Source organism: Heterocephalus glaber, unplaced genomic scaffold, assembly GCF_053883595.1.
Source record: "Heterocephalus glaber isolate CG9 unplaced genomic scaffold, H.glaber_assembly_v1.0 deba00001454, whole genome shotgun sequence".
Lineage (NCBI taxonomy): Eukaryota > Metazoa > Chordata > Mammalia > Rodentia > Bathyergidae > Heterocephalus > Heterocephalus glaber.
In genome coordinates this window covers 11281620-11559467 of record NW_028258303.1, presented here as the reverse complement: position 1 = coordinate 11559467, position 277848 = coordinate 11281620, and the positions used below count along the sequence as shown (strand labels likewise).

General features: G+C 37.8%; 2 protein-coding genes, 1 non-coding gene and 2 pseudogenes across 12 annotated transcripts; 3 read left to right on the top strand and 2 right to left on the bottom strand.

Annotated features, from left to right (window-relative positions):
* Window positions 1-44728: 44728 nt before the first annotated feature.
* On the bottom strand, window positions 44729-227917 carry LOC101723225 (broad substrate specificity ATP-binding cassette transporter ABCG2). 8 transcript variants are annotated; one of them, XR_015452879.1, is made up of 19 exons: window positions 153598-153797; window positions 120659-120880; window positions 112828-112887; window positions 111792-111906; window positions 111059-111211; window positions 108121-108278; window positions 105194-105345; window positions 96680-96784; window positions 95634-95884; window positions 91363-91445; window positions 81819-81908; window positions 80332-80456; window positions 79236-79390; window positions 71145-71234; window positions 69993-70081; window positions 65026-65250; window positions 54131-54172; window positions 47190-47249; window positions 44729-46692 (listed from the first exon to the last, which is right to left on the bottom strand). XR_015452879.1 is itself a non-coding variant. In XM_087215840.1 (17 exons), the coding sequence occupies exons 2-17, from the start codon at window positions 120859-120861 to the stop codon at window positions 51295-51297; spliced, it is 2001 nt and encodes a 666-aa protein (XP_087071966.1). In that variant the 5' UTR covers window positions 120862-120880; window positions 227387-227534; the 3' UTR covers window positions 51280-51294. The 8 variants fall into 8 exon arrangements, 5 of the variants coding, with proteins under 5 accessions (XP_087071966.1, XP_087071965.1, XP_021116716.1 ...); XR_015452878.1 differs by lacking the exon at window positions 65026-65250; XR_015452880.1 differs by lacking the exons at window positions 54131-54172; window positions 65026-65250.
* Window positions 65348-66961, top strand: LOC101699554 (cytochrome c oxidase subunit 6A1, mitochondrial pseudogene; annotated as a pseudogene).
* LOC147827133 (small nucleolar RNA U13) lies at window positions 174515-174616 on the top strand. Its single transcript, XR_015452919.1, has one exon. It is a non-coding gene; the product is annotated as a small nucleolar RNA U13 (small nucleolar RNA).
* LOC101699921 (apoptosis-enhancing nuclease pseudogene) lies at window positions 210333-211534 on the top strand (annotated as a pseudogene).
* Window positions 227918-240663: 12746 nt separating the features above from the next.
* Window positions 240664-274284, bottom strand: Ppm1k (protein phosphatase, Mg2+/Mn2+ dependent 1K). 3 transcript variants are annotated; one of them, XM_087215838.1, is made up of 9 exons: window positions 273985-274284; window positions 273581-273738; window positions 271335-271410; window positions 259618-260135; window positions 258161-258261; window positions 250826-250991; window positions 250232-250376; window positions 249200-249334; window positions 240664-243613 (listed from the first exon to the last, which is right to left on the bottom strand). In XM_087215838.1, exons 4-9 carry the CDS (start codon window positions 260055-260057, stop codon window positions 243482-243484), a joined length of 1119 nt encoding a protein of 372 aa, XP_087071964.1. In that variant the 5' UTR covers window positions 260058-260135; window positions 271335-271410; window positions 273581-273738; window positions 273985-274284; the 3' UTR covers window positions 240664-243481. The 3 variants fall into 3 exon arrangements, with proteins under 3 accessions (XP_087071964.1, XP_004848113.1, XP_004848112.1); XM_004848056.3 differs by lacking the exon at window positions 273581-273738; XM_004848055.3 differs by lacking the exons at window positions 271335-271410; window positions 273581-273738 and having other exon boundaries at window positions 273985-274282.
* Between the last annotated feature and the right edge of the window lie 3564 nt (window positions 274285-277848).

Genomic DNA, 277848 nt, shown 5'->3' with positions numbered 1-277848 from the left:
TACCTGGATGAACATCACTATCACCCACATGAATGCCTCACCCAAACCTGGGAAGCACCAAGGATGCCTTCCCTTCACCTCTTATGATAGCATTGTGCCTCTTAACCACCAATCCAATCGTCTTCTTCCAAACATCACTCTTATCCCTAATTAAATCTTCATCATTTCTCTTCCGAATTATATAGTTTTTCATGTATGTGACTGTTTAGAAAATTAATTACAAATACATTTAGGTCCTGCCTATAAGTGTGGAAAGGAATGTGAGAGAATACAATTGGGGAAGAGGGTCTCCTATAGGGAAGGCCCTAGGAAGCCTGAAGAAAGAGTAGGAGACACTCAGATGAAGATAGAAGTGCACAAATGAAGACTTAGAAGCAGGAAAAGACTCAGTATTCCAGATGTCAGTGACATTGGTTACTCCATAGTACCAACTAATGAGGATGAAAAGGAGGTCAGGGACCAGACCCTATAAGTCTGTGGGTCTTTCATAACGGGTTTGGGGGAAGCTAGTGTTTTAAGTAGGAAAGTTAGAGGATTTGTTTAAAGTTTAAGAAGATGACTCAGTGTCACACGAATCACAGACTGGATGGGAGCCACTCTCTCCCTATTCCCTGGTATTGCCTCCAGGCACTGCTGTTTCTAACCAGAGTAATGCAAGTTTCTCTTTCTTTTGAGCTGCTATCATCACCTCATCTTTAAGAAAATCTTTAAAACTTTAGATACATGACTAGCATTTTACTACCTGGTCTTTGCTTACTTCAGAACTGCCACTCCCTTCTCCTTATCAAGTCAATTGTGATTTTCATAAAGGCCTCTATGTCTAATGTTCTCTTCCTCCCTATCCAATTCCTGCTGTGAAAGAAAAGTTATTCAACAATACTTGTTAAAGTGCAGTAAGGTAGACTTTATGAGGACTATATTCCACAAGTTAGGAATGCACACCCTGTATGATATTTGATGTATACAAAGAGTAAGTCATTTATCAATTTAATATAGCTAGGTAATTTTTGTCTTTCCCTGTCAAAAATTGAGAAATGTAAGGTTGTTTCCAATTACAATATGATTCTTCTTGTTCTCATATTATTAACAGGTTCATTTTATATATCTTGATGCTCTGTTATTCAATATATAAGATTTTATGATAGTGAAATCATTGTGTATGATATGATTTATCAATATTAAATAACATTTTATCAGCACAATGATCTCATTATAATTTCCTTTATGAGAATAACATCACTTACCACCCTTTAAAGAACACTGTTAAAAAAAAAATTAAAAAAACCACTTTGTTCCACATATATTTTCTAAAACACTCTTTCATTTTGAAATGTATTTTGAGTTCTTATAAAATATTTACAGATGCCTTATTAATTTCAAATCAATTATTGTAAATTCAACATCCAATAAAAAGACTCAATTTTTATCAAGTTTCTATCTTTTTGGGGGGCTTTTGTAACTTCCTATAATTTTTAATTTTTCTTTCTTCTTAGATTGGAGATTTTTCTTTGCTTATTTATTCTACTCATAGGAATTTATATAATAGATGTATTTCCACAACATCCTGTGTTTGCGTTTAATATTTATACGTGTACTTTCTCAACAATATTATGAATAAAATAATATCCATTAGCTATTTTGAAATGACAGACAATGTTTTGAAGGCAGCTTTTGTTAGTTTCCATGCTGCTTGTTTGGCAACCTATGTTTTACAATATTTTGTTCTGCCTGATTTAGTGAAAAAACTGGAAAGTCAGGGTTTGGAACAAGAGCTAAATAGAAGAAATAAATGTATATGGGAGATATATGCACCCTATATCTACGATATCTGAATAATTCCCTCTCTTCTTTTGGTGCCCATTTCAGGATGTCATGTGGCAGCTTTTTCTTCCAGGAGTCATTTTATTTAGAGAGAGTGAGTGCAAAATGTTATTCTCATTTTCTCGACACCAAAAACTAAGCCAAGGAGAGTTGATAGAAGTTCAGGATCCCCACACAAAGACACACAGTTATGAAGTACAGAAGCAGATATTCAGAATGGGGCACAGCTGAGACTAACACAAATCATCTGACTCCAAACACAGAGATTGTTTACCTGATAACCACACAAACTTCCATAAATAACCTAACTGTTGAACCTCAAACTTCTAAAAAAAGAACAAGTCAAGCCCAAAGTTCATATAAGGGAGAAAACTAAAAAAGATCAGAGCAGAAATTAATGCAATTGAGACTTAGGAAACAATACAAGGAATCAAAGAAGTTGGGCCAGAGATTTAGCTCAGTGGTGCTGCCACCTGCCTTGCAAGTATAAGGTACTGAGTTCAATCCCCAGTACCAAAAAAAAAAAAAAGAATCATTGAAGCAAAGAGTTCATTTTGCGAAAGATTAAATAAAATTGACAAGCCTCTAGCCAATCATATCAAAAAGGAGAAAGAAAAGACTCAAATTCAGGCAATTAAACATGAGAAGGGTGAAATCACAATGGATCCTGCAGAAATACAGAAGATTATCAATATCTACTTTAGAACTTGTACTTAAATAAGATGGAAAACACAGAAGAAATGGACAAATAACTTGACACATATGAATTACCAAAGGTGAATCAAAAAGATATACAAATTCTAAATAAACCAGTATCAGTCAGTGAAAATGGAAATGTAATTGAAAACCTACCAGAAACAAAAGTCCACATCCTGAGGGATTCACTGCTGAATTCTACAAGAAATCTAGAGGAGATCTAATGCTATTACTCCTCAAACTCTTTCATGAAATTGAAAGGAAAAGAGTACTCCCAAACTCATTCCTGGAAGCAAGTGTTACCCTGATATCCAAACCAGGGAAGGATCCAACCAAAAAAGAGAACTACAGGTCCATCTCCCTAATGAACATAGAAACAAAAATCCTCAATAAGATATTGGCAAACAGAATGCAGCAAATGGTGAAGAAGATTATACACCATAACCAAGAAGGATTCATACCAGAGATGTAGGGATGGTTTGACATGTGCAAATCAATAAGTGTAATGTACCATATTAACAGAGTCAAGGACAAAAACCATTTGATCATCTCAATAGATGCAGAAAAAGCATTTGACAAAGTCTGACACCCATTCATGATAAAAGCCCTACAGAAAATTGGAATCGATGGTCTTTATCTCAATCTGATAAAAGCCATCTAGGACAAACCAACAGCCAATATCATACTGAATGGATGAAAACTGAAAACCTTTCACTCTAACATCAGGAAAAAGAGAAAGATGTCCACTATCACTACTTCTATTCTGGAAGTATTAGCCAGACTAATTACACAAGAGAAAGAAATACAAGGAATAAAGACAGGAAAGGAAGAATTTAAATTATCACTATTGGCAGATGACATGATACTCTACACAGAAGACCACCAAAACTCCACCAAAAGATTTCTAGATTTAATAACCTAATTCAGTAGCATAGCTGGACACAAAGTCAACACTCAAAAATCATAGCATTCCTGTACAAGAATAACAAGCTCACTAAGAAAGAAATTAGGGAAGCCACACTTTTTAAAATAGCATTGAAAAAAATGAAATACTTAGGAATCAGTCTAACAAAGGAAGTAAAAAACCTTTACATTCACAACTACAGTACTCTGAAAAAGTAGATCAAAGAGGATATCAGAAAATGAAACAATACCCCTTGCTTTTGGGTAGGAAGAACCAATACAATGAAAATAGCCATACTCCCCAAATTGTTGTACAGATTTAATGCAATCCCGATCAAAATACCAATAGCATACCTCACAGAATTAGAGAAAATAATCCCAAAATTCATTTGAAGCCAGAAGAGACCTAGAATAGCAAAAGCAATTCTGGGCAGCAAAGGCAAGGCAGGGGGCATCAGAATACCTGACTTGAAATTATACTACAAAGATACTCTGATAAAAATAACAAGGTACAGGAAAAAAAAAGACCCAAGGACTAGTGGAACAGATTCAAAGATGTCGTAACAACTCCAAACACACTCAACCACCTTATCTTTAACAAAGGGGCCAAACATTTTCACTAGAAGAAAGATAGCCTCACTGTAGCTGACTCCTGGCATGTGTAAAATTGTCACTGAAAGACATCTGGGAAAACCCAGGACCTGGTATGAGATGAATTTTCATTGATCATATTCAGAATTTGAGGTGGAATTAAAAATGGCAGATGGATCTAAAATGGGAGAGAGGGGCACAAGGTCCTAAATTCAATCCCTGGTACCAAAAATAAAATAAAATGGGAGAGAGGAGATTGACAACAAAATTTAGCCTTTCTGGGACCTAGAATTGAGATATCTGGAAAACAACAACTTGCTAAAGAAAAAAAAGAAGTAATCTATGGGAATTCGGAGAGAGTTAACAAGAAAACTAGAAACTACAGAGAAGCTGCAGAAATGAAGCACAGCACAGAGAAAATAAGGAAGCAGCCCAGAAAGATAACCCCAGCTCCTGGGGAGGCGGAAATCTGTCTTTGATAACACAAGGCAAGCCCTGAGAGGACTGACAGCTCCAGGAGAAAATGGACTGGGCTAACAGTGCTAACTTCAAGAAAAGACCATGGATAGTGTAAATTTCAAACACAGCATGAGGTTTTATTCTGAAAGTAACCCCTTCCTCATGGCAGGCTAGAGCTAGAGAAGAAATCCAGAGCAGGGCCCACCATATTTAGAGTGTTTAACCAGGAGTCATTTGGGAAGGAGTTAATTGATTAAGACTCAACAACTAGACAACTCCCAGCACAGAGAAGGCTTCTGGGTCAATGTGCTGCAGCTCTCCATGCAGAGTAAGAGGCTCCTGGGACAGCCTACCACTGCTCTCAGCACACAAGAGGTGAGCCACATGGGTGCCAGCAGCAACCCCCCCCCGAGTCAAAACACATAAACAAGCCTCAGAACCAGACTTCCAGATCATGTAAAGCAACTCCAAAGGGAAACAAGATTGAATACTCTGATACTCAACCACCTGGACTCTCTGAACTGGCAACAAAAGAAGATCTGGGAAAAATGAAATCAGAAATAATTTCTCACATAACAGCAGAGATTGTGCCCATAGTGCAAGACATGATTAATAAATGTAGAGAAGACACAGATAAAAAAATAGAGGAGCTGAGGAACATGATGGAATCCCAACATAGGAAACAAATGGAATCCATAAAACAGATGAAAACAGATTTCCAGGAGATTAAAAACTCCACTGAAAGTCTACACAGCAGAATGAGCCAATGTGAGGACAGAATTTCAGATATAGAAGATGAGATTGCAATTAGTGAACAGGAAAAGAAACAGTGCTTTAAAATTGTAAGGGACAATGAGAAATCAATCCAGCAGCTGCTAGACAATGTAAAGAAGAATAGTATAAGACTGATAGGAATCAATGAAGAAACAGGAGAGAATGCAGATGACATAAAAAAACTGTTCACAGAAGTGATGGCAGAAAACTTCCCAAGCAGGGGAAAAGAACTTGACATACAGATAAGTGAGGCATATAGGACTCCAGCTAGCCTTGATCAAAAAAAATCTACACATAGGCATATAATAGTTAGGATTCCAGAAATCCAACAGAAGAACAAAATTCTACAAGCAGTAAGAGAAAAGAAACAAGTCACTTACAAAAGAAAGCCCATCAGAATCACAGAAGACTTTTCAACGCAAACCTGCAAGGCAAGAAGAGCTTGGAGTGAAGTATTGCAAGCCCTAAAGGAAAACAGTCTCCAACCCAGATTGATGTACCCTGCAAAACTCTTTCAAAATTGATGGAGAAATAAGATGCTTTCATGACAAAGAGTACCTTAAGAACTTCATGAATACCAAACTAGCACTCCAAAAAAATGTAGACAAAATCCTAGGAAAAGACAACAATGATCACAACCCCAGGAAGCCCAGCAGAATGAATCCACCAGGCACGAAAAGAAATTAAAAGCAAAGGGGGAGAATCCAACAAAAAGAAAATGTCATGACAATGATAAGTCAATATGTATCAGTTATAACTATCAATGTTAATGATCTCAACTCACCAATCAAAAGAAATAGACTGGCACAATGGGTCAAGAAGCAAGATCCAAAAATATGCTGCATAGAAGAAACACACTTAAATCAAAAAGAAACTTATGACTGAAAATTAAAGGGTGGAAAACAATACTCCATGTGATAGGAACCTGAAAAAAAAGCAGGAGTAGCTATACTCTTTGCAGATCAAATGGATTTCAAACCAACACTGAGTAAGAGAGTCAAAAAAAGATACTATGTCCTTGTAAAGGGAACAATCCATGAGGAAGAGATGACAATCATAAATATCTATGAACCAAACACTAGTGTACCCAACTATATAAGACAAATACTAACGGACATGAAAAATCATACATGCACTAATACAACAGTAGTGGGGGACCGCAATACCCCCCTGTCACAAATACATAGATCACTTAGACAAAAAATAAGTAATGAAATACTAGAACTCAATCGAACTCTTGAACAATAAACTTAACAGATGTTTAAAAAGTGTTCTACCCCATAAAATCAGAATACACATTCTTCTCAGCTGCACATGGGTCATTCTCCAAAATAGACCACATACTCACACATAGAACATGTTTAAGTAAGTGCAAAGGAATTGAAGTTATCCTCTGAACATTATCAGTCATACTGTGATGAAATTGGTGATCAATAGCAAAAGAAACTGCAAAAATTCCATAAGCAAGTGGAAATTGAACAACACACTTTTGAATAACCAATGGGTCCCAGATGAAATTAAGAGATCAGACAGTTCCTTCAATTAAATGATAATGACAATACAACATATCAGAATCTATGGGACACAATGAAAGCAGTCTTATGAAGGAAATTCATAGCAGTGAATACACATATTGGGAAAACAGAAGGAGCCCAATTAAACAATATGATGCTGAACCTCAAGTGCCTAGAAAAAGAACAGCAGGATAAATCCAAAGCTCATACAAGGGGGGAAATTACAAAGATCAGAGCAGAAGTCAATGCAATGGAGACTAAGAGAACAATACAAAACATCAATGAAGCCAAGAGTTGGTTCTTTGAAAGAATAAAAAAAACCCCACAAACCCTCAGCCAACCTTATCAGAAAAAGGAAAGACAAGGCCCAAATCCATGCAATTAGAAATGAAAGGGTGAAATTACAACAGACCCAGCAGAAATCCAGAGGATCATAAACACCTACTTCCAGAACTTATACGCCAATAAGATGAAAAATGCAGAAGAAATGGACAGATTCCTGGATACATATGAATTACCAAAGTTAAATGAAGAAGACCTAAAAATTCTAAACAACCCAATATCAACCAATGAAATTGAAAATGTAATTAAAAAGTTACCAACTAAGAAAAGCCCAGGTCCTGATGGCTTCACTGCTGAATTCCACAAGATATTTAGAAAGGACCTATTGCCATTACTGTTTTAAACTCTTCAATGAAGTTGAAAGGAAAGCAATGCTCCCAAATTCATTCCTGGAAGCAAGCATCACCTTTATCTCCAAAGCAGAGAAAGACCCAACTGAAAAGGAGAACTATAGGCCAATCTCACTAATGAACATAGATGCAAAAATCCTTAATAAGATACTGGCAAATAGAATGCAGAAGATCATCAAGAAGATCATACATCCTGATCAAGTGGGATTCATCCCAGGGATGCAGGGATGTTCAACATATGCAAATCAATCAATATAATATGCTATATCAATAAAGCCAAGGACAAAAACCATATGATCATCTCAATAGATGCAGAAAAGGCATTTGACAAAAATCCAACATGCATTTATGATAAAAACCCTACAAAAAATTGGAATAGATGATCTCTACCTCAACCTGATAAAATCCATCTTTCAAAAACCAACAGCCAATATCATACTAAGTGGTCAAAAACTGAAATCTTTCACACTAAAATCAGGAACAAGACAAGGATGTCCACTATCACCAGTCCTGTTCAATATAGTTTTGGAAACATTAGCCATTGCAATTAGACAAGAGAAAGAAATAAAAGGAATAAAGGTAGGAAATGAAGAAGTCAAATTGTCATTATTTGCAGATGACATGATACCCTATAAAGTAGACCCCAATGACACCAACAAAAGTCTTCTAGACTTAATAACCAAATTCAGTAAAGCAACTGGATACAAAGTCAACACACGAAAATCAATAGCTTTCCTCTACACAAACAACAGACTCACTGAGACAGAAATATGGCAAACAATTCCTTTCACAATAGCATCCAAGAAACTGAAATGCCTAGGAATCAACCCAATAAAAGAAATCAAAGACTTCTTCTCTGAAAACTATAACACTCTGAAAAGAGAGATTGAAGATGATATCAGAAAATGGAAAGACATCCCCTCCTGGGCAGGAAGGATCAACATAGTGAAAATGGCCATACTTCTAAAACTTCTATATAGATTCAATGCAATCCCAATTGAAATCCCAGCAGCATACTTCACAGATCTTGAGAAAATAATCCAAAAATTCATTTGGAACAAGGAGAGACCCAGAATAGCAAAAGCAATTCTAGGCAACAGAGACATGGCAGGGGGTATCACAACCCCCAACTTGCAACTATACTACAATACTACTGTGATAAAAATAGCATGGTACTGGCAAAGAAACAGACCTGAGGACAAGTGGAACAGATTAGAAGATGCTGAAACAACTCCAGACACACTCAGCCACCTCATCTTAGACAAAGGAGCCAAACAACCTCACTGGAGGAAAGATCACCTCTTTAATAAATGGTGCTGGAAAAATTGGGTTTCAACTTGCCAAAGACTAAGACTAGACCTATATCTTTCCCTAAACTAAAATTGAAATGGATTAATGATCTGAATATTAAAATAGAAATGCTAAATCACCTGGAACAGAGGTTAGGTAGAACTCTTGAAGACATTGGTGTAGGAAAAGATTTTATGAGCAAAACTTCAGTTGCCCATGAACTAGCACAAACAATCAACAAGTGGGATCTCTTCTTACTAAAAAGCTTCTGCACAGCAAGAGAAACCACCAGCAGCGTGAACAGACAACCAAACATGTGGGAAAAAATTTTCACCAGCTGACCCTCAGACAGAGGTCTACTATCTTGAATCTATAAAGAACTTATAAAAATTCGACCTCCCAAATTTAAAGACCCAATCCAAAAATGGGCATCTGAAATGAACAGACATTTCTCAGACAAAGAAATAGAAATAGCAAATAAACATATGAAAAAATGTTCAACATCACTGGTCAGTCGAGCGATGCAAATGAAAACAATGCTGAGATTCTACCTCACCCCAGAAAGAATGGCTGTTATCAAGAAATCAACCAATAACAAATGCTGGCGGGGCTGTGGGGAAAGAGGAACCCTGCTCCACTGCTGGTGGGAGTGTAGACTGGTGCAACCACTGTGGAAATCAGTATGGAGATACCTCAAAGAACTAGGACTGGAAGTTTCATTTGACCCAGCTATTCCCCTGCTGGGTATCTTCCCCAAAGAATTAAAAGAACCAAACCACAGTGATATATGTACACCCATGTTCATAGCAGCATAGTTTGTAATAGCTAAAACTTAGAAACAGCCCAAATGCCCATCAACTGGAGACTTCATGAAGAAAATGTGGTTTTAAAAAAATAAAATGGAGTACTACTCAGCCATAAAAAAGAGAAATTAGAGACATTTATAGCTAAATGGATGCACATTGAGGCAATACTCTTAAGTGAAATAAATAGGACACACATTACTAAATACCGAATCAAAAAAAGACTAAACCACTGTACTTCAGTGTTTCCAGGGTCACCTTACCAGAGGGACTGATTGGGGGATGGATACATGAGACAGCCATGGAGAGGGCACAGGTTAGACATAGACCTCCCTGAGAAGTTTAAGTTCAGGCCAGGAAGGTCACAGAAAGGTCACCCTCTAAAATGAGAAGCCAGGCCAGTTTTGTGTGGCTTTTGGATAGCGTTGGTTTTGAAACTGTTAGCATTATTTCCTGTGAATTGCTTCAATACCCCCTACCCTGCTGGCTACAACCAACACAGAGTTCAGTAGTCTGCTGGCTTTCCCCATCTGCCAATGTGATCAGGGACATGCCTTGGCTTGGATAGTTGGCATAACCTGGAATTTATGGACAGAGAAGCCCTGAAACAGAGGGTGCACCCCTCAAAGTCACAAGCTGTAAAGCTAAATGGAGAAAGTCATGACTTGGGGTTCACAGAGAGACAGAAACACTGTGGCAGCTGAAGTGACTACAGCCATGGGCAGACGCTATTGTCCAAATGCATCCATCAAGACAAGCAGACAGGATGCATATTTCACACAAAAAGCATGAGTGTAGAATCAAACTAGTTCTTAGTATTCATGTACTGTCTCTCCTTCATATCTGATGGATTCCAATAATGAAAATTCTAGAAAGAAACCACTGTTTTAAAAATATAGAGGATTTTTTTATTCATTTCTCTTTTTTATCTGTTTTTTTTTTTTTGACAGAGTGGGTTTTCTGTCTTGTTTTTCTTCTTTTTAATTTTTTTCACCTTTTATTTTTCTTCTACTCTCATTCTTTTTCTGTTTCTTTTGTCTAATTCTTTCCCCCCTTTCTCCTTAATAGGTTCCTTCATCTCATTTTTCTCTCCTCCTTCTCATCTTATGTTTCTTTAGTTTTGAAATTTTACTTCTTTCATTTTCCTCTTTCCATTCCTTTCAATCCCTACTAATATTATGTCTAAGTTTTATTAATCTTTAGACATTTAGTTGATTTTATACTATTATAGTTGAATTCTTATCTTTTGTAAATGATAGTGTAATTGTTGCATTTAGTAGATATTTACTGTATGTCAATATTTGGTTTGTCTTTGTGTCCATATTATAATTACAGACCTCTTTTCTATTGTTAAAAGTGTTAGCTTTTATTGTTTCTGATACTATGTCAGTGTCTGGTTTTTATTTGATTCTATAAATGTTACTGATTTGGTCACTATTGCCAGGAAGGCATAATTATTGCCATTAACTAGTTTTTCTATATTTCAATACCTGGTTTTTCTTTGTGTCATCAACAGTATTGTGGTTTCCAGAGAACAGTACTGCACCAATTAACAGCACCTTCTTCTCAACAAATTAGCAAAGATGATTAGAGTTTGGGACAAAGGCAAAAGCCTGTAGTTAGTCAGCGAGAGAACATCACTGGAAAGCAGACACTAACTATAATGTTTCCATACTAGCAACAGCCTATAATTGGCCTACAACTCTCAGCACACAAAATAAAATAATAGAACACACACACACACACACACACACACACACACAGACACAAAGAGAAAACAGGTCAACCAAATATCTCCAAAAACTCCCAACTCCCCAAAAGCTGATCCATGGGGCATCAATATGGAGGCAATCAAAAGACAAACAGCTGAATTATACAGAATGGTAGAAGAGGAGAACAAGAACAGATCAATAAGATGCTTGGCAAGGTCCAAGACAGTATAGCTAAATAGATAATGAACTTAATAAAGAAAATTATCAGTGAGCTTACAGAAGATACTAGCAAAAATCTAGCTGAGCTAAATAAATGATACAAAGCATCACAGGCCAGATTAGCAAAGAATTAGAGACCCTGAAAAGGTATTAAATGGAAATCCAGGAGATAAAAAATTCTATTGAAATTGTGGGAAGCAGAAGTGACCAATGTGAGAACAGAACTCTAGCCTATCTTACACAAGACCCATATCAATGCAATATAGAAATTAAAAAGGTGAAATCACAACAGACACCACTGAAACCCAGATTACTAGTAACTACTTCAAAAATCTGTATTCCAATAAGTTGGAGACTCAAAAAAAATGGAGAGATTTCTATACACAAATGACTTAACAAGCTGAAGCAAGAAGATATAAAAACTCTGAATATTTCAATAATAAGTGATGAAATTGAGATAGTAATAAAAAATTTACTAAGAAATCCCAGGACCCAGTGGATTCACCACTGAAATTTACAAGGACTTCAGGAAAGATATAATGCCAGTACACCTCAAACTTTTTAATAATATTAACACATATTTAATTTTTTCCATTAAGTTTATTGGTACATTTTAGGTATAAAATACAGTTACATTCATCATTGGGATCTTGTACCTTTACATGAGTATCTTGGTTTTTATTTTTTTCCCATTCCCCTCCCCTCCCTTCATCCCCTCCACCCTTTCCTATTTACAAAGACTTTGTTTCCATTTTTTTCCTTTTCTTATATTTTTCTTTTCCCTTTTTTCTTTCCCCTACCCCTCCCACTTGCCCTACTTCTTTAGACCTTTTCTTCCTATTACACACATCAATTATACATTTTTTTAAATTGCAATATCAAGATTTAGAGGACATTACCATAAATTTTATAGAATTTAAAAGGATATAGAAAGCATATTACAAAAATCTTTTTTGAAATAAATTTGACAACTTCTGTGAAGTACCTTGGAAAACAAATTAATGAAATTGACTCTGGAAGAAATATAAAATTTGAGTAGCACCTATTAAATAAAGTATATTCCTAGCTTGAAAACCAACCTATATGAGAATAATGGGCTCATATACATTTTAACTAATAAATTATATTAAACATTTAAAGCAGAAAAAAGAAGGAACTCTTCTCCCCTCATTTTGGGAAATCAATATTGTGCTAATGCTAAAACTGGATAAAAATAATAGAAAACTATGAACATAAATAAAAATTTGTTTAACAAAACAAACTATTAGAAGTCAGATCTGGCAGTATGCAGTAAGTGGTTTTATTATAGGGATGGCAATGTTGGTTCAGTATTGGAAGATCCACACCCATATGTCATCATTTTAACAGAGAAAGGAAAAAGCCATATGATCCTATCAGTAGTTGCAGAAAAAGTATTGGACTAAATTATACAGCTGTTCGTGGTAAAAGCTATCAGGAGACTACAAGTAGAACAGAACCTTCTCAACAGATCAAAGACATGTACTCTACACTTCCAGCAAAAACACCTTATATGAATGGAGAAGATACAATGCTTTCTCCCTAAGGTGGGGAACAAGGACACATATGCCTACTCTTCATCTGTCCATTAAACTTTGAAACATAGGCCTAAACCAAAATAGTCTAGCAATAAAATGACACAATTAGGATAGGATTGGCAAAGCAGAAGCAAAATCTTTATATGTAGATGAAATGATCATTTACAGAGAAAATACTAATAAATCTCTAGGAGCCCCTAGAACTTGTATTTGAATTTAGCAGGATTAGAAAACACAAGGTATATATAAAAATTCAGGTCTATGTATACTTGCTATAAATGAAGAATTGGATATTGAAATTTTAATGTTATGTAGGAGTACAAAGGACCTGGAAAAGTAAAAAGAAAAAATATAACAGTGTTGGAAGACATTTATTAATTTTAAGACTTCTTCTAAAGCAACAGCAATCAAGGCAGTGTTGGCATAAGGAAAGACATACAGATCATTGGAATAAAACAGAGAATCTAGAAATAGAACCACACATATATGGTCCACTGAGTTTTGAAAGATTATTTAACATTAACATTTTATAGAACATAAACTGAACTCAAGAGCAGAGAAAAAGATAATGTTTTCAACAAATGGTACTAGAACACCTGGTATCCATATGTAAAAACTTAACCTCAACCCTTTATTCCATACATAAAAATAACTTGAAAGGATCTATAAACCTAAATATGACATCCTAAAAGTATAAAACTTTAAGAAGATATTATAAGGGAAAATGTTCATGAATTCAGAGCAGGCAAGAATTTCCTAGGATACAAAAAACATGATGTATAAAAGAAAAAATTGATAAATGAGATTCCATCAAAATTTAGAACTTTAAAAGACATCATTAAGAAAATGAAAAGTAGTCCTTAACCAGAACATGTTTATGATTCATATAACCTATGACCAGAATATATAAAGAACTTTTACAGGTCATTAATAGACAACCCAATTAAAAAATAGACACAAGAAGATTATAAATAGCCAGTACAGCACAAGGAAAGGTGTGCAACATTACAATCAGAAAAATACTAATCAACACAACAACAAGATCATATCATACACTCAAAAGGGAGATTAAGTTAAAAGTTTTAAAAGAACAAATGTCAGCTTAGATATGAACCAGTTAGAACTTTCTAATACTGCTAATGTGAATGTAAAATGATAAAACCATTTTGGAAAACAATATAGAAATTTCTTATATTACTGTTAAGAACCAACAGTTCTGTTCTTTTTTACTTAAGAGAAATGAAAACACATGTTCACAATAGATTTGTACATACAGGTTGACTCTCCGTTATCTGAAATTCTTGGGACCAGAAGTGTTTCAGATTTTGATTTGAAATCCACTTGATCTGCAAACAGGATAGCTACTCCTGCTTTTTTCAGGTTCCTGTCAAATGGAGTATTGTTTCCACCCTTTAACTTTCAGTCTGAGTTTCTTTTTAAATTAAATGTTTTTCTTGTATGCAGCATATTGTTGGATCTTGCTTCTTGACCCATTCTGCCAGTCTATTTCTTTTGATTGGTGAATTGAGAACATTAATATTGATGGTTATAACTAATATGCATTGACTTATCATTGTCATGACTTTTTCTTTTTGTTGGATTCTCCCCCTTTTCATTTAATTTCTTGTAGTGCCCAATGAGTTCATTCTGCTTGGCTTCATGGGGTTGTGTTCCTCATTGTCTTTTCCTAGGATATTGTCTAAAATTTTTTGGAGTGCTGGTTTGGTATTCATGAAGTTCCTAAGGTGCTCTTTGTCATGAAAGAATCTTATTTCTCCATCAATTTTGAAAGATAGTTTTTCAGGGTATATCAATCTGTGTTGGAGGCTGTTTTCCTTTAGGGCTTGTAATACTTCACTACAAGCTCTTCTTGCCTTGAGCCAAAGAAAAGTTGAAATTTCTGCTGTGATTCTGCTGGGCTTTCCTTTGTAGGTGATCTGTTTCTTTTCTCTAACTGCTTGTAGAATTTTGTTCTTCTGTTTTGCTTCTGGAATCTTAACTACTATATGCCTATGTGTAGATTTTTTTATCACAGCTGTTTGGAGTCCTGTATGCCTCGCTTATCTGTATGTCAAATTCTTTTACCCTGCTTGGGAAGTTTTCTGCCATCACTTCTGTGAACAGGTTTTTTTTTTTTTTTATGTCATCTGCACTCTCTCCTGTTTCTTCATTGACTCCGATCAGTCTTATGTTATTATTCTTTGCATCATCTAGCAGCTGCTGGATTGATTTCCCATGGTCTCTTACTATTTTAAAGAAATTTTTCTTTTCCTGGTCACTAATTGCAATCTCATCTTCTATATCTGAAATTATGTCCTCACATTGGCTCATTCTGCTGCATAAACTTTCAATGGAGTTTTTAATCTCCTGAAAATCTGTTTGTATCTGTTTTATGGATTCCATTTGTTTCCTATGTTGGGATTCCATCATGTTCCTCAGCTCCTCTATTTTTTTTTATGTGTGTCCACTCTAGATTTATTAATCATGTCTTGCACTATTGGCATAATCTCTGCTGTTGTCTAAGACATTATTTCTGATTTCACTTTTTCCAGATCCTCTTTTGTTGCCAGTTCAGGGAGTCCAGGTGGTTGAGTATCAGAATGTTCAATCTTGTTTCCCTTTGGAGTTGCTTTACATGATCTGGAAGTCTGGTTCTGAGGCTTGTTTATGTGTCTTCTCATTTCAACAGATGCAGCCTACTGTGCCTTGGCTGAGGAAACTTTTTGCTCATCCAGTGGTCTTCAATTCTCAGCAAGCCACAAAGTTGCCTTTTCTCTGCTGCTCAACCAGTACACTAATTCCTGGTTTCAGGAAGGTGGCCTTCTGGATCCCTGAGCTGACCTGTTGTCTGGATGGACTTCTGGCTGGGGCCTGTGCACACTTGGGACTGTATCTATGTGTGCCACTGGCTAGGGCCCCTATGTAGCTGTTGTCTGGAATGGCCTTTGGCTGGGGGCTGTGCACCCCAGTTCCTGTTGTGTGAGCCAGCTTCTGGCAGGGAGTCATGCACTTACTGATGGTATTGGGGTAAACCCCTGGCTGTTGCTTGTGTGCCTGTGCAGCTCTTTTCCAGGTGGGCCCTTGGCTTGGGCTGGTGTGCCCCAGCCCCTGGGATTGAGACAGAGCCTTGGCTGGGATTTTCTTGCAACCTCACTGCTCTGGTCCACACTGGTGCTCCCCCAACCAAGGTGGTCTGGTGTGCCTTTATTACAGAGATTTTCTTCACTTTTCTAGTGGGCTTTAATTTTCATCAATGGGCCTCAAAGAGGCCGTCTTCTGTTGTTTACTTCTCTCTATCTTCTCAAGCTCAGAACAATGTCCTTTATGACCCCTGAAACTCTCTGCAGTGTGGATCCAGGTAATGGCATGGCACAGCCGGGGAGGGAGGGTGTGTGCTGGCACCCCCATGGCTCACCTCCTTGGCACCCTGGGGTGGTGGTACAGCAGCCCCAGAGCCTCACCTCCTAGGCACTTTGGGGCAGTGGTATGGTGGCCTGAAAGACTCACCTCCTTGGCACTCTGGGGCCATGGTAGAGACTTTTTAAAAATATTAAAAAAGAAGGAATACTTCCAAAGTCATTGTTGGAGCTAGCAACACCCTGATTCCAAAACCAGAGAGTGGCCAAAGTATAAAAGAAAACTACAGGCCAAACTCTTTAATGAACATAATCAACAATTTTCTGGCAAAAAAAAATGAAACAAATCATCAAAAAGATCATACTGTGTTACCAACTAGGCTTCATCCTAGGGATACAAGATGGTTGAATACACAAATCAGTAAATACTGTACACCACATTAACATAAGCAAGGACAATAATCATATGAACTTCTCAATAGATGCAGAAAAGGCATTTGAAAAATCCTGAAAAGGCATTTGAAAAATTTTCATGGAGAAAATCCATATAGAAGGAATTTATCTCAATCTGACAAAAGCCATTCATGACAAACATTCTGCCAACATCATATTACCTAGAAAAAAGCTGAAAGTTTTCCCTCTAAATTCAAGAATAAGACAAGGATAGGTATTGCAACCACTTTTGTTTAATATAGTAATGGAACATTAGCCATGGCAATCAGACAAGAGAAAAAAATAAAAGGAGTATGTATAGGAAAGGAAGAACTCAAATTATCATTATTTGCAGATGACATGATCCTCTATTTGGAAGACCCAAAAAGTTTCACCAAAAGGCTCTGAGAATTAATAACTTCAGTAGTGTAGCAGGATATAAAATCAACACAAAAATCAGTAGCATTTCAGTACATCAATAATGAACTCACCAAGAAAGAAATTAGGAAAACACCATTCACAATAGCTTCAAAAATTAAATATTTAGGAATTAACCTAATCAAGGAAGTGAAAGACCTCTACAGTGAAAACTGCAGTACTCTGGGAAAGATTAAAGAGGACATCAGAAAATAAAAAGATATAATCTGTTCCTGGATAGGCAAATGGTCATATCTGATATTTAGATTTAATGCAATCCCAATCAGAAAACCAATACATTCCTCATGAACTAGAGAAAACAATTCTAAAATTCATATAGAACTAGAAGAGACTCAGAATAGCAAAAGCAATTCTGGGCAACAAGGGCAAACAGGAAGCATTACAATCCTGGACTTAAAGTTGTGTTACAAAGCTGTAGTGATAAAAAAAAAATAGCATTCTACTTGCATAAAAGCATATGTGTGGATTAAAGGAACAGAATACAGAATGCAGAAATAGCACTAGACACATTCATCTATCTGATCTTTGACAAAGGGGCCAGAAGCATACACTGGAGAAAAGACAGCCTCTAATAAATGATACCCAGAAAACTGGTTACCCATCTGCAGGTGATTTGACCTAGACTGTATCTCATCATGTACTAAACTAAAATCAAAATATATTAAAGACTTAAATGTTAAAACAGAAACACTTCATCTGCTGGGAGATAAAATACATAAAAATTTTCAAGACACAGGCATAGGCAGGACTTACTGAACAGAACCCTGATTATGCAAGAAATACAATCAAGAATCAAGAAATGAGATTATATTAAGTTAAAAAAAAGTTTCTGCACACTATACAAAACAACCAACAGAATGAAGAGGCAACCTACAGGATGGGGGAAAAAGGTTTGCCGGATACTCATCAGACAATGTACTAATACCTAGAATATATAAAGAACTTAAAAAACTAGATCCTCCGAATAAAAGACCCAATAAAGGGGCTGGGAATTTAGCTCAGTGGTTCTGCTGCCTGCCTCCTAAGCATGAGGTCCTGAGTTCAATAACCGGTACAAAAAAAGGACCCAATAAAATCATATGAAAAATGAAAAAGTGTTCAACATCTCTGGCTATTAAATAAATGAAAATTCATACAACACTGAGATTTCATCTTATTCCAGAAAGAATGACTATCATCAAGAAATCAAATAATTACAAATGCTGGCGAGGTTGCGGGGAGGGGGTGGGCCTTCTACACTTTTGATGGAAATGTAAATTAGTACAACCACTATGGAAATCAGTATGAAGTTTCCTCAAAAAAACTAAAACTAGAAATTGCATTTCATGCAGCTATTTCCCTTTTAGGAGTTAAAAGATTGTGAAAGGATTAAAGACATTATATAAGAATGATACATGTATACCTATGTTTATAGCACAACTCATAATAGTTTTATGAGTTTTAAATAGATTTAGAGCACAATTCTAAATCTTGGAAGTGACCTATAGGTCCATCAGTAGATGAACGGATTTAAAATGTACTATTTATACACAGTAGCATACTACTTCCTACAAAGAAGGATAAAATTGAGTCATTTGTAGGAAAACAGATGCACCTTGAAAACATCTTTTTAAGTAAATAAATCAAATACACATGCTTAAATATCACATGGTTTCTTAGGAGAAATCCAATGTATAAATAAGTTAAAGAGCAAATTAAAAGAGGTAATAGGAAACAGGAAGATAGATGTTTGCAAATGAGAAGCCAGGCAACCAAAAGATGAAGAGAGGGAGGAAGGTGGGTGTGTTATGTACATGTACCAACTTCCCAAGATGAATGTCATCATCATGTACTGCAAAAACGCACTAGTAAAAATACAATTTTTAAGAATTAAAAAATAAATTTTTAAAAAGCTTGGATGTGTTGTTTCTAGGACTGTCCAATAGGTGGCACCACACAACCAAAGAAGTCTTCTGCTTTCGTGTGTGTGTGTGTGTGTGTGTGTGTGTGTGTGTAGCTAGGAAAGTCAATATAGAGGTTGAGAATTTCCTAACCAAAAGTCCACATTGTTTTTGAAGAACAATAGAAAAGTAAAAGAGACTAATTTTTCAACCAAGGCCTAAAATACTTATATTTATCTATGATATATAAATATATCATCTTTAGAAGTTAAAGTTTTAAAATAATATATTAATATTCCTTTTACAAACTGAAAGTGTAAATGAGGAACAAAATGTATAAAGATAATGTGAAATAAGAAGAAGGTCCAAAGGGGAAGGAGAAATAGGGAGGGGGGTGGTAGAGGAAAGGAAAGAAAGGTAAGAAAAAAATATGAGAATAGAAGGAAAAAATGGAAACACAGTTTTTTGTAAATAGGAAGGGGTGGAGGGATGGAAAGGAGGGAAGGAGAATGGGGAAAAAAGAACCAAGATATATCATGTATAGGTACAAATTCCCAATGATGAATGTGATCATAATGTATACCTAAAATGTACCAATAAAGTTAATAAAAAATTTTAAAGACTCCTTTTTAACAACAAAAACAAACCAATGGTTTAAAAATATTCCAGAATGGTCCATGTTAAATCATTCCACTCAAAGTACATTCTGATTTCTTGTTAGTTGAAAGTAAACCAAGCTACTTATGGCTTTAAGGAGTCTTCACTCCTTGGTCTTCATGTTATCTTTGTCCCAAGGATTGGCTCTGATCCCACAGAAGACCTCTGTGAAATTCATTGTACCTGCATCCATCCCTGTGTGAAAGCAGGCAGCAGGCTCCTGGGGATGCTGTGAGCTCCTCTGGAGGGAGTGGTCACCTCTTGCTCCTCTTCCTGTGTAGTACCTTGTCCCATGAACATGAGTTAGGATTCTAAACCCTTTGAAGGCTCTTCTTTTTCTCACTGCTTTGGGTAATAATTGAATGACAGATAAGGGTGCTTTTTATATTTTGTGGTTTAACTGGTTGCTGTTAACAAGTGTAGATTCTAGGTGACTTGGTTCCCAAGATCAGGATCTAGATATCCTGACAGAATTTGTTCAGCACAGCTTAGAAGGTAGGTTTGCCTATAGTGACTTACTCAAGGACAGTGACCTCACTAGGCCCACCCCAAGACTGTCTGAGAGTCTTCCCATGGTATGTATATAATGTTCTTCATCCATGCATCAGTTAGTGGACACTGACTGACTCTACATATTGGCTATTGTGAAAAGTGCTAATATGGGACTGCATAACTTTGTAATCATAAAACTCCCCTAGCCCCAATTGTGATTGAATGTGAGTTAATGGTTAAAGATACTTGTTAGTTCTGGGACACAAGATAAAGTCTATAACAAACATAGAGTTCCTAAGTGAATTACCCGACTCCTTGTTTGTCCAAAACTGATGGTCCGGACACAGCTATCTATAAGACAATCTGCAAACATCTTTTGACCATCAGCATTTTTTTTTCTCTTTTCTGTAAGTTCTGCTTGCCAACTTCCCCTGTGACCCCCTATAAAAACAGCCTTGGACTCTGAGCCAGTTGCCTCTCTAAGCTACTTTGCTTTGGGAGTGCCATCTGGCCAGACTAATAAAGGTCTGTTTTACTTTCCAACTTGTCCAGTGTGTTCCTTCCTGGGTGTTCTTCACTGCAGGCAGCTCCTTGGAGCATTTGGTAAGGCCCTCGGTCTTACATTTTGGAGGTCCCAGTGAGATCCCCAGGTAAGGAACCCTGGTTCAAGCAAGACTCTGTGGCGGGATCCAGCAGGAGACTCTCAGGCACAGACCTCAGAAAACCTCCAGAGCTAAGTTTTTTGGCTGGTTGCAACCGTTTGTTAAATCAGGAGTGAGGTGGCTGATGGGCCAGTAAGCCTCCCCTGACCCCAAGGTTCCTGATGAGGAACAAGGGAAGATTTGGTTTCATTTCTGTTGTGGCGCCTGTTCGTCTTGTCATTCATATGTTAGTGTCCTATCCGTTGTGTGTTTAATTTTGCATTTCTTTCCAAACCATCAAGGGCAGAGATGGGAGGATCCTGCTTCAAGAATACTCTGTTGGATTGTTTTCTCACTAATTTTAAATTGGCTTTTTCCCCCTGAACAGGAGGACAAATATGGGGTTAAATTCTCTAGTGGAAAACTTCACTCCCTGTGTCAATTGGAATGGCCAGCCTTTGGAGTTGGATAGCCAGCTGAGGGCTCTTTTGACCCAAGCCTCTGTTGGGCTGTATGGAAAAAGGTCACTGGTCACCCTAGTCACCCTGATCAGTTTCCATGTATAAATATCTGGGTCTGGGCTTGTCAAGAGCCTCTGGCTTGGTTGCAGCATTGTTCCCTGTGAACAAACTCTCGCATTCTGGTTATGGCTCCGAGGGAACCCTTAGAGGTCAAAACCTGGGCTCCCAAGCCAGTGCTCTCACAAGATCCTGATCCCTTAGACCCCTTAATAAGACCTCCACCCTATGTGGAGCCATCCTCCTCCTCTGATAAAGCCAGCCCCAGATCTCGAAACCCCTTCTAACCTCCTTTTCCTGAAGAAGAAAAATCTCCAGATTCTGTAACCTCCCCCTCCCACACACAAACAGGGGCCACTTATGGTCCCAGTGGGCCTCTCACTGAAGGGACTGATTTGGTTCCTCTTTTACCCCTTCAGGAAATAGAGCAGGGTCATTATGTCTATATCCCTTTTTCTACCAGTGACTTGTACAATTGGAAACATCAAAATCCCCCTTTTTCAGAAAAACCCCAGGCTTTGATCTCCCTCCTAGTATCTGTTTTTCATACCCATGACCCAACCTGGGATGATTGTCAGCAACTCCTCCAAGCCCTTTTTACCTCAGAGGGGAGGGAAAGAATCTGGAGACAAGCTGTAAGGTCGGTATTAGGCAGAGCAGAGGGCCCCCAGATGAACAACAGCGGGCCCATATTGAGGCACAACTTCCGTCCACCCATCCTGTCCCGTCCCCCCCCACACAAGCTAATTCCTCAGGTGGGAGAGAAGCTCTCCAAAACTACCATCAGCATCTCCTAGCTGGCTTGAGGGGAGCCGCTCTGGAAGCCTACCAATTTGAGCAAGGTAAGCGAGGTCCTCCAAGGACCTGAGGAATCCCCTTCTGCCTTTCTGGAGAGTCTGTTGGAAGCATACTGTACATATACTCCAATTGACCCAGACACCCCTGCAAACCGACAGGCAATTAATTTGGCTTTTGTCACTCAGTCGGCCCCAGATATTAGAAAGAAATTGCAGCGGATGGAGGGATTTGAGGGGGAAAATAGGGAAAAATTGATGAGTGTGGCAATGAAAGTGTTTAATAACAGGGATCCTTTTAATGACAGAATGGCTAAAAAGATAGGAAAAGCAAATATAGCAGATGGAGGGTTCATCCAAAAGGAACACAGAGAAAATAAAAAGGAGGGTAAAGGTAAAGTACGGCCCTTGTTAGAGAAGGATCAATGTGCATATTGCAAGGAGAAGGGCCATTATAGAAGGGATTGTGAAAAGTTAAAAAGAAAGAGAGAGAAGGAGAATAAGAAAGAAAGAGATGGAGTTCTTCTGGTAGATGAAGAGATGAGGCCAAGGCTCATGGCCGCTTGACCCTAATGAGCCTAAGGTGACTTTGGAAATAGGGGGAACAGATGTCCAATTCCTTGTGGACACTGGTGCAGCCCATTCTGTCCTGAAGACCCCCCTTGGAACCCTTTCTTCCCTAAAGTCCTCCATTACCAGGGCCACAGGAAAGTCGGCCTCTTATCCTTGGACCACTAAACGAACTGTAAATCTGGGAAAAGGTACTGTTACCCATTCCTTCTTAGTTATCCCAGAGTGCCCATACCTGTTGTTGGGAAGAGATCTACTACAAAAATTGGGGGCTGTTATTTCCTTTGAGCTTGAAGGAGGGACTCTTGAACTCAAGCCACCCTCTGCCATTATGGTAAAGCTTCCCCTTGAAGATGAATTTAAGCTGCTAAAGGAGGGTGCAGAACCTCCTGAACAAAAATGGGACTACTTTCAGAAAAAGTTTCCGCGGGTGTGGGCTGAGACCAACCCACCTGGGATGGCCAAACACCATGCCCTGGTGGTGGTTCAATTGTTGGCCTCTGCCACCCCCACCCATGTGCGGTAGTACCCCCTCCAGCCGGAGGCCAAGGTAGGGATATCCAAGCACATCCACCAACTCCAGGAAGCCAGCATCTTGATCCCTTGCCAGTCAGCCTGTAATACACCCCTGCTTCCTGTGAGGAAGCCTGGCACCTCAGACTTCAGACTGGTACAGGATTTACAGGAAGTAAACAGCCAGGTGGAGACAGTTCACCCAATGGTACCAAACCCCTATACCCTGTTGAGCCTAATCCCTCCTGCTCATGTGTGGTACTCAGTATTGGACCTCAAAGATGCATTTTTCAGCCTATCTCTAGCACCTGTGAGCCAGCCCGTCTTTGCCTTCGAATGGACTGACCCAGACACTGGGACTACCAGACAGCTGACATAGACCTGGCTGCCACAGGGATTCAAAAACTCCCCCACTCTGTTTGGGGAAGCTCTCAGCAAAGATTTACAAGAGGTAAGAAAAGTGTTTCCCCAGGCGACTATTCTTCAGTATGTCTATGACCTCCTGGTGGTGACTTCAACTGATAAAGAATGCATTGCAGCCACCAAGAGCCTCCTGAAAGCCCTCCAGGAATTGGGATATCTGGTGTTTTGGAAGAAAGCTCAGCTCTGCTGGACCAAGGTAACCTATTTGGGTTATATTCTTGAAAAGGGAAAGAGGAGGCTGGCAGAATTGAGGGTACCCGCAATTCTCCAGATTCCGGAGCTGAGCTCAAAGAAACAGGTGTGAGAATTCCTAGGGGTGGTTGGCTATTGCAGAATTTGGATTCCTGGCTTTGCTGAGATTGCCAAACCCCTGCATGAAGCCACTGTGGGAGGAAATACGCCCCTTAAATGGACCGAGGCTTGCCAGCAGGCATTTCAATTGCTTAAGAATGGGCTTGCATCGGCACCAGCCCTGGCATTGCCAGACTTAAACAAGCCCTTCACCTTGTATGTGGCAGAGAAAAATGGGGTGGCTAAGGGAGTGATTACTCAGCTTTTGGGGCCATGGAAGCAACCCTTGGTGTACCTCTCAAAGAAGCTCGACTCAGTGGCCCAAGGGTGGCCTATTTGTCTAAGGACAGTGGCAGAAGCAGCTGCTTTAACCTGAGAGGCTGAAAAATTGACCTTTGGACAGGATTTGACTTTGATCACTCCCCATGCCATTGAGCCCTTGTTGAATAGCTCACTGAGCAAATGGCTATCTAATGCCAGACTGTTACAATATCAAGGACTCCTATTAGAACAGCCCCGCATTAAGTTTGCCACCACTGCTAGCCTCAATCCAGCTACTCTGCTCCCAGAATCTGACAAACAAATGCCCATCCATGATTGCCTCGAGACTCTTGAAAACTTGAGGGGAGGGCATCCGGACTTGACGGACCAGGGCCTCCCCCGTGCAGAGACCATGTTCTACACTGGTGGGTGCAGTTTCGTTCGTGATGGTGTACGGTATGCCGGAGCGGCGGTGGTCAACCAGGACCAACAGGTAGAATGGGAGCAGGGGCTACCTCAAGGGACATCAGCACAGAGGGCTGAGCTGATTGCTCTAAGTCTTTGGAACTGGGGAAAGGAAAGAGGATAAATATATTCACTGACAGCCGTTATGCTTTTGCCACCGCCCATGTACACGGAGAGATTTATCAAAATAGAGGGCTGCTGACCTCCAAAGGGAAAGAAATTAAAAACAAGACTGAAATATTGGCCTTACTACAAGCCATCTGGTTGCCACAAGAGGTAGCCATCATCCATTGCCATGGGCACCAAAGGGGGTCTAGCCCCGAGGTGATTGGTAACAATGCTGCTGATCAGGCAGCAAAACAAGCTGCCCAAAAATCAGTGGAGAAGCAAATGGTTTTGCTACCCACGCCAGTACTCCCAGAGAAACCTGAATACACAGATAAAGAAGTGGCTAAAATGAGTGGGAAGCACTAGACTCAAGGAAAACATGGATGATGGATGACTAATGATGGAAAGGTGGTACTCCCCGCTGCTGTAGCAGACACATTGTTGCGCGAACTACATGAGTCCACCCACCTCGGCGAGAAAAGGATGATGGCTGCCCTACAACCCCATTTCGTCAGCGAGGGATTGGCCTAAAAGGCCCAGGACATGGTGAGACGATGCCCCACCTGCCTCAAGGTAAACGCAAACCAGGTAACCGGGCCCCCCGGGGTCCGGCACAGAGGGCTAACTCCGGGAGAACATTGGGAATTGGACTTTAGTGAGATGAAGCCTGGCATGTCTGGGTACAAATACTTGCTAGTTTTTGTGGATACCTTTTCAGGATGGGTAGAAGCATACCCCGCTAAGAGGGAGACAGCTGAGGTAACAGTCAAAAAGCTCTTGACAGAAATAGTTCCCCATTTTGGTTTGCCCTTAGCCCTGGGGTCCAACAATGGTCCAGCCTTTACAGCCAAGATATCTAAATTAATTAGTAATATCCTTGGAATAATGTGGAATCTACACTGTGTCTATAGGCCTCAAAGTTCAGGACAGGTAGAAAGAACAAATCAAACTTTAAAGGAGATTCTGACTAAATTATGCTTGGAGACTGAACTAGGTTGTGTAGAGCCTCTCCCTTTTGCCCTCCTCTGAACAAGGTGTACTCCCAAGCCTCCCCTGAATCTGTCTCCCTTCCAGATTGTTTATGGATGAACTCCCCCAATCATCCCGTTAGTAGATGTAGAATTAAAGAAGTTTTCCCACCTTCGGCTCCTAAAATCCTTAAAAGCAGTTCATCAGCTTCAATCAGAGCTACATGATAAGTTACAAAAGAAAATGCCTAGTCCCAATGAAAAACCTTTACAACCTTTACCCTATAAGCTGGGAGATTTGGTTTTTATTCGCAGGTTTGATTCCAAGACCCTGGAACCACGTTGGAAGGGACCGGTTCCTGTTGTCCTGTCAACTCCCTTGGCAGTGAAGGTAGCTGGACATTCTTTCTGGATACATTGCAACCATCTAAAAGCAGGACCCCCCACGGACATCACAAAGGACAAATGGAAGGTTATCAGCCAACCAGGCAACCAAAAGCTAAGATTGGAGCGGGTTGGAGATGTTTCACCTTCATAATAATATTCTCTGGGACACTGGCAGTACTGCCCCCAAGAGGACTAGATCACACAAAAAATGTATGGATTCATTTGGCAAACTCGCTTAATCTGTCTGAATTCTGTCTAAATGTTGATGTAAATTTCCATTATGTACTGGGAAGCTGTCTCATTCTGGTATGCACCTCTTTAGAATTAATACGACCCTATACCCTGTTCAAGGACATCCCAGGAAAAAAATCTCACTTATATAGATAGTTATAACTGGGGACATGCCTCATGTCGTAAACCTAAAAATGCTGTCAAATTATATACACCCAGGGTAATTATGTCAAATAATACCCCATGTGCTATGTATGAAAATTGTACAACCAAGTGTCTGAGAATAAAAGTCAGAAGGGATGCCCTTCCATATAAAAGAAAAAATTGTATATAACAATTGCCATATCTCCCTGCCAACAGGATGGTTTTATACCTGAGAAGGAATAACTTTCAATTATAGTCCAGCCAATTTGACCAAGACCCGTTGCTGCTTGAGTCGTCTAGCCATAGTTTTACCAGATAGAACTGATTTGATTGTGCCAAATAGGACTAAACGTTGGTCACCTTATACGGCACCAGGATGTGATGATGATATAGGTCTGTTTACAGATGCTGAAGTGATAACTATGATAGCATCTTTTGTTGCTCTGCCTTCCATAGGAGTCCATGCTGAAAAGGCAGTGTGAAAATTAGCATGCAAAGTGGTCAAAGGGTTAAATGCTACCTCATCAGCCTTGGCATTAATTAACCAAGAGTTACAGGAACAGAGACAGGCAATCTTAGATAATAAGGCAGCAAGAGACTATTTGTTGCTCTTCCACCACCAAGGTTGTGAGAAAATAAAAAATATGTGTTGTTTCAATCTGACTGACAATAGTCCAAAAATCAAAGAAAAGGTAAAACAATTAGAAGACCTGGCTCAAAGGGTACATGATGAAGATGGCTGGGACTTGTTCCAATGGCTAATTAAATGGCTGCCCAACTTACAATGGTTAAAACAACTTTTTCTCTTCATTATAGTTGTGTGTATATGCTTACTATTGTCATGTTGTTGTATACAATGGATGCCTACATTTATACATAAGATTACTTAAGCTGTAAAATCAGTGGGGAATGTGGGACTGCATAACTTTGTAATCATAAAACTCCCCTAGGCCCAATTGTGATTGAATGTGGGTTAATGGTTAAAGATGCTTGTTAGTTCTGGGACACAAGATAAAGTCTGTAACAAACATAGAGTTCGTAAGTGAATTACCTGACTCCTTGTTTGTCCGAAACCGATGTTCCAGACACAGCTATCTATAAGACAATCTGCAAACATCTTTTGACCATCAGCATTTTTTTTTCTCTTTTCTGTAAGTTCTGCTTGCCAACTTCCCCCGAGACTCCCCTATAAAAACAGCCTCGGACTCTGAGCCAGTTGCCTCTCTAAGCTACTTTGCTTTGGGAGTGCCATCTGGCCAGACTAATAAAGGTCTGTTTTACTTTCCAACTTGTCCAGTGTGTTCCTTCCCGGGTGTTCTTCGCTGCAGTCAGCTCCTTGGAGCATTTGGTAAGGCCCTTGGTCTTACCCTAAAGTAAACATGGGATGTTTAGTATGCTGCTTTTCATTTCCTTCCTCATATAGTGGTTCTATTGCTTGAGGTTTTTTTAGGGACTCTCAATGTAAAATGTAATTATTTAAAGTTTAAGCTGTTGAAGCAGATTTCTAGTTTAAAGTCCATTCATTTTAAATGTATGTTTATGACTTTAACTTTATATTTGTACATGTACACATTTGCAGGGGTTTTTTTTTGTGTGTGTACATTAGTACCCATGCCTCAAATAACTTGTGTATTAAAGGAGGACATATTATTTTTTAAATTATTGTACTTTGAAGAAACATGACAAGCTTTGAAGTAGTCTCAGGGTAAGCTTGTTGGGGTAACTTGAGATCACTGCCATTAGGGTCAGTCCCTATGAGTAGAGTTATCTTGCAAGCTCTCCTGAGTAAATTCTGTCAGATTATTTAGATACTTTACTTTGTAAGGAAGTCTGTTAGTCAACTTTTTACTATGACCAAATACCGGAGAAAAAGAAGAAGGTTTTATTTTTGCTTATGACTTCAGAGGTTTTAGTCCATGGTCTTTCTATCTCCAAGGCAGAAACATCATGGCAAAAGAGCTTGGTGGAAGAAAGTTGCTCACTTCATGTCAGATAGGAAGCAGAACAAGAAGGAAAGAGCCTAAGAAAAGCTATTCCCTTCAAAGTCACACACTGAGACCTACTTCCCCCAACTAGGCCACATCTCCTAACAGCCCATCCAGCTATGAACTAATCCATCAATGAGGTTAGTTAGCACTCTCACAACCCAATCACCTCTCCAGGCATCTCTTAACCCAATCAAGTTGACAGTCAAGATTAACCATCACACTGAGCCACACACCCAGAATCTATATTTCTTAATTGACACCAGGCCAAACACCTTTTCCGTGAATACATTCTGTCATCCAATGTACACTGTTTAGTACCAGAGCCCATAAGACATAAATTTAGTACAAATCAGATAAATAAGAGGAAAGGGACTAAATAATTTGAAGGATTTTTTTCAGGTTATGAAAGTAATTATATTTTAAATGTTCTTTTTTTCTAGTTCCTTCAAAGAATAAGCACATTCTTAATCTGTAGTACCTTTTCCAAAGTCTTACTTCATCTCATATCATTAATTAAAAAATTTAATATAGCCTCTACTCTATGCCAAGCTGTATTTATAGATAGATTGCCTCATTTCTTGCTCATGAAACACCTCTAAGATAGGTATCATCTCCATTTTATTTATGGAAAACTAGATAGTAAACAGTGAGGCACTTGGAGGACCTAACCCTCTTTTGGATCTAACTTTCAGTGGGGCTCTAGTCATGTGGTCCCTCAGTAGAGATTGCTACCAGAGAAGGCAGCCATGGAGACTCCTGCTAATGACACAGGTTCTGTGAACACAGCCCTAGTGCGGGTTCTTGACTCTGCCCTCCAAAACTGTGGGACCAAATTGACCTGACTAAGCCACAGGGTCTCATTCCTAGACTGGGACTAAAGAGCATTCAGTAAGAAAACACTTGGGAAGTTCCACATCAAGTGCATTTCCCAACTATTGTATATAAGATTCATTCCATTATCTTCGTAGGAACAAACCTTCTTTAGTCCATTAGTTTCATCTGTTTTTTATTTAGTTGGATCTACTAGCTAATTCAGCACCCCCTGGATAAGAGTCTTCTTCCTGAAAGGAAGAATCTTTATCTCTCTATTCTCATCCCAACCTTTTGTCCTTTGTTCTTGTGTTTTCTTTGACATATCTAAGCTTAACCTGCTGCTTATTTGAATGGCTGCTTGAATTCAAGCTTTTATCCTAACCTTTGGCTTCTCTAACTGCCTACTCACAATAACTAAATTAAGCTACTACGACATCCCATTTAATGGGATAATTTAATTTAATAAATTTAAATAACTTTAATAAATTTAAATTAATAAATGGGATAATTAATTTAATAAATGCCCATTTGGGCATTTATTACTAGAAATGAATAAAATCCATTGAAAATATTATTGAGTTTTTAATAATAAGTCTCATAAAGACAGGAAGAAGATAATACCATGCAGGCAACTCTGACACTTAAGAAAGCACCTATTTATAGAATGTCTTGAGTCATGTTTCACTCCCTCAATCCATCCTATACTCATTTTGGAGACCCTGGGAAAATGGCTGATGATATCACAGAAGTTAATGATGGTGTGATAGTGTCCATGGTTCAGTAGCTACAGCAACTTGCAAGGATTTCCATGACTACTTCCTTCCTTTGACTTTTCATTTTGGGTTAACTCAGCAAAGCTGAGACACAGCTCAGAAGGCAAGCATCATAAAGAACAGGAAAGGGCTCTTGCCACCCCACCACTCATTTGAAACCTTCTCCGGATGGCAGTGGCAGTGTGCTTTCTGCTGCCACTAACATGTAGCCTAGGCAACATTGGACCATCAAACTTATGAAAAGAACCAAAGCTTTCTGTTTTATCTCACCCCAATTTGTTTAAGTCCACCTAAAATCTAAAAAAAAGAGAAATTATATTCTAAATATAACATCTCAAGATTACTTTAAAATTATGTCCTCCGTTTTCCTATTTTGTTTCTCCAGCAAACACTCTCAAGTCAACAAGCTTATGCCAGTGAGTCATTTGTTGTAAACAATAGTCTTTCACAACTAGCAGAATTATTTGGGGGGAAAAAAAGACTAGGATTCTAAATTCAAACAATGTTAATTGGTTAGTTTCACAGAGTATAAACAATCCATTCATTTATTCAAAAATATTATCTGAGCACCTACTCTGCACCACCCCTTTGGGGACATAGGAATGAACACAATCACACAAACCTGTGCCCTCCTAAAGCTGTTCTGGGATGGAAGGATATGTCTTTTGTAGATAGGGATTAGAGCCTCAGAGATAATCAGGACCTACTTAACCCTATTTAATGCTCCCCAAATCTCTCTTCTCTTCTCTTTTCTCTCATTCTCTGTTTTGGAAGAAAAGTTCCAAGTTAATGTACTAATATGCTGCTGTAAAAGTGGCCATCTATTCCATAGTGTTATAAACATTTCTCCTATACAGTATAATACCTGAATTAAATATTTTTAATTGTACTTCAAGAGTTGGGGAAAGGTTATTGTTGGATTCACTCCATGACACAACTTCTTCATCCCTCTCAGCTCAGTCACTGTAGAAAAACATTTTCAGTGTATCCCAGAAAGGACATGGAAAATATTTCCTCCATCAGCACACACATACAAGATTGACTCTGAAAATCCTTCAGCAATCAGAATGGTTGGCTTTTTGGATGTGATTGGCAGACAAATGATCTTTGCTATAATGGTCACTGGGGCTCTGATTGGGACAGCTCTCTCAGGAAGGGCTAATTAAGTGGTCTATAGCTATCAGCCATAAGGGGAAGTGTGTGTGTGTGTGGGGGAGGGAGAGAGAACAAATGAAGTTTGCAGCACCTGCCACAGTTCACTACTGCAAACCCGGACCCCATGTGAGGGCAGGTTATTATGGTTAAGCTCCAGCACTGTCAGCCTATACAATTAATCCAGTGGTAATGGATGCCTGGCAAGGCCAATGTCCTCTCAGATATGATTGTATAGCTCAGACCCAAGAAAGATATGAAAAGATATATGGTCATGAGTGAAGAGACAAACCAGCAAGAATGAACCCTTGGCTACATCCCCCCTGCTAGCTTTCCTGAGCTTTCTCTTATTTATTCTCCCCATCACAGGTTCAATTGCACTTTTTTCTGTGATTGGCATTCCTTTTTAGTATATCTTGTTTCATCCTTCACCTTATGTTATGGGATGCCAATCACATATATATATATATACATATATATATATATGTATATATATATATGCTTTGCCTGTTTATCTGCTCTTCAACTAAAGTATGAATTTCTTTAAGGCAGGAATTACTCAAAATATACTTCAGTTTATTCCTTCTCACCCCCTGCATACTGCTTTGTCCATGGGCATCTGCTATGGATATGCTAAAAAGAACCAAAAATAGATGAATAGAAACTAAAGAATAAAGGGCAAACAGAAAAATTTAAACCTACAAATAGCAGAAATTACATAATAGTTGTGACCAAGAAAGCAAAACAGCAGAAAGCAATTTATATGAATGTGGCAGAAAATATAGAGGTCATTTCCATTTGAAGTTGAGTCTGAGGTAGCATCACCTCTCATGGGTACTTATTTGTATATATGTGTACCTGCCCAAGCACACATGCACTCTCTGGATTTATATTCCTAAGGAAATGCAAGTTGTGTATTGTTTATGTGTGCATAGCCTTGTGAAACCACTTTCCTTTTCAGTAGCTTTTCTGAATGCTATTGGGCAAAAAAATTTGTCATTTAAAGGTAGCTTATGTCAAAAGCACTGTAATTAAATATAAATCTTTTATCTTCCTGTTATCATTGGTAGCTATAGGAATTAACATCTATCAAACATCAAATGCAGAGGGTCTTCTGCATGATAGCCAACTGAACTCCATCTTGAGCCTTACCACCACTGTGTGCTTGTGCTTGGACAAAGCGCCCAAAACCCCTGCATTCTGTTTGGCAGAATACTTGCTGCAGTTGCAAGTTGTTTTTTTGTAGCTCACCTAGTATGTGAAACTTCCTTTTGCCCCTCACTAAACTGGCATGGTTCTGCTTCTGTAAAATTCTGCTTACTCTCCCCTTGAGCCCTCCCCAACTGAAAGCATGATTTATAAGGAGGAATCAAACTGTTTCTTGGTGCTGAGAGATCTTTCCAACACTAGTCTCCCTTGGACTCTGGCTTTAAGTAAACGGACTCAAATCTGATTCAGAATGTAGTCCATCTCTATAGTTCCAACTCGCTCACCTATAACATCTGCACTTTCTGGAAGATCAAAATCCTTTCCTGAAATTCTCCAGCATCTGACTTTCTAGCAAATAGAGTACAACAATATAACCACTGTCACAGTACATTCTATCTGGATTAAAGTGCTGTATATATTTCATGCTATGGGGTTTTAAAGATTATTTCTTTCCTCTCATTAACATGTCATGCAAAATGTCAGAGTACTTGAATTTGCCTTTCTGGCCCAATTCAAGTGGCCAGCCAAAGCTGCTCCATAATTTACATCAAGAAAGCAGTGGGATGACATGATCATCCCTCTCTCTGTGGAGGAGGCTGCTTTTCCTACTACCTCAATTCTTGCATGATCTGGCCTTCTGAGTTTCTTTTAACTCATGCAGTAAAAGACCTATTTGGTGTGTTCACTGGGCCTGACTCTGCTGTCCATAGGATGTCTACTGATCACATGCAACATTTAAAGTTAGGCAAAGATTAACTGCTATTAAAAACTCAGTTCCTCCTCTCCATTAGCCACATTTTTAGTACTCAGCATCCATGTGTTCCTAGTGGTTGCTGTATTGAGAAGTGCAAACATTTGCTGTCATCACAGAAATTTTCCTTGAGCAGCTGTTCTCACCTCAGCTCTGCATTTTCCTGAGTTGCTATTTGCCCCTGGAAGGCCTGAGGTGTCTCAGAGGGCACAGACCTCACCTTGCATCCATCAGGCTGTTTATCCAGTCACGTGCTTGTTCAAGAAAAAAAACAAAACACCAAACCCTGATCACAAATAGTAAAAACAACCAAGATCCCAAGTGAACAGAAATTGTCTTAAGTGATGTTCATTACAACAGCCCTAAAAAATTTCATTGTGGCCTAAAACAATTTATAAGAGGTGGTTAAATGAAATTCTAGAGATTTCCTACCATCCTGTGCCTTAGGCTATTATATTTTATTTATTTTGCTTGCCTGAATTTATGATTTGTGTCTAGATGTCCCCCCAAAGTTTCATGTGGTCATAGGTTTGGCTTTTTCAGATGTGGCTGAATCTAGAGTGTCTTATTACAGTGTGTGTGATTAAGGGTATGTAATTACTATATCAGTCCACTGATTGGTTTGGCACCAACCTAATCCCTGTAGTTTAGATAGAGTATACAAGGGGCAGAAAGAAGCTGCTAAGCCCTTTTGCTTGCTTGCTTTGTTACCTTCTGCCTGCCATGACCTGTTTCTCCTCTGCAACGCCACCCAGCCTTGGAGCCAGTCTATTATGGACTGAAACTTCTACAAAATGTGAGCTAAATAAATGTTTCTTCCCTCTGTGAGCATTTTTCTTTCAGCAACAAGAAAGTAACCAAGACACCAAACTGAGTATTAATTTCTTTGGGGCAGGCATCGGACTCCATTTCTAAATACAAGCCTTCCCCAACTCAGAACTCTTCTGCGGGGTCTCCCCCTGGAGCCACCAGTGCTCCTGTACCTGGGTCTTCACTGTGAGTGGCACAAGCTGGACAGCATTCCCAACACCTTCAGCAGCACTCATCAGTGTGGCTTTGCTGTCAAGCACAGCTTCCTCACAGCCTGGCTCCCAGCTGGACCAACTGCTATGTATAAAACTTCAGTATTACAGTGGTTGTGGAGATTCAAGACAAGTACATATAGCCATGCCTAGCTAGGTGGTGAACAACAAATGAGAGTTGATAATACAATTTTTCATTAGTTTTTGTGAGGGATTTTTCTCTTTTATTTTAATCTTTTGTTGGGGAAATGTATCACTAGTCATTTTAGTTATAATCCAGTCCAATTTCACTGTATTTTAATCATCATATAAAATGTCAGCAACAAGAGGCAGAAGCTGGATCTGCTACTGCTATATTCCCAGCTCAGGAAACAGCACCTGACACAGGGCAGTCCTCAGTGGTCACTTTTTAAACGAGAAGAAATAAGTAGTGGGTTGGGGTGAGTAACTCATTTCTCTCTCCCCCCTCACTCTTTATTGTGATACATATACATAGCATAAAACTTAATATTTCACCATTTTAAAGTGGACAGTTCAATGGCATGAAATACAATCTCAGTGTCATGCAATCATCATCATTAGACATTAACAACTTCTTCATAATCCTTAAGTGAAACTTCATGTTCATTAAATAGTAACTTCTAACCCACTCTCTCCCCCAGCCTCTGGAAACCTCTATTCTACTTGCTATTAATTCGACTACTCTGAGTACTTCATATAAATGGAATCTTACAGTTTGACATTTTTGCCTCACTTAATTCACTCGCCTAAACATTTTCAAAGTTCTTGTCACAGCAAGTATCAAACTTCCTTTCCTTTTTATGGTGGAATAATACTGCATTGTGTTTGCACCACATGGCATTTATTCATCTGTTGCTGTCTTCCCTCTTTTACAGCTCTTAAATTCATCAGTTTTAACAGGACCATGAGCCAGCTGTTTATAACTATGTCTCAGTGTGTCAGGGATCTCTTTGACTTTACCATCATGTTCTTCATTATTTTCTTAATATGGTAGCACGTCTCATCTTTGGCATCAGTACTTGCCAAGATTTTATGTAAATAAAAGTCAGAAGAAAAATTTAATCTGAGATGTCATTGCCTTTTGAAAAATAAACCTTCCTGGCTGCTATTTGGCCAAGTGTTAAGAATAATTAATTAAAATAAAAATATTCACCTTTACAGGATCCTTGACCCACTAAGGCAAGATAATACATTCTGAAGTGCTGATACTAAAGAGAGCAGCCCTTAAGGAGATTCAGTGGAATAGTCATAGAAAAATAGCTCTGTGACAAAGACTAGGGTCTTAGTGGCACATTCTGAAGATGTGAATTTTTTAAAGGCCATTTGCTTTCTTTGCATTTTTGTTGAATATTTTTCCCATATATTTTGAACTTTGAGTTATTTTATAAGTAAAATAAAAAGTCTTTCTAATATTCTAAAGAAACTTAGAATACTACAGGAATTTCTAGCTTTATTCCAGAGTTCACAAATATATTAAAAGGAAAAAAATTAACAGTTGGTATCAGATTGCTGTGACATTTACAAAGAAGTTAGTAGTTAGGAAATGAAAAGTTGATTGTCAAAGTTGATAGGGCTTTGTACATGGGATCATTATTTAATCTTGCTGTTTCATAAAAGTCAAGAATTGAAATAATTTTATGAAGACTCAGCACTGGCAACATCCAGCCACTTTGACTTCATTATGAGTGAATGTTGAGAATATTAGAATGTTGAGAATACTTCTTCCTGGAGTCACTATTGGCTTCACTCTCACATCTTCACACACTGCCCTCTCAGGGGCACACTGCCTGGCCTTCCAGGTCTTTTGAAATCTGGTTATAAGATTCCATGGCCCCATAACTCTTGGATTCTGCATTTCTCTAATGCCATGGGGTGGGATATAATGGTTAAGATGGACGGTCAATTTACTGCCTTGGAATCTGCCTAGGGCATTGGTAAAGCACATTTTTGGGTATTCTTGGCAGAAAATTGCCAAGGAAAATGTGAGCCTGTACGTTTCCTTTAAAACAGTCAAACAAATCTGAGATACCAGACTTCTAAGCTAGAGTGCATGCTAAAGAGACATTTGCCTCCTGCTTTTCCTAAGTATGCCTAGGTGGGTCATGGAGACATGATCTTGGGATACATATCTTGTCCCTTGCCTATTTCTCTGTGGCATTATTCCCCCGCTATGCTTCCTAGCTGCCATGAACAAAGCACCTTTTTTCCTTTATCACCTTCTGCCATTGTGTTTTTGCCTTGGAGCCAGAAAAACAAGGGACTGAATCCCCTGAAACCATGAGCCAAATTAAACCTCTCTTCCTTTAGTTGTGGGTATTATGTCAAGTATTATGTCTCTTTGACAGGAAAACTGACACAAAAATAGACATGTAGAACAATGGAAAAGACTAGAGGACAGAGAAACAAACCCATGCAACTATACCAATTTGATTCTGGACAAAGGAATCACAAATTGGAGGAAAGACAGCCTCTTTAACTTACGGTGCTGGGAAAAGTGGATAGCCATTTATAGAAGATTGAAAGTAGGTCCCTATCTCTCACTTGAACAGAAATAGATTCAAAATGGATTAAAGATCCAGGTATTAGACTGGAATCTTTGAAACTGGTAGAAAAAAATAGGTGAAACATTTGAACTCATAGGCACAGGCAAAGAGTTACTGCAAAGGCCTCCAATAGCACTAGAAATAATAGCAAGAATCAACAAATGGGACTACAGCAAATCCAAAGTTTCTATGCAGCAAGGGAAACAAGTAACAGAGTAAAAAGATAGACTCAGAATGGGAGAAAAATCTTTGCCAGTTACCATTTGAATGAAGGATTGATATCTAGAGTATAAAGACCTCAAAAAAAATTAACACCAAAAAGTCAAAGCATCTGATCAACAAAGAGGCAAATTTAGAGACACTTGTCAAAAGAAGTACAAATGACCAATAAATACATGAAAAATGTTCAACATTTTTAATCATTAGGGAAATGCAAATTAAAACTAGTACAACTGTTATGAAAATCAGTATGGTGATTCCTCAAAAACCTAAAACTAGGTATTCCTCTTTTAGGTATCTTCCTATATGTCCATCATCAAATGAATGAAGAATGTGGTATTTGTATACAATGGAGTACTACTCTGTCATAAAGAAGGATAAACTTGAGCCAGTAGCAAAATGGATGCATAATGTACGTGAAATAAATAAGACACAAAGCTTAAATATCACATAGTTTCTATTATATGACAGCAAATAATAAAGTGCAAAATAAAAGATAGGTAATATAAAGTAGGGAGATAGATTATTTGCAAATGAGAAGGGGACCAAGAGATGGAGGGACAGGGAGGATAGTGAGAGGAAGGGGATAAAAACAGACATGTTATGTACATGTATCAATTCCCCATAATAACTGTAATCATTGTGTGCTGTAGACATGGACTAATAAACAATAAAAGTTGGGGAAAAAACCAACTACATTATGATTCCAACTCACCCTACTCAAAGTGGCTACTATTAAGAAAATAAAAAACAAATAATTGCTGGTGAAGATTCAGGGAAAAAGGAATTCTTCTACACTGCTGGTGGAAATGTAAATTAGTATAGCCACTAAAAAAATCAGTACACAAGTTTCCCAAAAAACTAAAAATGGATGATGTATAGTCATATGATGCTGACTATTAAAGTCAGCATTGTATAGGGTTACCTGCATATTTGTGTTTATTGTGGCACAATTCACAATAGCCAAGATGTGGAATCAGCCTACATATGCATCAACAGATCAACGAATAAAGATAACATGGTATATATACACAATGGAGTATTTTCCGTGATAAAGAAAAACAAAATTTTGTCATTTGCTCTGGAGATCACCATGTTGAGTAAAATAGTCCAGACTCAAAAAAATAAATATCACATGTTCTCCCCAATATGTGGAATCTTAAAAAGATGACAAGAAAATAGAAAAGAGACTATTATTAGACAGGAGGAAGGAAGAAAGGAGGATGGGGTAGGTGTGTAAGAGTGGGTAATAGAGAGGATGGGCACTATCAATATATGTATTGAAACCTGTAGAATTACAAAACAGGGAGGAGTGTGGGTCAAGAGTGTGATGGGGTAAAAATGGTCAAAGTATGTTATGTGCATGAACAGATGTACTAAAATGAAGCCCATCAATCTGTATAACCAATATGCACTAATAAAAATAGGTGAAACAAAAAATTAACAAATAGACCATGCACAACCTTAAATAGAAAAGGGAAAATGTATGAAAAACAAGAATTGAGAGGAAATAAATATTGGAACAAAAGAAAGTTTCAAATCACTATGTCTACACTGAAAAATGAATCTTCTCCTTAAGAGTTGTACTATTTAGTATATCTACCAGCAATTTATAAAACTTTATATTTCTATGAATTGTATCATCAGACTGTGTTGTAAGGTTTTGGATCTGTCAGTTTGGTTTTGGAATAACGTTATTTCATATTTCCCTTACTTTGTATGAAGTAGAGTATTTTTCATGATATTTAAGGAGCTTTTTTCTATGTTTTATTCTTCACCTCAGACTTTAGGAGTTCTGTATGTATCAAAAAGATTAATCCTTTTAAATATAAAAAAACATGTGTAAGGTACAGTATTACATTGATGTTTTTAAAAATATATTTGAGTTTCTTCCTTTAATCTCTATCTTTTTAAAATTTACAAATAGAATATGACACTTACTCTGCAGTAATATCTGATTTGGCCCAACAGAAAGCTGCACTAGAACCCTCAGAACTTATCAGACAAGCAAGATAATCTCCAATTCTCACAATTTTTATTTCAGTCAAAGTTTAAAATCAATTGATCCATTGAAATTGTGTAAAATAAATAGTAGTTTGCTGTTATATTTCAATGGAAATTTAAATGTTCTCAATCTTGGAGGCTTGATAGAAATGCTGTTAGCTTGGACTCAAGTTGTAGGAATCTATTTATTCACTGAATTCAACTCTCAATATAACAAGTCCCCAGTTTATAAAAATTAAAGTTGCAAAACAGATACAGACAGACCTCACATTATGAACATTTGTAGGTGTGAACAAATTGTGGTAGTAGCTCATGTATCTGGTGTACATTGTAATAGTTGTACTGCTTGCTATGTGCTTATTGTACAGTGAGATAGTGTACAGTAGTCCAGTGCTCAATCAGAGTCCAGGATACCCAGAAGCAAGAGGAAAAGCAGTGGTAATGTGGAGGGGACTGCTAGGAAATGCAAAGCAGTATAATTCTGTATTTCTGTCAAAGTTTATAAATCTCACTTTGTCCAACTTACAAGTGAATCTAATGTATTCATCTCCCAGAATGGAACTCCTTTGTTAGTCGACTTCCTATAATCTTTTAAAAATTGTTTATTATTGCAATTTATATATACATAATTATATACACATAATAATAGGGAATTTGTACCTGTACATGATATATCTTGATTCATCTTTTTTCCATTCCCCTTCCCCCCATCCCTCTTCCCCTCATTATTTACAAAGTTTTCTTTCCATTTTATCCTTCTTTTATCATTTCTTTTTCCTTATTCCCCCTCCCTCCACCCAGTTTCCATTTCCTTTTGAACAATTCCTTCCTATTTCACAATACTATTATATATTTTGGTCCTTATATACACTTTCAGTTTCTCACACCAAAGAGACAAGGCAATATTTATTTACATGTGTGTGTCCAATTTATTTCATTTAAGATATGGTCTCAAGGTACATGCATTTACCTAGAAATGTCACAAGTTTATCTTTCTTTATGGCTGAGTAGTACTCCATTGTACAAAAAACCACAGCTTTTATACCTATTCATTAGTTGAGAGGCTTAAGGGTTGTTTTCAAGACTTAGCTATTACAAACTGTGCTGCTATAAACATGGGTGTGCGTATATTGCTGTGGTATGATGTTTTTAATTCTCTTGAGAAGATACCCAGAAGGGGAATACCTGGGTCAAATGGCACCTCTAATTCTAGTTTTTTGAATTCCACAAGTTACAGCAGTCTACACACCCAATAACAGTGAAGCATTCCTTTTTTCCAACAGCCACATTGACATTTGTTCTTGGTTGATTTCTTGATAATAACCATTGTTTCTGGAGATGGAATCTCAATATTGTTTTAATTTGCATGTATGAAATGACCAGTGATGCTGAACATTTGTTCAAATATTTGTTTGCCGCTTATAACTCTTCATCTGAGAAGTGCATATTCATATCAGATGCCCATTTTTTGAACTGGGTCTTTAAATTTGGGTGATCTGATTATTTCAATTCTATATATGCTCTAGATATTAGTCCTTTCTGAGGAACAACTGGCTAAAATGTTTTCCCATTCTGTGGGCTGTCTTTTCACTCTGTTGGTGATTTCTTTGGCTATGAAAAAGGTTTTTAATAAGATGAGATCCCTGTTCTTGATTCTTTATAGTATTTCCTGTGAAATTGGGGTTTTGTTCATGAAGTCTTTGCATATACCTATGTACCCAAGAGTTCTCCCTATTCTCTCTTCCAGCAGATTTAGTGTTTCTGCTTTAATTAGATTTTTGATCCATTTTGATTTTACTTTAGTGCATGGTGAAAGACATGGGTCTACTTTTAGTCTCTTCAGGATGTCTCTTCAAGCCAGTTTTTCCAGCACTATTTACTTAAGAGGCTGTCTTTCTTCCAGTGAATCTGTTAAAGACACATCCTTTGTTAAACACAAGGTGGCTGAGTGTGTTTAGGGTTGTTACTGCAACTTGTAATCTGTTCCACTAAACCTCATCTCTGTTTGTTGTTGTTGTTGTTTTGCTGGAGGGGTTTTTTTTTTGGCCAGTACCATGCTATTTTTATCACAATGGCTCTGTAGTATAATTTCAAGTCAGGGATTGTGATGCCCCTTGCCTTGACTTTGTTGCCCAGAATTGGTTTTGCTATTCTAGGGCTCTTTTAGCTCCAAACGAATTTTAGGAATGCTTTCTCTAGTTCTGTGAGGTATGCTAATGATATTTTAATTAGGGTTACATAAAATCTGTATAACAACTTTGGGAGTATGGCAATTTTCACTATATTGGTTCTTCCTACTCAAGAGCAAGGGATATCTTTACATTTTCTAATATCCTCTTTGATTTCCTTTCTCAGAGTACAGTAATTTTCAGTGTGAAGATCTTTTACTTCCTTTGTTAGATTGATTCCTAAGTATTTGATTATTTTTAATGCTATTGTGAAACATGTTGTTTCTCTAATTTCTGCCTTAAGGAGTTTGTTATTTGTATACAGGAATGCTGTGGATTTTTGAGTGTTGACTTTGTATCCAGCTATACTATTAAATTAGGTTATTAAATCTAGAAGTCTTCTGGTGGAATTTTTGTGGTCTTCTTTGTAGAGAGAGTATCAAGTCACCTGCAAATAATGTTAACAACTTCTTTATTTCCTATATTTATTCCTTTTATTTCTTTTTCTTGTCTAATTCCTCTGGCTAATGTTTCCAGAACTATATTGAACAGGAGTGGTGATCAAAGACAGCCTTGTCTTGTTCCTGATGTTAGAGTGAAACTCTCAGTTTTTGACCATTTAGTATGATGTTGGCTATTGGTTTCTTGTAGATGGCTTTTATCAGATTGAGACAAAGACCATCTATTCCAATTTTCTGTAGTGTTTTTTTTTTTTAAAAATCACGAATGGACGTTGGACTTTGTCAAATGTTCTTTCTGAATCTATTGAGATGACAATGTGATTTTTGTCCTTGTCTCTTAAAGTATTGTATTATACGTATTGATTTCCATATGTTGAGCCATTCCTGCATCCCTGGGATGAATCCTACTTGGTCAGGATGTATAATCTTCTGGATAATTTACTGCATTCTGTTTTCCAGTATCTTAATGAGGATTTTTGTGTTTATGTTCATTAGGGAGATTGGCCTGTAGTTCTCTTTTTTGGTTGACTCCTTCTCTGGTTTTGATATTAGGGTAATGCTTGCTTCCAAGAATGAGCTGGGGAGTATTCCTTCCCTTTCAATTTCATTAAAGAATTTGTGGAATAATGGCACTAGATCTTCTCTAAATTTCTTGTAGAATTCAGCAGTGAATCCCTCAGGACCTGGGCTTTTCTTTGTTGGTAGGCTTTTAATTACTTCTTCAATTTCATGGACTGGTATTGAGTTATTTAGAATTTTTATGTCTTCTTGATTCAGTTTTGCTAATTCATATGTATCTAGAAATCTGTCCATTTCTTCTGTGTTTTCCATCTTATTCAAGTACAGTTTCACAAAGTAGGTATTGATGATCTTCTGTATTTCTGCAGGATCCTTTATAATTTCACCCTTTTCATTCCTAATTGCATTGATCTGAGTCTTTCCTTTCTTGATAAGTTTGGCTAAGTGTTTGTTAATTTTATTTAATCTTTCAAAGAACCAACTCTGATTCATTGATTCTTTGTATTTTTTTCTTTGTCTCAATTGCATTAATTTCTGCACTGATCTTTATAATTTCCTCCCTCATATGAGCTTTGGGCTTGACTTGTTCTTTAATTAATGATTGCATAGAGCACAGCCTAGAAACTGACAAATTGTGGTAACTAATAATTTGGTACCTTTAACCATAGAAGCAAGATCTATAGTTACATATTACAAAATCCAACATAAACCAAGAACTTCTAAGCAGTAAGTTTCCCCTTAGTGGAGTGAATTTACCTTGGGGTTAGGAGATTTGAGAGGGATAGTGGACAAAACAGAGAGATAAATGAAGGGAAATATGATAGAGCTGAGGCTAGAGAACAAAAGATGGTCACCCAAGCTTTGGGAAACTGGAGAAGAGGGCCTGAGAGAAAGAATGAAGAATAAAGCAATACAATATAGAAGTACACCAGAAAGACAAGAGACAGTTTTCACTCACATGAAAATACCATAAAATCAAGAGAGATAGTTTAAGAAAGAAAGAAGACAAGTGAACAGAACAAAAATAAAAGTAAAAACCTACATAACCTCAAAAAAATCAGACAGAAAAAGAAAAATGAAACAAAGAAAAAAATAAAAATTCCTTTGATGTCCACAGTTCTGTTGTAGTCCAAGGCAGCATCCCAAAACCGTGCTGTGTAACCCTGGCAAGTCTGCAGTAGGATTAGTGCTGAATAAGGGTCTGATCCTAGCCTCTTGGACCTGGGGCTTAGGGCAGGTCTTCAGCCAGCAGCTTTCTGGATGTTCCTTGCTGGCCTGGCCATGTCTCCTTACTGTGGTTGTTTCTACCTTGCTCTCCCAGTTGCTGTGGCACCCTCAGGCAGATACAGCCTGGGGCTGCTCCCAGTCCTGTGTACAGTTGGCTCCTCATGATCTTTGCATAGTCTCCTCTGTCTTGCCCACTCTGGCACATCTCTATAGTGTCTTGTGGCTTGTTGCAGGGCTGGGGGCAGAGGGGAAGTGCTGTCACCACAGTGCATACAACCCAAGGCTGCTTGGTTCCTCTTCAGTCTCCTCTCCAGCAGGTTGAGTGCAAACCTCCCAAGGTTGTTTAAATTCTACAAATCTGCATCTTTTTCTCCAGCCAGTGGTCACCACTCACTTCTTTCACTGTCTCCATTGTGCTATAGTCCCTAACTTTGCTGTCACTAGGGTTTCCAGTTAGCAGGTAGGAACATGACAGAGGAAAAAAAGCTACCTCTCATCTGTTGGGAAGGGAGCAGTTTCCTGGTTGTTCACCCCTGTGTGTGCTGGCAAATTTGCTGCCAGCCTACAGTGTCCTCTGTATGGAAGAAGGCAAACAAAGCAAGGTTCATTATATCCCAAATCTACCCTGTTTGGCTTGAGTTAGCCACACTTTTGCAGTCTATCAGTTCTTGAAGTCTTCACAGTGTGATGATTCTTGCTTGGTGCACAGGTGGCAACTCCACTGGCAGCCCTGTGAGCTAGTGAGCTGTTTTATGAAGTCCTGAGCCTATGTTTTGTCTGATCTACAATCTTATTTTAGATTGACTTTGACATCAGAATGTATATCCTTCCATTTCTTCCAATTATCTGTATTTTAGTTGATTTTCTCTGAGAAGCTCCAATGTGACTACTCCTCTATTTAGCCATGTTGAATGTACTAATCGTTTTTACTTAGGAACTAAGTAAGTTTATATGTTTGGATGCGTCCTCTGGTTAGCTCTCTCTTCCACATTCTGACTTCATGAGAAACTGAAAGGGAAGATTATATAAAGATACTGCCCCTTCTATATCAATTACTATTTTTAAAATAAAGTTTTAGAGGTAAATATTTTATCATTTACTCTTTACTCTTGACCTTCAAAGATAGTTGGAAAAGTAATGAAAGGAAAAGATCCCTGGATGGAGGCCACAGCCTGGGGGCCTGTGCATTTCTTCCACACCATCTCAAGAGGTGTTTAATTGTTAAATAGAAGGGAAAAACAGGAAAGGGGACAGCTTGGTCTTGTCAGTGTGATTTCTTTATTTGGCATCAGAAGTAAAATTTACGTAACAAAACATAAGGATATTCAAAGTATACATTTTGTTCCTTAACATCATGTTGATCAAGATATAGTGGCTCCTTCAAGCTGTTTTTCTATTGGTTCAAATCTTGGGACTAGGTAGATTGTGGGTTGTGATGTAACGGAAAACTTGAACTTCTTAAAACAAAGTTCTTTGGATGGGACCTAAAATTCATGTAATTCTAAATTCCACATCTCACATCTTAGCAAAGTTCCACTGTGTATCCAAGCACTTCACACTGCAGAGTTTTAATGTGTACAAAGTTTACTTACCACAGTTACATTATAATACACTTGACCCTTGCTAATATGTGTCATATTTGAGTTATCTTGGTACATTAACTGTGAATAATAACACAAAGCACAATTCCTGGCTCTTCAGTCTACAAAACATTACTTAAGTAACAGATAAGCATTACACTTAGTGACCAAGCATTTTAGACACCAAAGTTCTGTCAATCCCAACCCCTCAGTAATACAGTTCCAATTTTGGTTAGCACAGTATGTTAACTGTGAGTAATAGCATAAAGCACAAATTCCACTGCTGACTCTTGAGAGTCTACAAATCATTACCTAAGTAACCAATGTGTATCACACCCAGTGACCAGCTATGACACTGCTTCTGGTCTCTAACATTGCTATCCCATTCAGGCAAAAGCAAAGCTTGTTGTGCTTTCTTGTCTCACAGTCATAAACCCATGTGATAGTTTTTTACTGGCAAAGGTGAAAGTACAACAAAGAAACTAATACTAACGTTGGAACTAGAATTTTTTAAAAGCCAAAGATTGACAGAAAAAATAGCTGGCCATGGGACTGTTGATACTGCTACCACTTGAAAGATCCAAGAAAACAGTCAGAAGAATTTAGTGAAGGTCAATTTATCAACATAAATAAAGTGTATATGATTAAAGGAATGAAATGGCTTGGGAAAAAGACACCAGTAAAACTTCATAGTAAGAGAACACTTATTAGAGATATTTCACAACAATGAAATTGAAAAAAATTTTTGAAAAGTGATCCATATTTATAAAGGAATATGACAATTCACTAATGCAAAAAATTAATTCAGCTGATATTGTAATGTATATAAGGAAATGTTATACTGACACAGAAGAGGAGGGCTCAACTTCCCTCAAGAGCTTCAGACACCTCACAGACTCTCCAGATGATTCATCTTTCTGTATCCACTTTAGATGTCACTGCCTGGTCTGTGAGAAGCACCCTTACCCATTAGAGCCATGGAAGGTAAGCCAATGCATATGCACATGCTGGAATGAGTAAGCAGATGTCTGCAGTGAGCAGCCAAGACACTATGAACATGTCAGTCTTGTTTCCTGCCAGTAGGACACAATACCCAATACCTACCATTCAAAGGAGAAGAGGTTCAATTTTGCTCATGGTTTCAAATGATTCAGTCCATACTCAAAGAGTCCAGGGCAGAAACATTATGGCAAAAATGTGAAGTGAAATAAATCTGCTTAGTTCATTGCAGAAAGGAAGCAGAGCAGAGGAACAGTGAGAGAGGGGAAGAAGCCAGGAACAATAAATTGTACCCAAGGTCACACCTCCATGATGCACCCAGACATACCCAGAGTGTGTTTTACTAATCTCCTAGGTGATTCACAAAGCAATTAAATTGACACAGTTAAGATTAACCAATACATTCCACTCCAGGTCAACTTGACATCCAAACACATCTCCTAAATCCACACTTAGTCTCCAAATAAACACTGTAACAAGCTAATAATTGGATCTAACATATTAAAACTATCCTGCATACAATAAAGAGTACAACAATCCCTTCACCAAACTTCAGTATTTCATTTTTTCAAACAACATTTTTCCAAAGTCAAAGTCCAAGTCAAAGTCTCTTCTAAAACTTCAAGGCAGAATTAGCTGTGAACCTGTATAAGAATTAAAAACAAGTTACATAATCCAAAGGTACCACGGAGTTACAGTTTGTGACTATGAAATCATAAAGAATAAGTGATTACTCAGACTCAAGACTTAGTTCAATCACTGAGACCCCAGAGGGGCCATCTCAGCTATGAGCAGCCAGAGTTAGGCAGACTCCCAGGAGTTGCACCAAAGCGGCAAACTCAAGCTTTTATCTAGAATGTCAGTATAAGAGAAAAAAGAAGAAAAGTAGTTTGGGGAAGGATCTGTCTCAAGGCTAGAAGTTTTTTTGTGGAACAGGAGAAGGACAAGAGACAAACACAACATGCCTCATTAATCTAAACTTCTTATTGTCTGACCATTCATTTCTCACAGAGCCTGAATGGTTTTGCCCCACAGTTTAACCATTCCCTCCTTAACCAAGTCCCCCATATTTTCCCCTTTTTTGTTTTACAGAATCAGGGATGAGGAAGAAGAGAGGAATATAGTGTGGGTGAATACTGGCCTTGATGCAGGAAGTTCATCAGCAGCATCCCCTGGAACAGCACACAAAGGGCCTTAAGGACTAAGAAAAAAACAACAAAAAGATAATTCCATTAGTTGTAAGAATCCAAATGTGAAGGTTGAGGAAGGAAAACAAATTTTTGGAGTTGAGCCAGTAGACAATATCAATAAAGTGATTTAAGGTGATATTGCAAGCTTCCATTTGTAATTTATAAAGTTGGGCCTGCAGTTGGCCCTGGAGATTAATAATCTCTTCATCCAGATTTGCATGAAAGGGATCATGGAGAAGGTGTTGGACTTCCTCTTAGGACTCTAAATGGTTAAATGGGATAGGTGTGATGTACACAGAATGGTAACTGGCATCACAACTAAGTTGACTATGTTATTGGTGCTCACTGAACCAGCTGAATGCTGCCTCATGGGCGTCAGATCACTGAAAGATTTCTTTTTTTAAAATTTAATTTAATTTAATTTTTTTTCACTTTATTAAATTCTTTTATTGGTACATTGTAGGTATACAACACAATTACATTTCTCATTGGGAATTGTACCTTTACATGATGCATCTTGGTTCTTATTTTTTCCCCATTCCTAGACCTCCCTTCAGCCCCTCCATCCAATGATGTACTTTATGTATATTGCCTGGACTGTGCAGTATTTGAGCATTTTTACATAAGCCTTGACAAAGTATTTGTACCTTTTGGTTGTCTGTCTCATGTGATATTAGCATGTATATTTTATCATAGTCGGGAAAAAATAAGGGAGGTGCCAGATATTGGAGTTTCAAAGTTTATCATTACAAATAATTTTAGCCTAGAAGTCACCAGTATGATGAGGTGTTTTTCATTTTTGCATTTTTGGAGCCCTGTACATTTGAGAAAACAGATTTGATATATTATGAAGTTAGCAATAATGAGTATCATAGATTAGGTGGGAACTGTCCAAGGAGGCAGCTTTGTCCTGTGTTTTGTCATTGACCAGTTAAGGTGTCTCTACTTGTTATTCAGAAAAGCTCATGTTTAGTATCAATTTTAGAAATGAGTTATGGCCTTTGTTTGAAAACATCAATTAAATTGGAGAGGAAAGCTGAGAATTGGGAAGGAGTGACTGAAAAGAATCAGGGTCATAGCCCACAAATCTTAGAGCAACGAGGAGCTTTTAGAAGGAATGGCTTGGGTTTGATCAAACCAACAAGAGGAAAGCTTAAAATAACCAAATATACATATTTCTTTCTATAAACTGTATCCTCCACAAGCCTTTTTTGACATATAGTACTTGAGCCTTGCAGTTTTTCTCTCTTTTTTCCTATCCTGGTAGAGCAAGAACTTTTATCCTCTCATATCAAAAACATACCTCTTATAGCTTTCTTTATATATATTTTCTATGCTACTTACTATAAACTTCGTAACAAATCTGGCAGCAGCCATGGATTTTAAAGTGTCCTTCTTCTTCTCTCTCTTTCTTTTTTTAGTTTCAGATTGTTACATTTTTTAAATTTGACTGGTTGCCAAGAGACTTTCAAGTAACTTTGAGTGGCAAAATTACCTCAGTACCAACAAAAAGCAGAAAGAACAGGTTAACCCTATAATTGTAGTCTAAGAATTTACAATGCCCAAGAAATATTTTAAGCATATTAATTAAACAAAAATACCAATCCAAACTGGAAGCCAAAAGTGAATTTATCATTTAGCTAAGATTTGTAACAGTGAGCTCTTATGATTGTAGGTTGGCTCCCATGCCAGACCATGAACATTTTATGATTGACTCCTTGTTTTCATTGGGGCACAGAGAGTTGTGTCTTCTTCCTGTTTCTTGAAATAGGGCTCCCCTCATTATCAAATTTGTAGTGGCACTGATTGGCCAGTGATATACTGTTTTACATTTAGGACATTTTTATTTTGGCTTGGTTTTTTTACCGTTTATTATTTTTGTAGTTTTTTTGAAGATGTCCCTCTTTGCCACAGTTATAACATTTTTGAGGCTGGAAGGCAGCAGCAAATATTTGTGCCTTAGGAACTTCAGTTTCTACATCTTGGCAAGCCTTAATCAGTTTCAGCAATATTTAAATTTTTTTCTTTTAAGGAGTTTGACATTAGCTTTGACATTTTTATATGCTAGTTGAAGGACGTCTTGACGACCATGAAGCAATATCTATAGTCAATTTTTTAATTTTGGCTCATGGATGAGGTTCTTTGTTCACCACAAATGTCTGTTTTATCTTTCCCTGTGTTGATTTCACTGTCCTTAAAACAACAGTCTCAGGTGTTCTACAGTTTCTGTGTGTAGATGAAACATCCTAGGCAGAGCAGGCCATGCAAAAATGGGGTGGGACATGTCTCTGTCTCTTCTAGGACCCACTGCATGTAGGAATTTCCTAGGCAAGTCCTTGATTGCAAAAGAAATAAATTTACTTGTCTGGACCCAAATCGGACTCCAGAGGCAAAAGAAGCAAGGCCTTAATTTTACATTTGTAAGAATGGTACTGATAAGCACTCTAGAGTTGAGAAGCTTTTATTTTTAACTCATAAGAGGTTTTTTTATTCATTATAGGATTTTTTGGTCCAATTTTTATGTGCATTTTTTAAATATCAATGAACAACTTTCAAATTATTGCAATAGACAATAGGCATTGTATTTATAAAACAAAATTTTTATATCATTTTAATTTACTGACAACCTAAGTGGAAGCATGTCATTAACTTTAAAGACATTTTTACTTTTATTAATTGATTTAAATTGACCTACTGTTAAGCTATGTGAACCACAAACATTTAAGATAAAGTTTTGTCTGAAAACCCATATAAACAGTTTTCCATGGAAATTTCAAAAGAGCCGAAAGAAAATAGAAAACAATTTTGAGCTCAAACAAAGCAGCTTCAGGTGTTATAATCAGAATGCATTCTCAGATGTTTTTGCCATGGCTTTTGAGCCTTTGAAACAATACTGATAGAAGTATCTATTTTCTTGATAGATCTGTCCCAGTTTAGCATATTTAACTGGCTTGACTTTTGTTGCCTTTAGCCTTTTTTCTCTTTTTTTGTTTTAGCTTTTTCCTTTTCATATTTTTATTTTTTATATTTCCCTTTTTCATTTTAGTCTTTTTTAAAATTTTGTTTTGCGTTAGATTTTTTTTTTTTTGTACTGGGGATCGAACTTGGGTCCTTGCACTTGCGTAGCAAGCAGCAAAACCACTGAGCTAAATCCCGGCCCACAGTTAGATATTTTTAAGAGACATTTTAAAAAGCGAAAGATTTATACGATCTGAAGAGAAACAGGAGTATAAGAGACATTTTAAAAACAAATGAATTGCCTCCACTTAGAAACTGGACAGTTAAAAGATCTCTGGGCTAATAAATCTAACCTTAAACTTCACTATAAACATGCCAGGCTATTCCCATGGTTGTTTATATCCCCTTACCAGGATGAAGAGTTGAACACATACTTGTTCCTTTTCCAGGCTTTGGGAGATTGGTCCTCTATGCTGACCCTCACACATGGGCACCACTTGTCACAGTGTGTGACAAGGTAGTAGTGTAGAGAATGAGTGATTACTCAGAGATAAGACTTAGTTCAATCACCAAGACCCCAGAGTGGGTGTCTCAGTCAAGAGTTATGCAGATCATGTGTACTGATCAATGGTTTCACACTGATGCTGGGATTGAAGCAATATTCACCCAGTAAGGCCAAGACAGGAACCAAAAACTGACTGAAAAATTAGTGAGACCTTCTCTCAAAACCAAAAGTGAAAAAGAAATGGGGTTATGATAATGCAAAGGCCATGGGTTGGATTCCCCAGTGCTGCCCACAAAAAAATGAATTCTATAAGGATTCTGCCTGTAAAGATTGGGCTACATATTAGCTTAGTTGTCCCCTAAGCTTTCTAGAAGTCATCTTCAAAACAGAAACCTGATTAGTTGCATAGTTCATAATTTCCATGGAAGTGAGAACAAAATTATCAGACTATGAGAAAATACAGAATCTGACCCCCAAAAATGTATACACACTTCAGGAACAGAAAAAAATGTGTAAATATTTAATACTGATTTATTGAGACATCATGAAATTAATAAATGTTACCTGTGGCCTCTACAATTACAATAGGTGCTCTAAGTGGTGGCCATGAGCTTCCAGACATTTATTAGTACAGCGAACTGCTGCTTGGGTAACCTTGGTCGTTGGATTTCTGCAGATGCACTTTCAATTTCTTCTCCAAGAGGCAGCAGTGTAGTGGGTTTTCTGCAATATACAACATCCTCTACCCATCCACATGAGGGTAACATGAGCTATTAAAAATACATCATAGTATTTTTCTTTTCCAGAACTGTGTGTACATTTTTTGGCAGACTCTGTATAATATTATGGTTAGTTATTTTATCTTTAAATTCTTAACATGTATAGTAAAACAAAACTTACATCTCCTTTCCATTAGAATACTTGCTAAAAATAAACTTTACTAATGGTGGTGGTGACACTCACCTCTAATCATAGTTACTTGGGAGGCTCAAGCAGGAAGATTACTTGGCCCCAGGTATTCAAAGGCCAGTCTGGGCAAAAGAAGTCCTGGCCATACATACATACATGCATGTATATGTGTAAATGTAAATTAACATGTAGTAGGAAAAAATTTAAAAATAAAAGCTTTACCATGAATTTTCATAAACAGTTAAACAACAACAACCAAAAAAAAAACTCCATAATTATTGAGGTACTGGCAACACAGACAAACATTATACATAAAACCCACTTTCCTATAATTAGAAGTCAAAATAGTGGTTCCTAAACAGTACTTTACAGAACAGTGCCCCTAGGTGACAAATTTCAACAGTCAGAATAATTGCAATAAATTTTTTGAAGTCTGTACTTGCTCAAAATTCTTTTGAGATTATCTTTCCTACTTTACAGCTATTAAATTTGTTATGTTTTATGAAAAGTTAAAAATATATTCATTTTTTTGCTTTCTTGTATTTTTAATGTTCTTTATTATCCAAAGAAATAGATCAATTATAAGATAAAGTGGTAGCTCTAACCATAACATGGGAGAATTGTAACGCACCTTAAATTGTCACTAATTGGACTTTGTCAGTAATTTGTCTAGTATAATTATTTCTCCATTTATTCCCTTTCTCATGTTCTGAACTCATTTGAAACTGAATAATTTTATTACTAATCTACTAGGACCAACTTACTAACTTTTCAACTATGAGTTAAAATTTTAATTTAACAGATATGTTCATTTCAAGCAGTACTTTAAGGAAATTTTAAAATTCATAAAGCATTACAAAACCAAAGTTTTGGTTTTCATACTGTTTCAGGATACATTTCTCAAAAGTACTTAATCTCTGTATTTCAAAACTAGAATTTATAATCCAAATAAAGGTCAATATAATACAAAGGAGATTTTGGTATTAAAAATTCATCTATTATTGTGTCATTCAAAATTCAGCCACAATTTAACAGTAGCTATTTTGATTAGAAGGGGGTTTCATCAAATTTGATGGGACAAAATCTATTTCTCAATAAAACTGCTATTTTCTAAAGTGTTGGGTAACATAATCTTTTGAGAGCTAAAGGGATAAGCAAGAGACAGTGCAGTGTTGATGAGTAATCTTTATCTGGGGACCAAACAGAAATTACACTGATCTTTTAATTCTGTATCTTTAATTCCTAAATTATTCATTCAATTAGTAGAATGTGTCAGTCAAATTTCTAATGAAAAGATAAGCAGACAAGCTTTTCCTGGTTAGCTTCTATAAGAAGTAAAATATATTGAGTTTCTTTAAGTTAGCTATTTCCCATAGCTTCACCTTTATCTTTTCTTTGCTTTGAATATTGTACACAAACATTATGTGATAACCGCCTGCAGTGTATCGACTATGGTCACTAGAAAGTCATTTTATGATACTTATTCTTACACTGTCTTACACTTGTAAAATTTTGCAGAATTCTTTCTTTTTACCCATCGATCTCATATATTTTTCTTCTTTAGTCATGGAAAATTCAGTTCCTATTTTTTCTCTATCCCCTTCTTCTCTGTGCACAAAGATCTCTCCTGTCATAACTGCCCAATACTGAGCATTTGACTTCTTACTAAAGATTTGATATATAAGCTGATGTAAGAATTATCTGTTTCCTAGGTAGAAACAGTTGAGTAGTTTGCCTTTTATCTGGAACTATTGGTAAAGGCTTAGACTTTGAAAAAGTCATCTTCTCTATGTCCCCAAACAATATACAATTATACACACACACACACACACACACACACAGATACACACACACATACAATTATATTGTAAACACATTTTTGTGTTTACACCACATGCACATTTCAGGTAACCAATTAATTACAGGCCTGTCATGCAGAGTATCTTTTCTGGGGGAGAGGTGGGTACTGTGGATTGAACTCAAGGCCTCATGCATGCTAGGCAAGTGTTCTAGTGTTGGGCTCCATCCCTAGCCCATTTTACAATTTTGAAATGAGGTCCCATTGAGTTGCCTAGGGTGGCCTTGAACTTGAAATCCTTCTGCCTCAGCCTTCTGAGTGGCATGCACCACCATACCCAGGTTGTGTACTATTTTATATTTCCCTCAGAAGTACAGTCTGGGCCAAGGATTCCAAGGCAGGTGGTTTACTTGAGAGAAGCAGGTAAAAGAAGGAGTAGAGAGGGAAGACAAGACAGGAAAGATGTTGAAGAGGGCATTGTCAAGTTGGCTCATGCTGTAGACAACCTTATGCCTTTAGTTAAATTCTGGAAACAATGTAGAACACACAATTCAGATTTACCTTACAAAGAAATAAGACTTGGGTTGGAAATCACTCTGGGAAGATGATAGTAATTTCCTAGCCTTTCTGGCAGACAGAACAGCCCTTGTTGGTTGTTAAGGAAAGAAAGCACTGCAGACACTGGTAGCTGAAAATCAGAAAGCATACACTCTGTCACATACCTGGTTAGTTCTTCACAGAACTGTTTATGGAAGGAGATATATCTGGAAATGCAATAATTAAATCAATCAGTATGGACAAATGGTTCTGATGCAAATTGCCAAACAGTTCTCCAAAATGTTGATACAATTCATACAAGAAACCATCTTCAAAAAAAAGACCATCTTCACACTTGCCAAAACATAAACTTTCTTTTACAAAATTATCTACTTTAACTTGAATAAAAACAGAAAAAGTATGCATGAAAAGTAGAAATTCCTGAATCTCAGAAGTTGCTTCACAAAGACTGGATTTCCTAGAGCTTCTTCCAGAGTTTTAAAAGACCAAAACAAAACTTTAAGAGAGGGAATTTTTAGTGAATGTGAGTTTGTCTCAAAATAGTAAAACATAGTCCAAAAATTTTAATAAAAATAAAAAACCACTTATCTATGAAAGGAATTAAACTTTGGTTGAGAAAATATTTACTAAATCAAAAATTGCACCAATTTTACAAATCTTTTAGGTTTTAATTTTTAGATGAATTATATATTTTTTTTCTTTTATGAACCAGTAGTTCTTATGCTGATAAAAGGAGATGTTTAATTCTGTTGGGGAAAATGCATACCTAAGATATGATTAATTATTCGTCCCTTATCATGTAACACAAGCACTAAGAAGGAAAGGAATTTCAATGAGCAGTGGTTTACCCACTGGAGCTCCACTTCACCAAGAAGGCTGGAAAAACTGAATGTATACCAATGGTGAACTGCAAAAATGGAATAAACATTGGGAATATTTGGTCATCTATGAACATAGAAGGATCTTGGCAAGAAATATCTTGAAAATATGATCTCTATTTCTATTAATAAATAATAGTTCAAAGCTATCAAATAACTTGGAAAACAAAATGCCTTGGGAAATACAATATGCAACCAATGTTCCCAGAAAATCTAAATGGCTATGAACTCTAAGAGATGTATTGAATCAGCATAGTTAATGCTGTTGACATAATTTTTATCATTTATCCTATGTCTCTCAGTTTATCAAACAAATCTGAGCATCATTGAATTCATTTTTCAGCTACATATGAAGTTATTTGTTTTTCTCTAATTTATCACTGAGTCCAGATTTTGCACTTAAGAGAAAAAGAAATAAAAACACATGAAAAAAAATTTTGAATGCCCCATTTATTTTATTCCAGCCTGTTCTTTAAATAAACAAAACACATTTCTTTTTCATTAGATCAAAGTATAAGATTTCAAAGATTTGAAAAATAATACTCCAAGTTTCACTTTGAATTCCCATGATAAGTGCCCTATTTTATCTTGGTATCTGTCCTATGAAAATGAGTAAGTAAAATTTGTCCAAAGTCCTTATATAAAGTAAAGTGATTTGGGGGCCAATACTTTATATATCATTAAAATTTCTGGTATAATGCCTTACATATATGTAATATCTTGTATCATATACTTCCTTTTTTTTTGGTACTGGGGAGCAAACTCAGGACCTTGCACTTGCAAGGCAGGCAGAACCACTGAGCTAAATCCCCAGCCCCTATACTTCCATTTTTAATAATAGAGTGTAATGTAGAATAATAAATACAGAAACCAGTAACCTGATTATTGTCATTATTAAGTAGTATTAGTTTACATAATTTTATGTGCTATATTTTTATATGCAGTAGATTCTGTTTACACCCGCTTCACCACAAGCATGTGAGTAATGTGTTGAGCTATGACATCACTATGTGATATGAAGTCTTCAGCTTCATTACCATCTTATGAGATCACTGTTTTGGGGGTTTTTCAAATTTTTATGAGTACATATTTTCAGTACATAATGTTTACATATATCATGGGGAGTTGGCACATGTAGATAACACATCTTAATTATGTTTTCATCACCATTCCCTTTTCTATCCTCACCCCTTTCTCATTTCTTGGTCTCTTCTTTTTTTGTAAAAGACTTATCTCGCTTTTTCTTATATCTATCTTCTGTTATGCTCTTTATTTATATTTTGGGTTTCTCATATAAGAGAAACCTTGTGATATTGAAGCTATGGTCTGACTTATTTCACTTAACATTATGGTCTCAAGGTGCATCCATTTTCCTACAAATAACTCAAAGTTATCCTTCTTTATAGTTCAGTAGTACTCCATTGTATCCTACAACCTTTTGGGGTATTTTTTGGTATCAGAGATTGAACTCAGGACCTTGTCCTTTGCATATAAATACCACATTTTCTCTATCCCTTCATCTGCTGATGGACATATAAGCTGCTTTAAGATTTAGCTATTATAAGTTATACTGCTATAAACATGGGTATGCATGTACCATTGTAATATGATGTCTAACTTTTTGGGGAACATACTTAAAAGGGAAATAGCTGGGTCAAATGGAATTTCTATTTTTAGATTTTTTAGGTATCTCTATACTAATTTCCATAGGGGTTATATTAGTTTACGCTCTCACCAACAATGTTAGAAGAGTTCCTTTTTACCAGCAGCCTGGCCAGCATTTGTTATTATTTGTGGTGTATGCTTCTTGTTTCAACCTCAATGTTTTATGTATTTTATTTTATCTACAATTATTGTATTTTCTTTATCATCTCCAAACTATATCCATTTCTGTCATTTTCCCCATAGGGGCCATTATGACCATTCTGAATATGTAGAAAAATAAATCCTGTTCATGTGTTTAATAACTGGATTTGTATTATAGATCTTGTTTTCTTTCATGTTGTGCTATTAAAATGTGTTTCTTTTGTATTATGTAGCTCTGGTAAATTATTCTGATGACTCTGGTATTTCCTAGTATGCAGGCCTCATACTTTATCCATTCCTATAGGGAATGGTTGGCTCTAATGCCTCTATTTTAAAATCTTTGTACAAATTCCCTTATTGACTTTCCATGAGTTCCTTTGTGTGTATATAATAGGAGTAGGAGTGCTGAGAACCAAATGTGTAAAAACTTATACCTAGAACTGTGAGAATGCCCTCCACACTGACTGCCCAGTCTATCATTCCAGCACATGATGAGGACTCCAATTCTAGCAACACCTTGGGTACCAATGGCTACCTCATCTGTGAATGGAATGAATTTAGAATGAAACTTCATTTTACTTTGTATTTCTGCTTATAAGGTTGAACATCCTATGAGTTTCCCTTTAAAAAAAAAAAAAAAAGACAGGATAAAGACTGGCAGCAAAATACAGCCTCTCCGGAACTTAGAAAACAGGAAGTTGATGAAGAGAACAGTGGGAGTAGATCTCTGGAAATTGGAAGGGAGCTGACAGCAAAACCAGAAACTACAGAGGAGCTAGAAAAACAGAGAACAGTGCAGAGCAAAGACTAAAACAGTTGAAAAAAGGAACCCCAGCTCCCAGGGAGGGGCACCTGTCTCAGCTGACACAAGATAATCCCAGAAAGGGCCAGCAGCTTCAGAAGGAAACAGATCAGGCCAGCAGTTCTAGCCCCAGGAAAAGCCTATGAGTATTGTTATCTACGAAAACAGTGGGAATTTGATTTTGAAAGTGACTCCTTTTACATGGCAGGCTAGAGCTGGAGAAGAAGTCCAATGCTCCACTTGCCATATTTGAGAATGTTTAATTAGGACCATTTGAGGAAGGGATTAATTGTTTAAGACTGAGGTACAGGAGGTACAGAAAAACTATAGACCAACTGTACTTCAGGCTTTTTTATGTCACCCTACCACAGTGACTGAGAAAAAGGTGGCCATGAGACAGTTTTGAAAGGGAAAGGGTTATGTAGATCCCTGAGAAGTTTAAGCTCAACCCAGAAAGGCTAATCATGTGTGGCTTTCAGGGGGTGCTGGATTTAAGAATGCTGGCTTTAACTCCAGGGGACTGCTTGAGGCCCCTGCCAAACTATCTAGATCCAACACAGAATTCTGTGGTCTTTTGGCATTCCCCATCTGCCAGTGTGATCAGGGAAATACCTCGGCTTGATTAGTTGCCACAGCCTGGTGTATATGGACAGAGGGGCCTTTGTAGAAGGTAGGGCACCTCACAAAACTATACACTGTAAAGCGGGAAAAAGTGTTGCCTTGGGATGTACTCAGGGACACACAAACTAGGAGTGGTTGAATGACTACAGCCCTAGTGTGGACATCATTGATCCACCATGGTCAGTGGGAAAGGTGGGCCAGGATTCAACATTCACACAAAAATTGAGTGTGAAAACAAAATAAGTCTTAGTAGTGACCCACTGTCCCTCCCTCATATCTGCTGGATTCCAATACTGTAGACTCTGGAACAAAATCACTTACTCAAAAACATAGAGGATTTTTTTTTTTGGCACTGGGGATCAAACTCGGGTCCTTGCCCTTGTGGAGTAGGCAGCAGAACCACTGAGCTAAATCCCCAGCCCAACATAGAGGATTTTTTAAACTCATTTCTCTTTTTCTTCATTGGTAGGGAGTATCTTATTTTTTTCCTTTTGTTCTTTTCTAAATTTTGTGTTTTATTTTTTGTTTGTTCTTTTCTGTTACTTTTATCCAATTCTATTTTCTCCTTAGTAGGATCTTATCTCATTTTTCCCTCCACTTTCTCATCTTCCTTTTATTTTTCAAATTTCACTTCTTTCATTTTCTCCTTTCCCACCTAATCCATCTTAGCTTTATTAATCTTTAGGTATCTAATTGACTCTATGCTATTATTGAATTATTTTTACTGTTAATGGTGGTATAATTGTTGAATTTAGTAGATATGTACTGTATGTCAATATTTGGTTTATCTTTGTGTAAACATGTATTTGTTTTGTTTTGTTTTGTTTTTGGTACCGGGGATCGAGCTCGGGTCCTTGCGCTTGAGCAGCAGGCGGTGAAACCACTGAGCTAAATCTCCGGCCCTGTGTAAACATGTATTAATAAAAATAAAGATATTTTAAATTCTTCTTTAACTCTTTAAAATTTTATATTAGAAACTGTGTGGTGTTTCTTTATTTTTTATTTTTCAATTGAGTCAAGGTCTTAACTGTTGATTTATAAAAGTTTTTTGTATGGTTTCTGTATTAATATCTTATCATTTTGTACCCTTAACATCTCTCATCCATGCAATAATTTTGTCAATGTTTCCCTTTGTTTTTATAGAATAAAATCCATCAGTTTTTTTCCTTATTGGATTTTGGAGTAGTCTCAAAAAGCCTTTAAAAGGTAAAAAAATTGTTATTTATTAAATTTGTGATTTTACTTTTCACATGTAATACACGTTAAGAGTAACACTGTGATATAAGGTCAATGGCTATTTTTCTCCATATCATAAGCCATTTTTGTAAACATGATCAACTAAATGAGTCATTTTTCTTTCTTAATTCATGATATCATTGATGTATTTCAGATTTATGTGTGCTGATTTAGAATTATTTGTTCTCTGATAATGGTGTATGATTATTCCTACACAACAAATTTTATTTCTATTTCTTAAGTAATACATTTTCATCTGTAATAAGGTGATTCCCTCTTTTTGTTGTTCTCCTCCTCCTCTATCTCCTTCTTCATCTTCTGTTTTGTCATTGTCTTGCCAAAACAACTAAGCTTTTTTATGAACTTTTGTTTTTCACATAAATGTAATAACAAGTTTGATGAGTTCCTGGGGGAAGAGAAGAAAAAATGCCACTGAAATTTGATTGGAATTGTGATGAACTTATTGCTTTGAGAAAAACTCACATCTTTAAAATATCAAAAGCATGATAATGCACAATTTAGTCAGATCTTCCTTTATGACCTTTAAGTGTTTCTTAAAATTTCATGAAGATACTATGCATTCATTAATATGAATAGTTTTATTGCCATTATGGTTTCACTACTATTCTATGGTTTTACTGCTATGATAAACATAATCTTGTCATGCATTTTATTTTAGTGGATAGTGCCATCATAAGGGGAAAAATCACTAATTTTTTAAGAAATCAGTCTTACACTCAGCACCTTTGTTTAATTTGTCCACTGGCTGTAGGCATCAATTATTTGAGTTACCAATTGAATACCTCATCAGTACATAAAGACAGTACTGTGGTGGAGAGCAGCAGTCTCAGCAGACATGAATGTTTCTGGTTTTAGAAGGAATGTGTTTTTGATTGTGTTCCTCTAAAAGAAGAGACAAGACAAGGACTTAGTTCAGGTTACTTCTTTGTAAGGTGACATTAGGAAACTGGAATAGGAGAGACAGGAAAGGAGAAAATGTCAATACACAAATGTGTTGTTGACATTGCTTCTGTAGGAAATGTGGATGCCTCCCATGACTCCCTGTCTGAAAAAAATTTAGGCTAGAACTTTTCTGTTTGGCCCCAATACCTGGAATTTGAGGGGTGTTAAACCCTGCGCTGCCAGGTTTCACTTGCACAAAATGTGGAAATACTGAGGTACCTCTGTGACTCTCCACCCCATTATGCAGTAGTAGCCCTTGCCTTCAGGATTACAAGGATGACCAATATTGTAACATCTTTGCCACTCTTCCTCCACTATGGAAATTCCAAAGTGACTAAGCAGAAATTTTGGAGTCCATGAAACCCTTACTGTGTTTCCTAGTAGACTCCTGCTGTTTAGGGCTGAGGACCTCTAATCTGGCAGAGCCTACCAATGCAGAGAAATGAAGCACACATTTTACAAATGAGTCAATGGAAATGATATGGAGGTCAATATTCATGGACCTAAGTATTCTAAGTATTGATACAACCCTGTTGCTTTAATGTAGGGGTCTGTAAACTTTTATGTAAAGGATAATAAATATTTTAGACTTTGTGGGCTCTACTGGTCTTTGTTACAAAAACTTTGCAATCAAAGAACAAAAATAGCCATAGGCAATGCAATCATCTCCATAAAATTAACACCTCCACTACTACAGCCCAAGACAGTGATCCCACACATGTCATTCCATTACTGCATGTGATTATCTGCCACCAAGATGGTGGCTGGTCTGGTCTTCTGGAAGGGCAGGAGCATGCAGAGAGCTCAGCATTAGGCCCTGCTGGTGACATTTCAAGCATCAGCAGTGGCTGTCAGTACAGCAGACTTGGTGACAATACAAACTATCATAGGACCAATTTAAAGCCTCCATTTCTGCTACCTGGACTGGTGAAATATATCTCATAAGTGAGTAATGTACTTTTTAAATTTACACGTATGGATGTTAAAATTCAAATCTAACAATCTAACAATGGCTTCAAAGACAGAGAAAGTGCTACAGTATGTGCAATTCCTCTTTCACACCTTTTCCTTTCTTATTCCCACCTTCAACATACCTAGGAGCCTTTCCTAGCAGTAGTCTTTGGAGTCTAGGTTGACAGCCAGATAAGTAACTAGAGCACAAATAGCAACTAGTATTTCATTTATTCCTGTACTTTCATTTTAAAGCAAATTAATCTGTCCCCTCAATTATAGACTAGTTCTGACACTGAAGAAAATACAAACAACATTCATAAGAATATCTAATAATTTGGTTTATGCCTTAAATAAATTCACATTTTAAAATGTTCCTTAATTTTTAAAAAGATGGGTAAATTTTGCTATGTGTTTCTTAACAAAATTAAAGTATATAAAATACAATTAAAATACAAAAGGATGATAAATATAGGATATATCTGAATTCTTATAAAAAGAAGTAAATATTAATGATTTTGGTTTTGTTTGTGCTGATAGGTATACTTTGTACACAAAGTATGGGTATATATTTCTCTTTATGTAATGAGGAATTGTGTACATAGGAACTGCAAGATACATGTATATTAAAAAGCTGAAATTGTACTCAAACAGGGAAAATTGTACTTTACATTCACATAATAACCAAGAAAAATAAGCATATTGTGATTTGTGTCCTAAAGAGAATAAAAAATCCTTAAAATTAAAAGATAAAACCATAAAGCAATGCCATGTTGGAACAACTTGACAGGGAACCTATGGATAGTCTTAATAATAACAAGATGACTACAGTCATAGGGGTTCTAAACTGGGTTGCCCCAAGTCCCTTAATTTTTGTAATTGTTTTTTAACAACTCACCAGTCCAATTATTGAAATGCAGGACGACCAAAAATTGCGTATTTTTTCATTAATTTTTGTGAGATAATGTAACAGGAAATATAAAAAGATTTCTCAAGTTTATTCAGTGTTTTTTCTGTGTATCATATATCTCCAAACATTCACTACATAATGCAACATTACAATCTGGGCAGTCGTGTCTTGTCTCTTTCCGAATTCTTTTTGCATTATCTTTCTTTGAACAATACACTTTACACTGTTGTGATGGCCTGTCCTTTTTTCCTGTGGGTGGTATAATTTCAATGAAATGTCCATCTACTAAACATAATGGTGAAGACATGGATGATGGACATTCTGGCTGGCATTTTGCTACCCCATGTTTTTCAATTATTTGGTCTAGTAGATCTCTAAATTCTAAAACGACTTTTTGAACCCCCTTATTTTCAATAAACAACAAATAAGTTCCATATTTTTTGGCCCAGGTGAATAAATATTTTACAATATTTTTTCATTACTTTTTGATTACAGGATAGTTTTTTAAAATTAATTTTATCGGTAGGCTTAAGGTATACAATATAATGACATTTATCATTGGAAATATGCACCTTTACATAATCCATCTTGGTTATTTTTTCCCCATTCCCCTGCCCTCCCTTCAATCCCTCCATCCCTCCCTATCTACAAAGACTTTGTTTCCATTTTTTCTTTTGCTCATACTAATTTCATTCCCTTCTTTATTTTCCCCTACCCTTTCTACTTCCCCCTCCCTTTTGCACCTTTTCTTCCTATTTCACATTATCTATTATATTTTTTAGTCCTTATTTACACTTTCAATTTCTCACACTAGTGAAACTATTCGGTATTTACATGTGTCCTATTTATTTCGCTTAAGAGGATGGCCTCAATATGCATCCATTTAGCTATAAATGTCTCTAGTTTCTCATTCTTTATGGCTGAGTAATACTCCATTTTATATATATTTAAAGAAATCTTCTTTATCTAGTCTCCAGTTGATGGGCATTTGGGCTGTTTCCAAGTTTCAGCTATTACAAACTATGCTGCTATAAACATGGGTGCACATATATCACTGTGGTATGATTCTTTTAATTCTTTGGGGAAGATACCCAGCAGGGGAATAGCTGGGTCAAATGGGACTTCCAGTCCTAGTTCTTTGAGGTATCTCCATACTGATTTCCACAATGGTTGCACCAGTCTACACACCCACCAGCAGTGGAGCAGTGTTCCTTTTTCCCCACAGCCCCACCAGGATTTGTTATTGGTTGATTTCATGATGGGAGCCATTCTTTCTGGGGTGAGGTGGAATCTCAGTGTTGTTTTCATTTGCATCTCTCAAATGACCAGTGATATTGAACACTTTTTCATATGTTTATTTGTTATTTCTATTTCTTTGTCTGAGAAATGTCTGTTCATTTCAGATGTCCATTTTTAGATTGGGTCTTTAAATTTGGGAGGTCTGATTTTTTTAAGTTCTTTATAGATTCGAGATAGTAGACCTTTGTCTGAGGGACAGCTGGTGAAAATTTTTTCCCACATTGTGGGTTGTCTCTTCATGCTGTTGGTGGTTTCTCTTGCTGTGCAGAAGCTTTTTAGTAAGAAGAGATCTCACTTGTTGATTGTTTGTGCTAGTTCACGGCAACTGAGATTTTGTTCATAAAATCTTTTCCTACACCAATGTTTTCAAGAGTTCTACCTAACCTCTCTTCCAGGCGATTCAGCATTTCTATTTTAATTTTAGATCCTTAATCCATTTCGATTTTATTTTAGTGCATGGTGAGAGATATAGGTCTAGGTTTGGCAAGTTGGTTAGATGTTGGTCAACTCAGTCAATACCACCCATAGAATTAGTATAATCACTGACCACTACTGGAATTTTAAAAGTTTTGTTTCTTCTTTCAAGTTCTATCATTTCTGTATTATGAATAGTTGACAATAAGGAGACGTCTTTTTTGTCTTTCCATTTCATAACAGACTTTTCCTCTCTGGTATGCTAACGTTTCTCCCTTTTTCAGTTTTTTCTTTTGCATATCTTTGGCACTTCCTTCCTATTCAGTCTGTGTCCCAAACATGCCTGTTTTGCACTGTAAAAGAGTATCACTGAATTCTGGAAAAGTCTAAAAAATATATCTAATGTACTTAGAGTATATCACAAAATTATAGCTTATTTTTCACAAAGAAACACAAATTAGTAAAAGAAAATAACCAGAACTTATTATATTTCACTGGAAACAAACATCAAAGGTGAATACAAATAAGCAAACCTACGAGTGTATCTCATTAGAACAAGAATTGACTGATTGAAATGATACCTGACTGAATGACGCTTGGGATAATCAGTACATAAACAAACATGCTGCCCAAGTGACACTCAGGGTAAACTTCTAAGTGGTTAAAAGGGGAGCTAGATGCAATATTGTCTCCTAAATTGGATCCCAGAAAACAAGAGAGTATTAGTTGAGCTGAGGATGTAGCTCAATGGTAGAATGCTTGTGCAGCATGTTCTAAGCTCTGGGTTCAATTCCTGGTACTAGAAATAAATTAGAACAGAACAGAAAAAAGTAGAACAGAATAGCAGTGGAAAAGTTGTAATATCTAAATAGACCATGCAGTTAGATGAACGGTAATGTCCCAATATTAACTTCTGACCATCTGGGCAAAAGGCACACAGGAACATTCCATGCTATCTTTCTAAGTTTTTTTGTAAATCTAAAGTTAGCTGAAAATTGGGTTTATTAAAAAGTGTGGGAGATTTAAGTACCTTTGTCCACAAGAACAGGAACCTGAGTTGTAATGATACTCTAAAAAGAGCAACAGAGTGGAACACACAAGTGTCATTTCAGAAACATTCATGGAGACAGGAGGAAACAGTGACTGAGAGAGGGGCATGAGAGACTTCAGTGTGCTGACCTTACTCCATTTCTTGACCTGAAGTGTCAGTTGCACATGTGTCTTCATTTTATGGTAATTCGCTGAACTGTACTTTTTTGTTACACTACACCTTCATGAAAAAGAAGTTTATAAACACTTGCAAACCAGGTGCAGTGGCAAGTGCCTGTAGTCCCAAATACTCAGAAAGCTGAGATAAGAGGTTCACTTCAACCAGAGTTCAGGTCCAGGCTCATACAGAGCCTCCTGTGTAAAAAAATATACATATATTATAAAGAAATAACCTTTATCTTGTTGGTAAATATTTCCCTGCAACTGGAACAGATTAGAATGATGAGAATACATGGAAAAAAGTGAAGTGGACAAGTCAGAGGGCAAGTGTACAGGGATAGATATGCTAATAAATCATAAATCCAGAATTTGGACAGTAGAAAGGATCTTGGGAATCACCAAGTCCGACAGTGGTCAGTTCTCTGGAGAGACTGCTTTGCAGGTTCTGCTGTGGTTGGCTATGGTTGATCTCAGCCAAGTTCCTCAGCAGGTTCTTATGCACACATTACTATACACCACTGAATTGTTCTAGGAAGGTGAAATTGCAGAGCCAGAATGTCCCAGAAACAGCATTAGAGCCAAATCACTAGGCCCATAGCCCACTTGTCTACCTGCAGCCTAAAGTTCCAGCCTATTCTGGCATCCTACAGTTCCACTAGAGGAGAGAATCAGTAAGTGCCAGCAAAGTTAATAGGCTTGTCAAAGACATTTTTTCTATCATAATGGCTTTCCTTTATCCTAGAAATATCACTGGTTTTTACAACATATTTTAATTTTATAGTTCTAATGCTGCATTAATACATTTGTTATTTCTTAACCAATGGCAAATCATAGATTCATAGACTACTAAAACTGGAACACTACTTGTCTACCTATTTCTTTTTTCAGTATTGGGGATCAAACCCAAGAGCACTCTGTCACTATGTGTCCCACCTCTCTTTTTATTTTTGTTTTGAGATAGAGTCTTGCTGAGCTGGCCTGGTAGGACTAGAACCTGGAATCCTCCTGCCTTGGCCTCCTTCAGTGCTAAGATTACAGGCATGGGGCCTTACTTTTAAGATGAGAAAACTGATAGCAAAGATATTAGTAACTTGTCAAGTGTTTGGAATTCAATTCTCATTTCTTGGATCAATAAATTAGACTACCATAAGTCCCCAACTTATGAACATTCAAGTTCTGAACTTTCCCAGAAATGATGGGACCTTGCATTATGAACATTCATAAATGAGAACTAATCGTGGAAGTAGCTTATGTGTCTGCCAGACATTGTTGCAGGTGTGCTGCTGTGTGCTTATAGAACAGTGTGATATTGTACAGTAGTATAGTGCTAAATCAGAGCCCAAGATGTGTGGGGGACTTGGCCAAGGACTGAATGGTTAAACTGCAGGGCAAGGTCCCAGGTTTCTTGGCTGCTAGGCCAGTCCTGCCTGCAGGTGGGGCGGCTTATGTCGAGTGGCACCCACGGCGAGCAGGGCTCAGCTCACATGTGGAAGCCCCTTACCTATTTTGTGGCGCTCCCCGGGGTGGGAGTGAGCATGCTGAATGTTTTCCTGAAGTCACGCCATGGAGAGGAGGAGAGACCCGAGTTCATTGCCTACCCCCACCTCCGCATCAGGACCAAGCCCTTTCCATGGGGAGATGGTAAACACACTCTATTCCATAACCCTCATGTGAATCCGCTTCTGACTGGCTATGAAGATGAATAAAGAGAACCTGGACCATTACCTAGGCATTGGGGACCGAAGCTCTGATTTGGACCATTACTCATTCAGACCAGAAAAAGGTATGGGACCTTAAGCTCACCTTCCTTACTTGTATCAGATGATGACCATCATACCAATCTTCCATCCCTTTGCTTGTGGCAAGAGATGGCTTAAATAAATAATTTAAACTCTGAAAAAAAAAACTGCAGGGCAAAAGTACACAGGCTCTGTGAGGAATAATGGTTAAACTGTGGAGCAAAAGCTCAAAGGTTCTGTGAGGAGTAAATTGTTAAACTGCAGGGCAAAAGCATTCAGGCTCTGTGAGGAATGAATGGTTAAATTGTGAAGCAAAAGCATGCAAATTCAATGAGAAATGGTTAAACAAGAAGGTGTGTCTCCCCACTGTCCTTCCTCTTCCCCTAAGAAAACTACCTAGCCTTGAGACAGCTCCTTCCCCCAATTATTTTGCTTCTGCTTTTTTCACATCCATTGATATTCTAAATAAAACCTAGAGAGTCCTCAGCTTTGGGGCTTCTCCTGAGTCTCCCTAATGCTGAGCACTCTTGGTTGAGATGGCTCCTCTCAGCCTCTTGGTGATTGAATTAAGTTTGGTCTCCAAGTAATCATTCATCCTCTATGCCACCATGGTTGCACACCGTGTGACAAGTATGTCCAGAAGCAAGAGGAAAAGCAATGGTGATGTACAGGGGACTGCTAGGAAGCACAAAGTAATAACTCATAAAAACAAAAGTAACAATAGTTTATTTACAATTGTACTGTGTTGTACCACCATTTTAAGGAAACTGTAAGAGTAAAAATAGTATTTTTGTGTGTGTGTTTGGTTGTTTTACATTTTAAATTGTATATTTGTGTGAAAGGTATATAAGACTCACTCCGCTGGACCTATGAATGAATCCGACTTATGAACATTCTCCTGGAACTGAACTCATTTGTAAATTGGGGGCTTACTGCAGATTTCTTCCCTGTGGTTAAAATCTGATGAGATGAACTAATATGCAATATATAATTTTATTAGTGTTTAGCTTTGGTTCTTTCACATATATTTCAGTTTCTCATGATTTTAAGAGTGTTTCTGCTATAAATGATTATTGTTGAACAACAGTGGATGGCAAATGAACAGAAGACAAAAAAAAATCTTCACTGGACACTTAAAATAATTCAAGGTGCTCTTTTTAATGTGAGGGTAATTCAAAGCAAATTAAAAAACTTATGAATGTTTTTTGAGAAATAATAATTTTAGGTAGGCAATTGTGAGGAAGATGATCATCATACAAGCCAAAGCCACATGATTCTTCCACAAGCCCCAAGGGGAGAGATCAATGCCCTGATTTTTCAAATATTGTTCTCCAGTACATCTAAAATTAAACAGAAAAAAACACAACTTCATTCATACCATAGGTTCAATTTTGTTGAATATATTCACTGTACCTTTAAAAAGCCTACAAGTTAATCAATCATTAATAATTATCCCTTCAAAAATAATAGCTAATAGTCATTAAGTAACTATAATTTTGCTAGATTCTATGCTGAAATAACTTGTACCTAATACATTAGGCCCTCAGACAACCCAAAGGGTTAGATATTACACATATTTAGAAAAAGAGGAAAAGTAGGATTCATGAACTTGGCCAATTTTACAGTCATACTATGAACCAAATTGCAAGCTTCCTCATATTCATTTGTTAACAAATCTATAATGCTGCTTTCTTTAAAGGAAAATTTTAATAAGTAACCTTTCACTTATTTCCTTATGGAGAAAACCTCAGATTTAACCTATGACATCCATAGCTGTTGTTAAGACAATAAAATCTCCTTGTAGTTCTGCTCACCCACAAGAAAGTCATCCAGAACACAGTCTACAAATTCTGAAACCAGGACCAGAAAGGAGCAAGGGCTTCGGGCCAGACTCAAGTTCTGTCAGCTCTCACACAAAAATGGCAGTGAGCACTGCAGACACTCAGCTATAGGACATTACCAGCAGGTCCAGGTTCAGATTCATACCTTAAGTAGCAGCTGGAGGAGAGCAGGATGGAGGGTCCTGCCACAGGTTAGAAAAGCATCTAATACTAAAATCACTTGATATAATCAGTCACTGCCTGTTACCATTTCTGTTCATCTGTTAGAATTTAGCAGTTCCAAAAACAGCTATAGGGTTTTTATAGTAAGTAAACTTCCTCCTTTCTTTTGTGAGGACCAGCTATAGGTGAGTGTGAAGCCTGTGGTGACTCTTCCTTATCTGGTGCCATTTTTCCTGTCCACTTTCTCTTGACCAGCAGGCTTGTGGTGAGTTAGTGTTGGTACATACTCCAGATCAAAACAAAAAAGAAATGGGCAGGTAACCTCTCTTCATAGAGGTTTCCCTGTCAATAACACAAAATAGAAATTTATCTTACATATTATTAAATAGAAATTTATCCTACATATTAATAACAACTACTTCTATGCTACTGGAGAGATTTAGGATACTAGCTTTCTCTCTTCTCTCCTTAATGTATCAAAATCAAACCATTAATAACAATCATAGAAAAGAAAAGTATTATTAAAATTTTAAAATAAGATCCTCTAATTTTATTAAAATTTATAATTGTTTTAATAACAATATGAGGTTTCCTTCTCAATTTATCAAAATGTTTCCTTCATTAGAGGATATGTTCTACAATAGGGAGTATTTGAAATCAGTTTATACAGTAATACACACATACACACACAAACTGTGCAGACTGTGATTTCAGGATGTCTCCCAAAAGCCTGAGGCAAAGGGAAGTGCTATGATCCTAATAGGGCAACATTCACTTCCTCCGTGCTGTTATTGTCCTTCTAGCTCTTACTATTGTGCACAGGCTGGGAGCACAGCCAACATTTAATCCATATGTTCAGAAATCATAATTTCTTACAAAATTATCAAACTCAAATGCTCTGAAAGATCAAAACTCAAACTTCTAATCAAAAAGTTCTCTTTTAAGGCCCAAAGCAATGAAGCAACACACACAATATATTTTTCAATGCTAAATACAAATTTGACTGTAGTAGAATAAAGGAGTTGTACAGCATGTCCATGTACCTTAGTGTACAACAGCTCTCTTTACAGATCAGAAAATAGGCTCAGAAAGTTTTGTTGATCTGACAGGACTCATACCAATTGTAAGCCTAGGGCCTTTCTACCTTACACCACAGTAGCAAGCACACTTACCACAGCACTGAATGCAAACTTACATTGCATAGCTGTTGCCACAGGTATCATTTTGTGTTGTATTGAGTCCTGGACAGAAGTCTTGTCCCAAAAATTCATTATACTGCAAAGCCTATAACACAGGGAAGGGCCTGGTAAGGTAAATAGCCTTAAGTTTCAGAATACTTTCAAAGAATAATCATAATTACATCCTTGAATTTAATCTTTATTATTATTTTTAAAACATACTGTTTCACATTCACAGTCTTTGTCATACCAAAACAACTGCATATGTTCCCTGGCAATCATGAAGCGTCAGATATTGCTTCTAACACAAAGGGGCAAAGTATTTGTCCAAGACAGCAAACCTCCAGCTATATTATTCCAAAGCTCATTTTTCTCTAATTTTTATTGTTTTATTTTTTATATTTTTATAGTACTGCGTATTAAACACAGGGTCTCATGCCAGCTAGGCAAGTGCATGCTCCACTACAACTCTAGTCTTTTTCTTTCTGTTCTGTTTTATTTTGTTTTGAGACAGCCTTTTAAGTTGCCCAAACTAGCCTTGAACTCATGATCCTCCTGCCTCAACCTCCCAAGTGTCTGGGATTATAAACTCATGCTATCATATCCAACTTCTCTCTCCAATTTTATAATCCCATTAACACTGAAATTAAAGTGATGCAAAGGTGCTCATAAATATCGTTGATTTGTGGTAATGAGCTTTTGCTCTTATTTGTTTTCATCAAGACAAGTTATAACTGTGAGAGTCAAAAACTTGTTAAGACACAGAGAGTATTTTCTGGAGTTAAACTTGTTCAAGTCAATATGGTTATCAGTATACATGGTCTTTGTTTCCCTTCCAATTTTGCTTTCAATAAAGATTATGAGTTCTAGTCTCCCATTCTCTTATGTATTTCCACATAGTGCTTAATAATACATTTTTCATCAATTAGTCAATCTAAACTCTTTAACTCTGGGATTCTTCCCTAGCCTTTATCTCCTTCAACAGAGTGACAGGAAAAACTGCCTGACCTTGAGCAAATCAAGGATAACAAGTTCTCATCTATTGCTCCTGAAAAGAAATTACTAGATGGAAGATCATAGCTCACGAGTAGGGAAATAAGATGGTTAGGACTTATTTTGATTGTTCCCAGCTTGGATCCCAGTCACAACGACAGATGAGGACAACTCACTGTAAAGCCATATCGAGGAATGCTGAAGTACTGAAGCCATGACAGCCAAGGAGCAATGGTCCTGAGATTTACCAACAGACCTGAAAAGAGCTATAAAAAACAAAAATTCACAGAATTGGTCCAAAGATTTTATGAAGAATTCTAGAGCAGTCCATCTTCTAGAACCCTACAACCTTCTAAACATTTCTGCTAAGACCAACACTTTCTTGAAATTCCTTCCATGTGAATACCTCTACAAAGCTTAGGCTATCTGAGGTAATAAAGGAAGGAAAATAAACCTTTACTCTATATTATATATCCCACTTGTTTGAAAGGTCCTTATTTATCAAGACTATGTCCCCAACTTTCTCTGTCACTGATCACAATGGAAGATTAAGAAGCACAGTCTTCTCTCAGTATCCAAGAGGAATTGGTTCTAGGACCCCAAACATGAAACCCCAAATCTGCAAATGATCAAGTCTCTTATGTTTAAAATGCTATATTTAGAGATATTTATAGCTACATGGATGCACACTGAGGCCACATTCTTAAGTAAAATAAATAGGACACACAAGTAAATATTGAAGAGTGCCTCTGGTGTGAGAAATTGAAAGTGTAAATAAGGATCAAAATGTATAATAGATAATGTGAAAAAGGAAGAAAAGTTCTAAAGGGGAAGGGGAACTGGACAGGGTAGGGGAAAGGACAGAAGGGAAAAGAAAAAATATGAGAAAAGGAAAAAACGGAAACAAAGTCTTTATAAGTAGGGAGGGGTGGAGGGGTTGAAGGGAGGGCAGGGGAGTGGGGAAAAAATAAGAACCAAGATATATCATGTAAAGGTACAAATTTCCAGTGATGAACGTCATCATATTGTATACCTAATGTACCAATAAACTTAATAAAATAAAATGATATATTATTTGCATGTAATCCATGCACAGCCTTTAAATACACATATTTTTATGTTTAAAGTCACCTCAATATTGCTTATAATGTAACACAATGTAAGTGTTTTATAAATAATTATGCTATATTCTTTAGGGGAAATAAAAAGAAAAAAGTCTGTACAGACATAATGTTTGTCATATATTTTTCTCCATGGCTGGCTTAATCCTTAGATGCAGAACTCATGGATATGATGGGCAAACTATACTAATTATTCTAATTACACTGCTGCCATCTGTTCCCCCTAATAAATGGAGCAATCTAGGAACAGACCACAACAGTCCTCAGCACCACATTCCTCTCTCTACTTCCATACAATAAAGGTAGCTGCCTATAAGGTTTTGCACTCTGTATTCATGACTTTAGGATTAATATGGGGTTCAGAATGAAAACTTACAAGTCACAGCCTAGAACTGATAAAGAGTATAATGTGGTAAAGCACAGCAAAAATTGTGGTTAAGACTCTAAAGCTATGAACAAGCACTACTGCAATGGAGATGCCAGGAAGGACTGTTCAAGATGAACAAGAGGCAGCCATGAAGTTCACATAAAACTTGTCCCAAGTGGGATGAGGTATATTGGTACACTCAAAACTGTGGCAATGCTCTTGGTGTGTCTACATATACTGAGACTTGGCCTAACCAAGTATTTAGCATATGAATAAAAGTAGTTTTATGACTGGTTTTATAAGTTATACATAGAAACCTTTAAGTGGCTCACAGCCCAGAGGAAGGAGCTTCTGGGCCACCATTCCATCTCTCCAAGCCCAGAGGAAGGGGCTTCCGGGCCACTTTCTCACTGCTCCCAGCACAGAGGAGGCCAACAGCACCCTCCCCCCACCTTCGAAATGAGAAGACATGTAAACAAGTCTCAAAACCAGACTTTGAGATCACCCATAGCAACCCCAAAGGGAAAGGAGGTGGAACACTCTGATACTCAACCACCTGGACTCCCTGAACTGGCAACAAAAGAGGATGTGGAAAAAATGAAATCAGAAATACTTTCTCAGATAACAGCAGAGATTGTGCCCATAGTGCAAGACATGATTAATAAATCTAGAGAGGACAAAGACAAAAAAATAGAGGAGGTGAGGAACATGATGGAATCTCAACATAGGAAACAAATGGAATCCATAAAACAGACACAAATAGATATCCAGGAGATTAAAAACTCCATTCAAAGTCTAGCCAGCAGAATGAGCCAATGTGAGGACAGAATTTCAGATATACAGGATAAGATTGCCATTAGTGACCAGGAAAAGAAAAATTGCTTTAAAATTGTAAGGAACCATGAGAAATAAATCCAGCAGCAGCTAGACGATGCAAAGAAGAAAAACATAAGACTGACAGGAGTCAACAGAGAAACAGGAGAGAGTGCAGATGACATTAAAAAAAATGTTCACAGAAGTAATGGCAGAAAACTTCCCAAGCAGGGGAAAAGAACTTGACATGCAGATAAGTGAGGCATATAGGACTCCAAATAGCCTTGTTCAAAAAAAATCTACACATAGGCATATAATTGTTAAGATTCGGGAAATCCAACAGAAGAACAAAGTTCTACAAGCAGTTAGAGAAAAGAAACAAGTCACATACAAAGGAAAGCCCATCAGAATCACAGCAGACTTCTCAACGCAAACTCTGAAGGCAAGAAGAGCTTGGAGTGATGTATTTCAAGACCTAAAGGAAAACAGCATTCAGCTCACACTGATGTACCCTGCAAAACTATCTTTCAAAATTGATGGAGAAATAAGATACTTTCATGACAAAGAGCACCTTGGGAATTCATGAATACCAAACCACTTAGGAACGTCATGAATACCAAACCAGCATTCCAAAAAAATTTAGACAATATCCTAGGAACAGACAATGAGGATCACAACCCCAGAAGCACAGTAGAATGAATCCATCGGCCACGACAAATTAAATGTAAAGGGGGAGAATCCAACAAAAAGAAAAAGTCATGGCAATGATAAGTCAATACCTATCAGTTATAACCATCAATGTTAATGGTGTCAATTCACCAATCAAAAGAAATAGACTGGCACAATGAGTCAAGAAGCAAAATCCAACAATATACTGCATACAAGAAACACACTTAATTCAAAAGGAAACTCATAGACTGAAAGTTAAAGGGTGGAAAACAATACTGCATGCAACAGGAACCCGAAAAAAAGCAGGAGTAGCTATCCTCTTGGCAGATCAAGTAGATTTCAAACCAACACTGATTAAGAGAGATGAAGAAGGACACTATATCCTTGTAAAGGGAAGAATCCAAGAGGAAGAGATGACAATCATAAATATCTATGCACCAAACACTAGTGCACCCAACTATATAAAACAAATACTAATGGATATGAAAAGTCATATATGCACTAATACAATAGTAGTGGGGGACCTCAATACCTCACTGTCACAAATAGATAGATCAACTAGACAAAAAATAATGAAATACTAGAACTCAATCGATCTCTTGAACAAATAAACCTAACAGATGTTTACAGAGTGTTCCACCCTACAAAATCAGAATACACATTCTTTTCAGCGGTACACAAGTCGTTCTCCAAAACAGACCATATACACACTCATAGAACATGTTTAAGTAAGTGCAAAGGAAATGAAGTTGTCTTCTGTACATTATCAGCTTTAGTGTGATAAAATTGGAGATCAACAGCAAAAGAAACTGCAAAAATTTCATAAACACATGGAAATTGAACAACACACTTTTGAATAACCAGTGGGTCACAGATGAAATTAAGAAATCAGACAGTTCCTTCAATTAAATGACAATGACAATACAACATATCAGAATCTATGGGACACAATGAAAGCAGTCTTATGAGGGAAATTCATAGCAGTGAATACAAATATTAGGAAAACAGAGCGAGCCCAATTAAACAACCTGATGCTGAACATCAAGCTTCTAGAAAAAGAAGAGCAGGACAAGCCCAAATCTCATACAAGGGAGGAAATTATAAAGATCAGGGCAGAAATCAATTCAATGGAGACTAGGAAAACAATACAAAAAATTAATAAAGCCAAGAGTTGGTTCTTCAAAAGAATAAACAAAATTGACGAACCCTTAGCCAACCTTATCAGAAAAAGGAAAGTAATGGCCCAAATCCATCCAATTAGGAATGAAAAGGGTGAAATTACAACAGAGCCAGCAGAAATCCAGAGGATCATCAATACCTACTTCCAGAATCTATACGCCAATAAGATGGACAACACAGAAGAAACAGGCAGATTCCTAGATAAGTATGAATTGCCAAAGTTGAACGAAGAAGGCCTAAAAATTCTAAACAACCCAATATCAATCACTGAAATTGAAAACCTAATTAAAACCTTACCAACTAAGAAAACCCCAGGTCCTGATGGCTTAACTGCTGAATTCTACAAGACATTTAGAGAGGAACTACTACCACTACTGTTTAAACTCTTCAATGAAATTGAAAGGGAAGCAATACTCCCAAATTCATTCCTGGAAGCAAGCATCACCTTGATCCCCAAAGCAGAGAAAGACCCAACCGAAAAAGAAAACCATAGGCCAATCTCACTAATGTACATAGATGCAAAAATCCTTAATAAGATACGGGCAAATAGAATACAGGAGATCTTTAAGAAGATCATACACCCTGATCAAGTGGGATTCATCCCAGGGATGCAGGGATGGTTCAATATATGAAAATCAATCAATGTAACACACTATATCATTAGAGCCAAGGACAAAAACCATATGATTATCTCAAAAGATGCAGAAAAGCATTTGACAAAATCCAACATGCATTTATGATAAAAACCCCACAAATAATTGGAATAGATGTTCTCTACCTCAATCTGGTAAAAGCTGTCTATGAAAAACCACCAGCCAATATCATACTAAATGGTCAAAAACTGAAATCCTTCACACTAAAATCAGGAACAAGATAAGGATGTCCACTATCACTACTCCTGTTCAATATAGTTTTGGAAACATTAGCCACGGCAATTAGACACGAAAAAGAAATAAAAATAGGAAATGAAGTTAAATTGTCATTATTTGCAGATGACATGATACTCTATATAGAAGACCCCAAGATCTCCACCAAAAGTCTTCTAGACTTAGTAACCAAATTCAGTATTGTAGCTGGATACAAGGTGAACACACAAAAATCAATAGCTTTCCTCTACATGAACAATAGACTCACTGAGACAGAAATAGGGCAAACAATTTCTTTTACAACAGCATCCAAAAAACTGAAATACCTAGGAATCAACCTAATGAAAGTAACCAAAGACCTCTTCTCTGAAAACTATAGCACTCTGAAAAGAGACTGAAGATGACATCAGAAAACGGAAAGACATCCCCTGCTCCTGGGTAGGAAGGATCAATATAGTGAAAATGGCCATACTTCCAAAACTGCTATATAGATTCAATGCAATCCCAATTGAAATCCCAGCAGCATACTTCATGGGCCTTGAGAAAACAATCCAAAAATTCATTTGGAAGAAGAAGAGACCTAGAATAGAAAAAGCAATTCTAGGTAACGGTGACATGGCAAGGGGTATCGCAACCCCCAACTTGAAACTATACTACACAGCTACTGTGGTTAAAACAGCACAGTACTGGCAAAAAAATAGACCTGAGGACCAGTGGAACAGATTAGAAGATGAAGAAACAATGCCAGACACACTCAGCCATCTCATCTTCGATAAAGGAGCCAAACACCCTCACTTGAGAAAAGATAGCCTGTTTAATAAATGGTGCTGGAAAAACTGGGCTTCAACTTGCCAAAGATTAAAACTAGACCTATGTCTCTCACCATGCACTAAACTAAAATCAAAATGGACTAAGCATCTAAATATTAAAATACAAACCCTGAATCGCCTGGAACAGAGGTTAGGTAGAACTCTTTTTTTTTTTTTTTTTGGTACCGGGGATCGAACTTGGGTCCTTGCGCTTGCGAGGCAGGCTGCAGAAGGACTCAGCTAAATCCCCAGCCCAAATATTTACTATAATTCTTTTTATTCTTTTTCTTTTTTGGGGGGGTACCAGAGATCGAACTCGGAACCTTGTGCTTGCAAGGCAGGTGACAGAATCACTAAGCTAAATCCCCAGTCTTTTAGAACTCTTGAAGACATTGGTGTAGGAAAAGATTTTATGAACAAAACCTCAGTTGCCCGTGAACTAGCACAAACAATCAACAAGTGGGATCTCTTCTTATTAAAAAGCTTCTGCACAGCAAAAGAAACAACCAAAAGTGTGAAGAGACAACCAACAATGTGGCAAAAAATCTTCACCTACTGTTCCTCAAACAAAGGTCTACTATCTTGAATATATAAAGAACTTTAAAAAATTAGACCTCCCAAATTTAAAGACCCAATCCAAAAATGGGCATCTGAAATGAACAGACATTTCTCAGACAAAGAAGTAGAAATAGCAAATAAACATATGAAAAAGTGTTCAACATCACTGGTCATTGGAGAGATGCAAATGAAAACAACACTGAGATTCCACCTCACCCCAGAAAGAATGGCTCCCATCATGAAATCAACCAATAACAAATCCTCGTGGGGCTGTGGGGAAAGAGGAACACTGCTCCACTGCTGGTGGGTGTGTAGACTGGTGCAACCATTGTGGAAATCAGTATGGAGATACCTCAAAGAACTAGGACTGGAAGTCCTATTTGACCCAGCTATTCCCCTGCTGGGTATCTTCCCCAAAGAATTAAAAGAATCATACCACAGTGATATATGCATACCCATGTTCATAACAGCACAGTTTGTAATAGGTAAAAGTTGAAAATAGCCCAAGTGCTCATCAACTGGAGACTGGATAAAGAAAATGTGGGTTTTTTAATAAAATGGAGTACTATTCAGCCATAAAGAATGAGAAATTAGAGATATTTATAGCTAAATGGATGCACATTGAGGCGATACTCTTAAGTGAAATAAATAGGACACACATGTGTAAATACTGAATAGTTTCTCTAGTGTGAGAAACTGAAAGTGTAAAGAAGGACTAAAAGGTATAATAGATAATGTGAAATAGGAAGAAAAGGGGCAAAGGGGAAGGGGAAGTGGGAGGGGTAGGGGAAAGGAAAGAAGGAAATGGAATTAATATGAGAAAATGAAAAAATGGAAACAAAGTCTTTGCAAATAGGGAGGGATGGAGGGGTTGAAGGGAGGGCAGGGGAAGGGCGAAAAATAAGAACCAAGAGAGATTATGTAAAGGTCCACATTTCCAATGATGAATGTCATTATATTGTCTACCTAAATTGTACCAATAAAATAAAATTTTTAAAAAAGGAAAGAAACCTTTAAGTAATAATCAAAGCATGAAATAAATTAAAACAATTGCATTTATTGAAAACCATTTTCTTCACTGGATGACAGTACAGAAAGTACAAAGAAAAGTCAGCACTTTCTCAGTGATATCTACATTGGTAGTTCCCAAATTCAGACAGAAGAATTAAACTTTAGGGAGGGTTTGTGCAAATTATGGAACACTTAAAGATCTGTGGTTAACAGGTTCCATTCATTTGATGATTCGTCTACATTGAGTACAAAATTCAGGTGCATGTAACATTAGGACTAAGTAATCATGAACCAAAAAGATAAACATAAATATATTCATATAAGAGATTCTTAGGCACACAGAAAGGAGATGAACTAGTACTACGGACTTCAGAATTTTCCAGTATTTTTAAAACACTAAGACAGCCTCCACACACTGTTACACTTCTCACAGAGTTTGTCTTTCATCCTGGAGAGGAGTGAATCCAACCATGCTATCTCTGCTTTGGTTAAAAAACTAGCAGTTCTCCACTGCCAGGATGAAAGGCAGGCAAATCACCTGGCATTTTTATAAAGGAATTGGCCAATCGTAATTCTGGTTCTAATTTGTCAAGATTTCATAAAATGTCACCAGAATGCATCTAAAAGTTCATTAATAAGGATAAGTTAACAAAGCTATAGAAATTACATTAAGACATGAACAAAAATGTCTGGATAAGGGCAAGGAGGAAAGCTGGTACATTCTCTAATATATACTATACTTAAGGCCATGGCCTCCTGCAAGCATCACAGACCCATATACAGAATGCTTAAAGCAGGCTTCACAGGACAGGTGAATGTTCAGGAAGAAACAAGGAAAAGAATTTAGTCTCAGAGAAGCACACTTCATACTCACCATCATAAACACAAAAGAGATGGTCATGAGAAGGGTTGCTACGGAGGCCACACTCTGACCTGCTGCTATGGCCAGTGCCATGGAACTGGCTGTATAAGCCACCAGCAGAAGGGTAAACATCATGATAAAGAAAGCCTCTGCCACTGGTTTCAATCCTACGAAGAAAGGAAAGGGTCAGTGCAGCTGCCCAGGTCCCCATATATTTGGGTCACTCACTATCCAACTGCCCTGGGTCACCAATTTCATATTTTCCTTCCATATAACCACATGAAGTTATCATACAGTTTTCTTTCTTGCACTTACTGCAAAAGCATTTCTCCATATAACACCTGTCCTCCTGTCTGTATAATTACAAACAATTTCTGAGTTTCTGAGATGGAGAGCTCTAGGCAGCCCAATGGGCCACAATTCTACAGCCTTCTCTTCTAAAGAAAATGGATCAACAGCCATTCATTTACCAGACATCTCCACAGCACTCAGTGCGTGCTGTGACTGCACTACTGAGGAAACTGGGGTCAGGATTCCACTGCTACTGCTACAGATCACAGACTCTGAAGATTTGGGAATAGGTACAAGGATCAAGACTCTGGGGGTCTAGATTCCATGTCTAATTCTTTATGAATGTGTCTTGTTTGTACAATGGATGGTAAAACTCAAATAGTGGCCTTATCTACAGCACATTGTCAAAAATAGATATTCTAGGGCCCGGATTTAGCTCAGTGGTTCTGCCGCCTGCCTCACAAGTGCAAGGTCCCGAGTTCAATCCCCGATACCAAAAGGAAAATAAAAAGATATTCTAATGTTTGTGTATCAGTAAAATATACGGAAATCCTGATGCAATGAGCCTGGAATGAAGACTGAACATAATACACAAGTTAATGTGTCTATATCTATCAAACAGGTAAATAAGTAAACCCAATTCTACCATATGTCTTTTAGGAATAGGTAGGAGGGAGTATATGTGCATATATTAACCTTTTTATCTATCTATATATCTCCATATTTCTACAGAGATATAAATAAAAATATAGATAGAGAGAGTGGCTTCACCTCATAACCAAGACTAAAGACATATCCTTTCTGTCTTGTTACTTACCTAACATGAAGTACAGAATACAAGTAAATATAACACTTGGCAACAACCTCATTGGTAATAAATCAGATAATAATTTTCCAAAGAAGTAAGATGCCACTCTGTAGTATCCACTGATATACTCATGTCTACAGAAGAGAAACACACATCACATATCACAGATTAGTTTAAAAAGGCAGAGATCAGAAGATAAGATGCATGCTGTACAGACTTCTGCTGCCAGCCAGGACCTAATATGCCGGTTTCCAAGTCCTTCAGGCTGCCCATCCCCCCACCTTTCACCCTCTTGGGTGCCAGCCCCTCTGGATAACCAGCTCCAGGAAGCTCTCACTGTAAATCTCTCTCCCTGCAGAATTCCCTCCTGTGTCTGTCCACTGTGGTCCAGAGCCCTCTTCCCAGGGCACAGAGTATGAATCTCCTTACTTTCCTCAGAGACTGCTTCTCCTGACTCAGGCTTTCTCTAAAGGACAATGTTTCAGGGACTAATTTCTCACTAGTTATGGAAGGTTTTCTTCTCCTCACTTCTGATTGTTAAGAAGATGATGTTTTTTTACAAGCCCCACAATGCAGCTTCAGATCAGTGCCCTCTTTATTTCTTCTATTCTTATATTAGAAAGAAGGAAGAAAAAGAGGGAGGGAAGGAGGAACGGAGGGGGGTGATGGAGGAAGGAGATGGAGAAAGGGGAAGAGGGAGGGTCAGGAGGAGGGAGGGAGGGAGAGGAGGCATAAGAAAAAGAAAAAGGGAGAAAGATCTCCTTCTTTCAGTGATCACACCTCTGAGCATACAGCCCTGTCACTGTCAAATCCTAATCTTCTTCCTAACATTACTCTCTCATAATTCTAATCTATTCCATCAGTATGTTCATTCTTTCCCTCTCTGATGATTCCTTTCTTTGGCATGTAAATATAGGCAAAACTCTTCCATCCTTAAAAAACATAAGAAACAACCTGGCCTGCTATTTTACTGTGAAGCTGCCTCTGGCTCTTTCCATTCCTCCACTCACCTAGGGCAACTCTTAGTCATATTCTTTATTAGCTTGACCTCCCACCTCCAATTTGCTGAACTCATCTTTAAACTTATATCCCTCAAACTTGTCTTGTAAGTGTCATCATGATCTATCATTTGTTAAAAATTTAAAATATAGTTTTAAGCCCCTTATTGTTGCTTTCTCAGCAGCACTGGGATTTTGCTCACCATACCCTCCTATTGAAACCCTTTTCTCTTAATAGCAAGCCTCCTATTCTATTGATTTTTCACCCAGTCCCTGATTAATTTTTTTCTACTACTGTAATATTATTATTAATCTTCATACATACCTCAATAACTCATGTTACACATCCAAAATACATATATGTAAATATAAATATAAATATATATATATGTAATATATATGAAACAAAGAAATGAAAGAAAAATACTAATAATCCCTAGGATGGCATCTTTGACCCATCAGCCCCTAATGCCCTTCCCAGAACAAGAACCAACTCACATGAAGAGCTTCTTCTCCACTACAAAGAGCTCCACAGCTGATACGCTGGTGAAACACTGGTTGGTTGTCAAGAAGAACAGCACCCCAGCTCTGCCAGGACAGAATGGGAACAAAAGCACCACAGTCAATGAAATACTTAGGTCAGTCTTCTACCCAGATAACTCTTTCCATGAATGATATAATAGTCAACAGAATTAAGATTTTAAAAATGTAAAGTTATTCTGGCTAAAACAGGGAGGGAGAAAAGTATGGCCCCCTCAGGCCTCTCCCCTATCTCTCTGTCTCCATAGTGGGACCCCCCTGAGTGCATATTACAGCACATTTTGAAATTCAGACTTAGGTTGTTGTGCATCAAACTATGTTCCCCTAAAATTCATATGCTGAGTTGGGCATGGTGGTGCATGCCTGTAATTCCAGCTCTAGGGAGGTTGAGGCAGGAGGACGACTGCAAATTCAAGGCCAGCCAGGGCTACATAAGTTCAAGACCAGCATGTGCTACATAGCAGGACCCTGTCTCAAAAAGAAAAAAAAGGAAACACTTCCTAAAAATCATATATTGAAGCCTAAACTCCCAGCATGATGTTACTTGGAGATGGGGTGTTTGGGAAGTAATAAGGTAGATGAGGTCAAGAGAGTGGAGCCCCCAATTTAGGATAGTGCCTTACAGGAGGGAGAAATACCAGATACTCTCTGCCAGGAGAGGGCACAGAGTGAACAAGGTCATCTGAGTCAGACTGAGGTCCTCACAGGAACCTGGCTACAGTACTGAAGGACAATAACTTCTATGATTTAAGCCACGCAGCCTAAGGTATTTTGCCCAAGTTCATACATCGGTCACAAAGACACCATCACATTTCACTTAACAAAAATGCCAGGTATCATTCCTAAACTCTGTACCGAGAAACAGCAAGCTAAATTAAGTCTAAAAACATTCAATTACCCTCATTGGTTTTAAAACTGAGAAAAGAAATAAGGAAGACATGTAGAAGGAAAATAAAAGACAGAGGAGGGAATCCTCACTAGGTATCTCCTTACAGATTTCTACTACACTCCCATCAGTAAAGCCTTGATAATTGTCCCTCACATAGGACAATCCACATGGTTTCTGAAGAGCTCTAAAAAGAAAAAAAGGTAAGGCTTAATTATAAAGACTAAATTAATCTGTCCATCCATATGAAAACTAAGACTTATGGGTTATTTCTCAATAAAATAATTGAGATTTATAAAGCAAAGTACTCAGTTAATCTATACTTTGATGGAAATATGAACTTTATGAAAGCATAGAACAGGGACAACTCCCTTCATAACCAAACAATTTAATTCACATGGCAGATGTTAATTAGAATTGATGATGTAGTGCATTATTTAAATGACACCAAAACAAAAGAATGTTTCTTAAAAATGTAAACCTAAGTGAACAACCCCAAGTATCCACAGATATTCAATAATTCTTGTTTAATACCTAAAAACTGAATAAGTAAGGGTACAGGCTGTTTTAAATGTAAATATTTATACAATAAGTAAAATGAAGAGAAAACAATCAGGCCTAGGAGAGAAGCAGCTATGAAATTTACCATATGAAAATAAATTTACTGTCAACATAAAGCTAATTTCAGAAACATGGGACATTTTTTGTCTTACGCCTAATATACAGTAATGTTCATAATGATTCTGAACAAATGAACGGTGAAACTCTTCCTAAATCACAAGATGATTTATTTTATATTAAATGGGTTTTATTATGAAAGAATATAATATATTCTAATTTTTTCAAGGTAGTAACCTACATCATCATATCTACTTGTTAACCTGATTTTTAAAAAACTTTTAAATTATATGACTGTAATTTACATGGTTGTAATTTATAGTTGTATAATTGTAGGATGTAAAGAGATACTATGATTCATGAGTACAATGTGAAATAAATCAGGCCAATTCAAGTGATAACCATTACCTCAAATATTACCTCAACATTTTATAGTGAGAACATGTGAAATTTACATTCAATAATTTAGAAATATAGTATACATTATTTATTATCATCTCCAAAGCATAGAATGTATATCAAAGAAAAAAACTTACACTTCCTATCTGATACTTTGTACCCTTTGACTATCATTATTCTCTACTCAGTCTCTAGAAATCACTATTTACTTTTTACTTCTAAGACTGCAAATGTTTTACATTTAATGTTTAAGTGAGAACATGTGGCATCTATCTTTCTGTGCCTGGCTAATTTTACTCAATGTATGCTTTCCAGTTCTATCCATGTTGTCGGTTTTTCATTTTTATGGCTCAATAGTATTCCACTGTGTATACAACACCATATTTTCTTTATACATTCACCTACTGATGAACAATTAGACTGATTTCATATCTCGGCTATGAACAATGCTGCAGATATCAACAAACTGATTTCAAATATTTTTAAAAATACCCAGAAGAGGGATTACTAGATCCAAACTTTTAAAAATATATATATATATATCACTAATTTGTTTAGCTACCCGGGTGATAAAGCTGCTAAGTCAAAGGAGCTCATGCTCTACACATGATTCAAATCCATTTTCTCAGTTACTACTACTTACTTTACCCTGAAATTAAAAAAAAAATCAAAATGCATAAAGGAAATTAGCTTGCAAGCAATGGGAAAAAACAGATAAACTGGTCATCAAAATTAAAAATGTTTGTATATCTACAGAGTGAAAAGACAACCCACAGAATTATATAAACTATTTGCAAATCATATATCTGATAAGGGATTAATATTCAAGAGAATGTGGAGAAACAGGCACCCTTGTGTGCTACGGGTAAGAATATAAAATGGTACAGAGACTGTATGTAGACAGTAGAGTAGTTCCTCAAAAACTAACATAATTACTGTATGATCTAGCAATTTTACTTCTGGTGATATATCCCACAGAACTGAAAGCAGAGATTCAAACAAATTTCTAGACTCACAACAACATAAATTCACAATAGCCAAAAGCTGGGAGAAATACACTATAATACAAATGAACCATGAAGATCTTATGCTAAGGGCAATAGGTCAGTTAATCAAGGACATTAACTAATGAATCCACATATATGTGGTCCCTACAGCAGTCAAATTTAGGGACATAAAGTAGAATAGTGGTTTGTAGGAAGTGAGAGAGGTGGACATGGGAGATGACTCTTTAATGTAATTACTCTTTAATTTTATGGCAATTTGATTTAGGAAGACAAAAAAATCCTGGAGTTAGATGGTAGCACTGTACAACAATGTGAATATACACAATGCCATAAAACTATACATTTAAAAATGGTTAAAAGGGTAAGTTTTATGTCCTAAACAATTAATCAATACACATATATAAGTATGTGCATATGTGAAAAAGAAAATTAACTCTTCTATTCAGTTTTTTTTGTATTAAATTGTTTTATTGGTACATTGTAGGTATACAACACAATTATATTTCTCATTGGAAATTGTACCTTTATATAATGCACCTTGGTTCTTATTTTTTCCCCATTCCTAGCCCTCCCTTCACACCCTCCACCCTTCCCTATTTACAAAGACTTTATTTCCATTTTTTCCACTTCTCATCATTTTTTCCTTTCCCTTCTTTCCTTTCCCCTGCCCCTCCCACTACCCCTACCCCTTTGGACTTTTTCTTCCTATTTTACACTTTCGATTATTCATTCTAATCATTTGTACATTTTAGGTATACAATATAATGACATTCATCATTGGAAATTTACACCTTTACATAGTCTCTCTTGGTTCTTATTTTTCACTCTTGCCCCAGCCCTCCATTCAACCCCTCCAGTCCTCCCTATTTACAAAGATTTTCTTCCTATTTTTCCATTTTCTCATATTAATACCATTCCCTTCTATCCTTTCCCCTAGCCCTCCCACTTCTTTCTACTTTGCCCATTTTCTTCCTATTTCACATTACCTATTATATATTTAGTCCTTATTTACACTTTCAGTTTCTCACACCAGAGAAACTATTCGGTATTTACACATGTGTGTCCTATTTATTTCACTTAAGAGTACTGCCTCAATGTGTATCCACTTAGCTATAAATGTCTCTAATTTCTCATTTTTTATGGCTGAGTTGTACTCCATTTTATAGAAAAACCACATTTTCTTTATCCAGTATCCAGTTGATGGGCATTTGGGCTGTTTCCAAGTTTTAGCTAATACAAACTGCGCTGCTATAAACATGGGTGCACACATATCACTGTGGTATGATTCTTTTAATTCTTTGGGGAAGATCCCCAGAAGTGGAATAGCTGGGTCAAATGGGACTTCCAGTCCTAGTTCTTTGAGGTATCTCCATACTGATTTCCACAGTGGTTGCACCAGTCTACACTCCCACCAGCAGTGGAGCAGGGTTCCTCTTTCCCCACAGCCCCACCAGCATTTGTGATTGATTGATTTCATGATAGCAGCCATTCTTTCTGGAGTGAAGTGGAATCTCAGCGTTGTTTTCATTTGCCTCTCTCGAATGACCAGTGATGTTGAACATTTTTTCATGTATTGATTTGCTATTTCTACTTCTTTGTCTCAGAAATGTCTGTTCATTTCAGATGCCCATTTTTGGATTGGGTCTTTAAATTTGGGAGGTCTGATCTTTTTAAGTTCTTTATAGATTCAAGATAGTAGACCTTTGTCTGAGGAAGAGCAGGTGAAGATTTTTTTCCACATTGTGGGTTGTCTCTTCACACTGCTGGCGGTTTCTCTTGCTGTGCAGGAGCTTTTTAATAAGAAGAGATCCCACTTGTTGATTGTTTGTGCTAGTTCATGGGCAACTGAGGCTTTGTTCATAAAATCTTTTCCTACACCGATGTCTTCAAGGGTTCTACCTAACATCTGTTCCAACTGGTTCAGAGTTTCTATTTTAATATTTAGATCTTTAATCCATTTTGATTTTAGTTTACTGCATGGTGAGAGATATAGGTCTAGTTTTAATCTTTGGCAAGTTGAAGCCCAATTTTTCCAGCACCATTTATGAAAGAGGCTATCTTTCCTCCAGTGAGGGTGTTTGGCTCCTTTGTCGAAGATGAGATGGCTGAGTGTGTCTGGCGTTGTTTCTGCACCTTCTAATCTGTTCCCCTGGTCCTCAAGTCTGTTTCTTTGCCAGTACCATGCTGTTTTTATCACAGTAGCTTTGTAGTATAGTTGGAGGTGGGGATTGTGATACCCCCTGCCATGTCACTGTTACCTAGAATTGCTTTTGCTATTCTGGGTCTCTTCTTGTTCTAAATGAATTTTTGGATTGTTTTCTCGAGGTCTATGAAGTATGCTGTTGGGATCTCAATTGGAATTGCATTAAATCTATATAGCAGTTTTGGAAGTATGGCCATTTTCACTCTATTAATCCTCCCTACCCAGGAGCAGGGGATGTCTGTCCATTTTCTGATATCATCTTCAATCTCTCTTTTCAGAGTGCCATAGTTTTCAGAGAAGAGATCTTTGATTTCTTTCATCAGGATGATTCCTAGGTATTTCAGTTTTTTGGATGCTATTGTGAAAGGAATTATTTGCCCTATTTCTCTCTCAGTGAGTCTGTCATTGGTGTAGAGGAAAGCTATTGATTTTTGTGTGTTGACCTTGTAACCAGCTACTTGACTGAATTTGCTTATTAAGTCTAGAAGACTTTTGGTGGAGTTCTTGGGGTCTTCTATATAGAGTATCATGTCACCTGCAAATAATGACAATTTGACTTCTTCATTACCTATCTTTATTCCTTTTCTTTCTTTCTCTTGTCTAATTGCAAAGCTAATGTTTCCAGAACTATACTGAACAAGAATGGTGACAGTGGACATCCTTGTCTTGTTCCTGATTTTAGTGTGAAGGATTTCAGTTTTTGACCATTTAGTATGATATTGGCTGTTGTTTTTTCATAGATGCCTTCTATCAGTTTGAGGTAGAGACCATCTATTCCAATTTTTTGTAGGATTTTTATCATAAATGCATGTTGGATTTTGTCAAATGCTTTTTCTGCATCTATGGAGATAATCATATGGTTTTTGTCCTTGGCTCTATTGATATAGTGTATTACATTAATTGATTTTCATATACTGAACCATCCCTGCATTGCTGGGATGAATCCCACTTGATCAGGGTGTATGATCTTCTTGATGATTTTCTGCATTCTGTTTGCCAGTATCTTATTAAGGATTTTTGCATCTATGTTCATTAGTGAGATTGGCCTATAGTTCTCTTTTTCAGTTGGGTCTTTCTCTGCTTTGGGGATCAAGGTGATGCTTGCTTCCAGGAATGAATTTGGGAGTATTGCTTCCCTTTCAATTTCACTGAAGAGTTTAAACAGTAGTGGCAGCAGTTCCTCTCTAAATGTCTCGTAGAACTCAGCAGTGAAGTCATCAGGGCCTGGGCTTTTCTTAGTTGATAAGTTTTGAATTACATTTTCAATTTCATTGGTTGATATTGGGTTGTTCAGGATTTTTAGGTCTTCTTTGTTCAACTTTGGTAATTCATATGTATCTAGGAATCTGTCCATTTCTTCTGTGTTGTCCATCTTGGTTCTGGAAGTAGGTATTGATGATCATCTGGATTTCTGCTGGGTCTGTTGTAATTTCACCCTTTTCATTCCTAATTGGATGGATTTGGGCCTTTTCTTTCCTTTTTCTGACAAGGTTGGCTAAAGGTTTGTCAATTTTGTTGATTCTTCTGAAGAACAAACTCTTGGCTTCATTGATTATTTGTATTGTTCTCTTAGTCTTCATTGCATTGATTTCTCCTCTGATCTTTATAATTTCCTCCCTTGTATGAGCTTTGGGGTTCTCCTGCTCTTCTTTTTCTAGAAGCTTGAGGTTCAGCATCAGGTTGTTTAATTGGGCTCATTCTGTTTTCCTAATATGCATATTCACTGCTATGAATTTCCCTCATAAGACTGCTTTCATTGTGTCCCACAGATTCTGATATGTTGTATTGTCATTGTCATTTAATTGAAGGAACTGTCTGATTTCTTCTTTAACTTTCTCTGTGACCCATTGCTTATTCAGAAGTGTATTGTTCAATTTCCACATGTTTATGAAATTTTTTGAGTTTCTTTTGCTATGAATCTCCAATTTCATCTCACTATGGTCTGATAATATACAGGGGATAACTTCAATTCCTTTGCACTTACTTAAACATGTTCTATGTGTGAGTATGTGGTCTATTTTGGAGAATGACCCATGTGCAGCTGAGAAGAATGTGTATTCTGATTTTGTGGGGTGGAAGACTCTGTAAACATCTGTTAAGTTCATTTGTTCAAGAGTTTGATTGAGTTCTAGTATTTCATTACTTATTTTTAGTCTAGTTGATCTATCTATTTGTGACAGTGGGGTGTTGAGGTCCCCCACTACAATTGTATTAGTGCATATACTTTTCATGTCCATTAGTATTTGTTTTATACAGTTGGGTGCACTAGTGTTTGGTGCATAGATATTTATGATTGTCATCTCTTCCTCTTGGATTCTTCCCTTTACAAGGATATAGTGTCCTTCTTCATCTCTCTTAATCAGTGTTGGTTTGAAATCTACTTGATCTGCCAAGAGGATAGCTACTCCTGCTTTTTTTCGGGTTCCTGTCACATGGAGTATTGTTTTCCACCCTTTAACTTTCAGTCTATGAGTTTCCTTTTGAATTAAATGTGTTTCTTGTATGCAGCATATTGTTGGATTTTGCTTCTTGACAAATTCTGCCAGTCTATTTCTCTTGATTGGTGAATTGAGACCATTAACATTGATGGTTATAACTGAAATGTATTGACTTGTCATTGCCAGGACTTTTTCTTTTTGTTGGATTCTCCCCCTTTACATTTAATTTCTTGTCATGCCAGATGGCTTCATTCTGCTTTGCTTCCTGGGGTTGTGATCCTCAATGTCTGTTCCTAGGATACTGTGCAAAATTCTTTGGCGTGCTGGTTTGGTATTCACGAAGTTCCTAAGGTGCTCTTTGTCATGAAAGTATCTTATTTCTCCATCAATTTTGAAAGAGAGTTTTGCAGGGTACATCAATCTGGGTTGGAGGCTGTTTTCTTTTAGGGCTTGGAATATGTCACTCCAAGCTCTTCTTGCCTTGATGGTTTGTGTTGAGAAGTCTGCTGTGATTCTGATGGGCTTTCCTTTGTATGTGATTTGTTTCTTTTCTCTCACTGCTTGGAGAGCTTTGTTCTTCTGTTGTGTTTCTGGAATCTTAACAATTATATGCCTATGTGTAGATTTGTTTTGATCAAGGCTATCTGGAGTCCTATATGCCTCACTTATCTGTATGTCAAGCTCTTTTACCCTGCTTGGGAAGTTTTCTGCCATTATTTCTGTGAAGAGATTTTTTATGTCATCTGCACTCTCTCCTGTTTCTTCATCGAGCCCAATCAGTCTTATGTTATTCTTCTTTGCATCATCTAGCAGCTGCTGGATTGATTTCTCATGTTCCCTTAGAATTTTGAAGCAATTTTTCTTTTCCTGGTCACTAATGGCAATCTTATCTTCTATATCTGAAATTCTGTCCTCACATTGGCTCATTCTGCTGTGTAGACTTTCAATGGAGTTTTTATCTCCTGGAAATCTATTTGCATCTGTTTTATGGATTCCATTTGTTTCTTATGTTGGGATTCCATCATGTTCCTGAGCTCCTCTCTAGATTTATTAATCATGTCTTGCACGAGGGGCACAATTTCTCCTGTTATCTGAGAAATTATTTATGATTTCATTTTTTCCAGCTCCCCTTTTGTTGCCAGTTCAGTGGGTCCAGGTGGTTGAGTATCAGAGTGTTCCATCTCATTTCCCTTTGGGGTTGCTGTAGGTGATCTGGAAGTCTGTTTTTGAGACTTATTTACATGTTTTCTCATTTCGACTGGGGTAGGGGGGCTGTTATCACCTGCACTTATTACCTCCTCTGAACTGGGTGAGGTGGGACAAGGACCGGGAGCAGCGGTAGGGATGGTGACCCAAAAGCCCTTTCCTGTGGGCTGGGAGCAGCCGGAGGGATGGTGGCTGGGAAACCCCTTCCTCTGCACCAGGAGCAGTGAAAAAGTTGCTCAGAAGCCCCTCCCTCTGGGCCGGGAACAGTGGGACTCAGTACCTTGGTCTGGTGTCCTCTGGGTCTTTGTAGTATGGAATCAGGTGGCTGCCTGTCTGCAGCGGGGTGATTCGGTGTCATCCGCGCAACTCAGGACCTCGGTAGGGCGTCCACAGACTTGCCTGTCTGCAGCGGGCTGATTGAGCGTGTGTTCCCCGCAACTGGGGACCTCGGTAGGGTGTGGGCAGACCTGCTTGTCTGCAGAGGGGTGATTCTGTGTCTTCTGCGCAACTCAGGACCTCGGTAGGGTGTCCACAGACCTGCCTGTCTGCAGCGGGCTGATTCGGTGTGTTCTGTGTGACTCAGTACCTAGGTAGGGCATGGCTCTACCCAGTTTTTTATTCACTGACTCATCCTACCCCTCAACCAAACAATAACATCTACCTGTACTTGTCTTTCATTCAAGTTCTTAATGAATCTCTCCATAAGCTTGAAGAAAGTAACAGCATTCTCTCAAAATTTACTCACCTATTCTGGATTCCAGTACTGTCATTTTCTAGCCTGAAGTAAATGGCACCTATAACCAGTGCCAGTACAACTGTGACAATGATCTGTTCAAAAAAGAAAAATGAAATTAAAAGCTCCAATTAGATGTAAACATTTTTACATACCATTTAATGTGATATACAGCCACATAATTAGTTTTCTCAATTGAGATAGACACTGCGAATGGACTGGCCAGTGCTGGGGATGTAGTACAGTGCTTCTTTAGTATGTGCAACACGCTAGACTCAATCACAAGTACTACAAAAACAGAAGCTCAGCCAGACTCCCTGGAAGAATATACAATGGGGTAATTATTAGATTGCTTCCTAAATTATATTGAAAAGTAAACTGTTGTTTGGGAACCTGCAAGGACAGCAGAGCAGACACTGAAAAAGCTAAGGTTCCTCCCAGGGACCACCAGGCACTGCTGATTCAGGGCCCAACTGAGGTGCTGGACCCATAAATGTCACACAGGGAGCAGAGCAATGTAGACACCTGGAGAAGTCCATGTGGCTAAGAGCTGAATTTGAACTGAACTTTTTGCCTCTGTTTTGAGGAACATACACAGTTTTTGACTTCAAAAGGTTCAAGTGAAAACAGGATGTCTTTACACTTAATATTAAAAATAAATAAAAGTTTAAAGACACAATTTCTAACAATGGAATTTTGCATGGTAAGGAAGTAGGAGTGAACTGGGCCCCATCTAGCCAACCTCTGGGGAATCCTGCCTTAATGGGAAAATGCATTGTCACCATCACTAAAGCGTCCAGCCAGTTTTCTCTGACTCACCCAAGTGCTTCCTTTACCCCTCTCCTCTGTCACTGCTTCTGCATCAACCTTGGCCAGTGAGGCCTGCAGTCCACACAGCCACCTGAGATGCCAGTGCTTTGCATCCTCACCTGCCTTTACCTCCTCAATCTGTGTGGAGGGCTCCCAGGGAGAATGGACAATCATATCTTCTGTTTTTAAGATTAAAAGTCTCTAAAGGCTTCGAATCACAAAGGAGATTAAGGGCTATATTATGTTATAATTCATTTGAGAAATTCTTATTACTAATATAGTAATTATAAAAATATAACAAATGGTATCCTTTAAAAAAAACTGAAATATCCTACCAAATATATAAGAAATTTCAATTAAAAACAAAAATCTCAACACTAAAATAGTACCGAAACATTAACAAATTTGTGAAAGATATTTTGGCATGAAAATGCCAAAACAGAAAAATAGAATTATGATCTGTAAAGACTAGTTTGTGAAGACTGTAGTCTAGAACAAATATTTATGTTTCACTTAGAAGATGTCCTTAAAAGTCCCTTTGCTAACATGACAGAAATTTAGTAGGAAAAAAATGGGATATTTCCATTTTCCTCAGGATATACTCTGCTTCATTTTAACAGATCAAGCTTCCCAAACAAACACTGATAACTATCAAAGTGCAGCATGCACACATAAAAACGTCTGTACTTTCACATAAGTTCAACTCAGAATATTTGTCTTTCAAACTAGACACTCCCCACTCTGTTTATTTGCACTCAATTTTGATCTTATATTAACACTGTTAGTACTGTCATTAGAGTGTTTCCCAAAGTCTTGAAAGTTCTAAAATAATTCCAATCTATTTTCAAACATTTTGAGAAAACAGTGAATCTCATAATCACAGTGACCTTGTATGAAAAAAAGGAAACCACTAGGCAAACTGAACACTGCATGGTCAGGCAAATGACACTATCTACAAGTTTGGGCATCTGACCTCCAGCCTCTGTTTTAAACAGAAGGATTAAAAAAAAATTCTCTAAATATGCTATTCTGTATATGTTCAAATACATTTAACCAACATTTCTCAAAGTGTGTTCTGAGGGATGTTTGTGGCTGTCATCATGAATCCATAGTTACGTGGTTAATATGTCAATAGAAACAATGGTTCTCCAAGAGATTAATGATAAAATCTTCCAAATAAATTTAATAAGGAAACCCTTGCCACATTAAATGAACACTGAATATTCTATGCAATTAATTTATTCATCCCCAAATCTCCCAAATATGATCTCTCCTTAGAGGCCAAGTCTGAATCTGAAATACCAACTTTAAATCAAAGTACAGCTATAAGTAAACAGATTTATCACTAGCAAGCTACAAAACATTTAAAAAATTTCATCTTCAAAAACTAAGAGAAATAAAAATGTAAGATTAATAACCCTATGCCATCGGTCAGGAAACTATGGCCCACAGCCAAACAGGGCCAGGTGCCTGTTTTTGTTAAGCCTATAAGCTAAGAATAGTTTTAGCCATTTTTTAATAGATGGGAGATAAAAAGATCAAGAATAATGGTTTTTACAATATGAAACTGAAACTTCAGTGTTCATAAATAAAGTTCTGTCGCAGAGTCTTGTTCATTTGCTTAGGTATTTGTTACGGTTGCTGTCATGCTAAAATGGCAGGGTTGATACCTAAGATGAAGACCCTATATGCCTGCAAACCCTAACAAATTTACCAAGTGGCCCTTTTTGAAAAGTGGTTTGCCTAGTCCTATACTATACATTCCAGTACTTGCAAACCTCAATAAGAGTTGCCCCGCTACACTCAGGGTGATACAAGGTTCCACCCTTATTCCAAAGACTGCTGCTTCTCTGAGCATTGGATTCCTTCTGTGGAACTGAGTTTCCTGGTGAGGCAAGGAGGCTGAACATGCACCCTGGAGGCCTGTTGTCTGTATTGCAAAGAAGCATAGCACCCAAAGAAGCACAATCCTGGAATAATCCAAGAAGCAATATTCTAATCACGCTCTCCCCAGAACTACCATGTATGTGTCTTGAATAAGAACTTATACACCACTTTTAGAGCAAATTAAAAAAAAAAAACGAATGCAAAAATCACATGAAAGAATCAACTCGTTACATCATCTCACTGTTTAACAATGGGTAACCCAGGTTGATGGATCTAACTAATATGACTTTTTTCCAAATGTCATAAATCTATTCTCAAAAAATAAAATTATTTCCTTGATTTACAGGACAAAAAACTGTCCATGTTCTGAGAGAAATGACAAATCACAAGAACAAAAAATGTGTAGAAGACAATCGACAAAGTGACCCAAATAGGGATGTAGGCGCTCAGACACAGTTGGACGGTATGGCCTTCAAACTGGATATTCTCAATTTGACTGGCTTGAGAGCCACTGAGGGAATGAGGAAAGCACACTTCTGAGTGTACATGGGTGGGTAAGTGGCAGGGACATGAGATTGGGGTTAATACCCAGTTCCTGGCTCCTTCCTCTTTGGCACTGTTCCCCTCTGCTCTGCTTCTCAGCCATCATGAAGTGAGCAGCTTTCTCCAGCTTGCCCTTCTGTCATGATGTCCCTGCCTTGGAGCCAGGCAACCTTAGACTGAAATCTCTGAAACAATGAGCCAAATAAACCTTTCTCCTTTAAGTTGCTGGTTTTGGGTATCTGTACCAGCAAAGGGAAAGCTGAACAACACAGAAAATATAAAAACTATGGTGTTAAGAAGTCAATAGTTTTTCATTAGAGCTAAAAATATTTTATCTTCTCATACTCACAGCATTTGACATATAAAGCTCTTCCCTCAGACAGGGGATAGCCCAAACTACCCTAGGCTGGATGCAGTTCCCTCATCAGATGTCAACTGCAATCCAACCCTCTCTTCCTGATTGCTTTCTCACTCCCTCCTCCACTTCTCTACTTAAACTTTTGAAATAGTCCCTTCTGCCATCTGATGTGTTATATATTTCCTTTAGTCAATTATCATCTCCCTGCCCACATAAGAAAATAATCTCTGTTAGACCAGATTTTCATTTTTGCCCATTTTGTTCATTACCATATTACTGTTCCAAAATGCAACACAGGATTTTTGTATTGAACTTGTGGGATAAACCAGTGAATGAATGTGGACAGCTATGTGGATACTTGATATGTAGTTGACACTGCCTTTGCATTTTTAAAAAAACAAAATTTCTACTAAAATTATCCATTAGCATCTGTCTAAATTATCAAAACTTCTGAGTTAGGTAATCTAAAAAACCACTAACAAAAGTTTTTCATTAGTAAAAAAATAAAAATTTGTTCTACTGACAGCTTCTATATTCCAAATGAAGTGAGGATGACAAATAAATGGAAGGGTAGATGGAAGATTAACATAATCTTAAAATAATAGATATAATCTGATATGACCCTTTAGAACCTAACTGTGCCCACACGAGCATTTCTTAGCACAATTAAGACCTGCCAGGTTACCTGAGCTATGGAGGCCTGGGGATTGCCCAGTAGGTTTTTGAATGAACGCTTGGCAATCCATCTCAGCTGATGACAGAAGGAGGTGACATAGGTGGTCTCCTTGAAGACTAAGTTTCTCTTCTTCTTCTGACCACTTGACAGTTGATCTAATTCAGCTTTCATATCTCTGTGCAAGGAGGAATTGGCATAGAATTCACCTAATTTTTCTATGATTGACTTATCTCCTTTAGAAGGCTCTTCAGTTCCATTGGCTTTGGAATAAAAGTGGATAAAGAAGAAAAACATTATTAACAGATAACTGATTTAACTCATTTTGCTGTAACCTCACTGTCAGATATTATGTTGATTTGAGGTGGGGGTAGTTTGAGACAGGATCTTGCTATGAAGCCCAGGCTGCCCTCAAACTCGCAGCAATGCTCCTGTCTCAGCCATCCAAGTGCTGGGATCACAGGCATACGACACCATGCCAGGCAATATGTTGATTCTAAAGCTTGCATATAAACAAATTACTAGATATTTCACTGGTTTACACATTAGAAAAGCATACCTGTCTACCACCAGAATCTTAGGAAAAGAGCAAACCTACTAACCTTTCACTTTTTGAACCCTAATTATTAAAACAGACTTCTTCCTATATAAACACATGCCTCAATGTGAAAATCTGGTCCTTGCTTTCTACTCTGGGCAAATACATAAAGTACAAAGTTCTTTTTTTTTTTTGGTAGCAGGGATTGAACTCGAGACCTTGCGCTTGCGAGCAGGTGCCAGAACCACTGAGCTAAATCCCTGGGCCTCAAAGTTCTTCTTTATAAATAAAACTACAATGACTATATTCATTTTTTAATAGAAACTCCCCTTACAATTGATGGTATCATAAATATCTTCCCATATAAATACATCAAAAATGCCCACAGCTCTCACGGATCATAGTCTATCTGCTAATTGATATCAGATCACTGTGCTAAGGTGAATTCAAGAAGCCACCCCTTTGCTAAACTTGTACCAAATCAATTTGGCAAAAATTTGTGAATCTAACACTCACATACCTTTAGCATCTTCTTCCTCTCTGTTTAATGCTACAGCAGAGGAGTCTCCATTAATCACATCCAGGAAAAAGTCAGCAGGGTTGTTGTAGGGTTCACAGCTGTAACCTAAGACAAGGGAATGCAAGAACACAAACTGATAGTTGTGGAACATAGAGGATTCACTTTCGGAGGGCAAGTGGGGAGAGGACTGGGAAGACAAAATTAACAGCTCCCTTATCTTCTAGTTCTTTTATTCCCTCACTAATTTATCCTTTCCTCATATATATTCACTCACACAATTTTTCAGTAGTTCTGTGTTTCCCAGAAAAAATATACACCAAACCATTCATGGAATCTTAGATAAGTCCTCATGAATGACAAATCATAAAACCCAAAACAGGAATCAAAATGCTCTGGTGGGTACCTCAGCGGCGAGTACCAGGGCTCCCTCAGGCCCAAGCCCCGCACCCCAGTGACATGCTTAGCTGTGCAGGCACCTGCAGCACGCCCCCCACCCTACTCCCACCCCTGGCTCTGGCCTCCTGGCTGTCCTGGTACCTGGTTTCATACTACAGAGGCATTGGGGTCATAAAGGCCATTGTCCTGAGCTCCAGAAGACAGAGCAAAAGTGAACAACAAAAAGAGGGCCTCTCTCAGGCTCCTTGATGAAAATTGAAGTGCACTGGAAAAGTGAAGAGAATCTCTGCAATAAAGGCACACCAAACCACCGTACTTGGTAAGTTGGAGGGATCATCACCTCCCATTGGAACCTGGACTATCTTCAGGGGAAGGGCAGATGGCATCTTGCACGATTCAACTCTGCAGGAATATAGGGAGCTCAACTTGGGACTTGCATCCAGAAATCAGCCTGAATCTCATGGGTCTGCTACTGGCTTGCTAAGACTCATTGACTTATATCTGCACATTACTGCCCACGTTGTCTATTGCAACAGCAGAAACATACCCTGAAGGAGGCCCTTCATTTTTTTTTTATTTTCAAAATTACTTTTTTGCTCTTATTTTTAATTTTTTTCTACTCTTTTCAAATTTTTCTTTTTTCATCCTGTTCCCCGCCCCCCCACACCCCCATGCACACACACTGTTCTTCATCGACCTTTTTATTCCTGTTATGGCATTAATTCAGATTTCTTCTTTATTTTTCTTTTCTTTTTCCTTCTCTTGATTGTCATTACCTTTAAAGGAAAGCAAATACAGTTTCTAGCCTCCCTATTTCTGTTAGGTTGTTCTGTTCTTATCTTTGTTCTTTCATTCTGTCTTTTCCTCTTGTCTTTAGCAGTTTCTTAGAGTTTGGGTGATCTTCCTGTGTCCTCTGGACTCACTGCTAACCTTTCCCTATACTTCTACCTATCTATCCCTCCTTACCCAACTCCTTCTTACCATCCTGAAGGGTAAAGTTGCTATATTGAAGAGTCTATTCACTATAAACATATGTTGGGCTGGTCTTCGATTTTGATTTAATTCACACAGTTAAAGGTGATACATTAATAACTACCACAAATTGTCATTCTCTAAGCTGTGCTTAATGCTATGGTGTTGCTGATTGTATCACTTGGGCTAAGGTGCTGTGATTGATCTAATCAGTTGTCCTTCCTGGTATAAAGAAAATGAGATAACCGCAGTGTCATGAGAGACTCAAAACCTAAAAACCAGCTATATCTGGAAGACACCTTGAGAAGCAATCATTCCATAAGGGTTCTAAATACAAACAACAAAAACACTTACAATAAGCAATTTCAAAGTATCACCTGAGGAATTAAACCAAGGACAGTACCAAAAACAAAAATGAGAAGACATTTGAGCAAGGCACAAACCCAGACTTCCACCCCACCAAAGGCAATCTCTGGGGGAAACAAGGTGGAAAAGTTTGATAATCAACAACCAGGACACTGTGAACTGATAGCACAAGAAGTAACAAAACCGATGAATGAGGCTCTAGAAAAATTCACAACAGAAATAATTTCCCAGAGTACTACAGAGATGGTGACCAGAGTGAAAGACAAGATTAGAGGCTCTAGAACAGAAACAGATTAAAAAAAAATAGATGAGCTCAGAACCATGCTGGAAGCTATGAATGACCAGCATAAGAAAGAAATGGAAACCATGATTGCACAATATAGGAAAGAAATGGAATCCATGAAAAAGATTCAAACAGATATTCAGGAGATTAGAAACTCCATTGAAAGTATCCACAGCAGATTAAAGGAATCTGAAGATAGAATATCAGGTATAGAAGACAGGATTGTGGTTAATGACCATGAAAACAGAGATTTCTTAAAAGTAGTAAGGGACCACAAGAAATCAATCCAGCAGCTGCTAGATGATTCAAAGAAGAATAACATAAGACTGATAGGAGTCCACAAAAACACAGGAGAAAGTCCAAATGACATAAAAAAAACTGTTGTCAGAAGTAATAGTAGAAAACTTCCCAGACAGAGGTGGAGAATGGGACATACAGATAAGTGAGGCACATAGAACTCCAACTAGCCACAATAAAAAAAAAATCTATAACTAGACATATAATAGTCAAGATCCCAGAAACCCAACAGAAGAACAAAATCCTACAGGCAGTTAGAGAAACAAATCACCTACAAAGGAAAGTCCATCAGAATCACACCAGACTTTTCAACACAAACCCTCAAGTCAAGCAGAGCCTGGAGTGAAGTATTTCAAGCCCTAAAAGAAAATAACTTCCAACCTAGACTGTTGTGTCCTGCAAAATTATCTTTCAAAATTGATGGGGCAATTAGATACTTCCATGACAAAGAACACCTGAGAAATTTCATGAACACCAAACCAGCACTCCAAAAAATTCTAAACAATATACTAGAAAAAGACAATGAAGGTCACAACTCCATGAGGCTCAACAGAGTGAACCTACCAGGAAAGACAAGAAACTAAAGGGAAAGGGGGAAAAATTAAAAAAAATAAATAAAAGAGTCAACAAAAGTAAAACATCATGACAAGAATGAGTTAATATCTACAAATTATAACCATCAATGTTAATGGCTTCAATTCACCAATGAAAAGGAACTGATTGGCAGAATGGATTAAGAAGCAAAATCCAACAATATGCTATATACAAGAAACACACCTAACTCAAGAGGTAATTCATAGACTGAAAATAAAAGGATGGAAAACAGTGCTCCATGCAACAGGAACCCAGAAAAAAGCAAGGGTAGCAATCTTATTTGCAGACAATGTAGATTCCAACCCAAAACTAATTAAGAAAGACAAAGATGGTCACTACATCCTTGTGAAGAGAACAATCCAAGAGGAAGAGATGACAATCCTAAATATATATGCACCAAATATGAATGCCCCCAACTATACAAAACAAATATTAATGGATATGAAAAACCAAACAAGCATTAATACAATTGTAGTGGGGGACCTCAATACCACACTATCACAAATAGACAGATCATCTAGATGAAAAAATCAACAATGAAATTCTAGACCTAAAGCAAGCTTTTGAACAAATGGACTTAACACATGTTTGCAGAGTGTTCCACCCCACAAAATCAGAATATACATTTTTTTTTTGGCTGCACACAGGTCATTCTCCAACATAGACCACATGCTCGCTCATAGGACATGTTTAAGTAAATATAAAAGAATTAAGTTATCCCCTGTATATTATCAGACCATAGTGCAACAAAATTGGAGATCAATAGCATAAGAAACTGCAAAACTCCCACAAACAAATGGAAATTGAATACTCTCCTGAACAACCAATGGGTCACAGAGGAAATTAAAGGAGAAATTAGACAGTTTCTACAAGTAAATGATAATGCCAGTACAACATACAGGAATCTATGGGACACAAAAAAAGCAGTTTCATGAGGAAAATTCATAGCAGTGAATGCCCATATTAGGAAAACAGAGACCTCAAATAAACCTAATGCTGAACCTCAAGCTCCTAGAAAAACAAGAGTCTAACAAACTCAAAGCTCGTACAAGAGAGGAAATTATAAGATCAGAGCAGAAATCAATTCAGTGGAGACTGAGAGAATGATACAAAAAAATCAATGAATCAAAGAGTTGATTTTTAAAAAAAATAAATAAAATGGATACACCTTTAGCCAACCTTATTTAAAAAAGGAAAGAAAAGGTTCAAATCCAAGCAATTAAGAATGAAAATGGTGAAGTCACAACAGACCCAACAGAATCCAGAGACTCATCAATACTTACTTTGAGAAACTGTACTCTAATAAAATGGAAAACACAGAAGAAATGGACAGATTCCTACATACATACAAATTGGCAAAGTTAAATGAAGAAGATATAAAAATTCTAAGCACCCCAATTACAATGAATGAAATTAAAAGCATGATTAAAAATTTATCAACAAAGAAAAGCCCAAATCATGATGGCTTCACTGCTGAATTCTTCAAGACATTTAAAGAAGATCTATCACCATTACTCTTTAAATGCATCAATGAAATTGAAAGGGAAACAATTCTTCCAAATTCATTCCTGGAACCAAGTGTTACTTTGATTCCAAAACCAGGGGAAGACCAAACCCAAAAAGAGAACTACAGGCCAATCTCCTTAATGAACATGGATGCAAAAATCCTCAACAAGATACTGGCAAACTCATCAAGAAGATCATACACCCTGACCAAATCGGATTTATCCCAGGGATGCAAGGATAGTTCAACATACATAAATCAATAAATGTAATACATTATATTAACAGAGTCAAGGACAAAAACCATAGGATCATCTCAATAGATGCAGAAAAGGCATTTGACAAAATCCAACACCCATTCTTGGTAAAAACTCTACAGAAAATTGGAATAGAAGGTCTTTATCTCAACCTGATTAAGGCTATCTATGAAAAACCAACAGCCAACATCATACTAAATGCTCAAAAACCAAAAACTTTCACGCTAAAATCAGGAACAAGACAAGGATGCTCACTATCACGACTCTTGTCCAATATAGTTCTGGAGCTCAGTGGTTCCACTGCCTGCCTCAATATAGTTCTGAAAACATTAGTCACAGCAATTAGAAAAGATAAAGAAAAAAAGGAATAAAGATAGGAAAGGAAGAAGTTAACCTGTCATTATTTGCTGATGATATGATACTTTACATAGAAGACCCAAAAAACTTTACCAAAAGACTTCTAGACCTAACTGACAGATTCACTAGAGTAGCTGGATATAAGGTCAACACTCAAAAAACAAGAGCTTTCTTATACACAAATAGCAGACTCACTGAGAGAGAAATTAGGAAAACAATTCCTTTTACAATAGCATCCAAAAAAATGAAATATCTAGGAATCAATCTAACAAAGGAAGCAAAAGACCTCTACAATGAAAACTACAGCACTCTGAAAAAAAGAGATCAAAGAGGATACAAGAAAATGGAAAGACATCCCTTGTTCCTGGGTAGGAAGAACCAATATAGTGAAAATGGCCATACTTCCAAAACTGGTATATAGATTTAATGCAACGCCGATTGAAATTCCAACAATATACTTCACAGAACTAGAGAGAAAACAATTCAAAAATTCATTTGGAACCAGAAGAGACCTAGAATAGCAAATGCAATTCTAGGCAACAGAGACATGGCTGGGGGTATTACAATCCCCAACTTGAAGCTATACTACAAAGCTAATGCAATAAAAACAGCATGGTACTGGCAAAGAAACAGACCCAAGGATCAGTGGAATAGATTAGAAGACACAGAAACAACTCCAGAGATACTCAGCCACCTCATCTTTGACAAAAGAGCCAACCACCTTCATTGGAGGAAAGATAGCCTATTTAATAAATGGTGTTGGAAAAACTAGATTTCAATCTGCCAAAGATTAAAACTAGACCCATATCTTTCACCATGCACTAAACTAAGATCGAAGTGGATTAAAGATCTAAATATTAAAACAGAAAGACTAAAGTTGCTGGAAGATAAGTTGAGTAGAACTCTTGAAGACATTGGTATAGGAAAAGACTTTATGAACAAAACCTTAGTAGCACGGGAACTAGCAGAAAGAATCAACAACTGGGATTTCATCTTACTAAAAAGCTTCTGCACTGCAAGAGAAACCACCAACAGAGCTAAGAGACAACCTACAATGTGGGAAAAAATTTTAGCAGCTGTACCTCAGACAAAGGACTACTACCTAGAATATATAAAGAACTGAAAAAAATCAGACCCCCCAAATATAAAGACCCAATTCAAAAATGGGCATCTGAAATGAACAGACATTTCACAAAGAAGTAAAAGCAGCAAATAAACATATGAAAAAATGTTCAACATCATTGGTCATTCGAGAGATGCCAATGAAAACAACACTGAGATTCCACCTCACCCCAGAAAGAATGGGTGCTATTAAGAAATCATCCAATAACAAATGTTGGTGGGGGTGTGGGGAGAAAGGAACTCTTCCCCATTGCTTTTGGGAGTGTAGACTGGTGCAACCACTGTGGAAATCAGTATGGAGATACCTCAAAGAACTAGGACTAGAGGTCCCATTTGACCCAGCTATTCCCCTGCTGGGTATCTTCCCCAAAGAATTAAAAGAATCATACCACAGTGATATATGCATGCCCATGTTTATAGCAGCACAGTTTGTAATAGCTAAAGTTTGGAAACAGCCCAAGTGCCCATCACCTGGAGACTGGATAAAGAAAATGTGGTTTTTTTAATAAAATGGAATAACACTCAGCCATAAAGAATGAAAAACTAGACATTTATAGCTAAATGGATGCATATTGAGGCTATACTCTTAAGTGAAATAAATATTACACACATGTGTAAATACTGAATAGTTTCTTTGGTGTGAGAAACTGAAAGTGTAAATAAGGATTAAAATGATGAAAACGAATAACTGACAGTTTGAAATATGAAGAAAAGGACAAAAGGGATAGGGTAGTGGGAGGGGAAGGGGAAAGGAAAGAAGGGAAAGGAAAAATTATAAGAAAAGGAAAAAATGGAAATAATGTCTTTGTAAATGGGGAAGGGAGGACAGGGAATGGGAAAAAAATAAGAACTAAGATACATCATGTACAGGTACAAGTACACAATGATAAATGTAAATGTATTGTATACCTAAAATGTACCAATAAAAGATTTTAAGAAAAAAAACTGCTCTGTTGCTAGCTAGGCATGGTAGCATATGCCTATAATCTCAGCTCTGGGAAGCTGAGGCAGTAAGATCACAAGTTAGAGCCCAGCCTGAGCAACTTCATGACTTCTCTGTCAAAATAAGAAATAAAAAATGGCTGGGGATGTGACTCAATGTGAAGGCTCTGTATTATATATATACACTATATATATATATATATATATATATATATATATATATATACACACACATACACACACACTATATATACATTATATATACACATACATATATACAACCTATATACATAATACACTAAACACTTTGGTGTTCATCTATACTTCAAAAAATCAAAATCTATGTACAAGGAAAAAGGAAGATTAAATGCCTGGGTGCATTGTACTCCCTGAGTTAACCAAGGAAATGCTGGAATGGCAGTACATTCATAAGTAATGACAGCTTCTCCACCTACTAAATCCAGAGGTCCCAACGTCATATGTCATGCTACCATAACGTCAAATACAAAAAAAATCCCCACAGCAGCATTCTGCAGAAAACATGACACTGCACACCACACCTGGACTTGACCTCAATTGCTTGTGTCACAGTCATCTGAACTCAACCTGAGGTCTGACACTTAAAGTTCATCTCTGTCCTACTCATTCCCGTATTATTTTAAATGGTTTTAAATAAAAACAAATTAAGAAACTTAGTGGATATTTAAAACTGTATTTGGAGTTGAGGAGCAACATCTATAATCATATCAAAATAGCTCTAAAATGAACCAAACTGCATGAACCATCACAGAAAAATATCACCAAAATAAAGCTAAAGTAAGTAAAAAGAACCATGCAGTCCAGAAATAACAGAAATGTTGGCCCATCGAGGTCAGATTTGTAACTTGCCAGTTATTATATTGAGTAATAGGACACCTGCACCAATTCACAGCCTGAATCTGGAAGCTAGCATTACTAGAAAATGAAGAAGCCTCTCCATGAGCCCTCATCAAGGCAAAACAAGATCACATGCCAGGGAAAAAACTAATAATACATCATCTATTATAAGTTCAAAGTCAGTGACCCTTGGCCTTTCCAAAACTGTTCATCTGACAGAAGAACTGACCATGAGTCCAACATGTTAATTACTGAACTGTCAGAGAAAGGTAGCCACACTTGGGGAGCAGAACAGAAGCAAGCCTAAGAGAAAAATACACACACATCTATGCACACTCAAATGGGACAGGAAATGGAAACAGACTTAAACACCAAACAAACACTGCAAAATGAAGAAAAATTCTAGAAGCAAGCATCTAAAGTTGTTTTAAGGTGGTGGAATCCAAGATATATCTATGCAAAGATCAAACAGCATTCTTCTCAATTCCCTGGGTTCTCTCCCAGGACTCTGTGAAGAAAGAGCCTACTGCACAAAAAAGGCAACCATACCTGCTGAGGCAAAGTACTCCAAAGCTGCCTGTGCAGGACCATGGAACATTAGCTTTCCTGCAGCCAATAAGGTGAGGCTATCAAACAGCTTGAAGATGGAATATCGAGGTTGATGAATGGAGAAGATGATTGTTCGTCCCTGCTTAGACATCCTAGGTTAAAAGAGAGAAAATAACAGATTATTTAATAACTGAACTTTGTACCTTTTGATAAAATATCTTACGAAGTCCAATTGTTAAATCATTTGTTCCCAGTTCAACCTGGTTTTCCTTTATTACTGTCTCACCTTATCTTATACTTCCTATTTGATAGGTGGGCAACATAAATGCAATGCTTTTATTAAAAGACTAGGGTGAAGGGCCAGGGATTTAGCTCAGTGGTTCCGCCGCCTGCCTCGCAAGCACAAGGTCCTGAGTTCAATCCCCAGTACCAAAAAAAAAAAAAAAAAAAAAAAGACTAGGGGGGCTGGGAGTATGGTTCAGTGTTATATGGCACACTCAGCATGCATGATGCCCTAGGTTTTATCTCCAGTGTGCGCGCGCGCACACACACACAAAGTCTAGGGTATCTTAAAGTATGTTTTATCAACAGCCTAGAATCCATTAGAACATTTATTTAAAAATGTAGATTCCTGGACAATCTTTGCAGACACTGAGCTGGAATCTCTAGAGGGTGGCAGTCTATATTTTAACAAGTACCCTGGGTAATCTGTAAGTACAATCTAATTTGGGAATTAATTATGGACTAAATCTTAAAACAGGAGGAAAAGAACAATTCCTATTGATCATGTAAATGGTTTGGCTCTTTAGAAATTGGTTTTCATTCTTCTGCCCTACCAATACAATTAATATTAACATATACTTACTATGTCTTTGCTAAATGCTTTATAGAGATAATCTCATTTCAATTTTTTTAAGATTGTTCCAATATTACTATTTCCTTCATTTTGCAAATAAGGTTTAAAGTATCAATCAACTGTCTAAAGAGTCATAGTTACTAAGAGACAAAGCTAGGATTCAATCTCTATTCATGGCAGAGGTTGTGTTAAACTACTTTTTCACAGGAGTTATTATTTAGAGGTAGAAGAAAGACCAAGCTCACTGTTCAAAATTATTATCGAAAGTATTTTATGAGAAGAATCACTTCAATATAAGCATTTGATGAGCACTTGCTATTATCCTGTGTCCAGATGCTCTGCCTCAAGGATCATACCAGAAGATTAATAATTTTAATATAAGGTGGAGTAAGCCCAGTGTGTGACACAGTGTTTTGTGGTCTGAGTCAGCTCACAGACACTAGTATTGGCCCAGTCCAAGGTTTAATGCCATGAAATGTATTCGCAAGGACAGGAAAGACAGGGAAAGGCTGCAAAACTCTTCTACATTAGAAAATAATAGACAAAAGATGTCTTTCTAGAGAGGATCCATACAATGAAGGGAGAGCTGGTGACCCCGGCTAGGACCTACAAATTGGATGGTGCTGAAGCTCTGAAAGGTGACTTCCTCCCTGGGAGGGTGGCACAGTGGAGTGTCCTGGCTCCCCAGAGTTATGGTCAGGAGTATATTTAGGGTAATACGTAAACAAGTACAGAGAGGGTAGAAAGGGCAGCAAATGAAGCAAAAAGTAACAGTTGGGGAATGCAGGTGAGGGAAGTGTGATTTTTCACCTTGTACTACACTTGGAACTTTTCTGTCAGTTTCAAATTACTTTCTATTAATTTTAAGGAAGGTATCCTTGGGGAATTTTTCTTATAAATGTTCCTGCCACTGTCTTCTTTCTTGATTAAAAGAAATGCCATTTCTTTTACTTCATTCTTCCACTTGTTCAGACCTCAAATCTTAGGAATCATTGTCTCAAGCATCACACACCGGGTTCAATACCTGAGCTGATCTTGTTGGTTCTGTCTTCAAAAAAGACCCAGAATTCACACACACACACACACACACTCAGCACCTCAGCACAACCATCCTAATCAAAGCATCATCGCATCTCAACAGCCTCCTTCCTGACATCCTCACACTCACTACTGCCAACTGTACGGCCTCTCCACAGTGGCCAGCGCTATGCTCTAGAACTCTGAAAACATCCTTTACATCCCCTAGGGACAGTAAAAGCCATACTTCTCACAGGAGCCTATGATGTCTGTGTAACCTGCCAACAATCAAATCCCACCTCCTGTCCTAGTCTACATGTGATAGGCTGAACTGTGTCCTCCTCAGAACTCATGTGCTAAAGTTCTAACCCTCAGTACTTTAGAATGTGGCTACATTTGGAGGTAGAGTCTTCAAAGATGCAATTAAGATTAAATGAGGTCACTGAGTGGGTCTTAATCTCACTGGCATCCATGTAAGAGGAGATTAGGACACAAGCACACACACACAGAGGAAGAAGACAGTCATCTACAAGCCAGTGAGAGAACTGAGAAGGAATAACCCCTGGACACCTTGACCTCAGACTCCCAGCCTCCTAGAACTGTAAAAAAAATTAATTTCTATAAGAAAAATTAATTAGTTTGTGGTATTTTATGACAACAGTACATAGCCAAACTCTATTCCACTTAGTCACTGGGTTCTGTCCTTCTGGTCTCTTTGATGTCCCAGGTGCTGAAGGCCTGCTTGACCCATGTGGCACTATTTGTCCATTCCAACTAGAGCTCTCTCCTGTCAGATTCACCTCAGTCTCTCTCATTCCCTCCTAGGTCATGTATTATAAGGGTGAGGTCTTCCCTGACCTTCCTACCACTTAAAACAATTCCCCCCCACAACAGCCATCCTTTCCTGGGCTTATGTTTTATTTTTCTTTTAATGCTTCATTTAAAAATTCTACAGTTCACATCAGAGTCCCCTGCATCAAGAACACCTGGTACATAGAAGTGATCAATGATTTGTATTAAATAAAGAAAGAAACAATATTCTTATAGCATTTACCTCTTCAGGAGCAAAAGGACAGCATTTGCTGTGCTTGAATCTAATCCAGTCGTGGGCTCATCCAGGAACAAGATAGAAGGATCCGTGATCAGCTCCATTCCGATACTGGTCCTTTTTCTTTCACCCCCAGACACACCACGGATAAACTGAGTTCCAACCTAAAACACAAAGTACTACCATCATTAACAGGAACAATCATGGTCACTATCATTTTATGAACTAACCTGTGCCATCCCCATGTGAGATACTTTATCTCACTATCCTCATTATTCTGAACAGCAAATAAATGGGCACCTGAGAGAAGAAGGTAGTTTCTCCTGTACAAGATGAGTAAACTGAGGATCAGGTCAGAGCTGCTGTAAAGCTAAACCTGATATGAAGCACATGCTTTTTATAGTTCTGTATGTTCCTTTTCATATCCAATGTTTCTTTTTTTTCCCTCCGGTACTGGGGATCAAACTCCGGCCCTTGCACTTGCAAGGCAGGCGCAATGCCACTGAGCTGAATCTCTGGCCCTCCAATGTTTCATTTTAAGGTAGTAAGTTAGAACATAAAAGATACAACCCTGACATAGTGAAATTATAGCCTAAAATAGTAAATAAAGACAGGACAAGAAAAGCGAAATAATCTATAGTAACCTGTTAAGTCTTCTAGTAACACCACTTACTGCCTCTTCCAAAAGTCCCAAGTCCTTAAAGTTTCCAAGTTCCAAAAGTCCTTAAGTCTCAAGTGGACTTAAGAGAAAAGAATGGGCTATCTAGAATGTTCACTTTCTACCACACCGTGTAACTGTGTATAGCACCTTTTCAATATCCATAAAATATTCCAAACTGACTCTGTCTATACCCTACTTCACTGCAGAATTCCCGATTCATCCTTTCAGACAAATCCAGAAGGTAAGCTATTCCACAGGGTACCTGGCTCAATTTGCTAACTAGTCAATGTCACTGTGTGGTAAGAGGCATAGGAAGGCTTTATGGAGGCTGGAAGAGGGAATCAATTACAGAGAGTCTCCAAAGAAGTAATAATCAAGAGCTGCCCATTGCCCTATTAACAACTAAACCACAAAAGACATTTGGAGATAATCTGGGAAATGTGAATGAATATGGGCTTCACATAGCTGATGATATGAAGATGTTCATCTTTAGTTGATAACAGTAATGGAGTAAGGCAGCCTTTTCCTCTCCTCTCCTCTCCCCTCCTCTCCCCTCCCCTCCCCTCCCCTCTCCTCTCCTCCTTTCTTTTCTTTTCTTTTCTTTTTCTGCTTATTTGTTTTGGTGCCAGAGATAGAACCTAGGGTTTTACACATGCTAAGCAAATGCTCTGTAACTGAGCTACACCTCCAGCCTCATTTACTTTTTGTAAATGAATAACATATATTCAGGATAACTTTCTTTAAAGTACTTCAGTAAGAAAGAACTATAGTAATTATGAGACATCAGCAACTGAGAAATTGAGATGAAAGGTATCAGTAATCATACTATTCTACTATTTAATAATCATATGATAATAATCATAATAATCAGATTACATTTATGCTATGTTTAAAATTTATAAAAGGTAAAACTTTTAAAATTACTTCAATCAGGCCCGGGGATTTAGCTCAGTGGTTCCACCACCTGCCTCGCAAGCTGAGGACCCGGGTTCGATCCCCGGTACCAAAAAAAAAATTAAATTGCTTCAATCAATTACATTGTACAAATTCTAAGAAGTCAAAATCTGACTCTGTATATTTACCCCAGGAATCCAAGCAATGTACTTGTAAAGGTAAGAGCAGGGCAGGTGGTATAGCTCACTTATAGCTCACCAGTAGAGCACTTGCCTAGCATGTGTGAGGATCTGGGTTCATTTAGCTAGCACTGCAAATTACAAAAAGGTTAAGAATGTAGTAAAAGAAAGTACCTTACTGGAAAAACAAAGTCAAGCAAATAAACAGGCACAAATCAAACTCTATCATTCAAAAAAGAAAAATAAGTAGTGAATGGTGGCATCCTGGAGTTATTCTTTCAAATAAAATTCAGCAAGAAACTGGTTTACTTAAAAGACTTTCAGTAAGTACCAAGGAAAACAGCAGATAGTAGAAACACCATTTGTCATTCCCTTTCAGGAAGGGCTATTGCAAAGGGTTAAATAACAATCATTATAATATCAGTAACTCATTTTTACCCAAAGTTCTAAATGTCTATCAGCATAATTTCCATGTTCACTCACTTATTCCTCTCATTTCCTCTTCCTGATCCTGCACCACCACCCACACAAGGAGTCACTTTGTCCTCTTACTCTTGTCCACATCTGTATCATTAAACCTAAAAAAGACCCTGCATGTAAGAGTCTGGAAATTAATATTAGCAGAAAAGTGGGTGAAGACAGCAGAGGGAAGAGACAGGGACCAAAAGTACCAAAAGAAAGGCCACAGAAAAATAACTTGAGCACTACACAAATTAAATCTTAATATGACTGAATATAATTTTGGAAGCCAAATTACAGCAAAGTGAACCATATAGAACAAGAACCCTTGGACTCTTGTTATTTGGATTCTTCAGATTTATCAATTCTAGAAATATACCTCAAAAAAGCAATGGAACAAAGTCCCCGAAGGAAGAGAGGGAGAAGAACAGATAAAAGTAGGAAGTGAAAAACAGAGAAAAGAGTTAGTGCAAAGGAATCAACTGAGCACGAACTGTGAGTATTGGGGAGGATTTGTGAAAAAACCCACGTAAGTGTACCTGTGCAGCCCGACTTCACTCCATTCCCAGGATTCACCCATTGTGGTGACTGGTTTTCCAGCTTAACTTCTACCTTCACATTATGTAGTCCCTTGTCATTTTTCTCATTACAGAAAGTACTCACATTACAGGAAACTTGTGATTAAGGTTATATTATTCATGCAGAAGAGTTCCTATTTCCTAACTATGATATTAGGCTTTTATCACATTACCTTGGAATCTGCCACTTTATCCAGACCTAACTCTTTAATAACCTTGTTAATCCTTTCATTTTTTTCATGATTTGTCATGGTTGTTGGAAGCCGAAGAGCTGCTGAGAACTGTAAGTTTTCTCTCACTGTCAGCGTGCCCATCACAACATCATCCTTAAGGGAAAAAACGGAATTTTACTGAGACATATTGAATCTCTTCTAAAATCATCACTCTAGCATAGGTAATTTATTCCCTGAAAATAACAAACCCATGATAAAGTTCTAGTTAATGGTGATCTTTCAATTCTACATATTGCAGTGGCTTCATGTACAGACAGCTGCAGAGCCTGATGGAGTCATTTCTATTCCCCACCTGCATACCCAAGGAGAGTCCTAGTAATACTATAGTTATCAACAGAGTGCTATGTACAGGGATTTGCCAAGGACATCTCTCTAAGCTAGGGAAAGGAGAAAGGTAAAAGAAGGGCAGAAAAGGATGACAGTAGTATCTTCTGGAAAGGATAAAACAGCTGGAATTGATGTCACTACCCTACAAGGGTCATAGTCCAGATCCTCTCTTCCTTTCGACTTACCATCATCCTCAACATAATATGAAATCATGCACAGCTGATATAATGAAAGTTGTTTCTGTGAGCATATTATATAATCATTGGAAGCACACTAAGCTAAAAGCCAAGACATTTGCCCATATAGAAACAGAGGAAACCTAAAAGACCAATCTATTGATACTTACTTGTACCACATAACCTGAATTACATTTGAAATTGGCAGGCTGAGGTGCTCCATTTATCAAAACATCTCCAGATAATCCATGTGGATCTTTCCTTGCAGCTAAGACATCTAACAACCTAAAAAAGTACATGTATTTTGTGGGGGGGTTCCATCCAACACAGGTCATATCTTTTAGCCATGTTGAATCCAAATTCTGCTCAAGTTAGAAAATTAAGTCATCAAGATATATATATATATATATATGATGCATATATAATATATCTAATATGTTTTATATATTATATATATCCCAAAAATATTAAAGCAAGGCATCATTGGTATATGGAGCACAGACCTCCCAAATGACCCTCCTGCTGCCTGACCTTGACCTTGGAGGTTCCAACGCAGGCTACATACTTCCTTATCTAAAACTCACACTCTCAACTTTACCTTCTGTTCCATCTCCCCACTTTTAATATTAGCCCTTTGTTTCCCCTCCCCACTGGTTCATAATATAGCCAGATGCTATATGCCAGAGGTGGTAAGCCTACGGCACCTATGTTATTGTGTTTTTAAGACATAAAATGGCAATGTAGAGTTGCTTTTCCTAAACTAAAACCTCAGTAGTCGGGTCTAATTGCAGTGTTGACACTTTGCAATAAATAAGTGGGATTTGGGTTGCAGTTTGGGCACTTGGTCTCTAAAAGGTTCACCATCACTGCTATATGCCAATCACTTTATCATGTCCTATTAGTAAAGCTGAGGTAATCAGACTTTCTGGTCCAAAACCAGAACCTCCCCCAACCTCACACTAGCCACAGGACCTAGGACCAGACAGAACAAGAACAGCAAATGCTTATTCAACATGTGCTCATGTAAAAGTGATTTTTAGTATATACATTAGATTCTGTGTGGTGCTCAAAATTAAACCCAGTGTTTTGTGCATGCTAGGCAGGTACTTAACCACTGAGCTATACTCTTTAGCCTATAAAAGTGATTTTCAAAAACACACTGAAATTGTACAGAAAAGGCTTACTTATATTTTCTGCTATACTCACGAAGATTTGCCTGAACCTGTGGGTCCAAGAATGGCATTGAGGCCAGGTCTCATGATCCCACTGTAAACACAAAAATATACAGTATTATTGTTTCATTTTAAACAAAGTTCTACTAGCATCTGCATTGATTACATTCATTGAAGGTTGATAAATCTGTGGACAGAAAGTAAGCAACAACTCTTAAAGAGATTAAAAAAGGAACTGAAGATAGATAGAAGGTTGGTATACAAAGGATGTGAATCACTAGTTAGGACCTGTAAGAAAGATGGATCAGATGCCTCTAGCTTTCTATCAGTTATTCTCAAAACTACTTATACATTTTTGAAAATGACACATTTAAACTTCAAGTTTCCTTTAAATTGGCCTGGGAATATAGCTCAGTAGTTGAGTCAGTGCTCAGCATGCAGAACGCCCTAGGTTCCATTGCTAGCAACAAAAAAAAGTTCCTTGAAATAAAATATAGATTCTCCTGAGTGTCCTGCCATCCTTACTCCATACAACACAATGTAAAGTACAAAACAGCCTCTGAGTAATGTTTGATGATTAGTATCTTCAAATAGCTTCACTTGCTACCTAACCAAGTTCTACACAATCATGATTCATAGAATACCAGAAGTAGTGGTCTCACTCCTAAAATCTAACCAAACCAAAAAACAACACATCTTAAGTGGAAATCCAAAGGCTAGAATGCAGGATGCCAGAGGATAAGAACACACCACCAGTTCTTATCACTCAGGAAAAATGTCTTTTGCTGGTTTGAAAGAGTATGATGCATACAGTTTTCTAGCAATTTTCTTTGTTTCTTTTGACAGCATTATCTTTGCTGTACTCTTGCTGATGGCTGCTAGATTTTAATTTATTTGTTTCCCTACTTAATAGCATTAGTGATTCTGATTTCAGTTTTTCATTTGTTTTGCTTTTGTTTTTTCCTCATGTAACATTGGTAAAGGATCCAGGAATATGACATGAGGGTGGAATAAACATTAATTCTGTGCATTCTTTGGTAATTTTTTTTATAACTACAAAGCTTTGCTACAAATTTATGCATTTCATTCAAATCAGTGATCTATGTTTGTGTGATTTCCTAAACACAATTGTGGATTATAAAAAAATATAACATCATAATTACATTCCTAGCTAGAATTAGATGTCTGTTTTTGTATCTTTATGCTGTATTTTAATACTTTGTATTACTTAGGTTATTTTGCTTTGGTTAAAAATGGCTCAAGTAGAAAAGCAGTCCCATTCATATTAAGACAGTGTACAAAACTGTAAATAAAACATGTACAGAGAATTGTGAAAAAAAAAAAAGGAAAAATGTCTTATCCAGCTAGATCATTTCCTTCCTTGTTAAGTGTTAAGTGAACTGGAAAGTACTCAGTTTCGAATACAGAGACATCACTCCAGTAGGGGATGCCCTTTAAGGATGTAGAGGCATAGAACAGACACAATTATGTTTCAAACAAACTAAGTAGGTATGTGAGAGTAATGAATACTTAGGTAGATAGGAAGGAGGACAAAAAATACAGAAGGGACACTGCAAGTGGACAGCCATGATGAAATGGAGGCCTGACTTAGCCTGGTCAAAATTCTGGTGTCTCTCTCCAGTCTCTCTTCAGAACTGATGAGTAAGTTAAAACGTATTTCACAGAGAAAACAGCATCTATTCCAAATGAAAGATCAGAGCTGACAGCTATTTTAATCTCATATAATGATTCCCACAAAGGTCAATCCTATGATTATACAATTGTTATGAATGATAAATATCCCGGGTCACTGTACCACAGTGAGTAACACAAATGAGACCTCAGCATTTATTATCTCTTGTCCCTGAACTGTCACAATTATACAATGGCTGGTGAGGGCAAAGAGCAAATGTACATCTCAAAGAAACATCAAGGACACAGAGAGTTCAGTAAGTCTGGAGCAGGCAATAACACAGAAAGTATCTCTTATTTGTCTGGTGACCTCCTTCTCCCTCCAGTGCTGACACAAAAACATGCTACTAATAATTGGGTAAACTTTCAAAGCGCATTCATCTTTAGCTTTTGATGCATCTTCTTTATTAATAGCAATCTAGTTATTGCTTCTAAAATGATCAGAAACAAGCTTGTTATTCACTAAGGCTTTACTGGCAAAAAACCTTTCCAGGTTTTAAAAGTACCCACCCCAAAAATGATCAAGAAATTCTGAATTGTTCAACCAGAAACTGAATGTGAATGTGATAAGACAAAGAATTCTACAGCTCCCTTAGTTTGGCTTGCATTGACTTTAAGCATTACAAAAAACAATAGTGTATAATCACAAATGCACAGTTCCAATCAAGAATTAAGTGTCTAAGTATCTACTATGTATACATACAACAATCCTCTAGGACATGGGATAGAATTGAGAACAAAATAACCATATAAACAAATGAAAACAACAAAGTCTTGCCCTCCTGGAGTTTACATTCTGTTCCAGAAATCAGCACTCTAGAGCTGATCACCTGTTGTCTGTTTTCATAAACACTGGAACAGGACTAAGCTCACCCGTTTACGTAATGTTGACACACCTGTATGCCCCATAAAGTTAAAAGTATTTACAATCTTCCTTAACAGGAAGAATCTTCTGACTCTTGCTCTAGTCCACAGTCTAGAATTCCCCTGGTCTCCTCACCTTACTCTTGAGCCTGATATAACCTCTCAAAGGCCATCTGCGTGCAGTTCTCCCTTACACTGCAAAACATTCCCAAGAAGAACTGTGTCAATCTGTCACCACTTCCCTACCCCATAGTATGCAGCACACTGAATATTGAATACCTGAAATGAAATTTACCGGAAAGAGCCCTGTCACATCTGTTATTTTTAGTGGATAATGGTCAATCCTTTGGTCTCATTTTGTTTATAGACAAGAAATGCCAAAGCCATTACTGGAGCATAACCTGTCTCCCTTTGCACATACAATCTCTTCACTTTCTTCAACTCCATGTGCCTAACCCTCCAATTTAGGATTGGGGGCTTACATTATATATTTTAATCTTTGTATCACATGAGAACATCATGAAATCTCCATCAGATTATAGGGTTTCTGAAAACAGAGGACATACCTGGATCATTAGCTATTTTGCACAATGCCAGGGACCTAGTAGGCATTCCAAATTTGTTGAATAAATAAATTTCTACAACTTACTGAAACAACTTAATTGAAAATCGTTATATTCAGCCTGGAGGAAAATGGCTTACACTGCTATATGTTATTTCATATTCAAAATATATGTCAGTAACTTTTACTAGACTTGCCCTTCCCCTGATGGAAGTTTTGTGTAGGATACAGCAACCGCTGCCTCCCAGAAACATGGGCTGCAAAGGGGGTAGTGAGCCAGGAGTCTATTAAGGAATAAGAAAAATGACTAAGTAACTCAGAAATAGAAATATCACAAGTCTTCCCTGATATGTAGAATCTGGGCTGGAGATTTAGCTCAGTGGTTCTGCCACAAGGACCAGAGTTGGATCCCCGGTACCAAAAAAAAAAACCAAAACACCTAATATGTGGAATCTAAACAACAACCAAAAAATGACATAAAAATATAAGGGAGACTATTATTAGACAAAAGGAAGGGAATAGAGAGAAAGAAGGAAGGGGTGTAAGAGATGGTAATAGGGAGTAGATATAATCAAACTATGTTATATGGATGTATGAAAATACCACAATGAAACTCAATCTTTTACAAAATTAATGTGCACTAACAAAAAGTATTTTTTAAAATGTTATAAAAAGAAAATTGAGCAAGTCAATAAGTATATTAAGGATGACAGCCAGGTTTTTCTCTTTTTTTGAGACTTTACAAACATGGAAATATGGAAAGAACTCTTAAGTGTTACATTAGAATTGGTGTATTAAAGCCAGGTGTGTTGGTGCATGCATGTAATCCCACCACTTGGGAGGCTGAGGCAGGAGGATCACCATGACTTAAAGGCTGGCCTGGGCTACATAGTGAGTTCAAGGCCAATCTGAACTACATAGCAAGACCTTGTCTCAAAAAACAAACGAAAAAAGAATTGGGTACTTTAACAAGAAGTCATGGGCTTTAATCTATGCAGATAGCTAAAGAAAAATATAGTGGGTGCTGTAGATCCACATCTACCTGCACATGGGAGGCAGCTGTTTAATAAACTTACAGATGCACACATTTATTCCCTAGGTCTGTCCACTCAGAAGGACTAGAAGCAATGAAACTCCAATAGCAATGAGCATTCTGAACATCCAGCTATTTATGAATTTCATTGTCTACAAAAAATGAACATCAGCCGATTCCAGGTGTGGCAGGATAAGTACACAGCCAATGTGGAACTTTTTGCTATGCCATAGAAATATTAAAGAATGAGGAGATGAGTCAAAACAAATGAGGGAGGAAGGGAACTCATCTTGACTATCAAGATAATGACAATGATGTTGCACAGCTACTTAAGGCTATTGAATAAAATACAAATCTAAGAGTCCATACTGTAAACTAAGAAATGATGAATGATACTTTTTCCTCTCAGTAGAATGCAAATTTTGAAATGACAAAAACTGAAAATCACCCTGTGGCAACTGTTACAATAGTTATCTATGAGAGCTGAAGCTGGTGAGTTGGAGTTTAATGAGGAAAAGGATTCTGGGATAACATGACAGCATCTCCTCTCACAGTATTAATCAAGCACAAAGAAGAAAATGGTGACATTATAGTGAAGTTTGGCAGAAGCAAAGAGGCCAGGTGATCAATTTTAATATCACCTAGGGTGGTTTGAGACTGGAAAATACCAGACTGGTGGCTAGTCAATCATGGGAGGAGCACCATGACAGCTACATTTCCCCTTGGCTGCTGCCAGACAGTAACAGAAACAACTAAGTGATTATATAGCAGAGGGTCCATCCTATGCTGAAAGAGTTTGGGATGAAGGAGCACCATATGGGCAGTCTGCTCTCAAATGGCTCTCAAAATCACTAATGACAATGGGTACATAAAGAGGCACAGTGGGTGATAAGAGCAAATGCAGGGAAATGTTGACAAGGAATCTGGGTTAAAAGGCTATGTTCCTACAGGTTAAAGTTGGAAATTATTTCAAAATAAATTATTAATTAATTTAGGGTTTTGGGGTTTTTTTTTTTTTTGGTACCAGGGATCAAACGAGGGACCTTGCACTTGCGAGGCAGGCACCAGAACCACTGAGCTAAATCCCCAGTCCAGTTAGTAATTAATTTGAAAATGTGTTAAAGTATATGATGAATTTCTTTCATAATTACAGAATGCCCACATGTCTCCTGGAATGGATGATTCTTTCCCATAGATTTTCAGCAGTGGTGCAGGAAATCTCAAGGGCTGGTATTAAGACAAATTAAGCATAAGGAAAGGGCTTTTCATAAGATTGGGAAAACCAAATATGCATGATCAAATTTTGCGTTACCTTCTTACAAAAGGGAAGGTAAAAAGAAAATCAATATTCTCAACAGCTTTTCTGGTATATATTTGCTATTTTGAATGGTGCTGGTGCAATCAAACACAAATTAAAAATAAGATAATGAGAGCAACTTCCCATACTTCAGAGTGGAATTTAGTAATTTGAAAGCAGGAGAAAGATTAGAAATGCTGCAGCCAAAAAAGGGAAGACCTTTCTCATGGATACCTAACCTAGAAACATGAGTAACCAAAAATACCAATAATCCCTTACCTGTAAAAACTGAAAGAATTGCAGGATTTGACCACATCTTCCTGAGTATAAGAAAGCACAAGATAATGACTTCCTCCTTTGCTGAAATTCACACCACTTAGCCATAAAAACATTGAGCAGCTGATATGTACTGTGTTGAGTCACGCATCACTCTTTTCAAGACTGAAAAGATAAGCAGCATAAACTAGGTGTGCAGCTCACTGGTAGGGTGCTTCCGTGCCTTGCTTAAGGCCTCAGTTTTAATTCCAAAGACAACAGAAACAAACAAAAAAAAGATGTGAAAATGTGTGTGTGTGTGTGTGTGTGTGTGTGTGTGTGTATAGGTATCTTTTTTGGAGGAGTTAGTAGTGTAGCTCAGTGGCTGAGCACCATGCATAGCATGCTCCAGGGCAAAGATTCAGTCAGCACCAAAAAATGAAAATAGAGTAAGGTAAATGTACCCTCACACAATATACATTTTATATCTATTCAACCTATATATATTCACGTCATATTACTTTCTTTGTCTCAACACACCATGTGAAGGGATGAACACTTTCAAAGTCCTTGTCAGTTTTTTATAAGTCAATTTGATCTAAGCATGTAAGCAAATGATGAAAGCTTTGCATCCAATATTCATCTCTTTATTCTCCTAGTCAGGATTTCTTAACCACCACAAGAAAGAGACAAGAAGCAGGCATGACAAAGGGTGTTGCTGCATAGAAACTGTTCTAATCCTACCCAGCACTCCTGGCTCACTTCAGTCAACTCTCAGATCCTCATCACCTCTCTGCTACCCACACCCAAAAGATTGAACAAAGTTGGTTTCTAGGAACAGAAAAGACCATAGTCATATAAGAAAAACATCAAGAAAGCAGAAGAAACACTTGATTCCATGTAGGTCTGCAGCTAGATGGGGTCAAAGGACTTGGAGCCACTCCCTCAGTCTTAGGAAAAGTTGCTTGCTTTCTCTACAAGTAATTATATCCTTTATCAATCAAATGAAACACATGCTATTATGAGCAAACCCAAATACACTTCCAAACACCAGAGAGGGGAAGTAGAGTCTCAATTCTCTAGAAATCAGAAAAACATTTCCAACCCTATCAATTAGATCTGGGAAATGGCAAAGATACCTGATAGTAAAAAGTTCTATAGAAATGTTCATTTCCTTCCCACTGCAATTCCTACTTTAACACCAGGCTCTAAGTTCTCATTGGTGTGGATGGAAATAATAAAAATCATAATTACTAATTTGATTTTTGTTGTTGTTGTTGTTTTTGTCTGTTCAGTACTGGGGATTGGATCCAGGGCCACCATACCATGGAGTGCATCCATCCCCAGTCCTTTTGGGATTTTTGTTTTTGTTTTGGGGTTTTTTTTTCTTGAGACAGGGTCTCCCTAAATTGTTCAAAGTGGCCTTGAACTTGTGATCCTCTTGCATCAGCCTCTTGAGTAGCTGGGATTGTAAGTATACTAGGTACTTTAAAAAAAAAATTAACTGCATTTAGATCCTAAATTCTCATCACTTTGGACATCAACTGCATAATTCAGCTAAAATATAGTTGTCTTACATTTAAATATAAGAATATAATATATTCTATCTGTCTTTATTATTGAAGGAAAGTTTTAAATACTTATAGTCTATGATCTACTATAAATAGGCCATTCTTTAAAATAGATCTATTTGAAAGGAAAGTACTTTCACAACGTACTATCATTTCAAACTTCTTGCTACCAGAATACAAAGGACATGAAGTATACAAGTACCTACAAAGTATTTGGCTCAAGAAGTACTACTGAAAGGGTTATAATTATATCTCCATGATCAAAAAGCAGTAAATTACACAGGCAGTCCTCTTTCCCCCAAAATACATGACTCACTGAGGAAAATTAAATGCCATACTAATTGCTCAGTTTCTCAAACAAAACACACATGGTATAAACACATTTTAAAGCAGTTTGTCAGTTCCTTTCAAAGTTAAACATACTTAACAAGTGATCCAATCATTTCAGTCCTAGTTTAGCTGAAAGAAATGAAAGCATGTGTCAATATATCAATTTGAGAAGTTCAACAAAAATACCGGTAAAAGAAAAAAAAATCTATGAAGCTCATTGTAGGTCAACAAAATGGTCTTTTAAAAAGTTTATGCACATACGTGACATTGGATAATATTTCTTTCTCAACTATTTTCTGCCAAAGTAGAAAGCCACTCTTCACTTTTACTCCATAGCAGATGTTATGAAAACTTAAAACAGCCCCTTTGGTGCATGTCTTCAGGTCACTGGAGGTCATCCCAGGGAGACCATTGATGTTTCTTTGTGACAACAGGATACAAAACTGGTCATTACTGGAAGACATCTGGAGAGTTTCTGCCTTTCTGTTGAGAGATAACCAATAGTAAGTCAACATTCCAGAAAAACGAGGTTGTAAACTCTAAATAGCACTACATTTAAACCAAATCTTTTAAACTGTGCTGTAATTTGTGGATTCCTTCCCAATGAACAGCTTATGTCACTGTAATAAGAACTTCAGAACCTTCCGCTCTGGTAAGAACTTTAGAATTTAAATAGGAAACAGATGCAACTTTTAATACCTGTGCTCCAAATAGATGACAAATGAATTGTCAAAAAGTAAAGAGCATGTAAATTACTTAATATTCATAAAAAAGGAAAACAACAAGTGAGGTTATATTTATCTTACTTGAAAAGCATATTATGATACAATTTAGTTCAGGGAGTGGCTACACCATTATCACCATGCTCCCTATATTTTTCTTTAAATTTCAGTTTATAACATTGTTATCGCCTTAGCCAAGCAGCCAGAGACAGGAGAACTTTCTCTGAATTTATAACACCAGATTTTATATCTATTGTACACCTTCAATTGGCTACAAATATAAACTCTGAAATTGTAATAATATAATTATTTCCTTAATTGGCAAACATATTTAAATTCTACAGAAAGATTTAAAATCAAGTATGAACATGATAAAGTAAATCAAGCCAATAGTTAAGCACTTCAATGATCTAAAGTATAAACTGAATATTAAGTTTTTAAATGAAGTTTAAAATACAAGAAAGACACACAAGGACATGTCACAGCAAAAGAGACCAAAAAACTAAAATCTCTGAATAATTGCTTTTATACCCAAAAGCACTTAAAACACTTGATTCATTATGGAAAGTGGAAAGCAGGGAAACATTTAGAGATTGACACACAGGAAATTAAATGTGAACAGTTGCATTTGAACCTGCAAATTCAATAAATGGTAGTAATTTGCTAAAACTATTCGTTTGAAGTGATACAAGTGAAGGCACAAGTAATGTATGAACTTTACACCTTTAAAAACTGTGGAAGCCTTCTTTGGATATCTTCAGAAATCAAAATATGCCAATGCCAACACAAGCCATTACCTCCCAACTCCCACCTCATGTGATGTTCCGCCACGGAGGACATTTCTACCTCTTCCCAAGACTTATTAAGAGAATCAAGTAACATATTCCTTGAATTAGAATAGGTCATGGCCTCAAGATGCAAAAGATAGTTTTATGAGGTTTTCCACTAATAAAAAACATTTTCTTTCCTCTTTCATTTTTGCTGGTACAATACACTTGAACATGGTGGCCTAAGCAAGGAATATCCACTAATAAAATTATTTGTGGGCCAGGGATTTAGCTCAGTGGTTCCAGCACCTGCCTTGCAAGTGCAAGGTCCCGAGTTCGATCCCTGGTACCAAAAACAAATAAAACAAAGCAACAACAAAAAATTATTTGTGCCACTAATTGTTTCCCACTAATAAAATTATTTGTACACATCCAGGAACACCAAAAAATAAAAAGGCAATAACTGAAACTATAGTACCCAAGAAAGATTACCCAAGTGTATAAGAGAAAGTAGGCTAAAACTTGTGATGCAGATTGACCTTAAAATTTTGATCCTCTTGCCCTAACATCCCCAGCAGTGGGGATTACAGTGATATATGATGGTGACCAGCTTCTTATGACAGAATTCTTGCAATTCACATTACTGCGCAGCTGCTTAGTTCCTTGGTAGGGTTTTAACATTTTTTGTGTGTGTGCTGGGATGGAACTCATGACCTTGCCGCTCCCAAGGCAGGCATGGTGCCATTGAGCTAAATTCCTAGCCCTCTAACTGATTTCTTAAAAATATGCAGGGCTTTGGAAATTCATGAGTCATAAATCAAGTGATTAGAAAGGTCTCCCCAAGATATACCATCAAGTTCAAGTGCATCACACCAGAAAAAAAGAAACAAAACCAACAAACTTTATTTCTAACACCCAATATAGAATAGTGTACTACACTCCCCTAAAATGAAATAAAAATAAATTCAGTACATATTATAAAATAAACACCATGACACCAATCTCTAACTAATACAATTGTACAGTATAATGGCTTTAGGTGACTTAAGAAGAGTAGTAACTGCCTTCAAGGACACATTAATCTTTCCCTGTGGTAGCAGCTTTCTGGTTTCATGTACTGCTCATTGCATTAACATCATCCATTTTTTTTTTTGGTACTGGGTATCGAACCTGGGACCTTGCATTTGTGAGGCAGGCAGCAGAACCACTGAGCTAAATCCCCAGCCCAACATCATCCTTTTATATAAAGAAAAAAACAGACATTGAATCTAGATTTCCCTATGACAAATATCAACCTCCCATCTTGTTGCTGTTTCCTAGCTTCCATAGCCCGGCAAATCCTAACTGGCTGATTGGCACTGTCTGTGTCCTAGACCTTTTGCAGAGATCTCAAGTACTGAGACAAAAGCATCCACATGAATTCACATCCTACCTGCACCCAGCCTGCTCATGCAGTCTGGACTGACTGTAAATCTAGCCAATCTGAAAGGCCTTCCAAACAAGTTCACAGAGGTTCTTTTCCTCTTTCCAGCTGTCCCTTTTATAGGTGTCTCCTTATACCACTCTCTGCTCTGTTCTTGTTGCATTCTAACCAATGAGGCCAGTTTTACTATTTTGAAAAGCTGAATCCTTTTTCTTCCTACTATACCTATTAAAATGATAATCTGCATTTAAATTTTTCCTCTACTTTTTACCATACTCTTCATTGTATACTCCTCAAAAACCAGAATGCTAAACTCAGTTTTAATACAATGAAAACTTCACACAGATAAGAAAAATACATAGGTAGGTTGTAAGTTCTTGCCCAAACACCTACTCTAAGTTCAATCCCCAGTACCAAAAAAACCAAAAAAACCCAAACACCTACCCTGTTACAGCTACTGCACATGTTAGTAGACCCAAGGGTAGCCTCAGGCCAAGAGTCAGGGCTTTCCCCTACCTTATCCCTCAGTGGATAATTCTAGTAAAAGCAGAGCTGCACTCTCCCTCAGAGCCACAGGGCTGCTGCTTAAAGACACACCTCCAAAATTATTTGCTAAGATAAATAAATGTCAACAGATTACAATCCTGACAAGAAATTAGGGGCCTCAAGTCACTGTCAGGAAGTTGTTTCAATTTATAAATGGAAAGGAACACGAATGTAAAATGTGGATTTTTATTTCTAAAAATTATCCCTTGCATTTAAAATGTCAGATATTCAATGGTTTTCATGTTGTCTCTCACTTGACAGATCCACCCTAAAGTATATAATAATTTTAGAGTCAGTCCACTGAAGCACTCAAGGACTCCATGTTGCTGTAGCAGTGATCTAGGGTGATAATGCAACTTTGAACAGATAGGAAGAGATTTCATCATGGAAGATGTGCATGCTCAGTGAGAACCCCTGAGGCCTAATCTAGAAAAGCTCCTGGTGCTAACTATGTAAAAGAACACATTGGCTGCTGTGTGGAGAACCCTGGAAGAGGAAGAGAGGCAAGTGCACGGAAATAGAGCCAATTAGGGGATTACTGCAGAAAATTAAGGCAGAAACGGTTGAACAGGAGGATGTAGATAGGTAATAGCAGAAAGGATATCATCTTCAAAGGCTCAGAGGGAATAATTTTTAATCAAAACTGAGAACCATGAACAAGACACTCATAGATGACAAACCTCCCCATCGTCTTTGGGTCTTGGGTCTTCATTATACAATAATGTATTGCCTGTGGGATTTTGTAGTTGGGGTATTTTGTTTCATTTTGTCTTACTGGGGAACAAACTCAGGTTCTCAGGTGGGCAAGGCAGTACTTCATTACCTAGTATATCCCCAGCTCTTAAGTTTTCTTAAATGTTGTGTAAGGGAACAAAAATCCCCTTCCCTCTCCCCTCTAAATTCTCCAGGTGAAGCTCCAGAAATTAAACTGAAAACATGGTGCCATACTGTATAGCTCAGCATAGGATGAAGGATTTGGCATGCTGTAGGTTTAAAACACTTAACAAACCAATTAACTAAACAAAAATATTTATTATGTAAGTATGCAGAGGAACTTCATGAAAAAATCAGACTACAGAAGGGATCCAGATGGTTCAAGATTGTATCAGTTTAGGCTAAAGAAAAAAAGGTTTAGGGCTTTGGTGACAAGTATTGAGAAGATGAGAAGAAGACAAGTATGATTAGGGAAAGGTGTTGGTATGCAGATCAGTCCTGAATGAAAAGTTATCTTGAAAAGACACATCTGGAAATTGAAATTTCCTTTACAAAAGGTAAATTTTTTTCACAAAAGGTTAAATTTATACTCTATATGTAGGTAGTTAGGAAGAGGTAAGAGCTTTACAAGTGTTCACAGACAATCAATTGCCTTATACTCAAAATAATCTAACTATCAGAAAGGTGTTTTGGAATAGTATTTTCTTGTGCCCTTCACTACAGACCCACATTCCATACAGCAACGAAGTGTGAGCTATTTTCAGAGTGGCATCAATGGACTTACACTGTTGAAGTTTATCTTGGCAGCTACAATGATCTCAGAGTCCATATGGAAGATCTTTGTCATTGGTCTCCCATCCCTTGGCCGTCTCTCATCTAATGATCTTGCCTTTGCCACTACCTCAGTCCAATATTCTCCCAGCTTGTCACTGTGAGTCACCTTCCTCTCATTCCACCATTCCCTGATCAACCTTTCCAGTTACGGATTCTAATAACAGACACTGTCTGTTAATCTCAGCGAGACAGCTTTTTGGACATTTGAGCAGAGATACAGGAGATGGTCACATGTTCTATAGTTCATGGGAGAGATTCTAGAGATGCAGAATGCTGAGTCTTGAGGCCAGACAGGATGAGAAGGGGAGGGACTGAATTCCCCAATTCCCTTATCTGTCTAAAAGCAAAGCCTCCTCAGGAGTAGTCAGAGAAGATTAAGTCTCATTACAGACAATGTTACAAAACCATTACATCTCCCATTCATCTTAAGTGCATGTTTTCCCAAAAGTGCCCTTCTCCCTATCCCTCTTCTCCCATTAAGATGGTAAATAAACCCAAAGCCTACTGCCCACCTGACTCATACTTTTTCTTCGAACCTATGAATAATTTTCTCTTGCTAATCTGTTTTTTGTTTATTGAATTAACATGCTTCCAAACACTCAACCTAAGAGGCGAGAGGAAAAGCATTCTTCCTATATTCAGTAGACAAAGAAATTCAAGGACTGAGCCCAATATTATAGATACATGAGCTAGGTAGAAATATTATAGGCAGTCAAATAGGCTAGGTCTTCCAGAGGGTCAGGACAAAGGTGAAACATACCACTGCTGCACCAGAGACACACTGGCTGAAAACCAGGCCGCAAGATAAAGACAAGATGACCAGACCTACATACTTCCTCAAAGAACAAACACTGGGCCTTATGAAGTCTAGACAGACATCAACCACCCCGGTGGGTGATCAGACTTCTGGACCCAACACCTTCTAGGAGAATCTTTGTTCTTTCCATCCACCCTTGTTACGTGACTTGTTTCCCAATTGGACCACCAATACCTAAGTGACTATACTTGTAACCTTATTGGATGTTCATGGCTGTGGCCCATATTGTACCCATGTGAGTTTCACCCTCTAAAACTCCTCTGCAAAGTGGGAATCCTGGGCTACCCACTTGGTTCCCCTCCTGCCCCTCAGGAGCTTTCCTATCAATAAATATCTTCCTACTCTTAACCTCCATTGTTCCTTCTTCAAATTCTAGTGAACAAGAACTTGGTATATCATAGGTAACAGATTGAGAGATATAATATTTCATATTTCATCTCCAGTATTATTTCCTGTAACATTATTGGAGGTCCCACCAAGATAATAATAAACTGGAGATAAGAATTTACTTTTATTTCTTGATTGCTAAATTATATTAAGCAACCAAAACTTATCATTCTTGTTTGTCACTACTTGTGCCTCTTGTAAATTGCTTTGTGATTTGAGTTCTTATACATTGCCTTTTTGTTAAAATGATGCTGATGTTTCATTAAGTGATATTTTACTTTTGCAGATAAGGTTTTATGTTTCTGTTCTATATTGTTTCATTGACTTGTTAGAATGCTAAGGAAAAGTAATGTTAGATCATCATCTAATGGCCTTTACCAATAACTTCGAGTAAATTTAGAAAATGTTATAAAAATAGGTCTCTTTATAAAATCTAGTTTATAGTTGAGAAATATACATGCCTATTGATAAAATGTGAAACCCCAGCTGTCAGTTAATAAGGTGCTAGGCTGATGGCCACTCTTAAGACTTGGGAGACAGGTTTCACTAAGCAGTCTGGCCCAATCCTTCTCTATACTCTAGAGAAAATGTTGAGCTAGCTCTGCCTCAGTTTCCTTTCTGGTCTAATTTTCTGCTGGTGGCGAAGCAGTCTTAACTCTTGAGATTTCCCATTCCTGCCTTTCCAGACTGAGAAGGATGACTCAGGGGTAAGCTGTCTCAATAACTCACCAAGAGCATGAGAAAAAAAGACCTCCTTTCCTGACATCATTTCCAATCTTTCCTACCACTTTATACTCTCCTTTATAGAGGCATGTAAAACTAGAAAAGATCTCTAAAATACTCAGTGTTTTTCTCCTACGAACATTTAAGTTAACTCCTTAGAAAATGAGCATTTCACCAATGCCAAAGATAGGGAAGTCATTTTAGATAAGGAAACATACCCTGTCAGATGAGACATCGAGATTTTGCCCATCCAAGAGAGCACATAAACATGATGTCCCCCTTAGTGCTCTGGGCAATAGTCTTCTTCAGGAGACTGAACCTGATGCTCCATGGAAAAAACCAGCTTCTGGGTGAAACCAAAAGGAGCTATTTGCACAAGCACACCACTTAAGGAACCAAAATACATTTTATTTAAGGGAGAATCCCCTCTCTCACTTCATAGGTCTGACTCTTATAATTTATGTATGAGAAAAAAATACCTTTGCTAATAAATTGTAGAGTAAATGCTGGCAAGAGAAGCAGCTAGATTCCTTTCTGGTGACAGATCTCTGATTGCTTAGAATGAGTGAAAACTGGGGTGACAACTGAGGGGTCATGGCCAGGGCTACTCTCTGGAAGATGCTCAAAGGTCACCCAGCGGAAGCTGGCTCCCAACAGCCCAAATGGGTAATCAGTAGAAAATCTTCGCATATTTATTATCTCTTAACTGGACTCCTCAGTGAGGTGAAAGGTAACCCCTCAGTGATCATCAGATATCCTTTGTCTTGGAGTGACCTGAAACCATGCCGATAGGGACCTTTCTCAAGCCTCCATTAAGAGTTGAGCAGGACAGGATTGTTCTCTTTCTGCTAGTGGATAGACATAAATAAAAACAGTAGCTCACTAGAGGTTTTTGACAAATCTTTAATAGCCTAGAAATTCCCAACCTCTTGGGAATTAACTTTAGAATTCTTTGGCTGCTTTACTATTAGACCACACCTCTCTAGGAGGCCTCAGACAGAAATAGTTTATAGCAAACTGCCTTTCACAGAACAGCTAACAGAAAAGCAGTTTACATTTGTACTTTGCTAACTAGGAATAAAAGAGATCTCAATCAGCTTTTCTCTACTTCCATGTGCTTGTAGAAATCTGTTAAGTGTGCCTTGTGGTTAATAGGTGATGGGTATAAGTAATGAACTTTGAACAATGTGCAGTCTTTTTCTTGCTGCTGGGGAAGGTGACCCAGGTGATCAGATAGCACAGTTGTTTTAGTGGTTTTCTTCCTGGGTGAAGATCCTCTGAGGCACTTGTCTGCTTCTGTCTCCAAAAGTGATCTCTTCTGTAGGAAAAAGGTGCTTCCCTATAATCTATCTGCCTCATTCTCTCTCAATGAATTAGAAAACAGTGACTTTGATATTTTTGATTATGGGTTTGGCTAACAATGCTTCCTTCTTTAAAAAACATGATCTTACAATTAAAATCAATTGTAATTTGGGCTTCTGAAATATATATGGGAGTAAGAACGCAAGTTTCCTGGGAAGGTAAGATTTCATGCTGGTACAGGGTGGCTATGCCAGTCCAATTTACCTTCTGGATCATCTCCAGATGGCAGCCACCTGCCCTGGAGCTGTGATCCTAGGGGATGCTCTTGAAGTATAAGGAATCAATCAAAATCATAGGGATGCCATGTTTCTGTTTGTTTTCCAGAAATGGGGAATGCCAATTCAAAGCCCCTTACTCCTTTAAACACTGGCAAAAGTTCCAACCCTCACATACTGCAGAAGAGCAGCTTAATATTCTTCTTATCCATGCGTGGCCTGCCTATCCTCTAGAGCCAAGATAGAATACAGAGGGAAGTATTAATTATAATGCTATTTAACAACTAGAATTATAAAAAAGAGGGAAAATGGTCAGAATTGCCTTATGTTCAGATCTTTGCTTTAAGATATAATCCTGATTTGTGTTCAAGGTGTAAATACAAGCTGCAGGAAGATGGGACACCTCTGGTCCTTATCACTAAGCCTGGGGTTTCCCACCCTTGCCTTTTGGACCCTGAGGACCAAGTTTCCAAGGCAACCCTAATGAAAACTCTGCCTACTATTTACTAAACTTGAGGAGGACGTTTCTGAGCCAACCCTAGTCAAAGCCCCACCTATGAAGTTTTTCCTACTTGCCCTTTAGAGCCTGAGATCCCTCCCCCTTATCCTTTAGAATCTAAGGGTAAAACTTCCAAGCCAGCTGTAATTAAAGCTTCTATAGAACTACACCCACCCATTGTTAATTTTGTTCAAATCCCTCAAGGACAATATCCCTTACAAGAAATAAATAGTGGATTCAGATAGGCCCATGTCCATATGTCTTTTTCTCTCAGTGACCTCAAATAGATCAAACAAGACCTAGGGAAGTTTTCAGATGCTCCTGATAAGTACATTGAGGTCTTTAGGGGACTTACCCAAACCTACGAATTAGACTGGAAAGATGCAATGTTACTTTTAAATCAAACATTGACTGCTAATGAAAAACAAGCAGTATCATAAGCTGCCATTGCATTTCGAGATGAATATCATATTGTTAATTTTAAAGGGCCAGAACATAGGCAGCCTTGGGAACAACCAGTTCCTACCAGAGCCCAAGCAGTCCCTACACAAGTTTCCTTACTGGCCTACTAACCAAACAGGAGATTGAAATAGGAGGCATTATCAGATGTGCATTCTTGAAGGTCTAAGAAGGACAAGAACTAAGCCCTTCAATTTAAATTAGCAACTATTCAACAAGAGGGAAAAGAAAACCCCTCTGCCTTTTTAGATCACTTACAAGAGGCATTAATAAAACATACATCCTTGGCTCCTAAATCGATAGAAGGACAGATCATTCTTAAGGATAAGTTTATTACACAGTCAGCCCCAAATATTAGAAAAAAATTACAAAAGATGGCTTTGACTCCATAGAGCTCACTTGATACTCTAGTAAAAATTGTTTCCTCTGTATTTTATAATCGAGAGCAGGAGGAGACCAGGGAAAGAAAACAAAGAAAATGAGAGAAGGCATCAGCCTTAGCAGCAGTTCTAAAACAAACAGACTCTAGGTCTGATTCTCAGGGATCCAAGAAGAGCTCTATGGCTGAACCCTCCTGCTACCACTCCAAGAAGCCAGGCCATCTTAAGAAGGACTGCAACAACAGGCCCCCTGGACCATACCCTGACTGTAAAGGTGACCACTGAAGATTGGAATGCTTTCTGAGGTGAAGGCCCCAGAGTTCAGAGCCATCCTCCTAGCTAGTCCAGACAGCCTCCCAGCTAGTCCAGAGGGCCCCAGGGCACTTTCTGCCTTCTCTCTCTCTGGCTGGACTGTCATCTCCACGGAGAAGGTTCAGGTAATCATGACTATAGAGGAAAAAGAAGCCTATTGATGGACACTGGTGCCTCTCTCTCTGATCTTCTCTTCGATCCTGGCCTTCTTTCCGGCCACCATATATCAGTAAAAGGAGTGACTGGAGAGGAGGTAACTCACTATTTTTCTCAACCATTAGGTTGTAACTGGGATGACTTTCTCTTCACCCATTCCTTTTTAATTATGCTGAAAGTCCAGTATCCCTCCTGGGGAGAGATATCTTGTCTGGTATAAATACCATAATCTAGATGCACCCATGTCAGGAACACTGCCTTCCCCTTGTAGAAACAGAAATAAATCCTGAAGTGTGGACAACTAAAGATAAAATAGGAAGGGAAATAAATGCTGCCCCACTACAGATACAGCTCAAAGATCTTACTATTTTTCCTCACCAGAGACAATTTCCTCTAAGACTTGAAGTTAAAAAGGGATTATTGCCTGTAATTGACAACCTAAGAGCATACGGTTTACTTAAACCCTGTAATAGACAATCCAACGCTTTAATCTTGGGGAGTGCAAAAACCGAATGGAGAATGGAGGTTAGTACAAGACCTCAGATTGATAAATGAGCCAGTACTGCCAATGTACCTAGTGATACTTAACCCATACACTCTCCTCTCTCAGATCCCGGAAGATGCTTTTTGGTTTTCACTGTTTCAATCTGTATGCTGACGAATGGCAGGGGGATGGCTTACAGAGTGCTAACACAGGACCGAGGACCAGCCCAACAGCCTGTTGGTATCTAAGGCATGAATTAGACATTGTAGCAAAGGGATGGCCTGCGTGCCTTAGAGCTATAGCCTCAGTAGCTCTGCTAATACCAGAGGCATCCAAGCTGATTTTACTCAAAGATCTCACTATAATTGCATGCCACAATGTGGCAGGACTTCTTTTGTCCAAAGGGAGCTTGTGGTTATCAGACAACTGATTTCTTAAATGCCAGGTTCTACTTCGTGAAGGACCAGCCATTCAAATAAGGACACGTTCCTCCTTAAACCCTGCCATCTTTCTACCAGAAAGGGAGGAAATTGAAACTGACAGACATGACTGCAAACAGGTAATTCTCCATACATACATAGCCCAAGAAGACTTATTAGACACTCCCCTTACTGAAGCTGACTTGACCCTTTTCTGTGATGGCAGTTCTTTTATGGAAAATGGGACAAGAAAAGGCAGGATATGTGATAGTGACTCTACATCATTTAAAAGTTATTACTGGCTGTTCCTGGTAGAAACATTTGTTGGCTATACTCATAAGTCTTGTTGATCTTATTGTTTGGTTCATGTATACTTAAATGTTGCTTTGGCCTTGTCTCCTCCAGACTTAAAGCTATATGCCCACCCATGATGGAAATGCCTGATGCCTATGGAGGACCTTTAGATCATGATTTTATTTTTTTAATCTTTTTTTCTTTGGTACCAAGGATCAAACTCGGGTCCTTGTACTTGCAAGGCAAGTGACAGAACCACTGAGATAAAAAAACAGTCCTGGAGGACCTTTAGATAGACCCTCTGGAGTGTATCTCTGACTGCCAATTACAACTATGACCTCCTTCAGCTGGAAATAGCCAGAGCAGTCAACGCCCCTTGCCCCCTCACAGCAGTTAGGGATACCTCTTCATGGGGGGAATATTTTAGATAGATGAGCTGGTAGAAATATTATAGGCAGTCAGATAGGGTAGGTCCTCAGGAAGGTCAAGACAAAGGTGAAACACAACACAGCTGCAACCAAAGACACATCAGCAGAAAACCAGGCCTCAAGATAAAGACAAGATGACCAGACCTACATACTTCCTCAAACAATGGGCCTAATGACGTCTAGATAGACATCAACCACCCAGGTGGGTGACTACAGACCTCTGGACCTACCACTTCCTAGGAGAATCTTTGTTCTTTTAATCTACCTTTGTTATGTGACTTGTTTCCCAACTGGACCACCAATACCTAAGTGACTATACTTGTAACCTTATTGGATGATTATGGCTGTGGCCCAAATTGTACCCACATAGGATTTACCCTCTAAAACTCCTCTGTAAAGTGAGGTTCCCCAGGCTACCTACTCAGTTCTCTGCCTGCCCCTCAGGAGCTTTCCTATAAATAAATATCTTCCTACTTTTATCCTCCATTGTTCCTGGGACTCATTCTTCAATTTCTACAGAACAAGAACTAGGCATATCTTACAGCTAACAGATTGGGAGATATACTATTTCATATTTCATCTCCAGTATTATTTCCTGCAACACCAACACTATATTTTAAACTGTTAAGATTAGAAAGCAACAAATATGTTATCAGGGGGGTTTTTTGTTTTTATTTTTTATTTTTTTGCTTAAACTCTTTTATTGGTACACTTTAGGTATACAATATGTTTACATTTATCATTGGGTGTTTCTACCTGTACATGATGTATCTTGGTTCTTAATTTTTCCCCATTACCTGTGCACACACCACCCCTCCACCCTTCCCTATTTACACAGACTTTGATTCCATTTTTTTATTTTCTCATAATTTTTCCTTTCCATTCCCTCCTTTCCCCATCTCCTCCCACCACCCCTACCCCTTTGGAACTTTTCCTATTTCAAAGTATCAATTATTAGTTATTAATACATTTAATCCTTATTTACACTCTCAGTTTCTCACACTAGAGAAACTACTTGGTATATACACATGTGTGTCTTATTTATTTCACTTAAGAGTATCACCTCAATGTGCATCCATTTAGCTATAGATGACTCTAGTTTCTCATTCTTTATGGCTGAGTAGTACTCCATTTTATAGAAAAACCCCACTACTTCTTTATCCAGTTTCCAGTTGATGGGCACTTGGGCTGTTTCCAAGCTTTAGCTATTACAAACTGTGCTGCTATAAACATGGGTGCATATATATCTCTGTGGTATGATTCTTTTAATTCATTTGGGAAAATACCCAGCAGAGGAATAGTTGGGTCAAATGGGACCTCCAGTCCTAGTTCTTTGAGGTATCTCCACACTGATTTCCATAGTGGTCGCACCAGCCTTCACTCCCACCAACAATGGAGAAGGGTTCCTTTCTCTCGAAACCCCAACCAGCATTTGTTATTGGTTGATTTCTTGAGAGCAGCCACTCTTTCTGGGGTGAGGTAGAATCTCAGTGTTGTTTTCAACTGCATCTCTTGAATAACCAGTGATATTTAACATTTTTTCATATGTTCATTTGCTGCTTTTACTTCTTTGTCTGAGAAACGTCTGTTCATTTCAGATGCCCAGTTTTGAATTGGGTCTTTGAATTTGGGGGATCTGATTTTTTTCAGTTCTTTATATATTCTAGATGCAGCCCTTTGTCTCAGTTACAGCTGCTAAAAATTTTTTCCCACATTGTAGGTTATCTGTTAGCTCTGTTGGTGGTTTCTCTTGCAGTGCAGAAGCTTTTTAATAAGATGAAATCCCAGTTGTTGATTCTTTCTGCTAGTTCCCATGCTACTGAGGTTTTGTTCATAAAGTCTTTTCCTATGCCAATATCTTCAAGAGTTCTACCTAACTTATCTTCCAGCAAGTTTAGTGTTTCTGTCTTAATATTTAGATCTTTACTTCGATCTTAGTTTAGTGCATGGTGAAAGATATGGGTCTACTTTTAATCTTTGGCAGGTGGAAATCCAGTTTTTCCAACACCATTTATTAAATAGGCTATCTTTCCTCCAATGAGGGTGGTTGGCTCTTTTGTCAAAAATGAGGTGGCTGAGTATGTCTGGAGTTGTTTCTGTGTCTTCTAATCTATTCCACTGATCCTTGGGTCTGTTTCTTTGCCAGTACCATGCTGTTTTTATCACAGTAGCTTTATAGTATAGCTTCAAGTTGGGGATTGTAATACCCCCAGCCATATCTCTGTTGCCTAGAATTGCATTTGCTATTCTAGGTCTCTTCTGGTTCCAAATGAATTTTTGAATTGTTTTCTCTCTAGTTCTGTGAAGTATATTGTTGGAATTTCAATCGGCATTGCATTAAATCTATATACAAGTTTTGGAAGTATGGCCATTTTCACTATATTGGTTCTTCCTACCCAGGAACAAGGGATGTCTTTGCATTTTCTTATATCCTCCTCAATCTCCTTTTTCAGGGTGCTGCAGTTTTCATTGTAGAGGTCTTTTGCTTCCTTTGTTAGATTGATTCCTAGACATTTCATTTTTTTGGATGCTATTGTAAAAGGAATTGTTTCCTCAATTTCTCTCTCAGTGAGTCTGCTATTTGTGTATAAGAAAGCTCTTGTTTTATGAGTGTTGACCTTATATCCAGCTACTCTAGTGAATCTGTCAGTTAGGTCTAGAAGTCTTTTGGTAAAGTTTTTTGGGTCTTCTATGTAAAGTATCATATCATCAGCAAATAATGACAGGTTAACTTCTTCCTTTCCTATCTTTATTCCTTTTTTTCTTTATCTTTTCTAATTGCTGTGACTAATGTTTTCAGAACTATATTGAGGCAGGCAGTGGAACCACTGAGCTCCAGAACTATATTGGACAAGAGTCGTGATAGTGAGCATCCTTGTCTTGTTCCTGATTTTAGCATGAAAATTTTCAGTTTTTGAGCATTTAGTATGATGTTGGCTGTTGGTTTTTCATAGATAGCCTTAATCAGGTTGAGATAAAGACCTTCTATTCCAAGTTTCTGTAGAGTTTTTATCATGAATGGGTGTTGGATTTTGTCAAATGCCTTTTCTGCATCTATTGAGATGATCCTATGGTTTTTGTCCTTGACTTTGTTAATATAGTGTATTACATGTATTGATTTACGAATATGGAGCCATCCTTGCATCCCTGGGATAAATCTGACTTGGTTAGGGTGTATGATCTTCTTGATGACTCTCTGTATTCTGTTTGCCAGTATCTTGTGGAGGATTTTTGCATCTATGTTCATTACAGAGATTGGCCTGCAGTTCTCTTTTTGGGTTGGGTCTTTCCCTGGTTTTGGAATCAAAGTAACACTTGCTTCCAGGAACGAATTTGGAAGCCTTGCTTCCCTTTCAATTTCCTTGATGAATTTAAACAGTAATGGCAATAGTTCTTCTTTAAATGTCTTGTAGAATTCAGCATTGAAGCCATCAGGACCTGGGCTTTTCTTTGTTGGTAAATTTTTTATTACATTTTCAATTTCATTCATTGTAATTCAGGTGTTTAGAATTTCTATATCTTCTTCATTTAACTTTGACAATTCATATGTATGTAGGAATTTGTCCATTTTTTCTGTGTTTTCCATTTTATTAGAGTACAGGTTCTCGAAATAAGTGTTGATGATCCTCTGGATTTCTGCTGGGACTGTTGTGACTTCACCTTTTTCGTTCTTAATTCTGTGGATTTGAGCCTTTTCTTTCCTTTTTCTGGTAAGGTTGGCTAAAGGTTTATCGATTTTATTTATTCTTTTGAAAAACCAACTCTTTGATTCATTGAGTTTTTGTATCCTTCTCTTAGTCTCCATTGCATTGATGTCTGCTCTGATCATTATAATTTCCTCTCTTGTACTAGCTTTGGGTTTGTTATCCTCTTTTTTCTAGGAGCTTGAGGTTCTGCTGTTTTCCTAATATGGGCATTCATTGCTCTGAATTTCCTATGTAGAACTGCTTTCATTGTGTCCCATAGTTTCCTGTATGTTGTACTGGCATTATCATTTACTTGTAGAAACTGTCTCATTTCTTCTTTAATTTCCTCTGTGACTCATTGGTTGTTCAGGAAGGTGTTATTCAATTTCCAAGTGTTTGTGGGAGTTTTGCAGTTTCTCATGTTATTGATCTCCAATTTTATTGCACTATGGTCTGATAATATACAAGAGGTAATTTCAATTCTTTTACATTGACTTAGACATGTTCTATGAGCTAGCATGTGGTCTATTTTGGAGAATGACCCATATGCAGCCAAAAAGAATGTGTATTCTGATTTTGCGGGGAGGAACACTGTAAACATCTATGAAGTCCATTTGTGCAATAGCTTGGTTCAGTTGTAGAATTTTGTTGTTAATTTTTTGTCTAAATGATCTATTTATGATAGTGGGGTATTGTGGTCTCCCACTACAATTGTATTTGTGCTTATTTGGTTTTTCATGTTCATTAATATTTGTTTAGTATAGTTGGGGGCATTCGTATTTGGTGCATATATATTTAGGGTTGTTATCTCTTCCTCTTGGATTGTTTCCTTCACAAGGATGTAGTGACCATCTTTGTCTCTCTTAATTAATTTTGGTTTGAAATCTACTTTGTCTGCAAATAAGATTGCTACGCCTGGATTTTTCTGGGTTCCTACCATGTGGAGAAATGTTTTCCATCCTTTTACTTTTAATCTATGAATTTCCTTTTGAGTTAGGTGTGTTTCTTGTATACAGCATATTGCTGGATTTTGCTTCTTTTTTTTGTTGGTTTTTTTGTTTGTTTTTTTTGGTACAGGGGACCGAATTCAGGTCCTTGTGCTTACGCAGCAGGCAACGAAACCACTGAGCTAAATCCCCGGCCCTGGATTTTGCTTCTTAATTCATTCTGTCAGTCTATTTCTTTTGATTGGTGAATTGAGGCCATTAACATTGATAGTTATAATTGATATTGACTCATCCTTGTCATGATGCTTTACTGTTGTTGGCTCTTATTTCATTTTGTTATCAGGGTTTGAGTTGCTGGAGTCTTCTTCTAGAGGTGGCTTCTAGGTTATTTCTGTCCTGAGCAAAGATTGGTCAAGACAAGCAGAAATGGTAGCAACGTTTTATTAAAGGTAAGAAAAGAAACAGGCTCTGCAAAGCTACTTTGGGCCAAGTAAGAATGAGAAAAGAAGTACACCCTATACCAAGTGGGTGGGTCACCATGCAATAGAGAACACAGTGGCAAAAACTCAGTGTCGACTGTTCTTTTTGTATCATTCGGTCCTCAGGCTGATTTCAGGTCCTGGCCATCCTATGGAAAACTTGCTGGAGTTCTCTTGAGAAATCCACTTGCAGGGGTTTGGAAACTACTCTGCACAGGTGTTCTGGGATTTTGTATTTAACAAGTCAAGCCCACTTCGCCAGCCAGCTTTTCCATGCTCAATCGCCTGTCTCAGCTAGGGGTGTGGAATCTGACAAAGATAAAAAACTAGTTGATAGGTCTCCCACCACCTCAGCAGCTATTATGTATAGTAGCTGCCCTCTTCCTATGGTGCCTTGCCCCCTCCTCTGTGTGACATCATGCCTAGATGGTTGCTCCCACCAAAGAATAAACCCTTCTTCCCAGTATGCCCCTGTTCCCGCTTAGAAAGTAACCTAATACTCGCTCGACTCCTACCATCTAGTGACATCACCGGCTCCTCCATTCCCTAGTCACTACCTCACTCAACCCCACCTCAGCCCCTACAAACCCCACCCCAGTCTCTATAAAAGACTCTCCCTGCCCCAGCCATATTGCTTTTGTCTCTCCTTTGTTCAGAGACAGCCTGGCAGATCTATTCCCCTAATAAAGGCTTGTAGTGGCCTGGTCTGGTCTTGGAATCAATATATTACACAGCAAATCACATATATACACTTAGGTATTAAAGTCCATAAATAGGGCCCTAATAAGTGATTGCTTTTCTCTCTTCTCCCAAAATAGAGTAAACCTGGTTTACCTAAAAATGAGTTTGCTCCTTTCCTTTTTCTTACAAATGGTCCTCATTCACTCATGAATGGACCCTTTTGTGATTTTTCATGTGAATGAACCATTACTTCACTATGGGTGGGGAATCCTCTCCTATCCTTTAGATAAGAGGAAGACTATAGATTATTGATTTCCACAGATTTCCACCACCTCAAACACATAAAAGATCCCAGTTCCCTATTGCATCATGTGTCATTTCTCTGAGCACTCGCACTGCATTGAGTGTCTCCTATATCTCTTATCTGTGATAAACCTTCTTATGTCTTTTTCATTGACCCATCCTGAAAATTCTGACAAGAGTTAGCAAACCTGTAAACTTATTATAAAAGGGTGGGTTAAATTCTTTATTTCATTCTGAGAGACCACAGACCCAACCTAGTGACAAGGTCAGGCTAAAAAGTAATACTTGTGCTTCTTCCCACATTCTTCAGCAACATGCACAAAAAAACAGAGAAGAAGGTGCCATCCATTAGATACAATGGACAACTATCCAGCACTTGAAATTTAATAATTAAATTAGTTCTGATGCAATTTCCACAAATGCTTAGTGGCTACCATATTAGACAATGCAGTTTACGGCATTTACTCTCTTAAAATGTATTTCTTGTTGGGTGTGTGGCACAGACTTGTAATCCCAATGTCATGTCTGGGGAAGGAGTGTACACCACACCACACCATGCCATTGCTCTGCTGGAATATGTAGCTACTGGGATCTTGCAAGGATCATAAACTCTCAGCTTCAATAATGAATTGAACAGGTAGAGTTTAAAATAAAAGATGGTTTATTTGGAAAAGGATGAAAAAAAGGAAGATAGACAGCTACTCTGGGAGAGTAGAGTAGGGGCATCAGAAGGGAAATACCCATGAATTTTCATCCTCAGCTCCTTTTTATTTAGGACTAGTGAGCTCCCCCCACCAATGTGGGCACCTAGAAGTTATCACCATCTGATTGACTCTCTGTCTTTGATCCTAACCTGAGCAGCTCTATCTACATTCTTTCCAGCCATTTGGTTTCTTCCTTTTGTTATGGATAAGGGTGGGCGTGCGACCCCTACAGAAAGGTAACTTAGAGTTAAGAAGGGAATGGGATTAATATGAGAAAATGGAAAAATAGGAACAAAATCTTTGTAAATAGGGAGGAATGGAGGGGTCGAAGGGACAGCTGGGCAAGGGTGAAAAATAAGAACCAAGAGAGATTATGTAAAGGTGCAAATTTCCAATGATGAATGCCGTTATATTGTATACCTAAAATGTACCAATGGTTAGCATGAATAATTGATAATGTAAAATAGGAAGAAAAGGTCCAAAGGGGTAGGGGTAGTGGGAGGGGCAGGGGAAAGGAAAGAAGGGAAAGGAAAAATGATGAGAAATGGAAAAAATGGAAATAAAGTCTTTGTAAATAGGGAAGGGTGGAGGGGGTGAAAGGAGGGCTAGGAATGGAGAAAAAATAAGAACCAAGATGCATTATGTACAGGTACAATTCCCAATGAGAAATGTAATTGTGTTGTGTACCTAAAATGTACCAATAAAAGAATTCAACATAAAAAAGAAAGAATTGAGTAATGGGGACATGTGTGTTTTATATATTAAATAAGAGTCCTTAGGTGGCTGCTCTTTATCTCCTTTGTATTTTATCTGAGGTGAGTGAGGCAGGTGGATACCCTGGCCTTTCAGGTTCCTGGACACATCTCTGTTTGGCCAGCCAACTTTTCTTGCTAAATTCTTATGTTAATTATGTTATCTGGTGCCTTGGGGGCGCGGTGGTGTTTGGTTTCCTCTCTTTACCTTTGTCTTTTTAATTGCTGGTATCTACCTGCAGAGGCAAAAAGCTATCTTTAGTAAGATTTCCTATTAATTTATTTAATAAACCTTAATTAGATCTTATTTTATCCTTTTTCCTGCCTCTGACCCTCTGTCCCTACACCAACACTTTGGGGGAAAAAAATTAAAAACACAGCCTGGGCAACTTAGAGACTTAGTAAAATCCTGTCTCAAAATGAAAAGTAAAAAGGGGATAGGAATGTAGCTCAATGCAATAGCCCTGAGTTCAACTCTGTACTGCAGACAAATAAAAAAAAGGAAGTTCTTCACACCCAGGTCATACAGTAAGAACTTTCTACTCCTCATGTCCTTCACTCTCAGCTATCTCAGCTATACCATATGAGTCAATTAAAATCATATTTGTGAAAGTGTCTCCTTTAGACTTCACTTCAGATCCACAAATTTTAAGTCAGCTTTTCATCTGAAAGTTCAATTTGCTAATAAATGCTACCACTCCTAAGAAGCATGTACCTACTAATGTCCACTATTTCCAGATCCTTTAGATCACTTTATACCCTATTCTCAATGATTCCTACTAAATGAAAGATTAAATCACAAAGTATCACAGCTATTATAATCACTCATAAGAAGTCATGAGCAATAATCTTAAGGGGCAGATTTTGGAACTTCCCAAGATATGTTAGATTCTGATAGAATTACTAAACACAGATAAAATTTAGAAAGAAAATAAACAGAATTTTTGAAAAGTGAGGACAAGCTTTAAACAATACCACCTAAGAATTCAGTTTATGAACACAGCTCTAGATCAGACATAATACAAGGCTCCTGCTTCAATGCAGGAAATATTTCCAGTTAGGAATGTCCCACCCCACTGTTTAGTTACTGAGAGACTGAAAGAATGGCATCACCAGGGAAGCAGACATTCTGGGCAGTGGAAGGTTCTTGACTTCCTAGAAGAGATCAACCAAGTAGATGGGAGATGGGAAAAGAAGAAAAGAAAAAAAGTAAAGGACTGCAAAATCCTTACAGTAAAAAAGATATTGGGAAATGTATACAGTTCATTACGCTCAAGTTTAGCTTTCCAAGAGGGATATAAGAAAATGAGGCCAGAGACATCACCAAAGGCCATTCAAAGGTGAGAATGCCTGTTAGGAGCTAATTCTCTCCCCCTCCCCACTTTCCTCTCCCTTGTCTCTTCTCCCCTCTCCCCTCTCCTCTTTCTCTTTAATACAGTCTTCCATTCTTGAAATTGCCTCTAAAAATGAAACCCAACCCATCATAGAACATAGGGGTTTGGGTTCCTTCTGTCCTTTAAACTCACTAGCCATGGACCCTTACAATAGCTTAGACCCCTTAAGCTGGTTTCTCATCTCCAAGATTAATTCACTATTTTCCAGGCTTATATTACATGGCAGGTAATGGTGATACTATTATAGACAGATGAGTTAAGTAGAAATATTATAGGCAGTCACATAGGGTAGGTCCTCAAGAGGGTCAGGAAAAAGGTGAAACACATCACAGCTGCACCAGACACACATCAGCTGAAAACCAGGCCTCAAGATAAAGACAAGATGACCAGACCTACATACTTCCTCAAAGAACAAACACTGGGCCTTATGAAGTCTAGACAGACATCGACCACCCCAGTGGGTGATCAGACTTCTGGACCCACCACTTTCTAGGAGAATCTTTGTTCTTTCCATCTACCCTTGTTATGTGACTTGTTTCCCAGTTGAACCACCAATACCTAAGTGACTATACTTGTAACCTTATTGGATGGTCATGGCTGTGGCCCAAATTGTACCCACATAGGATTTACCCTCTAAAACTCCTCTGTAAAGTGGGAATCCCCGGGCTACCCATTTGGTTCCCCTCCTGCACCTCAGGAGCTTTCCTAGCAATAAATATCTACTCTTAACTTCCTTTGTTCCTAGAATTCATTCCTCAATTTCTAAAGAAAACCTTGGAGTATCATAGAGCTAACAGGTTGTGAGATATAGCATTTCATATTTCATCTCCAGTATTGCTTCCTGTAACAATACAGCAGTAAACAAACATCCCAGTCATCACTGAGGTTCCTTGTGAAAAGTGTCACCCAACAGTGGAATGGAGAAAAAACTAAAGCAAGAGGACAGGTGGACAGGGAAGGGTCTCCACAGAAGGTGCTGAGCAGACAGCCAAGGGGACATCTGGAGGAGCAGAACAAGTCCAAGTGTGAGTCTAAGGTGCAGCAAAGAGGTGAGTAAGCCTGATGGGTGGGGGAGGGCAAGGGGCAGGAGATGAGTCAGTCAAAGGACAGCTCAACAAGTCCGGATTTGACTCTGAAGGACACCAGGAAGCACCAAGTCACTCTGAGTAAAGGAATGGCATTGTTACTGGATGGTGGGTCCTGGGGGAATCTCCTATCTCAGCATGATCTAATTATATTTAAAAGGATCTCATTCAGTCATGGGTAGGGACAGAGCAGGAAGACCATATAAGAGACTGCTGGGACATCCCAAGAGCCAAGATGGGTACACCGCTCTGCACCCTTCCCCCATAGCCTCTGAGAGCTCCTGGGAGCTGATTTATCTCTGTGTGTCCCATTCCACAAAGCCCTCAGGGAGGGTAAAAACAGAAATGGCACCAGTTTTCCCAGTGCATCCTGAGGGTGCAGGAATGGGCTGCCTGGAGAACTCTCTTCTTTCCCCACAGGAAGGTAGGTGAGAGGGTGGGGAAGGCACAGAGCTCCAGCAGCAGGAAGTACCTCATTTCCCCATCAAGGTCACAACAACAATAAAAAAGGTTTTATAAAGTTTCCGAGTTCTTGGTGGGGGTGGTGAAAGTGCTGGACATTGAATTCAGGGCTCATATATACTCAGCACATGCTCTATATCCCCAGCCTTGTAGGACTGCTGATATGTTTAACTGATCCCAAACAATTTCATTCTCTAGCTCCCCCAACCAGACATATCTGGGAAAAACTAGGTCAAGAATAAACAATAGTTTAGCTTCAGGTTCACAGAAACTGAACAAAATCTTATTTGGACTTAAGAGGGAATTGAATGAGATGTTCCTATGGGTTTAAATGAGAGGAGTAGGTAAACAAGGCTCGAGGGTGTTGCAGAGAGAGGCAGGTGAATGTCCAGGGAGAGTCATCACCCATTCTCCCTTTACAAGGCTGAACTCACCTAACTGGCACAGTGGAAAGATGAGTAGCAGCAAAAGAGGGGTTATTAGAGAACTTTAGAAACCCAGGGTTCAAGGGAAAACAAGAAGAACATACAAATGGCAAGTTAAGTTTCTGAGTTAGAATTTCCTGGAAGCTATACAACACTGGGTCTACAACCCAGCCCTTCATTCCCAAAAATCCTATATGAGCCTAACACGTATCCACAACATTAAAGTCAATACTGCTGTTCTCTCCAGATTATAATTTAGTAATTATAATTACAGTCAGACACTAACAATCATTAATGGAAAATCAGAGGTGGAGAGTACCACTTACTTCTCAAAATTCTGATAAAACCTACAGTAAGAAATGTACTGCACATCATGACCCAGTATATGAGTATTGTCTCCCTGTGTATTTGAGTGCGCTGTGTGTACACATTCTCCCCCAAACTGTAGAGAGGCCCATGATTATTGCAATGGACCCTCAAATTAAGGAGTACAAGTATCATCTCATTATGTATGCTGTACTGTACTATTATTAGAATGACTAATACGGTATGGATTTGGAATTTAACTGAATCTTTTACACTATGAATTCAATCAGCAGATATTAAAATTATGACTAGAGTGTGCCTCAAATGTTCTGGATAATAAGCGGTACTCTGAGCTTACAAAATAAACCCCATGCCTTAAAGCCTTTATTTTTAGAATGAGAAAGCAGGCTCAAAGCCTTGCCCCAGCATGACAGTGAGAGAGAAAAGCATCATAATTCATCTGAGGACACTTCACACATCTCAAAGATAGGATGTCTACATAACTTCCCTTCACATACATTCAGTTACTAGTTAGGATGTAATTTAAGTAAGCTAGTTAAGCTAATAAAATATTCCTCCCCAGAGCCTAATAAGCCGGAACTCAAGTGTGAGCTGTTTTATAAAAACTTACAGATCATCATTTGAGAAAAACTGAGAACCTGTAAAAACTCCTAAATCCTGCCAATTTCATCTCTCTTCCTATAAAATCTGAATTCAGGTTTACAACTACAATCAGGTCCTCATTAGTGTATGAAATTGAATGTAATACTATTATTGGTAGATATGTACTTAAAGGTCACAAACTTATTAAACATAAAAAAGCTCTAACAGCAGCCAAATGTGGTGGCACACACCTGTAACTCCAGCTACTCAGGAAACTGAGGCAAGAGGACTACAAGTTGGAGGCCAGTCTGGGCAATTAGCAAGACCCTGTCTCAAAATTTAAAAACCAAACAAATGAATAAAAAGGTCTTGGGGTATAGCTCAGTGATGGAGGGCTTGCCTATCACGTATGAAGTCCGGGGTTCAATCCCCAGCACTGCCAATAAAAAGGTCAAAAGTAACTTCAAGCAGAATGCCCAATGTCCTGATCTTTGTTTTTAATGCCATTTATAATAAAGGTAACTGGATTATAACCCATATAATAACATAAACATTCATAAGTCAGTACTGGTAGAAACAGTTCAATAAACAAGAGAAAAGAGAAAGCTCTTCCTTACTGAAAATGTTTAAAATGTAGGAGGAATGAAGTTTTTTCTTTTTTAAAGAAACACATGAATCAAAAAATAGTAGCAATACTCTGGTTTCTCTTCAGAACGTAAAAAAAAATAGTAGCAAGTATAACATGTTCCACAAGTAGATGCCAAAATTAGAGAACAAAAGAAATGGGATATTTGCACAGTCCAAGTTTCTCTCAAAGAGGGGAAAATGGCAACTCTATATTGAGATCTTAGAAAACATCACCTAATATCATGAGTAATAAGAGTCATTAACATCAAAAAATCCTGATAGAATGCCCTGAAATGGACTCTTTACTTCTGTGGAATTTTTCCCAAAAGACAGAACCTCAAAATAATCATGAGAAAATATCCAACATTAATGAATTGCATTCTACAAATGAACTGACCAGTATCTTAACTAGTGGCTGTCTTGCCTGACTTAAGTGAATCTTAAACAAGCAAGACAAAGCAAACAGGGTGCTTTGGGCAAACAATAGCAGCTTCTCAGTAAATAGGACAAATGGACTCAAAATGAAGTATACCATCCCCCTGGTGCCGAAAAGTCCAGTCATTGTCTACATACCTATATTAACTGCCCTTAGATTCAATCACAAACATTTCACCCCAGATTCTTTAGCCCCTTCACTACCTATGTAAGCCTAATTCCTTTCCCAGTTAGTTGCTAATATCTCTCTCCTAGTGTTAGCTCATCCACTCATGGATGAAATCTCTCCCAGCTAGCTGCTGCTATTTCTCTCCCAGTATCAATCCATCCACACATGGATGTGATAAACTTGGCTGTGCCCAGCTAGCTGCTAGAATCTCCTGATTTTAGTCCCTGTTCACTGGAATAAACTTTCTCACAACAAAGAGCCTATTTTGAAAAGTGGATTCATGTGCACCATCTATAACAGTGGCAAGATCATGAAAGAAAGAAGGCTGAGGAATCATCACAGATTGGACCAAACTGCTTACATACAAGTTAATTGCAATGTGGAAAAACTAAATTAGATCCTGCATGGAAAAAGGATGGAAGACAAGGGCAAATTTTTTTCCCCCATTAACTTTATTGGTACATTTTAGGTATAAAATACAGTTACATTCATCATTGGGATCTTGTACCATTACATGAGTCTCTTGGTTCTTATTTTTTTCCCCTTCCCTTGCCCTCCCTTCACCCCCTCCACCCTTCCCTATTTGCAAAGACTTTGTTTCCATTTTTTTTCCTCTTCTTATATTTTTTCCTTTCCCTTTTTTCCCTTCCCCTACCCCTCCCAATTCCCCTGCTCTTTTAGACCTTTTCTTCAACAAGGGCAAATGTTAACTGATTAGTTTTTACAATTGTAATAAGTTATGGAAGGGGTTATGGGAGCTCTCTACTGTATTTTTTAAACTTTTCAGTATGTCAAAGTTAAAATAAATATCAAGTTAAGCAACATTTTCAATGTTTATAATAGAAGTATAACATTAGACTTAACATCCCATCTTTGTACACTTGTAGTTTTCCCTATTGAAATCTATATAACCCAGTCAAAGCTGTATCCTGGAAAGAATAACATATCAAAAATATCTCTTCCTTGTTACTTTGGCATATTAAAGATTAGCTGAAAGTCAAACATCAGAGCTGTGAGATACTCCTAGAAACCAAGCTTCAGGGGATACTTGACCTGGGAGGAGAGCAAGAAAACAAAGCTTAATCTTGTAAACTGTTCAGAAGTGTCTGTACCTCTTCCCTTTTAGGTGGAAAGAATGAAGGAAAGGGTGGCAACTGCTCATTGTTGAGAAACTGTAGCCATTTGAATTATCTCTTGGGGTGAACCAGTAATTAAAGCTAGGCAAATATGGCCCCAGCGATAACTACTGAGGGAGCCTTTGCTCCCACAGGTAGCATTCTGTGAGGAAGATATTGCACATCTTCCTGGGGGAAGGAAAAACTAAAATCTATATATGAAATGAAAACACACTAGGTATGGTGGCCCACACCTATAATCCCAGCACTCAGGAGGCTGAGGCAGGAGGATCCATGTGAGTTGGAGGTCAACTTGGGCTACATAGTAAGTTCAAGGCCAGCCTGAACCACGCTGACCCTGTCTCAAAAAAATAATTTAAAAAAAAGCAAAAAAGAAAGAAATGAAGACACAAGGACTGGTTTGAAGCTCCACGGGAATTACTAAGGAGCAAGAATAGATCTGTCCTAGAGCAACTAGAATGCTGCGGAGCTGAGGTGAATGCTTATTCCTGTGTATAAATCAACATAGCACAGGGCAAGTGGGTTCTACCACTTGCTTAAATGTGAGGATGAAAGTTGGTGAGTAGTTTGTTTTGTTTTGGTTTTTTCTTGGCACTAGGGATGTGAATCCAGGGCCTTATTCTGAGCTACATCCCCAGCTCTTTTTAAATTTTTTTTAAAAATAGGGTCTCATTAAGTCACTCAGTTGCCCAGGCTGGGCTCAAACAGTTAATCCTCCTGCCTAGAGTCCAAGAGTGCTAGGATTATAGGCATATGTCACCACACCCAGCTACCATTAGATTCTTAACTAAAAGTAGTCTACTGCTTTATAGTTTCTGAATTTTTACTTGAAATAACTATCACACAAAGTACAATGTACAGATTCAAAACGTGCACTGTTTGGGTCCTACTAAATTCTCTTAACATGGAACATAATCTGACTGGATATTGGGGTTATGTGTCCCATACACCAACCAATTTTCCAGTGGATAACAACTGAGTATCCAGTAATTCAATTCAAATCTGACACTATCTATCTACTTAGAGCATCAGATTCCACAGGTTTTTTAAATGTTCAATCTCACAAAACTGCCCCATACTTTGGACACCAATCCAAATAGTAGGATGTCACCTATATTTCTGACTGCCCATAAATAATGGTTCCCACGACTCTCTCCTAGGGTTGAAGTAAGTTGCTAGAACAGCTCACAAAACTCAGGGAAATGTTTTACCTAGCCGTACCAGAGTATTGTATAATACAGATATTTACCATGGATACAGATGAATGACCAGAAGAAGAGCTACACACATGAGGCAAGCTCAGAAAGGATTCTCAGCAAGAGAGCTTCTGTTCCAGTAGACTTGGAAGATGCCTCTTCCCTGCACCTGGATGCATTCCCCAGGGGAAAGCTCAACAACTCTTACAGTTTATAGGTTGTTTGGAGCCTAACCTCTGGTCCCCACTACTTTAGCCTCCTTATATGAGGCTAAAATTTCCAGCCCTGTAATTATAGGTCTTTCTGAAGACCAGCCCCCATCCTGAGGCTATACAGGTGTCCACCCTAAGCCACCTTGGTAGCATAAACTCAGGTGTGATCACTGGTCTTTGGGGCAAGCAGGGGTGGACTGGGGGTAGAAAACTTGTCTAGCATGTATACAGCCTTAGGTCTGGACCTCATAGTTTACAAAAGACATTCCTATAACCCAGAAGATTCCAAGGATTTCAGGAGCGATGTACCACAGCATCCCCATATTACGAAACAAGACACAAAGATCAGAAAGATTATGGACTTCCCTACCACAGTGAGTATGCACTAAAATAATACATAAATCTGGAATCTTATCTTGTGTACAACTATATTCCTTCTGTATTTATTAGGAATAATTAGGTATTAGAAATAAGTTATTCATTATTAAAACCAAAACACTTGTACCAATATGTTATCTTTAGAATAAAAGTCATCATCAAAATTAAAATCTATCAGTGTATCAATTTAATGCCCCAGATCAGTGCTACTAAAATTGGCAGCAACTTGCTTTATGTGAGCCAGCACTTGAAATGTAGACAGCTAAACTGAGATATGCTGTATATATAAGATACACACCAAGTTTTGAGGAATTAGTATGAGAAAATGTAAACTATCTCAATAATTTTATATTAAATTTATATTCAAATTATGGTATCATTAATATATTATTTTATACTACATTGTTACATACGGATAGATAGCTATAGTGTTGTGCAGTTTCCAAACTATACTGCCATATTAACTCCTTTGATCCCCACAACTATATATGAGGTTAGCTTGCCAGGAGAGTCTATGAGCTAGTTTATTGGCACACCAGTACCAGATCCTGGCATGTCAGACTTTTACCAGGTCATGACTCCATTAATGAACATTTATGTAATACAATTAGTTTGACCAGTCAAGTATTTGCCATTCCTAATGATGTGTTGGATAAGCCCTAAATGTCTGGGCTTGGATATAGCTCACCAGTTCAGTGGAACACCACAGGCCTAGCAACTTAGGGCCCTGGATTCAATTTTTAGTACTGCAAAAAAAAATACTAAGTTTTCTGAGTATACTTAACACAATACTAGTCTTCTGGCACGTGACTCTTTCAACTGGTTCATACTTCATTTCTGGATTCCTTAAATAAAATATAGATCTTTCCTGACAAAGTCTTATGTTCCCTGCAGCTGGGAAGAAATTGTCATCCAGATAAGAAAGGCAGAAAATGAAGAAATAGCAGAGTTTAAGAACAGAGTTATATTTGGATCTCCTTTCTGCTCCCTGCGTGCCTTTATGATGAGCCGTTCTGTGAACAAGTAGATCTGTGAAACACACTACCAGGTTAGGATAGGGGGAGAAAAAAAGAAGGAAGGGAGAGAGGGAGGAAGGAAGGACAGACCAATGGACAGAGATGATATACTTTAATAAAGTTCAATAGTCTTCTGTCTCCTGTAAGCACTCAATCGTACATTAAGAGTCACTTCCTTTTATCATTCTAAGGTTCCAAAGATCTTGTTGTCATACCTAACTAATGGGATGCTTGAGGTTCAGTAAAGTGAAATGGTTTTTTTCCCCTTCTCAGTATTCTGTTGTCCCTTCTTACTTTTCTGTTCCTTTTATTCTCCTTCATTGGGTACAAGCAAAGTCTACCGGTATGAGGCAAAACAGAAGTAACAGACCTCATGGATGACAGTAGGCTAAATTTGGATACCTCTCAGGCAGTCTTTCCTCATTCTCTGTAAGACATTCACTTCCACTGACTAGAGAGGAAGATCTCAAGGCTTGTTACTTCCTAGACACTTTCTTTTCACCCTTCTGAATAACTTGGAGAGCTCTGTACATGTGAATTACCTAATGCTACCTGGGCTCAGGACTAATTTCCAGCCAGAACCTGATCTAAATAGTAACAAGGCTTTTCCTAAAACAGACCCAAGGACTGAGATAGTGATCAACAAAGTGCAGGAAATGTGATTCAATAGAACCTTTGATTTCACCAAAACTTTATTCACCATTCTTGAGAAAACTGACTTCAAGATTAGGAAGGAAGCAGAAAGTGGAATAGCAATTTTGTTCTGTTCATCCCCAGTATGAACTACTGCCTTTGAATATAATTCTCCAAGCATTTTATTTGTCTCCACAAATAAGTTAACTATGGCTCAAAATTAGATATCTACCCTTCTCAGCCTCCCACTGAGTGGGGAATGAGTGCTCCTCAATATGGGTCTTGGGAAGCGAAGGTGGGAATGTGATGCTTTCACAACCCTAAATACCAATAACCACAGAACTGTACTCTTTTAGTAGGTAAATGATACAGTATGTAATTGTATCCCAATACAGCCATTGAAAAGAAAAAAAAAATTATGAGGCAAAAGTCATCTAGACAATCAGTTATTGGTTCATATCTTAATGATGTGGACATTCACTTTTTCTGAAGGACAAACTTTAGTTTCATGCATGTAACCTGTAAATATAGCTAAGGTGGTCTTTCAGATTCCTTAATTTTCACTAAAATGGGCTGGAGGTGGTGGCACACTGTAATCCCAGCACTCGGGAGGCTGAGGCAGGAGGATCACCATGTGAGTTCGAGGTCAGCCAAGGCTACATAGTGAGTTCGAGGCCAGCCTGCACTACTTAGCAAGTTTAAATTTTTTTTTTAATTCACTAAAACTTTTCAATTTTAACTCATCACCAGAGTAAGCAACATCAACTTTTCCTTTAGATACAGTCTTCAACTGGTGCCAAGTTTCTATGAAAAACCCTTAACAAAATGTCTGAAGTGACAGATAATGCCAACTATCTGGATCTGATCACTACAAATTGTGTATACATATTGAAATGTCACACTGTGCCCCACAAATATGTATAATTACTATGTATCCATTAAAAACAATAGGGGATGAGGGTAGCTCAGTAGTACAGTGTTTGCCTGGAACCAGTAAGACCTTGGGTTCACAATCCTCAGCAGAGAAAAAAAAAAAATATATATATATATATATATACACACACACACACACATATATACGTATAAATATATTTACATATATAGGTGTATGAAATATAAATATATATGTATATATACATACATATATAGAGTCCTCTAAAAAATGTATACAAACTTTAGGAAAAGAAAAACCTGTATAAATATCTTAATACTTTTATACATGGGGGACCCTAAAGGATGTCATATACCTCAGAAAACCCACTATACTGCCAGCCCTTAGAAAAGAAACTGAAAATGCATGTGCAGCATCTCAACAGACACTTTGACCAAGGTTACCCAAGCAGCAGTTTGCTGTACTAATAAATGTCTGGAAGCTAATGCCAACCCCTTTGAGCATCTCTTCTAATTCTAGAGGTGAAAGGTATCTTGTATTAATCACATGATATCTCAATAAATTTAGTATTAAAATATTTATACATGTTTTACCTTTCCTGAAGTGTGTATACATTTCTTGGCAGACTCCGTATATATCTGGACAGAAATAGTTACCAAACATTTAAACAACATGAAGTCCACTTTTCTCTCCATACAATCTAGGTTTATTTCCTAATAAGACCCAGTCATTAAACAGCAGCATAGGAGACCACAGGGTCTTAGGATTCAAGTGTGTCCCAAAAACATGCAGGCAAGGACAATCAAAAGCACACTTCAAAGTGCATTGCTGGTACACTGATGATGCTCTCCCATTGTCATTTTTCAGTCTCCTCTGAATCCCTGTGTGACACATGCCTAAGACAGTTCCCTCAAAAGCAAATGCCATACCCAGCATGGTGCGACATGCCTGTAATTCCAGCACTGGGGAAGCTGAGGTGGAAGAATTACCACAGTTTGAGACCAGCCTGGGGTACATAATTAAAGGCAAGCCTAGATTATATGGTGAGCCCCTGCCTCAAAAATAGTAAATGCCAGAAAAAAACCTCCTTGAAGAGCCAGCACTTTTCCTATTGTCATTTACGGCCTCCAGGAAGTAGCTTTGAGTGCAGAGGACCTTTCAATCTGCCCATGTCCATTCCAATGTACTCCAGCATGGAAACTTCCATTCTAGGTTCTATTTTAGTTTCCAATTATCAACCTCATGCGGATTTTCAATGCTTCATGGATGCTTAATGACAATAAATGCAGAAATAGAATTCTAGATTCTGCATATAAAGTTCTAGATCCTGCATATTGTGTATTGTACTAGATCTTGACACACAAGAATGTTTCCTAAGGAAACTTATGCATAATGGCCAGGGCCTGGAATAGAAATGCCCAATAAAAACTTGTTGCTATGAATCTGTATGTTTCTCCAAAGGAGGAATGACCTTTTGTATTTATAATATCAGACAAGAAAATAAAACAAAGCAAGTATATGTTTTGTTTTGGTTTTCATTTTGGGGTGTGTGTTGGGGGGGGGGTTACTAGGGATTGAGCCCAGGGCTTGCAAACTAAGATTCTTTAGAACCTTTTAAGTTTTCTTATTTTTTTCTTTTTGGGACAGGGTCTTGCTAAGTTACTAAACTGCCCAGGATGGGCTCTAACTTTTGATCCTCTTGCCTCAGCCTCCCAGAGTGCTTGATTTATACATGCTAGTGTATGTATTTTTTAAATAGTCTTACAATGGAATTTGTTTGGTCTTAAATTCCTCCACATTGCTCAAAATTTTTCAACATTATTTTTATAAATATTATAATAAACTGGTTAATTTTTTAACTTAAACTCAAGAGCAGGGCATGATAGTGCTGGCCTGTAGTCACAACTACATAGGAGGCTGAAGCAGGAAGCTCACTTGAGCTCAGGGATACCAAGTAAGCCTGGACAACATAAAAAGACTCCATCTTTTAAAAAATAAAATTCAACTACTCACAGATAAATTACAAGAGGGATCTCAATAACTCTAGCAAAACATCTAAAATTGTGGACAAAACTCATGTCCTAGGAATGAGAAAAACCAGAATACACTGATCAATACCTTTAAAACATGAATGTTAATTGCCTCTCAACCTGTAATAACTTTCATGCTTAGTAAGTTTTTGCCTTTCTTATATCAACTACTTCACACACATTTGCAGAAAAGCAAGACCTAAAGATACCATCCTTTCCAGACCAGAAATCAGTTGCACCACCACATCTTCTGAAAAATCACTCTTGAGTTCTCAGTCTGTGTTTCTACTCACTTTCAAAGGAGCCTCCAAGGGGCTAGAAACTCAGTCGCCTCTATCGAGCACTGTGCTACTGTCTAACGAAATGTACACACAAAACCCACCACCTGCCTTTCCCGCTCACACAAAGCCCACGTTCACTCCCTGGGCTCAGCAGCAGTTCAGTAGCCCAGGCCTCATTGGCAGAGCACGAACAGTCCTGCATGGAACAGGGATGAATCAGCCGGACCTCCGAACCCGCCCCAAAGTAGCAGCTTCGACGCTAGGAGGACCTCAAGCATCCCTGCATTGTGGCATCCTGAAGACCTTTCCCCGAATGCCCCTGCTCCTTTCCGGCCACCTCCTCGTGTCCCCTCTCCCCTCCTGCGCGGCCCGGTTGCGTGGGGACACCGGACACAGCCCACACCCCCTTCCAAGACCCGGCACTCACCGCGGGGCGAGCCCGGGACGCAGCGCTGGTGTCACGGGAGGCTGCTCCACTGCTGGCTGCTCCGCTGCTAGCAGAGATCTGGACATCTGGACCTACAGAGGCTGGTCCCGGGCCTGGCCAGGGCGGAAGGCGTGGTGCCGCCTGCCTGGCTGAGATAAGCGCCAGGGGCGGGGCGTAGCGGAGAAGACCGGACCAACACCCCCCACCCCCCCACCCCCCCCCCACCCACCCCCCGTCCGCTTTGGGCGTTTCCCACCCGGACCTTGGCGATTAACCCCTGGGTCACTGGCCCCGCCCCGATGACTGGGACCCGTGCGCCCGGCTGGCGCCTCAGAACACCTCAGACTCTGACGCGTTTCCCGGGTCGCCCCACAGAGATCCTGCTTGGGGTGAAGGAGCAACTGAGAAATGAGGTGTTTGGGCCCCAGGTCAAATACAATCCAGAACTGAATGGGAAGGGCCGAGGGCTGAAAGGAAGCGTTGGGGCGGAAGGTTCCAGGTGTCTCCGCACGGCTGTCTGGGGCTGAGGAGACACCGCAGTGTGACCCTGAGGTCCAGGTACTGGCGCCTCGGAAATTAGCACCTGCAGGGAGATGTTTTCTTGGTCGCGTTATAAACAAAAACCCTACTATCCGTTGGGTGGATGCAGGGAATCACAGTACTGTTAATTCTTCACCCACCACCGGAAAGTTTCAGCCAAGAAACCTAGAAGATAATCGATGATAAGTGATGTTTCAGAATCTTTTTGAAAATATTGTACTGTGTACGTTTAAGGAACTTTATGTAACGCGCCCAAGCATCTGGGTGAAGTTTTTGTTCTGGACAAATCTCTGTCAAAGTAGACTGGGGAAGAGGTGTTCCCACAATGCATTGCGGGGCACTGCGCAGGACCCCACCAGGTGCGGGCGCTGAGGGCGCCAGGCAGGCCCGCATCCAGGCAGATGCGGGCGCAAAGGGTCTATGAGATCTTTGACCTCCTTACGCAAGAAGGTCCTGCACAAAGTCAGGCCTGTCCAATAAGATAGTCTCATCCTAGAGCTGGAACTCAAAGACACACAGCCTCCTACCTTTCCCCTTCATGAGCATCAAGAACCCCAGAGGCAGGGGATGCAACTGTGGAAGGAACAGTTAGGATTATGGCCACTGTCCTCTTTGTGTAATGTTTCCTGAGACTTCTGGGAAATAGGCCTCCTACAAGATCTGATTTCTGGGTTCCTGTTTCAAGACTTTATTCATCAGCTATCAGTGGGACCTGAAGGAGCACATCCCAGAAGATGGGACTTGTGTCCTGTGTAAGTGCAGAAAGATAGAATAGGGATGGTTGGTATCTCAAAAAAACAAGGAATGTGCCCTGCCTACCTTGGATGACCTCAAGATCCACTCCCATGAGGTTGAAACTTCCTACTCCAAGGTTATCCTGAGAGAAGCATCAGCTAATATGCCCAGTCTGGGTCAGGGTTAAGGAGCCATCACTTTCCATCCCAACCAGGTGCTCCCCAGACTACTTCTGTAATTTTAGAACCTATTGAGACAGGTGACGAGAATTTGTTTTTAATTTAAATTTTTTATTTTTAGATGAACTAAGGTGCTTTGTGACCAAAATCTATATTCCAGATTGATGTTTAGTATCTTGGGAAATTTTTTTAAGTTTCTATTTTAAGGGGGAAAATATGTAATGTCTACAAGGACTATATTAATAGGGAAATGTTTTAAACTGCAAAAATCAGACAAGTATTGTGGCATATAAAGGTAAACTAAGTTGATAAAAGGTACACATTTTATCATAGACAGCAATACTTAAAAATAATATCCTTACCCAAGATAGGGCTAAAATCACTATAACTATAGAAGTTTCTGCCTTATTTTAGTCTAAATTTTAAATATTTCAGTTGTGATATTTCACATTGATAAGCTAGTATACTTGGTAGGTAAAGTTGTCTGAGTTACTCACCTTATCCTAGTACTTTATCAAGATGACCATGTCATCAAATTTTATTCCACACAGGTGGAGGATGGCACTCAATGGTAATGCACTTGTCTCATGCTCAGGACCCTATGTTTAATCCTCAGCACTGAAAAAAATTATTTGACAAATTCAGATTACTACCAGTATTTCATAAATATACTGGATTGTAAACAATTTGGTCAGGTGTGATTGTATACCCTATAACCCCAGCTACTTGGAAAGCAGAAGGATCAAGGCCAGCCTGGCCAACTTGATGAGACATTGCTCAAAATAAAAATTTTAAAAGGCTGGAGATGTAGACCAGTGGTAGAATACTTCCCCAGCATGAATGAGGCCTTGGGTTCAATCCCTAGTACTGAAAAAAAGAAATGAGTCATTTTAACTTAAAGGCTAGCATTTTATGTGAGGCTAATGGCTTTCAAATGCACTGATGTTACTTTTAGTGTTTAGGCACTTTAGGTCATAGGATCTTCCCCAAACCAAAGTAGATCAATTTGCACAAGGCCAAGTTAGGAGAACTACAGTTTCCCAGCCATAGCTCTCTGCCCTCCATCACAAGACCTCTTCTGTGTTATCTGAAAAGTGTTAATTGCTTAGTATTTACAAAGCCCAGTAATGAAACTCTTCGTGATGCCTGAATTCCAGTTGAAAAGAGCTGGGAAAGACCTATTACATTCCACAGTGCTCATTCCAGTGGTGAACTCCCAAGGGCCAATTTTCTTGTGGCAAGTCCAGATTTCAGACAGGGCTTGGGCAGGAGCACATTTGGATTAAATTTCTTTTGGGCTCAGTTAAAGAAACTAAAGTAGTGGAGGAGAGGCTATACTGTATGTATGATAGGTCCCCTCATGGTTCTGTTCACAGATACCAAGAACTTCTGTTGAATTGGGCAAAAATTCTCTATAATGCTTCAAGCAGTGACAAGTTAAGGAATGGAATCAAAGTTTAAACAACTCCTCCCAACAGTTTCATTCTTAGAGGAAGGCGAGAGATAAAACTTTCACTAGAGGCTACATTAGGTTCAGGGAAAACATTCATTTCATTTAAATAAGGTAGGCAAGAGCCTATGTGCATGCCAAGAGGACAAGCCATAAACAAGAAAGGGCATACTGGATCCCTTAGTGCTGTGGTTTGGATTAGAATGTGCCCCACAAGTTAAAGACTTGGGCTTCAGCTTGGTGCTGTAGGGAGATAGTAGAACTCTTAAGAGGTGGGATCTAGTGGAAGGAAGTTAGGTCTTTATGGGTGCACCCTTGAAGAGAACATTGAGAACTCAGCCTCTATTCTTCAAATCTACCATAAGGAAAGCATCCTCCTCTACCACACCCTCCCACCATGATGTACCACCTCACCACAGATCCAAAGGCCCTGGACCATGAACTGAACCATCTGAAAGCAGAAGCCAAAATAAACCTTTCTTCCTCATAAATTGATAATCCCAGGTATCTTGTCACACTAATAGAAAGCTGATGAACACTCTTAGAAAGCAGAATGGAAATGGAATTCAGAGAAATTAGAATTAGGAAAGAAAAAAAGTTGTCTTTGCAGTGTTAGGGATCAAAACCAGAGCCTTGCGCATGCTGGGCAAAAGCACTCTACCACTAAGCTATATACCTCTTTACCTCTTGCCCCAGAAAATGAACCCCCCACCTTTTTTTGAGTTGAGGTTTTACTATGTTGCTCAGGTTAGCCTTAAAATTACAATCCTTCTGCCCTAGCCTCCTAAGTAGCAGGAATCACACCCCTACACCTGGCTAAGGGAAATTTCTTAATTGTGGCCAACAGAAGGAAGGATGTATCCACATAAAGATAAATGTTTTAATTAGGGAAAAGGGAAAGCTGAAGTAAATAAATACTTGCTTTTTAAAATTGGAGGGACAGGGCCAGGGATTTAGCTCAGTGGTTCCGGTGCCTGCCTCGAAAGCGCAAGTTCCCCAGTTCAATCCCTGGTACCAAATAAATAAATAAATAAATAAATAAATAAATAAATAAAATTGGAGGGACAAACAATGAGCAGGTGAAAGGAGGCAGGGGAAGGTCATTGAGAGACAGACTTAACTTTCTGTGTTGCCCTCTCCTGCCCCAGTTCCTTTGCCTCCAAGTAACCTCCCTATGTGCCCCCTTTCTCCCTGTCTGTCCCTGGCTTCCTTTTCCTACAATGAATCACTTGCCTCATTCAGCTCCATTGCTCCATTTCACTGTTGCCTTACCCACCCAGCAGAACCACATCCTAAAGTTTATTCAACCCTCTACCTTCATATCTTTGTGAATGATCAAGCTTTTCATTTGTGCTTTTCTCCCATTGTGCTTATAGAATCCAGTCTTAGGGGCCATAGTGTTGCTGTGCAGGCTCTCCATTTGCCTTTTTGGTGTTGAGAGGAAAACCTTTCCTCTGCCAACTCAGCTTTGGCCCACTTTTTCTGATAATAGATAATAAACTACACATTTCTTTCAGCAATTATATATTAAATGCATATCTTCATTAACCTCTGTTCTAGGCATTAGAAAAAGGTGAAGAGTTGGGCATGCAAAGGTTTGTTTGTTTTTGTAGTGCTGGGGATCAAACCAGGGCCTTGCATATGCTATGCAAATGCTTTACCACTTCCCTAAAACATGCATTTCAGAAGTGATCCCATCCTATGCCCTTCCTTGACCAAGATGTCCTGAAAAATCCAAGTCTATGGACCTTGCAAAGTTTCCCTGCCCAGTCTGCTAGCTTTGAGTAATCTCCTTTTTATCCAGTCACATTTCTACATGGTTGTCTACTCTTTGGTTATGCCTATGCAATGATGTCTCCATAAAAACCCAAAAGGACAGAGCCCAGAGAGCTTCTGGACTGCTGAGCACATGGATGATTTCAGATAGTGAACAACAATTCATTTACATGGTAGGAGGAGGGGCATATACCAACTCCATGGAGATGGAGGCTCTTGTACTTGGGATCCCTCTAGACCTATCTAGACCTCTTCACTTGGCTGCTTATTTGCATCCTTTAAAATACATGTATGTGTTTCCCTGAGATCTGTGAGCCACTCTAGCAAATTAATGGCATATGGGGAGGGGGTCGTGGGCACCTCCATTTTTAGTCACTCAGACTTTCCAGAGGCCTGGACTTGCAAATGGGTCTCAAGTGGGGATGGTCTTGGGAAATCAGCCCTCAAGCCATAAGGTGAGTGGCACTATCTCCAGGTAGAGAGTGTCAGAGTTCAGTTGGATTAGAAGGCACTCAGCTGGTGTCTGCTACAATTGATTGTTTGCTGGTGGGGAAAAGCATATACCTTCAAAGGGCACAGAAGTCTGTGTTTATTGTTGTGCTGTGAAAGCACAGAAAAAAATAGTTTGTTTCCCAATACAGAGCTGTGAATGGTAAGATTACAGAATGGATTACAGAAAATAACATAACTTGAAATTGCCCTACATTAGTTTTCTATTGCTGCTGTAACAAATTTCCATAAACTTTGACTTTATAATAACACAAATGTATTATCTTACATTTCTGTAGATCAGAAGTTTGATGTGGTATCTATGAGTTGGGCTACAATAAAGATGCCAGTATGGTTGTTCCTTTCTGGAATCTTTTCAAGCTTGTAGAGGCACCTGCATTCCTTATCTTATGGACCCATTCTGTCTTCAAAGCCGGAAACCAACACAGCTTCTCTTTGAACCTGTTTCCTGGTTTTTCCTTCAGTTCAATCTTCATGTCTTTCTCTGACACTGTCAGTTGGCCTCTTCCACTTCTAATTCTGTCTTTCTTTTCTTTCAGACAGGTTCTCACTATATTTATTGCCCAGGTTGGCCTTGAACTTATCCAATCAAGTACAATGGTATCTCAGTTCACAAACTTAATTCTTTCCTTAATTCTGGGGGCAAGCCAAACTGGATGAGAACCAACTCAAATTCAGTCATTAGGTTCAATGTCTACTTTATTGGAAAATTTGATTGAGTTCTCATGCAAGGCTCTGTAATAGCTGGGACTACAGATGTGCTACTACACCCAGATTTTAATGACTCTTTTAAAGTTATCTAATTAGTGGCTCTAATTTTATTAGTAACCTTAATTCTCCCTGCTGTGTGCCCTAATATAGCTTCTATGTATTAAGGGAAGGCCATTTTGGGAGGTCATTATTCTCTCTACCTCAAGGCCCTAACAAAATGCCAGAGAATGAAAATGTATGGACACACTAGGACTCACTGAGTTAGTAGGATGTTCTATTTGGTTGTTCATTTGCTTGCTGGGAATTGAACCCAGAGCCTTAGCACTGAGCTACATTCCCAGTATTTTTATTATTTTGAGACCAGGCCTTACTGTCACTGAGTTGCCCAAGGTAGGTTCAAACTTGTGATCTTCCTGTCTTAGCCTCCCAGCATACTGGAATGGAAGATTACTTTAAACTGAGGACATTTCAGATATAGCTGAGGCAAGAAGAAGCCAGTATAGAGATTTCACTGTCTGACTAAAGCCAGAGCTTTCTGGAAGTAAAGCTCCCGTAGAGCCCCTCTCTGGGAGCTTCCCTGCCAGGAGGAGACTGACCATTTGTACCTGCATGAGCAATTACATAACCAAAGATTATCATAGACTATTTCATTTGTTTCCCTAAAAGCTCATTTGTCTTCCAGTAAAAGCAATTTCTCCATCCTACCTTTTTACACATTAACTTGGCACATAAACTATCTATAGCTGTTCAGAAAACCTCTTCATCTACATGTTCCTATATGCACATAGAAATACCTTGCTATTTTCCTGCCAGTCTGTTCATTGCAGGTTAATTGGCCCCAACCCCTGGACTGAAGGTGGCAGAGAAAAAGGTTTTCATCACACTAATAAAACACATGGAGAGCCTACACAACAACACTAGATCCCTAAGATTGAATTCCATAAGAACAGTGGGATGAAAGCAGCAAATGAGTATGGTTTCCTCATTCATAAGAATGTGAAGGTAGAGGGTTGAATAAAATCTGGGATGTAGTTCTGTTGGTTCAGTGAGGCAACAAAAAAATGGAGCAAGGGAGTTGAATGAGGAAAGTGACTCATGTTCTGAATTAAGTGAAGCCAGAGACAGGCAGGTAGAAAGGGGCATATGAGACAGAAGCTATGCCTATGAATAAACAGAAGCTATATCCACAGGTGGACAGAAGTGTGACCATGGGACAGAAGTGGTGCTTGTGGATAGATGGAAGTCAGGTGTTCATTCCCAGCCAACTTCATGCCCATGAATTCTGTACCCTGGTCACTGCCACCCACCAAAAAGCCTGCTCTGCATTTTGTTTCCCCTCAGCACAGGGCAGCAGAGGCAACAACTAACCAACCAACCAACCAACTCACCTGATCATGGACAAGACCAATACCCAAGGAAAAAGATAAGCCCCTGAGAGTCACCAACTCAGAGGATAAATAGCAAACTGGGCCAGCAGGACTAGGCACGAAGAAAAGGCCAGGCTACTGTAAACTATAAAAACAGATTTTCCTCCAAAAGTGACTCTATGGCAAGCTAGCGTTGGAGAAGAAATGTAGTGCAGCATCTGCTATAGTGGAGAGAATTTAAAAGAGCTATTTTGGAAAGAAGTTATTTGTTTAAGATTGAGCCACAGAACAAGTACACAACAACTCAACTTCAGGATTTCCAGTGTTACTCTCCCATTGTGATTAGGTGTGAGATAGCCAAAGGAGACAGTCAGGGAAAGGGTTCAGGCTACATATAGACCCCCTGTGAAGCTTAAACTCAGGCCAGGAAAGATACGAACAAGCACTGTCCTCTACAGTGAGAAGCCAGGGTTGTTAAGTATGGCTTTCAGAAGTGGCTGGATCTGAAAGCACTGGAATCAAATCCAGCAGTCTGCTTAAACCCCTGCCTAGCTGTCTAACAGAGCAGAGACCAGTGGTCTGATTGCTTCCCCATCTACCAACATAAGCAAGGACATGCCTCTGCTTGGATAATTGCCACAGTCCATGGTGTACAGACAAAGAGGCCTAGGAAGAGTCAGAGGTTCACAAACCCACAGGCCATAAATTTTGGTGGAGAAAACTGTGACTTGCTGGCTTGCAATACAGTAAATCCTGGAAAGAAACTATTTATTCAAAAATACAAAAGAATTTTTTTAGACTCATTTTTTTCTTTTGCTTTCATTGGTTTTAGGGGCTTAGGGATTTTTCCTTTTTTCTTCCATTTAATTTCTTACTTATTCTTTCTCCTTTTTCCTTTATTTTGCTTTCTTTTTCTCTTATTTATTTTCTGTTACTTTTGTCAAATTCTATTAATTTATCTTTACTTCTTATTAGAATCCATTATCTCACTTTTCTCTCCTTGCCTTCCTTTGATTAATTTTTTAAATTTTACTTTATTCATTCTCCCATCCCCAACTCCATCTTTACTAGTATAACTGTTAAGCTTTATTAGATATTTTGTTAACTATATGCTATTACTGTTGAATACTTTTCTGTTGTTAGTGAAATACGGTTTTTGCATTTAGTAGCTATTTACTGTATGTCAGTATTTCATTTGTCTTAGTTCTTATTCTATAATTATAGATCTCTTTTCTATGGTTAAGGGTGGTATATTACTAGTACATGGTGTATGTAAATGTCCAGTTTGTCTTTGATGCTACTATTATTGCTGATTTTATTGCTATTACTAGGGAGGCATAGTTGTTGCTATTAACTGACTTTCTCTGCAGGCCAATATCTGGATGACCTTTGTGTAGTTAACAATATTCTGGTCCATTGCCACAGAACTTAGTGCTGGGTCAATTACACTGTGGCCTCCCCTCCTAAATTAAGAGAGGTGGTTGAATCTTGTGATAGAGGCCCAGAATGCATAGCTAAAATGCAGCACTGACCAAACAGGTCTCCATAGTAACAACACAGTCTTTTCACTATAATTGACTACCAAATCTTAGCACAAAAAAGGACACATAAAAAGACAACAAAATTCCTCCCAAAACTTTCAACTACCCCATAGCTGATGCATGAGGCATTGAGGGGAGTCCATGAAAAGCCAACCAGCTAAATTATTGGAACTGATAAAAAGATGAAAACAGATCAATAAGGTGCTCAGGAAGCTGATAAAAGATATAACCAAATGGATAATTAGACATATTAAGCAAAATGATCAGTGAGTTTACAAAAGACACTAATAAAAAGCTAGCTGAGCTTTAAAAATGATAGAAAGCAGTTTATCAAAGAATTAGAGTCAATGAAGAGGTACCAAAAAGAAATCCAGGTGATTAAAATTTTTCTTGAGCCAGGGATGTAGCTCAGTGGCACCATGCCTGCCTGGCAAGCACAACATCCTGAGTTCGGTCCCCAGTACCAGAAAAAAAAATTCTGTTGAAAATAAGGCAACAGAAGTGACCAATGTGAGGATAAAGAGTCATAACTAGAATAGAGGACTGATGGTGGTGAACAGTTATTCAGAGATACCTTAAAAACAACAAGAGAACATGAAAAATGGATCCAACAGCTGGTAGGTGCTGCAAAACAGACTAAAATTAATTGGAATTAGTGAAAAATCAGAAAACAGCACAAATGACATTTTTAAAACCCTGTTTACACAAATAATGCCAACACAAAGACAAAATCTTAAAAGCTGTTAGAAAAAGCAACAAAACACTTTAAAAGGTAAACATATAATTACACCTCAACACAAATCTTAAAAGTCCAGGAGAGCTTGGAGTTTCAAGCCCTAAAATAAAACAACTTCCAACTCAGATTGTTACAGCTTGTATTTAGCTGCACCGCTGCCACACACCCCCCCCCCCGCCCCCAGCCACATGTGGTCATAGGTAGAGCTTTTCAGAGGTGAGTGGATCTATGGTGTGTGATGCTGGGATTAAGGATGTGATGCACTTCAAGGTCCCAAAAAAACAAGAACAATCCAAATCCAAAGCTAGTACAAAGAGGAAAATTATAAAGATCAGAGCAGAAATTAATGAAATTGAGACTAAAACAATGACACAAAAAAAATTAATGAAGACTTCCAAGAAGATAATGGAGTGATAAGCAGCAGCAAATCAACCTCTCCAAGATTCAGAATCCAGACACTGGAGAATAACAACTTGAGGAAGAGAGAAAGGAGGGCAGTGGATTCCTGGGACCCAGGAAGGATCTGAAGGAAAGATTGGAACTAGTAGAAAAAGTGAGGAGATGGACCACAGTACAGAGGGAGGAGGCAAACTGCACTACCCCCACCCCCACTCCCAGTTTGCCCCATGACAGAGCACCATTGAATCTACAAAGGAAGCACCAGGAGGATGGGTGAATCCAAAAGCCAGTTACATGTAGAAGACATTCTGAAAAATAATCATTTCCTTAAGAGGTTTCAGTACTAGTAATAAAGCTACCTACCATAAGCAATTTACAAACATCAACAAAGACAACAAAAAAACATAGAAAATGAGAAAACACACAAGCATGATGTAACCCCATACCTCCCGCTTACCCAAGGCAATTCAACAGAGCATTGAAGTAGAAGAAATCAAAAGCCACCACCTGAAATTTCAGAAATGGTACCAGGAGAAATATAGCAAAGCAGATGAATGAGGCTCTAGAAAAAAAAAATCACACAGTTTACTAAAGGGATGATGACTGTAATGAAGGACATGGTTAGTGAATCTAGAGTAGATACAAATAAAAAAGTACAGGCCTTTCAGAAAGTTATGAAAACCATGAATGCCCAACATAGGAAATAACTGGAATCCATAAAAGATCATCAATACCTGAGAAACTGTACTCTAATAAAATGGAAAACTCAGAAGAAATGGACAAATTCCTATATATATATGAATTACCAAAGCTGAATCAAGAACCTATAAAAATTCTAAATAACCAAATATCACCCAGTGAAATTGAAGGTGTAATTAAGAAACTATAAACAAAGAAAAGCCCAGATCCCAATGGATTCACTGCTGAATTCTACAAACATTTAGAGATCTAATGCCACTTCTCAAACTCTTTCATGAAACTGAAGGAGAAGTAATACTCCCAAACTCATCCCTGGAAGGAAGCATTACCCTGATACCAAAACCAGAGAAGGATCCAACCAAAAGAGAGAACTACAGGCCAATTTCCTTAATGAACATAGATACAGAAATCTTCAAGGTATAAATTCCCAATGATGAATGTCACCATATTGCATACCTAAAATGTTCTGATACAGTTAATGAATAAAAAAAATAAAAGATACAGCAAGTCATCAAGAAGTCATCAAGAAGTTTACCTACCATGATCAAGTAGGATTCATCCCACAGATGCAGGCATGGTTCAACATACTCAAATCAATAAATGTAATATATCACAATAACAGAAACAAAGACAAAAATCACATGAGTGCCTCAATAGACACAGAAAAAGCATTTTACAAAATCCAACACCCACTTGTGATTTTAAAAAAACACAGAAAAATTGGAATAGAAGGTCTTTATCTCAATCTGAGAAAAGGCATCTATGACAAACCAACAGCCAACATAATCCTAAATAGTCAAAAACTGAAAGCTTTCACTTAAAAATCAGGAACAAGACAAGAATGGCCACTATCTCCACTCTTGTTCAATATAGTTCTGGAAATGTTAGCCAGAGTAATTATACAAGAGAAAGAAATAAAAAGAATATAGATAAGAAAGGATGAAGTTAAATTATCATTATTTGCTGATGACATGATACTCTACAGAGAACACCCCCAAAACTCCACCAAAAGACTCCCAGAATTAATAACCAAATTTAATTCAACACTCAAAAATCTATAGCATCCCTGTACACAAATAACAAACTCACTGAGAGAGAAATTAGGGAAGCCACACCTTTGACAATAGCATAGAAAAATGAAATACTTAGGAATCAATCTTACAAAGGAAGTGAAAGACCTATACACTGAAAACTATGGTACTCTGAAAAAGGAGATCAAAGAGGATATCATAAAATAGAATGATATCCCTGTTCTAGGTTAGGCAGAACCAATATAGTGAAAACAGTCATACTTCCAAAACTGTTATACAGATTTGATGCAATCCCAATCAAAATACCAACAGCATACCTCACAAAACTAGAGAAAATAATCCTAAAAGTCATATGTAACCAGAAGAGATCTATAATACCAAAAGCAATTCTGGACAACAACAGCAAATTAGGGGGCATCACAATTCTCAATTTGAAGTCATATTACAAAGTTACCATGATAAAAACAGCATGGTACTGAGAAAAAAAAAAGAGACCCAAAGATCAATGGAATAGAATAGAAGATGCAGAAACAACTCCAAATGCATTCAGCCACCTTATCACATGTTTAAATATCACATTTTTTTCCTCTTACATGAGATACCAAAAGTATAAATAAGGACCAAAATGGATGACAGATACTGAGAAATAGGAAGAAAAAGCTCAAATGAGAAGAAGGGAGGGGATACAGTAAAGGAAGGAAGAGAAAGAGAAAGAAAAAGAGAATAGAAGGAAAGAATGGAAACAAACTTTTGTAAGTAAGAGGGGAAGAAAGGTTGAAGGGAAGGGAGGGGAATGGGCAAAAGAAGAATCAAGATATATTATGTACAGGTACACATTCACCATGATGAAAGTGATCGTTATGTATATAAAAAATGTACCAATAAAATCAAACAAAAGAATTAATGAAATGAAGATCTGGTTGTTTGAAACAATAAATAAAATAGGCATACCCTGGCTAATCTTGCCCCCCCAAAAGAAAGAAAAGACCCAAATCAATACAATTAGAAATGAAAAATGTGAAATCAAAATAGACACCATTGAAATTGAGAAGATTGTGACTACTTCAAAAACTTACTCTCCAAAAAATTGAAGAATTCAAAAGAAGTAGATAGATACATATAAATTACCAAAACTGAACCAAGAAGATATAAAATCCTGAATAATTCAACAATAAGCAATGAAATTGAAGCAGTAATTTAAATAAAACTAACCAAGAAAAGCCCAGGACCTGGTAGATTCACTGCTGAATCTACAAGAATGTCACAAAGAACTAACAACAATACTCTGCAAACTCTTTAGTGAAATTGAAAGGAAGGGGTACTCCGAAATTCATTCCTGGAAGCTACCATACCCTGATTCCAAAACCAGACAAAGATTCAACCAAAAAAGAGAACTACAGGCCAATCTATTTAGTGAGCATAGATACAGAAATCTTCAACAACATACTGGCAAACAAAATGCAACAAATCATCAAAAAGATCATACATCCCATGCAGAGATTACAAATCAATAAATGTAGGACATCACATAAACAGAATCAAAGACAAAAATCACATGATTATCTCAAAATACATAGAAAAAGCCTTTGAAAAAATCCAAAATGCATTCATGATTTTCTTTAAAACCTGAAAGAAAATAGGTATAGAAAGACCTTATTTATCTTAGCTACTTTTCTCATTGCTGAGACAAAATACTTGACACCAAAGTTAAAGGGGAACAGGCTTATTGTAGAGGTTTGTAGAGGTTTCAGTTCATAGTTGGTTGACTTCAAAGCTGAGTGGCATGGCAGAGGGCCATCCCAGAAGAGAAAAAGTTCATGTCAGGCAGCAAGGCAGCAAGCAACAAAGTAGTGAATCAGCGAGTGATGACAGCAGCCCTCTTTCTGTCCCTTATAAACTATCAAGGCTACACACCCTCAGTGCAGGTAGCACTCACAACGAGGGTGAGCCTTCCCATTATCTACACCCAGAACTATGCCAAACCAATCAACAGACTAATTTAGTAATCACACACCCTTGATCCCAGGTTCATACTCTTAATCCCAGTATCACACACTCTAGATCCAGCCACCTCTGAAAAGCCATGCCTGTGACTGCATGAGGCTTTGGGGGGACATCTAGCTGTAACATTATCTCAACTGGATAAAAGCCATTTATCACAAACCTATTGCCAAAATCTTACTAAATGGGGAAAAACAAAAGGAAAAACACAAGAATGACTACTATCACTAGTTCTGTTCAATATAGTAATCAAAACATTACCCAGGTCAAGCACAGAAGAGAAAGAAAAAAAGTGGACATGTGTAGGTTATGTGAAGTCAAATTATCATTATTTGCAGATCACATGATCTTCTACATAATCCAAAAATTTCCATCTGAAGATTCGTAGAATTAATAACCAAATTCAGTAGTGTAGCTAAATACAAAATCAACTCAAAAAATCAATTCTGTTCCTGTAAACCAATAATGAACTCTCTGAGAGAGAAATTAGAAAAATAATACCATTCACAATAGCACTAAGACAAATTAAATACTTAGAAATTAACCTAAGGAAAATCCTTTGTAGTTAAAGACCTCTATAATAAAAACTACAGGACTCTGAAAAAAAAAAGATCGAAGAAGAAATAGAAAATGGAAAGATATCCTGAAAGATAGGCAAAACCAAGATTCTCAAAATGGGCATACTTCCAAAATTGATGTACAGATTTAATGCAATCCCAATCAAAATACCAATAGCGTTCCTCAGAGCTACAGAGAATAATCTAAACTTTATGTGGAACCAGAAGAGACCCAGAATAGCAAAAGCAATCCTGGGCAACAGAGCAAAGAGAGACATTAAAAATCTCAGACTTAAGGTGACACTATATTACAAAGATACAGTGACAAAAAAGCATGGTACTGATTCAAAAACAGACATGAGGATCAAAGGAACAGAATAGAGGGTGAAAAAACCACCCCAGGCACATTCAGCTATCTGGTTATTGTTACAAAGGCACCAAAAACATACATTAGAGGAAAAACAGCCTCTTTAATAAATGATGCTGGGAAAATTGGATATCCACATGCCAAAGATTTAACCCAGATCCATATATCAAACCATGTACTAAACTAAAATAAAAATAGATCAAAGATCTAAATGTTAAAACAGAAACACTTTATCTGCTGGAAGACAAAATAGCTAAAACTTTAGACGACATAGGCATAGGCAAGGACTTTTTGAACAGAACCCCAGTTGCATAGGAAATATCATCAAGAATCAACAAATGGAATCATATCAAATTTAAAAACTTATGCACAGCAAAGGAAACAACCAACAGAGTTAAGAAACAACTTATAGAATTAGAAAATTTTTTACCAGCTATTCCTTGGACAGAGGACTAATATCTAGAATATATAAAGAAAATTAGGGCCAGGGATTTAGCTCAGTGTTTCCACTGCCTGCCTCGCAAGCGCAAGGACTCAAGTTCGATGCCCCGTACCAAAAACAAAACAAAAAAGAAAATTAGACCCTCCAAAATAAAAGAACCAATCAAAAAATGGGCAACTGAAATGAATAGACACTTCACAGAAGAAGTACAAATGACTAATAAATACATGAAGAAAAGCTCATCATTGCTGGCTATTAGAGAAATGCAAATTAAGGCAATGCTGAGATTCTATCTTACCCCAGAAAGAATGGCCATCATTCTTAATTTAAGAAATTAAATAATAACAAATGCTGATGATGCTGCAGAGAAAAATGGACACTTTAACATTGTTGGTGGGAATTTAATCTCATAAACCACTTTGAAAATCAGTATGGAGCTTTCCTCAAAAAACTAAAACTAGAAATTCTATTGGATCCAGCTAATCTCCTTCTAGGTATCTTCACATAAGAGTTAAAGACATCTTATTATAGAGATACATGCATACCAGTGTTTATAGCAGCATAACTCATAATAGCTAAATCTTGGAAGTGACCTATATGTTCATCAACAGATGAAAGGATAAACAAATGTGGTATTTATACACTGTGAAGTGCTACTCTGCCATATATAAAGAATGATAAATTTGAGTCATTTGCAGGAAAATGGATGCACCTGGAGACCATAATGTTAAATGAAATAAATCAGATATACAAGTTTAAAAATCATTGTTCCTCTTATATGAGGAAGTTAAAATATAAATAAAGAGCAAAGTAAAAGATAGATAATAGGAAAAGGGGAGATAGGTCTTTTACAAAAGGGAAGGGACCAAGAGGTGGAGAGAGGTGGACAGGGGGTAGGAGATGAAAAAAAGCAAAGAATGAAGATCTCTTAGCTACACGTATCAACTCCTCATGAGGAATGAAATCATTACATACTGCAAACGTACTAATAAAAATAAAAATTGAAAAAATGATAGTGTCATATGGAGGGATCTCTTGGAGGCAAAGAAGCTGAGGCAAGAGGATTAGGTCACTGTTGTGGATACTGGCATTTAATCCCTGGCATTCTGGGTTTTGGTCATTGCCATTATTTGGACATGAGAGTGGGATTATGGTAGTGAAAGGGATGAATATTTCTTTTCTATCACCCAATCACAGACTACTACTAAGGTAGTGTTTTTAAACAACACTCACTACCATCTAGGTCTGGTGATCATGACCTTAGATTAGATTAGGTTCTACTCAAGGTATCACGAGGCCAAATCAAAATTTCAAGCAGCTGAACTCTTAGCTGAAGGCTATCCCTAGATAATCTGCTTCTAAACAGAGTCAGTTCCTATGGTTGTCAGGACTGAGATCCCTGTGTTCTTGCTATCAACTGGAGTCCCTTCAGCTCCTTCAGTCTGCCATTATTTCTTCCCATGTGACAGCAACCATCTTCAAAGCAGGTTGAGTTCTTCTCGAACTGAATCTCTTATTTTTCCTTCTGCTTTTTAAAGGGCTCCTATGATTAAATCAGGTCTACATTTACTATCTCACCATTTTAAGAGTCAACTGATTTTGGCACGTTAGTTACAATTATCAAATCCCTCAGATCAAGCCAAGCACAGTAGTACATGCCTGTCATTCCAGCTACTTGTAAGGTTGAGGCAAGAGACTTGCAAGGTCAAAGTCAGTCTGGGCAAGTTAGAGAGACCCTGTCTCCTGACAAAATTATTAAAATTCTCCAAATCAGTCCCTAGATTAGGGTTTAATGAAATAACCAGATGATAATTGAAATCTCAGAGGCTGTGGGAGAGGAATGTATCTAGAATCCTGTCTAACTTGGAGGTGAAGTTGAGAAGATCAAAGAGCACAGAAGCTAGGGTGATAGGCTGATCTTCAAAATGAACATAAAAATTGCCAAGATAGTTATGGTCGTGGAGAGAAGCAAAATGCCAAAAACCAAGAACCAAATGCTGACATTCTTTACTGATTGGGAAAGGAAACAGTAGGTAGATATATGATTAACACAGGAAGAGGCAGCATACGGACTGGGAAGGAGGCAGTGTGTGGGGGGGGGGTGTTAAGAGCGCAGATGCTGGTGCCAGATAACATTGGTTCAAATAATTTGCTTTATACAGCAGACAGGATACCAATAAGAAATAATTCACTTGGTTATGAAGTTCACAGGTAGTGAAGCCCTATAGAGTACAGAGGGAAAAATACATCTGATTAGGAATTATTAACTGGCAGAATCAGATAGCATAGTAGAAGATAAAACATTTGCCCCTGCATCATAGGGTAAAAGGCTAAATGTTGAGAGTTCACCATAGTAAATTTCATTAGCCATAAAATCCTCTCTCTCTCTCTCTCTCTCTCTCTCTCTCTCTCTCTCTCTCTCTCTCTCGGTACTGCGGATCAAACCCAGGACCTTGCATATGTTAGGCTAGTGCTTTACCACTAAACTACACACACAGCCTTTAAGTAAACTTTTTATTGAAGTTTATATATAGATAGATAGATAGACAGACAGACACTACAGGGCTGAGCATGTAACTCAGTAGCTAAACCTGGGTTTAATATCCTCACTAAATAAAAGAAAAAAATACAAAAAGTCTAATTAGTCACTTTGATGCATATTCACAAAGTGAAGATACCTATATATCTGGGATCCAGACTTTTACAAAGCATATTAACCATATTAACAATATCCCCGAAATTTCCTTCAAATTCTGTATGTTAGTCATTATCCCTATTACCACTATTCTTCTACCACTGTACATCAGTTTTGTCTGTTGTTAAACTTTATATAAATAAAGCAGTTATTTTTTGAGCCTGAATCCTTCTGTTCAATATTATTTATATGACATTCATCCACATATCTTGCATGTAGTAAAGACTTACTCATTTGACCTCTGTGTAGCATTCCACTGTATACATATATTGCCATTTATCAATCTATTATTGATGCATCTTTGGGTTGTTTCCAGTTTTATAATATACCCCTAAATTATTAGACTGAGAAAGAGTTCTAATAGTCTACCAACCCATCGCCCACTATAATGGCACAAATTGTACTCCAAAACATGACATTATCTCCCTCTGATTATACTTGAAAGAGAACAAAGAGAAATAGAAAAAGAACCGAGGATCAGAGCTGTAGAAGACCATGAACAAATAAGCCTTGTATTTCTCCTTCCAGCAGATGTCATCCAACCCCTACTGAACATTTTCCCAAAGACTCCCTTGCATTAAGTCTCATATTTGGCACTGAGGAAGAGAAAAGGCACACAGAAAAAAAGAGGACCAATATCTACATGGGTAACACAGTGAACATAGTAGGCAAAGTGTCCATAATCGTTCTATGAAGGGTATGACTAAGTATGTCTGGGGATGAGGATCACAGATGATGAAGACTGAAGGAAAGGAAACATCTGAGGTTAGTGTGCACAGAAGTTTGAAATTCCTGGATGGTTGGAGTGATGGAAAAGTTTGGGATACAGATAGTGATGATTGTTACACAATATTATGAATGTAGTTAAATGCCACTGAATCATATGCATATATAGAGTCTGCCAAAAACATGTATACACACTTCAGTAGTTCACCATACTAATAAATGTCTGGAAGCTCATGGCCACCACTTCGAGCACCTGTTGTAATTGTAGAGGCCAATGGTAACTTGTATTGATTTCATGATGTCTCAATAAATTTAGTATTAAAATATTTATACAAGTTTTTCTTTCCCTGATATATACATTTTTGTCAGTCTTTCCATAACTTATATACATATTGCCACAATAAATTTTTTTTCTTTTGGAGGGGCTTGGTTTTGTTTTTATTGTTGCTGTTGTCCATGAATTAGCAGTACTCATTATTTTTTTGAGACAGGGTCTCACTTTGTAGTGCAGGCTGGCCTTGAGCTCACTATGTAGCCCAGGCTGACCTCAAACTCATGGTGACCCTCCTGCCTCTGCCTCCCTAATGCTGGGATTACAGGCATGCACCACCATGCCCACTAGCAGCACTCATTCTTGCACTATGGTGTATGTAATTAACATGTGGTGGAAACTGACAAGGTCTTTCCTGATTGCTGTAAAGTTACATCATTTTCCATTCCCTATTCTCTCTTCCATCTATGTAGCACTTTCCACATTCTGTCTTATATGGTATAATTTGTCCCTGGCATGTCATAGATATTCAGTATATGGTAAATAAATAACTGATGGAAAGATTATTTCTATCTTCCATACTACAATGGGTATTAGAAAAAAGAAATATGGGAAAATGCTAGATTAAAATAAGATGATTAATAGGTTCTGTTGCAGAATTTTATACAGCATTTGGCCATGGAACCTATCACTGAAGAAGCATCTCAAATGTTGTATTCTCTACAAAATACTAGTGGAAATATGAGAGAAAATTATGAAGGCCTTGGATGACACACCAAATGGTTTAGATTCATCTTAAGGGTTATAAACTATTGGAGAGTTAGCTTACTAGAGGAAATCAACACCGTCAAAGTAGTATTCACGTATAGACTGTATGAAGGGATATGGGAAGTCAGAGATCAGTCTGGAAATGAAAATAATGAAGATTCAACTAGAGCAAAGGAAACAACTGTGGAAAAAGGCATGAAAAAAATTGTAAATGAAAAACATTAAAGATCAGAGACAAAGAAGCTAGCTAGAACTGATTTCAGAAAAACTTATAGTATCATAAATGGAAACCACAAAGATATAAAGCATGTCTTACACTTCATTGTATCTCATACATATTACCTAGTTCAGTGCTTTGAATACAACACATACTTGATAAATATTTGTTGACTAAGTAATGCAAGTGTCTTTATCTTCTGTAATTCAGGGGCCTATCCACTTTGACCTGAATCTTCCATGGTTTGGGGCATTCTTGAGAGGGGGTTCAGACAGGGCCTCATGATATAGTTCAGACTGGCTTTGAACTCACTATGTAGTCCAGGCTAGCCTCAAACTTGCAGCAATCTTCCTTCCTTAGCCTCCAAAGTGCTGGGATTAAAGGTGTGCACCAGCATGCCCACCATCTTCTTTTTTTTTTTTTTTTTTTTTTGAGTCAGGGTCTTGATATATAGCTCGGGCTGGCCTTGAACTCACTATGTAGCCCAGGCTGGCCTCAAACTCATGGTGATCTTCCTGCCTCAGCTTCCCAAGTGCTTAAACTACAGACATACACCACCAGGCCCAGACAAATCTGACATGTTGTACCAATGGAGAAAAGTTTCATGAAAGCCTGGTCTCTTCCCTTTGGCACATTTCTGATTAATAAACCTATTATTACATTTAAAGATAAATGTTTATTTGTGGGGCAAATGAAGTGTAATGAGCATTAAGTGATGCTTAGGATTCATTACACAATGTCTTAGATCATTTTCATATCTGGTTGTTATCCTTAATATTGTAATAGATGAATCCAACAAAGCTAAAGCTTCTGGCTTCACTCACATCTATACTTTAGTCTTCCCTATGTTTAGAAGAATTACACATTACTTACTCTACATGTGACAAAGCTATGAGCTAATCTAGAGTGGTTCGAGTTTCATCTAATCTCTGCAATTTTTAGTATTTGACATTGAATGCCTCTATTTCTTACCTTAATTTAGGTCATAATACCTATTTCACAGGATTGAATAATAATAAAATAATATCAGTTTGGGAAGCATAATATAATCTCAGGTTTTATGTATTGCCAAGAATTACACTACTATTTGTTGAGTACTTGGCAGGCAGTGTTTCAGAACTTTTAGGTTTACTTTCTAAATCTCATTTATTCTTCAAAATGATGTTTGTAGGAAGGTTTTATTAAAATCTATTTCGCAGATCCTTCAGTTCATGAGCATGATGATTGGGTGTTCATGCTGTATGCCTGAGATGTGCCTCCCTCAAACCTTGTTACGAGGTTGGCACATTACCCACCTGATCTGAAAACAAACCAAAATGAAACAAAAGAAAACAAAAATCTATTTTGCAGCTGGGAGTAGTGGTACACCCTTGTAATCCTAGCACTTGGGAGGCTGAGGTAGGAAGAGTTCAAGTTTTAGCCCAGCCTAAATTACATAGTGAGGCCTGTCTAAAAGGAAAATTTAAAAAATCAGCAACCGAAATCCTCACTTGAATGTCTTTGATTGTGCCATCATGGCTGCCATGATCTCCATGATTTAAAACATTTGCTTTCCATGGTCATTTTGACTTTGGGAAAGAGCCAGGAGTCACAAGGTACCAGATCTGGTGAATTGGGTGGATGAAGACCACTGTAATGTTTTTATCAGCCTGCCTTTCTGTTGAAGGGCACTTGGCAGCAGCAATCACTGGATTTTTTATCACACCTTGTAAAAACACTCACAAAAGAGAGGCTGGCCATTCCATGAGTAAGTGTGTGCAGATCTCAGGGAGCAGCTGTGAGGCCCAGACCTGCACAGGTGCAGGCGGATCCCAGCCAGGGCTCTGCCCCGAACTCAGAGGTTCCTGCACACCCACCCAAGCCAAAGGCCTGGCCAGAAAAGAGCTACACAGGTGAACAAGCTTCAGCCAGACACCCACCATACCATTGGCCTCAGCCAAGGACCCACCCAGAAAACAGCTACACAGGCACACAAGCAATACTCAGAGGCTCTCCCTAATACCACTGATAAGTGCATGGAGACCCTAGCCAAAGCCTGCACAGACAACAGGAACTGCGGTGCACAGCCCCCAGCCAAAGGATCTCCCAGACAACAGCTATATAGGGGCCCCAGCAAGAGGCACACCCAGATACCATCCCAAGTGTGCACAGGACCAGATGTCCATCCAGACAACAGGTCAGCTCAGGGAAGCAGAAGGCAAACACTCTGAACCCAGGAATTGATGTACTGGCAAGCAGCAGAGAAAAGGCTGCTTGGGGGCTTGCTGAGAATTCAAGACCACTGGGTGAGCAAAAAGTTGTCTCAACAAAGACACAGTAGGCTGCATCTGTTGAAATGAGAAGACACATAAGTAAGTATCAAAACAGACTTCCAGATCCCCTAAGGCAAGCTGAAAGGGCAATGAGATGGAACAATCTGATACTCAACCGCCTGGACTCCCTGAACTGGCAACAAAAGAGGATCTGAAAAAAATGAAATCAGAAATAATTTCTAAAAGAACAGCAGAGATTATGCCCATAGTGTAAGACATGATTAATCTAGAGCAGACACAGATTAAAAAAAAAAAAAAAGGAGCTAAGGAACATGATGGAATCCCAATATGGAAACAAATGGAATCTATAAAACAGATGCAAGCAGATTTCCAGGAGATTAAAAACTCCATTGAAAGTTTATGCAGCAGAATGAGCCAATGAGAGGATAGAATTTCAGATATAGAAGATAGGATGGCAATTAGTGAACAGGAAAAGAAATATTTCATAAAAATAGTAAGGGACAACAAGAAATCAATCCAGCAGCTGCTAGATGATGCAAAGAATAACATCAGATGGATTGGAGTCAATGAAGAAACAGGAGAGAATGTAGATGACATAAAAAAACTGTTCACAGAAGTAATGGCAGAAAACTTCCCAAGCAGGAGAAAAAGACTTGACACACAGATAAGTGAGGCATATAGGACACCTATTAGCCATGATCAAAAAAAATCTACACATAGAAATATAATTAGTTAAGATTCTAGAAAACCAACAGAAAACAAAATTCTAAAGGCAATTAGAAAAAAGAAACAAATCACATATGGAGGAAAGCCCATCAAAATCACAGCAGATTTCTCAACACAAACCCACAAGGCAAGAAGAGCATTGAGTGATGTAGTTCAAGGCCCAAAGGAAAACAACCTCCAACCTAGATCAGATTGATGTACCCTGCAAAACTTTCAAAATTGATGGAAAAATGAGATAATTTCATGACAAAGAGCATCTTAGGAACTTCGTGAATACCAAACCAACACTCCAAAAAATTTTAGACAATATCCTAGGAAAAGACAATGAGGATCACACCCCCAGGAAACCCTGCAGAATGAATCCATCAGGCATGACAAGAAATTAAATGCAAAGGGGGAGAATCCAACAAAAAATCATGACAAGAATAAGTCAATATATATCAGTTATAACCATCAATGTTAATGGTCTCAATTCACCAATTAAAAGAAATAGAAGGGAAGACTGGGTCAAGAAGCAAGATCCAACAATATGCTTCATAGAAGAAACACACTTAATTCAAAAAGAAACTTATAGACTAAAAGTTAAAGGATAGAAAACAATATTCTATGTGACAGGAACCAAAAAAAAACAAAAAAGCAGGAATACCTATCCTCTTTGCAGATCAAGTGGATTTCAAACCAACACTGATTAAGAGAGACAAAGAAGGACACTACATCCTTGTAAAGGGAACAATCCAAGAGGAAGAGATGACAATCATTAATATCTATGCACCAAACACTAGTATGCCCAACTATATAAAAAAATACTAATGGACATGAAAAATCATATAAGCACTAATGAAATAGTAGTGTGGGACCTCAATACCCCACTGTCAAAAATAGATCAACTAGACAAAAAATAAACACCAAAATACTAGAACTCAATCAAACTCTTGAATAAATGAACTTAAAACATGTTTATACCCCACAAAATCAGAATACACATTCTTTTCAGCTGCACATGGGTCATTCGCTAAAATAGACCATATACTCACTCATAGAACATGTTTAAGTAAGTGCAAAGGAATTGAAGTTATCCCCTGTATATTATCAGACCATAGGGCGATCAAATTGGAGATCCATAGAAAAAGAAACTCAAAAAATTTCATAAACACGTGGAAATTGAACAACACACTTCTGAATAACCAATGGGTCACAGAGGAAATTAAAGAAGTCAGACAGTTCCTACTATTAAGTACCAATGCCAATACAACATATTGGAATCTGTGGGACACAATGAAAGCAGTCTTCAAGGGAAATTCATAGCAGTGAATACACATATTAGAAAAACAGAGCAAGCCCAATTAAACAATCCGATGCTGAACCTCAAGCTTCTAGAAAAAGAAGAGCAGGATAAACCCAAAGCTCATACAAGGGAGGAACTTATAAAGATCAGGGCAGAAATCAATTCAGTGGAGACTAAGAGAACAATACAAAAAATTAATGAAGTCAAGAGTTGGTTCTTCGAAAGAATAAACAAAATTGACAAACCCTTAGCCAACCTTATCAGAAAAAGGAAAGAAAAGGCCCAAATCCATCCAATTAGGAATGAAAAGGGTGAAATTACAATGGACCCAGCAGAAATCCAGAGGATCATCAATATCTACTTTGAGAACCTATATGCAAATAAGATGGAAAATACAGAAGAAATGGACAGATTCCTAGATACGTGTGAATTACCAAACATTAACGAAGATCACCTAAAAATTCTAAACGACCCATTATCAATCAATGAAATTGAAAATGTAATTAAAAATTTACCAACTAAGAAAAACCCAGGTTCTGATGGCCTCACTGCTGAATTCTACAGGACATTTAGAGAGGAACTGCTGCCACTACTGTTTAAACTCTTCAATGAAATTGAGAGGGAAGCAATACTCCCAAATTCATTCCTGGAAGCAAGCATAACCTTGATCCCAAAAGCAGACAAAGACCCACCGACAAAGAGAACTATATGCCAATCTCACTAATGAACATAGATGCAAAAATCCTTAATAAGATACTGGCAAATAAAATGCAGAAGATCATCAAGAAAATCATACACCCTGACCAAGTGGGATTCATTCCAGGGATGCAGTGATGGTTCAACATACATAAATCAGTAAATGTAATACACTATATTAATAGAGCCAAGGACAAAAACCATATGATTCTCTCCATAGATGCAGAAAAAGCATTTGACAAAATCCAACATGCATTTATGATAAAAACCCTACAAAAAATTGGAATAGATAGTCTCTACCTCAATCTGATAAAAGCCATCTATGAAAAACCAACAGCCAATATCATACTAAATGGTCAAAAACTGAAATCCTTCACACTAAAATCAGGAAAAAGACAAGGATGTCCACCATCACCACTTCTGTTCAATATAGTTTTGGAAACATTAGCCACAGCAATTAGACAAGAGAAATAAAATAAAAGGAATAAAGATAGGAAATGAAGAAGTCAAATTGTCATTATTTGCAGATGACATGATACTCTATACAGAAGACCCTAAGAATTCCACCAACAGTCTTCTGGACTTGATAACCAAATTCAGTAAAGTAGCTGGATACGAGGTCAACACACAAAAATCAATAGGTTTTCTGTACACGAAAAACAGACTCACTGAGAGAGAAATGGGCCAATCAATTCCTTTCACAATAGCATCCAAAAAATTGAAATACCTAGGAATCAACCTAACAAAAGAAAACAAAGACGTCTACTCTGAAAACTATAGCACTCTGAAAAAAGAGATTAAGGAGAATATCAGAAAATGGAAAGACATCCCTTGCTTCTGGGTAGGAAGAATCAACATAGTGAAAATGGCCATACTTCTAAAACTGCTATATAGATTCAATGGCATCACAGTTGAAATCCCAGCAGCATACTTCACAGACCTGGAGAAAACAATTCAAAATTTCATTTGGAACAAGAAGAGACCTAGAATAGCAAAAGAAGTACTAAAAATAAAGACAAGGTAGGGGGTATCACAATCCCCAACCTGAAACTATACTACAAAGCTATTGTGATAAAAACAGCATGGTACTGGCAAAGAAACAGATTTGAGGACCAGTGGAACAGATTAGAAGATGCAGAAACAATGCCAGACACACTTAGCTATCTCATCTTCGATAAAGGAGCCAAACACCCTCATTAGAGGAAAGATAGTCTCTTTCATAAATGGTGCTGGAAAAATTGGGTTTCCACTTGCCAAAGATTAAAACTAGACCTATATCTCTCACCATGCATTAAACTAAAATCAAAATGGATTAAACATCTAAATATTAAAACAGAAATGCTGATCTAGCTGGAAGAGAAGTTACGTAGAACTCTTGAAGACATTGGTGTAGGAAAATATTTTATGAACAAATCTTCAGTTGCCCATGAACTAGCACAAACAATCAACAAGTGGGATCTCTTCTTATTAAAAAGCTTCTGCACAGCAAGAGAAACCACCAACAATGTGAAGAGACAACCCACAATGTGGAAAAAATCTCCACTAGCTTTCCCTCAGACAAAATGTACTATCTAAAATCTATAAAGAACTTTAAAAAAATCAAACCTCCCAAATTTAAAGACCCAATCAAAAAATGAGCATCTGAAATGAACAGACATTTCTCAAAGAAGTAGAAATAGCAAATAAACATGAAAAAATGTTCAACATTACTGGTCATTTGATAGATGCAAATGAAAACAACACTGAGATTCCACCTCACCCCAGTAAGAATGGCTGCCATCATGAAATCAACCAATAACAAATGCCAGAGGGGCTGTGGGGAAAGAAGAACCCTATTCCACTGCTGGTAGGAGTGTAGACTGGTGCAAGCACTGTGGAAATCAGTATGGAGATACCTCAAAGAACTAGCACTGGAAGTCCCATTTGACCCAGCTGTTCCTCTGCTGGGTATCTTCCCCAAAGAATTAAAAGAATCATACCACAGTGATATATGTGCACCCATGTTTATAGCAGCATAATTCGTGATACCTAAAACTTGGAAGCAACCCAATTGCCCATCAATTGTAGACTGGATAAAGAAAATGTGGTGTTTTAAAAAATATAAAATGGAGTATTAGTCAGGAACAAGAAATTAGAGACATTTATTGCCTAATGGTTGTACATTGAGGTGATACTCTTAAGTGAAATAAATAGGACACACATGTGTAAATACTGAATAGTTTCTCTAGTGTCAGAAACTGAAAGTGTAAATAAGGAATAAAAAGTATAATAGATAATGTGAAATAGGACAAAAAGGTGCAAAAGGGAAGGAGAAGATGGAAGGGTAGGAAAAAAAAGAGAAGGGAATGGAATTAATATGAGAAAAAGAAAAAATGGAAACAAAGTCTTTGTAGATAGGGAGGGATGGAGGGGTTGAAGGGAGGGCAGGGCAAAGGGGAGAAAATAAGAACCAAGATGGATTATGTAAAGGTGCACATTTCCAATGATGAATGTCATTATATTGTTTACCAATAAAATTAATTTGAAAAATAAAAAATTAAAACACAAAAGTGCACTTTCAGTACTGCTTCAGAAAGTGGCAAGAACAATGCAATATGTCTATTTGAAACAGGGGAGAGTATTTTGAGGGAGATTAATGCCAATTTATCTTTTACTGTACAGGTAATAAATTTTTAAAATTTAAACATTTACTGAATATTTCAATAGTAATTTATATTACGTTATTTCCTATTCTTAATCATGTTTTCAATGTCTATTCCCATTTTAAAACATTTCAAGCATAATTAATTTTATCTTGATTCTGAAAACTGTATGTGAAGTTACTGTGAACCTGGTTCCATTGTAGCTTCCTTGACCTCATAATTTTTTTTCTTATGATACTTTATTATGTATTTTTGTTGGTTATCTGCAGGAATTCTTTGAGTATTGAGAGAGAGAGTTCATTCATCTGGAAAACAGTATTTTTGCCAATCTGGGACACCTGAGGATGTTGCTTGTCTGGACAGTCTTTGTATTATAGACTGTGGTTTTTATGAAACACAAAGAATGTAAAATCAGGTCCCAAACCACTTAGGGTCTGGCTAGTAGCTGCAAATTCTCATTGGAGGCTTTTTTTCCCCTCCTTTTTGAAACTTCTATTCATAGCTTAGCCCAGGATGGATATGTTTTCTCCTGGCCTACCTGTGCTGAGTGCTTTCCTTTCTAGTTTGCCTATTCTGAGAGCATATCTCTCCTAGGTCTGAATTAGACATAAGTATAAGCTTTATCTCCTATCCCTTCTTAATACTGAAGTTTAGTTTCTAAAGATCATTGTGGGAAGTTTTACTTATCTGCTTGATCTCCACTGCTGCATCACTAACTTTAGTGGATTCATCCAATCATTAAAAAGTAGGTTTAGCTATTTTATCAACTATTTTAAAATTCTGTGTATCTAGGTGGTTTCTGGTTCTCCAACCACTACAATGTTGCTGAAAATAGAAGTCCTCAAATGTGTCATCTTTTTTCACTTTTCCTTTATTGTAAAAATATCAAAATATTTCAAATGTAGAAAAAATGCTATAATGAACCACTTTGTACCAATCATCAACTAGTGATCAATCTGTGTTTCACTAATGCTTACCTTTCCTTCCCCTTTCCCACAGATTATTTTGAAACAAATTTTAGAGAGCTAATTTTATTCATAAATATTTTAAGGTATGTTTTAAAAAGATATGATTGTATTGAAGCAGGAAACTGTGAGGACCCCAGACAGAGTACTCTTAACACGGAGATAGGAGCAAAAAGTAGCTTTTAATGCCAGCAGCTCAGCAAGTAACTCCTGTCAGTCTCTAGAGCCCCAAATAGAAGTTTGCTCTTCTTTACATACCTCTTTTTACATCTATGAAGCTTAATTTCATTGGAGTTTCCCTGGTAATATAACAAGCAGGATTTACACAAAGCAGAGCAATGGGGGTTGGGAGGGCGCAAAAGTTCTGGCAGGACTTTCTGAGTCTGTTAAATTCCTTCCGTGACAGATTACAGAAGTTGTCATAGTTACTCAGGTGCATTCTACAAAGACCAAAGTTACCTAGGTAACCCATAGTTGCCCAATAATACAGTTAAATCATATCTTCCCAATTCCATACAGAGGGGTGGTATCCTCCTCTCAGTATCTTTTAAGCAAAATGCCAGTACTAATATCTTACCTAGCAGTAGATAATTTCCTTTTTCATGTGTGTGTGTTGTGTGTTGCTAGGGACTGAACCCAGGGCTTTGTACATATTAGGCAAGCATGCTACCTCTGAGCTACACTCCCAGCTTAATAATTTCTTAATATCATCAGGTATCTAGTCATTGACTAAATTTCCCCGATTATCTCATGATTTTTAATGTTTTTATAATTTTCAAATCAAAGTCCAAATAATGTCTATATTACATTTGGTTGATGTGTTTCATAGACTCTTAACTGATAGAATCCCGCACACACACAGTATATTACCCTCTTGTAATTTGTTGTGGGCTGAACTGTGTCCCCTCTCAAATTCATTTGTTGAAGTCCTACCCCCCAATAACTTAGGATGTGACTGTATTTTGAGGTAGGGTCTTTGAAGAAGTGATTACATTAAAATGGTATCTTTGGGTTGGGGCTTACTCCAAACTGACTGGCACCATTATAAGAAGAGGAAATTTAGCTAGGTGTAGTGTGCACATTTGTAATCCCAGCACTCAAGAGGCTGAGGCAGGAGGGTCACTACGAGTTTGAGACTAGTCTAGGATCTTGAAGTTCCAGCCTCCAGAACTCCAAGGAAGTAAATTTCAGTTGTTCAAGTCACCTAGTCTGTGGAATTTTGTTATGGGAGCCCTAGAAAATGAATAACACTTAAGAAACTAGATTATTGTGTTCTGTATGAACACATCTCCATAGTATAATTCATCTTATTCTTCTACAATTTACTTCTACATAAAGTTATAAAGCTAGAAACTTGGAAGGTGTGGTGTAATTCAACAGTAGAACTAACTGTTGCCTGGGCTGCATAACACCCTAAGTTCAACCTTTAGCACTGCGAGAAAAACAAGTATAAATATATAAAGTTATACAAGTATTTTTGACCATGGAAGAAAGGAAATTAACTGAAAAAACAAAGGAAGAGGATAGAAGGGAAAAGGAAGAAAAGGGAAGAGGGAGGGGAAAGGGAAGGGGAAATGAAGAAAATTTAAAAATTATGCATGCAAGCTCCAAACATTTATCATGGCCTTGAGTTAAATCAGAAAGTGTTGTTGTTGGGGGGAAATTTTTGGCCATGACACTCAACATTCAAATTATTATTTCAATTACCCATGTCTTAAAATATTTCTACATTGAGTTGTTTGAAATGAGATGTAATATTCTTTTGAAAAAGAATAAATTTTTAAATAAGTGAACTTTCCAAAGTAGTAAATAGCTAATTCAAGTAATTGTACCAAAGATAATGAGCAGAGAAGACTCTACCACATGGTTTTCTGTCCCATGTCTGAAAATACACACACACACACACACACACACACACACACACACACAGTTTCAATCTTGTATTGGCTTAACTAGGGGCAGTACATACTTCACACTGAAGACGTTTGGAAATGTCTAGTAACATTTTTGTTGGTCATAATGCTTGAGGTTGCTACTAACCTTTAGTGTCCATAGGATGAAAAACATTCCATAAAATAGCCAACAGTGTAATACCCAAGAAATCATTGTCAAAGCCAAGGCCATAATGATATTCTCTTATGTTTTGTTCTAAGAATTTATAGATTTAGCTCTTACGTTTGGGCATTTGATCTGTATTGTATTAGTTTTCTATAAGTAGTATAATGTGAAGGTCTCAATGTATTCTTTTGCTCTGGATATACAGTTTTCTCAGCAATATTAGTTGAAAAGACTTTTTTCTCCCTCAGTCAATGATCTTGGCATGCTTGTTGATAGTCAATTCCTGGTATATATAAAGTTTTCTTTCTGGGCTTTCCATTCTCTTTATTTGTCTATGGGACATCATTTCTTTATGCCAGTGTTACACTGTTTTATGATAGCTTTGTAGTAAATTTTGAAATCAAGGATGGTGAGACCTTTTTCAAGGTTACCTTGGCTATTCAGGATTGCTTGACATTCATATAAATTTTAGGATATATTTTTGTATTTTTGCAAAGCACACACAGACACACACACACCATCGAGATTTTGATAGGGATTGCATTGAATTTGTAGATCACTTTGGGTAGTATTATCCTCTTAACAATTTTAAGTCTGCCTGTCCATCCATACAGGAGGTCTTTCATTTATGTTTTAATTTCTTTCAGCAACGTTTTCAATACAAAAATCTTTTACCTCTGTGGTTAAATTTATTCCTAAATGTGTTACTCTTTTTGATTCTATTTTAAGTACAATTTTTTATTAATGTCCTTTTCAGATTGATTATGCATTGCTAGAGTATAGAAATGCAACTGATTTTTGTGTGCTGGTATTATATCTTGCTACTTTGCTGAATTCTTTTATTAGATCAAACACATGTGTGTGTGTGTGTGTGTGTGTGTTAGAGTTTTCTACAAATAAGATCACAACATTTTTGAACAAAAATACTTTTACTTCTTCGTTTGCATCTTGAACGCCTCTTTTTTCTCTTCTCTAATTTTTTTGGGTGAGACTTCCAATACCATATTGAATACAAAGGGACAAAAGCAAGCAGTTTTGTTTTACTTCTGATCTTAAGGGAAAGCTTTCAGTGTTTCAGTATTGAGTATGATGTTAGTTGTCAGCTTTTCTTATATAGTCTGTATCACACTGACACAATTTCCTTCTACATCTAATCTTTTGAGTTTTTAATCATAAAAGGGTATTGAATTTTTTCTAATACTTTTTATGTGTCAATTGAGATTATCATGTACTTTTTTCTTTCATTCTATTAAATGGTGTATTACATTAGTTGATTTTTGTATGTTGAACCATTCTCACTCTACAGCTACATTCTGTAGCTGGATCTCACTTGATTGTTGTATATTCCTTTTAACATATTGCTGACTGTTTTGTTAGGTTTTTTTGAGAGTTCTTACATCAGTATTTATGTGGGAAAATAGTAGTCTGTAGTTTGCTTTTTTTTTGTAGTTTCTTAGACTGGTTTTGGTATCAGAGTGATGCTGTATTCACCGAATCAAAGTATTTTTGGAACAAGGAAGATTAGTGTCAGCTCTTTAAACATTTGGTAGAATTCACCTGGGAAGGTTTTTTGGTCCTTTTTGTTGTTGTTGTTGTTGTTGTTGAAAGGTTTATAATAGTAGACTTGTTCTCCATTCTAGTTATGGGCCTACTCAGATTTTTTATTTCTTCATGAGTCAGTTTTGGTAGAATGCATGTTTTAGGAATTTGTTCATTTTATGTAGGTTATATACATATACTGTTATAGAAAATTGTTTATAATATTTTTAAAATCTTTTTATTTCTATAAAATTAGAGTAATGTCTACACTTTCAATTCTGATTTTAGTAATTTGAGTCTTCTGCCTATTTCCCTTAGTCAATCTAGATAAAAGTTTGTCAACTTTGTTCATCTTTCCAAAGAAATAACTTTGATTTCATGGTATTATTTTTATACTGGAAAGTAAACTAACTTATAAAATGTTATAGTACTTTGTCCATAATTTTGTAACTACTTATTTGTGTTTCCCTCATGAGAGTGAGAATTACTTTTGAAGCCATGTCTAGCCTTATAGTAGATACTCAATAAATTCATTGTTAAATAAACTCATTTAATAAATTGTTATATGAATGCATGAGGTTAGTTTTAAAGGATATACAAAAATGTACACAAATCATAAATGCAAAGGAGGCAGGGGGTAATTTCAGGTAAATATGCAAATCAATCTTTATCCACTGAGTACAATACAATTTCCCTGTGTGAATTTTTGTGTATTTTCTTTTTAAAGCAACAAATTGTCTTTGCAATGGATTTTTATCTTTAAAGCCTTGTTTGTACAGAATTCAAAATTCTTCCTTCCTTTTCTTTGATCCTAATTCTCTTTATCTTTAGCCAGCAAATCAATGCCTAACATCATCAGGAAATACTTACATTCTCACTCTGTACTCCTGCCTGAACCAAACATTAGTCCTAATGTCTCTGCTTGTCCTCAAATCCATGCCAGGCCTCCAATGCTCAAACAAACTTTGCTTGTGGGAATTGCAATTAAGTTATCAAACATGCACAAATTTATTTGGAAAATTAAACGGGCATCTGATTAAGTATAAAGCTCCTTCCAGCTCTACAAGTCCACCATTTTGCTGAAGATGTATTCTTTTGCTGAGTTTAAATGTCAGTGAAATGGTCACTTGCAGTAGATTTCAAACTGTGGTATAAGTTTCGGGTACTAAACAGAAATTTCAAGGACACTGCAAACTTATTATGTAAGTATTATTTTAAAATATATTTCAAGCACTAAGAAAATGAAAAGGCAAATGATAGACTGTAAGAAAATAGTTGCAAATTAAATATCTGGTAAATAACTTGTATCCGTAGCATGGATTCTACCCCAAAAAGTTACATATAGTATGTTAAATTATATATATGACATATATATATACAAATATATGTTACATGATGCCCTTTGGCTCCATTGTATGACTAAAGTTAAAATATAAATATTATGTAAAACTTTTTAAATATTCAAGATAGAGGAACAATTTGCATCCAGAATATATAGAGAACCCTTACAACTCAATAACAAAAAGACAACTCAGTGTTAAAATGGAAAAAGATCTAAGTGAACTTTTCATCAAAGATATATGAATGGCTTTTATAAAACACAGTATTGCATGTTGTTAAGAGGATATAGAGAAAATTGAATCCTCATACAATGCTGGTGAGGATATGAGATGATACAATCAATTTGAAAAACAGTCTGGTGTTTCTTGAGAAGCAAAATATAGTTTTAACATATAATTCAGCAAATTCAGCAAATACCTAGAAATGTATCCATTTCCAAGAAATGACCACATGTCTTCATAAAAAGTCCTATAAGGATAAGCATTGTTCATAATAGCCCAAAAATGGAAAGAACCAAAATGCTTATCAACTGGTAAATAGATAAATGAAATATGGTATAGCTATATGATGGAATCCTGTTTAGCAATAAAGAAGAATGAAATACTGATTTATCCCACAGGATGGATGAACCTCAAAAACATGCTAAATGAAAGAAGGCATGACAAAATGTTATAGGATCCTATTTTAATAAAATGCTGGGAAAGGCAAAGTTATCTGTGCTTGGATACAAGAGAGCATGCACAATCACTCTGACATGGCTGGGCATCTGAGGCAGGAGGCTCACCACGAGTTCAAGGCTAGCCTGAACTGCATAGGGAGAACTGCATAGCAAGACCCTATCTCAAAAAGCAAACAAACAAAAAATACAATCTTTGTGATATGAAAGAAATGCTCTAAAACTGAATTGGTAGTGGCATAATTTTATACACTTACTAAAATTCGTATTTTGTACTCTTAAAATGGGTGAAATAGCTGGTAATATAGCTCAATGGTAGAAGGCATACTTAGTATGCATGAAGCCTTGGGTTCTAACCCTAGCATCAAAATAAATATTTAAATAAAATGGTGAAATATATGGGATTTAGATTTTAATAAAGCTTTTTGGGAGTAAGTGCAAGGAATTGAACCCAGGACCTCACACATACTAGGCCAGGGCTTTACCACTAAACTATATTCCCAGCCCAACAATAAAGTAACCTTTAGAAAACCAATAAACAGCAATGTATCCTTTCTATATATATGTAGACATATATCATTAAAATGTTTAAGAAATTATACACATATTTACCACATCCTATTGTATACTATATATGGTAAAGCTTAACATATTGAAAACCTAAAGGTTAATTTATTTTTATATGTGTCTCAGAATATATCTTCTCTGTTCATCTCTGTTTAATCAGAGAAATGTAAAATTATAAAATGAATGAAACACTACAAAAATCTGAAACCATTTCTGACCACCAGTCCACAAATCAAACTTTTCTCAATTCTGTACAACCAAAACAAATGGAGAAACAAATTTATTTCAGATATATTTATTTTCAGCTATAAATCACAATTCCTTTTCATAATTTTATGCATTAAAAATACTGTCAGTTTTCATTGACTAACTTTCTAATAAGCATTATCAATTTTAGCATATACACTTGTATCATTAGATATATTTTTATATATTGGGATTGTATAATTATTTTTAATTTTTAAAAAGGGTTCTGTTTCTAAAACAAAAAAAAAATCCAAATTCTCCTGGTTCATAAGTAGCACAAAAAGATCAAGGTCAACATTTTTACTAGTAAGCGACAATTTCAGTTCAAAAGAATATCTTATTAGTATGCTTCAAGGCTACCATGAGGGTAGTAGGTGAGGTTTACTTCATATAGCAAAGGTTCAATATAAAACCATTTTTAGGAAGTCAGATGTTCCATTTCTCCCTTCACCTGACATTTCATGGGAACAGAGAGTGCTCTTTGCCTCTTCCTCTTTCCTATTATTATTATTAGCTATAATTTAAAAAGAAGGCTAGAATTCCTGTAGCTATTATGTGTTTGTGAAATGACCTTTAGAATGAAAGCCAACACTCAGAAAAGCAACATGAGAAAAGGAATGCAGGTTCCTGAAACCATGAATAGCTGCACAGTGGAGGACTGGTTCCAGGATACCCCAGGATAATAGCATTCATAAATGATCAAATCCCTCACATAGAATGGTGTAGTATTTATAGTCTATGTGCATATAACCCTTGTGCCTTAAATCATCCCTAGATTACTTACAACACCTAATAAAATGTAAATGCTATGTAGTTTATTGTACTATATTGCTTAGGGAATAATAAAAAGAAGAGCCTGTGCCCAATACAATTATTTTTCTGAATAGTTTTGATTATAAATTGATTGAACCCTAGATTGAAGACCCTGCAGATATGGAAGGCCAACTCCACTATCTTTGAAGTGACTACCTCTGAATTTCTCTGACATGAAAAATAGATGTTTGTATTGTTTAAGCAGCTATTTTAGAGCTAAAGGATCCTGAGATAAGAGTGTTGCAGATAAAGGGACTGGAAGGTACAAAGGTTCTGAGGAAGGAAAGTACTTCACATAGCAAGTCACAGTGAGGTAAATGTGGCTTAGGTATAAGTAATAGGTGGAAAATGGTCAGAGATAGGGTGAGCTAATGGGGAGTCAGATAGTATAGGGTCTAGAAGTTCATAGGGACTCTGAGATTTTCATTTCATTTCACTTCATTGACAGGACCAGGCTGGCCTCAAACTCCTGGGCTCAAGCAATCCTCCTGCCTCATCCTCCTGAGTATCTAGGACTATGGTTGTGTGCTATCATAGCTGGTTGTGCTTTTATTGAGATATGAGAAGCCATCAAAGAATTCTGAAAAGAAAAATACCCAAATTGGCTTATATTTTAAAATAACCTTTTGTAGCAACTTGACCAATGCTAATGCTTAAAAATGTTCATGTGAGAAAATATTTGTTTCAATATTCTCTATATTTCTTTCATATATTTAAAATACTCTCAATTATAAAATTCATATAAAGCTCATACAGTCACTTTTATTAACCATCCAAAGCTAAAACTGAATTATTTATAACTTTTGTAATAATATCAAAATGAAGAATGTATTAGCACAAAGCATCTGTTTGGTACATATGGACACTATGAACCACTGAGTATATGGTTGGCTCAGAGACCTCTGCATTTGACCCTACCTCTGGGCTTTAGTGACTGTGACTGAATCATTGCACTTTTCTATTCTATCAAGATGTAATCATCTTAATTTCCAAAAATGCTATGAGAATTAATTGCTTAGCATAGTTCCTAGCACAGAATGGTGTCTTAATTATTATTAATCACAACTTGAGATTCTTAACTACATCACTGGATCAAAGCTATAAGAAATGTCCAGGTATTAAAGACTTGTTTCTGTGTCATGGATGGAGGCAGATTTCACAAGTATATTCTATTACTTGGACAAAAAAGCTCAAATCTACATTACTTTTTTTACTCTGATACCTGGAAGTGCCTGTGTAAGAGACATGGAGTATCTCAATTATAGAAAAGAAAGTCCCATAAGAAAACCAACTAATTACCATTCTGATTCATACCTTAATTTCTTCTGAGTTTATTATTAATCAGCAATTTTGGCCCTCATGGGCACAAATACACTGAAAAGATCAGTGGACCCACATAGGTGAGCCCCACCCTCCTAACTAGTTTGAGCTTACCTAAGTGCAGCTTATAAAGTACCAAATATTGCTATTTAGTCCACAACTCATCATTCAACCATGAATTTAGTCATTAAAACAAAAACGTTTTCTACTACTGTTGAGGATAGAAATTGGCATTCAAAAGGAGAAGAACAAGCAGACTTCTGGTTGCTGACCAAGCATGAAAGAAGCTTGGAAGTCACCATTACATTCTAATTATAAATTTTAAAAATTAACAAACTGAAAAACACCAACAACAGTTCTTCTTAAAGAAGTGAGGACATGAGGCAAAATCTAGGTGACCTTGGCTATGGCAATGACCTTTTAGATAAAACACCAAAGGAAGAATCAATGAAAGAAACGGTTAATAAACTAGATTTCACTAAAATTAAAATCTTCTGCTCTATAAAAGACTTTCAAGAATAAGAAGACAATGGGCTGAGAGTATAGTTGAGTGCTAACATACATGAGAGGTTGGTGATCCCTAGCACTGGAAAAAAAAAGCAAAAAGAACAAGAAGTCAAGCTAAAAACTGGGAAAATATACTTATAAAACTGATTTCTTGGCACCTGCCTCGCAAGCACAAGGTCCTGAGTTCAATCCCTGGTACAAAAAAAAAAAAAAAAAAAAAAGATTTCTGGTAAAGGGTTATTATACAAAATATACAAAGAATGCTAAAACCCTTACAATATAAAATTGAACAACTTGATTAATAAATGAGCCAAAGACTTGAACAGATACCTGACCAGAAAAGATATAGGCATAGCAAACAAGCCTATGAAAGGATGCTCCACATCATATGTCATTAGTGATTTCAAACTAAAACATCAATGAGATACCACTAGACGCCAAAATCTAAAACACTGACACCACCAAATGATGCCAAGCATGTACAGTAATAGGAACTCTTATTCCTTTTTGATTAGAATGCCAAATGGCATATCCACTTTGGAAGTTTAGCAGTTTGTTAGAAGACTAAAGGTACTCTTACCAAATAATTCAACATTTATTTTAGTTGGTTGAGTTGAAAACTCACGTCCACACAAAACATACACATAGATGTTTAAACAACTTAATTCATAATTTCCAGAACTTGTAAACAACCAAGATGTCCTTCAGTAGGTGAATGGATAAATAAACCATGGAAAGTTAAAAAAGGGAACACACTTCAACACTTCAAAGGAGGGAGGTGGCTATGAAGACTTGAAGAGATATAGAGGAAACAAATATGTATGAGTAAAAGAAGTAGATTTGAAAATGCTATATACTGTACAATTACAACTCAAAGACATTCTAGAAATGGCAAAACTGAAGTTAGTAAAAAAAAAAAAAGATCAGTGGTTGCTAGGGGTTAGGAAAGAGAAGGATGGATAGATGGAACACAGAATTTTTAGAGCAGTAAAACTATCTTTTATACTACAATGGTAGATACTTGTCATCATACACTTAGCCAAAACAGAAGAATGTATGACACCAAGAGTGAACATTAATGCAAATTATGGATTTTGAGTGGTAATGGAGTATCTAGGTTGATTCACTGATTGTAACTAGTGTACAATCTGGTGGGGATGTGATAGTGGTGGAGGCTCTATTTGTAGTGGGTGGGCAGGCAGGGGTGTAAAGAGTAGTTTTGGTAGTATCTGTTTCATTTTGCTTAAAATTCCTCTGAAAAATAAAGATTTTTTGTTTTTCTTTGTTTTGTTTTTCGAAGTGCTAGGGATTGAACACAGGACAATTTTATGCTAGGCAAGTGCTCTATTACTGAGCTATATACCCAGGCTTTATAGAGCATATTTTAAAAAAGAAATAAAAAGTGTCCTTGAGAATTATGAGCACTATATAACCATAATAATAACCAATAAATACATAAAATCATCAGCATATATAGACAGATATGCTGATGATTTTATCTATTGGCTCTATTCCCACTAAGATTTATATAACAAAATTATATATTCCTAAAACGATGGTAAAAGTATGAAAGGATAAAGGATCTCATTAAGTTCAAAAGCTTAACATTAAGACCAAAATGACAATTATATTAAGATCCTCTTTTCTCAATTGTTTTTTTTTTTTTAAACCAAGCTAGGCCAAGATAGCACACACCTGTAATCCTAGCAACTCCAGAGGCAGAGGCAGAAATTCTGCAAGTTCAAGGCCAGACAATTTAGTGGGACACTAACTCAAAATAAAAAGGGCTGGAGGTGGAGCTTAGGGCTAGAGTGCTTCCTGACATGCATGAGGCTCTGAATTCAATCCTCAGCACTGGTGAGAAAAAAAAGCAGTATTAACCAATACTTGACCTACAATAAATTACAGACTTTGGTCAGCAATCACAATTGTGCAATATGTACCAGTGTTATCCAGTAGCACATCTTAAAATCACACTACCAACCACAGTGAGGCCAGGACAAGAAATCAATCCCCGAAAAACAGTCTCTAGTTTCTTGGGTCACATTAGCTCAGCCAGCTTCTAAGACATCTGCCAAAAGTACTAGCGATGACATACAGTTTCCTTAGTGGGAAAAACGTTTCTCATTCTAGGAAAATTTGGAATTAATCATAGAGAAGTTTAAGATAATAAATCCATGTTAATACTTCTATACTGAAGACTTTTAGCTATATGTTATCTTTAGATTATTTAGTAGAATTTGACCTATTAAAATGTAACACAATTTTATTGGTCCAGTTTCAAATATATAATTAAATAATTAATGTAAGCTTTTGATTTAAAGTTGAAGTCATACAAGTTTGGAGAAAATAATCAGGACACTGAAAAGAACTCGGATTGGCTACATTTATGATTTCAAATTATTTACTTTATATCAGTATTTGAACACTTGGGAAGGTTTGGTTTCTTTAAATTAGAAAAGGGAAATACCTTAGTATACAGAAAAAAATGTTAGCAGAGCAGCTGTGAGACTATCATCCTTAATAGGATGATATTTGCCTCTTAGTGCGCTTCTGGAGTTTGGCTCAGTGTTCCTAGTCCTCAGTTAAGTGCTAAGGGTGGTTTACTGTATTTGGACTGTTTGGAAAACACAGTGGTTTGTGCTGAGCACTACATTCCTTCTAGATGCCTGGAATATTTTGGTACATACTAGGTAGAGCATGCCAACATGGTGGCCCCAATAAGATCTTTGCATCCCAAGTCCATAGTGGGCTTCCCTGGGCCAAAGTATTGCCCACATCTTCCATTTTCATTGCTGGAGGAGAACATTACTCCATGACCTTCATGGGAAAGAGAGGACACGAAGGACCCCACAGGTATACTCTTCCAGACAGCCTGTATGTCAGCACTGTGTTTCCATAATAAATATTACCTGTGAGTACAACTATATGTTGAATTCTACAAATTGCTCCAGTGATTCTGTACTTGGAAATTGAATAAGGCACCCCCAACACACTAAGGAAATTGAATACTTTAAACTTCCCAGTGTGATCTAAAGTGTTCAGAAATATTTAAGATTATAATTTAAAGATTATGGAAGATTAAGAAGTGGATACTAAAATTTACTGGACTGGTAAATACAACAATAACATTTATAAACTGAATTTGCAAGTTTATGAAAAACAAGTCTTGAATTTGTAATTTTTATCATCAAGTATTAATTTCTAAAAATTACATAAACTTTTGAATAGGCTTTTCAGCCCATAAAAATATCTTTCAGGAAAATTAGAAAACCTCAAATTTTATATATGTCACCAGTATGTAGCAGGTTTTTTGTCCTAATCCCAATGGCATAAGGGCACTTGTTCAAATCCACTACAGTTTCATTCATTAAGATTTTAGTTAAAAAAGAAGTCTAGAGTTCAGCTCTGTTGATATCACTTGATAAAAAATATCATATCACAACATCTGTGTCAGTGATCTAAAATGTGATTTTTCAAAAGCATCGGTACATAAAGAGCCCAAGTGAACTCATGTAATCAATGATAACTCCATAATGTTAAAGGCCCAGGAAAAGTTAATAAACACTATTCTTTTTGTGTGTGTGTGATACTGGGAATTGAACCCAAAGCCTTCTCACTGAGCAACATCCCCAGCCATTTTTTTAAAATTTTAAAAATAGCTTTATTATCAAACACACACACACACACACACACACACACACAAAATTAAAACCATTCAAAGAAGAACAATGCAAGGGGAAAAAAACACAATAATATTCAAACACAGTAGAACTCAACCAAAACAAACCTGAAAAGCATTTAAACGTTTTTCCATATAACTTAAAAAAGTATCTCAAGCACCAACCAGTCATTTTTTATTATTATTAATTTTGAGCAAGGTCTCCCTAAGGTAGCTCAGTTGTACAAGCTGGGCTCAAACTTATGATCTTGCTGCCTCATCCTCACAAAGTGCTGGGATTATAGGCCATTAGTCTTTTAATAATCTTTGATGTCCTTGCCAGATTTCTTCATTGGATGATAGAGAATGGGGCAGAGATCTCAATCAAAGCTGTCACGCCTAAAACCTAGTTGTTGTGCATAAAAAATCTTGTATTGATAACTTCAGATTACAGTGAAAACAGAGACTTCCTGCCCATTCCTAGTATTCTACCTAGCATTTAGTAAGCCTGGAATATATTTGTTGAATAAGTAGAAGACATCATGATCTAGTTGAGGGGATATAATTACACATCTCTAAAATTAAATAATATGATAATAGTTTTTGAGACATACAGGAGACAGTAAGTGATAAGTCACCAAAGGAATGGAAGTGATAAGAAATGTTAAGAATTTAAAGTAGGGTAAGAGTATTGTGGGCAAGAGTTGTAGAGGAAGACTTTGTGGAAGAGGCTGACTTGAATCTTGGTGTCAAATAAAATAGGATTTGAAAGTGTGAGAATGGGGAAAGGCACGAGAAGAAAGAGTGTGAAAAAGGAATAGAGGTGAGGAAATGGTAATGAGATGATTTGCATTATAGCCTCCTGCCTTACAAGAGTGGGGAAGGACTTCTTAGGCCTTTCCTTTCAGGCTCTGAAGTTGGGGCTTGATTCTTTTAGTAGAGAGGAGAATTAACAATTTTCAAAAAGCCACGATATAAAGAGTTTGTTAGTTGTAGAATAAGGATTATACTTGGGAATAAATGTAAAGTAGTTTAACTGGTTTAGAGAAGGGAATGTTCTTGGCAGAGATTGGGTTAGAAAACAGTTCAGACACACAAAAATAAAGGGCTGAGATAAGGTGGGCAGCGGTTATGAAAAGAGGCAGATTCTTTAACCATTGGGAAGGAAGAACTGATGGGATTAGTGAACACATACACAGATAAAAATACCTTTATGAAAGCAGAAGAGGGGGGTTAATTCTTAGAATGCAGTGTGATTTTATGGGTCATTTATATTTTTAGTTTTCGTCTTTCTAATACCAACTGAGTTGGAATCAGTGTATATGGAGAAAGACAGGGTGAAATGACTGATTCCTATTTTTTCAAAGAAGAAAAGAATGGCTGCAACTCAAAACATAATTGGAATACAGTGGATCCTTGACTTACAAACTCAATCAGTTCCCGAGGACTGGTTGTAACTCAAGTTTGTTGTAAGTCAATACAGCTGAGATTTGAATGTTTACCTGGGTACACTCTATAGATAACAACAGGCAGATAAATCTTCCATTAACCCAGGTTGTCCGTATGTCAGGCTGGTCATAACTTGAGGGTCCACTGTACATACCCTTTAATTCTTATGCTTTTAAAAATTAGTATCAGGTTTAGAGAGCCATATCCATATGTAAAGGGATAATGTGCATCCTGTGAAGTGATATGTTATAATCTGTTGGAGTCTTTGACTTTTCAATGATTTTTTTAGTAACGAGGCCAAAAATAGACATCTTTATTAATTATATTTCAGAGAAGAAAGAGAACAAGCTGTCAAGTTCTCTGCCAGTGGAAGCTGAAAAAATCAGAACTCCAGGAATTCTTTGGACATAATGTGTTTCTTGGCAGATGTGTTTCAGGAAAAAGCGAACAATCCCTGGCCAAAGAGGAAGCAGCTTTAAGAAAACAAAATGAAGACTAAAAATTGGCTGTATTCAAGTGACTGAGCAACATTGTATAAGCCAGCCCAATTTTCCTGTTTTGTAGGATTTGCAAACATGTTTTGTATTTAACTAGAAAATATAAGATTTGGTTTGAAGCCTATTTCCATGCAGAATCCACCTATTCTAAATATGAAATCCAAAACTACCACTGAACAAATTATTTTTACAAATATAATCTGTCAAATTTGTTGGGGGGATTTTTGGACATTTTTACATCATGCCCTTTGAACAAGACCTAAATTTTAAATATCCTGAGGAGTTTTTCAAAATCCTAAAGTAAATTTATAATGCCCCAAACAGCATGGAACTGTAATAAAAAAACAGACCAATGAAATGAAATGGGGACCCCAGGAATAAATCCACATATACACATCAAGTGATTTTTTACAAAGGCAGCAAGAACCTACATGGGATTAAGAAAAATCTCTCCAATAAATGATGCTGGAAAAAACAAATAAGCACATGCAAAAGGAAGAATCCAGAACCCCTATATATATAAAATCAACTCAAAAAGGATCAAAGACTTAAATGTGACATCCAAAACTATGCAACTACTAGAAGAGAAATAAGGGAAAAGCATCAGGATATTGATCTGGGAACAATGATTTTTTATATTATCTCCAAAGCACAGGAAATAAAAGCAAAAATTGACAAACAGGATTACATAAGACTTGTACACAGCAAAGGAAACAATCGACAGAGTGAAGAGACAACCTACAAGATAGGAGAAATATATGCAAATTGTTCATCTAACAAAGGATTAATATACCAAATATATAAGGAATTTAATTCAACAGAAAAAACAAAAAATACAATTACAAGCTGGGCAAATGACCTGTCTAGACATTTCTCAAAAGAGCATGTACAAGTGGCCAGCAAACACATGATAAAATGCTCAACATCACTACTCACCAGAGAAATGCAAATCAAAACCACAATGAGATAAAATATCACCCCAATTGGAATGACTAACATTAAAAATTAGCAAATGCTGGCAAGAATACAAAGAAATGGGAACTCTTATGCATTACTGGTAGGAATGTATATTAGTACAGTCATTATGAAAAAACTGTATGGAGAGTCCTCAAAAATCAGAAAAAGAGCTGCACACATCAAGCTACTAGGTATCTAGTTAGAGAAATTGAAATCAGTGTGTCAGAGAAACCCGGACTCCCATGTTTATTGCAGCACTGTTACAACAATAAAAATGGAATTAACCTAGGCATTCAACATTGAATAAATAGATTAAATATGAGATATATACCTATCATGGGTGGAACTGGGAGATGTGTTAAATGAAATAAATCAGTCCAAGAAAGACAAACACTGTATGTTCTTGCTTAAACTTGGAAGCTAAAAAAAGTAGAGAACCAATTAGTGATTATCAGAGGGTGGGATGGAGAGAAGATGGTTAAGGCGCACACAGGTGCAGTTGGATGGGATGAATAACTTGTTTGTGCAACACTGGGGGTTGAACCTAGTGCCCTGCACATGCTAGGGAAGGGTTCTGTTACTAAGCTATATTCCCGGCATCCCCGCCTTTTAAACAGTTTTATTTTGAAACAGGGTCTCATTAAATTGTCCAGGCTGGCTTCAAATTTGTGATCCTCTTCCCTCAGCCTCCCAAGTAGCTGGGATTACAGGCATGTGTCACTTGTTTCTATATATCAGAGTAGGATATCTATGGTTGACAACAACTAATTGAATATTTCAAAATTGCTAATAGAGGATTTTAAATGTCCCCAACACAAAGAAATGATACATGTCTGTGGTGATAGATACGCCAATTAGCCTGATCTGACCACTACAGATTGTAAACTTGTATTAAAATGTCACATTATACCCCATAAATATGTACAATTACCATGCATCAATTAGAAATAAAAATACATGTTTTAAAAATTCCAAAGTCCAGGCCACACCACACCCATACTACTACATCAGACTTTCTCCCAGGAGATTCCAATGTGCAGATAGCTTGAGGGTCAGTGCTTGTCAACATTTAAAATGCACATGGATTACATGTGGACTCCATGAACAGTCAGATTCTGAGTGTAGTTTTGGGGGTGGGCAGGGGATTCCACATTTCCAATCAGCTCTCAGGTGAAGCCCATGATGGTTCTCCCTGATCCTTGAATAGCAAGAGAGAAATTGGATAGATGGTCTATATATCAAACTTTGATCCCTTTTACAATCACCCAGGGAATTTTGTAAATTACAAAAGTTCAGATTCCATCCCACTTCAAAGTCCTGGGGCCACTGGCTGTTTTTATTTTTTAAGCTTCCCAGGTGATTCTAATGTACATCAAGCTAAAAGTACCACTGGTGTAGGAATTTTGACCTTAGCTATCTAATCTCATGGCCCTGTCTATTGTGAGAGCTTCCTTGTTACCTTTCATTCTTTCTTTTTGTACCTTCTGATGTCCTAGAATTCAAATACCAGAAGAAAATGAAAATAATGGAATCATAGTGTAGTCTAACATTGGATGTACAAAATGCATTACCTAATTTTAAAAAAGAAGAATGGTTTTTATGACAGGAATGTCCTGTAAAACATCCTAGTCCATATCTCTCTGGAGTAGCAGAGACAATTTTATCTGACATTTTACTTACAAAATTTCACTTTGACTCCTGTTATGTGTTAATCTCTATCTCCCTTGGTTTTAATAGTCTTGCACTCAACCTGAGCCTCATAGTGTTTCTTGTTTTAGAATGACTACTTAAAGCAATGGCAATCATCTTAAGTACAACAAAAGAGACCATGTGGTTTATTGATTATAGTTTGTCACACTGTGCTGTTTTCCACCATATTTTAGAGCCCACACTTATATTGAGAAAATCTGTACTGTACTTTTTTTTCCCTATGAGCTGAAAGATATGATATCTTTTGGGGTCTTTTAATATTAATATTAATAGCTTAGACTTACTGTGTACTTATTATGCCAGATACTTTTCTTAACAGTTACATGGTTTAATCTGTTTTGTCCTCCTAGCAATCTAGGAGGTTGGGTGTCTTATGTTTGATGTAAGAGGAAACTGAGGAACTCAGCCAAGGTGACATAAGTGGGATATAGTAGAACTGGGATCTGAAGCCTGGCACTCTTGTCATATCATTTGTGTATTACACTAGTTTTTATGGTGCTGTTTATACCTACCCATGTACATGTCTCTCCATTAAATGCTTTTAGCTTTTTCCCTTTTAAATACATTTTTTATACAAGGTTGTTGTTGTGCCTCATCCTCCTGTGTGGCTGGAACTATAGGTGCACCACTGGGACCATAGGTGCACCAGTTTTACATTCAGAGTAGCATACAGCAGAGACCAGTCTCCATATACTCACTGTCCCCTGAACCCATCACAGCCTCCCTAGTATCAACATCCCCCACCAAAGAAGTACATTTGCTTTGATAAACCTACATTGACAAACCGCTATCACCCAAAGTACATAGTTTCTGCTAGGCTTCACTGTGGATGCTATACAACCTATGGGTTTGGACAAAAACATAATGCTATGTATCTACTATTGTAGCATCATACAGAATAGTTTTGCTGCTCTAAAAATTCTGTGTTCCTCAGACTAATTGGAATTAATGAATAATCAGAAATAGCACAAAGTGCATTAAAAATCTGCTAATAAATGTAATAGCAGAAAACATTCCAGACACAGAAAAATAATTTAACATTCAGATGAGTCAGGCATACAGAACCCCAGATAGCCATAATCAAAAAAGAATAACTCCATGACATATCATAGTCACAATATCAGAAATCAAATACAAGAACAGAACTTAAAAGCTGTTAGAGAAAAGCAATGAATCACTTATCAAGGAAAACTATCAGTATTACAGCAGAATTCTCAACACAAACCTTAAAGGCAAGGAAGTAAAGTGTAAACCTTAAAGGCTTGAAATAAAGTGTTTTAAGCCCTAAAAGAAAACAACTTCCAACACAGACTGATATATCCTGCAAAATTATCTTAAAATTGATGGAGAAATAAGATATTTCCATGATAAAGAGCATCTAAAAAATTCAGGACAACAAAATCAGCACTCTAAAAAATTCTCAACAATATCACAGAAAGAGACACTAAAGATAACAAGGCCAGAAAGCCCAAGAGAATGAATCCCCTAGGCAGGGTGAACATTTAAGTACAAGGAACAGAAAGGAAATCAGCAGCAGGAAAATAATACAATACAGTAATAAGACAGTACCTATTAATTATAACCATCTATGTGAATGGTATTAATTCACCAATCAAAAGACATAGACTAGCAGAATGGATCAAGAAACAAGATACAACAATATGCTGTATACAACATAATAAACCCAAAAATAAATTCATAGCCTGAAAGTCAAAGGATGGAAAACAATATTCCATGCAACAGAAACCCCAAAACAAGCAGGAATAGCTATACCATTTCCAGAAAAACTGGACTTTAAGGTAAAATTGATCAGAAGTGGCAAAGAAGGTCACTGCATATTAAGAGAACCATTCAACAGGAAGAGATAACAATTATAAACATATGTACCAAACAATGGTGCATCCAACTTCATAAAAAAAACAGAATTAGAAATAAAAGATCAGATCCATTTCAGTACTATTATAGTGAGGTACCTTAATATTCCACTATCACAAATAGAGAAATCAACTAAGCAAAAAACCAACAACAAAGAAATATCAGAGTTGAACCAAACCCTTGAATAAATGGGCTTCATAAATATATGCAGAATTTTCTACCCAACAACAGAATTCACATTGTTCTTGGCAGCTCATGGAACTTTCTCCAAAATATCCCACATGTTAACAAACAAAGCTTGTCTAAGTAAATGTAAAATAACTGATTTTTACCATGCATATTATCAGATCATAGTGTAATGAAACTAGAAATCAGTGACAAAAGAAGCCACAGAAATTATGCAAACACATGAAATTAAGCAATGAACTCTTGAATAATCAGTAGGTCACAGAAGAAATTAAGAAAGAAATAATACACCTCATAGAATTAAATAATAATGTCAGTACAACATACCAGAACTTATGGGGCAAATGAAAAGCAGTCCTAAGGTGAAAGTTTATACTGCGAATGCCCACAGAGAAAAACAGAGCAAGCCCAAAAACATAACCTAATGATTTATCTGAAGGTCCTAGAGAGGCAAGAATAATCCAAATCCAGAGCTAGTACAAGGAAGGAAATAATAAAGATCAGAGTACAAATCAATGAAACAGAGTCTGAAAAGAATACAAAGAATCAATGAATTGAAGAGCTGGTTCTTTGAAAGAATAAATAAAATAGACAAATCCTTGGCCAATCTTGCCAAAAAAAGAGAGAAAAGACATAAATCAAAGCAATTAGAAATGAAAAAGCTAAAATCACAACAAACACTGCTGAAATCTAAAATATTATTACCAACTACTTCACAAACCTGTACACTAATAAATTAGAGCACTCAAAAGAAATGGAGATTCTTATATATACATGAATCACCAAACCTGAGCCAAGGAGACTTAAAAATACTGAATAATCCAACTAATGCAGAATAACCTATCAACTAAGCCCAGGATCCTGATGGATTAACTGCTGAATTCTACAAGAGCTTCAGGAAAGAACTAACCCTAATACTCCTCAGACTCATTAGTGAAATTAAAAGGGATGAAATACTCCCAAAATCATTCCTCTAAGCTAGCATTACCTTGATTTCAAAATCAGAGAAAGATCCAACCAAAAAAGAGAACTACAGGCCAATCTCCCTAATGAACATTGATGCAAAAATCCTCAACAAATTATGGGCAAGCAGAATAAGACAAATGATCAAAAAGATCATACACCATGACCAAGAAGGTTTCATCCCAGGGATGCTAGGATGGTTCAATATATGCAAATCAATAAATTTAATTCATCACATGAACAGAAGCAAGGACAAAAATCACATGATCATCTCATTAGACACAGAAAATGCTTTTGATAAAATCCAATATCCATTCATGATTAAAATACTGAAGAAAATATGTATAGAAGGATGTTATCTCAATATGATAAAAGCCACTTATCACAAACCTATTGCTAATACCACATTAAATGGGGGAAAATGAAAACTTTCCCTCTAAAATCAAGAACAAGACAAAGATGACCAATATTGCCATTCCTGTTCAATGTAGTGCTCAAACCATTAGCTAGAGCAATAAGGCAAGAGAAAGAAATAAAAGAGATATATAGTTAAAACATCATTATTTGCAGATGACATGATCCTCTACTTACAATACCCAAAAAATCCACCAAAATTATTTTTTCTTATATAGATCTGGTACATATTTTGGTTAGATTTATACTGTACCTAACATTTCATGGGGGGGGTTAACATAAATGCTATTGTGTTTTCAATTTCAAATTCCCTTCATTCACTGTTATTATATAGAACAATTGATTCTTATATATTGACTTGTATCCTGAAATCTTGCTATAACCACTTATTAGTTATAGAGGTTTTTGTCAACCCAAAAAGAAGCAAGACATCTTTGACTTGTTTCTTAGCAGAAAGCTTTAAGTTTCTCGTGATCAAGTATGCTACTAACCATAGATTTTCTTTGGTTAATTGAGGAAGTTCCTCTCTCTATTTCTACTTTACTGAGTGTTTATCAGGAATACATGTTGAATTTCGTCAAATGTACATCTATTGATATCATTATGTGATTTTTCTTCTTTAGCTTCTTGATGTGATTACATTAACTGGTTTTTTTTTAATTTTATGGTATATATGTTAAGATGTATAGCATTTTTTTTTTCTTTTGGTACCGGGGATTGAACTCGGGACCTTGCACTTGCAAGGCAGGCACCAGAACCACTGAGCTAAATCCCCGGCCCAAGATGTACAGCATTTTTAATTAAATATAATTGACAAAATCATTTATATTTCATGTATACATGTTATGAGATCCATATACATTGTAAAATGTCCTCCAGTTAAAAATATTATATAGCAGCACATGTCAAAATATAAAATATATTTTATCAAACAAAATATCAAAAAAATACTCAAGAAAAAAAATATGCTCATCATCTCACTACCAGAGATATTAAAACAAGTGAATATCACTTTAGGCATTTCTTTTGGAGACAGGGTCTCACTATGTAGTTCAGGCTGGCCTCAAGCTCGCAGTCACCCTCCTATGTCAGCCTCCTGAGTGCTGGGATTACAGGCGTGCACTACCATGCCCAGTGCAATTTCTTGATTTCTCTATACATTAATGCACTTTTGAAAATAAAAAATTGGCATATATTCTTTTGTAACCTGCTGTTTCAACAGAGTGTAGCAGACACTTTTCCACCTCAATAAATTCATGTCAACATTGTGATACCTTAATAATATAATTAATAATTCTTTCCATTAGCATTAACCTCCCAACCAGGCAGCCAAGGGGAGAGCAGACAGGAGGCTGATTCAGCTACATAGAGTGCTAAACCAAAGGATTACAAGCAGAGATAGTTACAATGAGCTAGGCAGCTTGTGTAAAAGTATCACTTTAAGTGTGTTCTTTAGTGGTTTAGAATGTTAATTTGTGTACAAATGTGTAAATATATCTTGATTGAACTAGATATTAAGTAAAAATTTGATAATCCAATGTTTTTGTGTTAGCTGAAGGAAACAAAAACAAACCGTAAAATCCATTTCTCATTTATTTTGAAATGCTCTCCCAGAAAGCCTTATTTTTCTGCTTCTTTCTTGAACTACTTCTTACATTAAGTGAAGATGGAGGACTTTGCTCCAATACAAAACGTATGACAGAAATAAGCCCCCAGATGGTTAAACATGTGATGATAGATATACATATATACATACATACATACATACAACTTTTAAAGGGATAACATAAACAAGAGCTGTTTATTTATACTTAAGAAGTGAGAATAGTTAATTAAGAATAAGTGGGTCGGGGATTCAGCTCAGTAGTTTTGCCGCCTGCTGCACAAGTACAAGGACCCAAGTTTGATCCTCAGTAACAAAAACAAAAAAAAAGAAAAAGTGTGACTGACACATTCTTTTCAGCTGCACTCAGGACGTTCTCTAAAATCGATCACATACTACCTCATAGAACATGTTTAAGTAAGTGAAAAGGAATTGAATTTATTCCATGTATATTATCAGACCATAGTGTAATGAAATTGGAGAGCACCTTAGGAACTTCAGGAATACCAAACCAGCACTCCAAAGAATTTTACACAATATTCTAGGAACAGACATTGAGGATCACAACCCCAGGAAGCAAAGCAGAATGAACCCATCTGGCATGACAAGAAATTAAATGGAAAGGGGAAGAACCCAACCAAAAGAAAAAGTCATGGCAATGACAAGTCAATACATTTCAGTTATAACCATCAACGTTAATGGTCTCAATTCACCAATCAAAAGAAATAGACTGGCAGAATGGGTCAAGAAGCAAAATCCAACAATATGCTGCATACAAGAAACACACTTAATTCAAAAGGAAACTCATAGACTGAAAGTTAAAGGGTGGAAAACAATACTCCATGCAACAGGAACCCAAAAAATAGCAGGAGTAGCTATCCTCTTTGCATATCAAGTAGATTTCAAACCAACACTAATTAAAAGAGATGAAGAAGGACACTACATCCTTGTAAAGGGAAGAATCCATGAGGAAGAGATGACAATCATTAATATCTATGCACCAAACACTAGTGTGCCCAACTATATAAAACAAATACTAACAGACATGAAAAGTCATATATACACTAATACAATTGTAGTGGGGGACCTCAACACCCCACTGTCACAAAGAGATAGATCAACTAGACAAAAAATAAGTAATGAAATACTAGAACTCAATTGAACTCTTGAACAAATGAACTTAACAGATGTTTACAGAGTCTTCCACCCCACAAAATCAGAATACACATTCTTCTCAGCTGCACATGGGTCATTCTCCAAAATAGACCACATACTCACACATAGAACATGTTTAAACAAATGCAAAGGAATTGAAGTTATGCCCTGTATATTATCAGACCATAGTACGATGAAATTGGAGATCCATAACAAAAGAAACTGGAAAACTTTCATAAACACATGGAAATTGAACAACACACTTCTGAATAACCAATGGGTCACAGAGGAAATTAAAGAAGAAAGCAGACAGTTCCTTCAACTAAATGACAATGACAATACAACATATCGGAATCTATGGGACACAATGAAAGCAGTCTTGTGAGGGAAATACATAGTAATGAATACACAAATTAGGAAAAAAGAATGAGCCCAAGTAAACAACCTGATGCTGAACCTCAAGCTTCTAGAAAAAGAAGAGCAGGCCAACCCCAGAGCTCATACAAGGGAGGAAATTATAAAGATCAGAGGAGAAATCAATGCAATGAACACTAAGAGAATGATACAAAAAATCAATAAAACCAAGAGTTGGTTCTTTGAAAGAATCAACAAAATTGACAAACCTTTAGCCAACCTTATTAGGAAAAGGAAAGAAAAGGCCTACATCCATGCAATTAGGAACGAAAAGGGTGAAATTACAACAGACTCAGCAGAAATCCAGAGGATCATCAAAACCTACTTTCAGAACCTATACACCAATAAGATGGAAAAGACAGAAGAAATGGACAGATTCCTAGATACATATGAATTATCATAGGAAGACCTAAAAATTTTAAACAACCCAATATCAACCAATGAAATTGAAAACGTAATTAAAAACTTATCAACTAAGAAAATCCTGGGCCCTGATGGCTTCACTGCTGAATTCTACAAGACATTTAGAGAGGAACTGCTGCCACTACTGTTTAAACTCTTCAATGAAATTGAAAGGGAAGCAATACTCCCAAATTCATTCCTGGAAGCAAGCATCACCTTGATCCCCGAAGCAGAGAAAGACCCAACCAAAAAGGAGAACTATAGGCCTGTCTCACTAATGAACATAGATGCAAAAGTCCTTAATAAGATAATGGCAAACAGAATGCAGAAGATCATCAAGAAGATCATACACCCTGATCAAGTGGGATTCATTCCAGTGATGCAGGGATGTTTCAACATACACAAATCAATCAATGTAATACACTATATCAATAGAGCCAAGGACAAAAACCATATGATTATCTCCATAGATGCAGAAAAAGCATTTGACAAAATCCAACATGCATTTATGATAAAAACCCTACAAAAAATTGGAATAGATGGTCTCTACCTCAAACTGATAGAAACCATCTACGAAAAACCAACAGCTAATATCATACTAAATGGTCAAAAACTGAAATCCTTCACACTAAAATCAGGAACAAGACAAGGATGTCCACTATCACCACTCTTGTTCAATAGAGTTCTGGAAACATTAGCCACGGCAATTAGACAAGAGAAAGAAATAAAAGGAATAAAGATAGGAAATGAAGAAGTCAAATTGTCATTATTTGCAGATGACATGATACTCTATATAGAAGACCCCAAGAACTTCACCAAAAGTCTTCTAGACTTAATAACCAAATTCAGTCAAGTAGCTGGTTACAAGGTCAACACACAAAAATCAATAGCTTTCCTCTACGCCAATGACAGACTCACTGAGAGAGAAATAGGGCAAATAATTCCTTTCACAATAGCATCCAAAAAACTGAAATACCTAGGAATCATCCTAACAAAAGAAATGAAAGACCTCTGACAACTATGGCACTCTGAAAAGAGAGATTGAAGATGATATCAGAAAATGGACAGACATCCCCTGCTCCTGGGTAGGAAGGATTAATAGAGTGAAAATGGCCATACTTCCAAAACTGCTATATACATTTAATGCAATTCCAATTGAGATCCCAGCAGCATACTTTATGGAACTTGAGAAAACAATCCAAAAATTCATTTGGAACAAGAAGAGACCCAGAACAGCAAAAGCAATTCTAGGTAACAGAGACATGGCAGGGGGTATCACAATCCCCAACCTGCAACTATACTACAAAGCTACTGTGATAAAAACACCATGGTACTTGCAAAGAAACAGACCTGAGGACCAGTGGAACAGATTAGAAGATGCAGAAACAACTCCAGACACACTCAGCCATCTCATCTTCGATAAAGGAGCCAAACACCCTCACTGGAGGAAAGATAGCCTCTTTATAAATGGTGCTGGAAAAATTGGGCTTCAACTTGCCAAAGATTAAAACTAGACCTACATCTCTCACCATGCACTAAACTAAAATCAAAATGGATTAAAGATCTAAATATTAAAATAGAAACTCTGAACCAGTTGGAACAGAGGTTAGGTAGAACTCTTGAAGACATCAGTGTAGGAAAAGATTTTATGAACAAAACCTCAGTTGTCCATGAACTAGCACAAACAATCAACAAGTGGGATCTCTTCTTCTTAAAAAGCTTCTGCACAGCAAGAGAAACCACCAGCAGTGTGAAGAGACAACCCACAATGTGGGAAAAAATCTTCACCTGCTCTTCCTCAGACAAAGGTCTACTATCTTGAATCTATAAAGAACTTAAAAATATCAAACCTCCCAAATTTAAAGACTAAGTCCGAAAATGGGCATCTGAAATGAACAGACATTTCTCAGACAAAGAAGTAGAAATAGCAAATAAATACATGAAAAAATGTTCAACATCACTGGTCATTCAAGAGATGCAAATGAAAACAACGCTGAGATTCCACTTCACTCCAGAAAGAATGGCTGCTATAATGAAATCAACCAAAAACAAATGCTGGTGGGGCTGTGGGGAAAGAGGAACACTGCTCCACTGCTGGTGGGAGTGTAGACTGGTGCAACCACTGTGGAAATCAGTATGGAGATACCTCAAAGAACTAGGACTGGAAGTCCCATTTGACCCCGCTACTCCACTGCTGGGGATCTTCCCCAAAGAATTAAAAGAATCATACCACAGTGATATATGTGCGCCCATGTTCATAGCAGCACAGTTTGTGATAGCTAAAACTTGGAAACAGCCCAAATGCCCATCAACTGGAGACTGGATAAAGAAAATGTGGTTTTTTTATAAAATGAAGTACTACTCAGCCATAAAAAATGAGAAATTAGAAATATTTATAGCTAAATAGATGCACATTGAGGCAATACTCTTAAGTGAAATAAATAGGACACATATGTATAAATACCAAATAGTTTCTCTGGTGTGAGAAACTGAAAGTGTAAATAAGGACTAAATGTATATTAGGTAATGTGAAGTAGGAAGAAAAGGGGCAAAGGGGAAGGAAGTGGGAGGGCTAGGGGAAAGGATAGAAGGGAATGGGATTAATATGAAAAAATGGAAAAATAGGAACAAAATCTTTGTAAATAGGGAGGAATGGAGGGGTTGAAGGGAGGGCTGGGCAAGGGTGAAAAATAAGAACCAAGAGAGATTATGTAAAGGTGCAAATTTCCAATGATGAATGTCATTATATTGTATACCTAAAATGTACCAATGATTAGAATGAATAATCGATAATGTAAAATAGGAAGAAAAGGTCCAAAGGGGTAGGGGTAGTGGAAGGGGCAGGGGAAAGGAAAGAAGGGAAAGGAAAAATGATGAGAAATGGAAAAAATGGAAATAAAGTCTTTGTAAATAGGGAAGGGTGGGCTAGGAATGGAAAAAAAATAAGAACCAAGATGCATTATGTAAAGGTACAATTCCCAATGAGAAATGTAATTGTGTTGTATATCTAAAATGTACCAATAAAAGAATTTAACAAAAATAAATAAATAAAAATTAAAATCAAAAAAAATAAAAACTTACCAACTAAGAAAAGCCCAGGTCTGGATGGCTTCACTGCTGAATTCTATAAGACATTTAGAGAGGAACTGCTGCTACTACTCTTTAAACTCTTTAACGAAATTGAAAAGGAAGCAATACTCCCTCATTCATTCCTGAAAGCAAGCATCACCTTGATCCCCAAAGCAGAGAAAGACCCAACTGAAAAAGAGACCTATAGGCCAATCTCACTAATGAACATAGATGCAAAAATCCTTAATAAGATACTGGCAAATAAAATGCAGAAGATCATCAAGACCATACAACCTGACCAAGTGGGATTCATTCCAGGGATGCAGGGATGGTTCCACGTGCATAAATCAATAAATATAATACACTCTATTAATAGCGCCAAGGACAAAAACCATATGATCATCTCAATAGATGCAGAAAAAGCATCTGACACAATCTAACATGCATTTATGATAAAAGCCCTATGAAAAATTGGAATAGATGGTCTCTACCTCAATCTGATAAAAGCCATCTATGAAAAACCAACAGCCAATATCATACTAAATGGTCAAAAACTGAAATCCTTCACACTAAAATCAGGAACAAGACAAGAATGTCCACTATCACCACTCTTGTTCAATATAGTTTTGGAAACATTAGCCACAGCAATTAGATAAGAGAAAGAAATAAAAGAAATAAAGATAGGAAATGTAGAAGTTAAATTGTCATTATTTGCAGATGACATGATACTCTACATAGAACACCCCAAGAACTCCACCAAAAGTCTTCTAGACTTAATAACCAAATTCAATAGAGTAGCTGGATATAAGGTCAACAAACAAAAATCAATGGCCTTCCTTTACATGAACAACAGACTCACTGAGAGAGGAACTGGAGAAACAACTCTCTTCACAATAGCATCCAAAAAAAGGAAATGCCTAGGAATCAACCTAACAAAAGAAATCAAAGACCTCTCCATTCTGAAAACTATAGCACTCTGAAAAAAGAGATTGAAGAGGATATCAGAAAATGGAGGAGCCAATAGGCGGGCAGCTGGAGCCGAGCTTGCTGGGGCATGGGAGAGCTGCTGGCGGCCTGCGACAGGTGCGGGCCGGAAGAGACGCGCGGGGCTTCAGGATGCTGCCCCGAGGAAAGACCGCCTCCCTGGCATCCCTTGCTGCAGGCTGTGAACTGACTGGCATGGTACAGGGGGGGAGGCCCTGGGTCTCCTCAGTGCCTGTCCAACACCAGCCCCAAACACTAAGGATGTGCTCCAGAGAAGGCACAAGAAGAGGACCCGACAGTACCAGCACTTCATGGCCTGGATGGCCTTGCTGCAGGAGCAGGGGCTGCTGAACATGCTGCCAGAGTCAGGCTCCTTGCCATCAGAGGCACTGCCAGGCTCTGAAGCTGCCAGTGGCGAGAGGCAGCGTCCCAGGGCTGGATCTGGTGACGGTGGCCAGGGCAGAAGGCCAGCCCCCAGGAAAGCCTCAGGGCCTTCGTCCAGCAAATTCGTGGCTATTGACTGTGAGATGGTGGGCATGGGACCCCGAGGGTGTGTGAGTGAGCTGGCCTGCTGCTCTGTGGTGAGTTATCATGGTGACATCCTCTATGACAAGTACATCCGACCTGAGATGCCCATTGTTGACTACCGCACTCGCTGGAGTGGCATCACGCGGCAGCACATGCACAAAGCCATCCCCTTCCAGGTGGTCCAGAAAGAGATCCTTAATCTCCTGAAGGGCAAGGTTGTGGTGTGACACGCACTGCACAATGACTTCCAGGCCCTCAAGTACATCCATCCCCGGAGCCAGACCCAAGACACCACATGCGTCCCGAGCCTACTTGGCCAGCCTGACCTCCACACCAGAGGCCGAGTCTCCCTGAAGGACCTGGCCCTGCAGCTGCTGCACAAGAGGATCCAGGTGGGACAACATGGGCACTCATCCGTGGAAGATGCTGCCACTGTCATGGAACTCTATCAGCTGGTGGAAGACAGGTGGGAGCAGGAGGCAGCCAGCAGCCTGTGGTCGCACCCCGAGAACAGGGAGCCTAACAGCAGCACTGACATGGAACACTACATGGAGGACCAGTACTAGCCTGAAGATCTGGCCTCCAGCACCGGGGCAGGAACAGGGGAGGTGCAGGATGGAAGGAAGTGAGAGTGAGGAGGCTTGAGGAGGAAGCTCGGGCAGGGGGACATTGGACGGTACATCTGGGCAGGACAGGGAAGGCAGGATGTTGCCTGGTGCCCAGGGCCAGAGCTGCTGGCACCATGTGTCCTCTGTACCCACAGTGCAGCCCTCTCCGAGGGTTGTTGGAAGTTCATTCTTCTGACTCCGGTGGTTTTACTAATGACACTTTATAGACTGGACCTGGCAGGTGGCAGTAGTCAGGGAAGCAACAGTAGGCTCTCCACATGGCATCCAGGTGGTCAGTGTCCTGGAGCTCCCTTACGTCAGATCAGTGACAGGGTGGAATTCTGGTTTTGTTACTTACCTCTTCCTCCAGGGTCTTTCTAAAGTGGAAGAGAAGGCCTTGTTTGTCCCCTTTCTTTATGCTGAAACTGGCCACTGCTACTATAGGAACCTGGTCCCCTTCGAGGCCTGTCCCCTCCCTGCAAGGTGAATGGACTAGCAGAGTCCATGCCTCACAGGGGAGCTGGCCCCTTCCCAAGCTTGGCATCAGAAGTCCTTGGGTACAGTGCAGGGAGCAGGGCGGGCAGAGAAGCTCTGAATGGGAACTGACATAGTTATTGTGACCCAAATCAGGAATTCCCATCACCACGCAGCATGAGGCTCCCCTGTGCCAAAGCCTGGGAAACCACACAGTAGTTTGAGTTAAGTTGTGGACTCAGGAGAGCTGTACCCGGCCTCTTAAGAGCAGGGCCACCGGTGTCCGGAATCAGAGTGTCTGTTGCCGCAGCAGGTGTGCAGCTCATGTCCCTACACCTCTTGTGGTGCTGCCTTAACTCTGATTGGTGGTTACTGTGACCACTGCGTTTTAGATTCATTTCTGAAAATTTCTGAAATCATTTCCTAAGGAGCAGTTTTGGGGTGCCAAAATGACCAAGAGGTCTGATCACACAAGTTTCTTGAGTCCCATCTTTTCTGACACTTGGCACTGAGACTTGGGGCCAGCCTGTGACTTCCCCCAGCCATTTCCCCATGTGTTAAATGGCACAGCCTCCCCCGTAGGGTGGGGAGGAGACTAAAGGCCATTTGCCTGAACAGTGCCCGGCCTGTACTTTATGAATGGGCTGCTGGCCCTTGAGGGGCCTACACGCCTACACGCTGACCTTGTGGTGGGGGATAGCACAGAGGGGTCCCGGCCAGTGTGGGATGCAGCACAGAAGTTCAGGGTTACCTGCAGGCATGGTCTCTGGCTCTCCGGTGCCACTTCTCATCAGTGTCCTGCTACTGTGTGCCAGAAGATGACAGCACAGTGTCAGGGAGGGAGGGGCATGACCACACCCCCACTAACAGCTGTCAGCTAAGGCTCCCACCCAGGGTCACAGGCTGTGGGGTCACTGGATCCTCCCTGTCAGCAGAGCAGGAGGCTTGGCTGAATCATGACCACTGCCTGCCTGGCTCCGCATTTCCATGTGGCTGATGCCAGACTCACAGCCAAGCAGTAGCTTGCTTGGTTTGTGGGTTAAGGAAGATAGCGCTATTTCTGTCATCAGTGGGAAAAGTGCTGTTGAAAATTGCTTTGTTGTAAAACAATTTGTTCTGGAATAAAGCTCAACTGGGAGAGTAGACAAAGTGGAAAAAAAAGAAAGAAAATGGAAAGACATCTCTTGCTCCTGGGTAGGAAGGACCAATATAGTGAAAATGGCCATACTTCCAAAACTGCTATAGAGAGTCAATGTCAGTTTAATTGAAATTCCAACAGCATACTTCACAGAACTTGAGAAAAAAGCCAAATTTTCATTTGGAAGCAGAAAGACATCGAATAGCAAAAGCAATTCTAGGCAAAAAAGACAAGGTAGGAGGTATCACAATCCCCACCTTGAAACTATACTACAAAGCTACTGTGATAAAAACAGCATGGAACTGGCAAAGAAACAGAACATAGAACCAATGGAACAAGTTAGAAGATACAGAAACAACTCCAGACATACTCAGCTACCTCGTCTTTGACAAAGGAGCCAAACACCCTCACTGGAGGAAAGATAGCTTCTTTAATAAATGGTGCTGGAAAAATCGGGTTTCAACTTGCCAAAGATTAAAACTAGACCTATATCTCTCACCATGTACTAAACTAAAATCAAAATGGACTAAAGATCTGAATATTAAAACAGAAACACTAAACTGGTTGGTAGAGAAGTTAGGTAGAACTCTTGAATACATTGGTGTAGGAAAAGATTTCATGAACAAAACCTCAGTTGCACATGAACTAGCACAAAGAATAAACAAGTAGGTTTCTTCTTATTAAAAAGCTTCTCCACAGCAAGAGAAACCACCAACAGCATGAAGAGACAACCCATAATGTGGGGAAAAAAATTTTACCAGCTATTCCTCAGACAAAGGTCTACTATCTAGAATCTATAAAGAACTTTAAAAAAATCAAACCTCCCAAATTTAAAGATCCAATCCAAAATTGGCATCTGAAATGAACAGACATTTTTCAGACAAAGAAGTAGAAATAGCAAATGAACATATGAAAAAATGTTCAACATCCTGGTCATTCAAGAGATGCAAATGAAAACAATGCTGAGATTCCACCTCACCCCAGAAAGAATGGCTGCTATCATGAAATCAACCAATAACAAATGCTGGCAGGGCTGTAGGGAAAAAAGAAACACTTTCCCACTGTTGGTGGGAGTGTAAACTGGTGCAACCACAGTGGAAATCAGTATGGTGATACCTCAAAGAACTAGGATTAGAGATCCCATTTGACCCAGCTATTCCCCTACTGGGTATCCTCCCAAAAGAATTAAAAGAATCATACCACAGCGATATATGTGCACCCATGTTCATGGTGGCACAGTTTATAATAGCTAAAACTTGGAAACAGCCCAATTGCCCATCAACTGGAGACTGCAAAAAGAAAATGTGGGTTTGTTTGGGGTTTTTTTATAAAATTGAGCACTATTCAACCATAAAGAATGAGAAATTAGAGACACTTATAGCTAAATGGATCCACATTGAGGACATACTCTTAAGTGAAATAAATAGGACACACATATGTAAATACTGAATAGTTTCTCTTGTGTGAGAAAATGAATCAAAATGTAAAATAGATAATGTGAAATAGGAAGAAAAGGTGCAAAGGGGAAGGGGAAGTGGAAGGGGTAGGGGAAAAGAAAGAAGGGAATGGAATTAATATGAGAAAAAGAAAAAATGGAAACAGTCTTTGTAGATAGGGAAGGGTGGAGGGGTTGAAGGGAGGGCAGGGGAATGGGGCAAAAATAAGAATCAAAATATATTATGTAAAGGTACAAATCTCCAATGATGAATTTCATTATATTGTAAACCTACAGTGTACCAATAAAATTAATTTTTTTTAAAAAATAAGTGTGACAAATAGAGGACTTAGGAAAAAACATTTTCAACATGTCTTAAAAAATGAAGTAAAACAAATACAAACATAACTCCCATGTAATGAAGAAGATAAAAGATCCGTAAGTAGAACTAGGGAATTTAGAGAACACTTTTGACTGTTTCAGAATGACCATGATACTTTAGGGATTGAGCAATTATTTTTATTTGAAGACACTAGGATTGCACTGAGGAGATAATGGAATTGGGGATAAATATAATTAGGGATGTAAAATGAAATGCAAAGCCTCCACTTTCTCTTTGAGATGATAGCTTTACCCTTCTTACCTGCTTGTTTGTCAAAACTATTACAGGAATTAGAGTTTTTTGTGCCAAGCTGGCTCATTGTTAAATTTCCCAGGCTCAGATTTGGCAGGACATGGTGTGAACACATCCTGCTTCATTTGGGGACAATCCCAGTTTGCATATTATTGCCCCTCAAAAATTATTAATAGTATCTCTTTTCACTCTGAAGTAAATATTGTTGGCCCAGCTTGAGGTGAAAATAATAATCATTTTCTGGACTCTGGCTCCCTCTTGTGATTAAAGTCTTTATGGAAACTAACTTTTGAGGCTATCAATACATTGGGTATTTCACACTCTGATTTAACATATTCAGAGAGGAGAAACCATTGCAAAAGATGAACATCACAAAGTGTATCAACCACTAACTTCCCCCAAAAGATCTCGTTTGAATTTCATGTCATCATGTCATTAAACTCTCTCTGACTACACCTCATGGTTGCTGCCATTTTCTGACTCCAAGACTCTCTTTCCCATTTATCAGTAATTTTACCTCCCAGTACACTATCACTCTCTGTCACGCTACTTCTGTCTTAATTCTGTGTGATTCCGTATACAGACAGATGGTCTTCCCAGTACTGTGGTTCTGACTACATCGAATATCTCTCCTCCAATTATGTTGCTCTCTGCCCTGACTCTCAGATCACACTGTAGACTTTGTCATTATGACCTCATTTTATACAAGTCATTCACTTTTCACCTGGCTCCCTCAGTAACTGAACTCCAAGAACCCTTTGAACCCCACAAGGATGTACAGCCCATTAATTATGACAATATTTCACAGTGCCTCACCAAATGCTGTCTTCTTTAGTCTCCATGCCCTCAAACTCCATGATCATTCACTATAATCAAGTCTTCGCAAACACCCTCAGCTCCTTTGCTCCTCCTTTGCTTTCCCATTCTCCTAGCAAAACTACAAATTGTAGTTATACTCATGCCTTCCCTATTTTTGCCTACAGCCCAGTTGAATGTGGGAGAATAAAAACATATAGGAACAATGATTCATCTGATTTTAAATTCATTATAAAGAATCTCAATGCCAGGATCATCACTGGTGTGTCCAACCTAAACTATCCATTCATTCCTCTATTTTCCTGTTTTGAAATTGCCATTCTCTCTCTGTCTCTCTCTCTCTCTCTCTCTCTCTCTCTGTCTGTCTGTCTCTCTCTCTCTCTTTCTCTCACTCTCTCATATTCCCTCCCTCCCATAGTCATTCTTGGATGATAACATTATTTATAACCTTATTTCCTGCTTTACTGAGAAAACTGAAGCAAAGCAAAGGAGAACTTTCAGGTCCCCGTCACCATAACTGCTCACCTGTCAGAATACTTTGCCTTCTCTCCTATTCCTCTAACCTAGAGGAGCCTATATTCCTCTCTAAAGTCAAAGACAGTATCTCTACTTGGAATTAAGTCCCATCTTCTATTTCCTTACTCTATGACAGGATGTTCTGCGTTCTGTTCTGTGTCATCTTGTAAATACAAATAAATATTCCTCTCTGCTGGATCATGAGAAGTGTTGAAATTATAGTAAATATGGTATGTTCCTGAGAACTAATGATCTAAATCACTGGTTCTCAATCTTCTGCTGAAAAAAATCTTGTTTATACACTGATTCCTGGTACCCAATGCCTAGAGAATTTCATGTAATAGGACTGCACTAAAGGTCATGAATTTGAATTTTCAATATGTTCCCAGATGATGCCGGTTTTTCAAATCCAGGAACACACCTTGACTTATGCTGCTCCAAATACATCTTCCACATAAATAAACACATGGGGAAAGTAAATAGTCAACAGTTCCGGGGGTTATTACATACTTCCTCTGAAATTACAGTCCTACACACACAAAAAAATATTCAAAGATGCAGAGTAGTAATTTATGAACATAATCAGAGAGATGGAGTCTTGGCCTAAGTCAGTCTAACGGTGAACCCCACATGTATGACAGCTGTGATGGTAGTGACATGTGGTGGAAGTGGGGATTTGCCCTCCCACTCATGCTTTCTGTCTACCAAGATAACAACCCAAAAGTAATATAGGTTGTGCATTCAACCTGTCCAAAATCCATAAACTTTTTATTTCAGTGCTGATAAATAAGTAGGAGTTAGTCATGGAAATACTTGAGTCTAAATTGTTACATTTTCTATTGTGGCAAAATATTTATAACATAAAATGATCATTTGAATAATTTTAAGGGTGCTTTCATGGCATTAAGTACATTCTCATTGGTGTGCAACCATCTCCACCGTCCATCTCCAGAATGTCTTTCATTGTCCAAATTTAAACTGCATAACCATTAAACAATGATTTCTCACTCCATCATCTTCCCAATGACAACCATTGTATTTTCTGTCTCTATGAGTTCAACTATTCTAGGTATAGAAACATATAGTGTTTGTCCTTTTTATGTCTGTCTTATTTCACCTATAACATATTCAAGGCTCATCCATATTGTAACATATGTTAGAAATTTTCTTTCTAAGGCTGAATAATATACCATTCCTTAGGTATATCACATTTTGTTTATCTAGTCACCTGTTATTGAACACTTGGGTTACTTCTATTTTGTCTATTGTAAATAACACTGCTATGAACATGGGTGTACAAATATCTGTTCAAGCCCCTTTTTTCACTCTTTTGAGTAAATACTCAGAGTGGAATTGCTAGATCATATGATAAGTCTAGATTTAATTTTTTTGAGAACTCCAGTACTACTTTTCCACAGCAGCCTCACCATTTTATGGTCCCACCAACAACACACAAAGGTTCTGATTTCTCCACATCCTAAAGGACATTTGTTTTTGTGTGTGCTTTTCTTTTTTTTTTTAATAAGGACTATCCTAATGGATGTGCACTAGTATCTCATGATGAATTTGATTTGTATTTCCCTAATTCCAGATGATGTTGAACATTATTTTGTATGCACTGGCCATTTGTATATCTTTGAAGAAATGTTTATTCAAGTTCTTTTTAATTGGATGGGGTTTTGATATTGAACTGTAGGAATTCATTTTATATTTTGGACAATAACTCCTTATTAAATATTTGATTTATAAGTACTTTCTTTTATTCTGTGGGTTATCTTTTAACTCTCTTTAAAATATCTTTCGATGCATAAAATTTTAATTTTTACTTATCTACTTTGTTTTTCTGTGCCTAGTGCTCCATTATCACATCCAGTAACTCAGTGCCAAATTCAATGTTATGAAGCTTTTCTTTATGTTTTCTTCTTTATAGTTTTAGTTCTTATGCTCAGTACTTTGATAATTTTGTGTATGGAGAGAGGTAAGAGTCTGACTATTCTTTTACATATAGCATAAGTTTTTCTGGCATCATTTGTTGAAGACCATCCTTTCCTCCAATGAATGGATTTGGCAGTCTTGCTGGAAACCTTTTAAACATTCATGTGAAGGTTTATTTCAGGATTCATCATTCTACTCCATTCACCTGTATGTCTATCTTTCTGAGAGTACCACACATTTTGATTATTATAACTTTCTTGAGAGTAGAGTTCTAAATTAGAAGTTACAACAAGTTCAAAGGACAAGATCAAACTTTCTATAAAGGGCTTTGGAAGCATTTGGTCTCTGTCTCCTTGGTCACATGATTCTAGCCTGTTGTTGTAGCACTAAGGCACCCAAAGACAATGCACAAACAAATGGACATATATCTACTCTAATAAAACTTTATTAATAAAAACAGTTGGCAGGATAGATTTGCCAGCCCCTGGACTACAAGTCCAGTTTGGACTACAGTTCAACATTTTCAAAAACTTAAAGGAAAGTCAGTGTGATAAGAACAGTGGTAAAAAGAAGCCAACAAGGTTGAAGAGAGAAGCAGAATCCAGATCACACAGAACTTTGTAGACCACAAATCCAGGAGGATTTGATTTATTCTACTCTACCTGTTACTCACCAAACATCTAGCAGGGACTTACTAGGAGCTGGGGGCTGGGACTACAGAACAGCCTCAGTTTTAGACCCCAAAAGGTTTCAATATAAAAAAAAGAAAATAAGAAGTTTTAAACTATGAATATAGCTCACTTGTAGATCACTTGACTAGCATGTGCATAGACCACATGGTTCAACCCCCAGCACCACAGAGGAAAGAAGTTTTTATAACACTACCATATAAGTATTTCATTTATGAGTTATGGCACGTGCCCCTTCCATTAACTGAGTAATTTGTCCCACTGCCTTATTTCAAAAGTCTTTATTATTCTTCCCTAGTACTACTGCAACAGCCCCAGCAAGTTTCTACTTCTAGCTCACTTTTTTTCCAAACTAGCCTCCAAATTATAGCAAACATTTTTTGTGCTTAAATTCTTTTATTGGTACATTTTAGGTATACATTCAGGTATGCATTCACATTCATCACTGGGTACTTATACATGTACATGATGCATCTTGGTTCCTATTTTTTCCCCATTCCCTGTCCACCCTTCCCTATTTACAAAGACTTTGTTTCCATTTCTTTCCTTTTCTCATAATTTTTCCTTTCCCTTCTTTCCTTTCCCCTTCCCCTCCTACTTCCCCTAACCCCTTGGACTTCCTATTTCAAACAACGTATTTTAAATGCAATTCTGATTTCACGCTGCAGCTTACAACTATGTAGATAGATTTCCATCATTGTCAGAACCAAATTCAATCTCCTAGAATGATACACAAAGCTCTGCATAATTATGCCCTTGCCAATTTGTCAGCGTCATCAACTGTTCTTCCCTTCATGGGAAGTGCTAATAATATCCCAAGACCTATTCTGTCTCACACACACAAGAACATGTCTGACTATAATTAAACTTAGGGTAACACCTATATCAAAGAAGAACATTTAATATCTCTGTGAATTCTTATGGTTGGTGTTTCTAATGTAAGGTATAATTATGAATAGAGCAAGACTTATTTATAATAACAACAAATTCACACAGAGATACTCTGTACCCAATACTATTAAATCACCTGATCCTCACAAATACTTTAAGTAATTAGATCCATTATTCTCATTTCACAGATAAGAAAACTGAGTCATAGAGGAGTTAACTTCACCAGAATCTCACAGCTTGCACATGTGATGGCACTAATATTCATACCCAGGGATTCTGGCTGCATAATTTGTGTTAGTAATTGCAAGAACAACACAAGAACAGAATCTTTAAAGCTGTTAGAGAAAGGCAACCAATCACCTAGAAAGGAAAACCATCAGAATTACAAAAGACTTCTCAACACAAAACTTAAAGGCAAGGAGAACTTGGAATAAAGTGTTTCCAACACAGACTTATATAACCTGCAAAACTATCATTAAAAATTTATGAAGAAATAAGATATTTCCATGATAAAGAGAACCTAATGAAATTCATGACTACTAAACCAACACTCCAGAAAATTTTCAAGGACATCCTAGAAAGAGATAATGAATTCATCAGGTAGGGCTAGCAATTAAGGAGAAGGGAAAGAAAGCAAAACAACAAGTAAATACGTGATACCTTGGTTGATGAACTTAATTCAATTCGTTTCACAATTCTTGCCACAAACTGAATTGGTCACACACCAAATCAAACTGCCCCATAAGGTTCAATGTAAACAGGGTTAATTCATTCTTACCCCTACAAATGTGGCCTCAAACCAATTTTGGTGAACCGAATCAAACTTTCCCATAAGGTTCAATGTAAATAAGGTTAATCTGTTCTGAACCATATATATTTTTTAAACCACAAAAATATGAAACAAAGTACAGTATAGTATGAAGAGAGTGAACACTAACCTTGCTTGGGGTGACTTCTGGTGTGGAGGACAGGAAGGTGGGTGAGGAAGATGTTATTGTTTGGAGGGAAAGTCCCCACTGTAAAGATATTGGGGAGATCTTCAGGGGTTTCATCTCCTCTTTGTCTCAGCTATAGGGTCAATTTGATGAAAAATCTGTAATGCCAATTTTTTTTCCCGCACTGCATAATCCTCTGGAAATGAGAGACCATATTATCGTTCATCAGATTCAACACTCTGTTCATTACACGGTTATGTTGGTGGGGGGTGCTTCTAAAAGAAATCCTGGCATTCATTCCATTTTTCCATAATGGATTTTATTACATCACTGCCAACCTCCTCTCTGTCGTCTTCTTCCTCAGTGGAATGCTCCTCAACAAGTAACCTTTGCTGTTCACTCTAGAGTTCAGCAAGTTCTTCCATTGTCAGCTCCTCCTTATGGTACTCAAAAAGCTCCTCTATATCTGCACCACTGACATATAGACCCATACTCTTACCCATACACACAATCTCCTCCACTACCTGTGCATCAGACCCTTCAAAATCACGTTCAATGACACATTCTGGCCATAGTTTCATCTAGGCTGTTTAAGGTCTGGTATGTGACATCTTTGCAGGGTTTGTCAATAAGGTTGATGCAGTGGAGGAAACTGAAATATTTCTTCTAGAACTCTTTGAGAGTCAAGGACATCTCTTCAGTGACTTCTCTTCAGTGACATTCAGTGACTGGTAAAAGGTGCCTTTGTGTACATCTTCTCAAAGTTGCAGATCATTTGCTGGTCCATAGGCTGCAGAAGAGGTGTCATGTTGAGGGTGAGAAACTTGACTTTTATGAAGTCATAGTGTCCATATCATCCACCAAGGCTAGAGGGTGTACTGGAGAATTGTGCATCAGAAGAAACAACCTTTCAGGCAGTTGGTTGTCTGAAAGATATTTAACAGTGTGTGAGAACACCACATGCAGCCATTCCATGAACAATTGCCTTGTGACCCAAGATTTTGCATTGGTCCTCCATGTAACAGGGAGTCTGGCTTTGTTCACGTTCTGTTCCTTGAATGCACAAGGAGTCTTGGAATGGTAGTGGCTTAATCTTCAGATTGGTACTTATGTTCACACACAGCAGAAGAGTCAATCTGTCCTTCATGGGCTTATGCCCCAGCAGTGCCTTTTCCTTCTGCATGATATAGGATCTATTTGGGATCTTCTTCCAGGAGAGACCTGTTTCATTTCAGTTGAACACTTGTTGAGTGATATATCCTTCTGCCTTCATAAATTCCATCAATTCTTTCTGGTAGGCTTCTGTAGTAACCTTGTCAGAACTGGAAGCTTCACCATGTCTTATCACACTGTGGATGCAACTTCTCTTGTGTAATTTATCAAACAACCTTCTACTGGCTTTAAATTTATAACTTGTACTTGTTGAGCTTATAGAGGGGCTTTCTTGCACTAAATCACTGTGCAATTTCCTGGCTGTTTTACAGATCATAGCTTCAATAACACTATTGTCTTCCAGTTGTTTCTCATTCAACCACATTAACAAAAATTTTTCCACCTCTTCCAGCATTTGTGTCCTCTGCTTGGTTAATATCATTACTCTTTTTGCCACATCAGCTCCTTTGATGGCATCTTTATTCTTCAAAATATTCAAGATTGCTGACTTTGCCATCTTGTACTCCAAGGTCAGATCAGTCACACAAATACCATACTCATGCTTTTCTATAATTTCCTTCTTCAATTCAATGGTTATTTCTTCAAAACCTTATTCTTACCACTCTTGCTCTGCACTTTCTTGTTACCTTACTTATTTCTCTACACATTCTGATCACCGTCATTATCACTCTGAACATTCTGGTCACTTTCATTACTGCTCTGCACATTCTTGTCATTTTCATTACCCCTCTGCACTTTCTTTAGAGCCATTCTGGATTGAATAATATTGTACAATAGTGAATGTGCTTAAAGCATACAAAAAAGCTTCACAGAAAGTGTACACAGGTCTGTCTCTGACTACAATCTCAACTAGAGGAACCCATGACTATGTGTCAGAGTGCGGAAGATGGCTGCATTTGTGTTCATGCAGGAAAGATGGCCACAGTCTTGTCACCTGATGTGATATTTGCAAACAGAAGCAAAAGCCCTGCCAAATGCTTCTGTTGACAAACAGAAGCATTCATGAACCAAGGTACTACTGTAACACAATGACAGGAATAAATCAATACATATAAATTATAACTATCAATGTGAATGGATTCAATTCCCCAATCAAAAGATACAGAGTAGTAGAATGGACCAAGAAACCAAATCTAACCGTATGCTGTATACAAGAAAGATATCTAACACACAAAGAAATGCATAGACTAAAAATCAAAGCATAGACTATATTAATGCAACAGGAACCTGAAAACAAATAGGAGTATCTATCCTATTTTCAGACATAATGGACTTTATACCAAAGCTGGTCAAATGTGACAAAAAAGGACATTATATATTGGTTAACAGAACTATTCAATAGGAAGAGATAATAATTATAAACATATATGCACCAAACAGTGGTGCACCAACTACATAAAATAAACACTAATAGATATAAAAGATCAGATAATCATCAGGACAATTATAATGGAGGACCTCAATACCCCACTATCACAAGTAGACAGATCACAAAACAAAAAATCAACAAAGAAATATCAAGCTGAACTAAGCCTTCAAGCAAACGGACCTAATAGATATCTACAGAGTGTTCCTCCCAACAACAGAATACAGTGATACCTCAGTTGTCGAACAGCTCCAAGCTCGAACTTTCCACTACTCAAACAGAACAGTTCAAAAAGGGTCTGCTTGGTGTTTGCAACTTTGCTCAATAGTTCAACTGAAAATCTGACTTGAGAAAATCTGTATGGGCCGAGAGTGAGTCCTATGTTATGTCTTACCATAGACACAAAAGGGTGACACATCAGTCTAAGTGTCACTCTGACCCAGACGACATACTGTGCTTGTGTTAGTGCCTTAAAATATTTGTCATTGTGGGGGGTTTTGCACTTTATTTGCATAAAATATCAAAACCATGGCTCCAAATAAAGTTAGTGATACCAGCAGTAAAACTAAAAGGAAAATTGTGAGAACCATAATAAAGTTAAAGAAAGAAATCATTGTGAAATTTATTAAAGTCCTGGAAAAATAAATGGGTAAGTGTAATTTTGCAGCCTTGGAGCCAATTATTTTGTTTTCCATTTTTTTCTTATGGAAACATATGTTCAGTTATCAAACTTTTCAGTGTTCAAACATGACTTTGGCATGAATTGAGTTTGACAACTGAGGTATCACTGTACACATTCTTTTCAGCAGCACATCATACTTTCTCCAAAATAGACCATACTAGTTAATAAAGTATGATTAAGTGAATACGAAAGCATCAAAATTTTACCTTGCATATTATCAGATCACAGTGAAATGAAACTAGAAATCAATAGCAAAAGAAGCCACAAAGCTATGAAACATATGTAAATTAAATAACACACTCCTGAATGATCAATAGGTCACAGAAGAAATTAAGGAAGAAACAAGACAGTACCCAAAATTAAATGATGATGCCAGTATTTATGACCACAATGAAAGAAGTCCTACAAGGCACGTGTATAGCTGTGAATGACCACATCAGAACAACAGAATGAGTCCAAATAAATAACCTAATGGCCTACCTCAAGGTCTTAGGAAAATAAGAATAATCCAAATCCCAGAGCTTGAACAAGGAAGGAAGTTATAAACATCAGAGTAGAAATCAATGAAAAGGAGACTCAAAAACAGTACAAACAATCAAAGAATTGAAGAGATGGTTCTTTGAAAGAATAAAGAAAATAGATAAAACCTTAGCCACTCTTACCCCCTAAAATGGGCAAAAGACACACATCAATGCAATTAGAAATGAAAAAAATGAAATCACAACGGACACTTCCAAAACCTACAAAATTATTAGCAACTACTTTGCAAACCTATATGGTGAAATAGATTCCTAGATACATATGAATTAACAAAATTGAACCAAGATTTTAAAATCTTGAACAATCCAATAACAGGCAATGAAATTGAAGCAATAATAAAATACCTACCAACTAAAAAAGGCCCAGGACCTCATGAATGCACTGCCAAATTTTACAAGGACTTCAGGGAAGACCTAACATCAATACTCCTCAAAATCTTTAATGAAATTAAGAAGGAAGGAATATTCCCAAAACCATTTCCTCCCTCTTCCCCTCCCCCCTTTTGGTTTTTTGAGACAGGGTTTTACTATGTAGTTCTGGCTGGCCTTGAACTCACTATGTAGCCCAGGCTGGCCTCAAACTCATGGCAATCTTGCTGCTTTAGCCTCCCAGTGCTGGGATTACAGGTATGAACCACCATGCCTGTAATCCCAAAATCATTCTTGGTAGTTAGCATTACATGAATCCCAAAACTAGACAAGGATCTATCCATAAGGAGAACTAATGAATTTCTCTAATGAATATAGATGCAAACATCCTCAACAAAATATGGACAACATAATGAAACAAATAATCAAAAAGATCAAACACCAAGACCAAGTAGGTTTTACCCCAGGGATGCAAGGATGGTTCAACACATGCAAATAAATAAAAGTAATTTATCACATAAACAGAAGGAAAAAAAACACATGATCTAGTACATTCACTATGGAAATTCCTCAAGAAACTGAAAATAGAAATTCCATGTGACCTAGCAAACCCCCTTCTAGGCATCTTCCCAGAAGAGTTAAAGTCATCACATTACAAGGATACATACATACCCATGTTTATAGCAGAACAGTTTATAATAGCTAAATTTTGGATATAGGCCCATCAACAAATGAATGGATAAAGAAAATATGGTATTTATACACAATGGAGTACTGCTTTGCATAAGGAAAAATAAACTTGAGGCATTCATAGGTAATTCGATGTAACTTGAGAACATAATGTTAAGTGAAATAAGTCAGACACACAAGCTTAAATATTGCTTGCCACCTGTAGGAATTGTTTACCACCAATCCCCAAACTTAAAGCCAGTTCATCAAAATAGCTATGACCAGGGCAAGGATGATGTCTGATTTCTTGTCAGGTGCTCTACATAAATCATATGCTTAATGTAATACCCTCATCCTGTTTCTCTTATATGAAAAACTCAAAATAACATACATATATACACACACACACACACACACACACACACACACACACCTTGGTTCATAAACTTAATTTTTTCCTTGATTCTGATTGCAAACCAAATTGGATGAGAATCTAATCAAATTCAATGGTTAGGTTCAATGTTGACCTTATGGGGAAATTTGACAGTGGGGGAGAGAGGGGGAGAGAGGGGGAGGGGGGAAGAGAGAGAGAAAGAGAGGGAGAGAACAAAAGAGAAGATGGATAAATAGGACACAGGGAGAAGTTCAAATAATTCCCAAATTATCTTCTTTGTAAGAGAGTACTTTTTGTCTATGACTTCTATTGTGAGTATCATTTTGGTCAGTCTTTTAAGATTGTGATACACAATGTATTAACTATTGTTATTCTCTAATTTTTTTTTTTTCTGTACTGGGGATCAAACTCAGGACCTTCGCATATGAGGCAGATGCGGTGCCACTGCACTAAATCCCTGGCCCACTCTAATTATTTTATGAAATTTTAAATTTTTTTCATAGAAATAAGAAGAGTGATATTTATATTTTCTTTATTAATATCTACATGCATTACATTAAAATTAAAAAACCAAAGTGATCACTAGCTACACCCATTAAACTATAATATGAACAGCTAATTCTACAGTTACGAAGAAAGTTCTGGCTCTACTCAAAGTGGTCCATATAATCTAAGTAAAAGCTCAACATCTGTTCTCAGAGTTACATGGCTTGCCACATGTAGGAATTGTTTACCACAAACCCCCAAACTTAAAGCCAGGCCATCAAAATAGCTATGACCAAGGTAAGGATGATGTCTGATTTCTTGTCAGGTGCTCTGCATAAATCATATGCTTAACCAAATACCTTCATGTTTTTGTTTGCACTCCCCTCCTCCCCACAAACCCCTTCTAAAAAAGCAAAACATCCAGAAGGGTTAAGCCTTTATTATTCAAAGTATGGGCCAGACCACAGCATTGCCATTAGCTGGGAGATTAGAAATTTAGAATCTCAGGCCCACCTAGACCTGGTTTATTTGGTATGTGTGTGTTTTGTTTTGTTGTTTTGTTTGTAGTGCTGGAGATTAAACTCAAGGACTCACACATGCTAGGCAACCCCCGTACCAATGAGCTACACTTCCAGGCTTTGATTTTTAAATCAGACCCCCAGGTGATTCACATGGGTCAAGATTTTCCATTTAGCATGAAGATTAACACAGAGAGAGAGAGAGAGAGAGAGAACATGTGTGAGGCCCTGGGTTTAATCCCCACTAGTGCAAAATATGGAATAACAAAAACTGACAACTCACCTCAATTATGATGTGTGATGTTGGAAGCAAAGCAGCCCAAACCTCAGTACAAAGGCAGTGGCAATATCCAGATTTCTACTCTTGGAGGTTTTCTAAGAGAGACTGATCCAGCCAGGCCTGCTACACAAACCAATGTAGTTTCCCCTCCTGCCGGTTCACAGGGCAGGAGAAACACTCAGAACTTGTTGGCCCAAACGTGGATCCTGCAACTATCAGAAAGCTGTGAGCCTTTCCAAACAAACCAGCCTTGAGGAAATATCCACGCTAAAGTTAAGAGTTCTCCTAGTTACTTAAGTTCCTTTTCTCTCCACCGTTATCTGGTTATCACCAAGTTTCTTTCTCAACCACTAGTATTCAAACCAGAGACAGCCTATTGCCCCCAATCAGCTTAACAACCTTTCCTGCTGCTCCTAACAGAGGAATTTTTTAAAAAAGAAAATTCACATCAGAGAGATCTTTTTATATCTTGCTCTTTATGCAACAGAATCCCGATGACAGCACCTCCAGCATTTACAGAAACTTTATTTTGGTAACAGAAGGGCCGAAACCAATTATAGCAAGAGGTTTTCTCTGCGTAAACTTCCTGTCTTTGCTAGTCCTGAAGCAAGCAGTGGGCTCCTTTCATAGGCTCTGCCTTCTAGTATAAAAAAACAAGCACAAGCGGAAGATGCAACAGATTTGAAAAGGAAAGGAAGGAAAGCAAAGCTAAAGCAGGGTTAGGTTTCACTGCGAAGGCCCAGCAGAGGTTTAAAGAGGAAACAGAAGCAGACTTGAAACATGTTATCCTTCTAAAGCTATCCTTTCCTAGACCAGAAATAGAAGAGGACCTTAAGACTGTGATAAAAGAAGATAACCTAAATTAAGTCACAGACCAGAGAATGGAATGGGGAAAGAGATAAGAGGAGTTTTTTTACTTTTTTGAGAATAATCAGACTTTATAACAGTATGACAGAAAGGAAAATATAGTTTAATACAACTTGATGTTGCTTCACTGTAATCTAGCTTCATAACTGCATATTGTCAAAACTAAGGGGGAAAATGTTCAGTTAGTCAGTTAGTAAGTCCCTTTCAGGTTTTTAATATAAGCATTAATGGGCATAGCCTTCTTATAACCAATAAAAAGCAGCACAGCCCCCACCTTCTCCCCAGTATCCTCAAACCTATGCAAATCATCAAACTGTATGAAAAAAATACACTTGCTCCCAAACAAAAGATCAGTTTTACTTGTAGAGAAGGGGGTTTCATACAAAACAAGTTTCCTACTTAAATGTTCAAATCATGGAAAGTATTGATATTTGCAAGCATTAAGAAAGAAAGCTCTAAGATTTTAAATTGCCTGAATCTTAAGGGAAGACACAGTTTTCTCTTTCTCTCCCGGCCGTGTTCTGGAGAGCTGTCGAGGAGCTTGTCAGAAGCTCTGGCCCTCTGGTACCATGAAGTCTATTAACACAGTGCCTGGACTATGAGCTTCGTAATTCTCCAATTTGGAGGCTGACTTTATTAAAAGCAAAAAAAAAAAAAAAAAGCAAAAGAAAAGAAAAAAATGATAGGACTGAAAGTCAGAAAGATTCAATATTTTAAAAACTTCAAATAAAGCCAGACTTGCTAGCGTGTACCTATAGTGTCAACTACTCTAGAGGATGAAGCAGGAGGATCTCTTGAGCCTTAGGAGGTCAGGGCCAGCCTAGGCAACAAAGCACTGTCTCAAATTTTTTTTAATCCCCGGTAAAATAAAAGTTTATTTTAACTCACAGCTTCAAGCTAAATCAACAACAAATGGTTCCACATTTCTTCCCAGGATTTTGAACATTAGCCATCAAGGCCATATTATGTTCTACTTTGGAACCAGCCAACCTAGACACAGCAAAAACTTCTCTTCATCGACCAACCTCCTTTCCCAGGACATGGCCCACTTCATGTTGTCCCACTTTTCTTATCTGTAACTGATGTGGGTTCCATGTAAACAATTTATGTTTTCTTCTCCCCACATTTTCATCATGCCACACCCCACTCCTTAAATCCTGTGGATATTTTTCCGACTGCTATCTGGCATGGTGCTGGAAGCTTAGAGAATTTGTCCCAGAACAAGTTGGTAATGTAATTAATGCCACTTAAAAATGGCTAAATCAAGAGATTTTTAAGCTATATATATATTTTTTTACCACAATAAAACAAATGTATAAAAATGGAAGAGTGGAATTTCTTAACTTCAAGATTTTTCTAACCTTGTTCCAAGACAAATTCCCTAAGCTAGCAGTATCTTTTATTTTTAGCTAGTAGCTTAATAAACCCTTTATTTCAGAGACCTCTTGTCTCAACAGTGCAACAACTATATTAAATAAGCATTTCATAGTCTGAAAAAATAACATTCACTAAGTACGGGTTCCACTTCTTACTGGCCTTAACAAGGTTTTAAATCAAGCTTTCCAAGTATAAAACAGGGATAACAGCAAGATCTTCCCAGAGTTGTCATGATGATTTCATGAGATACACGAAATGCCACTTTCTGAATCTGCCATGCTGTATGTAAACTCTCTTTACACTTAAGTCACCATCGTGATTTTTTTTGTTCTATTGTACAGCACTTACATCAAATTAGTCATTCAATAAATATTTATTGAAATGAAGTTAAATTCCGATAAGCGCATGAGTTGGATGATTGGGCTGCACGTGTAGTCACCTCTAAATTCTACCCCCTGTGGCACCTTCTGCATGAATCCCTCTCCCCTTTTCTTCACCACAATGGAGCTCGACTTTGTTTATTCCCCTGTCTTCCCTCAACACTCAGATCAAGCAATTCCTGGCTAAGAAACAAAAGCAAAATCATCCCACTCCCCAATGGAGTCAGATGAAAACGTAATAAAATCAGATACAGCTCCAGGAGAGTAACCAAGCAGGGTCCCTAAGGAATTACATGTGAGATGGTACTGTATTTATGCTGATCAAAGCATTCATTTTAGCCCCCACCCCCACGTACCTAGCAGAATTCCTAGGGAGTACCTAGGTACTTCCACATAGTTTATTACCCCTAGTCCAAATCTCTTCCAAATGGTACAAAAGTTTTCTGCTCTGGTCACTTCAGTTCTTCATTCTCTCATGAAGACCCTCACCTTTATGTCAGTTTCTTAGGTCCAGCCAGGGAACCTAAAGAGGGTTCCTCCCCAATAAATGTAATGTTCTACCTCAAGAAATTAAATATACTGTTAAGAGAGTTGTAATTAAACAAGAAAAATGAAGGAAGGAGAGAGGGAGGGAAGGGAAAAGGGAAGTAAAAAAGGAAGGAGGTAAAGAAAGAAGGAAGGGCATCTAGTAGAATATTATGGAATAGTTACTAAAATTATGAGATCTAGAAATATGTGCACTGGGGATGGGGGTGTAGCTCAGTGGTAGAACAGTTGCTTAACTTACACAAAGTTCTGGAATCAAACCCCACCCAGCACTGGGCAAATTTTAAAAATATTGAAATATAAAAAGAAAAATAAGTACTGTGTGACAGGGATTTCCAATACATATTAATTGAAAATAGCTGAGTTCTAATTGGTCATCTTCTAACTTCAAAAAAAGAAAATAGTAAATTGTTAATTAACACAGGGTACATAAACTCATTTATGTTAAAACATGCATACAGACAGACATACACAACTTCACAAAGCAAAACTATGTATTTCTGTAGGTATTCATTTATGTATGTAATCACATAGAAACATTTCTAAAGATGGACTCCAAAATGGCAATGACCTGTGGGAAGCATGTTATTAGAAGATGATAATGCAAATATGTTATCTCTGCTATTTAAAGACTTCCCAACATATGTTCATATATTTCCCTATTTCTCTTAGAATAAAAGCCAAAGACCTTCACAATCTGTATTCTCCAGCTCCACTTCTCTGACTTTCTTCCCCCTTTAGTAATGTAGCCAGACCTATCTGCTTACTATACATCTAACATACATGGACTCACCTCTGAGCCTTTACACTGGCTGTTCCTTTGACTAGACTGCTCTAGAGCAGTGTCACAAATCTATGTCACTCATTCCTTCATTTCTTTCAAATTTTTCCTCAAATGGTAACTTTGGTGCTGTCTACTCTACTCTAACTTTTTAATTTAAAACTGCAATTCTCTTTACTAGCATTCCTGATCTCCCTCAGCTTATTTGTTGTTAATAGTGTTAATCACTTTCAAACATATTATGTATTATATTATTTATTATGTTTGCTTTTCTCCTACCACTAGAACATAGTCTTTATGAGTGCATGGATTTTTTTTTTTTTTTTGAGACAGGGTCTCACTGAGCAGTTCAGGCTGGTCTTGAGATCACTATGTAGCCCAGGCTGGCCTCAAACTCACAGCAATCCTCCTGCCTCAGCCTTTTGAATGCTGGGATTACAGGAGTGCTCTACCACTCCCAGCTGGATTTTTATTTTGCCTTCTTCACTTCATTTATTCACAAGAATATCTTAATATATTATTTCTATATTTTTAAAAATCAGACTATAAATCAAATTATAACCAACAATCACAAACAAAATGTTAGAACAGTATGTGTGTGGAACTCCAGCATTCTGGCTCACAGCTAACTCAGATAGAGCTCACGCTGATTTACATCTATGACCACCCAATGCATTCTACCTTACCCTGAACATTTATGTTTTGAACAACTGAGAATAAACCAGCTGGTCCTAGGAACCTCTGTGAAACCCCAGCTCTCTCTTTATAGAGGCTAGACAGCAATGAAGTTCCCTTATTTCTCACCAGGGAAGGACAGCACCAAAGGACACTTGCAGCAGAAATCATGTTTATTAATTCCAGGAGGCCTCCTTTATTTCTTTTTTTAAAAACGTGTAATCTTAAGAATGTAGATTAAGAAATTAATCCTGACTCTCGTTTGAGCAAATATTTAATTCTTTGAACAGAGGAGTAAGAAAAGTTTTAAGTACCCAGCTAAACCCTTACCCCCAGCCTCAAAGCACACTAAGGTCCTCTGACTTGAGGCTGAGGTTGTTTATCACAATCAGGGGCATCATAGGAAGGAGGAAGCCACCTCACATTACCAAGGTGGGGAGGTGGGACAGAAGTCGCCAGGCAAATATGTTGGCAATCCTTTTCTCCCAGTCTGATTTAGCCATTACTCAAGGCAATAGAGAGCACTTCTTAGCACGTTAAAAGTTAACAAAGGGCCTTTTCTCATATCCTATAGTACTTGTTCTCTCTTCAGAATTTTGGAGAATAAATCCATATAAATTCAAGGTCTGGAAAAATTGTTCCAAATTTTCTTTTAGGCTTGGAATAAACCCTAAGTCTTAGCAATTTTTACTGAGTAAAAAAAAAAAATCTGTGTGCCATATCTTTATTAACAAGACTCATTATTGACAAGTTGTAGAGCTTCTAGTTTTGCCAACTATGTTATGAACTTCTGAAAGTTAAGGGCCAGATCTTAAGCTTTTTGTAGCCCCATAATATAGTATTGTTCACATAGGAATTATTTAAAGACCTTGTAGTCCTATTAAAAACCAAATTAAAATATCACTGAGCCTATAAACATTATTTAAAATAAAAACACACCTGTAGCAGAACTTTGAAATGCTGAATGTATCTCAGTGGCTTCTTCTGAATTTTAAATGCCAAATACTAGAAGAGAACATTAATAACTAAAAGACTTCCCTGTTAACTTCAGACTTGCTTTGTACTGAACTGGTGGGTCAAGCAGCTCTAGTTCATAGAAGACCAAATAAAAGCAAGTATTTTTATTAGACAGACTAACCCTACTAACCCTTTATTGCCAGGAAAATATGTGCAGGTATTGTTTGGAGTCTAAGATATCTAGGTACAATAAAGTTGATGACCATTGCCGAGATCAACTTGAAAGAGAGTGAGGACTTTATGGAGGGCAGCACTGTCTTGTAGTGCTTGTGTTTGCTTTTCACAAAGCTGAGGACTTAGACCAAAAAAATACAGCAAATTTTATATATTCATATAATGATGCTTTGGTATATTTGTTTATATCTTTTATGGCAGAGAAATCAACAGCAAATAGCATCAGTAAGGAGAGATTTTTAAAATAATGAAAATTAGGCCTGGATGTGTTCAGTGGTACAGCAAGGCTCTGAGTTTCACCCCCAGCACCACCAAAAAGGAAAGAAAGAAAGAAATTAAAAACAATTGCTATGCCCCTAACAAGGGAAATATGGCATCACCTGGCATATGAGATCATATTTCTAAAAATTAACTATTATATGGTCTATATTGATACATGACATACATATGAAGGTCTATTAGATGAAGAAAACCAAAACTAAAATAACATGAATGTCTTTACTGGTTTGGTTTTGTTTTTGCAGTGCTAAAGATTGAACCCAGGGCCTTACACATGCCAGGCAAGTGCTCTACCACTGAGCTGCACCCCAGCCCCTGATTTTGAAATGCAAAAAAAGTAGTACATATGAACATGGCATATATCAGAGGTTAATTTGGAAAAAAAATAGGATTTTAATAGTCACTATTTAGATTTTTTGCTCTGTATTTTACTAGCTGTCAATGTTTGAGTGAGGGAGCGGCACGAGAATAATAAGATGCTCAGTCTACCAGGAAAGAGTTAAAAAGGGGGGAGGGATGTAGAAAGGCAGTAAGAGGAAAAGAAAGGCACATAATGGGGGAAGAAAACAAAAACCATAGAGACATCTGCAAAAAAAAAGAAATGATAGAGACAAGACCTAGTGGCAGAAAGAGGGACGTATTCCTGTGTATTTGTACCTCACAATGACCATATATGGTGTTATGATCATTCCTATTTTTAAAAAGTTGAAACTGTAACAAGGGCAACTTAGCAAGACTCTGTCTCAAAATAAAATTTTGAAAGGTCTGCGGATATACGTCAGTGGTAGAACACTTGCTTATCATGCATGAGGCTTTGGTTTCAATCCCCAGAACCACACACACACACAAAATTGACCTGCAGGAGAGAGATTGGAAGTTGTTTACTGGTCTGGCATTTAACAAATTAATCTTGAAAGAAGGGATTCAGTTAGAAAATCCAGTTCTACTGTTCTCTGACTTTCTAGTAGGAACTTTGGAGTAGGGATTCTTTCTAATGAGCTTGGGTTTAGGCTTTAGGTTAAACACGCTGCTCACATTTCTTGGATCTTTAAGAGCAGGCTGAGACCTTCTTGGCAGAACCTGAGAGGATTCTTAGATTTGTGTCTTCTTGCAACATTAGCATTATTTCTTCCTTCAAGAACCATTTTGCCTTGGTCCTTTCTCAGTTGTGCCAACATAACTTACTAGAACTGACTGAACATGATTTTTTAAAAATGATGCTGGGGAAGTGGAGGACAGGGGGACTCAGACCAGAACTGAGTTTAAGTAGGAAGTCTGGAAATAGAAATTACTCTGGAGCAGTAGCAGGGGGCAGACAATGAAACAAAGATCTTTTATACAATTTTGCCTAAAAGATGCAACTGAACAAAAGTAGCCAGAAGTGCACTTTGCACTTTGATCACATGTACAAAATGAACAAAAGATAGCCCTAGATGCAGGGACATCACTTGAGGAACTACAGTATCATAGAAAGGATGAAGCAGAGGAGACAAATTACAAACAAGAAGAAGAAAAGGAGGAATTACAAACACGAAGGAGGTAGCCTGGGTTTTGCCTTGGAGGTCTGAGTGGGCAACATTATTGTTCAAGATAGGCAATTTAGGAGGAAGAGGCTTGAGTGGGAGGTGGGAGTTCCATTTTGGATATGTTGATGTTGAGGTGCCTACAGGCCCTCCCAGTGGGCATTTTCAGTGGCTGACGATTTGGATTTGGCACTCAGGAGAGAACTCTCGCCTGAGTGTACAGTCACAAGTCATCAGAGTACAGGTGACAGTTGTAGCCATGTGGATGCATTACCTCCTATAAGGAAGCTTCACACAACTGGAAGAATGCTGACAGGAGACCTAGGAACACTGACAATCAAAGAGTAGGAGACTTAGATGCAGCTGTGGGTATTTAGAAGGGGTAAAGTGGTGAAAAGTAACTAAGAGACTGTTTCGGTGAGGGGTGTGGGTGAGGTCAGATAAGTTAAAACTAAAAGGAACTATTGCATTTACCCAGCAGGAGGCCATTGTGAACCTTTGATATGGCTGTTTTCTTGGTGTTGTGGGGTCACATGGGGAAAGATGCAGTGCATTGAGAAGTAAATGAGAGGTAGGGAAGGGGGAGCATCACTGCAGTTGCACATGTCAGCTTGGTCACTTGGTGGCTTTGGCCTTGGACTTGGTTTGCTTCTTCAGCATTCTCTCCTTGCCCGCATACAATTTCCAGTTATTTGGTTCTTCCTGGTTGCCAGGAACAGCTGCATCATTCTCAGGTTCTCTGTGGAATTTTTCTCATTTAATTATTAATGTGTAAGTGTTTAGTAACCAGGTCTAACTTCTGTAGTGGCAAACTACTGACTCTGGAATGAGATATGCTTGGGATTGAATCTCTTGCCAGAACACTCACATAGTTGCTTTTCCCTTCTTTCTTTTTTAGGAATCAGCCTACAAGCTTGAACCTGACCAAAGGGTAATGAGGATGAAAAAATAGGCACAGAATCAGGTTAAAACATGGGGGTGGGGGGAAGAGGGGATAGGTCTCCCTTCGACACAGAGCCCCAAGTAACTGGTGCACCTTGACTTTATTCACTCAGATATGGGTACAAGCAATTAGAGTTCCACAGGATTCATCTGTCTCCCTCCCTCCATGGTATTATCCAGGTAAACAAAAGTATCTCAGGTGTTTTTACTTTGCCCTGCAGCATGTCAGTATCCCCGCATGTCCTTTTGCTGCTTAGTTCTTAGTGCTCACTGTGGAGGCCAATTAGGCCTCAATCTTCCCATCTGGTCTCCCACACTTTTTAATTTTTCTTTTTGATATATGCAGGAGTTTTTGTTTGCTCAGAAATCCTCTCAAATGAGCCTAGCCTAGGACCAGAGACTGCTGGGGCCAGAAAGTGTCTGCCCTCATCTCTGCTTTTCTCTCTCTGCACATTGTGTACCTTCTCTAGGAAAGGCCAGAGTCTGACTTGCTTTCTCAATTCTAGCTTCTCCCATTTCATAGCTGCCAAGCCTGCCCAACCCTTAACATACATTTTCAAAGATGTATTTTTATTGGGTTGGTATTTTTATACATGTATAAAACATATTTTTATGTTACCTGCCCCCATTAGCCTCCTTTATCCTCCCCTTCCATTCTTACTCCCTTCCTTTTGTCTAATAACATCCAACTTCACTGAGTATAAAATGGGCCCTCAAGTTACAACCAGCCTGACATACAAACAACTTGGGTTAATTAGGTTAATGGAAGATTCATCTGCCTCTTTTTATCTATAACATGTACCCAGGTAAACATCTAGATCTCGGCTGTATTAATTTATAACCAACCCTCCCTCGGGAACCAAGCAAGTTTGTAAGTCAAGGATCCACTGTACATTTTTAAGTGTCTGACTGTTGACTAGCCAAAATGGAATCTATTCAAGACCATATATATGGTCCAAATACTGTCGGTGCAAAAATAGCCGCCCAGGCCAAACATGTAAGCAAGACCAAGAAGAAGGGACAGTTCCTGGGAATGAGAGTTTGAGCCAGACAGGGATCTGTATGGGATGTTGGACAACTCCCTCAATCTTTTCTTTCTTATCTGCAGAGTGGAGGTAAAATTTAGTGGCTGGTATGTTGTGCTACCTTTGGAGCTGAAGAAACTCTTCCTCTTTGTGCTAGGAGCACTTTGAGGGGACAGCTCTCATCTGCCATCCTCTTCAGGTATTTCCCCTGTTAGAAGGGGAATCTCTCCTTGCTCACAGTTATATCCTCTTCCCAAGCACAGTCACATCCAATGGCCAGTCAGTGTGGGGGCAATGAAGGTCCATTCTCCTCTCACCAGGTCTCTTGGTCCGTGAAAGACCTACCCTTTATAAGTGACCAAAGGCTCTGTAGGCTCTGTAGATCTCTCTTGCTGCCCCCAACATATTTATATTTGCTATATCTTTTCAGGTAAACATAGCTGTCTTTCTGACACAAGTAACTTTCCTCACTTCTGTGTCTAGTGGGGACTCTAGGAAGATAACTCCCATTTTCCCCAAACTTTACTAGACCCACCTGCAAATCTTTTTTTTTTTTTTTTAGAAATGTACATTGGGTTCTCAGTATTTGTCACTGGTATACTGAGTTATTTGATTCTCTGCTGTCCTTTTCAGTGCTGTTTAAAGTGGCAATTCTGTATACTTATTCACATTTGTTCCCCTGTTCTATTCATTTGGTTTGCATAGAATTTAGTTTTATACCTTAATTTATGTAATATGTCCTCAGTTACCATCTCTCATGTTCATTCATCCAATGAGTTAGTTGCTGGTTCATGTTACACCCAGTGAGAGAGAACCAACCAGAGACCGATATTAAATCCGCACAGGAGTTTATTACCGGCCAGGACCCGAGCCAAGCATCAGACTCGAGCCCTGACTGGGGGTTGACAAACAAGTTTTATACACCTTTGAGGCCAACAGTTCCTAGGCCCCCCTATGGGATAGAATTAGTAAAGCAAGCAAAAGGTACAGAAGCAGAACGTCCTGCTGTTAGAACATTTGTAAAACAATAGTTGATTAATTGTTATTTCTAAAGAGACTTTCTAAGGGGAGGAGGTTTTTAAGCTTCCTCCTTCTGAGTTCATCTAAAGGGCAGGCAGGTGGGTCAAGCAGCAATATGGAGTCTGTCTTGCTAACTAGGGTCCTTCAGTTCATATATTCATAATTCTTTCTTGTGTCCATCATAGATCCTTCTGCAGATGGATATATTTTTGAGTGTATGTAGTACTGGGGATTGATAGGGAAGCTCTACCACTTAATTACCGCCCCCAGCAGGCTCCCATCCTTTAAGAGACAGGATCTCAGTAATTTTCCCAGGCTGGCCTTGAACTTGTGATCCTCCTGCTTCAGCCTCCTGAGTAGCTAGGATTACAGATGTGTATCACTAAGCCCAGCACAGATGGATACTTAATAGATGATGTGGGTATTGAATTGGTTTTGCTTTTGCTAATAACAGAAGTATGACACAGTAGGAGGAACTTAGACTTTGAAGCCAAAGAGATCTGAATTGGACCTGAGATCTTACCCATATTAGCTACACCAATGCTTTATCTCATCTATAAAATTGAGAATTACAAAGGCTTTCCCCCTTGTGGTTGTTGTGAAGAATGAAATATGTGGGGAGAAAAAAGCATGGCTCAGTCAGATGTGCTGGTACACACCTGTAATGTCAGCAGAAGAGAGACTGAGGCAGGATTACAAACCTGAGCTACATAGCAAATGCAAGGCCATCCTGGACTGCATAGTGAGGTTCTGTCTCAGAAAACCAAAACCAAATCAAACAAACAAAATGAGAACAAGGCACATAAAAGACCTTCAATATTCATTTCTCCTTCTCCACTTTCTCAAAAAACAAGGTTAGACTCATCCATGCAGCACAGCTCGTTTAGGTATTGACTTTCTTTGGATGAGTTTCAGAATGAGATTCTGAACCATACAGTAAACACCAGTGGAGGTGAAATGTCATCCCTTTATACAAATATCTTGGCTTAATTATTGGCTCTTTGCTTAATTATTCAAAGTAACTAATGCCTGCTTCACTATTAACATAAAAGAAATCAAAGTAGAATTCAATTCATTAATTTACTCATTTAACAAACACTAATGATTGTTTCTCATTGCTAAACATATAGAAACTGCCAGGTAAATTTACCAAGCTACCTACAGGAGACACATTCTACAAGAGGTCCTTTTGCCTATAGAATACAAACTATTACACTTAATTCAGTCAATGACAGGACATTTAAAACCGCTTGTGTTAAATGCATAATGCTGAATTCTGTAGTATCACTGCCAAGGAGCTGTTTCTAATTTTTATTATATTTTGAATATGCTAGTGGGAAATATAATACAAAATTTTGAAGCTGCAGATGCATTACAGAAATTATCATGACCTGTTTGCTCTGATGCACCATCAAATATTTTGGAAGATAAAAACAAGAAATGAATTTTGCGCTAGATAAAAAGCAAAAAATCTGAAAAGGTGTGAGTGTAGCCTTTTTTCCCCCCAAAGCCTCCTCATGTTCATTTGAAAACAGCAAGAATTTGGCTACTAAAAGAAATATCAACTATGCATGGCTCATATCCTTTTATTATATTCACATGATCACATGCATAATACAATTTGGATAGCATGAATGTCAAATAAAGACAGTGGAATTTTAGAAAGTATTTAATGCACATATTTTATTAGAATGATATATTCAACACCAAGATATGCAATTATAGTCTGCTCAGTCATTGTAACACAGTCAAATCAGCACTTATATCAACTCACTGTAGGAGGCGCTATACACCAAATAATACTTAGGTAAATTATAAAATAAAATTGTAAAGTACACCAGAGCCCTTCAGTAGAAATTAATTTGGGACACACCAGGCAGTTAAATTCTCTACTAGAATCTAATGGCAGATAAGTTATTCTTGGAAGTGGAGTACCACTATCAGCTCACAGCCAGAACCAATGACCAGCAATGGACCACTTCAACCATCTGACAACCAGAGAATCAACTGGTCTCATCACAGATGCCAAAAACAACAAGAAGGCCATGACAATTTGGTTTAATCACCTTGTAAAGGCATGCCTTATTATTTCTACCTAATCCATCTATTTAAGTAAGTTTATGAAATAAAATAAAATGTAACCCAACTCAAATCTCTTGTCACTTTTCACAGAAATAGGTGTATAGAACTATTGAGGAACTAAAGGAGATACAAGTCCATACTTGTGTTTAACTGTTTAATGCTAAACTTTAACCCCACAGGCCCTATCTTGAGGCACATTCTTTTTGTCCTTTAACCATGAAGTTAAATCCCTGTTCATTCTTAGCAAGGAAACTAAATAACATTGAAGAGTTAGAAGCCTATTCTTCTCTGCTAAAACCCTTTAAAAAAGGATTTCTTCTTTTTTTTTTTTTTTTTTTTTTTTGGTACCAGGGATTGAACTCAGGTCCTTGTGCTTGCACAGCAGGCAGCGAAACCACTGAGCTAAATCCCCAGGCCAGGATTTCACTTTTTAAAAAAATTATTTCTATGCTTTATATGCTACTAACACTTCAAAGTAATTTTTTTTGAATGTTGAATTTGGGGAAAGTTCCTATCACAGAATACAAAGAATCAAAACTGATTTCTCCTAAGTGGATTTTTTTTCCAGAAAAAATGCAAAAACAAACTGAAGCACTTAAGAAACTCAAAGATCTTTAATAAATAGTTGATGGAGATAACAGCATTTACTTTTGAATATTTGGGGTACTAAGAGCTTATGCTTACAAAATATCAAAATAATTTAAGAATATTTCACCAAATAAATTTTGGCAAATACTCTGACAATACAGAAAAAGCAACACAGAAAAGGCAAACATATGATTGATATGTTTTATTGTATTATTTAATTTACACCATATCTATACCCACATGACAAATTCACAGTTATAACTTAAAAACTATATTTAGAACAGTTCCCTTTTTTACTAGTATTTGCATGATTTCTTGTAACAAGCTTTAGAGGCCTAATACATGTTTTTCTTTTATGGATTATATAATAATCTACATTTTAAATGTATTTTAATATTGTGCTTGAAAAATATAAATACCAGTATATTTTATGCTTAGTCGAGGATGACTGGCTTAGGGTTTTAAAATTTTTCCAGGTAAAACAGCCAAGTGCACCCAAGGCCACTATCGTACAAATTCCTCTTTGTCAAACCTGGCAACTTACCTCCTTCTGCCAATGACTTTCAGGCATTTGAACTTGACAACATCACTCTCTTTTAGTTTTTAAATTTAACAAAGAGAGGACTAATAATGTGAAGAATTCAAAACAAAATGAAATCTGGACCTTTAGAGTGTCATTTTTGTGCTTTACCTATTAGTTTTGTTTTATGAGGTTTTGTTTTACCTATTCGTTTGGAAATTCTGCTTGTTCCTAAATGTAAAAATATCTCTGTTCCAAGACCTGACTCAGAAAAAGCAAGAAAGTTTCCCAACTCTGCTAGTCTATTTTTTGGTTCCTCTCTGCTCAAAGAACGGCAGACTATATTCTTTCCTGTAATGCTGTCCTTTTTGCACTAATTTACTTGAAAAAAACCCTGAAATATTTAGTTAGCCCTGTTTCTCGAAAGACAATTCCTGATTAATATAGGTAAGAGAATTCAAGATTCATTTTCTTCTGTTCCCTCAAAAGTGAGATGTGAATATTTACACTTGGCCCTCTTTCTTCTAAAAATCTTTAAGTAAAGCTTAAAATTTTTTTTTAAAAAAATCAGTCCTGAAAACTGACAGTTAAAGTTATATACATCAACCTTTTTTTTCTTTTTTGGTTTCTTTTTCTTTTGTTTCCATGTCATACTTAACATTCAGTATTCTCAAATCTCATTTTGTGTTCAAAGTACCACACAGCAATGTAGTTCAACATGCTGGCTCTGTCCCTGGATTATCCAGATAAATTACCCAACAGAAAATGTTTCCTACAGCCATTCTTAATCTACTTCCTTATCTGCCAATAACTAGATTCTCCATTACAGGAAAACTGCCCTCACTTTGTCAAGCATCTTTAGAGACAAATATATCAATAATTTAAAGTTAACTGATGAATTACCTATACAAGATTGTTCCCTTTAATTTTATATTACTTCAAAATATACATATATACACATACCACATACATAACAAATTTACATAGTCTGAAAATTAACTGCAGATGTAATTCCAACCACACATTTACAGACTCACAGTTGAACAACAAACCTTCATGCAAGTGAAAAGAAGTATCATCTTACATTCCTAATTTACATAGCCAGCTGAGAAACAGAATGTTTTAGCATGTTTTAGACTTATTATTTCTCATAGTCTTAGAAATGAGCAAAACAGAGACATAAACCTCAAGCTGTCTACATCAGCATCACTCCATGTGGTATTATTATTACTAACAAATTATCCAACTTGCTTACTCTATACAAAAAGTGATATGAACATATTACATACAAACAAGATTTAGAGACAACAAATGAAAATTTTATACAAAATACATAACTTTGTATTGTTCTGACCAAAAGACCCTTATCCCACACATTCTTTTCTGATATTAAGGAATAGTCACATCTATAGACCATACTTAACTACAGAAAAATAGAAATAAATGGAAAGGGTCCTGGTAATAGTTGAAATACACAAGTATGCTGTCTATAAATATGTATACAATTTAGCAATGGTCTATTATCTGAATTTCTTTTGCATGGTTACATTTACCAGGAAGTGGCCCAGAACACAAAATGTGGTAACAAAAACCCAGTTTTCACATTTACTCCTTGGCACAGTTATTAATTATAAACACTTGTAAGCAAGGCATAGTGCCCCTGTGTAGTCCCAGTTGTTTGGGAGGATGAGGCAGGGGGATTGCCTGAGGTCAGGAATTCAGGGCCAACTTGGGCAATACAATGAGATACCCTCTCACAAAAAGGAGAAGGGAAGAAGGAAGAGAGGGAGAAAAATGAAAGAAAGGTGAGGAAAGAAGAAAGGAAGGAAGGAAGGAAGGAAGACATGTGTAGATAACATATTGAATTGCTGCCAAAATTCAGAAAAACTTGAAGAACTTGTTTAAATGAGTAAAACCCAAAAATTATCAGAAGAAACCACAGTTGTTTAGGAGTCTTAAAAATTAGAAATTCATATGAAAACTCCTGGGCTCAATCTCCAGCACCACAAAAACAAAACAAACATCAAGTATACCAAAACCATCCTCATTTGTCCACTCAGAGACTCACAATAACTTCATTGCACATGTATTTATACTAAGCATGGATGGATGAACATAAATAGAATGAGTACAGTATTTATAAGAAAGTTGTTAGGTAAATATATGGTTATTGACACTGACTTGAGTACTGAACTAATCAGTCACAGGGTCACACTGGCACAGGTGAATCTTTTGATCTATCAGTGTCTTGACGAATTCAGCAAACACTGTTGCACAGAAAACTCCAGCTCCAGGCCAGCCATCAGGCCCATCGGCCACTGGAGGCAAAGCTTCTGCTGAATGAGAAGTTGATTTTGGAGTTCTTGTATTTTCCCCAGGCGCCAAAAGGCACCACTACTGCAGTACTGTTGTCTTCGGTGCCATACTGTATTGCCTGCAAGGTTTTCCAGGAAGGAAAAGAAAAACACTGAAGTCCAGAGACTGTACAAAGACAAACCATGCATCCTCTGGGAAGCCAAGCTGGTTTTACATACAGTTAGTAAATACAATTATTTAACCATGGTTTGTGATTCTTTCACCTTGTTATCCATGTCCCATAAGTTCATCAAATTGCATATGGAATAAGAGATGACCCAAAACAACCACATGTACTACATTCCACTGTAGTTACCTTGATAATAGAAACACCATGGACATTATGCAGCTCCTGAAGAAGATAAATGCTAAGCATGTACTATGAGACCTAACGCACAGTAGACTTGATAACTAACAGTTCTTGCCAGCAATTCTGCTTCTAGAATTTTAGCCGAAGAAATGAAAAATCTTGGAAATTATGTGCATAAAAATATTACTACAGGATTGTTTATTATGCTCCTTACAAAATGGAAAAGTGAGGATAAACTAATTTCCCATAGGCAGAGAAATGTAAATCAGTTTTAGGAAGTAGTTCAAATAGCAAATGACATGGTCAGTATTGGAATAGTCCTTGAAATATACTTAACATCAAATGTATTTCAAAACACCTCATATCCTGAGGCCAAAACTGTAAAGGAAAGGAATGATGAAAGTATCTGTTGTAAAATGCTTCAATAAATGAAAAAGTTTTACAAACAAATTAAAAGACAAAAAACTTATAGTATTGAAGAACTGCTATACTTAAGGTATAGAAAGTGCTTAAAATGAAAATAAAATAATAGGCAAAGGGAAAAAATAAGTTACATAATGGCTAAAAAACTTCGCAAATTGTTAACTCCACTAAACAAAACAATGCTCACTTAAACACTAAAATTTTTGGTTTTTTCCACCTACCAAACTCACACACAAAAAAAACTTATGAGAATTTTAAGAAACACAAAGTATAGCACATGTTCATGAAAGTGTAAATTGATACATTCTTCCTAGAGAGAGATTAGACATACTACTAAGAGCTTTAGAATTCAACCTAAGAAAATATAACTGAAAAAGATACATATGCATGAATAAATACAAAAATGTGTATTAGTCTGTCCTCTATAATATGGAAAAGTTAACATCAACTAAGTTTGCTGATTAGGAGAACTGCTAAATGAAATGTGTTACCCAAATAAGACAGAATATAATGCAGTCATTACAAATATCACAGCCTTTGTGAATTAGAACATACATCTACAAAATTAGAAGTTGAATTAAGAAAGATTTCTATGGGGCCGGGGATTTAGCTCAGTGGTTTTGCCACCTGCTGCGCAAGTGCAAGGACCCAAGTTCAATCCCCGGTACAAAAAAAAAAAAGAAAGATTTCTACGGAATTGGGCCTATTCCCACAATTTTTATTTTTTTTATATTCCTTCAATTTTGTAAGCTTCTTTTTATTATTGGTTAAAGGTAGACAACATAGTAACCAAATGAGTAATTTATTCATGTTTATGCTTGCCCCTCTATTTTCAAGCAAATAATTTTTAATCTTCTGTCCTAATTACAAGTAGTAGCACTTAACAGTTTGAGCTGAATTTGTACTTTCAATCAAAATGTACATATTAGAAATGCAAGAATAACTGTTGAGTTAAAGCATGATCAGGAATGGCTATAACTTAAAATTGCTATCAGAAAAGAATATTAAACAACACAAAGCAACTTTTATATATTCTTTTTATATATTTTATATATTACCCAACTTTCAAATTTTAGCCCTGAGTGACACATAATCCCTATTTGTACTTTTGTCTTTTTCTCATAGCCATCTTTAATATCCAGAAGTTAAGTATGCTGTGTCATGCCTGAGGACTCGGCACAGCCAGGCCACCATCACCTGCACCCCCTGAGCTTGCCTAGGTGGGAAACTTAGCTACCTGCAGGAAGAGCTGTTACAGACAAGCTTGGCACCAGTGGGAAAAGGCCATAATGTCCCAGCCCTCAATTTCAAGAAATATCTGTACAGCTACCTGGGGCACAGACCACCCTATCAAGAACCCCTAGATTCCTCAAGACAATAAATCTTCTGACTAATGCCTGGTAACCACCTAGCAATCACTTCTCTACTTACATCTATGCTCTCCCCTCATTCTACGCTGGTTCTGCTCAGAGCCAGTCCGCCTGTTTGCTTGCACTGAACAAAGCGGCTTCGTTTATTCACCTAAGACAGACCTAAGCGGTTTCTCTACTCTCCATGCCTCTGTTACATTTTGTGCCAAAACCTGGGATAGGGTAAACCTCCCTGGAGGACTTCCATCCCTATTTTGAGCCTTTGATGAGACCACTTGATAGAAGCCATTCCTCAGACTCCATCTCAGACAGTTCCTGCCAGATGCCTAGACTACCTCAGACCCAGTGAGAAACTTTCACTTTATCCTCCCACCTGGCTCCATTTCCCTGTACCTGCTATCCCACAGCCTCTCCTCCTTCCACTTCCCTTCACAAGCTGAGACTGTCCTCTTTTGAACCCTTCAGTGGTCAGTTCTTTCTTTAACTCCTTATCCATAAAGATAGAGACTCATTCTACTTTCTGTATTTCTTAAATCCAACATTGGTCATGGAACACTTCCAAGGAGGAACTGTCCTCCCTTGGTGGCTGGCCAACTGCAGAGACATCTGCCTTGATCACCCACCCATGTCTTATTACATCCCTGTGTCTCAATTGGGGATGCCCACTGTGGACCTGGTTGCTGCTTACATTATCTCTCTCTGCTCTCCATGGGGAATCTCCCTCCCTCTATTCCCACTTCTTCTCCCCTAGCCTGTCTCCTAAAAAACCTGAAACCTCTCTGTCTCTATCCTGATCTGAACCCCAAACACCTAATATTTTTTTGTAATGCTGTCTTGCCACAATATCAACTTAAAAGTGTCTCTTAATGGCCAGAAAATGGCACTTTTGATTTTTCCATCTTGCAAGACTTAGATAATTATTGCCTAAAAATGGGCAAATGGTCTAAGTTACCCTATGTTCAGGCATTCTTTACACTCCATAGTCTTTCTACCCTATGCTTTTCCTGTGATTCTTCTCAAATCCTCCTTCTTTCCCTGCTGTGCTCTGGACCCCCTCCAGCCCCATCCAATTCAGACCCCCCCCTGACAACAGATCCAACTGACTTTGCTCTTCCCTGGAAACTTCCCACGCCTTCTGTACCAGCTGCAGACACCACCATTCCCCTGCCCCCAAGACTCCAGCCACCACAACAGGCACAGCCACTTCCCCCCTCCCCCCAGGGTTTCCTTGACTACTGCCTTGACTACTGCAGCCACTTCCCTCCCTTCCCCTGAGCCCTCTGCCACTCTCCCCAGCTAGTCTCCTGCCAGGTCTCCCATTTATCCAACACTGCCCCTTAACTCTAACTCCCCTCCATATGCTGTACCCAGCCCTACCCTGCCCCATACCTGGTCCAGATTACGGTTTGGCTGCTCACCCTTCACCTTTTCCTTTGACTCCAGACACTTACCCCTGCTCCTCAATTCCCATTCCGAGAGGTGGCCAGGGCAGAAGGAATAGTTAGGGCTCATGTTCCTTCCTCTCTGACAGACCTTTCCTAAATTAACCAGCATCTAGGCTCCTTCTCTTCAGACCCTACCCAATATATGCAAAAGTTCCAATATCCAACTCAGTCATATAACCTTACCTGGGCTTATTTAAATATTATCCTTACCTCCACATGCTCCCTGAATGAGCAAGACCAAGTAATCTCCCTAACCCAATCTTATGGGGACAATTCCCACCTTACTCAAGCCACTCTTCCAATGGGCAATGCAGCTGTTCCCCAGTAGGATCCAAACTGGAATTATCAGGCAGGATCAGGGAACTTAGCCAACTGACATGGCATGACTGACTACCCAGTAGAGGGCCTTCATAGGGTGGCCTATAAGGCAGTTAATTGTGACAATCTCAGAGACCACTCAGGCCAGAGATGAAAATCCAGCCCAATTTATGGCCCACCTAGCCCCTGCTCTTAGGTGATATACACCATTAGATGCAGAAACACCGGAGAGGCAATTTATCCTTAAGATGCACTTCATTATTCAGTCTGCCTCAGACATTTAAAAAAAATAAACTATAAAAGCTGGGGACTGGCCCTCAAACCTCACAGCAAGATCAATCAATTTGGTCTTCAAGGTCTTCAGTTATAGAGATGAGAATGCCCAAAAGCAGCACATTTCTGAGCTGCAGCTGCCAGCCTCTGCCATAAGAAACCCACTGAAGTCAACCACTGAGTTAACCACAAAGGGATCAAAGGTGCCCTTGACATAAGGCACATCTCCGGAACTGTGCTTCAAATGCTGCCAGAATAGTCACTGGGCTAGGGAATGCACACAGCCTGGGATCCCTCCCAAGCCATGTCCTTCCTGTGGCTGGAAGTCAGATTGCCCAGAACTGGCAGCCACCTCTGGGTCACAACCCCAGGGGGCACTGACCAGCTCCTTCCCAGATCTTCTTGGCCTGGCCACTGAGGACTGACACCATCTGAAGGCCACAGAGGCCCCCTGGCCCATCTCAGACACTGAACTCCAGGTAACTCTTATGGTGGAGAGTAAGTCCATCCCACTCCTGGTCAATATGGTTGCTAGCCATTCCACCCTTTCTTTTTTCCAAGGACCAGTCTCTCTGGTCCCAACTACTATTATGGATATTGATGGCAAAGACTTCAGACCTTTAAAAACTCCCCCAATTTGGTGTCAGTTGGGTCAGCACCTTTTCCTGTGCTCATTTTTAGTCATCTCCACCTGTTCTGTTCCCTTTTTAGGGTAAGACATCTTAGCTAAGCTGTCAGTCACTCTGACCATTCCTGGGACACAGCCAACACTTGTAGCTGCCCTACTGTCTCCATCTTTGCCCCTCCCTGAGGCTCACATCACCTCCTCTCACCTCAAACCCAGGTCTGGAACACTTCCACCCCATCCCTAGCTTCATCCCAACAACCACTCAACATCCCTCTCAAGCCTAACCACCCTTACCCTCCCCAAAGACAGTATCCTATCCCTGACCTGGCCTTATAATCTATTATCTCTCATCCATTACATGCTGCAGTGTTTCTCAAGTTGTATATTTTATTAGAGCAGTCTAATTCAATGGTCAAGTGCTTTGACTTGGGAACGTTGACTGGCTAGGTTTGAAGCCCAGCTCTGCAAAATGGGCTCTGTACCTCATATTTCCCTCCCTGGGAAAAGCTCCAATCTTGGGGTTATTGTGATCACTACTTGAATTATGTGAAAAGAATAATGTCTGTCACAAAGTGATATTAATTTACTATTATTATCATTGATTATTGCTGTCACTATCATTTCAAAGTATATACAAAGTCGAAAAGTAAGCAACATGGCATTTCTCTGGCCTATTAGTTTTACTTAACTACTTGAGAAAATTGTAAAAATTTGCTAGTTGGAAATATTATGGAATCAAGTATGAAATTCATTGTGACATTCAAGCTAAAACACAAGATTTCAAAGAAATCTGAAGCTGGTGGTAGCCACTCCAGGCTGCATGGAGACCATGTGCCTGGGGTTGTTCTGCACCCCCTCCCTCCTTGGGAATTTCCTAGCAAAAGTTCTGCCATGTCACCTGTTCAGTTACTGCGCGAGCTGCTTCAGTAGGATCATGGCACTGATTGACAAAGTCACAAATCTCTTGACTGTTCACCATGAAGTTAATTCCATCTGTGGTGAGGACTAAGAAACTGTCATCAGCATGATGTAGCTGCAATTAGAACCAAATGCATGCAATCACAAACTAGACTCAAACTTAGAATAATTCTGACAATTAGAAGATTTTATCTGTTCTGCTGAGTGGTCATCTGTTTGTAGGCAAAGAGCAGAAATGTAAGAAGCATCAACAACCACCAAGGATAAACCAAACATTTACTTAGTAACACCATAAAGGAAAAAGCCAGATAGCCAAATGCTGAGGTAGCCAGAGTTTAAATCCTATTTTTCAGCTGAGTGTGCACTTTTCAGCCCTAAAAGTGTGAGCCTTTGTATGCTTCAGACCTCTGTATGCTTTAATTCATCTTCCTTGTAAAATGAGGATAGTAGTACCTCTTTTGAACTGAACCTGGCACATAGCAAAGCCCATGTTATTTGTAAATAAAATGAGAGGTCTACTAGGAAAACCACGCTCAATTAATGAACAAACATTTGCTGCCATTATTGGAAGCCATTAAGTACTAAGTTTAAGTTGGCTCAAGGGTTTCTGAGAAGGAAGTCTCAGATCACAGACAGGCTGTGCCCTGGGACAGTGTAGGGTAATGAGGGCAGTGGGCCATGGAAATAGAGGTAGGTAGGCAATTATTCAGCTTGGTGGAAAATGAAAGTCAAGGGCAGCTCCACACTGGAAAAACACTAAATGATCAGTTGTAGGAAAGAAAGGGCAACAGAGCCACTCTAGCAGAATACCACAGCTAGAGTTAAACAAAAACCAAATACTTCACAGCATAGCAGGTCAGGAAAATAGTGTCTTATTTTATCTGAAAAGTTTATCTACCCTTCCATAAATTAATCCCTTTTGAAAAGTCATTTTGGCTCAGTTACATCTTCCAAGAAAGTCTGCTTATTCATTCTTTGTATCTGTATCAAGTGTTTTCAAGTCCTTTCTTACCTTAATCCTCTTTGTTTCAGGTTCTGCTATCACACCACTGGCTTTCAGGTCCAAATCTCCAATACTCCTTGTCATTGCAAGCCTCCCATTCACATGAGGCTGTCCCACACTATTCCAAGCTACAAAGCCACCACATTTCTTGATCCTGATCAAGAAAATGTTAAAACACTAAAGATACAATTGCAGAAAACTATACCTCTGTTAATTTTATGCACAACATCAGTTTTAAAATGCAAAACTTTGGCTGGGAGTATAGCTCTATGGAACAATGCTTGCCTAGCATGCATAAAGCCCTAGGCTTGATCCCCAGCACCACAAAAAAAGTGCAAAATTTCATTTAGTTGTGTGTGGGGGGGTGCACATCTGTAATTCCAGCTACTTAGGAGATTGAGTGAGGAGGATCCTAAATTCAAGCCCATCTTGGGCAACTTAATGAGATTCTGTCTCAATATAAAAAATTAAAAAATGATTATCTAGCTTAGTAAGAGACCTTGGGATCAGTCCTCAGTATTGAATAGATACATAATACTTTATTTCCTCTTGAACTATAAACAGCATCCTCATAGAATGATTCATGATTCACGGTGGCAGTACCTTTCTTTTTCATCTTTTCTTTCCGGAGTATGGTCAATGGTCAGCTTCATAGGTTTTCCTTTTCTACACAGAAGAGCTCTGCTGTCCCCAACACTGGCTACAACCAGTTCAATGCCATCTCGCAACAGGGCTACTGTTGCAGTAGTCCCAGAGGTCAGGAGGGTTGCTACAAATATTATAAAAAAGAATATGAGTTAGTGAGAGTCAAATGATTGGATATAGAATTTTTATTACAAAATAAAACATGAACATGATAAACTAATTCTGGGATGTATCATTTAAATTTAACTAGAGCTATGCAAATAAAATGCAAATGAGCTATGTAAGTAACAGCATGCTGAGAAACAATTATTTAACTCAATAATAACAAGGCTCCATGCAAACAGAAGAAGTTGCTAATTTAACTTGGTAAATAATGCATTACTTTCTCCTAAGTGGCTTCTTTTCATATAAAGTAGAGTGGAATCAAACTTATACTGATGACACTTTTGTATGTAAGTCAGGTGTCAAAACTAAAGTACTTTAATTAGGCTGGCTGCTGTGACAGGATAATTTAGATCTGCTGAGCCCATTCAGGCAACCTGACTTTTTTGCAATCATCAGATTAGATTTTTCTCCTCCACAAAGTATAATAAGGTATGTTAATAGGCTGAAAGATGGAAAAGGCCAACCATTTGCTCTTTATTTGTTTGGTTTTTGGTGGCTTTTGAGACAAGGTCTTGCTACGTAGCTCAGACTGGCCTTGAGCTCACTGTGTATGACCTCAGACTCCTGCCTAAGCCTTCCAAGTGCTGGAATTACAATCCTGCACCACCATGCCTGGCTCAACTATTTGCTCTTCAATGCTATATTTTATTTTCTTTCCTTCTACATTGTTTTAATTTCATAAATCATCACCAAAAATTATTCTAAAATGGTAGGAGGCTGAAATATTTTTCTCTTCATTTTTGTTCTCCCTAGACATTAAATGAAGTTACAGCCATAATTATGTTAACAGAAGATTTGAGGGGCTGAGAATCAAATTCTTTTTAATTTCTCATAAATTTGGTGTAGTTAACACTATTAGCTCCAGAAGGATCTAACAGCCTGTATTCAAATGCAGGACAGTACTGCCAACTGTTACTTCTGTGTCCTAACCCAGAGCATTCCAAAAATACTAAATTTGTTTGACTGAGATCAAATAAAATTCGATGTTCTGAGATTGAGATTGCCACTATTCAGTCCATCCAAATCAAACTGCATTTTTACATTTTTCTTTGATTTATTCTAACAGTGTCTGCCCTAAGATCTTTACCAAAACTTGTTGAAAAAAAAATTCAAGGTGCATTGAGCCTTGCCAAAAGTGAAATACTATAAAATTATGAGCTAAAAAATAGAGCAAAGTGGAAGAAATTGAAAAGGATAACATTTAAAGCAGGTATTATCTCTAGTAACATTGTTAATTCTTTTTTTTTTTTTGGTAGTGGGGACTGAACTCGGGACTGAGCTAAATCCCCAGCCCACATTATTAATTCTTTTAAAGCATTTAAACATATTCAGATGACCATCCAAAATTGATTTTGATTTTAAAGGTAAATTTAGGGAGAAAGAGGTATTATTGATTGAGACTCAATATTTCCAAGAATTTTTTCTTAAAGACAATTTCAAAAACTTCATCAGTAATATATTTTGCAAGGAGATATATAAATAGATTTTTATATATGTATCCATAAATAGATAGATTTTTCAAGTCAGTATATTAAAATGCCTGCTTTAATTGGAAAAGTAAAATGGAAAAGCATCAATAAATTCTACTTAATCTTTCATAGTCATGCTGAATTTACTTTATTGAGAAACAGCATTTATAGTTGCACTATCTTCCCGTTTACCTCTTGATTTTGGAACTGTTATGTCAAAGTCATATTATTGTAAAATATGTATCAGTGATGTTTCTATTACAAATGTTAACTTTTAACTTGAGATTAGCCAGATATTACACAATGATGAAATTTTTACACAGCAATGGAATCTTTACCATTTAAAGCAACTCTTATTTTCAAATGATTTAAACAGCCAGGCAAGGGAACTCAGGCATTTATTCAGATGTTACCTATCCAGGTAATTTTTTTAACTGTAAGTAACAGCTTTTTTTAAAGTTATCTTTAACTGGCTATGACAAGAGTTAAAATTTGATAAATGAAAGTTTAGTAGTTTAGGTTTCTAATTCATGGCTCTGCCACTTAGGAATTTAAAAGAGTTTGAGTTTTTATCAATCCAACTTCACAGTTCCAAAATCCCAGGGTTAGGGAAAAGTTTCAAAACTAACTGTTGATTCTGATTTGCTAACCATCTAAGAATATAAATAGTAAATCAGCATTTATTGTCATTTAACATGGAAGTAAAAATTCTCACTTTTCTGTCCTAATAAAACTATAAAACTAAGACATCTTTCAATAAGTTCTTAACACTCACTGGACAATTTATACTGCAAGTCATCTCAACTAATGGGACAAAGAGGATGTGGGAACCTTCCAGTAGTCCAGGCTAGGAACCGCTGGACTCCTTCACCTGAGACAAAATTAAGCAGATCCCTCTTTCCACTGAAGCCCAGCATATAGTGTCCACGGGCTCCAGGTCTAGAGCTGGTGACCACGTACAGTTCTCTGCCACAAATAACACGCACAGAGGCAAATAGGAAATTCACCCAGGAATTGTGCTCAAACATTACAAACCTGCAACACAGGGGAGAGCAGAGAAAGAGCTGCAAAATAAGGGGAAGGGTTTTTATTTTGGTGAAAATTTCACTAACAAATTATATCATATTCCAGGAGTGCCAAATTAATGAAAACTGAACTTGCTCGAGTGGATGGTATTTTGTAGTTGAGTCTTTTTTTTAAATCACAGATTAATACTTCTTTCTTAGTTTTGTGTCAGGAAAAAATTATATGCAAATGCATCTATACCAAAACATAATAGTAACAACACATGCACATCTGCATACACACACACACACACACATACACACACACACACACGCTTACATGATTGGTTTTGAACACAGTAAATAAGTACAATAACTGAGTTAGAAAAAATGTACTGTAAATTTGTTTTGGTAACAACATCAAAGTTGTTCCAATAACAAAAGAGTAAATTCCCAGGGACTGCATTGAATAATCTGTATCAGACAAGCAGTACACAGGCAGAGGATGTGAACTACAGTATACCACCAAATTACTGGGACTTAAATATTTACCAGGAAGGAATCAAGGCACCTCCTATGCCAGACACAGGCTTAACATTTTTGTTAATGGTGCACAATGCAAGGATTTAGTATCTAGAAACCATGTTTTAGTACAATGATTAATTTTGATCCATGGTTTAAATAAATCCTAGTAAGGCTTTTGAGCACTAACACATATTTATAATTTATATAATTCATAAGATGGGAATTTCTGCAGCTCTCTCTTTTCCCCAGTGTTGCAGGTCAACACAACAGAAGAAAAATGATCACAATTTTGAACAGCAACATAAAGGTAAAAGCTGTACTTTTCAAAGTATAACAACCCCAATAACTATAAAACTGTGTAGTATAAATAATATTATAAATCAATAGTCTTCATACATATTAAAAATGGGTGTTCTAGACATGTATACTCACAAACACCAAAACCAAAGTAATGAGCTGAAGCAGTAGCAGAACAATAAGAACTTCTCTTCAGTGTTGTCCCTACTTTTTTTTTTTTCCAGTTTGGTGATTCCTAGCAGAAGGGTATTTAAAAATGTTGCACAGGGGCTGGGCATGGTTGCACAGGTCCATAGTCACACGACTCTGGGAGGCTGAGGCAAGAGGATAGCAAGTTAGAGCCCAAGCTAGGAAACTTAGGCGACTTAAACCTTGCCTCAAAAAAAATTCTTCTAAGGGGCTAGAGATGTACCTCAATGAGAAAACCCTGGGTTCAATCCCCAGTACTGGAAGAGAAAAAAGTTGTATGGGCTGGGGATGTAGCTCAGTGGTCATATGTTTAAATGCCTGAGTTCAATCTCCAACACCACACAAAAAACGTCCCTGGTTATTTTTTAGTTTAGTTTTTCTATAAATAAGTCATAATATGAAAAGCAGCAATGTTTCCCATGAGACAAGCTGTGCCTCCATTCGTGTCTCTCACTCTGTGTCAGAGCAAGTTTTCTCCTTTTGATCCATTTGTCCAATGGGGAGCTCTGCTGCTCTCAAAGCTAAGCAACCTACAAGCACTTTGAAGAGTTTATAAAATACACAGGATTATAATCTAAGTTTTCTACTATCTAGTTTGTTTTAAGTGGCTATTTATAAACAACAAGGCAGTGGATATCATTTGAATTTACTGGCTGGTTTAATAATTATAAAAATACACATTACTATTATAAATTGAATACAAAAAAATTCAAAGTTGGTCACAAAAAAAAGTGCTGGGGTGTAGCTCAGTAGTAGATTACTTTGCAAGACCCAGTACTTAAAAGAAAAAAATGAAAAAAAAAAAAAGCCAGAACCAGAAGGGTTCAAAAGTTGTGAAAATGGGCCTAATGCCAAAAGAAAAGTGGAAAACAAGTAGACAGGGAAAATTATGGAACCACAGACTTTTTCTAGGCTCTCCACTCTTATAATACTGATACTGCTTTAGCTCTTGCTAAAAACTTCTTTTTTTTTTCAATTTAAATAACCTCGAAATCTATAATGAGATAGGTTTCTTTTTTCACTCCAAAAATTGAAAAGTTAACATACAGCATTCTATGTTTAGTGACTTTAATGTATTCGATAAAATAGGTCCCAGTACCAGAAGATAATTTTTGCATCTTTGAAAGATTGGGCAACTTATGAAGAATAAAATTTTTAAATATTCTCAAAACACTAATTTTTAAAAATGCAGACTAATAAACTATAAGAATATGTACATAATAACATTTAATGACAATGTTATATTTTTACTAGCATTCTAAACATTATTCTATCTTGGTCTAGTATACTTTCAAACAAATATCTATTAAATAAAAAATAAATTTTAAAATATCTTTATAAAGTTCTAAGGCCAATATCTTAAAGTGTATGACAGAGGAACTAAACAATATATTTTAATTTCATTATTAGGAATGAATTACAGTTTATGATTAATTTCCCTATACACCTGTTGGACTATATTAAGAAAGTGATTTATAGAAAGTTTCTTTTAAGGTACACACGTTAAATAAATACTCTAAGTTCAAAATTCCCTTGAATTATAATTTATTACTTAATAAATGAAAGACATCCTTTCAAGTTATACACCAAATCTAATAGCAATTATCCTCATCATCAACACTGATTGGATCCTTTTCAGAAAGGCTGACTGCACCTTGACCGTGTTTGGCTGTTGGCCACATGCCATGGTTCTGGACTGTTCCTTTCTCAGACCTCACAAGCTGCAGCTGTTTGTGGGACAGCTGGTACACACCACAGGCGCAACAGTGTTGCCCATAAACAACGTGGTGTGTGATGCAGCCAGACTCACAGCTGGTCTGGGAATAGGTAAACTAAGAGCATACCAAAATTCAGGGTTATAAAAATCGAACAAATTTATTTTCTCTTCTTCATGTGTTTTACCCATTTGGAACAAGAGCTCAATCTTATGCAAAAACTTTATCCTCTCTCACCTCCTATCTTCATAAAGCTTGTTCAAAGGAATGGAGAGAAGAAAATGGGCCTGAATAATGTACAAACTAAAATAGAACAAAGGGAGAGCAGGTTATAATGCTTTTCTAAAGAGTATGACAGTAAGGTTCTCAAAAGAATGCAGCAAAGGGCTGAGGTGTAGCTCAGTGGAGCAGTGATTGTCTACCATGCTCAAAGTGGGAGGTCTGATACCCAGCACTGCAAAAAGAAAAAGAAAAGGCAAAGAAAAAAAGAACAGAGAAGAGCAGGAAATACCTTTCAAGATGGTGAATAGAGCCATCCCTTAGTTACCTTCTCCTCTCCTCATCATTAAATACTCATGTGAGAGAGGCCATACTGGGTTGCAGGAAAGTTCCAGCCCTAAGCTGAACTGACCTTTTCCCCTCTGAGTTTCAGCTCCTATCTGTGAAATGGAGATTTCTATCCCTGTGCACTCCAACTGAAAAATGTGAAAGTGACATTTCTGTGATACATTTTTTAAAAGAAAAGGATGAAACAAATACAGATTAATATTATTGCATGATTCACTTTCAAATCAATTTTGAGGCATACATCCTATGGCTGCTGCTTAAATTCTCAGGGTTAACATTATAAGCAAAAGATTTTAGGCAGCTAACTAGAAAACATTGGCTATATTTTCCTGAAATGGTTTTGTTTTTGGTTTTGTTTTGTTTTGGGGTTTTTTGGTACCGGGGATCGAACTCGGGTCCTTGTGCTTGCACAGCAGGCAGCGAAACCGCGGCAAAACCACTGAGCTAAATCCCCAGCCCCCTGAAATGGTTTTGATAAATCTAGTCAAAACCAGAAACATTTTACTTTCAAAATGTACAGCCATACTGTACACACATTTTTCAATTCAGTTGGCATGCTCTAATATTTAACAAAAATAAAAAATCACTAGATAACACAGAAAAGCTGCAAGATTGAGCTTTAAAAGGCAGGAGAAAAATATCTTCCTTTTGATTATACAAACTAGGGCCGGGGATTTAACTCAGTGGTTCCACCACCTGCCTCGCAAGCAGAAGGACCAGAGTTTGATCCCCAGTATCCCCCCCCAAAAAATATATATATATTTATTATACAAACTAGTGCATATTAGCAATTTCCTTTCCTATTTTAAGGTTTATTAGTGATTTTCTTATTGGAACAATCTCCATCCTCTCTAGATATAATTATTCAAGTATTTTAGCCCTTGCTCATCAGATCTATTGGTGGGAAAATATTCTCAAAGTATGGATATCGTGTTCATAAAGCAAGAAATCAAACAGATAAAAACATTTTTTAAATCTTCTTAAAATTAAAAAAATATCTAATAACAGAACCATTAGGTGTTTCCCTTTCTGAAAAATTCTTATGTTAAAGTGAGGTACTGAGGGGTGAAGCGCACACAGGTAATGGGGAAAAAATAAGAACCGAGATACATCATGTACAGGTACAAGCACCCAATGATAAATGTAAACATATTGTATACCTAAAATGTACCAATAAAAGAATTTAAGGAGAAAAAAAAAGTGAGGTATTGACGTTAGTTTGGGTTCCAAATAGCATATATAAAATCATTTCTATATAAGCTTCCTTACAAATAAACATACATTAAAATCCCTCATAGCTAGGCTGTTTCCTTTATACTCCCACCTTCCTAAGACTTTGAGAAACGTGATTGCTTTACATACCATCAGCAGACAGGTGGGCATGATTTGCAAAGGCTTTATCTATTTCTAGAAAAGCCAAGGTCAACACAGTTTCCAAGTTCTTCTCTTTAGGAAGCAAATCCCTTTGAAGAGAGGAAAGAGAGCCCCAAACAATCATTTTACTATCAGTGTCTCTCTTCATGATCACTCTATACAGCAGTCATTTCACACAATAGACTTCTTAAAAATTTACTTATTTGTTTGTTTGTTTGTTTGTTTGTGGTATTAGAATGGAACCTAGAGCTTCATGCATGTGATAAGCTTTTAAGGGTAGGAAAATCAAAGTCTGCCTGGGGACACAGTCCAGTGGTAAACTACTTGCCTAGCATCAATCAATCAATTAATCAATCAATTTTTTGAGGTACTGGGCATTAAATGCAAGGCCTTCCCAGGAGCTTGTCCCCATACTCTTTTTATATTTTATTTTGAGACAGGTTTGGTAAATTGCCAAGGCTGGGCTCAAACTTTTTATCCTCCTGCCTCAGTCTCCCAGAGTGCTACAGACACGTGACAAGTGCCTATTCTTAAAAGAATTAATTCTCACTACTACAACCCTGTGAGACCAAGAATTTCTTCATATTAAGTTAAACTACTGAACTATTCTAGGTAGTGTATGCCTGTAATCCCAGCACTCTGAGAGTCTAAAATAGGAGGATCCCAAGTCTAAATCCAAGATTAGCTTAGTGACTTAGTGAGACCCTGTCTCAGAGAAAGTTTTAAAAAGTCTGGGGCTGTAGCTCAGTGTGAAGGATCTGAGTTCAATCCCCAGTACTGCAAAAATTAAAAAATAAATAGGTTAAACTACTGAGTTATTTTGTGGCATGAGGTAAATGATACATAAATCAACTGATAAACAGTATAGCTAACTATACACTTAGAAAGATAAGAAGTAGTATATGGTCATAACTCTGTGATGTTTTCCCCCTCTTTTAATTCTAGCAATAGTGATTTTCAAAACAGCAATAATAATAGGAATACATAAAATTTTAAAGAGCCTCAAAACTCCCACATTAAATGCATTTTCTCCACACAGATGGCACTGTCCAAAGCTCTTTTCAAACAGTATTCAAAGCTATTCATACCACTTGAAAGAGTACCATCTATTGAAGCACTTATTACATACCCTGCACTAACAGGAGTAAATGTGCCTGATAGGTTATCTCATATATTTTATGCTAATTCATGGGAAATGGTCACAAATAAAGTACTGTACATTCTGGTCTATGCTTTCCTAGAGAGTTATTAAGACACACATTTCTGAAGTGGTACTAATTATGAGTAATAAATTGCATGCATAAACTACTGCTCATTCATAGGGTGGCAATGTGAAACTTCTCAAGTTACTTAGTTTACAATGGACATCTCAGCCAAAAGATAAAAGTTTAAACCGGAAACAAAGGGGAATTGTCAAATCAAAGGTGAAAGGCAAATGTACATACATAATACATTTCTCCATGTGGGTGTGGCAGAAATCTGCAGCTGCAGGTCCCCCATGTCCATCATACACTGCAAAGTACAGGACCTCCTCTGTCAGCTGAGCAAAGTCAAATCGATCTTCGTTATCTTTCCGTTTGCCAATATGGGAGGCACAGCCCACCTTTTCCAGGCTGATTTTGGGAATTGGCTTGCCATACTTAATGCTGGGTGGCAGTAGAATTGGCTCATCAAGGCGGTTATCCCAAATCCCAAAATTATCCCAGGTGGCTGGACGCCCACTACCATCAGGGTCATACCGAGAACATCTAGACTCTGAGGTGGAGCTGTGGCACACAGGAGTCACCCGCCTGTCATCCTGAAGCAAGCGAGAGCTTAGCAGTACTCTCCTTCTCACCTGGTTCCCACCACTTCTAACCAAAGTAATCAAGGCTGCAGCTGACATAACTCCACTCCAAAGGCCTCAGTAATGAGGGAAAAGTCAATGAACAATAATGAAATGTCTTCAAAAGAAATAATACAACTGCAAAGAGAGAGAGAGAGAGAGGCTCAGTCAATAATTCTGAATATAATTAGTAAATTATCAGACATTACAAAAAATGAAAGCCACAAAGAATCTGCCAGAAAAATATATATTTATGTTATGTATTGGGTAGGCACACTCAACAGACTACTTCTAAGAATAGTGAATTAGAAGTGACTCTACTTACCTACCCAATTTACACTATTTAAATTCTATAAAAATGTGATAGTACGCATGAAGGTAGAACATACTTAAAGTGCCTCTCAAACTTTAACCTGCAATCACTCCAGGGTCTTGATAAATGAAATAGCTTTTCTTTATTACTTATTTATTTTGATTCAATTGATATGAGATGGGGTACGAGGTGGGCCTGGGGATTCTGCTTTTCTAACCAGCTCCCTGGTGATAACAAAGCTAGCAGGTCACACTTTTGAGTAGCAGGAACACATATGCAAGTAACATTTTCCCCTTCTTTAATTCTATTGTTCCAAAGAAAAGGGCAAATATTAAAAACAGCAACGTCTCCTAAGAGAGAGAAATAAGAGAAAAAACAACTACGTAATAGACTGCTTATAATAATAGCTTGAGACTGCATTTCCTTGGAACTATTACTGTGCACACCTACTTAAGTGCACAGTTAAAGCCTGTCTTGGCATTACAGGGTATTACCAGGGGGAATTCTGACAGCCCTGAAGGAAGGCTGTCTCCGGTCATTTTCCAATATAAATGTTCTAAGCAGAAATGCATCTCCATAGTAATCTTTCTTTTTTTTCCTTCTTTTACTTTGATTACTTATACATTTTACAGTGCTGTAGACCAAACTCAGAGTGTCATGCATGCTTGCCAAACACTCTACCACTGAACTACATACATCACCAGTCGTTAGGTTGAAAGTTAAAAATTAACTGGAAAGGATGGCATAATGTTAAGATTTCATAATGCTGGTAGAGGGGCCAGACTTGGGTGTTATATTATTCTCAAATGAATTCACAATAAACAAAAATGAGCTTGGAAAAAACTCTTTCAGTCAAAAGGCACACACACACATGCATGCGCGCACACACACACACACACACACACACACACACCAGCTGGAGTGCACCTATGTGAAAATAAATTACAGATTTCAAGTAATCACTTGCAAGTAAATTTTTGGAAATCAGGTCAGCTGAGTATGGAGGGTGAAACAGTTAAAAAAATGAATGAGATTCCAAAGGATACCCTTTGATATTGTGATGATTAACGTGGTTGTCAACTTGACCGGACTGAGAAATGCCCAGAAAATGGTAACTTGACCTCTGGATGTGTCTGTGAAGAGTTTCCTGAGAGGATTGGCATGTGGATCCGTGAACTGAAGGAGGAAGACCTGCTCTGAATGTAGGAGGTACCATTCAAAAGGCTGGGGGCCCCCGGAACAAAAAGCAGATGAAGAGAGACCTCTCACACATGTCCAATCCCATTCTTCTTGAGCTGCTGCCATGGTCAGCTGACCTCAGACTCCAATTCTTCGTCATATCACTGACTCTCTGGGGGCTTGCAGCACTTCAGTCTCAGACTGGGACTGTATTCTTGGCCCCTCTGATTCTGAGGCTCCAGCTCCTTGGACTGAGCAGCTCTTGGCTACCCCAGCTATCCAGTCTGCAGATGGCCATTGTGGGACTATCTGGCCTCTGATCATGTAAGCCAATCTAATAAATCCCCTCTTATAGTTATATATTCTAATGTCCCTGTTCTTCTAGAAAACTCATACAGATTTTTAAAGCAATGTATAATATTTGAGTCCTGCCTTCACAGAATTTAAGATAAAGATGGCCACAAATCCATTAATGAATCACAAAAGATGTAGAAAATCATCCCTTCTTGGCATTTTGGCTAAGATTGTGCAATAAACACTGCAATTTGCTTCTTTTTATGACCTATTGAGGAAAGGAGAGAGACACAGTATCTCTGGTTATCAAAGAGAAGTTACAGATTCCACTATCGAAAGAAGTGTTTGATCCTTTGCTTCTGATTAAAGGTTACTGTGGGTTGGATGGAGTTTGCCCCACAAAAGTTCCTGTGTTAGTAGGTGGTCCCCAGTGTGGCAGTATTGAAGTGGTAGAATCCTTAAAAGGGGGGGCAATAGGGATTTCATAGATTAGTGGGTACCCCACCAGACGTGGTTAAGGGAGTTCTCTTGGGATTTGATTTAGTTCTCACCACAGAAAAATGTTAGGAAAGCCTGAGCCTGACCCCCGACATAATTCTTGGCCATGTGATCCTCTGGCCATGTGATCTCTCCCTCTAGGAAAGTTCTCCTGCCATGATGATGTCATCTGCCACAGGGTCCTACCAGAGCTGATGCCAGTGCAGTGTCCTTGAGCCTTTTCTTTATGAAGTTACCCAGACTGACAAACTTTGTTAAAGCAACCGAAAACAATAATTCAGAGGTCACATTTTATTCACCAGCAATAACAATATAGGTGACAACTCATGGAGAAATTTCAAACTATCATGCAATCTAGTAAATAGTAGAAGTACTAATTATTAATAGAGATAATTCCCAAAGCAGATTTATACCATATAGAAAAAAAAATAAAACTTTATCAATAAAAGCATCTATTAAAAACATACACAAGGGCCGGGGCTTTAGCTCAGCGGTTACGCTGCCTGCTGCGAAAGCTCAAGGACCCGAGTTTGATCCCCGGTGCCAAAAAAAACAAAAAACACACATACACACAAGAAGAATGCACCAATGTTATGTGAAGTACTGGTTTTTTGGCTTCAGTGTGAAGCCATCCATGCCATATTTAGCCTCGGCCTACTTGGCAGTCCTGTACCTAAAGAACAGTTGTAGAATTACAATCAAATGAATATCAAGGTTTTTCTGCAACTCTCTTAGGATATTCTTGTCCTTTTTTCCTCTTACTTATAACCCTCCCAATTTTTTAAAATGATAAAATGCAACTGCATTCTCATCAGAGTACATATATTCACTGGAAACATTATTTAAGAATAAAATAAAAGGGCAGCCCCACCCCCACCCGACGCTCTCAAAGATGTGGCGACCGGCCGGGTAAGACAAGACAAGCAGCTTGAAGCTCCTGAGGCAGCCGTCCCGGGCCACGCCCACGGCACGGCACGGTGACGTCTGCTTAGCCGCGCGGGCGCCTCCAACGCTCAGTCCCGTCCCGCCCCCCCCCCCGCCCCCTTCTGGCTTTTCTGCTACCTGATCCCACACTACAGAGGCACAGGAGATTATAAAGACCCTTGTCCTGATTGCCACAAGATAGAGCAGAAGTTAGTAACAGAAAGAGGCCTTCTGAGGCCCCTCAATGAAAACTGAAGCTCAGGAGAAAAGTAAAGAGAATCTCTGCAATAAAGGCACACCAGACCACTGTACTTGGTCTGCTGCTGGCTTGCTGAGACTCATTGACTTGTATATGCACAGGGATTCCTATGTTGCCTACTGTGACAACAGAGACATACCCTGAAGGAGGCCCATAATTTCTATTGCTATTTGCAAAAAAGGAAAAAAAATTTTTTCTTATTTTTAATTCTTAATTTTTACTTTTTTTCTACTCTTCAAAGTTTTCCTTTTCTTTTCTTTCTTTTATCTTTTCTTTCTCTCTCCCTCATTCTCTCACTGTCCCACATTGCCCCTCGTCTCCCCATTTGTTCCTTTCTGCACTGAATTCGGATTTCTCCCTTACTGTTGTTTCTTCTCTTTTACCTTCTCTTGATTATCATTAGGTTTACAGGAAAGTAAATTTGGTATCTAGCTTGCCTGTTGCTGTTAGGTGATTCTATTCACATCTTTGTTCTCTCATTCTGCCATTTTCTTTTGCCTTTACCAACTTCTTAGAGTTTGTGTGATCTTTCTGTGTCTTCTAGCCTCACCGCTAATCTTACCTGTTCTTTCTACCTGTCCCTCCCTCCCCAACTCCTTTTAGCTCCCCACCCCAAAGGGGAAAGATGCTATATTGAAGAATTTATTCATTATAAACTTACGTTGGGTTGGTCCTTGGTTTTTAATTTAACTCACATAGTTAAAAGTGATAGATTAATAACCACGACAAATTGTCATTTTCTAAGCTGTGCTTGATGCTATGGTATTGCTGACTATATCATTTGGGCTAACATGTTGTGATTGATCTAATTAGTTTTCCTTCCTGGTATAAGAAAAATATAATAGCTCCAGAGTCATTAGAGTCTCAAAACCCAAACACACGCCATATCTAGAAGACACCTCTGAAAAGCAATCATTCCACAAGGGTTTTAAACACAAGCAACAAAGACACCTACATTAAGCAATCTTGAAATATCAACCCAGGAATTAAACCAAGTACAGTACCAACAACAAAAATGAGAAGACACTTAAGCAAGGCACAAATGCAGGCTTCCATGCCACAAAAAGGAAATTCTGGGAGAAATGAGGTGGAAAACTCTGATAAGCAACCACTTAGACACCCTGAACTGATAGCACAGGAAGTAACAAAGCAGATGCATGAGGCTCTAGAAAATTTCAAAACAGAAATAATTTCCCAGATAAATACAGACATGGTGAGCAGAGTGAAAGACATGCTTAGAAGCTCTAGAACAGAAACAGATAAGAAAATAGATGAGATCAGAAACATGCTGGAAGCCATGAATGCCCAGCATAAGAAAGAAATGGAAAACATGATCGCCCAACATAAGAAAGAAATGGAATCCATGAAACAGATTCAAACAGATATTCAGGAGATTAAAAACTCCATTGAAAGCATGCAGAGCAGACTAAGAGAATCTGAAGACAGAATATCAGATAGAGAAGACAGGTTTACGGTTAAGGACCATGAAAACAGAGATTTCTTAAAGATAGTAAGGGACCATGAGAAATCAATCCAACAGCTGCTTGATGATTCAAAGAAGAATAACATAAGACTCGTAGGAGTCCATGAAAAAACAGGAGAAAGTACAATGGACATAAAAAAACTGTTCATAGAAATAATAGTAAATAACTTCCCAGACAGAGGTAGAGAGTTGGAAGTACAGATAAGTGAGGCATATAGAACTCTATCCAGCCATGACCAAAATAAATCTACACCTAGATATATAATAGTCAAGATCCCAGAAACCCAACAGAAGAACAAAATTCTACAGGCAGTTAGAAAAAAGAAAAAAATCACCTACAAAGGAAAGCCCATCAGAATCACGGCAGATTTCTCAACACAAACCCTCAAATCAAGGAGAGCCTGGAGTGAAGTATTTCAAGCCCTAAAAGAAAAAAACTTCCAACATAGACTGTTGTATCCAACAAAATTATCTTTCAAAATCGATGGGGAAATTAGGTACTTCCACGACAAAGAACACCTGAGAAATTTCATGAAAACCAAACCAGCATTCCAAACAATTTTAAGCAATATCCTAGAAAAAGACAATGAAGGTCACAACTCCATGAGGCCCAGCAGAGAGAAGGCACCACGCAAGGTAAGACACTAAAGCAAAAGGGGGAAAAATAAGAAAAGAGCCAACAACAGTAAAACATCATGACAAGGATGAGTCAATATCTATCAATTATAACTATCAATGTTAATGGCCTCAATTCACCAATCAAAAGAAATAGACTGGCAGAATGGATTAAGAAGCAAAACCCAATAATATGCTGTATACAAAAAACACACCTAACTCAAAAGGAAATCCATAGACTGAAAGTAAAAGGATGGAAAAGAGTTCTCCATGCAACAGGAATCCAGAAGAAAGCAGGCATAGCGATCTTATTTGCAGACAAAGTAGATTTCAAACCAAAACTAATTAAGAGAGACAAAGATGGTCACTACATCCTTGTGAAAGGAACAATCCAAGAGGAAGAGATGACAATCCTAAATATATATGCACCAAATACAAATGCCCCCAACTATACAAGACAAATATTAATGGACATGAAAAACCAAATAAGCACTAATACAATTGTAGTGGGGGACCTCAACACCCCTCTATCACAAATAGACAGATCAACTAGGAAAAAAATTAACAATGAAATTCTAGAACCAAACAAAGCTATTGAACAAATGGACTTAAAAGATGTTTACAGAGTGTTTCACCCCACAAAATCAGAATACACATTCTTTTCAGCTGCACATGGGTCATTCTCCAAAATAGATCACATGCTAGCTCACAGGACATATCTAAGTAAATGTAAAAGAATAGAAGTTATCACCTGTATATTATCAGACCATAGTGCAATACAATTGGAGATCAATAACATAAGAAACTGCAAAACACCCACAAACACATGGAAATTGAACAACACCCTCCTGAATAACCAATGGGTGACAGAGGAAATTGAAGAAGAAATCAGACAGTTTCTACAAGTAAATCAAAATGCCAGCACAACATATAGGAATCTGTGGAACACAATGAAAGCAGTTCTGTGCGGGAAATTCATAGCAGTGAATGCCCATATTAGGACAACAGAGAGAACTCAGTTAAATAACTTAATGCAGAATCTCAAGCTCCTAGAAAAAGAAGAGCATAACAAACCCAAAGCTTGTACAAGAAAGGAAATTATAAAGATCCGAGCAGAAATCAATGCAATGGAGACTAAGAGAACAATACAAAAAATCAATGAATCAAAGAGTTGATTTTTTGAAAGAGTAAATAAAATCAATAAAACTTTAGCCAACCTTATCAAAAAAAGAAAAGAAAAGTCACAAATACATGCAATTAAGAATGAAAAAGGCGAAGCCACAACAAATCCAGCAGAAATCCAGAGAATCATCAATACCTACTTTGAGAACCTGTACTCTAATAAAATGGAAAACACAGAAGAAATGGGCAGATTCCTAGATACATATGAATTGCCAAAATTAAATGAAAAAGATATAGAAATTCTAAACACCCCAATTACAATGAGTGAAATTGAAAATGTAATAAAACACTTACCAACAAAGAAAAGCCCAGGTCCTGATGGCTTCACTGCTGAATTCTACAAGATATTTAAAGATGAACTATCACCATTACCTTTAAACTCATCAAGGAAATTGAAAGGGAAGCAAGGCTTCCAAATTCATTCCTACAACCAAGTGTTACTTTGATTCCAAAACCAGGGAAAGACCCAACCCAAAAAGAGAACTACAGACCGATCTCTCTAATGAACATAGATGCAAAAATCCTCAACAAGATACTGGCAAACAGAATGCAGAGTGTCATCAAGAAGATCATACACCCTGACCAAGTCGGATTTATCCCAGGGATGCAAGGATGGTTCAATATCCATAAATCAATAAATGTAATACACTATATTAACAGAGTCAAGGACAAAAACCACATGATCATCTCAGTAGATGCAGAAAAAGCATTTGACAAAATCCAACACCCATTCATGATAAAAACACTACAGAAAATTGGAATAGGAGGTCTTTCGCTCAACCTGATTAAGGCTATCTATGAAAAACCAACAGCCAACATCATACTAAATGGTCAAAAACTTAAAACTTTCACACTAAAATTGGGAACAAGATAAGGATGCCCACTATTACCACTCCTGTTCAATATTGTTCTGGAAACATTAGCCATAGCAATTAGACAAGAGAAAGAAATAAAAGGAATAAAGATAGGAAAGGACGAAATGAAACTGTCATTATTTGCTGATGATATGATACTTTACATAGAAGACCCAAAAAACTCAGTCAAAAGTCTTCTTGACCTAATTGATAGATTCAGTAGAGTAGCTGGATACCAGGTTAACACTCAAAAAAACAATAGCCTTTTTTATATGCAAATAGCAGACCCATTGAGAGAGAAATTTGGAAATAATTCCTTTTACAATAGCATCTAAAAAAATGAATTATCTAGGAATCAACCTAACAAAGGAAGCAAAAGACCTCTACACTGAAAACTACAACACTCTGAAGAAGGAGATTGAAGAGGATATAAGAAAATGGAAAGATATCCCTTGTTCCTTGTTAGGAAGAACCAATATAGTGAAAATGGCCATACTTCCAAAACTACTTTATAGATTCAATGCAATGCCAATTGAAATTCCAACAGTATACTTCACAGAACTAGAGAAAACAATCCAAAAATTCATCTGGAAACAGAAGAAACCTAGAATAGCAAAAGTAATTCTAGGCAACAGAGATATGGCTGGGGGCATCACAATCCCCAACTTGAAACTATACTACAAAGCTACTGTGATAAAAACAGCATGGTACTGGCAAAGAAACAGACCCAAGGATCAGTGGAATAGATTAGAAGATGCAGAAACAACTCCAGACATACTCAGTCACTTCATCTTTGACAAAGGAGCCAACCATCCTCATTGAAGGAAAGATAGCCTATTTAATAAATGGTGTTGGAAAAACTAGATTTCAACCTGTCAGAAATTAAAACTAGACCCATACCTATCACTGCACACTAAACTAACATCGAAGTGGATTAAAGATCTAAATATTAAGACAGAAACACTAAACTTGCTGGAAGATAAGTTAGGTAGAACTGTTGATGACATTGGCATAGCAAAAGACTTTATGGACAAATCTTCAGTAGCACAGGACCTAGCACAAAGAATCAACAACTGGGATCTCATCATATTAAAATTCTTCTGCACTGCAAGAGAAACTACCGACAGAGCTAAGAGACAACCTACAATGTGGGAAGAAATATTTAGCAGCTGTAGCTCAGACAGAGGTCTACTATCAAGAATATATAAAGAACTGAAAAGAATCCAGACCTCTCAAATTCAAAGACCCAATTCAAAAATGGGCATCTGAAATGAACAGACATTTCTCAGACAAAGAAGTAAAATCAGCAAGTAAATATATGAAAAAATGTTCAACATCACTGGTCATTTGAGAGATGCACATGAAAACAACACTGAGATTCCACCTCACCCCACAAAGAATGGCTGCTAATTAAGAAATCAACCAATAACAAATGCTGGCTGGGGTTTGGAGAGAAAGGAACACTTCTCCATTGTTGGTGGGAATATAGATTGGTGCAACCACTGTGAAAGTCAGTATGGTGATACCTTAAAGAACTAGGACTACAGGTCCCATTTGACCCAGCTATTCCCCTACTGGGAATCTTCCCCAAAGAATTAAAAGAATCATACCACAGCGATATATGTGCACCTATGTTTATAGCAGCACAGTTTGTAATAGCTAAAGCTTGGAAACAGCCCAAGTGCCCATCAACTGGAAATTGGATAAAGAAGATGTGGTTTTTTTTTATAAAATTGAGTACTTCTCAGCCATAAAGAAAGAGAAACTAGAGACATTTATAGCTAAATGAATGCATATTGAGGCCATACTCTTAAGTGAAATAAATAGGACACACATGTGTAAATACCAAATAGTTTCTCTAATGTGAGAAATTGAAAGTGTAAATAAGGATGAAAATGATTAAAATGAATAACTGATAATTTGAAATAAGAAAAGGTCCAAGGGTTTGGGGATGGTGGAAGGGAAAGGGGAAAGAGAAGAAGGGAAAGAAAAAAATTATGAGAAAAAAAAAATGGAATCAAACTCTGTGTAGATAGGGAAGGGTGGAGGGGGTGAAGGGTGCACAGGTAATGGGAGAAAAAATAAAAACTAAGATGCATCATGTTCTGGTACAAACACCCAACAATAAATGTAAATGTATTTTATACCTAAAATGTACTAATAAATATATATATACTAAAAAAATAATAAAATAAAAGGCAAGTTGGTCAGTTTCTTAAAGCCTATGTAGATTGAAATCAATCATCAACTTGGCCTCATTCTTACATATTTCCTGCATAATTTTCTCAAAAATTCAATAAAATAGCTATAGAAAAACATCTACTTGAAGGTACATTATTGTCAGAGGTTAACTGTAAGTCAGATATGCAGCTGACTTACCAACACTACAAAGCTAGGTGAGCATCATATCAACTAGGCCAGCAAGAGACTTTCTTTCAGGAGTTTCAACTCTTTCTCCATCTGCAATAACACTAAATTATACTAATCCCTTCCAGATTCCTTGGGAAACCACTAAAAGGCAACCTTTGTTAAGTAACAACTTTAAACCAACACAAAGGCTGGGAGCATAGCTCAGTGGTAGAGCTAGGCTTAGCATGCACAAGGTCTTGAGTTCAATCCCCAGCACATACACACACACACACATACACACACACACACACACACACACACACACACACACACACAGAAAGCCAAGAATAAAGAAACAAACAGAAACACCCTACACATCAAGAAATGTCTCTTCCACAGCTTCAGACTTGGAAACTGACCTCATAAACTGCCTCACGGAAATAACTATGCACTGAACAACAGGCAAGGGGAGTAGAATTTGAGATGTGCAAAACAACAACCCCCTTCTTTTTTTTTTTTTTTGTACTGGGTATTGAATCCAGGAAATTCATGCTAAGCTACATCCTCAGCTTCTTTTCTATTTTTAATTTTGAGGCAGTGTCTCACTAAGTCACTAAATTGCCCAGGCTGATCTTCAACTTGTCATCCTCCTGCCCCAGCCTTCCAGACTGCTGGGATTCTAGATATGCACCACCATTCCCAGTTCAAAACTCTTTTTAAAAAATCAATGTTTTCTATAGCAAAGAGTGGAATACAGATTGTCAGACACCTAAGAATTCTCTTCATTCAGCAATTATGAATTGGGATAAGTTTATCATTTACCAACTAAAAAACAGTTACTTGACAATCTTTTTGAGTAGGCAGGGGAGAACTATATCAATCTTTTGATGGGAAATCAAGGCTAGTTTATTTTTAGAAACCATTTTAACAATTCAAGCTTTGGAAGCCAAGTCATCCAAAATAGTAAAAGAAGGAGTTCAACTTGAAGTCCCTCTGAATTACACAGAAGTATGTCAGAGCAAAAGTTAAAGAAACAAAAACCATAAGAACACATACACATGGGCCAGGGATTTAGCTCAGCGGTGCCACCTGCCTCGAAAGCAAAAGGTCCCAAGTTCAATCCCCGGTACAAAAAAAACCAAAACAACAAGAAGGCATACATATCATACTGGCAAAAATAAACTAAAGATTATGCTAAGCAAGAAAGTAAAGATGAACTATTGCATTCCTAGCTACACAATATATTGCATAATCAATCTAAAACATGTTAATGGTCACATACAAAAAGAAAAAAAACAGACAATCATCTACTTAGATTAAACTATTTTCCTTTTTATTTCCTCATTAAAACAAAAATGCATGGCTTCCCACTTGTGATGGTACATACCTGTAACTGCACCTCTCTGGAGGCTGAGGCTACTGGATCACAAGATTAAGGCCTCTCCAGCCAACTCAGGGAGACACTATTTCAAAATAAAAATTTTAGAAAGGGCTGGGGGTGTGTGACTCTGTGGTGGAGTGCTTGCCTAGCATGCACAAGGCCCTGGGTTTAATCCAAAGTATCTCCCCTTATAAAGCTATGGGTCACAATTTACTTTATGAATTAACCATATGAATTCTTAAAAATATGTTAAATGTGTGAGTACACACAATATCTTATATATTCTAGCTATTGTCAACACATAACTTCCTGAAAATATTTCTTTTTCCATCGTTTCCATAGTAATTAGTTTGACTAAGCCTTCCCCATCTTCCTCCTCAGTGTGATACTTTTTTTTTTTTTTGGTACCAGGGATTGAACTCGGGTCCTTGCACTTGCGGAGCAGGCAGTGGAACCACTGAGCTAAATCCCCGGCCCTCTCGGTGTGATACTTTAAGACTGAAATAGAATTGTGACTAGAGAACAAGATTGGCCCCCAGGTAAACAATTCTATTTCTTAAAAAAAATAAAAATAAAAATCTAACTGACAGTGGTACTCCACACAAGACCATCTGTGAAAAACACATATCCCAAGAGCAAATCTCAGGTCAAAACCATCAATAAGGGTAAGAAGTACATTTGGCTTCTATTAAACTTTTGTGTGTGTGGTGCAGGAGTTAGAATCCAGGGCATTGCAGATGCTAGGAAAGAGTTCTACTGACAAGCTGCACCCCCAGCTCAGCAATGGTAACTTTATGCACATATTTGATTTACAAGTAAAAGGAAATAGAAGTGAAGAAAAGCTATATATACAACTACAAAACTGCCATGCCAATTTTATTATTCTTTCATATTACTTGCCCTTTCTCATCCCTTGGTGGTATAACACCTTAGAGCTGCCCGTATTCATTTCTGGAAAAGGGAGAAGCTGCCTCTGACAGGATTTGGATTTGAGATAAAGTATTCTTGAGAGATGAAACCAGGTCAGAAGGGCAGTTTATTAAGCACATGACAAAATCACCCAGGAGTTGTAAAGATCAGTACTATGATAGCTGCTTAGATTTTATCCTTCTAGAAAAAAATATGAAAATTAAAATTTTAAATTATTTTAAAATTATTATTAAAAATGTATTAAAAATTGTATTTGTTCTATTATAAAGTGACAAATATCTTTCCACAATGGAAACACAGATAATGTTTAATATTCTTAAAACAAGATATTTTTTTTCTTTTTACTGACCTTTAGGGGGTAAAAAACCACTGCTTTCCAATAAACTAAAATAACAGACTTCCAGGACCCTATAGCCTTCTTTATCTTTTCTTATTTATAGCTAGAAGGAAAGAAAATTTACTAATCTACCTTAGGGAAAAAAGAAAACAATGAACAACAACAAAACTCCATCCCCTTAGGATGTGAACATAGGTTTAGATGTGCAAATAGAGAAAAAAAACATTGGAGCAGTATTACTCTTTCTGTAGATATCTTTTCAAACTAAAGACACAAATCACAGATCACATTCCAAGCCTGTAACTTTGTATCTGGGAAGAATTTTCCTTTCTTCTATATTACATCACCAGCACCTCCCACTCTTCCTTTTTATCTAAGATTCCAATGAAGGGAGGTGCCTGTATGATCAACAGAAAGTGACTAAGTTGCAAGAAAAAAATCCTTAGCTAGAACTCATGACCCTAAAACTATAACTAAGGTATTTTATTACACAGTGGTGGATCTGTTCTTAATTTCCGTACACTTCAACACACTTGCTCGCGTTTCGCTCCTTCCTGCTGTAGCAGCGGAACTAGAACACCACTAATCATGGCTGTTCTCAAGACCATTCTGATCTGTCGCTTGAGTAGCTCATTCTGAAACTGCTCAACAACCTCACTATTTCCTCTGTCCTGGCAAAAGGAGCAAAAACGAGGCCTTGCTACACATTTCCAGTTTGAAGCTAGGAAAGGCCAGAGGCTCTTAAGAGATTTCGTTTTCCCTGGCTGTCTCCACCCAGAGCCGCCTCTTTTGTCATCTCTCCTGAATTCGCAGCTACAAAGATTGGCACCCTCAGCCACTAGGCCTTGGTTTTCAATTCTCTCCTGGCAAAGCAAAACCCAAGTCGTCCGATCCAATCCAACCCGAGCTCTGCATCCTTCTCTCTACCGATCTCCAGAAAAGCTCTCCACTGGACAGGTCGAGATCCCGGGCTCTGTTTGCTGACCGTGACAGATGAGTGGCGCGTGTGACACTTGGCAGGAGAGCACCTTCCCGCCCGCGCAGCAGTGCAGAAGGCTGGATTCCCCCACACCATCCGCCTCCGGACACTGACTCCAGCCTCCTTCTGGGCGTTCGGATCCCGCTCTGTCACATGTGCTTCTCCTGGGCAGCAACACAGACCCTGTAGCATCCTCGCTTCCAGAGCCCCCCCGCAGCTCGGCACCCCCGGCCCTCCAGCCTGCAGTCAGGTTCAAGGCCGGGCGCGGTCCCAAGAGGCTGGAGAAACTAACGACCTTCCTCCAGCACCTTCCCAGGAAGTCTTCTCCCTTCACTCTCATTCCAGGTCGCCCATAAATAGCATCGCACACAGCCCACAGAAGTAAATGAACTGCCCTCTCCGGCGCTTACCTCTAGTGGTGGCTGTATTCCCAGGATTTTTAAATTAAGCTATCGGAGGGCGGGGAGGGGGTTCTCTTGGCCGGTAAATAAGACTGCCTTCCCCGTTGACTCCGATCTCCACAGCAAGCAACTAAAGCAGCCTCCGCCTCATCTCCAGGAAATTCTCGAAAAATTTAAACACGCTCCTGGGTAGATGGAGATGAGGCAAGGCTGATCCTGTTGACTGACTGCAGTTCTGGCCAATCGGCGCTCGGCGAAGCGGTGTGTCCACCCTCGATGGCATCCAATCACGGATCCCTAGAGGAACGAGCCTCCAGTTTTGCAATTTGACTCGGAGCTCAGGAACTGAATGGCGCGGGGCGACGTCAACCTGGACCAGTGGCAGCTCGAGGCGGCGTCCCGCCCTCGCTCTGAGGAGCTGAGGCCAAGGAGGGGGCGCGCCCAGGCGGTGGGCGGGGCCATCGGACCTGGTACCCTGCCAGTCGGCGAGGAGGGGGCGTGTCGCTTTGGGCCTGGGAGTGGTTGTGACAGCTAGGAAACCGAGAAGGGCACTTTGCTGGGCTTAGAGCTTGAAGGTATCGGCTTTCCTTGGTTGTTCTTTAACAGATTCACAGTGTAGCGCTCTTCGTGGTTGAATAAACAGGCATCTCGAGATCGCTTGGGACTATCTATTCATTAGCCGAGTGTTCCTATGTTTATGAAGGACCTTGTGTGTGTCAGGCACTTGCTAGGCATTGGAGAGACAAATCCAACTCAGAGAGGCATTAGTGCTGCCCTTAGGATTTGCAGTCTAACAAAGAAGGGAAGAAAACTATCAAATAAATAAACGCAAAATAAGAAGTCTGTCAAGGGAGGATACAAAGTATGCATATTGAGAGCAGTGCGGGGTTGGTGGGGCTGTCACATGATAACTAGAACGGCACTGAAGCCGAGTCTGGGGTGAGAAGGGAATGAGTCACTGGAACCGGTGAAGTGACGATTGTTCTGGGCGCTGGGGGCACCACAGCAAAGGTGCTGAGGTAGAGTAGAACAACCCGGGTTTTGGAAGAACAAGGCCAATGTGATTCTAGTGTAGTACAGTGAGGGAGAGGAACAGCGAGCTGTGAAGTAGGTGAAGAAAATTCAGCCTTAGAGTTTGTGCTACATTTTAGATTCAGTGGGTCTCTATTGAGGTATTTGAAGCAAATGAGTGAAAGGATGTGGTTTAGACTTTAAGTCACTTTGGTTAATGTGTGGAGAGCAAAATAGGCTATTGGGAGACTATCAAGAGATTACAACACATGAGATTTAAAGTAGAAGATGCCATGGATTAAACAACAGTGGTATCCCTGAAGTTACAGAAAATCCACAGAGTAGAGAGTTTAAAGGCAAATGATTAACTTGTTTTGATATTTTAGGTATTCTGGTCTAGGGACAAGAGTTCTGAATCCAGTGTACTTAGTAGTCTGTTTAGAGAGTGATGCTCATATGGATGACTCAAATTCTGGTAATTACCTTGAGGATTATGTTGGGTTGACAGCCAATTCTTTTAGACTTCCTGGATTTTTTCTTTTTAAAAGTCATTATTGCAATATAATATACATACAGAAAAGTGTACATAATCTTAGTATATATGTATACAGCTCTAACTATTTTCACAGCCTACACACATCTTTGTATTCACCACCCAGATCAAAAATCAGAATGCTATCAACACCTGGGAGCCCCAGCATTCTGCCTTCTAGTTCCTGCTTCCTTCCAAGCATGGGGTCTCTGTGGATTTGCAACAACATAGATCAGTTTTTCTGCCTTTACACTTGAGATATATGAAATCATAAAGTATGCATTCTTTTGTGTTTGGCTTCTTTAGTTCAACATTTTACTTATATATACTTGCACATCATTTTATTTCATTCTATAATTATACCATAATTTATTAATTCATTCTTCTGATGGATGTTAAGATAATTTCAAGTTTGGAACTATAGTAAGTAGTGCTACCATAAAATTTCTAGCACATTTCCTTGGTGATGGTCTTTTCTTTTGAAACAGAATTTTGATAGCTGAGTTACAGTGAAGTGATGTTTTAATCTATTCATCAACAATGTAATACCATGCATTGCAATATTTCAAATATTTGGATCAAATTTTAGTGCAGAGAATGAACGATTTTTTTGCTCATAAAGGTGACTTTTTCTGCAACAAGGAACTGTTGATGTAGCAAATTTTATGCTTCAAGTACAAACTATTTTTAATTATCTTCGGAACTTTGACCTTCTTTTTAAGCACTTGCAAACTGCATGTCTAACATTTGAGAACATCATGACTTTGCTACATCCTTTTAATAACAGCCTACATAATAGTCATAATAGTCATATGATAAGCAAAATCAGACTGTCCTAAAGAATATTTTTGATGTTAATACAGTCGTTGGAACTACATTTGAAAACCATATCACTCCATACCCTGCTACAGCTGATTAAGAATAAAGCCAAGGGGACTCAAGTGTAGCTCAGTAGTAAAGGACTTCCTAGGCCGGAGGGTATAGAACCTAGGTCCCCTTCCCAGCACAATAAAGAAAGAGGAATAAAGCCAGTAGTTTATGTCCAAACTAATCAAATGGATATAACATTCCATTCCTCCATTAAGTTGAATTCTTTATTTTTTCAGCTTTTATTTTGAAAAATCATTTACTGAAAATTAATTGACTACAGGAAATTATATCCCAAACAATTCGTACAGCTTTGGCTAGATTGAAATTTGGTAGCTTATCAAAAATAAAAAATTAGGATCAGTGAGATTTAGTAAGCCATTTGAGATGTAAACTAGGGAATGGAATTCTACAAGTTTTCTTGAGTAATTACCAGCCCTGTGGAAATCAAATGTTATACAATAAATAATTAATAATTCTATTAATATTCACTAGTGAAGACTCGATTTATTTTTTATTTTAAAAATTGGAAATGGAGAGCTAGGGACGGTGGTGCACACCTGTGATTCCAGCTACACAGGAGTAGGTGCAAAAATTTGAGGCCAGTCTGGGCAACTTAGTGAGACCCTGTTTCAATAAAATCAGGAAATAAAAGGAGCTGAAGATGTAGCTCAGCACTCCCTGTGTTTAACCCCCAGTAGTGCAAAAAAGAAAACAGGAAGACTAGGAAGAAAAGGCGGGGGCGGGGGGGGGGAGCAGGAGTGGGAAAGGGAAGGAGGAGGAGGAAGGCAAACAAGAAGAGGAAGAGGAAGACAAAGCAAGCTGGTTGTAGTGGTACACAGTCTGTAATCCCAGAACTCTGGGGAAAACGGAGGCCAAGTATCACAAGTTCAAGCCCAGCCTTGGCAACTAAGCGACCTAGCAAAAAAACCTTGGCTCAAAATATTTGTTTAGAAAAAAGTTTGGAAATGGAGATAAGTGTAAAGGCTCTGGGTTTAATCCCCAGTAATGACAAAGATCCAAAATCAATATTTTTGTATGCTAAAAATCAACACTGGCGTGCGTTATTCAAATATATTTTTCTCTGGTTCAGGCTGTTCAGTCTTTGTCAGGCTGTTACTAGCCCAGATGCCCCTTCTGTGTGTCACTAAAATAATTGCCAAGGCACTGATACATAGAATTTTTAATCTTGTCCTTGGATCCTATTAAACTTGCAGCAATGATTTTATTTTAAAATATGTTTATTGCACCCCCATGTAATTTATCTCCATAAACGTGGAACAAATAAGTTTCATTCACTACCAGCAGTACAGATTTGAATTCTCTTTCCATTTCTACCTCTCTTTGATAATTATCTCATTTTACTTAAGTATTTAATTTCACTAATGATCAATTCTTCATTAGAGCTGTTGTGAAGACAATTGTATCTTGTAAATGTATTTTGTAGGATCAAACAAGAATTC

Excerpts from the sequence above, each read along its gene's own strand:
- Ppm1k (XM_087215838.1), bottom strand. The coding sequence starts at position 260,057 with ATGTCAGCTGCAGCCTTGATTACTTTGGTTAGAAGTGGTGGGAACCAG. Across the intron at positions 258,262-259,617 it reads CACATGGAGAAATGTATTAT|GGATTTGCTTCCTAAAGAGA; the intron begins GTATGTACATTT and ends CTCTCTTCAAAG. Across the intron at positions 250,377-250,825 it reads AGAAAAGATGAAAAAGAAAG|GATCAAGAAATGTGGTGGCT; the intron begins GTACTGCCACCG and ends TTTCTTGATCAG.
- LOC101723225 (XM_087215839.1), bottom strand. The coding sequence starts at position 153,683 with ATGTCCAGATCTCTGCTAGCAGCGGAGCAGCCAGCAGTGGAGCAGCCT. Across the intron at positions 111,907-112,827 it reads ACAGGTTCAGGCAAATCTTC|GTTGTTAGATGTCTTAGCTG; the intron begins GTGAGTATAGCA and ends GTACTTTTTTAG. Across the intron at positions 105,346-108,120 it reads GTCCTTTTGCTCCTGAAGAG|GATGTCTAAGCAGGGACGAA; the intron begins GTAAATGCTATA and ends CTTTTAACCTAG.